Raw genomic sequence first — 214163 nt, 5'->3', positions numbered from 1 at the left:
CCGCTGATACCTGAGAGGAAGAGCTTCTGTAATATCTTTTATTGAAAATATTTCACTTCACAAAAACAAAGAGGGGGAAAACTCGACGCACCCCCGATCACGCCCTGCCGTTCCTGCACAGCCTGGGAGGAGAAAGGAAATGAAAGTGGGAGAGAAACAGAGGAAAGCGAGAAGGAGGAGAGTGACTTATGGGAAAGTTGTGGCTCAGCAGGCTTCAATTCAGTGTCATGCTCAAGGGCACTGCAGCACATCAGCTGAGTGAACCTCCAGGCGATCAAACCGTGGGTCCGCAGGCAGCCGGGGATACTCGGAAAGACAGAAATGCAGACGTTTCCGTCTGCAGTGCGAAATTACAGCGTGCTTTCTTACAAGGATTGTAATTGCAGGGTTATAAGATCCAAACAAGAAACAAATGCAGCAGAGAGATTTTATAGAGCTGGTCAGAGACACAGAATGAAAAAAGAAAAGAAAAGAGAGCAGAGATGGAGCTGTTTCTGTTGCACTGACCTCCAGAAACCTTGGCAGGGCACACGACAAAGCTAAATGTAGTGGAGGAAGATAGACTGGTTCAGAGACAACAGCAGTTCAGAGGTGGAGCTGGCACGAAAAACAAACCTTCTGCTCTGTCTGGGAATCTATCTGTGTGGGAAAACTGGCTGGCTTGTGGCTCTCTCGCTCTATTTTTGAGTGGAAGATGACTCGGTTAAAAAAAAAAAAACTGCAGAGCTATAAGACACCACCTACATCAGATCTGCCATGTTGCTGAATAACAGAATGTACTTTCTGGAGATGTATTCATCTGCTTAATATACGCTCAGAGCTGCGATGTTGGTGTTTATTAGTGTTCATTTATTCAGGCTGACCTCATTTACTGCACCGACCTTCAACTCTTCTTCGTAACCACATCTTCTCCCCGGTGACTCTGCTGCAGCTGCCAGACTTCACCACAGACACACACGCATACACACATGCATACACCCACATAGCACACATAATGTGCTATACACGCATTTACACAAAATGACGCGTGAGCATCAACATAAGCAATTACACCAAGTGCATGGTTGACATTATGCATGCAGTGGAAGGTTAGGGATATACACACACATACACAAACACACAAACCAAGCGCAGACACCCACGGTGGCAGCAATACAAAGACCTCAGACAGGAAAACATGCACCCTGATGGGAATGAAATTCACACCAAGGGTGGTACTGATATGCGTGTGTGTCTGCGTGTGTGTGTGCATGAGGATGTGGGTCGTTGTCAGAGCATGGCACCCTCTTCCTGCCTTGCAGATGATAGATCTCAGCTCCTTTTTCCTTCAGCATCCGTCTATCCCTGTGAGCTTCCCTCTCTCTCTCTCTTTCCCTCTCTCTCTCTCTCTCTCTCACACACACACACACACACACACACACACACACACACACACACACACACACACACACACACACACACACACACACACACACACCCTCTCATCTCCTTGTGACAGAGAGAAAGAGACAGGGGCTGGAGGGGGATTAAGTAAGGGCAAGGGAGGGGTTGTGCAACATGTGATGTGCAGATCACACGTACTGATGGCACTGACTCTGGATCCGTTAAAAAAAATTGCACCTGACAGCCGACGTCTCCCACACCTACTTGCATTTGCATACTTAAGCAGTGTCCATGTGTTTTTCTCACTGTAGTTCAAACTAAGAACATTTTTCCAACTTCTAATTGACCTAAATTGAGTTCCAATGCAAATAGCTTTCAAATTAAAGGCTCTTTTAAGCAGAGGTGTTTCCAGGATCCTTAAATGTGGTGCACAGGTAAGTGGGGCAGATAAATGTGTATGTGCATGTGGTAAAGGTGAAGAATGCTGTCTCACACCTCCTCTGCCATACGTCCACCTTTTCAAAGTGCAGGTGTTAGATAGTAATTGCAAGCACAAGTGCTTTGAGGGCACATTTTTGGTGTTATTTAACATCCATCCATCCATCCATCCATCCATCCATCCATCCATCCATCCATCCACTTCCTTCCGCTTATCCAGTCCAGGGTCACAGGGCAACCGGATCCTATTGTAGCTGTTATTTAACATGATATAGTTATATTTACAATGGTGCATCAGGAGATGACAGGCAACCCAGCCCGCCTTGTCCCCTAATTTCCACCCATGGTTGCCATAAAACGACATAATTATTGGCCGGGGGGGCGTTTTATACCCTCACCTCATTTTTCATGTAAGATTAAACTTGATTTTTCCAGCGCTGTTGGACATCATCCTCCCATAGCGCAGGGAAATAGAGCTGAAAACATTTCTCTCTGTCTTTTCTGAGATTTGTTCGAAACGACACTCCTAAATCTCACTCTCTCGTCCCCCAGCGCCCACTCTGAACTTGCAAGTCTGTTTTTTTTTTTCATCACTTTCAACTGGGGAGGGATCAAAGCCGTCGAGCGGGAGGTCCTGGATGGCTGGACGAAAATAAAAAGCAGTCATTCACATCGGACACCTGAGACCATCCTTGAACAGGGACATGCATGACCGCCTGTTATCACAGGACCCTCAAATCTTCGTCTGGGTTATGCGACGGCAAACTAAAATGTCTCTTTGACAGCTGAGCGACTCCATCCACCGGGGAAAGGTGAGACGTGTGGATGAAAGGTTTGGGAAACACAGAGTAGATCTTATTCATGGATCTTTGCCAGGAAATAGGTACAAAGTGATGCACTGATGTCTTATACAATAACTGAATGTTAGGGTGGAAAAAATTCATCTAAGTAATAAGTAGTAAACTGTGTAGCAAATGTGGCTTTCAAGTCTTTGGCTGTGACCTTGCTTTGCGACCCCCTACAAACTGAACACACAGAAACCTCTGAGTATTTAAGACTTTCTCCTCAAAACGTCTCATTTGATGTGTAGAGTCCCAAACCCCAGAGGATCTCAGAGGCAAAATAAGCGAAGATTAAAGAAGAGTCACAAAAAGTTGCATGAAAACTTTAAATAGCTTCTTGTATACCTGATCGGGGTAGCCACATCTCCTAATGCTGAGCTTTACTCTTTGCTAAAGTTTCAAGTTGTTTAGTGTGCCTCTTGCATGCTCCCATCATCCCTGCATAACCCAATTTTTTTTTTAAAAATACACAGACATTATAAATGCCCTTGAACCTAACACACCTACTGTATTCTCAGCTGTAAACACATCTCAGAATGAAACCAGGTGAAGCTGTGGAGCATGAAACTCAGTGGGTCAGTAGTAAAATATCAAGGCTGGCCTAAACTTTGCACCAACTTGAAGTGAAAAAGTCTGATTTCCCAGATTTCTCTTGCTGTCCTTTAAAAACATCTGTGAACCACATGCACTGGTATTGTAATTCAGCCCAGTGTTCACTGCTCCGCTTCCTTTAAGGTTCTGCGGTGTGCAGACCCCTGTTACAGGGTCCGCATCTCCTGGATTCAGTCTTTTTCCCGGGACTTGACGACAGAAACAAAAAGTGTTGCCAGGGAATATTTCCAGCCTTAGCCTTAAAATATTACCTGACCTAGCCCCTCGTGAGGTGCAGGCCACCCAGAGTGTCATCCGAGAGGGTTTTCACAATCTTTGTGAGGAACTTTGTTGCTTTCCTCACGTGGACAGTCGCTCTGCGTGTCTCTGTCTCCCTTCTCTCGCCTGCCTTTTCATTTTATCAGTAAGACACCTCTATGCCCCTCCTAATCTCCTCCTCCATCTGTCTCCTCAGCCCCTCGCATGGATCTTCTGACCCATTGCCACCTGCTTCCCCTCCACTGATGCCGCCGACTCTGATAAACCTCCCCTTCGGTCACTGTGCAGCGGGGGAGTAAGAGAGGGAGGGCTGTTATGAAAGGGTGCAGGGAATGGACAGGCACGGGGACAAGAGTTGTCATGCTTGCAGCCTGAGGGCAGGTAGAAGGATGATTTTAGGCCCTGCTTCTCTACCTTTCCCCAGAGTGCAATTACGCAAGCAATTACTCTCCCTGGGCGATGCACAGCCACTAAACCGCCAAGATCACATCCAATCTGCCAGAGCCGACTGGGATACTGGATGCTTAATGTACTTCAATAGGCTCACTCTCATGATAACAAGCTACAAAGATGGCCGGGGGGGGGATGTGTGGAGGATGAGGAGATGATGAGGTGAAGGGTAGGGACAGTAGAAGCGCACGTGCTCAGTTGATATGTATGAGGGCTTACATCTCCGTGAGAAAAATATCAATGCAGAGCCTCTCGTCTCTGGTTGTCAGCGACTGTAGAATACGATGATATGACACATCTTTACTCTGCATTAATCTTCCTAGCAATTTCAGATGGATATCCATGCATGTGTGCCTCAACATCTGGAGTGAATAGAAGGAGATCAGGCTCCAGAGTGAAATGAAACCTCTGGTGCTGTGCTTTTCCCCCAGCTTCAGAGCATGTGCAGGAGTGCAGGTGCCAATTATTTTCACATCTAATGTAAACCAGAGAACAAGGACACGTCAATCACAGCTGCAGCCTTTTGGAATGGAAATGGGATGTATTCATAGGAACACCGCTATTTTGGCGGCTGATGAAATGTGGGTTGGTTGGGATTTATAAAAATATCCCCGTGGATTCAAGTTTTGTAAGGAAAACCTCAAGTCGTCTGAACTTCAGACTGGTCCGTCCATAATGAGCAGAAATTGTGGCGATGTGAAAATGGAAAACTATTACTGACTGTGAACAATAAGGTGTTTCAATTTTCGAGTCATGCTCATGAAACCATTTATTACTTTGGAATGTCACTCATATCCTAACCAGTGTTAACAGAAGAAGCCATTGATGATTTGCAGGCAGGCAGCCAGGCACTAACAACACATTGACGAACAAGGTGTGCTGCCATGTGAGCTCTTTTGTGAGTCTACAGTCTAATGCTAATCAAGCAAGAATTGCTGGGCCTAAAAACAATAAATGGAGCAAATTTGGAAGTGTCCAAAATTGCAGCTCCACTAATGGCCACTTGAGGTTGGCTCCAAAAGTGAGTCAGTCCCCATAGACTGACTTAAAATGTCCAACATTAGAAGAAAAATAAACCTCTTTAGAGCCTTTTACTAAAAGTCTTTCTGAAATGAAACGAGCAGTACTACATTTATCACATATTTGGTATGATAGTTGAAAAAGATCCCGAGCCAGCCTTCCTGATCGCATTACTCAGTCTGTTGGTGTTACCAGCTTCAATTCTGCTCCCTCAGCACACAAAATACAGTGTACTTTCCACATTTTAGTGATAGAAAATCTCCATCATTTTGCATCACATATTGATGGATCTCAGCTTCTTTTGTAAATGGAACCTGCTAGCTTCCTTTTTGTTCGCAGCCTCTCTGTTGGTTTGCTAGTTCAGCTTGTTGTTGATGTGGATTCCCAGGATAAACTCGTCCTTCCTGAAGTTAGTCACCATTTCTTTGATCTTATTTATTTACAAGTACTTGAATCCTCCCAGACCACTCCACAAAATCATCCATGAAACTCTGTACTCCTCCTCCTGCCCATTATTTAAACATCCAACCACTGCAGGATCATCAGATTGTTTTTGTAGGTGGCATGAGTTGTACTGAAGTTCACAGGCTGAACAGGAATGGAGACAGCGCAGTTATCTGTGGAGCTCTTTTACTACACATCTTCTGCTACACGTCACCAAATCAAACAGAGCACTGTCCAGGCTCATACACTGTAACCTGTGTCAGATAGTAAGTAATCCAGTGATTATGATTTTGGTTTCTAGAGCTAATTCTTCCTTTCATAACAACTATATGAGGTGCTAAAGTTTTTTAGAAATCACTATTTAAGGTTTAAAGCTATATACAATAGCGCTGTGGCTCATTAACAATGAAGTGGATACTGATACAGGGCGCCAGCTGTTTGCTAGCACTCACCTTTGCTAACATTAGTCAATAAACTGTCTTTGTCTTTTAGTGCATTTGTTATAAATTTATTTACCAGATAAAATGTAATATGTAAATACTTGAAATTCAAGTATTTTACCTAATGTGAGCACTAATTAGTAGGAATCTCTGTCAGTAAATGCTATAGATGCATCTTGCTAACCAAGCTTGCTAGCTTTAGCTCTTGGCTTAGCACTCCTTCTCTTCCAAAATGTTCAAATCTAATGTGGTAATATGACCATTATAATCTGTATATTAATCTGTACAGTAATATTTATTAATATTAGTGCCTGTGGTACTTTTCAAATTCTTCATTATGTATTTTATTGTGAGTCAAACAAAATTCTGTTGTGGAACAATGGTGGCCATTAAGTTGTGCACAGAAAGTGACATGTGAAGCAATGAAAACAGAGAACGTAACATCATATTTGCATGTGGGAATGATGAAATTAACACATATGAAAATACAAAGAAATAGAATTTGTAATAAATGTTTTTTACAGACATAGAGATGTTATTAATACATATATACATACATATGCTATTAAAATAAGATTTGGGGGCATATTAGCATGCCAGTATTTGCTAAACTGCCCTAAACTCTAAAGGTTAGAATGATACTAAATTTTACCACCCTTTCCCTGCTCTGTTTCCATCTAGTCCTTCAGCTTTATCTAAGGTTTAAAGCTACATCTTGCCCTCCATGTCATAGCTGGTATTTCAGGACCAATTTGATAACTGGTTAGCTAAATATTTGCAGTCAGTAGCTATTTCTTCACCTTTCTAGTCGCACGAAAAGACCATATTTACTGTCAGCACAGCCAAGTCGGTGAAGAATCAATTTAGCAAGGTTCAAAAATGCATCGTCACCTTACTTTTTGGTGGTACATCCCAGCTGCAAATCTTTTGCCATTGCTCACATTAAATGGGGTTAATATATATTTGAATACTTTGCACTTACATTTCTTACAAAGCCTGAACTGTAGACTGTACCAAACAATGTGGGGGCTGTTGAAGTGCTGCGGATAATCTATTAACTCTGAAGAAAACTCGATGGAACAACAGCACGCGGCTGCCGTGTCAGAGCAGGGTCAGAGTGAAGCCCTGCGCTAAGCGCCTGCCAAATATATTCAAAGTGTCTGAGAGATAAAGGAGGCGTCCCTTTGACATTTTAAGAAATGCCATGTATGACAACCTCTAAAAGCTACAGGAAATCTGTTCCCTCTGCTTCATGTTCTTAAAAAGCTCTTTTCCTTTTAAAGGCAGCATGAGAGTGACAAACCAGAGAGCAGTCTAGACATTTTAGCATCTCCAGCTTCAGAGACGTGTGTGCTCCTCTTTTTTTCCTCCATGCTAATTCAACCGGGGGTCACACGGCTGAGTGTTTGCTTGAGTGCCTCACTGTGGGATTAGGAGATTCAACAGGCAGACAGCCATTTGAATAATTGTTTTCAAATGTCTTTCTTAATATCGAGATCCCATTACTTACTATTCGCCACACTCCCAAGCGATGAGCGCCGGAGCTGTTTGTGTGTATGTATGTGTGCGTGTGTCTAATGGAAGGCACTTATGCGAGGCCATGGAGACTCGCTCAGGATGCCACATAAATGGAGGCGCAGAACACAGAAACACAGAACACTTGATGTGGATTGGCTCATTAGCTGCACAAGTGGAAAGACTACACTGACTGCAGCCACCTTGGGATGAAGATAACGGCTTTGCTGTCAACTGCGGGACGGTGCTGAGGTTTGGCCGACACGGCTTCGAGGAGCACAGCAGCATAGATACCATTCGCAGTGGTGACATATACTTAGAATTTAGTCAGTGTTCAGAGTTGCTTCTAGAATATCAGCCCTAATAGAGCACATAAGCCTCCAAAGATTGATTTAATAATGGGACTGGCTCACTGAAAACCACTGCATTTAATATTAAATCAATATGCAATTTGTGGTTTTAGCCCAAGGGCAGAATGTTTTGACCATGAAAATAAAAATTTATTGGCTAATTATCAAACCGACCTGAAAAATAAACAAGGTAGTCAAGAAAAAAAATGATGATAATCCTTAAAAAAACAAAAAAATCCATCTGTATTAAATTAATCTCAATTCAATTAGCAAATAACAACATAGTTCACATCAGGGCACTTTACTGAGGTGACGACCTCACATAATCACAGAGAGAAACTCCATGACTGCCTTCGAGGAAGCACTTGGCAACATTGCGCGATGGAAAAATGAAGGAAATTAATCCAATTTGTAGCTAGCCTTGAATATTGTAGAATCACTCCGCAGCACAATAGCACTGACTCAGGGGAGGTTCAGGGCCGATGACTTTATCAAGCTGATGGCAAACAGCTGAGCTGTTAAATGATGCACTGTGGTTACCAAGTAATAGTTCATTTCTTATTTTGTGCAGAGCAGCTAGCATACAGCCGCCTGCTGCTAGCAACAAGTTAGATAAGGGTGATAAGAGCATTAAACCTGGAGGCTGAAAAACCTGAATAATGGCCCCGTGCTGGTGTCACCTTGCATAGATGTTGTGCTATGCAGAAGGGGATTGTGGGAATTCCACCTACATAGAGGCTGCAGAGACAAACTTGCATAATGTTGACTAAAACACCAACAGAGCATTTCCACACACTGTGTGCAGGTATGTGACGTCCTGAAAAGCTGTAACAGAAAAGAGAGCCAGAGCAGAGTTCATGAGAAGCACAGAGACTGACAGAAGCAGAGAGTTTGAATCGTTTTCAAATCTCAGTTTTTATTCACAGCAAAGACCTTATTTGCATTATCATGACTTCAGAACCACATACAGTATTTGCTTCACCTTGTTTTTCACACTGCCCCCTGGTGGCAGTACACAGCTTCAACATGAACATGCACAGTTTTTTGCATTTTTGCTTCTGTACAGACTTTCACATTTGAGTCATGCTGCATTTCCTCCTTTAAGTTGCTCTACCAGCCCTTTACTGCAACCACCTTCTGCCCTTGCTTATATCTGACTATGGCAAAGGACTGGTTCTTATATTTGAGCATCCAAAGCGCTTCGTTCAAGAACTTTTTTCTACGCTTAAGTGCTTTCTGTGTAACATTTATACATATTCACAGTCTGATGGATACACCAGAGAGCAACTTGGGGTTCAGTATCTTGTCCAAGGATACTTTGGCTAGAACAGCCAGGGATCAAACCACCAACTATCTGCTCAAAAGTTGGGATTTACTTACCTGGATGGAGCATACATCAAGACACCAACTATCTGATTAGTGGATGACCCACCTCCTGGTCCGTCGCCTACTCAGGTGACAGAATCGCCTACTTAAGAATATCCTGTTTATTTCTTATTTTCTTGGCCTGATATTGCACTTAAAACAACACTTTGAATTATTTTCAGGCATTATGCCGGTCTCATTCATTGTGAAATAGCAAGGGAACCTCATGATGCCATGAGACTGGTCATCAGTCAGCAGTCCAGTTAATTTTGAGCCTCTGTAAATGGTGGCCAATGTGTGAGAGTGTCTGTAAAACCGCATGAATTAAAGCAGAAAAGCTAGACTTCAATCACATCTGGATTGTTTGATTTAAACAACAGATCTGTGGTGATGTACCGAGGCAAAACTACAAAAATGGTCTCTTGGTCTAACAATATATGGCCCTAACTGTAGGTCTGTCTACAGCTGCCTATGTTAAGATAGGTTACCTGCTCCCTTTTGCATTTAGAAGCTTAATTTTAGCCACTGTTGATATTTAAAATTCAGACACGGCTGGAGATGATTCAATAAAGTTCTGTTTACTGCACATAATGAAAAACTCTCATCTGCTCACAAAAGGTCTCATAGCTCAGGACGGATATAAAGCTCTGGGAAGTGTCCAGATTGACTCCAGGCAGATTTGATTTAGCCTTCAGTCGCCGGTGTTATAACCACTTTCTGTCCTGATAGCAAAGAGCAAACACTCAGCTCACAGTCAGTGCAGCAAGTTCAATACGGCTCTCATTTCGGAGATTCAAGTCTTTTGTCAATACTTTGCATCTCCTCCTTTATTTCAAATGACAGCCTCAGCCTCACACACACAGGATAGCAGTGTTTTCTGGAGACGTGCCTCGCCTCTCTTTACAGACACTTTTTTTTCAGCTGTTCTTTACTGCAGGGGTTGCGTTGCTCGAACTTTCTCTTTAAATATAAACCCGAAGGCGTTGTGTTGGATCCAAGTCAGGCGACAAACTTGCTCAGGTCATAGTTCTCACTTTTTTCTTCTTTAGAAACTGGTGTGTGATTTTGGCAGCGTGCTTTGGATCGTTTTCACGCAGCGATATTCCTCTTCTGCCAGGCTTCTGGAAACTGCGAGCTGTCTTGTTTGCCAGTATTTTGGTTTATCCACAGGCATTCACGGTGCCGTCTATAAATGTCAGCTCCCCGAAACCGTCTGCACTCCTACAAGGCCGTATCATCATCACACCCCCACCTCTGTGCAGTCACCGCGGTGGTCCCAGCCAGGCTGTTCCATCTACCCGAATGTAAACATCTGATCCATTTGTCATGTTCTTTAGCAAAGTTTTAGCCTGCAGTTTGGTGCCAAAGAGCAATCAGGTCATTTTTTTCCCTTTTTTCAGAGCTTGACATTATGCGATGTCCTTCGCAAATGTCTGAGCTGTCACACAAATTCAGATTTCCATTGATAACCCCGGTGCCAAGTCTGAAGCACTCGCCCATCTGTTTTCAGAGCTAGACTGTTCAAGTAGTGCAGCACTGTCTGTGGCATTTCAAGAGGACAGCCACAGTGGCTCTGATTAGTGGTGCTGTGGCTCGTTCTATAGCTCCTGATTTCTACTGCAAATGTTTCTGCTGATTTCCAGCGGGGCACTGACCTCTCTTAATGCTTTTCCATCCTTCTGAAGTCTCACAATTAGATTTTTTAAAATTCCTCTGGCAGTTCTTTTCAAAGTAGAGGAATAATGCACACATGCACCGCTTATAGAAAGCCCTAGTAGAAGTACTCATGGGCAGGTATTGTGGGCTATTATCTTAATTAACGCCAATTTGAATGGCCAAAAGAAAAAACCCTGCATACTTCGAATCACTAATAAAATCTGATAACAACTTTTGCCCAAACAGGAGGATTTAAAGGTTTTAAAGGACTTTGTTTTCCCCTGAAGATGATGTTGTTCCACCATGTTTGCTGCGAGCGAATCCTGCCGTGACTCAGGATCCTCTGTCTCTCACACACATGCAAAATAGAGACACGTCTGGTCACAGGACAGTTTTGCTGCCCACTTTGGTATCTGTATGGTCTGTTTTTTTGTTTTATTGCATTACATTTAAAAATGCACACTAACTCCAGGTATATGCTGTGCACCAACGGTGTAGATTTCAAGGTGAGTGCAGGAGTATATAAACTCATGCAATCATTCTCTGCGCCCTCAATAAAATGATGAAAGAGGCAGAGGACTTATTTAGGAAGAACTGCTGTAATGATTTTACTCTGAAAGGAATGTCTCGACAGCAGAGGGTCTTTTTAATGCATAAAATATTCATATAAATTACAAAATGTCAGCTGCATAATGTGACTCTCCCATTTCAGCACATCCCGACGGAGTTCTATTGAACTGAGATCTGTGGAGGCGGTCTGAGTGCAGTGAACTCCCTGTGATGCTCCAGAAACCAGATTGAGATGATCTGAGCTTTGTGAAATGATGCATTATCATGTTGGAAGCAGGTATTAGACGACGGGTACACCGTGGCCATAAAGGGACGGACATGATCAACAACAATACTCTCAACTTTAAATGATGCCCACTGGGTGCTAAAGGGCCCAAAATGTGCCAGGTAAATATCCCCTATATGATTACACCACCACCAGCATCCTGACATTTTACTGCAAAACAGGATAAGTCGCATGCTTTCATGGTGTTTACACTAAATCTGAGTGTTGCAGCAGACATTAAGAATTCTGTTGTCAGTTTTGAAAATGTGTGAATTGCATCCTCAGTTTCCTGTTCCAGCTGAGGGGAGTGGCACCCAGTGTGGTCCTCTGCTCTAGCCCATCAGCTTCATGGCTTGGCATTTGAAGTCAGAGATGCTCTTAATCATACCTTGGTTATAACAAATAGTTCTTTGAGTTGTTGGTGCTTTCCAATAAGCTTGGTTTGGTCCATGTCCTCTGGAATTTCCAGAGACTGTGCACACAGAGGACTGCTGCTTATTGGACAGTCTTAAAATACTTGACCTCTGACCCAAAGGTTCAGGCCACTGAGATTTGAACTCATGGTGACGACAATATCATGAGCCTTTTATGGCTAGTTGCTGTGTCCAATCTTTGTTTTTACTCACCCTCTCAAAGATATTAAGGCTTTTAAGCTACAAATGTTTCCTAAAGAAAAACCTAAAATCACACATATTTGTGACGTGTGAATGTTGCAGAGAGCTGAACAGAATTCTTGCAAACGTGTATAGGCAGGTTATGTCCCAATATATAACAACACTAGTTTGATATTCGACAGAATGATAACACTGACTCACGTATCTTGATCAGGCAAATAGGATAGGAGAGTAAATCACGCCTGTGTGTTCGCGTGCGATCACGTTACATGAGAAAAGTCAAGAATATTTATATGAAAGCACAACTACATTGTTCTGTGTATATGTTAAACAGTTACCTGCTGGCAGATTTTCATGTTATAGAAGTTTCCTCTAAACTCTGATGCAAAAATGACACAAATTGGTGCATAAAAATTCATCCGAGTGCAGGAAATAATGCCCGGCCCTCAAAATTTCCAAGGGGGAGGACCCACAGACCCCATGCTTAATGTGTCCCCACCATGCTCCCTCCGTGTGTCAGTCATCACCCCACTCACTCTTCACTCTGGTGGGGCTGAGATAAGGACGGGTCCAGAGCAGACAAACAGGCAGCAATCGCTACACCACTCGATCATTTATTACTCTTATTTAAAACCTTTTTTTTTTTTAATGTGCCCCCAATTTTCCGTCTTGTCGTCTTTCTGCCTACTTTCCTCTCCCAAGGCGGAGACGGTCGCTAAGCAACCCGCACAACACAACACTGCAGCTCTCCAACTTGGCTCAGTGCTCGCCGTGCCCCTGTGGTTTCAGACAATCAAATACACGGGTGCGTGCGAGTGTGTGTGCACGCACTCGCACAGAAAGTGTGTGTGAAAGGTGAAAGCTATGAATAGTTTCCATCTCACAAGCAAAAGCCAACAGTCCCTTTAGCTTTTAAGAGCTGCCTCTTGACTCGAGTGCGGCATCATCTTGCATTCATTGAGGATTTATTACAGGGCATCCAACTCTGAACCGCCTTCCACTGAAAACGCAAAAATGAGTGAGGCTGCGAATCTGTGGAAACGTGCTTTTAATTCATTTGAATAAAACCAGCAGAAAGCTCCCTGTTGTGCACGGAGCCGTCCGTCTCCAGACTCATCTTCAAGGCCAACGCGATTCATAACAGAGTGCAAATCTGTGTAGAAATAATAGCTACAAAATTATAGCTCCCATTGCTTAGCAACATATCTGAATGAATAAATCAATCAACCGACACAGGCTTTAAAAAGTGATCGATTTAATCAGTGTAAAGATCCAAGGCTTTGGTTGGAGCACGCTGAGCTTCTCACCAACCTGCAAAGACACTACAGGAAAACGCACCCCGGTAACAACGCGAGCATTCGACAAACGGCTGCAAGTATTAATGCAATTAATCAAACACAATGTCTTCTGAGCTGCTAGCACCACTCGCACAGGTACAAAAGCACCACAACCAGTAGGAGGAAAACAAAAAGAAAAGCACATTTCAAGCAGCAGCTGCTAATTACAAGACTTTCACAGATTGTTTTTGAAGTTACATTCAAAAAAAGGAGAATCGTCGTCACGGCTTTACAAAAATATACATTTATGGGCATGCACGGAGCAACGCTACTTCGCGCGTCTGGCACTTTAAAAAAGAAGCTAAAACCAGGAGATCCCCGTCAGTTTACAAAAGCGAAAGCTTGAACAAATGGCACTTACTGTAACTATAGCAGTGAGAGATCTCCGGGGAAGCATCGCAGCTACACGCACACGTAAACAAACACTCCCACTGACACGGCCGAGAGCCGAGGCGCGATCAGCAGACACACACACGGACACAGTGAGAGGATTTCACTTCCACCACATGTATTCTTATTCAGGAATTACAGTCTCTACTAAAATGAAATAAAGGTAAATGTTTAAGAAGAGGCTGGTTATATTTGATGGTAATGTCCTAACGTCTCCTTAGAAAACACACCTCTTGTCTCAGCATTAAGGCTTTAAAGAACCTCTTAACGTTTGGCTTTGACATTAACCTTTTTTTTCCAAGTTCTGGTGAAGTTGGCAGTTAAACTACAAACAAACAGCCCGCTGATGGTCTATTTGTACAAACCAAAAGCAGCTTTACGCACAACAAACATCACATGGCATGTGTAATTCGATTTGTATCAGCTGAGTGCAGTGACAGATATTCAGGCCTCTGCTGCTGTAGTGCTCTGGTCTTGGCTCCCCTCAGCGGCGGGGCTAAGCGGTCCCGCCCACCACAGGGTCAGGACGTTGTCCTGCCGGGTATCTTGCTGTGATATCACAGCGCCGCTCCCCTCCGTGTCAGAGGCTGAGTCACCCTCGCTGTCACCGGGCCACGGGAACTGCCGCTGGCCGCTGGATGTTGCCAACAGCGGCATGAAGGGATGGATACTGTAGAAGAAGAAGAAGAAGAAGAAGAAGAGAAGGACGGAGCAGCAGAGGGGGGCAGAGGGAAGATCCAGGAAGGGACACATGAAAATAATGGCGTGATAAGCTGTGCAAAAAACTGTTTCTGCTAGCGTGACATGACTGGACTTTCAGCTATTGCACAAGTCTAAACACAACTGAATTACCTCAGGCTTTTCCACATTTTATACATAACTGCTGCACATTTACGCCATCTGTGTTTAATTAAAAGTCACCGTTTAATTTTTAGTACGTCATTGGCTTTATTCTCTGCAATCAAGTATTCACAATCAAAGCTGTTTTTTGTGCCAGAGTATCCAGAATTATTGAGAAGCTGTGGTCTGGTTTTCACTCTCTGCTCTCACAAAGCAGTAACATGCTTGACTAAAGCCAAAGCTGCTCTGTCACTGAATGTTTTGGATCATTTGTTTTGCCTCCTATGAGTTTGTGAAAAATGACTGCATGACCCAAACAGCCTGACACAGCAAAACAACAGCATAACATAAGTGAATTAGAAAAAGCTGAAACTTTGTTAATTGCTTTTATTCAGTTTTGTTTCTACTGAACATCAATGCAGCTGATCGAGATTTGTTGTTGTTTGTAAATTAACACTTTTCCTCTCATGTTAATTATTGAGAATGATCCACCTTCAGTCTAATATTTTAAATGTTTTCATTACTGGAATCTAATCTGTCAGTGAGCTGTATTAGATTGGTTTAGTAATCATACCTGACTCCGTTGGTGCAGTCCCAGTACGCCTGGAACCTAAGCTGAGGCTGCAGTAGTTCTTCATTACCATCAGGAGGCGCTGTGTGGGTGTCCCATACTGACACCACTCCCTCCGTGTCTCCACTCAGCAGGTACCTGCCAGATCTAAACGCACACAAACAGAAACACGAGTGGGAATCAGCTAATACGACGATCCTTGTTGCTATTTTAACACAGAAAAAAGAGATGAATCACATCACACTCATATACAACACGAATACTGATGCAGTTTCCCTGTTACTTACTGATCGAGGTCAAAGTAGATGCGCTGATTAGTGGCCACGTTCCTTTTAAGAGAAAACACAACTCTTCCCGGCTCTCTTAGGTCCCAGCACAGGATTTCTGGATCCTGCAGACACGCAAAAGAATTTCCATGAAATCCTTCGTCCCCTAGCCCGGACGCTAACTTTATCCATCACAAATAACTGCCACACAACAAAAGGCCGTCAGAATTTATCTTCACAGCCTGCATATAAAATTTGAACATAGCCACACTAAGGTCATTTTGGGGTTTGAAGCTTTAATATTAACATTTTTGCCAGCGTTAATGTTTTAGAGCCAGAAGTCAGCACGAGAGAGACTTCCAAGTTAGCTTACACTAGCTAGCATGGTTAGCTGCATCAATAGATTTTGTGTGTGCTACACGCACAGTCACTGTCATGCATAACTGTAACAAGCTGATAATACTTGATATCACTACTAGAACATGAGCCATAAGCATCTTGAACAGTCTGCACCTCGCGGCGGGACATGCTCCTCAGATAATTTTGGTTAAAAATGTTCCCAAAGGGAACATTTGGAGGACACAGAGTACATTAATTTCCCACAGACTTACGATAATCATAGATAAAACAAGTACTATCAGACTTTTGATTGATAGCTATTACTTTCAATTGGAGCTCTATTAAATTTAAGACCTACCATTAATCTTCCTTACACTGCCTTGATATCATTTCTTCAGATTAGAGCTAACCTGCAGCTGATTAGCTGGCATACAGGTTGCAGCAGGAGAATGTTAGATGCTAACTTAAATATTTCATTTGAAGTTGGTGACACATGCTAAGAGGAATAAAAGGAGAGGACTGAGTATGATGTAAAGCTTTACATCATACTTGTGTATTTATATTCTGCAAAGCAACAGCAGTTACCTGCTTAACACCCAAACCCAACTGATGGTTTGTGTGTGCGGCAGCTATTGCTACCTTCGGGTATCTCTCTGCTTGAAGCTGTGTGCGAGTCTGTTCATGCGTTACCTTGCGGCCGCCGGTGTACAGGTAGTTGCCGTCGGGGGAGAAGAGCAGATGGGTGAGACCTCCGTGGTGACGGGTCGGCAGCAGAGCCAGCAGGGTGCCGTCTTGGCAGGAGTAGAGGCCAGCGCAGCGGGAGTAAGAGCCACAGGCATAAACAGATTGGCAAGGGCTGAAGCCAAAGCAGGAGATGATGCCACTCTGGCCTTGCTTTTTCACTGCGGTGAGGACAAGAGAGAGCATTTGGCAGCGCTTTCAGCACTTTATAGTTCACAAGACACAATTTGCAGTCTCGTCGACTCAAAGTTGACTTTTTGGCAGTTCAGACATTCCTGAGTCTGTCCATAAAAGCAACAGTTTTCGCAGTGATTACACCAGTGAAATCACAGAAAAGGATCTTATTTTGAGGTCGACAAGGGTAGAGCCAACGGATTACAATCTCAGGGTGATGATGGTGTGTGTTAGTTAAAGCCTTTGCTGGATCTGCCTCTGCCAATTTAGAAAAAGTCCTTCTAAGTACATTAAAAAAAAGCTTCCAGTGAAATGATGCCATATGAATGTGAGACGGAGGAAAGAAATTCATCACAGTAAACATTGTGTTCTCCTTAGTTTTTGTCAGAAGTACATAATAAAAACGCTCCTTGTCAGTTTGTTCAAGGAGGCTTCAGCCTGTGAGATGTGACAGCCAGCTGTCAAACAGCAACTCACTGAAAACAAGAAACAACCGACTTCACATTATCCTCCCTTTCACGTCTGTTTACTGTCTAAGGGTTTCAATTTCTCACAGTATTTCTTGTGAATCCCAAAAAGTTGATTCTGTTCATCTGGACGAAGCGTTTGGTCACTCATCCAAGTGGCTTCTTAAGTCTCAGCTGACTGCACGTTTCCCCAACCTTAAAAACGACCAAGTGTGTGAACTGTGTCGTAAATCCACATATGTCACATACAAGGGTCAGTACTACAGGCAGAAACATGGGTTCCCCAGTTTCACCCATCGTGGCCAACTGGTATATGGAAGAAGTGGAAAAGAGGGTTTTGTTATTCTACCCTGGAACACCACCAAGCCATTGGTTCAGGTATGTGGATGATACCTGGGGGAAAATCAAACCTCAAGACGTACCACAATTCATGGATCACATTAACTCGGTGGACCGACATCAAATTCACCAGCAAGGATATGAAAAGTGGCAGGTTAGCCTTCTTAGACTGTGAGATTTCCATCAGTAATGGGGGACATCTAAAAGCTGACGTGTACCGTAAATCTACGCATACAGATCAGTATCTAAGGTTTGACTCTCATCATCCACTGGAGCACAAACTGGGTGTCATCAGGACGCTACAACACAGAGCGAACACCATCCCCACTGACACAGCGTCCAGGGAAGCAGAACAGCAGCACATCTGGAAGGCCCTGAGTGAATGTGGTTATCTCAGCTGGACATTTGTCAAAGCTGGGAAGGCGCCAAAAGAAAGCTCCAGCCGATCCAGAAGAGAAGGACAACTGCTGACTAAGCGAAAACCTGTAGTGATCCCGTATGTGTCAGGAGTATCGGAGCAGTTGAGACACTGTGTCTCTGTGGCTTTCAAACCCCAAAACACGGTGCGCCAAAAATTAGTCCACCCCAAGGATCGGGTCCCCCGACACAAACAGAGTAATGTAGTGTACGCCGTTAAGTGCCAGGAGGATTTCTACATCTGGGAAACCAAACAACCCTGGGCTAAGTAGTTAGGTCTTCTGTGCTGTCCAAACTCATCAGGCCGGGACTCTGCAGTCTATTTACACCTACAGGCCAGTGGACACTCTTTCAATGATGAGGATGTACACATCCTGGACAGGGAGGAACGCCGGTTTGAGCGCGGAGTCAAGGAGGCCATTTACGTGAAAACGGAAAGACCATCTCTGAATCGAGGAGGGGGCCTAAGGGTACATCTGTCGCCATCTTACAATGCTGTGATTGCAGCCATTGCATCAATGACCAATGGTCATGGATCATTGCTGATGACAATAAGGAAAATAATGATTTAGGAACTGACTGTCCATTGTTTGCCACTGGTGTTAGTTTCAGTTATTATGCAAATGAAGTTTATCAGGTTGGGGAAACCTGCAGTCAGCTGAGACTGAAGCAGCCACTTGGATGAGTGACCAAACCTCTCCCACTGAAAACGCTTCATCCAGATGAACAGAATCAACCTTTTAGGATTTACTTGCCTGGATGATCGAGCATGCATCAAGACATTTCTTGTGAACACTTTTTTTTTATAGCTACATTTAAGTTTTTGCTCACAATCAGCAAAACATCCAACACAGAATGCGTTAAAAATGACGCTGCTGTTAACAGTATTATCAGAAAGTCAGTATCTCACTGCAAACTGACACTTCTTCAGTCACTCTGACAGCAGGACTTCACTGCTGTAAAGGAACAATGTGTTTACAGCACAAGGGTGTAACCTTAAAGCAGTGTTTCTCAAATGTGGTACCAGTATCCCTGAGGGTACTTCAATTTAATATCCTTGTTTTCAGTACAGTCGTTAACTGCTGTAAAACCTCACACAAGAAGAAAGCAATAAACACAATCACACCGGCTGTGAGCAGGAGGCCAGCTTCTAATATTTTAATGAAAAAAAGAAACTCAATTTGTGGTTGAAATGTAGCAGCTGAAAACGCGTAGAAAGAAGTGATACACATATTTGTGTTTGGCCTCATTTTCTGTAACGACTGATGAAGTGAAACGAAAAGATGTTAAATGGGTTTTATGTCACCCGATTGAGGAAAGCTCATCGACAAGCTTCAAGGTGAAAGTTGATGAGACGTTGATGACTGACCTATTGTGGGTCGCTCTTCACAGTCTCTGCCCGGGCGCTCGGTGTGGAAGACCCTGACCATTTTGTCAAACCCGCAGTAGAGCTGCGCGCCATCTGGAGAGAAGCACAGCGAGTGAGCTGCCGTCAGCTCGTCCAGGTGATTGTAGGGTCGGAAGCTGGCTCGCACCTCTCCGTAAAATGCATCCCACACATGGACGGGGTTGTCACGGCTACTGCTGGCTAGACTGAAGAAGAGGAGGTCAAAATAAATAAATATGAATGAATGATTTAGAAATGAATGAGATGAACAAACTGAGCTAACGGAGGGAACGGTTTATGAAAAACCGTCATCTACTTCTGCTTTTCTTACTAACATGTACTGCAAAACAAACACAGCTACATGCTTCGCCTCATTATGAAGACAAGACCGCAGCACATTCTTATTGATCCGAATCAGGGCCAAAGACTGAGCCATGCCTTTTTAACTCTAATTATTGAGCGCTGAACAAATGCTGAAACATCACTGCCGCTCAATTAGACAAAGGAAATTAGCCCCCGCCGCTGCTGCCGTGTTCTGTTATGGCCCCTGTGAGCCGCGGCTTTATTCCAGAGCAGGGAAATGCCCAATTATAATGCTAGACTGCTGCTAGCTTGGAGCCATGCCTAGAACTCAGCGCAACTTAACCGAGCCATAACAGGGGCCCTTATTCCCTCTCTACAGGAGGGGCATCAACAACACACGGCTTTTGGCAGGCAGATAGTTCAAGGAGCGCAGAGGGAGCACTGAGAAACAAAACAGCGATGTGAAAAGAGGGAGAGAAAGGGTAAGCAGGAGACATGGCTCTCCTGCTTTGCTAGATGTTTTCTTTTAATCGTCACAACCGCAATCTTTTATCTGACTGCTACAGTCAGTCGGCGTACTCTGTCCGACCACCTGACTGCACCCTGTAGGAGCTCCTGTTTGATAGATGCCAACGATCTAAAGACAATCACGAGTGTTTGCTGTCAGCTCTCATCAGCATTTGGAATATAGACACGACTCGAGCGTTTCACTGCCCGCGAGACTTTTGTTGATGATTTTGGTTTGTCCAGCTCCAGACCCTCACCCTCCTCCACTTACATGGTGAAAGCTGTACGATGTGAGGATGTCGGTGCCAGTTCTGGGCCTTGATCCGCTCAACTGCTCGAGGGTCTGACTGAAGGATGATGGGAGTTGGGGCTGAAGGGTTACACACTACGAAAACTGCTGGCAACCTGACCTCGGCTCATTAGCACAGCCTTACTTCTCTCACCGCAGACGATAAGCAGCCTTCACAGCGACGGCTGGATGCTGCTGATGCTAACTTTCCTTCACAGCACACACACCAACACTCAGTGATGTCATAATTACCACATACTTGCTAGAGTGCACGCTTCTACACACACAAAAGAGGAGAACGAGATGAAAAGCAAAGCCTCGAGTCAGGAATTCAGCCCTTCAGGTGTTGTCTGGACTCAGGAGTGCTGTTAGCGGGCCGAATCGCACTGTGGGCCTCAAACAGGCGAGCGGATTGCGACGAAGCGGACGAGACGCAGGCCAACTCTTCACTCGTAATGAGAGACATCAGAAAGCTTTTACAGCTTCCCTCCTTGCAGGCAGCCAGCTTCCACAACCGCTGCACATACCTCTGGGATCAAAGAATGAGACACAAGACTACAACAAAATCTTCTGTATTCAGACAGTCTATTAGACACACCGCAGCACAAAGAAAAGCCGACAAATTCACCAGGAACCCGATCCAACCACCCGAGATTAGAAACTGACACAAAACACAACCCGGTGCTTTTTTCAGTGTATACACATTTCACCGTCTCCAAGGTGGACTTGAAACGAGAGGCTTAGGGAACGGTTTGAAAAAGACCAGGTTCAGCTCACAAGCACGTGTCCGGCTCCAAAGAGTTCATCTTGGGGTACCAGCAGTAGTCGTAGATGGTGTCTCCTTCTGCCATCCGCAGCACTGGACTCTAGCAGAGAATAAAAGACAGACGGTCAGTAACACAGGGACTGAGACCTCCTGCATTAAGAAATGTAGGCCAAAGGCACTGGCTGGATCCATCTGCTCTGACGCTGACACTAAATAGGAGGCTACCCAGAGAAATTCAATTTCAAAAGCCAGTGGAAGCATGCGAGAAACAGAGCAATCACCAGTCAATCTTCTCCTCTCATTACAAAGGCTGCGAGATTTCAACTAGAGAAAATGGATTATATTTCAATTATTTTTGTTCAGTGATCCCAATCAAACCAGCTTGTAATACAATTAAAAGATTGGCTCACTACTTGACATTTCGCCCCGACCAAAACACAAAGTCCATTTTATTCCCACAGATTAATCTTCACTAACGCGTTTCTCAGGCAGACGGTCTTAAAGGATTTTTGTTTACTGTAACAAAAAGCAAAACTGACGTTTAGTAATAACCTTCATAAACATCGTAAACAGGGAAGCACCAGATTTGACTGAGACTGCTGACCTTTACAAATAAAGGTGTCTTTACAGCTGCGTTCATCTTTTAACTGAATTTAAATCCATAAAATAATGAATATTCACTCTAACATTTGTTTGTTGTTTTCTCATTTCCCCGTCGTCTGTCCGGCCCCCTATGGCAAGCTATTTGTGTATTCACCATTTCAGGAAGCAAGTCCCAGTTGTAGCTGTAAATCTCTGGAGGGATGTTGTAAACTCGGAGGACATTGTCTGCACTGTTTGTCAGGATACAAGAACCATCAGGAGCCCTAGGTAAGAGGAAGAGAAGGGATGACAGTTCATTAAAGACTAGAACAACAAGTACTCGGGCTGGGTTTGTGTGCATGTTAAAGTAACAAAACACAAAACACACATATAATACTAAAATATATGCAGCTGCACTCCAGCATGTAAACAGCTCATACACAGAAAACTGTATTTATAGCATTAATTAAAGAAAACTGACCTTTTCTGGGTCAGAAAGGTAAAGCAGATGTGGAAGTTCATTAACTCTTTCCCCCATAAACATGTGACCTCCCCGTACCCACAATGACGTGTTTTGACCCCTCAGTATATCACAATAAAGATGTGCGTTGACAACTGTATAGGCAGACACCACCCTCACTAACTTCCCAGTCCTTGTGTTCGATAAGCAGACCTGAAGTCTGACAAAATCGGCTCATTCCTGAAAAGAGTTAAAAAAAAAAACAACCCAAAACAAAGCTTGACTGGACCACTGTAGAGCCTCTTTACCCCTGAAGGCTCTACAGGGGTAAAAGGTTAAACCTGTATACTTCTGAGTGGGCCAGCAGCCCCCCTCTCGTTGCAAAAACAAGTCAAAATGTTGACAACGCTGTGACAAAATGATGCATCAACTCCACTGACCTGGAAACTTAGTAAACACGTTTGCTATGATTTTAGAGGCTCCATCTCTGGTTTATCGTTCATGTGTGTTAATCTTAACACCACAGAGTTGATTCAAAACGGGCTGGAAAAAAAACAAAAAACAACAACATTTGCTTTGTAAATTATAGTCCTCGTTAGTGTCAGAAACTGAGGATGAGTATTGTTTGCTACCTTGTGATTCACAAATTGCTACTAACTGCGTGTACACTGCAATTGTCTGCATCACTGGCTCCTCACTACCCAAAAGCAGGCGTCATGGTGACCATGTACATCTGTGATATGATTTGAAGCATGTGTCCTCTGTTATTGAATCTTGTTTGTATCAACTTCGTTTAATCTCTAAAGCCAAGCCATACTTACCACGTGAGGATCTAGAAAAGCTTATCCATGCCTTAGTCACATCCAGGTTAGACTATTGCAACTCCCCATACACTGGGCTTCATTCTGCCCTTCTTCATAGATTGCAATTCACTCAAAACGCTGCGGCTAACCTTCTAACTGGTACTGGTAGGTTTGAGTCTATTAACCCAATCCTCTCTGGCCTCCACTGATTTCCAATTAAATATCAGCAAAAATTTCTGGCACAACCTCACCCACTTCCAAGGTGCATGGAGAGGATGATAGAATTCACAATGCAGGAACTCCAGCAACACTTAAGGGAAGATGAACAACTTTAATAACTGACCAACGCGTTTCGGTTTGTGGCCTTGATCAGGGTCATCAAATTCCAATTAAATATCACATTGATTTCAAAATCCTACTGCTTACCTATAAAATCATAAATAATATTGCACCTAGCTGTCTTATTTGGTCAAAGCTCAGGCTCACAGTGTCAGCCTGCATACTGTTCTGCCCAGACTACATACCAGTACTCTGCCCATTGGAAACAACCAGTGATTTCAGGCGTGACATTACTGGGCAGTGTGGTTGTAGCAGCAGCTATTGTGCTCATGCAAACAATGATGGAACCTCATGTTGATCTGATGCCTTTCTGAGAACTCGAAGTCCATCGGCAAAACTCAAATATAGTTGCACCCCAGTGCTACCTACCTCTCAGCCTCCCTGCAGAATGCACACAGTATCCATTTCAAAACCTTAGTCGCCTTGTTTTTGTGTCTAAGCCCAATATGTAATAACCATGAATATGCCCCTCGCAATGTTTTCTTAATATATAAAAAAGAATTTACCATTTGCAGCCTTTCAGGTAGTTCTCCGGCAGGTTGGAGTACTCGGTCCAGGAACCAGTCAGCATTTGAGGGTTCTGGGTAAAATCTAAGCTGAGCCTGGAGACAGAGAGACAAGGACGTCCTTGGTCAAAGAGGGGCTCCCAACAAGCTCACTAAAAGCTATATCTCACATTTATTAACAGATGAGCACTTAAAGGTTTATAATTGAAGACAATTTAAAAGCTCATTGCTATTTTAGGCACACATCATCCAATGAACTCCCTAGCCTCAGACAAACATGCTCTGTATATAAAACACAGTGGAAACTTCCAAGTAATAAGGTGCTTCATTTACACACAGTGCCACTACAGCTGATTGTTAATTAGATTTCTATTAGTTGACTACATTATTTTTCATCCTGGGTCATTTTCTCCAAATTTTAGCATAATGATGACTGACAGTCTCAAAATGATGAATCAGTTAATGCTCTGGTGCTTTTAGCTGCCCCACTTAAACATGAGTGTCAATTAAAAAAGCACTTATCAACATCTAACAACACATCATTACACACGACACTCTCACTGTCACTGATAAACTTAAAGCTTCAAACACATGTTGACTGCATTGATTGGACTGTTAATCGTTTTAGAACTTCCCATCGGTACATGGCGTCTATCCACTCAACCAAGTTCTGCACTGCTTATATAGTTGAGGGCTGGAGCCTATCATGGCTCACATAGGACTAGAGGTTACAACCAAGACAGGTTGTGCTTCCACCACAGAGAGACTGAAACTCGTTCATGCACAGAGTCTCACCTTATTTAGAATGACCGATTAACCCCACATGCATGCCTCTGGAGTATGGGAGGACCATACCTGACACATGTAATACATCCTGTCACCTTAAATTCTTGTTTGATGTTTTATGCAAAGGATTTTGGTGACTAGGCAGATAATTTTAAGGTAGTTGCTAGGCAACATGATGTTGTTATAATGTCCAATACAGATAAGAACCTTCAGAGGTCCAAGATGTACGTTTGGTTACTCAGCTCCGGGTCACCTAGAAGGAGTTGGGGGACAAACAAACACATAGTCGGAGATTTCATGTATCACAGTATGACCCTCTGTTTTTCATAGCATGAAGAAAAGACCCAGGGTTAAACAAACACTGTTCTAAATGCTCCGTTTCACAGAGGTTCTTCTACTCTTGCGACTTGTATGACAGGGAATACCACTGTTGTGGTCATTTCAGGGACGCAGCTCTGGCTGTGAGTACAGAAGCCCCGCCCACCTGTTGTTCACAAAGATAGCTACTGTGAAGCTACACTCAAAAAAATAATTCTTTGGATGAACGTAATTTTATCTTGCCACTTATATTCCATCTAAACAAATCATGTTATATTAATCCATCTTGGTTGTGTTGTGTCAACACGATATATAGGGGGTCCCTTTGTCCCAAGAGGGACAAAGGGACCCCCTACTGATCCTCTACCTAATGACATGAGCCAAGGTGTGAAAATGATTAGGTAGAGGATCAACAGGGGGTCCTTTTGTCCCTCTCGGGGGACACTCCCACAGGGCTTAAATCTGGGACTCGCCACCATTTGACCCTAGAACTGAAGAAGCTTCTCGGATGAGAGGTGAAACGTCTTCAAGCAACTTAAAGAAGTCCAGACGCTTTTCTTTCCAAGCTCCTCAGACTACGATGACCTGAATGACTGAGAACCTTCACAGACTCATTAGCCAATGAGCATGCAACTCTGAACCATAAGACCTTTTTTCTCTCTCAATTCAATGCAATCCAAAATAACCAACTGCGCCCATTAACTTCTGCACTGGCTTCCTTTTATTTTTACCTGAAAAACACTAATTTACCAGTTATGCAAATTTTAACATAAAAAGGATGTAAGAAAAATGAATTCATAAAAAGTAAACTTCATACTTTTTAAAATGTTTTTCATATTATATCTTCTGTGTTCATCTGCTACAATCTCTTCTAGCAGTTTCTGCAATTTTATGAACGCACATCTTGTATGTCAACTCTGCCTAAATATCGCAAACTTGCTCTACATTTAAACCTACAAATAAACCTTTTTTCTTCCACGTACTGTTGTCCGTCACCGGGGCTTTCTGCAGATCCATCACCGTTGTGTTCCTCCTCTGGCTTTGGCCCTTCTTCTCCATTTTGATGGTATTCTCCTTCTTCCCCGACGACTACTACCCCTTTCCCACTGTGACCTCCCTCCTCACACTGCAGCAGGTCTCCTGCTCCTGGCAACAGAAGCCAGATTAAACACAGGTCAACTGTAATCTTAATATATATTAATATATGCATATTAGCTTGAATTAAAACAGAAACAATCCTGTACCTTCTGCTGTTTGGGCTGGCCTTCCCTGCAGCGAGCTAGGCTGTGTTGGTGTTTCTTCATGCCTCTGAACAGGCTCCACAACCTGATCCTGCCCCACGTCCTCCTCACTCATCCTCAGCCTCTTGGCAGATGGCGAAGCCCCTTCCTCTGAGATCTCCCCTGCACCTCCAGGCAGTAAAGGTGGAGGCTGTTGAGGGGGCTCATTATCTGCTTCGGAGTCCTGCCCTGCACCACCTCCACTTTCACCACCTCCCGCAGAGTCTGACATCTTTGTTTACCTCCCTCTCTCTCTCCCGTGAAGCCCTCCACCCAGCTTTCAAGCGCCCGGTGTCCAGCGGTCGGCTGTCAGACGTGGGTGAGGTAGGTGCTACTGGGGTAGTGCTTCCTCCTGCAGTGTGGATGTTTGAGTCTGTTGGGGTACGAGGACATCACAGCACCCACCAGCCTAGGAAACAGTGAGTAGAGAAAACATGAAGACGAGAAAAGCGAGACCAACAATGAGCCCGTCAAAACAACGGAAGAGCATGAGAGCACGTTCACGAAAACCAGGAGAAAACCGTTAACGATAAAGTGAACGTGCAGCTGCTGTGAGAGGACCACGTCACTGCCTCACAGCACACACCTGTGGCTAGTCGTGACTGCCAGCTGCCTCACCAAACTAGCATTCACGTCTATTTGGTCAAGTTAAAGCTTGAGCGGTACATATTACTTCCTACACGCCCGGTTGCTATTATGCATAGTGAATGATTCTGGCAAATAAATCAATTAGCGAAATTTGCTTTAGCTTCTTATTGAGCGTCCCTTCACATCGGAGCGCACACTTTAGCCCAAGTTAGCATTAGCCTACGTTAGCAATCTGATGCTATATACCTGTGTTGTGGCTTGCCTGGCCTTTAGTTGTGTTCGCGGTTTGGCCGAAAAGCAAAAACCGCGGAATCAGAGTTTCACCAAAAGCCGGAGAAAAGGACCGAACACACAAAACTAATCGACGTCTTTCTGCTTCGGGACTTTGTTTCCCTTCACCATCTCATTACGAGAAGTTGTAAACACTGCGGGCGGCCATGTGCTTCAAACTATCGCGAGAGTTCATTGGACGAGACGCGCTCAGTGAGTGGTGATTCTCTTATGTACGGATAGGCGTGATTCATAACAAGATGTCTTCTTGGCTTTTTACTCAAACTTCATAACTAAAGAACACACAGAGTCGGTCACAGCTAAATGCTATTTATTTAGTATTTATTTTGTTCTTCAAACAAAAGCCAAACTATTTACACTTCTTTTCAGTTCTTTTCCAAAACATTTTCATAACATGTATGCTGTTATTTTACCAACATTCAAAGACGTATTTAAGTGAAAGAGCTGGGCTGACTGGGGTATAACCATGAGTCCATCATTACAGTCTGTATTACAGTAACCAGCAAAACTGAACCAGGTAATCTTCCATCTATACTTTCTATCCTGAAGCAGGCGGGTCAAGCTGCTCATCAACCAGGGTCTTTGGAAACAATACTGTGGTTTCTCTGATCATAAAAGCTTTTGTAGTGCAGTAAAATAGACTGATGATTCATCCATCACAGTATCAGCTTTTTAAAAAATGTGATAACATTTTAAGAAATAATAATTCAATATCAATTCAACAGTTATGACATACGATGACGATGCCAACTGTGGCTATTTCACTTACCTATAGAAGAAAACTGCACAGCACACCCACAGTTGATCAGAAACGTTTAACAAGTCTAAACTGACGGTATTCAATAAACATCGGTTTCCATTTGGATAAAAAACTGCATATGTTTGGTTATAAAGAAGGAAAAAACAAACAAACTACAGAATGACTAAAAACACGAATCTCTTAAATTCAATGAGACAGAGTAAAGACGCGGTCCGAGAAGACCTTTCAGATTTCAGACACACCACAGCCCGGTTGCTTCTGTATCGATTCAGTGCCATCACTGATGGTCAGCAGCACTACTAGATACACAGATTTTAGTGTCAAACCCACAAATATTACCAACAATCATACATGCTTGTTCTTACAAGCACTCCTATTAGACAAGTGTGAATCACTATGTCAAAACTGTAAAAAGATCCAACTCCTAAAACATTTTATTCCCCTGGAGTGTAAAGAAAACAAATCAATTTGAGGAAGTCCTGCCATTCTGGTTCAGTTTTGCCGAGGACTGTATCCAACGACAGATACGACACAGCAACAAGCGCGCGCTCTGAGATGAACCTCTGCATATTACCCAGTAAGCCCAGCTCCAGGCAGCACAGACTTCAGCCCTTTGTCAAGCCTGCACCTTCAGCAGTAATCTAAATAGGAAATCTCAACGAATCCACACTTTATTTGAATCAAAACGGAAAAAAAAGGGCAACAAAAATCCAACCACCAGTAAAATTAGATCAACCAAAAAGCCCTCATTGCTCTATTCTTTAGTTAACTAGTATCTTTTAAGTAGATCACATTTACACTTTTATACAGGACAAGTCTGTCAGCGAACAGACGTCTTGTTAAAACCTTCTTTAGAGTACAGTTAACGAGGTGGTTTCCAACTTAAACAGAATGTTTTCGGTAAGCCATTTCAGACTGAACTATACAATTTAAGGCATGTTGAACAGAGAAATAAAGCAAAAGCCATTATGGAGAAAACTCAAAAACACAAACTTTTACATTATTTACAAAGCTCAGCGTTTATGCTGCTGGGCGTTGATGCTTGTGTGTCTTTGTGTCGTTTGATATTGTGTATCTCTGGTGTGTGTATGCATGTGTGTAGACATTGTTCCAGAGGAGAGCCAATGTAACTTTAGCTGTGAGTGTGCATGTAGTGTGTCTGCCTGCTCCTTTGGACTTGAGAATTTGTGAGACATATGATAGTTTTGTGTTTTGTTTTCAAAAGTCCTTTTTTTCCTTGTACAATTCTTTCAGTTCATCCAGTTCCACAGCTGCAGCCTTTTGCGATGGCTGAGATGTAATCCGGCCACATCCACCAAAACTCGTCCCAGCACACTGTCTCTGACATCTGGGCAGGAGAGCGGCTTGTCGGTCCTAATGGCTAGAAGACCTTTAAGACCACCATCCGAGAGTTTTCCGGCTGGGGTAGATGATGAACTTCTGGGCAACGCAAGCCTTTGTATCCTCTTCTTAGATGGAGTGTGAGATTAAATCCTTAACCAAACACTTCCAGCAAAAAGGGGATGAAGAGCTGATAAACCTGTAACTTCATCTGTCCAACGTATAATGCCATTGGCCTGCCCAGACTGAGGTCAAAAAAAGTTTCTTAGGGTCTAAGTTCAAAGGGACAGGTTTAGGGTTCACTGGTTCATGGGCTGGCTGTAGATAAGATCCTCCTTGCAGAGGGCAGCAAATAAAGCACAGCCAGACTCCTGTGAAAACACAGAAAGAGTGCAAGATATCATCAGCAAAACTTGGACACAGGCATTAACAGAGGACTGTATATAAATGATGGAAGTGGCAACTGTTATTCATTGCCTGCAAAAGTTCTGTTGTGAAGCCTTGAGCTGAATATTTCCACTGTGATGTTTTTGTGATGAACAAGGGTCAGCACTTATTGAGACATCAGAGCAGACTCACAGGCTACCCCACTTTTTCAGGCTAACCGGCACCAAAATTTGTTAAATGAACATTAAGTTTCAGCAAGACTTGAAATGCCCACGAGACCACAAAGTCTTTCACCAGGAAGGACTTCAAATAAAGTCACAATAAAGCTTAATTTTATCTTGTAGCCTTCCAAACGCCCTCTGCTGGACGTTAGCGAGAATGCGAGTTACGGCAACACTACACTGGCTTACCTTTTTATTCTGGCTGCTACATCCAGTTTTATTACAGCCTTACAATGATCATCTACCACAATTTTAAATTTGCCATGGTAAATTATCAGTTAATTTAACAAATCCATGAAGGTGCGGAAAGCAACCTGTAACTTTACGAAAGCTTCACTGACCAATAATTTTTGTCATTGTTTGTCAGCAACCTTTTTACTGCTGATGGAAACAAGACAATAACTAAATGAAAATGTTATTGTCTTTCATCAGCAAATAACAAGATTAAGATATTCTGGAGAGACTAGATCCAATCAGAACCAATTCATTAAATTAAGTAATCTCCTCGTGCAGTAAGGTTAGACGCACAAATTTGATCTGCCCCGGGAAACGGTACGTTTTCTTTTTTTTTTTTGAGGTGGCGGGAAACGACAACTCCCATCCTTGTTTTGTCATGAAAAAGCAACAATGTTGAGGCTTGAGAGGAAGAGAAGACACGTGTCAAGGAAAATAAGAGGTTTTGCAAAACGTGTGCAGTAAAACCACGACGATTTTAGATTTACTATAGTCTTATATTTAGTCAACTAAAAGAATTTAAGCAACTAAATTATGACTAAAATTAAAAGTTTTGGTCAATAGACTAAATTTGCTGTGAAAATTAACACTGTACAAAAGCATTAAACAAAAACAAAAAGGATAAAAAAAATTCTGGAAGAACATCTTACCAATGCCAAGCACTTGTCCTCCGGTGGTCACTCTGCAGCTCTTGAGGCTGTCATCAGTGTCCATCTCTTTACTGTGCGTGTTGATCAAACACTCTTGGTGGGCTCTTTGTAGCCACTGCAACATCCATTTTGATAAGTAGCTATCAGTCAGTCTTGGAGCCACTGCAGCACGGCCACCACCTCAGTCCATGTGGTTTTACGTTCCTTCCCCGATTACTTCAGGGCTACTGGCAAACTAAACTCTCAGCGAGTCCCATCTCAAACTAGATTTTTTTTAAAAAAAGATTGGTTTTCTTGAAGAACATTCACTCCATATAATCAATGAATTTTCCTTCATCCATTTTGCATTTTTTTCTTTCTACTCTGAAAGGTAATACAAAAATATGGTTATGTACAGGAGGTGGGAGAAGACGAGCTTCTCGAGTCTCTTATTTCAGTTTGGGAATTTCTTTTTCAGTGACTTTGTCAAAGTCGTAGCAATCCTCCTGTTGTAATTGTGCTCCCATCCCCAAAATTGTACCTCACAGCTTGAATGAACAAAAGTGCATAGGTGAGTCGGTGAGGGCAGGGTGCGAGTGCTTTCGAGGGCCGAGGTGAAGACGAGGGCACTGAACGGGTGCGCTCACATCGTCCTCTCAAGTTCCCCCTCCAGGGTTCTGCAGCCCTGCACTCGGTTCTCCACAAAACACAGCCCCATCCTTGATTTTTCTGCCTCCGCTCCACAGCTGATCAAGTCTCAGGACCCACGACAAAGATCCAGTTAGAGGATCCTGTCCATGTTGTTGTGATGCCTGCCACTCTTCCTCAAAAACAACGAAACAAAATAAACAAAAACAAAAACACCACCACACCACTCAATGTCCTTATGGCAGAAGCGCACTTGCAAACCCCACCCGTCTCATGTGGGAACAAAAAAAAAAAAAGATAAAACAAAAGAATAAAACTGCACCCACAGATATCCATGTGGCTTGTAAACAACCAAAGCTCCAGTATGGAATAGAAAGAGTCCTTTCTTTAGTCACCATTTGTACGACCAGGATTGTAGAGGCAGTGTGTTCAACTGTATCCATCTCGAGTTTCTCTCTCTCCTCCACTGTGTAAATGAAAAAAAAAAAAAAAAAAGACCCCGCTCAACTCTTTGAAGCTTTTTTCGGTTTTGTTTCCATTTTTGAAATCTTCTGAGGAACAAAAACAAAATCTTGTATCAGCACGGGTTTCTTGTCATTTTTTTTTTTTTTTGGAATACATTCAATATTTTCTTAAGAAAAGAAAAATAATACACACTTCACATGGCAAAAAATGAAAAAAAAATTAAGGAAAAGAAAATTAAAAACACACAACAAAAATAGCAGCCCCAAGTGCTCATCTTAGTCCAAATACTTTTTAAACTTTGTATATAATGTATATATTTATATATATTTTTCATTTAAAAAAGAAAACTCGTCATTATCAAATTGCAACAACGAATATGTAACACAATATGCTAACATTTCATGCACCGTTCTGTGCACTCGCACATTAAGATGCTGTATTTTAATTGTTTTTTTGTGGTTTTTTGTATTTCAGAGTCAGAAACTCGACACCTTTCATTCACAAGTTCGAGAGCTGACAAAAGGCAACGTGATCACACCCCCAGGAAAAACACGCTGGACTAAGCCTTCCGATGGATCACCCCTAGACTCAACTAGAAATATTTACCATAGAAACGTACATACTTTACATACACTGTGCTGAGCACTGACACGCACCACACTCGCTCTCAAAAAAGAGTTAATGTCTCGATGGCCATGCACCCTATCCAAGTTCTTAGGCACAAATGTGCATTCATACACATACAAGAAAACAACAACAACAAAAATGAGTACCTGTAGTTTTAACTCATTTCTATGAACAGTAAATGAACATGTACTCTAAACATACACACTGAAAATCTCACTCGCATGCGCACACAGTAATGTCCCTCATGATTCGCCACGTCTGCTTAGTCCCTTCCAGGTCTAGAGACGGCTCCCCATGGGGAGAAGCTCAGGGAAATAAACTAGTGGTGGTCATCATGTGATGAGAGCAAAGCTAACATTTACAAATATATGCATTTCTGGTTTTCTATAAGGGGATGAAGAGCTGGTGAGAGAAAGGATGTGTTGTGCAATTGCCCTCTCTCTCTCTCTCATACACACACACACACACACACACACACACACACACGAGCATTCAGTCACACCCAAAAAAACACACACATCCTTGTCTGGAAAGGACCACATACACACACACACACACACACACACACACACACACACACACTCTAAACATGAATACAAAATGACTATCCAAACAGAAAAGACAAAAATGGCCTCTTATGTTTCATACATCTTGGTAAGCAACAAAAGGAAATAAACTTGTGCAGACTGTATATTACTGACAACTCAACCGCCACACATCAGCCACTCCCAGTCGCTCATACACATTCACAAAAATATTCACTTCTATAACTAACCCCATCTGTTTTGTTTTTTTTGTCGTTTTTCTTATTTCGTTTTTTTAGGCAAGTGCAAATCTTCAAGTTTTTTTATAATCCATTTTTCAATAGCTTTACTTTTTTATATAAACGTAAAAAACAGAACCAAAAAAAAAAAAAAAAAAAAATGCTAAACAAGAGAAATATCAACAGTGTTTGTCTTTTGAGAAAGGATTTGCTCTCTGATAAGGTTTCAACTAAAGGTCCCCCTGAATTTGAAAACCTAACGTCCCGCCCGCTCGGCCCTGCTCGCTGTTTTCACCGCCCCCTTCCAGTTCTGCTGCGCACGCCGATAATGTGCATGGACACACACCGTATGCGCACTGATTCTGAACACGCACGCATACACACACACGAACAAAAAGAAAAACTATTCAAATCCCATCTCAATAAAGTGCATTAGTTCAGTATAAGGTGCTTAATCTTTTGAGTGCCAGAGGATACCCATCATCCTTTTAACCTCACCGTGCCTCACCCCCCCTCTCCCCTGCTCTAGTGATCAACTGGTGCAGCAGGGAGCCCTTTTTATTTTTTCTATCCAGAGGGAAAGAACGAGTGGGAGGCGCAGAACTGGGCGCCTCCACTCCACACCTCCCCCTCACCACCATGCTTGCCCCCCCCCTTTGTACCCCACAACCCCCAGTTCGGTTCCCCCAGCAGTGCACATTCGTCATCAGGTTTGTCTGATTAAAAGACAGAAGGCCTCAGGTAGCTATTGCTGCTGCGCTGCGTCACATCAGTAATCCTCCACCATCTCCATCTCATTCAGGCTCATACAGTCGCCCGTGTTGTGGAATGAGTACCCTGCAGGTAGGAGAGGGCACAGAGAAGAGAGGGGAGAGAGTACACCAAGATTAGAGAAGGATGAAACAAGGCTGGCTTAGACACTGACAGGAGAGAATAAAGAAAATGATGTCACAAGAAGAGGTATTGGCTTCTTCTTGGTTTCTTTTCCGATTCAGATTTTGCCTTAAAAGGTTTTCGAAAAGCCAATAAACAGCTACAGTGTTAGCATTATAAGGAAGGGGGACGCAACCACAGCCCACTGCACATTACACTGTGTCAGAGAAGAGCTGTGTTTATACTGTTTTACATATCAACAAGTTGGACTCTTAACGCTCCCTGAGACGGAGCATTGGTAGCCAGCTGATTTATTATTGCATCTCTACTCTCAGGTCATTTAAGCAGATCAGTGTTATACAGTGGAAACATCCTGGTTTCACTTCACACATAATCCTACTGCACAAATGACTACATTTTCCACTTTGCATTTCCATGCTAAGCATTTCCTCTAGTGAGTAACTCATGTACTTGATCTGGGCTCTGAACTAAAAGCTAAAGGTGGGTGTGAATAAAAACGACGGCTACGAAAAGGATCAAAAACTAACTCAAACTAAGCTGCGTTAAAATAAAACTGGCAATATGAACGTAACTATAACACCAACAGTACTAAATACACTCTAGAAACCTAGTTAAAAAAAAAAAAAAAAAAACTGGACAGAAGAAAACTAAACAAAATTAAAACCTAAGAAAAAAACTTTTTGGTAAAGCTGTCCATGTACGTGGCGAAGAAGTTCAAAGGAAAAACCTTAAAAGCTCTTGAGGTCGCATACCTAAGATGCTGGGGTCAGAGTGCAGCATCATGGGCTGTTTCTTCTTCATCTTTCCTCCCTGGTTATCATAGAGACCAGCCTTGCCCATGTGGTTGGCCTGAAACATGGACTGCAGAGTGTTGGGATTCATACCTCGCATTGAATCCTAAAAAACACAAAGTCAAAATGATCAAGATCGTAACGGTGCCAGGTTGGACGTGACCCTTTCATGTTTCTGCTTTCTTTTCAAGTTTCAATCCAGGAGACTCCTCATAAAGAAATTAAAGTTTTCACTGTCTATAAAAAGTCTTTAATGCTGTAGTAAAGTTATAGTTGTATTAAAGGGGAGCACTCATTGATACTGTGTTAATAACAATTCTGCATGTATGGCTTAGAGGCATGTCTGCATTTACCTGCAGAGGGAAGTTCATGTTCAATCCAGCCACTTCCTTTGATAACTGGGACACAAAGAGAAGAGGGGGAATTAAAGCCACTCTCAGCCTGTTAATAATACTTTTAAACACATACGTGCACTAAAAGCCTGACCTTTATCCAAAATATTCACTTCCTAAAATTTCAATCTAGCTAACCACAGAAGGTTTGCGTGTGAAACCAGGTCCATAATGTCTTAAACAGGACGCATCATGCTTGTCCTTAACATCCATCATACATACAGCGTTAGCTTTGTCAGTATATGTACAAGTAATCCCTATGAGCTTTGACTTCAGACTGCTCTAAACATTCAGTTTCAGGCAGTTTTTCTGTTCTTGGTTGTGAATGATGGCAGTGAGGTTTAAGTGTCTCAAGCTGGCACTGAAAAACAACTCAGTGTTGGTCAAATAAAAAAAAAAAAAACAATGTCACAGCAGCTCCATTCATATATTTTATACAGCCTATGAATCCCTTATGTTTTCAAGTTAACTTACAAAAATTGAACACTACATCAAACACTTGTACAGACTAGAATGTGCCATCGATTCCCACCTGAGAAAACCATCAGCTTTCGACTGAAAATACAAACTACTGAACACAGTCTGTGTTTATTCACAATTAGCCACTCTGGATTCTATAGATTAAAGCAAAGCAGCCTTTATGCAAGGGGGGGGGGGGGACTGCACACTTTAATCTCAAAGTAGCTACTGGAGGGGCTTTCAGTGTTCTATAAATATAGAGAAACAGCAAATTTCTGTTTTTTTCTTCTTTAATTACACTGATGTCATTTACCGAGCAGGTGACATATTGGACTGTTCTCAGCTTTAAAGATGCTCTGCACTCAGGCCTACCTGTTGCTGCTGTCTCTGTTGGTTGGCTTTCTGTTTGGCACGTCGCTCCAGAAACTGTTTGGCGAACTCTTTGGCTTCCACTGTGTCCCCTAGGTAGGACCGGATGAAATCCAGCACTGCATAGGGAGACTCCACCTCCTTCAGGTATGCCACAATTGTGGCAACTTGATGAACACACAGTGTGAATGATTAGTGACACAGAATTGTTGCTGTAATTTACACAGACATCAGCTGTTGATGTCTGTGTACGCTGAGGGTAAACTCTAAACACCCTTTAGATTGCTAAATGTGATAAAGTTGAACAGCCTACCATCCACAGAGGAGGAGGAGTTGTTGGCAGAGGTGTTGAGAGCGTGCAGCATCTGTTCACACCAGGTGGTGAAGCCGTCCTGAGGCTTCATGCCCTGCAGCAGCTTCAGCAGCTTCTCCTCCTCCTCGGTGCGCTTACGACGGATCATGTACTGATCACTGTGGAGGACACCCAGGCAAATTATATCATTACTATCATCAACTAAAAGAAATTCATTTTTTCCTGCAAGCAGTCCTTTATAACTGGGCACTCCAACAATCCACATCAGCTGAGTTACCCAGACACGCTCACCTGAGTGATGGGCTGCTGCGACTGTTCTTAAGGCCCATGTTGTTGTTGCTGTTCCCACGCAGGCCGGTCTGGTTCTTCACAGCCTCGTCCCACATGCCCATGCTGCCCGAAGACCCTCCACTACTGCTCTTACTCTCCAGACTACCCGGCCCTCCCCACATGCCGACGCCATCCACCCACTGCCCTCCCATGGAGGAGCTCCCCATCGACAAACCAGAGTGCTGCAAACAGATAAAAATCAGGCTCAATAAATGACCAACAATATGTACGTTTTCATTTTAAACATGAAAAATCCTGCTACATGCCAACATCATCACTGCTGTAGACCTGAATAGTGCAACTGAAACTCACGCGGTCTCTCTGCTGCTGGGCTCTCTGCTGCTGCTTCAGGAGTCTCTCAGTCTCCTGCTGTATTTCCAGCAAAGCCAGAGCCTGGGACTTTCCTCCCTTAGAAAGCCCAGAGGAGGAAGCCCCACTCCAACTTGAGCTGCCTGCCCCCGGTCCTTGCTGCTGGGGGGTCTGCTGCAGCAATTTCATGATCAGTTCCTGCTGCTGACGACACTGCAGGAACATATCACAGATCAGGCTATAGCTGTGGTTCTCGTTTCTTAGAGGAAAACAGCATTTAGTGCCGATCAGCAAAGCAATTAAAATATCAAACATTATGAAAACTAAATCAAAACGCAGCACGGAATATTTTTGCTTTAATGAACAAAGCCAGTAACATATTTAACAACCCCAAGGCAACAGATGGGATAAAATGAATGCAAAATTTCTCCACCTGCTTGCGTCTGAAGATCTCCTCCTCCTCCCTCCTTTTCTGCTCCTCCTGTTGCCTTCTCTTCTCCTCCCTTCGCTTACGCTGCTCCTCTTCCTCACGCTTCGCCCTGAGTTCAGCGTCTCGCCTCTCCTGCTGGAGCTAAAGGAAATGCGTCATCAGTAATTCTGAATGAATATTTGGATCTGACGCTGGTATGACTCAATGGACTCACAGTAGTCACAGTCTGATATTACTATTCAGCAGCCCTCACCTTCTGAAGCTGTTCGAGAGTTGGACCCTGAGTAGAAGGATTCATTGTTATGTCCCAAAGACTGGCTTCACCACCTACATGGAAACGAAAAAGGATCATTTTAGCGGCAGCAGCTACAGTTTGTGTATTTTAACTGTGCCTGCCTGTGTGTGCACAAACAGCAGCAGTCCACACTGTACCTGACGGCTGTGAAGCTGAGGTATGCATGTCCCACATGGACCCTGTATCTGGCACTGACATCGATCTGTTCATCGAAGGCATCATACTCTGCTCACTGCACCTGGGATGTAAAGCAACACCCGACGTGTACGTTTACATGGAAACTCAGCACGTCCTCCAAAGTTCAAACTAGGACCGGAATGAACTCCAACAAATTTAGGGCGAAGCCTCCACCCACCTGTTCATGAGCTGGAATAGCTGCTGCTGCTGTTGGAGCTGTTGATAAAGAGCTGCTGCTGCGAGCTCCTGTTGCTTTTTCAGGCGCTCCTGGTCCAGGTTTCCCTGATGAAGGGAAAGGTTAGCATGTCAACACAAAGGAAAAGTCAAACTCAAAATTACAATAGCAAATTACTGCATCTAGACTTGCTTCTGGTAATATTTCAGCTACATTTACACACATTTATCCAGGTCAGCATGCAATAGAAAATTCATTAAATCAACTGTGTGACATTAAGAGGTGAGAATTTAAAATTACAATTCCTGCCACCATAACCTGTCTATAAATGTGCCCTCTCATTTGCATCCTCCCCTCCCCATCCTCTAGGGTGGCTGAGCTCTGACTCACAGTCCCGGCGGGCCCCCGGTTGGGCTGCGGGCGCTGCGTTGGTGGTAGCTGTCTCACCAGCAGGGGCGGCGGGGAGGGACCCGGGGCAAAGGGCACGCGGCCCCACATCTTGATGACATCCCCCAGGGGTTGGAAACCTTCATCACAGCCCCGCTTCACCAGCAGGGTCATGGTGAAGTAGCCAGCCTGAAACCACTCACACATCTCCACCGTGGTGAATGGACCTGGTTGGTGGGCAGGACAGAGGAGAGTTTGCAATGCAGAAACTGACCTTAGGTGGCGGACTAGCTTCATCTCACCTCAAGAAATTAACAGTTTTTATTCATTTATTTATTTTTAGAAAATATCATCAGGAGAATAGGAGTACCCTGGATCTCTCCCTGGGGGTCCTTATAGAACCACTTCATGGCAGCCTCGTGAGATAGCGGCAGAGCAGCTGCCGTGTTCCTGCTCTCCTGCTGCTGCAGAGCCTGGGTGAAGCACTCCTCCTCCAAAGAAGTATCCTGCAGTGATGCCACCATCTTCTCTGCCTCCTACACAAATATAAACAAACATTCATTATGTAGTCGACAGAGTTGGTGTAGCAGGCTCGCCCGTAGGATGAAAAGGTGACGATGTAGAGCTGAGACTCACAACTTTCAACGCACCGATTCCGCTACCGGCTAAAACAAAGCTCAACAGGTTTTAGATCTAGTCAGACAAGGTTATGTTAGTGACGCTTGTTTAAAGTAACATATGTGAAAATATAAACAATACATAGAAGAGCACAGAACAGACATGCAGACGTCCTTTTCAGTTTTCGGCACATCAATCGGCATCAAATGAACTGCCCTATATTTGCAGCCTCCCCCGTAACCATCGCGTTTTTATTCAAAGCATTGAGTTTTATCAAAAGACAAAACAGAAAAGCGCAGTACTGGTTTTGAATATTCAGCAGCAAAATAATCACCAGTTTCATACCTGAAGGCTGTGAAATGTAGTTTGATTAGACATGATTACATAATTTGTCTGAAATGTGCCTCTTGCTGCTCCTACCTGCTGCAGGTGTTTCATGCCTTCGTCGTCCTCAGCGTCTCCTCCAGATGGCGGGAGGAGAGGAGCAGCAGACGAGGGGGGTGGAGGAGGCAGGTTGGAAGAGGTGGCTGCGGCGCTGGGACTCAGCTGGGCCTTGGAGCCCCCTAATGGAGCTGCATCTGACACACGAAAAGAAAAAGAAGAAGAAACAAGTAAAACAATGGGCCCTATTTTTAGTGTTTCTATTTATAGTTTAGTGTTTGGTGTTTTGTTTGATGTGAGCGGTAGAGCCGCCTACTGGCTCTGTGTCACATCCAGCAGCCGCAGCCGGTTCAGTAAACAAAGTATCAAATGACTGAGGCAAACATATTCTATATCAAACCAAAATATCAACATGGCTGAATTTCCTCGCTCAAACACGCCGACCTGAGACTGAAAGGGCTGAGGTCATGAAACCAAAGGTTCAGGATCTCTCACTTTAAAAGACTTTTATTTAAATCATTGCACAATAAAAAGTTGTCTAAATAGCTTTATTCTCCAGATTAAAAAAAAAAAAAAAAAAAATCAAGCAGTCTAATATTTATTGAAATGCAGAAGCACCTATATTTGATATAGACAGTGAACATGTTCTTTTGTTCTTATAAGAGTTTAACACATTAATGAAATTGCCTAAAACAAACAAACAAACAAACAAAAAAAAGGTTATATTGCCGTTTTGTTCTGTTAGCACACTAACACAGAGGTATGTGGAACATGACCTACCTTCACCAGGCGTGCTGCTGGCCTTCACAGACTGGCTGTTGCTCAGCTGAGCATTATCCACCACTTGACAAGCACTGCTGGGTTGGGACTCCAGCGATGGAGGGGGACAGTGAGCTGTTGGAGAAGACGAAGGAGATGCTGGCTTTGTCTCACCATCTCCAACAACAGAGATGGCTTCTTTAATCTCTGTGAGGCCAGGAGTGGAAGAATGGAAAAAAAAAACGTAATGAATCCTCCATTGACTATGATCAGTGAAGGTAAAAGATACAAGACAACATGTAAATGTCTTCTAAAAGATCAAATAAAGACATCCGGTCTCGCCTCACCCTTGTCTTTGTCTCCTTCAGCGCTGTTCCTCTCCATATCAGCAAGGCTGTCTCCCTCCTCTTCCTCCTCCTCAATCCCCTTAAACTCAAACTCCTCCAGGATTGTCTCCTTGCCACTCTTCTGATACAAGATACAGACAAAAAAAATTAAAACAATCTCAACAAATAAATATTAAAACAATATCGTAACAGTAACAGAAAAATCATTCCGAGTACCTTCATAGGCATGAACGCTCCAGACGAGTCAAAAGTGCCCATCTCCCCATCCTCCTCATCTGTACACCACTCGGGCAGGCCATCCCTATCGTCCTCTAGACCATCGCTGCCTGCCCGCCGACGCCCGCCACCGTGACCGTCAGAGTCCCGGAAGTCGAAATCAAACTTCCTCCTCCGACCTTCTCCTGGACCACTGTGGTCCCGCCAGCCCGCTGAGCGAGGACCACCATCTGGTAAACAAATGGAAAGTTATTAGCTTCAAAACTGCCCTGAGCAAAACTCAGAAATGTATTAAACTCAATCTGGAGTTTCATTTTCAAGATATCTGGTTTGGAAAGATCATGATTCATTGAAGCCGATTGCTGAGTCTGCAGAAACTTCAGTTTAACCTCAGCCCAGCTGCTCGGTCTTCCCATCACTAACCACTAGATGCCAGTACAATGTCCTTTAAGCTAAAGTTGCCACACACATTGTTAACATAGGTTTAAAAACACAGCAATTTCACAGTGGAATGATGAGTAATACAAATGGTTATCTCAGTGATACTCCATCTTAGTGATTTTAATGAGGCTATACCAAAGTCTAGCTTCCACACTAATGAGTTAGAGCAAAAGGTTTACGTTAAAGGAACATTAAAAATTTGATCCAAGTCTTAGTTTGTGTTGACAGCAGAAAGAGGAATAAACAAAGCAGAGTTTATGACAATAAAAAAAAATGTTTGTGTTTATCATACCATCCCTACGGGCTCCAGCAAGTCTCCAGTTACTGCCCGGCTCCCCTTCGTCTTCCTCCTGCTCCTCCCGTAGGGTGCGCCAGTTATCACTGTCAGCCCTTGTGTACTCTTTCCTCCCCGGACCCCCGGGACCTCCAGTTTCTTCAAAGCCAGGACGTCCCACCTCCCGCCGCAGCGGCTTCTCAAATCGACGCTCACCCCTGAGAAAAGGAGGGAAATGAAGGGAAAATTAGACCAGTTAGCAGAAGAAAACAAAGTCCAAAGCATGGGCCAGTTTTTAACCCAAGAGCAATGTGTGCAACCAACACATTTGCACATGTTATCCAGATCTTGGAAGGAAAACTGGAAGAAATACAAAAAACACCTGAAAAGATTACAGACTATGCTACACTGCTTTACAGCTCCTCTGAGTAATGATAAAACAGGCTTCTGTTGTGCAACAGAGCACTTGGAGTCATTATTTGCATGACCTTACCAATATTTTAAGGACAGTGCAGGTGCCGTGTGCAGTTTATCCTTACCGGTCGTCCCAGCTCTGGCTTCGGTGAATCTCTCGGACGCTGCGACCGAAACCCACCTCGGCATCTTCAATACTTCTTTGGTAGAATCCACCTTCACCACGGCCTCTGCCTGTTTATACACAAAGAGAACAAGGCATGTGTGGTTAAGTAGCTTCATCCTGCAGGCAGGTGCACACATCAACACACCACCGAGCATCATTCTTCTTTTGTGGTTTCCTTTGCTGGGCTGAACTGTGCATGTGTTTACATTGACATGTGTTGACAAGGTAAGCGCGTAAGCCCCGTGCTTTTAGGCTGCGGCTGGACAAAAGGAGGACTATTTTAAACAGGCCAAGAGGAAGTGTGTTGCACCAAGATGGTGGAAGAAAGGAAATAAACACTTGAGTAGTTGCCTTAAATAAACTGTTTTACTTTAGCTGGGCAGCAGCCATTGTAGTTTGAGCCGAGGGCTTTAAGCAGCCCTTCTGTTGTTGTTGTTGGACTCTGCAGCACAAGTGATTGTGAACAGGCTCAATCGGGGCTATACTTTATTGCTTGTGTCCCTCGTCCAACTTTTTTTCCCCGCCGTTACCTCGACCACCCCGTGTGGCTCCTCGTCCACGGACAACTCCAGCTGGGGCCGCACCACCCACTCCTTTTCCCATGAGCCTCAGCACTGCCACACTGTTCACAGACATGGAGAAGTTCCTCTGCAGAGTGAGTTGGATGAGCCCCAAAAAAAAAAAAAAAAAAAAAAAAAAAAAAAGAAGAGAGAGGAATGTGAGGAATGTGAGCTCACAGGCACATCTGTCAACTGAATCTGTATGAGGGTGAGATACCACAAGATAGGGCTCAAACAGTTTAACATTTGCAGATATGCATTTGTGAGAGTGTGGCTGGTGCAGACCTGCTCCTCCTCAGTGAGAGGCACCAGTGCCAGTGGCTGCATGGGCTCTTCTTGCAGAATAGCAGCAAACTCCTTATCCTGCATGTCCTCTGGGACCTAAAAGCAACAGCAACAAGAGGACAAAACCACCTCTTAAAAACTTGAAAATATGAACATGTTTGAAGTCACAGTTCAAGGATACATTCTTATAGAGCACTTTAGAGAGGTGCTATTGTGGTGAACTCAAGCTCTACACTATTTATGCTGCTTTGTATGAATCGCAATTCAGAGTAACGCTCATTTTCTTCCTTCTGGGCTTTGTTTCAGCCCGTCAGGTTATTCTGTCTGAAAGAAGCAGTTTTCCTTTAAGGCCATCCTCTCTTCTCTTCTTCTCTAAGACTATTACTTCTGATTGACTGCCCCTCACAAACAGGGGTGAACTGCAGTTTGGTGTTCTGTGCTTACAGCCAGATATTAAAGGCAGGGTTTTTGTCAATGCACTCCAAGCCCGGCATCTCATAACTTTATATTGTTTAATCTCTTTAGCTGATATCCATCTCCTTGTGTCAACAGGTGACTGTAAGCTTACATCATTTTTACCCCATGTGAATTACTTTAAATGTGATTCAGTGTTTCTCATTGGTATAGACTGTAATAAATGGAGAATCAGTGAGTAAACTATTAACCAACCTTGTTGTCTTTGACATAAAGTGCTAACATCTCCTCTCGGCCGTAGCGGTACTCGGCCAGCTTGTACTTTGGCATGGCGGGGGAAGGAGGGGGAGACGTCACACTCCCCCCACTGGACAGTGCACGGAGCCTGTGAGTAAAAGACATAACATAAAGTACTTTCAACAGCAGGAATTAAAGCGACTGTCCAGTACAGGAAATAGGTGTTTCGCAAGTGCACGCTAAAGCTTTCAAAGCTGTGTATTTGCTTTACTTTTCCCCAAGCTAATAACAATCTCTGACATGTAATGTAAAAAACAAGCTTTATAAATAACTTTGTGCAAATTCCCCAGTTGGCTCTGAACACACGAACACACACACACACGAACACACACACACACATCCACACATCAGAGCAATTGCGTAACCTTGATAAAATTCCTTTTAATCTCAACTGAAGAAAAATAACTAATAGCATCCATCTTGCGGCAGGAAAATTTTTTTAGTAAATGTTCTGTAACAAATTCCTCCCACACAGCTCCCCTTGAACACACTTGGCTCAATGCTGACGATATATTAGCTTTCCAATCTCAAGATTTCATTTTAAAAAGCTATTACTAGCTGGCCAACTTCCAAGGCCTGCTGTTTAACAATGGCTCCTTTCACGTGCCTCTACAGAGTGTGTCAGTGACTCTCAGCTCCACATCAAAACCATATGCAGCTCAGAGATGGAGAGGCGGGGGTGGGGGGTAGAAAGGTAAAGGGAAGCTTCATGAAAGCCCAGTTGGTAGCATGTAGCATATCAAAGAGGATAAAAATAAGTGGAGCAGCAACTAATATGCATAATAAGAGAAGCGCTCAGGAAGCAAGCCAGTGGGTGGGTTACTAAGAAATATTTGTGCATCATATGTACCCACTTCACCTGCATTTACCTGCAGCAAAACTTGAGCCTTCCTCCCTAACAAGAATTCAAATATTCTCTACACACTTACATCTCTACATGAATAATCCTTTGAGAGTCTTACAAAGGATGGAGTAAGAGAAACTACACCAACCTAAAAGCATGGCAGAATATTTTACTTTGAATTCGACCACAATGACTAACATAGTTGTGGGCTGCGCTGCCAACTAAAGCTCGAATGGTCTAAATAATTTTGTAAGGTTAACTGGCCTTTAAAGACGTGTAAACATGCTGGTCAGGCAGCTGTATGTGGCGAGCACATGAACCGGCCGCTCTGAAACTATATTAAAAAGGGTACGAGGATGAAAGTGAGCTACGAGAGCCACTGAGAGCAAAGCAGCTGCAGATGTGTAAAGGCAGAAATATTCTGTGAGGCTGGCACTACACCAAGAATGCACACAGCAGTCACAGGCCGCTAGAGATGGAGAGCTACCAAACTGCAGACTACGCCCCCCCATTAATCGCTGCACAAACATTCACTGAGCTACAGAAACAGCAGAAGGAAAGAGAGAGATGGACAGGAGAGAGCAGTGACAAAACCGACACTTTGTTACCACTGAAATGACTAACCACGGCGGGGCGCCTGCAAGCAAGACTCATTTTTAAAAGCACTTTCATATCACGTTTAAGCGTCTTCAGCAACGTCTTTTTTTCCCATGTGTTAACAGACTGTAACGGAATTTAAAACTGAGACCTTCCTCTGTACTATTTGTTGCCTTTAAGAACCTGTGAAATGATTTCTGTGTGAAGACTGACCGAGAATTTATTGTAAAAATCCAAGAATATTACGCTCAATTCCGAGTGTCCACCATTAGTGTCGCTCTCTTCTACTCCCAGCGCCAACAGTGAGCAACACTAGCCAAGAGTAGTACCAAGTCGACAAAAGCTCGAACACACCACACACTCCAGAGAAGGACAACAGAACTGACTTCAGACAACATTTCACTTATGAAAAGTGAGTAGCGAAGCTAGACTTATCCAGGCAGCTGATGTGCTTTGGTTATACCATGTAATTTAACCTAATGGTAACCATTAGCTTACCTGCTAACATGGTGACTAAAGCCACAACAAAGTCAGTTTTATCCAACTGAAGTTTGATCACACAGAAAATAAGGCCTTCAGGGGAGAACTACAGTTTACACGTGCATGATTCATTCTGGCTAACACTAGTAAACGAACGGCATGCTCTCTCCTGTAACAACATATTGTCTTGTGTGGTAACTTGGCCACCTATATTCAAACAGCACAAAGATCAAACCAAGTTATGAATTACAGATGTTTATATTTCAATTTAAGTGTTCATTTTTTGGTCACATTGCCAATCCAAACACATAAAGATTAGGGCAACACCCTGAAGCCAACTGAGGAATGAAGGCTGCTTATGCCATCTGTACAGCTAAGGTTACTTAACAGCATCTCTAAAAGCCGTTTTCATACCAGTTTAATCTTACGATGATTTTCTCAGGTAATGCTGGTGCCACCTTCACACAGCTCATTTCGTCCAACAAAAACTCATAAACCAAAAGAGATCAGCTTTACTTTAATGAGAGACCATTAAAAAAAAAAAAAAAAATCAAAATATTTCAGGTCATCTCTTCCATTTTGGGCCTTTGTTTTCATGGTTTTTGGTACGGACACTCCGAACCGTTTTGGTTGAGCTGAATTTGATCGAACAGCAGATTATAACCTAACTCACTTCACTAACCCCTGATCTTTTTCTAGTGCCATTTTCAGGGGAATGTGTCCATTTGACACAGGACGTTGAGACTTAAGCAAATTGCCATTGCGATTTAACGGCCACAATCAAGAAGGCCATTTGGAGGTTGCTTAAATCTGCACATTTCATTATGTCCAAAGTTTCCTTAAAAGTAAAAACAGAATGGCACTCAGCATAACTCATACGCTTTTAATTTTCCCCCACAAATAAAACAAACAAAAAATAAGCACTCGGTTCCTCTGGGAAATATTTCTTTATAAAAAATTGAAAATATATAAATAATAAAATATAAAATAAAATACAAATATTACCATTCTGGGCCGAAGTTAAGAGTCTCAGCAGTCATATTCCTCACGTCCACACAGAACTGAGTATCTAAGGAGGAAAAAAAGTATCCAGATTTCTTTGTGTTTTTTCTTTTTTGTGACAAATAAAATGCAACTTTGAAAAGGAGGGTTAACAAAAGAAAAAGGTTCCTTACCCTGTCCAGATAATCGGAGCAGGCTGGACTGGGCTGGACCAGGCTCGAGCTGGCTGGCTTTAGTTAGGCTTAGGTGACTAGAAGGCTGAGTGGTGCTTAAGCTGTGGTCACAGAGCTCCCCAAACACACAAAGAGAATAGCTGCCAGTTTCAGGTGCTTGAGGAATACCAGGTTATCAGGTCCTAACTAAGGAAGGGCTTTCAATGATAAGTTTGGAGAATGGAAGCTCCTGCTACTCACAGCCAAAAAAGGTTGTTAACATAAAAAAGAAACGAAAAGAACCTTAGAAATTAACAATGGAACAAAATAAAACACTCTTGCTAATAATGTCTTCTTTTTTTTGTTTGCGATTTCTTTTTTGTTTTTTTACAGCAGTTATATCTCACATTAACGTTAAAAATATGAACTGATTGATCAAAAGACGTAACGCAGGAACAAAATAACAGCCGAAAAAACAATGAAATAGGCTGCTGGAACAGCTGCCAAGAGCAGACGCGACTCGCACTCCTCTTCTCCTTTCTCTCACTCCCTCTGTGCCGTTTTCTCTCGCTCCAACTGAAATGTGGACTGACGGAGACCTTCTAGGTAACTCCTTTATTTCCTGACCTCCTCCCTTTGCACCACTGGAAAAAAAAAAGCAAGAAAAAAAAATACTGTTAAACAGAGACAGAATGAGAGAAATATAAAAATTTAAAAAAAAAAAAAAATTTTAAAAATGGGAAGACGTAAACACTTCATAAATTAGCTGCTGCTCTTGAGATGCTTTTTCACCACTTGGCAGTCCACCTCTGTTGTAAGTGAGTGAAGGAACCATAATTTGATTTTCTCCGCAAAGACTCGACACACCATTTACGCAGCGTGCCTGGGACTCACCAACAGATACCCAATTTGATCAATGTGTTGCAGCACTCTGAGTTGAGGGGAAAGTGCTGTGGTATTCCTTCACTGAATAAATGAAAACTATTTCTAGTATAGCACTCAGTCATACTCCAACATTTCTGCTGCTCACAGGAGATTTTCCATCCTGAAATACACCGAGTCTATTTCAGTCATGTTGTGAACCAGATGCTTCCTAAACCATGCAGCTGGCTGGGGATGGTTCCTCAAAATGTCATGGCAACTAAAGCAATATCCAGGCAACTAAACTTCAGTAGCAAATGCTCACATACACATACATACATATATTGCCCCTTTAACATGAACACCACTTAGGTTTGCACACTGATGACTAAACACAAGCCATATTTTCCAGCTTCTCCCCATCTTGATGACTGCTTTCCTTCAATATTCACTCACCACAGACGCTAAACAAAAAAGGTTAAGTTCACAAGTTTTCACAACATTTCATTAAATGGCCGTCATTGCATATAACCAACACTTGCAAAGTTACCTACGCACTTTACAGAGATTGGCTACATGGTGCTAGCAAACTAGAGAAAACAGACATTGGTGTTTCAATCAGTTTAGTTTTAAATTAGCTTTGTCATCTTGCATTTGCACAGATGCTACTTTCTTTGCCCTCTAATGTGCTGTTTTGCTACATGCTTAGTTATGTTGGTAGTAAATACTCCGCATGAGGAAAGCGTGAAGAGAAGAAAACGTTACTCGGGCTTATTACAGTTTCATTTATTTTAACTGAAACAAAAGATTCCCAACAACTGACAATCTATGTGAAATAAATAGATAAATAAAAAAAGAAGATAAAATGATGTTGGCTACTATGGTTTGAAGCCAATTTTTCCTCTCCCTTTTTTGTTTTTCCTTTTTTATAGATGAACCCTGTCGCAACAGAGCCAAGAAGCTCTTCTGCTGATAATGTTAGCCAATGACACACACTGGTTCAGAGAAGCTGTATGTTTTATTGTTCTTACAGTTGGGGCTGTGCCATCCTCCATGATAATATTGGTATAAAATATTTTCACATCTTATAAAACCGTCATAGTGCAATATCATTGCTATAGTAAGGCATGCATTTACAATCCCTAGTGTTCGCTACAACAAGACAAGGCCCAGACATGTCTGAGAGCAAGAGTCACACGTCATTCTCCAACGACTATTTAACTAAAGACTGAGCTACTTAAACAACCTCCAACAAAGCACACTATGCTAAAAAAAAAAAAAAAAAAAAAAAATATGCAAGAAAACTGCTCCTGCCAAAGGTGGAAATAAACTTTTCATGACTTGAAGCAAAAAACCAAAAAAAAACCCACCACCAAGTACAACCAGGCTACAAATGACTCAACCTAGCATGGTTAGCTGCACTTGTTATGAAAAAGAAGAACAAATAGTGGATGGAAATTAGGAAATTACTGATGCAGTTACATGAAAAAAGAGACTTAAGCACCTGTTTAAAAAGCTCAGCCTTACCAGGTAAAAAATACTGCTCACTTTTTTTTTTCTTTTTAAATGTGACAATATTGTGCAGCGTCTTTAACTTTATTTACTGCTAAACTAAAGCGTTACGCACTTATTTACACTTTTGCTTAAAACTTCCAGGGAAAACTCTACCTGGGCTAACTGTGTCAGTAACATTGAACTATAAATGCTGCTGCACGTTGTTTCATTAGACTCACAATTTAAATTAGTACACGTACCATGAGCTCACCAGAAAATAAGGATGGAAAATGCACTTCATTTAGTTACACTTATAAATGCTGCTGCTTGCATTTTACATCATTCACTATTGTTTCTGTAAAATAGAATTACTGCAAATTTTCTTCAGATATAATTTTGAGGCTCAATTGGACACCCCCACTAACAATGTAGTTGTTGCCCTTTTAATCAGAGCATCTCAAATACAGACAGAAACCCCCCAGAACAAAACTTTTTAAACTTTTCACCTAAAGCTCTCTCCAGGATATCCTAGCAGCTAGGATGCTGGTCTTTGTTATTTTAATGCAAATGTCCAAAACTAGTTAATTAAGCTGCTCACCTGTTTAAAGACTGTTAATCCACTCAACCTACAAATGAATGCAATTTCCTAGCAACTGCACAGCACATCCTGCTATTGTATTACTAAAGTTCAGTTTAAAAAAAACAAAAAACAAAACAAAAAAACCCCACTGCTCACATATCCATTTTCTTGGTAAAAAAGTAGGAAAATCGAGGTCTTAATTGAACTTGTGTACCTATAAGAAATCTGCTACATTGCCACTAGATATGATTGCCTTATTTACATTAGTTATTACATTCATTATCATTTTAGAAGGCAATACAAACTGATGGAACTACTCAGTGCATAATCACTGCAACTGGTAAAGATTTTAAAGACAGAATACAGAAATATTTAAAAAGGAGTATTTAATAATTACCAAGTAAGCAGATTTAAGAGCAGTCCACATTAAACTATTAACACTGCAATACAGACATGTTTAAGACAAATGGAAGATACTGAGCAGGTCCAGTTTACATTCCAATATATTGCAAATATAAAATTTTAATTTAAATTTCTCTTCTGAATTATTGGGGGAAAAGGCCATTTTATGCATTTGTAACCAAAAGCATATCAACTTCTACATGAACTTAAAAGACAGCAGGACCTAACAAACTGTCATGTGAGAACAGAAAAATTTAAACATGCCCTTTAAAACAGGATTCAAACCATTCCAGTCACACAGTTCCCAGTTTGTGTTTCTCAGACATGTTCAGGCTCCTAATCAGATTGCAAAGTACTTTTTTTTTTTTTCACATAAGTACTGTACTTTAAACAGGTGTACTTCGCAGGTGTACCAATTGTCAGGTTAAAAGCAGCACAATAAAAACACCTGTAATACCAGGCTCCAGTTATAATGGCCAGATCAGTTATGGCTTAAGGGAAATCCAGAAAGAAAATAATTTCACAGAGCAAACCTCATCGAATAAAATAACACTTTATGGCTCTTTAAGCTACTAGCAGATATGGCAAATTTTTCTTTACTTTTATGCGCCGTCCAACAGACAAAATGTTTTTACTTCGTTTAATACCTTGTATCAACTTTGCTTAAAAAATTATAATAAATAAATAATTAAATAAATAATGCAAGGTCGGAATATGGGATTTCTTGTGCGTATGAATATTAGCAAAACTCATGCACTCCAAAACGTGGCGGGATAAAGATTTCACTCTGAGTGAAAGGGAGCGGTACCAGTGGCTCACAGTGATACAAGTGCAAGCAAACTTGCAACTCTGACTAAATTAACTAAACCGATGGTGCTAAATGTGGCTAACATTTGAACAGAACAGTCGGAGTTGACGTTAGCTACCGACAGTTGTAGCGAGCTACGCTAGCGCGTACCCTGCTCGCCTCTCAAGCCAATTAGAGCGAACTGATTTGTGGGCAAAGTGCAATAAAGCCTTAGTTATAACATCACTGGCCTCGATATCATATTTCTGTCGCATATGAGCAGTTGCTAGCTAGCTTGCTTCGTAACTTAGCACAAGGTATGCACTGATCGTAAAGGCCTTGGCTTGTAGGTTCAAATGACACCAGATATGTCGGCGAAGGGGGCGGAGTATTGGGATCTGAGTCCCCGGCCTGCTCCGCTAATGTGCGGACGACCACCAGCGCCACTCGGCTGTCGGTACTAAGCGGGGACTAATGCGTTGTAAACAAAACAAACAACAGCAGAAACAACAGAATTTTAGCTCTTAAACAACTCAGTGAAAATGTTTTTTTTCATGACAGATAACACCGACCCGTTCGAGCTGCAGAAGCTATTAGCATGTTAGCTCCCGTTAGCCAGCTAGCTAAAAGACAGGCAGCAAAGAGGAACCATGGCTTACCTTCACTGTTTATAGCTACCAGACTGCTTGTCTGCACGGCGTGTCTACAGCCAATTTATCGAATGCATTGGTCTCTTTAAACACTGTAAACGTATTCATTCGACAGAATAGTACTTTCAGAAAGTCGTGCTCTGTATTTTATTTATTATTTTTTTCCCCTCTCCACCAACGGTCGCTTCTGCGTATCAGTATGTGTCTGCTGGCTCCCAGTCGCTGCTCTTCTTGTTGTTTGTGTTTCGGAAACATGGCCGTCAGTGTGACACCACGTGACTGGACATTGACAAGCGCCTAACCAATGCTGTAGCAGGGCAAACACACCCCTATTTACCAGCCTCGACACTGGAGTGTACTGCACGCCACGATGCTTTTACCGGCAGAACGTCGGGACGGTTTAATTAGCCAGTAAGCTGGCGAGCGAAAGCATTTGTTAGCACGCAATTGTATTAAATGCACAACACAGCCAGAGCAATGCAAACTCGCGAGGCAACAGTCACAGAATAGCAATGAAATTAACTTCCATTAAACTTGCATTCATAAACGCTGCTGTCAGTAGCGTTGAGCGTAAAAGCACAGTTAAATATTGTTTCAACAGCGAATTGTATGCCTCGCAGTGCTGGCAGCAAACACTTACTGGGCATGCGCAATGCTTTTCTGGCGGTAGTTGTGGGAGTTAGTCGTTAGAGGGCGCTGTTGAATGCACAGCAGCACAAGTGTGCACACAACCGGATGGTTTAAATGGGGATTAATGAAGATGAAAGTAGCAGTCCTGCCCTCTTCAGTTGCTGGTAAAGAAAATTTCAGAAATGTAGTTTATTAGAAACTAAAAACAAATAATAGGTACAACAGCATGTACGATCATTTTGCACAAAAAAAAATTTTACAACTTCTAACTGTTGTATGACAGCGGAAAGAAAAGAGGTTGAAGATGACTAATTTCATTGCATATAAATATTTTCCATACAGTGTCATCAAAACACTTAGTTGCAAATTTCAATGTGGAAAGTGGATTACCTTCAGTTTGTTTAAAAAACAAACTGAAACAATATCAGCTTTTCTTGAGGAGGCTTCTCTCTAATATTTTATCCCAATATGCCATATATTGCAAAATAAATAGTTTTCAACTTAATGTTAATCAAATGAAGCACATATTGGACAATGCTCAGATGGGTAATAACACCATCAGTTTGGGAAAACATGTTGGCACTGGCCCCCTTGACAGAGACAGTGGACCGTCTACCAGTCGGCTGGTAGGGGGTGTTGCAGTTGTAGATGGTGGTATATTGTTTGCCTCTCAACCTTTTCTTAAAGTTTCTGAAGGCTTTGATTAAGCAGAGGAATTTAGTTATACTACCACCACATTATTGAACCTCTGCTCAAACTGTCTGCAGAAACTTAATTGTTTTTTGAAGTGCCCAACCTTTTATTTCACCAGTCTTGATAGAGTTAATTCTTAACGTCTTTCTGGTCTTCAGGTCATGTCCCAGTTTGTCATGGTTTTACATCGTCCTATGAATTCCACACTGGATTCATGCAGAATGATAGCTCATGTCTGGGTTCAGGCGTACCCAGTTCTCTGCAACCGCACTAACGCCTCTGGAGTTTCCCCCTATGGAGGATTTTGTGAAGGCTGCCAGATGTTCATGTCAGTTACATGGGCTCACTTATGCTTCACAGCGATCACATCAAAGCCATGTCCAGCTAGCCTGGTCCCAGGTGCTGTCCTTGCAGCTTTGCACTGTTCAGCTTGGCTAGTGATGCAGGAAAGTGGGCCGCGTGGCACACAGCCAGCAGCACTGTTTGAGATGCTGTGAATGAAAGGTGCAGGAAGAAGCCGGCTGAGTTTATTATTCTCAGTTGGACCATTTCAGCATTTCGGGAAAGGTTATTGTTACATTAGCTGGAAGTAAGAGTAGAACACTGTGGTACAATGGAAGGTGATATTTTTACTAACCAAACATTACTATTTCATTCTTCAGATTTTTTTAAAGACAGGAAGTGATTCAATTGTTAGTTAGATATTTCGTTGTCTTATTTACACTTTTACATCACCTCACAAGCTGTATATGTGTATTTGATGTAGACTGTTTAAACTCAGAAGAAAGAACACTGTAAAATATAATCAGTTGTCTTTAACAATCCGGGAATACATTTTTACTTTAAAGTATTAAATACAGTTTTTATGTTTGTTGGCTACTTAGATTTTTGTCAAGGCTTTTAAAGCCATTACCAACGATTCTGAAGTAAGACCCAAGAGTGAGTATTTGACTGTTAAGTGGCTTTAATGTCGTAGAGCATTGAGCAAAACAGAGGAACTAAGGATCCACGGGAATGGAGCCGGCTACTTGGTAGAATTACCCTAGGAGAGGAAAGGAGAGTCAGTCCAGACAGAAACTGATGCTGAGCTGTTTATGAAAGGTGTCAGAAGATGGTGAGGATGCTTACCATGGGTAGGGCCACTGATCCGATCTCTGCAGGCTCTCCTAATTGTTGGAGGATGGGCAGGCAGGTGAGCTGCTGAGGTGAGTGTTTAACAAGGATTTCCTGAAAACATGGACCAGCTTGACGGTGACATGTGATTGCATCTTGCAGATGGTTTGTTCTTCCGCCACATGAGAGTCACAGGAATTTGAGAAAAAGAGGACATCAGTGCTTAGAGAATGCAGGCCTGCACAAAGGTCATCAAGGAGACGGACCATCACTCTAGTGAAGACGACAATCTGGGTGGTGAAGCTTGTCCTTAAATACTGACAGAAGACCGGGACTTCAGGAGCTCAAATGAATCCAGCCCATCCTTGATTCAGAGAAGTGTTAGGGCACAGGAGAGGACCAGTGCAGGAGCATGATAATGGAAATTTCTAATATTAAGGAATTCTAATTTAGAAACTAACTGCAAAAACACAAATTATAAAGTAAAGTCAGAGAAGTAACATGCACGTACATTACTATGACTAGTTGCAAACTCAAGAGGAAGTAACTTGTAAATCATTGTGTCCTGCTTTGAGTTACATTTACAACACCCCAACGTTTTATATTGTACAACATCCATATCATCCATCCAGGGTGTCCAGTATCTTTGCAGTTTACATTTTTACATAGTGCATTCTGATAAGACCATGTGCTGCATGAAATATAGAAAATATAAAATTACAACAACACACAGGTGTATGAAGCCTGTCCACCAGTGCTTTAAAAGAGAAAGGGAAAATAGAGTGAACGTGGTGATGTAATTTTTAGAAAGGTAGAAAATAAATGCAGTCTGACGAATGCCTGTGGAGACTTGCATGACTAAACCAGATAAGTGAGGTATCCAGCCAACCGGGCCAACCTGAGCCACTGCTGCTTTGCATAGAACGTCTCTGTCCAGCTGTCATTGTACTAGTCTGCTGAGGGAAATGCTGATACAGGATGACATGTTAAACCGAACCGGAGTATGGAGTCTGAGTCTCTCGGTCTTTTACTGGTGCGCAACAGCCATAGCAAACATGTCAGACCCGATAAAGAAATAACTCAGTTATATTTTCTTCCAGCAACTCCAGCTGTGTGAGGATGCATCTGTTTTTCACGTCTTTATTCCCCTTCACCCTGCTGATGGCGTCCCACCTGGTGAGTGCCACCGTGTCCAAGAGCTTCAAAGAGTGCAGCCAATTCTTCTACATGCAGACCCCGCCTGCAGGGATCAGAGGAACAAGCCTCAAGTGGATCTGCCAGAAATATGCAGACAAACTTCGCTACGCCACACTGTATGACAGCAGTCGCCATCTCCCCCTCTACTCAGCCTACGTCTTCAAGAAGTCTGACGGGAAGAGGAGGATGGACACCCCCTGGATGTATGAGCCTCAGGTAGAGCCTCAGAGCAGCACAGTAGCTATAACTTGCCACTTTTTGAGGAGATGTTAAATGTTTTTCGGCATGATAACATTTTGTTTAACAAACAGTGCATATATTAGGTACTAGGATTTTTATATTTTTTCCCAGAGTTACTTTAGTTTACATGAGTTAATTTTACTTTAAATATCAGTCTGGTGCTTGTTACCAAAGACCCAACAGCACAGTATAAGCTGTTAATCACCCAGACATGCCCCGAAAGACACAGTTTAGCAGTTTGAAAGATGAGAGTTAAAGTTGAAGCTTGTTTGCGTTGGCTAAATATGTATTTTAAGAAAGCTGATTAATGGAGCCTCTTAGGTTACCAAAGTAGGTTTGGTTTATAATGACTCATATCCAATGGGCCAGAAGAAATAAATTGCCTCAAGTGCTACGGCTGGGTGTATTCTGGCTCTGGTTCAGCCTTGGACTCAAGGCTAAAAGAAATACCTTCTAGCGCTGAATTTGACTAATTGTTGCTCCTTGCCACATATTGATTTCACATAAATCACCGTATTTCATCTGTTTTCACTAAGTCTGAATAAGCACATATCTCAATATTCTGAGCCTTTTAAGCTTGGACAGCATTGTACTGTTGAAATAATCGCTCGATCATGATGATTTAATAAGCTAACTTAAAAGACTAGCTTGGAATGTTGATACATATGCTTATTCATCACTTTAGTGAAAGAAAACATTGATATTAATGTTATAACGTCTTTAAAATCAATGTCTAACTTCAGACAATAATTAATCAACATTTCTTCTGTAGCCTTGAGTCCAAGGCTGGACTCGAGCCAGAACACATTCCACTGTATTCATCCATAGCACACTTAAGGCGAGTTATTTCTTTTGGCTCATTTGACGTGAGTCATTATAAACCATAATTACTTCGGTAACCCTGCCAACCAGCTTTCCAATTATATTTTAGTGTGAGAGATGTGATTGTGTTCAGTTTCAGCATCCAGAGTAGGGTTGGTCGGGTTATGGTAAGGTACATCTGACCTTCTGAATCTGGCTTTTTTTTTTAAGCTTAACCAACCTGACCTGAATCTGGCAACATAGGATTAAGAATCTGACACCTATATTTTTTAACTGTCATGTGAACAAACAATCAGGCTGTGAAATATGTTGTGTAATACCTGCCTTAGATTAAGATGCTTCCAGGCTTTACTGCTCTTATTTAAGTGTCTTGGCCTGTGGATTGAGGACTTTAAAATTGCTAAATGTCATGTTTCTTTTACTTCCTCTTCTTACAGCTGCTTTCAAATGATGAGAGTAGTAACATGAAGGCACTTCCCCTGAGTGAAAAGACTCCCCCTCTGATTGAGGACAGCCAGGTTGTTTTAGAGGACTACACAGATGCCGTAGGATATCGACGTGGCCCACTAAACCCTGACCTGCACCAAGCAGAGCCAGATGACAAATCCTCCACTTACACCCTGACCAACGTAGTTCCACTGATCACAGATTTCCTGGAAACCTCTTGGAACCCATACTTAGACATCGTTCGCCGACGTCTCAACAATTTCTGCCATGGCAAATCTTTTGTGGTGACAGGGGTGACTGTTTCAGGGGCTGCCATTCAGCGTAATAACAGGGACCGTCTCATCATTCCAAAACACTTATGGCTGGCATACTGCTGTCCACAGTTTGATCGTAACTCACCATATGAAGTGAGGTTTATGTTCCCTAGCTACGGGGGCTATGCACTGAATGAACAGGCTGGATTTAGTGTAGTCGAGGTACCTCTAAAGACTCTGGAGACATTCTTAAGGAGCCAGACAGACATAGACAGTGACATGGCCATATTCTACAAGGGATGTGTGGCAGAAAATCCCTCAAAGAAGAGGAGAGACCTTACCGATGTTTTAGTATGATGGAATTTTTATAGTTGATCTTCTACATGAAAAACAGTATTTTGTCAAAAGCTAGCTAGCACTTCCTTCCACTTAGTAGGTTAGTAGCCAAGCTAGTGTTAGCTAACATTAGCCAGCTCAGAGAAAACCTGAAAAAAAGGAAAAAAATGTTTTCTAAAAAATATATCCTGCAGAGTCTCTGCTGTTTTTGTCCTACAGATAGACAGGCTTCATTAGATAAAACTAGCCATTTACCTACTTTTATGGAGAAACTGGCAGCTCGCTGGCTAATGCTAGTTTGCTTGCTTGCTAAGGTCACTTGCAAGTCCCTGTCTGAAGCCACATGTTTTCTATTTTGAGTCCATTTGTATGCTATACTTAGCTAAAGCTGGTCAGTGCTAACTTTGGGAGCTGAGGAGAGGCATTGTGACCATAATGGTCATGTCCTTGTCTCACTCATAGGCTCTTAGAGGCTATACAAAAATTCACAAACAGTATAATTTTAAAGTCACATTGCAGTCTGTTTCACACACTTGCAATAAAAAAGGGTTTCATACATGAAAAAAAGTTGCAGACTTTTTAAACAGGATGCAGAGTAATGCAGGAATGTTGAAATGCATCCATTGCAAAAACAGGACTAAACCAACTTTACAGTGTTGAGCAGTCCTGCTTCACATGTTTTTGAATAAATTAAAGTATAATTCAGTTAGAAAGGAATAGAGCCATTAAATTGATACAATTTATTAATCTTGCCTTTATGGAAAAAAAATTATGAACCCAATAGCATCTTTATTAAATCCTTCCTGTGGTAATTGCCATAGCTGTTAAAATTTCCTGCACTTAAACTGAATACATTCAAGCCAAAATGACCTGACTTGTAATTTGTCCACATCTTTGTCTTTATCCCACCTATTGTTCTCCTCGACTCTATTTGTATTATGAACTCTAAAGTGCTCAAGTCCAGATGTTCAAACCAAATTTAAACCATGGTGCTGAAATATTCTACCTCATTTTTAATCTAGGTGACAGAGAAGACATTTGCCTGTTACTGACCTGTGCTGTATATGTTAATGCTGAACAAATAAAGCTCAAATGTGCACTTATTTATATAGTAAAATGCAATTTTCAGAAATTCCTCCATGGAAAGAAAATTATAGCCATATATAAGAACGGTGCAACCATGAGTATCTTTAACTTATATTCTGTCTTTTCCCAAAAATGTTTCATTATTTTGCATTTCACAGGATGACCAGTAGATAGAAAACAGCATGTCACATATTGCTGCTGGAAAAAAATTAGTGTTTCTATGTCTGGAAAGTGTTGAAAATATGCATTGGGTCACAATCACGTATTTGATTTTGTTATATCTTCCTGAGAACTGAGGAAAAAATCTTCCCATTGAACTTTTTTGTGATTTCCTTCCTCTTTGGAGCTAAAAGAGGCCGCCCAAAAACATGAGATATCAATGGAAAGCCCAGGATTTCCTCTATTTAGTACATGAGGACTAGCTCAAATGAGTCAAAAGATATAGACCAAAAACAAATGTCCATTACAGAGGACATAAATAAGCTGGTTTGAATGATATCTCAGGATATGCCTCTTTTGTGGCACAATCATTCTGTATTTTATTTATAATGTATTTTATTCTGTATTTTATTTTAGTAATCTCTTAAATTTTGCCAATAAAAGTTCTTTCATGTTACTACCCTGTTGTTGTGCTGCAAGTTATTATTTTTGAGGCAGTTAGAATTAATAACTGTGGGGGTGAGAGGGCTGTTAGCAAGTTTATACAGCTCTGTGGGAATTCAAAAGCTACAAACAGTCACAACAGTCTTGATAACATGAAGTGCAGCCATAGCCATATCATAGCAACTGTAGTCATTTTAGTAGTCTGCAGTCTGTACTTGCAGCATTTACATCCTTAGGCGAGAGTTTAACCCATGTTTCCCTAAAAAGAAAACACCTCAAACCTTACAAATGTACCTTAAAGACATCACATGCAACTATTAATAGTTACTGTTTTGAAAAAGGATGGCTGTAAGAATACACTCACTGTATACATGTGACCCTGCCTGTTAAAAATGAGGCTGTGCAGAACGGGCGGATGGTGGGTTTTTAACAACATGAGTGTACACACACAAATATATGTTAATGAAACCCTAATATACTTAACTTGTATTTTTTCTGCATTCTTCGGTGATATCAGTAGTAGTAGAGTAGAGTGTACACTTCATTGGTAGCAAATATAAAGTTCATAATGACGAACAACGATCTTTGAAAACCCAAGGCACTTTAAAATTGCAAGTATAGCTTTGTGTTTTTGATAAATGCTTGACCATCTGGGAGGATGTGTTCAAAGAAATAACATTACTCTAACCAGTGTGAGGCACCATTGGCCATAGTCCCTGTTTCGCCAGCTGTGGGTGGATATGATAAGGTATAAAGATGGCATTACTTTGCATACTGAGGCAAGATTACAGAGAGCAGAGTGGGAAATGTGTATGAGCTGTTTTACTGAGCATAAAGACGCGCGCAGTCAATTGTAGCAGAGCTCAAAAATATACCTAACATACTATTTAACAGCTTTAACTTGTTACCAGAGTGGCTTCAGGATCCCTCCTAGCTATGGCAGCTTGGGCACAGACAGCTTTTCTACTTTTCAGCATAATGTTAGCGGTAATAGGCAAAGTGGAAAAAGAGCTTTCTCCAGAGTGCAAAGAATTCCTCTACATGGGAACGCCACCGAGAGGACTGGAACACCACTCCGTCCAGTTCATTTGTCAGTACTACAACAAAAAGCCACGCTACGTGACTCTGTACAACACTGTGGACCATATACCGATCTACTCTGCCTACATATTTAAACGCTCAGAAGGGGAGAAATGTATGGATGTCCCTTGGATGTACGAACCTCAGGTAAAGAAAACTAGAAAGTTCACTGCTTTGAAATGTCTGTAAGAATTTGTTGCGTAGTCGTGTAATCGCATTCAGTCATACTCATGCCCTCATTTGCTGTGGGTCTGTCTCTCTGCACAGCTGTCCACATCCTCTGAAACAGACGAGATGCAGCCCTTTCCACGGAGTTACGTGCACATGAACTTTGAAGATGCCCAAGCTGTTCTTGACGATTACACAAATGCGATCCTTTACGAGCGCGGCACGCTCAACCCGGACGAGCATCAGAATGAACCTGACGACAAAGCAGCTACCTACACCCTCACCAATGTGGTACCCGTGCTGCCTGAAGTTAACGACCTAATCTGGGACAAACAGGAACACATGATCCGCAAAAGGCTTAACAACTACTGTCGTGGAAGGGCTCACATTGTCACCGGCGTCACCACCTCTGGCAAGATGATCCGCCGGGAAAACATGAACCGCATTGCTGTTCCCACCTACCTGTGGTCAGCATATTGCTGTGTTGACTATGACCACAACACACCTTTTAATGACCGTTATAAATTCCCATCTTTTGCTTACTATGGCCTCAACGACGATGAGAACAATGACATGGTGGAAGTCTCCGTCCAGAAGCTGGAGGAGTTTCTCAAGAAGACAGAATTTGTAAGCCAGAACTTTCAGATCTTTGTGGGCGACTGTTCCATACAAGCACCTGAGAAAACTGCATAGGGAAAATATTTGGAGATATTTTAACAGAAATTTGACAAATTAAAGAAAGACAAAAAAGAAAAAAATAGTGCTACCAGAAGAATGCCAGTGTAGCTTCTTATTGGTCTCTGGAACATCCTTCTCTCGACAGACATTCCTGTATCTTTTTTATTCCCTTTATTATTTGGTGTTTTTATGATTTATCTCCTGTGAGTATTCAATTGGGTTTTAATCCAGTTTTTACTAAGGCCATAATCTATGAACTGCTTTAAATTCATACTCATCAAACCATTCAGTAATCCTCAGGCCCTCTGGATTGGGGCACTGTCATCATAGAGGAGACCACACCCATCAGAATAAAATGTTGTAATCATAGAACAAAGGTTATGAAAAGTTTCTTTTAACTTGCAGTGCCCCTTCTAAGAGAACACATAGAACTAAACCATAAAGAAGCTGTAGAGGTTACTAATTTTTCCTTTAATTTGTCACTGATCTTTGTGGTGTATGTAAGTAAAAAGAGGTGCAATCATGTGCCAACAAAACATCCAGGTAAATTATAACAGTGTGACAGTGAGCCATCGCTAACAGTATCCATGAAATTTGCAACCATAATTTCTTTTGTTATCTACATCTGGGCTTTTTCTACTGTGTATGGTAATTTATATGACATGTTACATCAGGTAAAACAAAAGCTTCCAAGTAAGGGATGCTCTCAAAAGTGGGTCATAAAATCTGCCGACACTGGATATCACGTGTATTTTTTGTTGTTCTGCATGGCCTTTACTTTGAAGGCAGAGGCATAGCTAGCTATCAAGGAGGGGGGGAGGGGGGGTTTACATTAGTAGGTTGTTCACGTGTTGGAAAGGTGTGGGGGAGGGGCTTACTGTACTTTGAACACTCTTGCAATGTAACAAAATGTGACTTTCTCATATACTTCACAGGAATAAACCACTGAATGAAACTGTCTCTGAAGTTTTGTTTTTGACATATTCTGGGCAATTTGAAACCTGTCATCAGATGTCATATGTATACTAAGTTACAGCACCAGCTTATGATGGGATAGAGCTTTTAAATTTGCTGCTGAAATGAAAGATCTAAACTTGATATGTGGAAATTCTCCAATGCAAGTCTCCTTCCACACTTTAGAACAAAAACTGGCTTTAAAACATGAGTTTCTCCCAAACCACCCATTTCTACTCTTTCATTAAACTCCAGCTTCATTTCATTCACTACAAGGCCGACGATGGAAGAAAGGCTATTTTTGAATTAAAGGTCTGAAGTGAGTGGCATTTGTCCTCTGCACTTTACAGTAATAAAATGCTCTCAGTGACTGATAACTACTGCTACAACACTTGTGGGAATTTGAATATATGGAAAAGCCTTTACAATGAGAGAATTGCTCGCTTGAAATGCAGGTGAGGCATGAAGGGAAATGTGGGGTGTGATAGAGCTGGGACAGAGGCTGTACTTGTCAGGCAGTAGTAGATTGCAGTGGTGTCCCACAGGTGAATTAGAGACATATTAGCAAGAGAAGACATCTAAAAAGACACAACAGAGAGCTGCTGAGAAAAAAAAGCTGCAGTGATGATACCGACATCTACAAATTGTGCCTTAGCAACAGCAGCTGCCATGGTCTTCCTTATGTGTGGATTGCTTGAAGTGTCCCAGGCAGGAGTGGTAGGAGACTTCAACCATGCGGAGCGCTGCAAGGACTCTCTCTTTATGGGAACACCACCACGAGGATACCTCAGCAACTCCTATAAGAAGATCTGCCAGCAGTATGAGGACAAACCCCGCTATGTCACCCTGTACGACTCACACAAACACGTCCCCATCTACTCAGCCTATACATTCAAGAAGTCAGACGGGGAGAAGAAGGTGGATTTCCCTTGGATGTTCGAGCCTCAGGTGAGAGTGCTTGCGAGCTTAGTCGAAGATGAAACAAATAAAACAGAAGCCTGGTTTCATTCTCAATTTTGCAGGTTTGCCCATACAGTATGCTATATATCTGACATAATACTATTTACAATATATATACCATATATTCACAGTACTCTGTATTTATTCACATGCATTCATTGGAGATTTCATGACATTTTTGGAAGTGTAAAGGCAATATCACCTGATGTTTCTTAACAAGCAGCTAAAGAACTGCAGCAACTATGCTACTGTAATAGAAACAATGTAAAGTTGAGATAAGCTGCTTTATTAGCTCTGAGTGCTATTTCACTGAGATAGTGTTTCCATTACCATTTATGCAAATTTGGCATTTTTCTCTAAAAATGACAAAAGTTATTTTCTTTTCTGTAAAAAGTGGCTGTTTAATTGCAGAAAAGCACTGGCAGCTATAGATTTGTCAACTTTTAACAGTGCTTTGTGTAAACTACAACAGAGTTTACAGTTCATGGCTCCACCTATTGTAAGCTTTAGTATCTGACTCTCAACCCTTTGGACGCTGTTATGCTGTTTTTCGTATTCCTATTTTAATTCAGTTTTATTTATATAGTGCCAAATCAAAATAACAGTTGCCTTTAGCTGCTTTATATTGTAAGGTAAAGACCAACAATCAGACGAAGAGCAAGCACTTGGAGCCAGTGGGAAGAAAAAAAGCTCCCTTTTAGCAGGAAGAAACCTCCGACAGAAACAGGCTAAGGGAGAGGCAGCCATCTGGTGTGTCAGGTTGGGGTTAATCTTCATAAACAGATTATTTTTTTAAAAGTATAACTTCAAGTCTTTGCCTACATACCATGAATTTTGTCTCCTATATTTGTATAAGTGTGGCAAGATATGAGCTTATCCACATTTCCACTCAGTTATTGGACAACTACTGGTCTATTTAAACAGTCGCACAAGCAAACAAACATCTAAGACAATACCATCATATCATCTCTATTCCCATGAGTCTTTGCACCATTCCCAGAAAAAAAATACTGTGCAAACTGTGAGTAAAACTATTTTGCTTTTTCTTTTCTCTCTGTCTCTCCGTAGTTGGCCTCAGACAAGAGCAGCAGTAACATGGAGCCCTTTCCCCAGTCTCCAAACATGCACATGAACTTTGAGGACTCCCAGGCGGTCCTGGAGGACTACGCTGATGTGGTTCAGTATGAACGCGGCCAACTAAATCCCGATGAGCATCAGGCTGACCCTCTAGACAAGGCGTCCACCTACACCTTGACGAACGTGGTGCCTCAGATCAGGGAGTTCAACATGGGTCCTTGGGCGGAACACCAAGACATCGTCCGAAAGCGCCTCAACAACTACTGCCGCGGCAAAGCCTTTGTGATCACTGGGGTCACCACTTCCGGACACACGATCCGTCGCAACAACCAGGACCGGGTAGCTGTGCCCGAGTACATGTGGTCGGCCTACTGCTGCACCGAGTTCGACCAAAATGCGCCGTACTTTGTGCGCTATAAGTTCCCTGTCTTTGGTGCATACGGGCTAAATGATCGTGTCAACAACCACATGGTGGAGGTTCCTCTCAAAAATCTAGAGAAATTCCTCAAGGGGAGGATGGATGTGGACAAGAACTTCCAGATTTTCTATAAAGATTGTGTATCAGATAAATGATATAAAAGGTGATCATTTGATCTCTTGGCAGAAAAGTAGCATTTAATTGTAAAATGTTTTGGGGATCTCATAGCTCGAAAAATAAATGGAACCCAGATGTCATGTCAAATTAAATTATATGATGCAAGGAATAAAATGGAGAATTGAGTGAGCCTATATAAAGCTTGTCTTATGTTTACATGCATACAGATCTCTCTCTCTCTTTGCATACTGAAGCATTCTACTGAAAAATACTTTTCACAAAAACACAAAATGAAGACATTTGAGAAGCCAAACACACTGTTTTGATCCAGAAATTAACGGATCCTCAAATTTCCACTAAAAAATAAAAACACAACAAATTCGATTGGTGCCGCTGCTCTTCAAAAGCTTTTAATAAGTTTAACCACAGGATGGCACTGCAGCTCATTTTGAAACATCCATACTGAATGTCTAAAACACATTTAGCAGTCTTGCTGTCTGTGGCAGACACAGATTATAAAATGAAGACTGATCCAGAGATGATACTCTTTTCCATGCCACCCATCCTCTCCTCTGCAGCTCTGTCCTGTCCAGCTCACATCCACAGTAGTGAGGGTCGAGAACCAGCAAATAGCTCCCCTTATCCCCGGTCCACACCCCCAATACCCCCTTTGAGGAGTTGTCTCTGTCTCCTCCCATCATCACTGGAGAGCTATGCTTCTCAAAGTGCTGATGGAGCTCAGCCACTGCGACATGCTCCAGCTCGGCCCCTCCGCCTCTAACATGCACCACTTTGCAGGGAACGTCGTAGAAATGGTCGAGGACTAGAGAGCCTTCAAATGTCCCTATCCACTCCCTGGAGCCTGAGAAGGAGTGTGTTTTGTCCCCCATTGTTACCAACGCTTGCTGGATTTCTGGGAGGCTTGGTACCGGCCTGCTGTGGTTCTTAGGCGGAGAGCAGTTATGACAAATCCACGAAGACAGCGTTTGAACGGTCCTGTAGCCACATCCCCAGCCTCTGTCATCCTGCCCATCACATCCATAGTGGAAGTAGAGATAGTCTCCTTTTATTAGAGAACATTTTATAGCATCCGAAGTTGGATTAGGAAGACCAGTGTGCACATTCTTCAATAAAGTTTTGTCCTTTTGTAAATTTTTGCTCCAACCAGCTCCACTTCCTCCCCAGTCAATCTCTTCCTCTGACGGCGCTGGTACGGACTTTTTATCCATGTTTTCTCTTTTCTTTCTTTCTTTCTTTTCTTTTTTTTTTTTACAAACAGATATAGCATTCAAACACTCGTCAGCAGTTTCAAAACATCCGACACTTACTAAGTACAGCTACAATAACTATCCCTACGGAACACTAAGAGGAGTAACTGAGTTCCGTCTTGACATTGGTTCCACTCACAGTTATGCCCTCAGGAGCCTTTCGGTCTTTTCGTTTCATTTTGTTTCCAAACACAAAAAGTCACCGGTTTTAATTGTGTGAAAGTGAAATTACTGTACGACTGCTACTACTAAACAAACAAATATTCGAGTGTGCGAAAATATCTTCATCTTGAAATTAATATTGATTTTCCACATAGATATGTGTGCTGATAAAATAGAATTAGGATGCAGTGTGTTGACAAGAAAAAAAAAGGGTCACCAAAACAAAATTGCTTAATGTAGCACCTGTTTTTTATTAAGTATAACGTCAATAAAAATGTTTGTGAACGCAACAGAATTAATAGCTTTGTGCGGTTTTATAACAGGGAATGTATTTCCCCCCACAGTCTTTGAAAGTAGAATCCACGGTCCAGCGCGCGAGAGCACGGCGCAGTACATCTGTGTATAACCACGTTAATTACTCAGGCCTTGGGTTTTCCCTTTGGCAATGGCTACCCTGGGAAAATACACCGGTGTCGCCTACATTTTCGCAGTTTCGGTATATCTGCGTTTTGCCGATAAAAAATAATGTAGAAACTCTTGAAAGCCGCGGACTTTAAATGCAATGCGGCGAAAACAAAGCGAGAATAGCCGAGAAGCATCAGTTTTCCCAGGACAGACGTATCCCGTTCAGTCCTCAGTGTTTTCAGCTTGGAGAAAACTTGTCCCAGGAAAGCTCCTGCAGACCAAAGGAAGCGGTGTCTGAAGCTGAAATGGTTATCTCTGCAGGGCTACGAGAATGTGGGACTGAGTCCAGTGTAAGAAAAGCGGCTTCATAAAAGAATTCAGATAGACCATCAACCAAAGCTACATGTAACAATAATGTTCCAATGAGTAGAGGAAAAACTCTTAGCTAATTGACACAATCCTGTCCGAAAATTAGCTCAACTGGTACAGTTAAAGGATTAAAAGAGCAAGTTTGAATTCAACGTAACCGATAAAAGGCAGAAAATGGCATCTAAAAGGAAGATAAATTACTATAATTGATAAGGGAAAGGGGGCAAATCATATGGCTCGCTAAAAGTATGAATAATGTAACGTATTATTGTATACTGTTAAATGTGTTTTTTTTAGGAGTATTTACATAATTGATCAATTATGTTACTATAGCTAGTAGTTAAATTGTAAACAGCTGAAATGGCTGAAAAAAACATTTAAAATTGTTGGCTAATAGTACAAATTGCATCACTGGCAAAATAGGCGAAGATGGTCACTTCAGTGGAGTAAAAGTAAAAGCTGAATGATTAGAATAGAAAACCAACAGTGCAGGGTTCAAACAGTTAACAGTAAAATGAAACTTGTCCAGATCAAACTGAGTTCAACATCTGTGTGTTTATATGATGATAAACACTGGCATAACCTCTGTGTAATTTTTGTGCAAAACTAAGTAGAGAACCACTAAGCCCAACCTGGGTACCAATGACATGCACGGTCAGTGTCTTTGGACTGCAGCACTTCTCCCTTCATATCACGGCAGGTTAAACTGAAGTCTTATTCATTCTCTAGTTTGGCGATGTTGTTTGTATGTGGAGTCTAAATGAAGCAGGCACTGGAAAGAAAACATCTGTTATTCCACAGATGTGTGCACTTCTCTCTGTAGTTCCACAGTGTATCAGCAGGGGGAAGCAGTGCTTTTAGAAGCCAGAGTGGAGGCCCTGATGCACCCTCCTGTCACTGTATGTGTCGACTCTTGCGTAGCTACACTGAAGCCTGACCCTCTCTCCTTGCAAAGCTACAGGTTTATCACAAATCAGCGGTGAGTATTTTCTTTTGACTATAAGAAAAAACTCAATACAGTTGTGGTCATTTTTGAACAGTACACGAAACACATCATGTCCAAGTTTGATACAGTCCTCCTGCATTACAGATGTCTTACGGACAGTTTACTGCCAGCCTCTCCATCTACATTCTAACATAGGGAGCAAGATCACAGACTGTGTTATCTTGCTCCCACTGAGTATCCAAGCTCACCATTTTTGCAAATCTGAGGAGCAGGTAACAGCATCTAATTGAACAGAACCTAATATGTAATCTGTTGTTTGTCAAGCATTTCACATTAGTGACTTTAATTGATCTCATACAGATTGTTTTATAATTTGTTGGACAATTGGCAGTTTTTGTATTTTTCTCTCTCTACCCCACCACTTTGGATTTAGTCAATTAATATTTGACTGAAGTGCAAACTTTCTGCTTCGATTCAAAGAGTTTTATAAAAGTGTTATAGTTCCAGCGATTTTTATACACAAACCTCCATCAGAGACTGAACATTAACAGCACAAACTAACACCGATTTAAATATAAGGATTCTCTTTAATAAGTGAAATCTCTGAAAATAGAGGACTGTGTACTAAAATTGTAATTTTTTTTTTAAACCCAGTAAAATTGAAAGTCTGCACTTCAGTCACATCTTTACTGTTTGATTTAAAATCCACTGAGGTGATGTACAGAGGTTAAATTACAAAAATCTGTCTGTGCAGAAAACGTTAAATATTGGACTAGTGTGCTTAATTAATTTTTCTGTTTAAAGATGTTCATCAGCTGCCATCTTATGGCCACTTTGAAAAAAGCCTGCTTCTTTCACAGGCCCATCTTCAGGTTAGGCTTCCAAAATTTTAAACATTTCAGTTTCATGTCTTCATACTTGTCAGTTTCAGTTTCATCTCAGGTCACATCCACTGATGAGAGATGTACTTTTAAAGGTGTAGTTTCACATCTAAAGGTAAGCATGTGTCTTTTGTTCAGCTAGCGTACGACAGAGGGAGACAGTGATCTGTGTGAATGCTGCTCTAACCTGTCTGCTGGTGACACACGACTCAGCTGGAGACAGGTTGGACATCCCTTTACAAACAATCTATCACAGTCGTTGAGGTTATTTTTACCAGTTGTTCTAAATGCAATATGGTATCTGTACTATTGGTGTGTTCATGAATTTGTTAAAGTGACAGCAGTTAGACAGGTCCCCATTACCTTAATTTTATTCACAGCTTCATTCAGACATGCCCACAACAGTGATGGAGAAAGATGTGGTAAGTATGAGATTGGACTGTACATCAGGTGATGTAATGTATGAGGTCAAGCTTGCTTTCTAAAACATTGGGTTTACGTTATTGCTTTAAGGGCCGTCACCAGAAATATTCAAATATTCATTAATGTGATTCCATTTCAGACTATTAGGATTGCTGTCAACACTTGCCAGTGTGCCTATTTAGACATTAAGGTGACATTTTTAACCTTCAGATTAATGTAAATAAGTTCATGTCTCCAAGAGTTGTACGTTTTTTTGACAGAAACAAAGGACGAGGCTGACAGGACAGTTGGCCCTGTTCACACCTTGCAACACTTTAAGTGGAAAGACTATCTGTTAATCACCGAAAACCCCTTTTTTCAGCTGCACAATTAGGCAGGTACAGGGACTCTTGAGACACAAACTTAAGGAGCTGAACAATGAATAACATTGATAATGTTGTGGTTTTCCTATTTCTCAATTAATTTGATTGTAAAAATGTATACCCAGAGCAGTCTTTTTGGAGCTGTGTTTTCTATAACCATCAATAATCTATTTTTTTTCCTGACAATAGACAAATTAACAAATCTTATTAATGTGAGAAGCAGAGGCAAGCTCTTCTTGCCTTGCTTGTTCTCATGAAATACCATAATGCAGGGGTGTCCAACTCCAGGCCTCGAGGGCCGGTGTCCTGCAGGTTTTAGATGTGTCCTTGATACAACACAGCTGATTTATATGCCTAAATTATCTCCTCAACATGTCTTGAAGTTCTCCAGAGGCCTGGTAATGAAGTAATCATTTGATTCAGGTGTGTTGACCCAGGGTGAGATCTAAAACCTGCAGGACACCGCCCCTCGAGGCCTGGAGTTGGACACCCGTGCTCAACAGCACTGTGCAAAAGTCTTGAGCAACCCCTCTTTTTATGTTTAGCTAGGAAAATGGGAAATAGGTGCAGCGATTTATTAAACTTTGGGAAACAAGTGTAAACACCATATAAGACAGAGACCAATCTAATGAGCTTGAAAGTCAATAACTTACATGACTATTTTCTTCATCACAATCTGAACTCTCTCTGGCATCTTTCTTAGCATTTCTCTAACTAACATTTGTTTTTTGATGTTATCTTACTATACGCTGTCTCGTTGAAAGACACGTTGTCACTGGTCAACTTCAGAAGCTGTACAGAGGAGTCATGTATGGGGTAAAAATACTGTAAAGAGGAAGCAGATGTGGAGGGCAGCTGTGCTAATTGAGTCTGTTGGAGACTCCAGATGTTTGAAAGTGTGTTACAGCTTAATGTTTGCTGCATCTTCATCTTTGGATGGACATATCAAACCTGTCGTAAAACACTCTGAGGTCAGTGACTAATTTAAATGTTAGAAAAGGACAGTTTTGACCAGTTGTCAAAAATGCTTCAGTCTAGCTGTTTTCCAGTTTTATGGCTTGGCACAGGAGCTTTGCGTAGCTGCTCAGATTGCATTGTCTTCTGTGGGCCTCTTCCTTGACCTCATGGATGACCTTCAGCTCAGGAGACCATAGCTTGTCACTGTGGTAGACACGTCTCATTGTAGTGAGAATGCACACATCCTCACGAAAGCTGATATGTAAGGTCACAGTGTCAGTCACCTCATAGGGGTCAGTGGCTGCAGGATCAAAGATGACCTAGTCTGTGTAGTCAAAGCAAACTTGAAGTTCCTTCTTTGCCTTGTTGGTCCATCTTATCAGTGTTTTATACACAGGTTAAGCAGATTTCAGTCTTTGTTTGTATGATGAGAAGACATGAACCAGACAGTGACCTGAATGTTCAAAAGCAGCGTGATGTCCAGAATGATAGGCATCTTTTAGTGTGGAGGGAAGCCATTCCCAACCAGGCGCAGAAGTACACTAGTACTGAGAGGCAGACTAAAAGGGGTTTGGAAGTAGCTCAAATGAATTCATAATAGGTAGGGAAAAGCTGATAGTAACAGATAGCAGTAAAAGCAGCCAATGAATGGCTAAGATCATGTTTAAAAGTGAGTTTTAAAATGCATTTTAAATGAGATCAAATAATATTTTTTTAAGGATAAAAGGCCACTCAAGTCCATCTGTGGGGGGACTTGGATGACAAAGGTTAGAAACCTCTGCTGTAGGTTACTGGATTTAAATTAATGTAGTAATTAAGTTAGTTAGCAAATGCATGCATACCCCAAAACTCCCTTTACTTTTGTCAAAGATGTGCTTTCTGGCTGTTATCCTTTCGTTCAGTTGGAGCTCAGATGACATTATGCTATCTGGTATCACAAAATCTGGGCTATAGCTTAATATACACTCAGATATCTTCTGTCAGTCTCACAAGATGCTTTATGAGCTGTATTGACCGAATCTGTTCAAAGACCTAATACAAAATGAGGGTTACAGCCGTGTCCACTGGCCTGGATAGGTGGTAAGCAAATTTAAGGGAGTGCTTTGTTTTGGAAAATGTTGGCGACTTTAGACTGTACATGTATCCGAGAGCCATGAGATTATCAATTAAAGTTGGATGGTTTTAGGCTTATGGTGTTGTAAGTCAACCCCTGGGCCATGGACCGGTACCAGGCCGCGAGAGTTGAGGCTCGGGTGTAAAAATGATGGTTTTAAGGTTTTTTATCGTTAACTCAGTTTCCCTGGGTCTTTTCCCATGTTGTAGTTGTATGTCTTATTTTGAAAGAAATATTGTTGCGTTACCATAGCGACCAGAGAGCATTAAGGGGCAGAGAGGAGGAAGTTACTCTCAATGTTGTTGGCACATTTCAGGAGGACGCTGCTAAAAAAGTTAAACAATTACACAGTGAATTCGCGATTATTATCATATTTACAAAATACCACAGTTTCTGTCTCGGTCGTATCATTTTATTTTGTTGTATTTATCCGCGACACCTTAAAGGCCGGTCCGTGAAAATATTGTCTGACATTAAACCGGTCTGTGGCGCAAAAAAGGTTGGGAACCACTGCTTTTACCAGAAAAACTAAGAGTCAAAGTTAAACGTGTGCTCATTGAACAGCAGCACAGTGAAGAATGTAAATGAAAGACAGAGGCTGAGGTGGAATGCAAAACCTAAATCTCAGGCCATACAGGGCCAGCGAGTCAGTGAAATGGCAGGGAGGACGTCCTAAAGAGGGAAAAGGGCATTAAGCGGAAATGACAAGTGATGAGTGGCCAATAGATAAGAGGGAGTGTGACTAGGGGCACTTAGGTCAGAAGAAATACCAAAGAGGGCAGATGGGCAACAGGAAGAGGACTAAATGTAAGGAAAATAAGTGGTGATGCTTTCAGAGAATTATACAAAAGATAATAGGGAAAATCTTAGGAGCTAAAACACACTGAAAAAAGAAAATAGGTGAACCAACTTAATTGAATTATTTCAATTGGTAACACCTAATTTAATTAAGTTCTTTGAAATGAAGTTAATACATTAGAGTAACACAACTGATTTATCTAATGTATTAACTTCATTTCAAAGAACTTAATTAAATTAGGTGCATTTCAGTGCACAGAGTTAGTTACAGAGTATGCAGTTTAGGTTTCTCATGATGTTGCATCACACCTGAAATGATAGTTTCCAGTCTCTTCCTCAGTTTAAGGATTGCAGCTTTCTTGATACTGGACTGTATGCATTCAGCATAAGAGCTTTAAATTAGCTTTTTAAAAAGTGTGTCTGCATTCATGAGCAGCCTTCTGGACTGAAACATTGAAGTACATATTCATTGTCCACACTGGCTACACTGGAACAATAAAATTGGTCTTTGCATCTAGAGGAGGCTCAGCACAGGTGTTCACACAAGCTTATCCTGTTAGCCCAATTCTGGCTAGTAGGTCAAATCGGCTCCCATTACAGGTATCCCCCTTTATTTGCAGGAGGAGCATTCAGTGCAAATGAATATCTGTAAGTGACCACAGTGTTGCTTGTTTACTAGCACGGAGTTCCACTGGAGGTTAAATGACAGCATTAGGTCAAGGCATCAGTTCCACTCATGAAATCCCTGTCCCGGGACTCCTTCCAAACTTGTGGCGGTTACAATGGAATCACAATAACTTCAGTAACATACGGTTCTTGTCACAGTATATGCCTGTAACCTGAAACAATAACTTCTGACTTTGTCAGTGACCACTGTCTTGGCTCCTGCCTTGGCTCCTGTGTCGCTCACGGTGAGTTTCCCTATTCTTTTATGTCAGTTTCCTGTCTTGTGGCGCGCCAGAGGAATAGACCTAGCTGGCTCCAAGCCAAAAACCTAGATAGAAAGTGAAACACACACACACACACACACACACACACACACACACACACACACACACACACACACACACACACACAGACACACACAAGCTAACAGCTGTGCTCTTTGGCTGTCTCCTATAAAGTACGGCACAGCGTCTCCTGCAGTTCCCCCAGCATGTTGGCCTCACCCCTTGTCATGGCACAAGGAAAGTGCAATTGGGTTCATCCCAACTTTACATCTCCCCTCCTCCAAGTCATCCTAAATTCAATAACTGTGTCCCATTCCAAACCAGGAGTCACTGAGACTGGACACCCCTGCCCCCGCATTCCCCACACATCCCTCACCTCCCACCCCAATCCTCTGCTCTGATCATGAAGCATGGCTCGCAGCACGTACCTTGTCTCCCTCTCCTCTCTCTCTCTCATGTTGGCCCAGACATAAGCAAACAGCCCTTTGAGCAAACAGTGCAGCACAGTTGTCAGCACTGGCTTCAGTTTAGCACTGCATTGACATGTACAATTAAAGCTGACTCAGAATCTGGGTCTAGAGTTATATCTATGAACTTACAAAAATACCTGAAATACATTGTAATCAGGTTGTTTTAAGTTCATACTTGTCCTCCAGCTGGTGTTTTAGATGTTGCATGTTTAGGAAAGGAACAAATGCAGAAATGTTCCAATTGTTTTTCTTGGCTATTGATTAAAAGTAAATTGATCTAAACAACTTTTTTAATATTATTTTTTTATTTACTGACATCAGGACAGTCATGACTGTTGTAGTGAATCTCTGGTCATAGTTAATATCTGGTTATTAACTTCTGTGTGTGTGTGTGTGTGTGTGTGTGTGTGTGTGTGTGTGTGTGTGTGTGTGTGTGTGTGTGTGTGTTATATGTGCAGCTTACATAGGATTTTGCAACGGTAAGCGTGGGGGTATGTAAGCTTGGTGACTTATCAGGGTTTCCAAGTATTTGTGAGTAAAGCTGTATGTGTCACTTAACATTGCATTGTTGGCTTATGATAATACATACATATGCAAACATACCTTCACTTCCTGTCTGATGGAGCTGTTTCATGTGGCCCCTGAAGGACACCATCTTCCTTTATGACACACAGAGGGGACTTCCAGGAAATTTCAATATATTTCCTATACTCTGGCTCCAAAGGGACTGTCACCATGAGGGCACTGGACATAAATACCCGTGACTGAAGTGCAGAGAATGAGTGCTGCATAACATTTTTAACAGACCTGCATTGAGCTGAATGGTTACAATTTACATGACATAATATCAATTGGAACTTATTTAGTAAACTGATTAAATTCATTTTTGTGCACAGAATTAGTAATGCCATTCTGGTTCCTAATGTTTGTCCTACTTCTGATTGTTTCGTTGTCTCATGAGGAAGTCATATTGAATGAAAACTATTCTAAGAATATCATGAATGAACTCCAACACTCACACTTTCCTTTAAATAGCCTTCATCTTCCTGTAGCAGATGCTTTGTTTAGATGATAGATGAGATTGCTCTTCCATGTGCCTGGGTCAGTTTTGATTTATGTTTTTGTATGTAGTTCAGTGAAACTGTAAATAGGTTGTGGTCATGGTGGGGTTACAACTTAATTAATTTGAATGTGTTGTGATTTTAAATGGTGTTCCTGCTCCAGCATAGTAGTATCTCAAGTAAAGTTTGTTGTGAATGGTGCATCATTCAGAACATATTTTACTTGAGATACTATTATGCTGTTGCAGGTTCTAACCCCACCATGACCACAACCTATTAACCTAAGCTTTTTAAAGACACAGATACCTTCCTAATTAAGTAATGTTCAAGGTTAACACTGTTCATAGAGATTTTATTTTCCAATTTTTAGAGGTTTGTGATGGTTGCTACAGTTGACTATTTTTTATCTAGTCTCTGAACTCTACTGGAGAGAGAAATGCATCAAATCTTTGTAAATTTTTTGCATATTTAATGTAAGTTCAGGTTAACACATGCTAACAGACTTTGTAAAGCAATAATTAGAAAATAAGTAGCTTAAATGACTAAATAACACTAAGGTCATTGTGCACTTGATTAAACAGAACTAGTTTTAAACATAGTAAAAAAAATTAAGCTGTCTCAAAAACCAAGAAAAGAGAGAATTTTATTATACCAAAGGGGAAATCGTTTATAAAGTTCCAAAACTTTTCTAGTTCCACGAGACGAGGCGAGGCTTCTTGGGTGGAAAGAGCGAAAGTTCTCCATTGAGAATCATCAATTTGAAAATGGCAGCTAAGAGTCTCCAACTCATCACAGTTAAGGACAACCTGCTGAATGTAAAGCTAGAACTTGTACAAAGGTCTATGAGAAGAGCACCAAAATCACTTAAATGCCATTTCAGCATTTAAGTCTGGTCTCTCTTTTTCTATGTGTGTTTGTTTGTTTTTACAGTGACGTGAAGGACATTCAGAATTTCCTCCTGAATGAGTGCAAGTTGTAACATTTGAGGATGCATGTCACTGGTTGTGGGAAGTTGGGGGTGTTGAAAGTTATACCTTCCTGTGAGCTATGTACTACATTGTCTACCAATTGGGAGGTTACAAGATGTGCACAGTGAGAACATGCCTTCCTAAAGAGCTTCCTTGATTCTGTAAACGATGTATAACAAGTGCTTGACCTAATGAATCTCGTAGTAATAGAACCAGTAATGATTTGCCAAACACAGTGGAGGGAAGATTCATGCAATACGTTTGATATGTGTCAAACTGTTAGGTTGTAAAATTTGTTCTGATGTTGGCAGGTGATCGTCTGAATATCATAGAGGAGAAATATATAAAAGCTTGCACAACAGGTTTACGTGATATCTTTTTCATGGTACTGTGCATGCTTACTCCCGTCATACTCTCACATTGGTAGAAAACCTTCTAGTTTTCTAGTTGCTACTGGTTAATGAAACTGACAGAAGAATGTGCCTGATGTTGCAGATGTTAACTATGAGAGATCCTCATCTTATAAGAATGAGAGCATTAGTGTTGTCCTTCCTGTCACTCAACTCGTAGCAGCTACATTACCTTCAAAAATGGCAAAAAATGCTTTCACTCTCAGCATAGCTATCAGCCATCTCCGAGATACAAGATAAATTGCAGCATCATGAAACGCAGAGATAACAAAGCTGAAAAAGAAGGCACGTTTATGGAAACAGTAGGAAAGACTTGGTTGTGCCCCACTTGAAAGTTTCAGTGGTTTCCTCATTTGGACAGGAGGGTACATGTCAGAAGGTGAAAGCAGCGACGCTGTGGAATGCTGACAGGGGAAGGTCAGTCTTTCCAGTCACCATGTCTCTGCAGGCTTCCATGTACTCTCCCAAGCCATATGCTTTGATTACAGGCAGAGCCAGACAGAGTGACAAAGTGACTGCAATGTGTGACGTATTAGACACATGCTATAGGAGGAGCTGTTGAATACAAAGAATTACCATGTTGAGGAGAGTGAAAACAAAAACCTTTTGTCTTTTAGTTGTCTTTTGCACCAAGGAAAAGAAAATTGTCCTCCCACTGAGCCGTGGTGCTTCCAGTTTTCCTATACAGCAAGCACCAGAACTGTGAAAATCTAAATGAAAGGAGTATTCTTCAGAAGCATTTACTTTATGTGAAGATATGCTGCAATTCATAGTGAGAGCTGAAGGACACCTGGACCACACCTGGAATACTATTATAAAGTTCATTTGGTGATTGCTGTCTTAAAGATCTACATTCATATCCACAGAACACTACTATTAAACAGTCTGACACAATGCCAAAATTGACTTTCTATATGTTTTTTTTTGCTTCTTTTTTTTTATCTTTATAATGAATAAAATCCTTCTAAATGTGTTTTGTTATGCTATGGTAACTTCTTGGATAAATAATGCATAATTTGGGGGTCAAATTACATATTTTCTGTAATAACTTAAGAAACAGCAATTAACTTGCAGCCTATCCAGGTTGCACCTTGCTTCTCAGTTTAGACAGGCTAGAGGATAAGGTAGATGGAATTTTAAAAAAAAGAAAAAAGCCTATCTCTTTTTTTCTTCCGGAGGGAAGAAATGTTAAAAAAGGGGGGGAAAGGCACAAAACAGAGACAGGATGTCACTTCAGACAGGAAATACAATCAGTGGCTAGAAGATGGGATGAGAAGAGCAGAGGAATATGAAGAAACGGGAAAGTTAAGTGAAACCAAATATCCTTTATTACAGAGCAATGGAAAATAACAAAGCCCCAAAATACATTAATAATACATTTCTACATAAAATATAAACACAAACACTATTCTCCTGAGTTCTAAATTTTAAATAAACTTTTTGCTTTATTTGTTCAAAGTTTGTCTTTGATAAATTTTTAACAGCCCATTTTACACATGACCCAGTTTACCTGATCACAGGCTGGTGGGCACAGAGTGTCTATGTGAGGATCACCTGTACAGCTGTGAAACATAAAAACACAGACCCGAAAAAACATATTAACATACAACAAAAGAGAAGTCGTTTAAGAAAACGTAACTTTTGGGGGTTAAAAAGAAGCTGCTAATGTATGTAGACTTTCCAAAAAACCGTCCCTCTTTACCAAACTCCACCTCAAAACATCTATGCTTTTTTAATGAAAAACGGCATATAAAACAAAGAAAGAGAAAACAAACGGAAGCATTTCTGAAGTTTTCTTTAGTAGACGAACCTCATTGTCATTTTCGGCAATAAAAATATTCTAATGAGCGTTTCTGAAAGCACCCAGACAATGAATGGGAAGTGTCTGCGCGGCTTTTTTTTGAGGCATTATTTACTTTTTGTTATCTAAACACCGATGGGGCTATTATTTGGATAACAATGAAAGAAAACATTTTGCCTTAAGGGAGGAGCGGCTTATATTGTCATCACTAAAACAATGCAACTATATTTTCAAAGTCATCAATAAAAAAAATCAAACGGCATCACTTTTTAGAAACACCTACCGGATAAGTGCACAAGAGATCCACAAAAGAGCTTCGTTTCCAATTAATGGGCAATAGACGGACCTATGGGCCAAACCGCGAGGACCCTGTGAGGGGCTATGCGGATGCCGCTATGGAGTTTCCCAGTGAGTTATGGGCATGCCTTCATGTTTTTTTCTCTGTACTCTGGCTTTACTAGTTACTCTATTTTCACTCTTTACGCAATGAGTCACTGCATGGTGGGTTGATGTTTAATGTCACCGCGGTACGTAGAAAGGCGCGTAGTCGTTCTTGCGGGCTATCACGTTATCACTATATCCTTGGGGGAGGTAAATAAAAGGTTTTGCCAAAGCACAGCGGTGATGCAAAGTGTGGAAGGTGACTGCATGGACCTATTTTTTTTACACGGACCTGCACGCTGGTCGGGATTCGCGCAGAGACCAGCGCACTTGGTGGCGTATTGGATCTGTTGGACGGAACCTGAATCGTGACGCCTGCGCGTGTGTTTAGTTGTTTCACGATGTGTTTTAAAGATGCTGCACCTGTTTGCGAATGTTGCAGAAAACAGGTAGAGGTAAGAGCGCGTGTGAGATTTCTATTTTGGTGCAACGCTTGGTGTGCATGACCTGCGTGCCACAGCAGTCTCTGTGCTGTGCATTTTTGAACACGCTCATCACGCTGATGACACATGGATGCTTGCATTTAGGCTTCTCGGTGTACAGCTTATCCTGTATGGAAGAATATTGGTTCTGGGGTTTGGGATTTAAGCATCTGGAGATAAGTTGCTACTTTTTCCGGGTTTTCCAAAGGATCTGTGACAAACTACATGTGCTACAGGATTGCCATTTTTCTTCTGTTTTACTCCCTGTAAAGTAATTTTACGTTGAACCGTGCTTTAAGACTGTAATACACCTAGACGCTCTTGATGATTTAAGATCCTAACATTTAAAAATGAAATAAAGCCAAAAAACGTGTATGTGGTGGAACAAATGTATGATGGAGTGAATATGCATGATTATGACAAAAAAAAGTCTGCTGATGAAGCAGTTAATGGAAATCGCTGCTCTACATGAGGTGCTGAGTATTGAGGACTTTTTTTGTCTCGTCCACTGGGGAAATCCATCTGCATTGCGTTTCTCTAGCGTGACACAGCATACTGGAAAATTTTCAAACATGCAAGCTGAATCTGTGCTTTCTGGCACAGTCATCGCATACTTAAGTCAGCAGAAAAGAGCAAAGGGTTATCAAAGGGTGACCGCTATAAGGGATTCCAGCAGAACAGGAAATTATGTCAGACCCGTGTCATCTGATAGCTACCTATTTACAACTCTGCACTTTATCATGTGGAAGACCTGTTCAAAGTAGAAGACTGCAAAGCATTCAGCAGCAACCATTCCACTGGTGATATGTGTTTTAAATAGGATCTCCTTATCAGCCCTGTGTGCCATCTAAAATGCTGTGGTCTTTTTGCACGTGTTTGTGAGAGTTAGATAGAATAACGCATATCAAAAGTGCCAACTTTAAGTCGGCCGGTAACCTTTGCAAAGCATCTGTCACATACCTGGCCTGAAGTTTGCCATTATCCAAAGTACTGCCACTTGTGGACTGCTGATTTCAATTTAAAATAGCAACATGGTTTTGGCAGCCGTTGGCAGACGAAGCTGTTAACTTCCAGTCTGGCCGCAGTCCTGGGCCGCAAATTCCACCATCGTGGTGAGAAAGTCGAGAGTGGATGCATGTGCGTACACTTTTTAGATTGATGAATTCTCACGTAGGCAGTGGTGGAGTTGAAAAGGTCGCTGATAACCCTCAAGCTGAGTCACACACACTAACAAATGCCAGATCGGATGAAAAAAAAAACAAAAAAAAAAACGGGAGACCAGTTTGCCTCTCAAACTTGCATATGTTATTTTATCAAAGACTCTACTGGTAACTATATGTTGTTATTTTTCAAATAACAATGAAACTTTCTGTCACTGAGGGTAAAAAAGCCCAGATTCCAGTTATATAGAAGCAGATGTGCCACTGACAATTCTCATGTCACTGCCAACGAGGAAGACAGGAGGCGTAGAGGTGAACTGGATGGGGCTGTTGACCTCTTCTTGATGTTTTCTCTTGTGTTATCACTTCCAAAATGATTCATCTAATATTGGAAACCATCTCAATTTGTGCTAGTTCTTAGGAGGTCTGAGAACTTAATGTGACCCGTATCGGCCCCATCTGCCTGGGAAAATCATCTGTATTTTCTGTCATGCTTTTGCGTCACACAGCCAGGCTGCTGTGAAAGAGCGCATTCAACATGTGGCACAGAGGAACAAGGCTGATGCCCACATGACCCTCGAGATTTCCAAGTGTATCGTTAGAGTTCAGAATGTGGTTTGATTTCTATGAATGTGACAAGTTTCTTTTATGCTCATGGGAAAAAGTTAGAAACACAGCTGACTAATGTCCCAGCTGTAGAAATACCCTGTTACAGCAAGGATTAAACAAGGTCATTCCTGCACTGTCATGGTGTCTGCAGGTTTCTGTTCATAATGCAGCAGATCACATGGTTTCATTTGCTGAATCATGCTGTGGTGACACAGCTTAAACAGTAATGCATCAAATACTAAGACTGAGCAGCTCAGTCAGTGGTAATGCATCAAAGTTAGGTACACTATTCCTAGAAAGGCTTTTGTTGGCTAACTGATACAGTCCTCTGGCCTCACATGTTCTTGCACTGTACACAGGTCACAGGACAGCAGGGGTCTGAATTAAGTGTGACAACAAATAAACCGATTGTTTTGTGCTCTTCAGTATTTGAGTGCAGTTTCTTTTAGCTGATGTCTCTTCTGTAGTTGTGTATTTAAAATGGTCCACACAATTTTATAACTTGGTAGAATGACTTTGTCTGAAGAACCCCTTTGCTTGCATAGTTTAGGTCCACTTGTTCCCTCAGCAGATCTCTGTAAATCATCTGCTGTGACCTTTGTAGGCACCAGCTCTTAACCCAGTCGAACACCTATGGTAGAGTTTGGGCTGGCGTGCTAGACGACGATCAAACATCAAATGAGACGACATAGTTTGGTAGATCAATCCAATCCTTCCAGTAGAGTTACAGACAGTTGAAGTACCAGTACCAAGGAGCACTGAGGTACAGTATCTTACTAAGATACTTTATTTTTTCCTATAATTTGTTTTCAGAATGATGGACCTGACCTGGGCAGAAGTGTTATTTTAAGACTATGTAGAACATTTGCTCTGCTTGCTTCTTTGTAAGGTTTCCCACATTTCCCAGCCATTGGCATCAGAGCCTGAACTTTTTGGTTCGTCTGGTTACGTTAGGATGCTCTATGAACTAGATTGCTTTATATTTTGTATCGGTCTGGATTTAGGTTTCTATCTGTTTGCTCATGCTGGTTAGACCGATGCACAGAAACATCAAGAAGCCCATCTTTGCACTGTTCCCCTAAATAAAATATTCTTTTGATGTGAAGCATGTCATGTAAGAATGGTCAAAGTTGAGCTACAAACAAGCAGAGAAGTAAAACAAATGGAAAATTACCAGCTTCACAGCTCTTTCCCTGAGGGGTGACCTGCAGAGTCAGCATGAGAAAGACATTTTAAAATGTTAGTGAAATAATGAACCATGCTTAACTGTTGGTGTGCATATCTCCTGCACATTGTGGTGTCATACACAAAAGTTTAGATTATGCTTATATTTGACTATGCTTATCCCTTATATGTCTGAAGTCCTCCTGACTGCCATGATTATAATATGGCTGTTATGTCTTAAACTAAACTTATATTATTCCGTATTATGACACTTTCTCTCACAGCTGTTGCCCTCTTATAAGTGCAAATTATGCACCAAGCCATGCTGTTAACTTGAAGATGTATATATGGATGGTAGAGAAAAATCTGATTGATGTCAGCATAAAAATCATGTAAAGGCTTAACTGCAACATGCAATAAAGACAGATTTATCATTAGTAACACAGTGAATGGTTGGAAAACTAAGGTATGCTTCCAGAGAAAAAGCATTAGTTGTTAATGAAAAGGTAAAACGTGGTTTCAGCTCAGAAGAAACTCAGTTTCAGTGCTGGTACTGGACATGTGAAGTGGTATCGAACCATCGCCAGAGTTTGATGAAATGTGTTTGTGTGTCCGTTGTGTCTGATAAGCAGGACTGCTTGCCTTGCTGTTGTTAGTTTTGGACTGGACCCAGCCAGGCTTGTCATCCCCACTGAGGCCAATTTGTGACCTGAGGGTCCTGAACCATTTCATACAGGAAGCACGAGACGCAGAAGGTGCTATGGTGAGAGGAAAATGTATGCATGCATTAAAACCTGAGAGCAGCTGAAGGTTGCTTTATGTTGTCCTCTAAAGACCCTTTGTCTGCTGAAGTCATCAATACTCTCTCTCTCTTTTTGCAGAAGTCATGTAGAGAAGGCTGTGGCCTGTCCCAGTCTGTCACCGTCCCCCAGACTACAGTAGACTTTGATGTATGGGAGAAGAAAAATGTAAGTAATCACTGATGACAGCTGGATGTTAAGCAGCAGATTTAGATCAGCTATCAAATTCAGTAGACCTGTGGGCGAAGCTGTAGTACCTGTTCATTTCTAATCTGATCATTATTACTGGCTTCGTTTGTTCTAGTCTTTAAATCCTGCCCTCTGTTTATTTTTTTGCAAGGCACTGGAGCAAGCCCAGGAGGTGCAGACTGGCTTATGGTTGTTACAACAGTCCTTCAACACGCTACAGACGTCGGTCACCAACACAGCAATGCACAGTCACATAGACAACACCATCAGAAACCTGCTCAGCATCAACGCTGTGCTGCGTAGTCTCAACATCCAGGTGAGTTAGAGAAGCATCCCAGGTAGTAATTCAGGAATAACAGCTCAGCAGTTGCCCAGCAAACATCACTGTGTTGTCACTGTGTACATGGGCAAATGGTCATGGTCAGGTGCCAAAATGTGCAATATTTGGTTCACAACCAAAGGGGATCTTGTTTCGATATCTGATCGTTGCCCATTTAGGCCCTCTTTAATGAGCAGTATAAGCTGTGATAGTGGATTTTGAAAGCAGTCAGCTAATTTAGTCGGATCAGGCATGTGCAGAGGTGCAGTGCTATTTGTTTTAGTAGTGGAGCACATCAGTCAGGCACGTTTGAGTAATCTGCTTCTAAAGCTCTTTCTGAGTTTATGACCATTATTCAACTATAACTGAGCAAAAGTGATCAAACTGACTTTAAAAATATATGAAGTCTTCTGTCTAACCATGCTTATCACTCCTTACTTGTGGCTCACTGCTCTCTCTTCCCTGGACACATCTACTCTCTCTTTTCACATTACTTCCTGTGGGATAGATGCCCATGCACTCTCTAACTATGATGCCATCTCTCTCCCTCACCTATTCTCTGGTGAATTTTGAATTCTACTGCATGCATTTACAAAGATAATATCAGAGTTACAGAACTGCAGCAATTTGACGTTTCAGTAGTGGATATTCAATTCAGTTCAATTCAGTTTTATTTGTATAGCGCCAAATCACAACAACAGTCGCCTCATAGCGCTTTATATTGTAAGGTAGACCCTGCAATAATACATGCAGAGAAAATCCCAACAATCATATGTGTCTACTATGAGCAAGCACTTTGGCGACAGTGGGAAGAAAAAACTCCCTTTTAAAAGGAAGAAACCTCCGGCAGAACCAGGCTCAGGGAGGGGCGGGGCCATCTGCTGCGACCGGTTGGGGAGAGAGAAGGAAGACAGGATAAAGACATGCTGTGGAAGAGAGACAGAGATTAATAACAAGTGTGATTCAGCAGAGAGGTCTATTAACACATGTTGAGTGAGAAAGGTGACTGAAAAGGAAAAACTCAATGCATCATGGGAATCCCCCAGCAGCCTACACCTATTGCAGCATAACTAAGGGAGGATTCAGGGTCACCTGGTCCAGCCCTAACTATGTGCTTTAGCAAAAAGGAAAGTTTTAAGCCTAATCTTAAAAGTAGAGATAGTGTCTGTCTCCTGAATCCAAACTGGAAGCTGGTTCCACAGAAGAGGGGCCTGAAAATTGAAGGCTCTCCCTCCCATTCTACTTTTAAATACTCTAGGAACAACAAGTAAGCCTGCAGTGCGAGAGCGAAGTGCTCTAATGGGGTGATATGGTACTACAAGGTCAGTAGTATATTACAGATTTGAGAGCAGAAGAAAAAGAAACTGATATTAAATGATTTGTGGTTTGCACAGACCAGATTTACTAACAGTCTGCACCAAAGTAAAACATCTTTGGGTGCTTAAAAAGCTACTTTTGGAGTTTCCCTCTCAGAACACAAAATTTTAGGATAATATGCAAATGTGACATACTGAGGTTTGTGGCACGCAGTTCAACACTAAATTTAACAGTTAAAAAAAAGCGCGTGTTGTTGAGTTGTCACAGTTAATGTGATTTGTGTTCAATGAACGAGTGAGTAACTGGTACTTTGGGAGATGGCTCCAGCTGTGAGTGCAATCCCCCAAATTTTGTCCTGTCACTTCCCCGTGTTCTCATACTGCACGTTTAGAGCCAAGTCCCCTCCTGCTCTTCAGTAATGATGTTAATATGTGAATGAAGCCAAGCAGAATGGACTGAGCTGAACTTTCAGGCTTTTGGTTGCATTTCTACCTGAATATTGATACATAATTAAAATATTTACACACAGCTGTTAATGTGACTTTGTTAGTGTGTCACTATTAATGTTTGAGTCTTAAACTACATAATACTACATTTATTTATTACAGCCTGCAGCAAAAAAAGGGCATGATAGTACCTGGCACAGTAACGTTATCTTCATTAACACACAGACACACTGGGATCCGACAGTAAATGTTTTCTGTTCTACACATTGCACAAATCAGCTGTTTACACACAGATTTCAGGTTTATACAGTTTGATAGTTTTAATAACGCAGCTCTCCTGTGCTCCACCTGAGTCTCAGACCTCTGAACCCCACACAGAGTCCCCAGCAATGTCAGAGGAGTTATCCCTCATATCATAAACATTCAGCCTCCTTTCATTCATCTTACGTGCTACACTGTTTTCATAGAGAAACAGATGTGTAAAACCTGAGCCTCCACAATATTACTGTTACTAGGACATCACTTGACTGTCATTGGCTGCACTAATTTTGGAGCCCCTAATTTGTGCGGCTCTTAGTAGTTGAATATTGAAACAGACTGCATCTTTATATAAAAATTAGTGCACTGTGAGGCCTCCCACTCCTATGGTCCATCTTTGTGAATGCTCTTTGGTAAACAGGATTTTTGATGTGAAAAGAAGTTTTTGCACCTGTGCAGATGTTAGTAAATCTAGCCCTAAATACCACGATCACAACTTTGACCCCACATTTTTTGTTGTTGTCTGTCTTAATAACTGTGATAACTGAATTTCAACCAATCGAGCCAGCTGTGAATATTGGCTCGAATTTTGTCATTTGGGGGAAAAAGTGGTGGAGCATCAGTACAGTGTGTTCCAGCACATCTACGCCTCTGGACATGTGATAGGCAAGATTAGGAAAAGACATTGCAGAAGAGTGATGGCATGTTTTATTCTTATCATTGCTACTTGGAACATTTAGCATAAACCATATAAAAAATAATATTACTGTTAAAAAATCTGGCACTGGAAAATGTGGGGAAAGGTATGTACTTGATGATTAGAGCCAGTGTATTTGTTTCTAAGATGGTCTCACTTACTGCATTGAAGTGAAATAGAGACTCTTTCTTTGGCAACAGACAAACGAAGCACAGTCACGAGACATTCAGGTCTAAACTGTCCTGAAGGACAAACTCCTGTCGTAAGAACAGTGTGTGTCATGACTCAGGGGTCACATCATGTTTCTTTGTATTCTCTTTCAGGAATTTACACCACCAGCAAATGCAACAGACCTTGAGGGAACATGGAGGGTGTCCTTAGCAACAGAGCTGCTTCAGGTCCACGTCAACTTCCTGCGAGGCAAAGTGCACCTTCTTCTTTCGAGTGCACAGGCATGCAAGCCAGATGTCAGCTGATCAACCGATCGCCCCATCCCGGGCGAAGAAATTTGTGTTTCCAAAGGCAAGAGGAGAAATGTGACACTGGTTAACCTGCACGCTGCTGGAAGCGGTGTGGAATGAGAAAGACGCAGCAGTCGTCGCATGCAGAGGAAGAGCTGAAAGGATAGGACTGTCTCAGCAACGCTTTGGATGGACAGGAGATGAACGCACCTTGGAAAGTAGATGTGACTCATGGACCAAAGTGATGCTTTTGGGAAGCACTGCTCCAATAGCTGTTTTACTGGCACTCTCTTGCACTTTGTGTGTGAATGTACTTCAGTGTGGGTGAGCTAAGACTGAACGTTTCAGTGTCGTCCGTGTGCGTCTGTTTTCAGCGAGTCTGACCCTTACACTTATTTCTTTAGAGGGAAACACCCAGTTAATACTGACTACACCTGGGCATCAATTTCACTACTGGAGGCAGAAACTAACGTGGCCTCACTCATGGTTTCCACATTTTTCAACTTTGCCTCACAGAAACAGTCTCTCAGAATTTTTTCAGTGAATATTTTAATATATTTTTAAGTTGAGTAATTACTATTTATACAGATTTTTCTACTTTAAGCTCAGTCTTTGACGTAGTGTCAGGTCTAACATGCTAGTTGGGCTCTTTGTCATGTTTTCTTGTGTAACACTGAACACATTTGCAAAGGTGTTTGCTCACATCATTTGCAATGGCATGCTGCTCTTTCTTCTTTTGTTTTTTGATGATTGTGTGTACCTGATTGGCTGTTTGACACTGCATGTCCTTTCCAAATAACAAAGACTGACAAAGCTGATGTTCAGTTCCAGTGAGTTTGGGGGTGTGAGAGGTCAATGAGGAGGGTTACATGAGAACTGTGAAGCTGCTACGTCATTCTCCGTGTTGTTGTTTTTGCCTGACTACACTCAACCAGTCTCTACACGCTGATAGCCAGACTGTCTGGAAAAACTTACAATTTACATCCTGTGGGGCTGTAATTGCAAAGAGTTTTCCAGAGGCTGACGCTACACCGTCTTCTCCCTCCCTCTATTGTTCGTCATCAAACCTCAGCCAGGCAATCAGTGAGCCCTGGGAACTCGAGGCTTTCTGTAAAATGGATGCTCAACTGTTTCAGATTAGTTAAGTGTTCTTCCTTGTTTTTTCCCTTATTTTTATATCTTGTCGTGCAAGTGCAAGATGTTTTTAAGGATGTTTGTATGTGTTTTCTTTCCTGTTTTGTGTTGTTTTGTCCCATCACTGTATGATTCCCTATTTAAATACGAAATGTTGTTCTCGGATAAAGAAAGGATGGATGGAAACACAACAAAGGGGAAGTTTGTGCATCTCATTCATTATTTTTGCCTTTTTTTCCCCTCTCGATGGGGTGAACAAGCACGTGCCGAGTACAAGCTGCCACAGCAGAATTTACTGGTTCCACATACAAATTTTCCAGCCACGAATACAGAAATAATAGTTAAAGAAAGATACACTCTGGCAAGTTTTTATTTTTACCCAGATTTCAAACAATCCAGCATTCATTATATACATTTTGAGCAGCAGTTCAGAGACACAAATCACATTTAAACAGAGTCTACGTCTCAGTGACCCTCAGCTGAACTCACACTGTAAACAATTTGACAAAACACTGTTGTGATGGAGCTATAGAAGTTAGTCTGCAGAGTAACAACTTCCTGGCATGTTTATTGTAGCTGCTACTGCCACCTAGTGGAGATTTACAACAATAACACCTGTTTGCTGCTTTCTTATCAGCATCTTTAAAACCTGAACACACAAACATTAAACACATAAAAAAAAAGTTGTCACAGCCACATATGTATAAATTATAGTGCACACTAGTGTTGCTCCAAAGCATGCAGACTGAAAATGCATATAACACAAGAATAGCAAAGGTGGCTCTCCACATAAACTCAGTGTTTTGTGATCTACTGGTTAAAGAGGAAACAAACAGGGCCTGAGGGCTAATGGAGAATCTCAGGCTGATCCACAGGAAACCTCCTGATTGGTCACTGAGCGTCGGGGTAGAACACCTTTATGTGAATGGCCGAATTGTTACGTGTGCGCGTCATTGGCTCTCCGGCCTCATCCGGATCTTCGGGCTCCAGGTCGTCCACAAGCTCCACTGTGGAGGTGTTGGCTGCCAGCTGTAGCGCCCCCTGACTGCTGGCCTGCAGCTGAAGGGCAATGTTTATAGCCCGGTTGATGGCCAAGCCCAAGCCGTGAACACAGATCTCTCTGTGACCCCCACCTTCCAGAAGCTTCTGACAGCGCGCCAGCTGAGCCCGGAAGTCCGTCTTCATGTTGACGTAGACGTCGTTGCGTCTTTTTGGGAGCTTCCGGGGAAGACGCTTCCTTAGAGTGTACTCCACTGGGTCCATCTCAACAGCAGGTGAGCTGGAGTCTGTGTGTGCAGGGCCCGTCTGAGGGATGGAGGACATACTGGGGTTGCGTGGCTCCGTCATGTTTAGATTTGTGCCAGGGGATCAAGTTGTGGTAGCAGGTGGGGACACACAAAGAAGCTGAGGAAAGCAGACAGAAGGTGGTGTAACATGGTCAGATTAGCCTCAGGATACCTTTCAGAAATACTATTCAGAATAGATCTAACGCATCATCTCTATATCTGCACATAGAAAACCGACAGTAAGGTGACATATACACAAACATTTCAACATTTAAGCATCCGGAGTCTCTAGAGCGCAGATTAAGTGAAAACAAACGTAACCCTGGGATGAGAGAAGTCCACCATTTCCTGTTCACTAAATTAATTTAAACACAGGCCTGAGTTTGGTACCCCAGCAGCTGACATCAGCGAGCTCAGTGGCAGGTTTTTTTTTTTTTGATAAACTTCAAGTTTCTGACGCCTTCTCTCCTGCTGCAATTAAAGTATTTAGCTGACACACACTTTCATTTCATCCAGTCAATATCAGCGTACATACTGGAACACTTTAACCTGCATTTTTCTAAACATTTAAGTCAGACTGTCACAGAGTCTCTTTAAAAGACAGCATTTATGTTCACTCTGGACAGCAATCATGAGGTCATGCTGGATTTATTCTCAGCTCAGAATAAAATCTACAGTATGTAGTGATGTTGTTGCTATGTTGCTCTGTAGACATGAAGGCAGCCGTCAGGTTGTCAATAAGCTGCTCGCCACTGTATGTAGTAATCACGGTTTCAAAAAACCTGTACTGAGCTGTGGACAATCATTTATCCGTGGACTCACTGATGGAAATGTCCTGTTATTTATGATTCATCCCATTTTTAAAAACCCATTTCATCATGATGCCATGCTGGAGATGATGGGAGTATTTCTGAGACCGATGACGGTGGTGCAGCTGAAACAAATTTAAGATTCTTGCATTTTATCCATCAAGTTTATCATCTGTTAGTAAATTTGAAGTTGAATAAATGTATTTGTAGTTTATCTGCAGTATCTGCTCAGTATTTACCCAGTGGTAAACAGTCTACCCTGTAGTGCATGTTTCTGTCATGCATTTTCCATTTTACTTAGTGGAAGTTAAGGACTCTGGTTAAAAGGCTAAGCTTAAAGAGAATAAGTAGGAGTCACATTAGCAAATATAGTCACTTCCTGTAAAATCTCAGTTAATTTATATTGTTTCGTTGGTAGTAGGAAAATTACCTTAAGGACACACGAATACAAATCACCTTATATATGACTAGATAAAAAATCAATGCATAAAAAAAAAATCAAATAATATTCTTAGATTTTTAATCATCTTATGGTTTGCAGCTGTTCAAGCTGGCCCAAGATAAAAATGAATTCAACAACAAAAAGAGCGAAAGATGAGAACGATCCCTGTATAACTCGGGTAATCAGTTTCGAAATGAAAATACATACAAACATCAACAGATACGCTCACCTGAGCTGTGCTGGTGAGCTCATATAGTTATCACATCTTCCAGTAACGATAACGTCCGTATCCCGAACAAACCCAGTGTCTCAATCTAACACTGATAAAGATGTACTTCTCTAGGAGCAACTCGCTAACAACGTGCTAACGCTATAAACAACAGTGCAGTGGCTAAGCTAAGCTAAGCGTGTAAATGAAACACGAGTGTTTCCTCTGTGTCACTCCATCCTGGGAGTACTCTTACCTTCAGAGCACAGACTCAGGTCACAATGTTTCTTTATATCATGGCCAGTTTATACGGAGCATGTCTTTTAAGCTGTACCGCAAGCTTCTCTAGATAAACTGGTAGTTTATTCTCTGCGTACCGGAAGCTCGATAACTGGCTGGGGAAAGGTGGGTCACAGCGCCGCCTTCAGGCGTGTTGATGCCTGCGGCTTTAAGACTTTCTGAAATAAAATGAATTCGATCAATAAGATTCCGAACGCAAAAGATGTAAACAGCGAAAACAAGAAGCTTTATATTCAGGACATACGGACTCGAACATATAATAACAAAAATAATTCAGAATATTTACCATCTGCAATTCTTCTATTTCTTTATACTTTATTTTAAGGATAAACGTTGATTCCAACGTGTGCCTTGCTTTTTCTGATATCTGATCCATTCGAAGTTAGGAAAATGAAAACGGAAACTTTGTTCTTGGTAATCTGCCGTTATTTATTTATTTATTTATTTTGTAAATTATAAAAGCTAAGAGACTTGTCACGTGGTCATTAAACCAAAAGTGAAAATGATCATAGTTCCCCAACACAGAATAGCAGGAGCGCTCTCACTGCTGCGACATTTGGAGAGAAACGTGCTTCATCTACAGGACGGTTTGTCCGTAAATTTACTGCATAAAGAAGAAAAAAGCCTGAAGCAGAAAAGAAAAAGCAGAGCTGTTATGTAAAGGTGAGTTGTTTTAATACTGATGTTTTGTAACAGATATCTCAGTGTGTGTGTCTGCGTATCATCTGATTTATGATTGTTTTAGGAATTCTGTCACATAATAAGAACATTTTAATAAGTGCAGCAGAGAGAAGCAGCTGGTTCAGTCTAAACACCATTAATCTTGTAATGACAAACAGTTTTATGCATCACAGAGGGATCGATAAATTGATTTCCGGGTTGAGAACAGTGGGTGCTGGATGACGATGCAAGATCTTTCCTGAGTCTGCGCAACGGGCGTGTGCTTATTCTGGAGAATAACTACATTTACCTTAGAATATTTAAATATATTTTAATGCTTTTCTAATTTAATGCAGGACTTAAAATACAAGAATTGCTTATACTTCATTAAAGTATCTGAATAATCTGAGTACTCCTACTCTGCAGAGCAGTTAAAATAATTAAAATAATGACTTTATTTGTAAAGCACTTTACAAAGAGTTTCAGACTTCAAATAAAAGCCCCACACAGTAATCCAACATAAAATAATTTTCTGTCTTCTGTGTTGTGCCACTTTTCAAGTGATATCTTCTGTATTAGGCCTGCAGGATTGCACAAGCGCCTTAAATTCACACCCTTCTTTCTAAGGTATTGCTCTCATTTGCCCTTTGATTGTCGGGGTTGTGGCCTTTGTGGTATACAGACTTTCAGACTTTCCTCTTATTACTTTTAGAGAGAAGATGCCTATTTAAACTGGACAGGAGGATGGGATGACAGGGTTTGACAGGCAAGGAACTACTTTCCTGAAACAAAAATACTGTCCTCATGAGAAAATATTTATGTGATGACTTCACTTGTTGTGTTGATGTAGAAGTGTTTTTGGGTGCATTGGGTTGTGACTATGATGCAGATGAGTGGAGGCTGTTCACTGACAGCGCAAAAGCCAGCTTAAAATGTCTCCTGCTGCATGCTGGAAATTAGTTTGCATCCAGGCCAGTCGGTCATTCTGTCCAGTTAAAAGAAACCTGTGAAAAAATTTAAATTGTGTTGGAGAAGCATAAACACAATGAGCAGAAATGTGGGAAAAAAATGGATTTGCACAAAAGTGTATGTGATTGAATATTTTTATTGCTGTTTTTGAATCCATCATCATTAAATAAGGCAATATCAACTAGTTTCTGGAAAATGGCAGATTTAAATAAATAAATAAAAATTGCTGTGCAGTGAAAAAAAAGCAGTAAAGATTGATTTTTAAAGTTTTAATGTAATGAAGTAACAATATCATGTTCTGCCTGACTGTCAGCAGATTGATATGGGAGGTAGGAGTCAGCTTTATGACTGTTTTAGTAAAAAGGCTTGATATTATGTGCATCCTGTAAGCAGCAATTTTAAGTAAAATGCTTTATTATTATTAACATCACTAATCCCCACAGATCCTGCTCCTGCTCCTACCACTGCATGGAGGGAGAAACCGTGCATGATAAATGAACAGCTCAACTCTCGGCAACATAAAATCAAACAAAGAAAACTCCTTTGAGGCTCCCGAAGAAATGGACAGCAGTGAAACACTGTCTGTTGAGACGTCTATGAACACAAGTAAGTGAAAGGAATTTACTGAAAAAAAAATTAAGAAATATTTCAGATATTTTTTTTCCTTTTACAAAGTGCAGATTCAGTAACTCAAAGTAAACACAAATTAAAAAAAGGTGTTCAAGGAGAGCTAAAACTTGTTTCCTGATGTAGATGATCAAATTCAGATTCTTGTAAAAAACAGGAGCTACAATGACATAACTATATCTGCATTTGTTTGTGCATACGTTTGACCTCATCATAACAGCATGTGAGCCAAACGAACACATTTTTCTTTGCTTTTGTGGAGTTACTGTTACAGCCTCACTTGTATATTTACCGTTGAAAATCTAAAGTTATAGATGAATCTGACTGATGGCATTAGTGCTATTATTTTGAAGCCTTTCAGTGATCACACTGTTGATGTGATTTTTACAACAACTGTGAAGTGAAGATATCATGTCTTCCCTGCCATGTAGTGGAAAATATAGTGGGCAAGAGTAAAAAGTATTTAAAGTACATTCCACTGTGTAACATTAACATGGCCATTATCTTGTCCAGCTTTAGACTTTAATACATCAGCTAGAACAGTGCACAGCATTTCTGCAGGGCCTTTAAAAAACTCCAGGGATTTTGCACAGGGACGAGTTCCCACAGAACCTAACTTCTGGACAACATACTGGAATGTAACTTTAGACCTGTGGATCAGCATTTTGTCTCAGAGCAAGCACTGTTCATTAGGCAGTAAGCAACTAACCTCCACTAAACTCTACTATAAAAATATAGGATAAAACTTAACATAAAACCAAATTGTATTTCTCTTCTTACACATGTTGTACTAAAATCCAGTGAGAAGCAAAAAGATATATATTAATAATAATATGCAACAGCTAACAAGATTATAACAGTCATACAGTATTCATACCATACTGTGTGAAAAATTTTCAGTCATTGTGGCCCCTAAAAAAACTAGATGAAGATATTTTAAGGTTCTTGCATAAAGAAAATCATTAATTGATTTAAAACATGTTTTAAATGGCCTTTTAAAATGGCAGTATTTTGTTAAAATTAAGATTCTCTGTATCCACAGAGATACAGCTGGAGAGGTTACTGGAGGACCTGGGCTTGGAGCAGTACTACAGAGAGAAACTATCACTCAGCAAAATACTTGAGCTCAAAAAGAGGACCATCACTGATGAACCTGCAAAGTGTAAATCAGACCAACTATGGCATTTTCTAAGGAAACTGATGATGGTTAATGTGACAGCTAGAAATGTGACATATACCTCAGAGTGTGACTCAAGCAGTGATGAGGAATCAGGAAGTACAGAGTTTGATTCTGACAGTCCAAACACAGATGACAAGGTGAACCCTCTTGACATTATCACTGCTCTCTTTCTGTGTTCTGATGGTTTCCTACAGCAGGAAATGGCACTAAAAATGTCCCTGTGTCAGTTCTCTGTTCCTTTGCTGCTTCCCAACTGTGACACCAATCAGTGCACACTCATGCTGTGGGCCATGAGGGACATTGTTAAAAAGTACAGACCTCAGTCTCTGTCAGAGTCCAAGGGCTTCATTGAAGACAGAATCGTTCTCTCTGAACTTCCAATGATCTCTTTTGTCAGACTGGGTGAGTGCTCCTTGTCCAAGTCAGAGATTCTCAATAAGCTTCTGAGCAGTTCTCAGCAGTACCATGACACCTTTGTTCATCACAACATGGAGTGTGGTGACAGTCCAAGAAGAATATCCAACGGACTGACTGAAATTACTTGGTATCTTCCTTGTGGAAACACAAACATTGATATTTTCAGTCAGCCAGTGGCTGTAGCTAACCTTCGTGGGGACATTGCAAGCTTTCAAACACAATACTCCTTTCTGTGTCAGACATCTGCAGCAATATTTGTGTTCTTTGACCATTTAGGCTCTGAATCTAAATTCAGTCTACTTACCAACCAACATCACAAGGCACAGATTTTCTTAGTGGGTAACTATTACAGCAAGCGCTTCATTGAAGATGCTTTAAAAAAAGTAGCAAACAAATTGGGCTTAACTAATAACAAGATCATAATTATTAGGAAGAAACAGAAGAATGAAGCAGACTTTGTGAAAAGTTTAAGAAAAAGAGTCAGAGATGTGGTTGAGAACTCAACGATAAAGATGTCAATAGAGCAGATGGCAGACATTGCCCATGAACTGGGAATACTGGTTGATGAAGACTCTCCAGAGTGCCAGACTGCAAAGAAAAATGCAGAAGCCATCACTGCTGAAATTCAAGACATCCTTAAATACAAAGAAGATCATCTTCCACGACAAGGTGAAATATGGAAAGAACTGACCTGCTTAGAGAAGGAAGAATATCAGCTTAGAAAAGTTGGCTCTAGAAATATTGAAGATTACAAAAGTCAACTTCAGCTACAGAAAAAAGAATTGAGGAAAAGGCAGAACTCTTATGACATGTCGACAGCTATGAAATGCTTCATTAATGCAATATCAAGCCCAGGAACAGAGAGGTTTTATTTCCTGAAATGGATGCGAATGAACCTGGATAACATGTCTCGTATAAAATTGTCGGAACTTCGGGAGAAATATAAAGAAAAAAGCAAGAACTCTGAGAACAAAGAGAAGATCAAAGAAATTGACAGACAAATTTCCAACAGCTCACTGGGGACTGAACACTTCTTCCGTGAAATGGGTCAGATCTATGAAGCCTCACTGTCCCTTCCACAAACAGATCCAGCACGTCAACAGTTGCAGCATCTGCCCAAACTGTGTGCAGAGTTGTTGCTTGATGGATTTCCTCTTGAGCTTGTAGATGGAGATGCATCCAACATCCCTCTCAGATGGGTGAGTGATGTTCTCTCTCAGCTCAGTGACTTGGTGTCTCCAAACAGAAAGATCCTGGTAGTCACAGTTCTTGGAGTTCAGAGCACAGGAAAGTCCACTCTCCTTAACACCATGTTTGGAGTGCAGTTTGCAGTCAGCAGTGGTCGATGTACTCGAGGTGCCTTTATGTTGCTCATCAAAATCAATGAAGACATGAAAAAAGTCCTAAACTGTGACTTCATGCTGATCATTGACACTGAGGGCTTAAAGTCACCAGAAGTTGCACAACTGGACAACAGCTTGGAAAACAACGACATTGAGCTTGCTACACTTGTTGTGGGGCTGAGTGATGTCACCATTGTCAATATCGCAATGAAGAATTCAACTGAAATGAAGGACATCCTACAAATAGTTGTGCATGCTTTTCTCAGGATGAAGGAGGTGGGCAAAAAGCCGAAATGTGTGTTTGTTCACCAGAATGTGTCCGATGTTTCAGCCCATGAGATGAACTCACGAGACAGGAAACTGCTCCTGGAACAGTTAAATGAGATGACCCAGGCAGCAGCCAAAATGGAAAAGAAAGAGGAGAACAAGAGCTTCACTGATGTGATGGAGTACAGTCCAGACACTGGGAACTGGTACATTCCTGGACTCTGGAATGGAAACCCACCAATGGCACCAGTCAATGCAGGCTACAGTGAGGCTGTATATGAGCTCAAGAAACACATCATCCAACTGCTGGGAAACTGTGAGTCATCTGCTTATGATGTCATGGAGTTTAAAGAGTGGGTGACAAGTCTGTGGACTGCAGTAAAGCATGAAAACTTCATCTTCAGCTTCAAAAACAGCCTCGTAGCTGATGCATACATGAGACTCTGCACAGAATTCAACAAATGGGAGTGGGAATTCAGAAAAAAAATGTACACCTGGGTAACAAATGCAGAAACAAGAATTTCCAATTTTGGTACAATTGCAGCAAAATCTGAATCTTCTGACATGGGAGAATTTCTCACATGTTTGAAAAGTGAAGCCTCCACAGTGCTGTCCACATTGGAGAAAGAGTTTCTAGATAATCTGACACAGTATTTCAAGCAACCAGAGGGTCATGTTTATCTGGTTGAAGGATACAAAGAGGAATTCTCAAACAGTGCAAAGAGCCTCCGGCGTGAAATGGAGAGATCTGTTTTTATTCAACTCATGATGGCAGCAGAAATCAAACAGGGAATGACAGAAATTGATAAAATCAAAGAGAACCATAAAAAAGAGATTGAAAAGGCAGTTCATGTGTTGATAGATAAGTACAGAAAGAAAAAAGCCCAGATGAGTGATGAAGAGCTGGACAAAGAATTTGATAAGATGTGGAATGAAACACTGGACAAACTTTCTTTTTCTGAACAAAAGACAACAAATGTCTTCACCAGCACATTTCACTGCCTGAGAATCAATCTCTCACACAGGGGGAGTCATGCATGTGAATTATTAAGCTACAAAAGTCTGCAGGATTGTGGAAAAGAGCCTTTCAAATATACACCTGAAAGACTGTACAACAAATTCAAATTCAGATTCAGTAAGTGGTTCAACATTGACGATCATATAATGGCTGTACAAAAACTGGCTGACAGCATCATCAATGACTGCACTCAGTTTGTGAGACAAAAAGTAAAAAGAGAAAAAAATTACTCTGACACTTATATCCAGGAGATCCTATACCTCATTGATGAGAAATTACAAAACAATCAAGATGTTAAGACAGACATTGAGTTTGAAGTTTCTCTGAAACAGCACATCTGTGGACTTGCAGCCAGAGAGTTTCAGAAAATGCACGAAGATTTCGTCCAAGCAAATGATCCCTACAGATGTCTGATGAAAAACAAGGAAAAGTTTCGTGATGATTTTAAGATGTGTTTTATAAACGAGACCAGTGTCAGAAGAAGGCAGAAGAATTCACCAACCGATGTTTGAAGCCTGCTGTTGAAGATTTTATCAGTTGATGTCTGGGACCTGATATCACTGGTGAAATGCTGACATGTGAGCAGTTCAGCACACGAATGTCCTTCCAGTATTCAGTTTTACTGGATTTACTTTCAAAGGATGATTTTGAAAATTATGTGAGCTATACATGCTCATATGAGAAGTATGTGAAGACATAGATACTCAACAAAATAGTGGAGCACTTTTCAACTGTGTCCACACTATCTGAGTTTGAGGACCGACATCTCCAGTCATGTATCAGAAGCATAAATGATGCCATCAACAAGGCAAAAACAGGAAAGACTGATGAAATGAAGACATTTGTTGAAGATATTTGTAAAGAACTTGGTGATAAACTTGTTATTTCCCAGGATGCTCTTGGTGCTTTCATGATCCTGAACAATGCTGACAAGAAACAGTTTGCTGACTGGCTCACAGTGTCTGTGAATGAGATGGCACAAGATCTTAGAATGAAGTTTAAAAATGTAAACATTGAAATGAAACTACAGTATCTCCATGTGCAGCCCCAGAATGAGCTTTTCAACAAACTGGTTGGTTGTGGCAAACAGTGTCCATTCTGCAAAGCTCCCTGTGATGCTGGAAGAGGCGCCCATACTGAGCACTTTGCTCTACTGCATCGGCCTCGAGGTCTGGGAGATTTAAGTCGGCATAATACACAAAAACTGATCACTGGCATATGCTCTTCTCTTGTGATCGGTAACCAGCGTTTTCGCTGCAGTGCTACAAACCATGAATGGCACCCTTACAACAATTACAAGGAAATTTACCCAGACTGGAAAATCCATCCAGATGTGAGTCTTGAGCAGGGGCGGATCTAGAGAAATTTTCTTAGGGTGGCATGAGGGTGGCAAAGAAATCAAATGGGGTGGCAAAATCAAAGCCTTTTTTCCCCCAAACACATATGCAGGTGGTTACATATGGTTAAAATGATTCAAATGCAGTAAGTATACACGTTTTTCATATAAATATAGTCTATAACTTAATTATTGTCTGTAGCCTAAATAATTACACACTTTAGTTACATAAAACGTGAGTTTTGATTTTATGTATTGTATAGCCTGTATAATAAATAAATATGTAGCCCAATAAGTCTAACTTAAGTTTCACACTGTTTTTTGTTAGAAAACAATCAGATTGTTTGATGCTTAAATTTCACAAAATGTCAGAAATCTGCACTGTCATGAACAAAAATTTAAACCTAATTTTTCCATGATTTGTTGGATTAACCCACTGAGGTCTGAAATGCAACTACTCCTTTTGAGTTTATGCTTGTATTTCACCCTCAAACTGTTCATTTTATTTTTTTTCCCCTTGCCTTGTTTAGTATCATTCTTTTCAGCTCAACTGAATTTAGTTGTTTTTTCCACTGACATACTGCATTAGTACTACTGATCTGAAATCACACAAAGAACTTAAAATCCTAGTGGTATTTTTTTTTACTGTAAAAAAAACCACAGACATGTTGAGTAAATTTTTATAACTTGAAATGCAAATACAAATTGCACATTTTGTAAACATATACAACTATTTATTTAAAAATGCAGCCAATACACCTGCCGTTTTTTTTTTTCATTTTGTACAACCCTTTGAAAATATTACTAAAACCAAAATGAGAGAACAATCAGATTTCGCAATAAGATGCCCCACAAATGATGTGTGCCAGTAAAAGAAAAGTTTGCCCACCAAAAGACAGAGGAGAACAGCACAGGGATAAACCTGCAGGCCTGACAACAGGAGGTGTGTCACTCCACTGGTTTTCTACCTGGTGACAGTGTTTACACTGCAATGTGCCTTAGTGACATTCATTAGTGCCCTCAGTGACACACAAAACAACGACTACACAACAGAACAACTACACAAGACAACACAACACACTAAGTATACACTCCACACTAAACGTCACAAATCTCCCACATCTAAAAACACTCTCTCTCTCTCTCTGTCTCTCTCTCACTTGCTCGCTCTGTCTCGCTGCCGTTACCATCACTGCCAAAACTTTTCCCTCTTCCTAAACAACCAAATCCTACGTGTTGAGTTTTTTTTTTTTTAATTGGTCGACATGGTACACCGATAGGAAAGAGGTGGCTTTTTTCCCTTTCTTTACTGTTTTCGCGCTGTCATTAGAAAACGCTTAAAACACACACACACAAAAACGTGACGACAGTATTTATAAAAAAGCGTGGCTTATATATATTATCATAACTCTGGATTTACTGGCCTGTAATTAAAATTTAAAAACTTTGAAGTCCAAACTTTCAGTGTGGGCTGAAATAGAGACTCAGCGTGGCTGCAGCTTGTTGCTACGTCAGCTTAAAATAGTCATGTGATTTGGAGGTGCAGCGTGTCCGTGGACCGCAGAGGGTTAATAACACTCACCTTCCTTCCATTTCCAGAGTGTAACATCCAACCACCTGTGTAAAATCCGAAATTCCCATTGTTTTGTTCAAAATGTGCTCTGGCACAATCATAAGCATGGCTTCCTATTGAAAACAAGAAAAAAGACGATCCTGCTATGGGCTGAACCATTTGTTAGTGGTGGAGGGGGGGACCACTATCCAATATATTCAGTTTTAGCATTTATATTCACTGTTGACTGTAACTACACTCGAACTGTTAATGCTATCTTATTTTAATAAACAACACTGTCATATTCAAAACTGGGGTGGCATTTGGGGTGGCAAGGGATCATTTTAGGGTGGCACTTGCCACCCCATGCCACCCTTCTAGATCCGCCCCTGGTCTTGAGGCATCGGACTACTGGAAATATGTGATGGTGAAGTACAACTATGACTTTGCCAAACAGTATAAAACAGAACCTGCTGATATTCCTGCTGCTTGGAAAAATATCACAAAACAACAGGCAGGAAAAAGCCTCAAAGAGTCCTTTGGCATCTGATGAGACTACTGGAATTTCAACTAATTTTCCTCTGGTGTACAGAAAAATTAAATATCCAGATAAAATATCCAAATAAAATACTAGACAAAACAAAAGGTATCATTAGTGGACATATGTGTTTAAACATTATAGTTTACAATAAGGAAAGAGAACCACTACAGTTTATGTTCACCTTCACCCGAGTCTGCAGTATATTATGTTTATTAAATGATTCTTTGCGTTTTTTCTTTTAATTAAGAAAAAGTCATGTAAGAACCTTTATCTATTGCTTTTGTTTATGATCAAATATTTACATTTATGTTTCACAAAAACGGGGCGATCCGCGGTAGCTTGTTAACAGAGATTTGCCGTGTTGTGGCGTTAACGTCATATCAGATTAACGCTGACATACTAGTGGGAACACAATGAATATGACTGCACATTTACGCCGACATCATCCTAGCGCAAAGACAAGTGGAAGCAGACAAAAACAACAAGCACGCATGCTACAAACTTTACCCGAGTCATTCAGACAGCCGTTAGCACATGATTCTCCTTATGGGGACCTGATATGTTTAATATGCTGCTGAGAATATAGCCCAGAAGAAGCGTATAGTATAGCTTTTATTTTGGAAAGAGCCATTTCTCTGTAATAAACTCTCTTTTCCAAAGATGAGGGATTTCTTGATCAGATAGATTTATTTTTTTATTACTTTGTTGTTTCAGCAACATTAAATTTAAAAACTGTACTTTTGAGTTAAAATATATATTTATAATTTTAGTAAATGACAAATTAAAAAAGCATGAACATTTTTTTGTATCGAAAAATTATTGAACCGTGACACCAAAGTATCGAACCGAACCGTGAATTTTGTGTATCGTTGCACCCCTAATATATATATATATATAATATATATATATTAATTATAGCTGTCGAAATTAACGCGTTAATTGCGATAATTAAATTTTGGAATTAATTACGTTAGAATATTTAACTATTTAGCGCAACACGCAGAAAAGTCGCTCCCATAATTCCACTTGATTTGTTTACCGCGCCACTGAAAATGGAGAAGCAGGAACAGGATGGCCTTCTGGATGGGGAATTTAAATACAAGAAGAACATAGATGGGACAATAAACAAAACGCGTTGTAATTTGCACTCACTGTAGTAAAGAGTTTCAATTTCACCGTTCAAATTCGACCTTAAAATACCACCTTAATGCCAAACACGCGTTTGTCGGGGCAGCAGCTTCACCCGGCCTGCGTCAGACCACTCTTAGTGAACGCAGGCCACTCGGTAAGTCTTCTTTGGACAAACTGACCGACAATATAGCCAAATGGATAGCAAAGGACTGTAGACCACTAAGCATTGTGGAGGACAAGGGCTTTGCGGATGTTTTAAAGGTTGCATCTCAGGACGCCGCGTCCTACAAGCCCCCAGCGAGAAGCACAATAACAATTGAATCCACGAACTGTATGAAACGGAGAAAAAGAAAAAGAAGAGGCTTTAGTTCACACAGAATGCGTGGCTCTGACAGGAGACCACTGGACATCATTGAGTAATGACAATTACCTGGGAGTTACTGCGCATTTAATCACTGAAGCCTGGGGTCTGACATCCTTTGCGCTGACTATAATGAAAACGGAAGAGCGGCACTGCGGAGGCTTGTGCAGAGCAGTTCCAGACTGTTGCTCGCAGGTGGAGAATTGAGGAGAAGGTGACAACAGTAGGCACGGACAGTGCGCGCAATATGATCGCCGCGGCTCGCATCATGCCATTCAATCACATGCCGTGTACCGCGCACATTCTACAGAGATGCATCACAGTGAGTCTCGCAGACAGTGGCTTTGTCACTGCGCTGGCCAAATGCCGCAAAATTGTTGGCCATTTTAAGCACAGCCCAGCAAACACAGCAGAGCTGAACGCAGAGCAGGTGTCACTGGGGCGCAAGCAGGAGCCGTTGGCCCAGGGACGTGCCTGGCGCTGGAACTCCACGCTGGAGATGGTGAAGCGCTTGATCCGCAACCAAACTGCAGTAACCGCGACTCTGGATAAAGAAAAGCATAAACTTGTCCTCCTGACGCCTCCAGAGTGGGACAAACTCCAGAGACTGGAGACACTTCTAGAGCCCTGCAGGTGAGCCTGTCATTGTGACCATAATTGTAGGTTTAGATTAAATGTATCAAACATACATCTTAAATCAGTTTTGTTATTATGAAAATGTCTTATTTAAAAATAAATGAAATCAAATATTTTATTAATATTACCTAGTATTAAAAAGCTTTTTTAATTTGCTGTCTTATCTCTCTGTGTGTGTGTGTGTGTGTATTCCACTGCAGATATGTGACTGAACTGCTGGGAGGAGAGGCCACGTCTCCTGCTCTGTAGTTCTACCAGCCTTCTGCCACCTGCGCGCCGTGTCATGGAAGTAACTGATGAGGACCCTGCATATGTGGTGATGTTTAAAGAGAAGTTTAAGGAAGACCTTGCTTCCGCCAGGAACATACCAACTATGCATGGCTCCAGATCGCAACTGCACTGGACCCACGTTTTAAAGACCTCGCAGTGTGCCCAAGACTGACAGAGAAGCAGTGTGGACCACACTGGCAGGCATGCTGCATGAAGACTCTCCTAGAAGATCACACACTGCAGAAGAAGGTCCAGCCAAGAAGAGGCTGAGCCTGCTGCAGATGGACTCTGACTCTGAGTCAGAGGAGGAGGTACAGCAGGACAGAGCCATACAGCGCTACAGAGCAGAGCCCTGCACTGCCTTAGAGGACTGTCCCTTACAGTGGTGGGCAGCTCATGCAGGAGCCCACAGCCAGCTGGCCCGCCTTGCTCGCAGATACCTGGCCACTCCTGCCTCCACAGTGCCCTGTGAGAGGCTGTTCTCTGTAGCAGGGCACATTGTGAACAAGAAGAGGTCTGCTCTGCACTCAGAGAACGTGGACAAGTTGGTTTGTCTCAGCAACTGGCTGAAGGATGAGTAGACCAGAGGACCGTGTGTTTAGAGCTTGTTCTATGGTTGAATGTGATTTAAACAATACTTTTCACTGTTGTTCATATTTTTTGCACTAATCTACCTTACCCAAAAGGATGATTGGAGATTTTTTCTATTTTGCCTGTTGAATTAGGCCTATGTTCTGTGAACTTGAAGATGTATATGGATAAAACAATGTGCTAGATTTAAACGGGTGGAAAACATTCAGTAAAAATCCTCACAATTATTTGAAGCCCTGTTCTGCTTGTACTCACAATTAATAATAAATAAAACAAACAAGTGTGTTAAAACCACTATCTGTCCCGATTTTTACACATATATACACATATACACATATATTTCGAGTTGCGATTAATCAATTTTTTAGGCTGTGATTAATTCGCTTCCAGCACAACACCAGCCTACGTCAGACCACGCTGAGTGAGCATGAGGCCACTCAGCGTGGTCTTAGCATTAAATAACACTAACAAGTGTGTAAAAATCCGCTATCTCTCCGTATGTTTGCACACATTTTGGTCATATTTCGAGTTGCGATTAATCATGATTAATTAATTTTTAGGCTGTGATTAATCTGATTAAAAATTTTAATCATTTGACAGCCCTAATATTAATATATATATATATTAATATATATATATATATCTTCTGACATCCGGCCCTGTTTATCAGAGAAATGAAATGTACAATAAGTAACTACTTGTCTTTCACATTCTTAGTTACTACATCATAAGTTACACTTCATCTTCATGAAACAAACAGGAAAAGAAGTCTTCATCATCTTCATAGATTTCAGTACATCTGCGTATGCTGTGAATGATAAACTTATCATCTGTGAAATTACAGCTTTTAAACAAGGAATAACTCAAATAAAGAAAACAAAAGAAAATCAGGGAAACAGTCAACAGTCTCTATAGCATCTGAAGCCATGTTTGAAGAATGTACATTATCTGGTACGTAGGTGCAGCATGTGGTGTTGAACAAAACGCACAATCCTCCTTACTCAGCCAGGATCATGTGCAATGCTACACAATGTTTCAGTACAGCAATTCTTAAAGTGTCTATTTCTTGATTTAGTCCCTCGTTGACCTTCCAGCATGCTTTGGGAAACAAGCCGAATCCATAGTCCATTATCTCACTTCTGAGAGCATGTTTTCCAACTCCTGCCCACAGGGAGAGTGATTTGAGTACCTTTTGTCCAGAGTTTGAATCCTTCAGGTACGTCGGTTCCCCAGATTGAATCATGTGGTCAGACTGTTTAAGTTGAGCGTTTCTTCCTGAATCAGGATGACGATGATGTTGTTGTTATGCACTTTACAAAAGTCATTCTGAAAGTGTGATCAGAGATCAGAATCAGTGTACTTGTTCCACAATGTTTTCTGTGCATTGTTAATGCTCGGCATGTGAGAGCAGACGTAACAGTCTTTCTCTGTGGTTCTGTTAAACACATATCTGCATCAGGCATTTTTCATCCAAGGATGGATGTGATCTTGTGTCATGTCCATTAGGTGGAAGTTGTTGTATGTCCATCTTCTCTGTCTGCCTCGTGGCTCAGCTGCTGTTGGCATTAGCTGGGATCCTGTAAAGGTGAGCTTTTGTAGTCAAGGTAATCATTAGGGTTCCCCTTCACATTGTTGCACATAGGTCCATCACACCTGCACCTTTGATTAGTCCAACATCAGTCGGACCTGTTGACCACAGCTTTTCAGGCAACTGCTTTAATTCTGGGAAGAGCTCTAGTGAGAGTAAGTGTCATTCATTATTGGTGTCAGACATGTGAGTATCTGCACAGTCAGATAGATGAGTTGCTGGCTGTGTCGTAAGCACCCACCCTAATGTGTACCTCATACATCCTGTTCTATGGCCCTGAAGCCACCCTTCATGTGTTTCTTCAGTTTTTTCATATCTGTCTCTTTCAACTTGAGTCAGGACGTGACCTAACTCCCTCCATTCTGTGGTTTCATTTCGTGCTACAGACACATGTGGTTTTGGCATTCTATTCATTTCCTGTACTCTTCCTGTCTGTATCACTGAGCACACAGCATTGCCACTTTTAGTTACATAGAGGTGCTGCAATGTAAGCTTCTGTGGGCCTAATCTGTGAATTTGTGTGTCATATGAAGGATCTGGGCCTGGACTTTGTTTAAATCTTAGAGTATTGTGATACTCATCAAAAGCAAGTGGTCGGGAGTCTGGTGGCAAATACTTTTCAGCCAATCTCTGTAGAGGCTCTAATGGTGGAAGGTCTAGAGTCCAATAGTAGTGGGGCACTCCTTCTCCCTCACTGCTATAATTAATCTGTCCCTCCTCTTCTGCCTCTTCATAGTTTAACATCAATTCTGCGTGCATGCCTTGTGCTCCTGGCACTACACCAATTTTTAGTTTCCCCATGCTGTCTCTCCCTAGGAGGTTGACTGGACAGGATGGATCATATATACATTGAATTTTACAGCTCCTGCCACTTTCTTTGTGCACTAGCAGTAGGCCTTCTGTTAGAGATTTTACACTGGTGTGACCTGACGCAGACTTAACTGTCAGGGTGTCTTTTGAAAATTTTAGGTTTATAGGTTTTTGATTTAGCACGGTTTTGCATGCACCTGTGTCACATAACATGGTCATGGGTTGGCCATTTACATGAATTTTTAGTATGGGTTTGTCTTCTAACAGTGTGACTAATTCATACACATTAAACACTTCTGTATCATCCTGTTTTTCCTCACTTCCTTGTTCTCTGTCTAGTCAATCTTCATTCCTTCCTTCTCTTTTCTTTCCTGATCTACAGTCTCTAGAAAAGTGTCCTTCCTTTCCGCATTGCCAACAGGTATTGTCTCTTTCCCTGTCGAAACGTTCTGATCTGTTATTTCCTCTGCCTCTATAACCTCCTCTGCCTCTTCCTCTGTTTCCACTCCTACGTCCTTGCATCTGTCTTCCTGAAAATGCAATAAATCCTGTCTCTGGATCTACTGTGAAAGTACCTACATTCTCATTTTTCTTTTTTATAACACGGACAGCATGTTCTGCATATTGCAGTGCGTCGGGCAGTGATCCTGTGTTCATAGTCACCCAGTGTTTTTCTACATGTGCTTTCACTGGTGCTAGGAGGCCATTTAAAAAGGCATTCTTAAGTTGTTGTTGATATGGGGTCTCTGGACCCTCCTCATAATCTAATCCTGAATGTTGTCTAAAAACTGGACGCAGGCGGTCCAGAAAATCAGAAGCTGATTCGGCTTCTTTTTGTCTCACCTCTCCTATTTTTCCATAGTCAGCCCTTGGGGCCAACTGTACTCTAATTCTCTCATATAAATTTGTTAGGGCATTGATTAGGTCTGTGCTTCCTGGTGCGTATGCTACACCCCCGGCGTTTGAGCCGGTAAAATCTCCTCTAACTGTTCCTATCTTTAAACCTAATAAATCTTGCATTACTTGAAGCATTTCATGACCGTTTAAATACCATTGCCTTCTGATCAGTTCTACAGCATCCCTCCATGGTATAAAACCTTCATTCAGTGGAGGAACATCTTTCAGGACATTTTGTCTGTCTTTTTGTGACCACGGACGAAAAATATGTATGTATGGGCGGTCATCTTGCTCTTCTTCTCCTTCTGGCCCTATTATTAGGCCAAATCTGGGATTAGCTACTGCTACCATTGGATAAATACCAGTGGCTGGCGGGTCGACTGCGTCTCCCCAGAGGTCGGTCCCAGTGGGATCACGACCTATCTCTTCTTGTGGGCTATTTTTGAGTGAGAGTTTGTTTAGCATTGTCTGTTCTTTTACATAAGGATGATGATGTGTGTGTGACCTAGTTCTGCCTGATATGGGTGAGTGTACAGTGAGTGGTGCTACAGCTGTGGCTGCAGAAGTGGGTGACGCTGCAGCTGTGGCTGCAGCAGTGGGTGGTGGTGGTGCATATGGTGGTGGATTAATACTCATATTGCGAGCACCGCACGGTGTCTCGTCTTCTGGTTTTATTAAACTCGCGGTTAAGTTCTGTTTTTCTGACTTCTTATCTTTTTTCTCTTGTTTTTTCTTTTTATTCTCCTCTCGCCTAGCTGCTTCTTCTTTCCAGGCCTGGAAATATTGTGATTCTTGCGAGTGTTTTCCTTTCTTTTTTAAGTTTTTTGTTTCTGCTATTTCTTGCAAAAGAGCTTCTTTCAACTGTGTAAGTGCTGAGGGGCTGCATTTCCCTTCCCAAGTGGGACATTTTGTTTTTTTGGAATTTCTCCATCTACAAGCACTGATTTGTCCGGCGCCTGGACATTTCTTTTCTAGCCACTGCTCGTCAGCAGTGAGTTTTGTGGGCTGATTCCCCATTATCACAGAACTGCAAAGCTTTCTCTGGTACTAGACTTGGGGGTGGTTGCTGACACGGCCTCCAACTCCAGGCTATTCCTGGAGCGGTGTCAGTTTTACGAGACAAAGCCCAACCTTTCCCCTTTTGTCACCAGTACTTGAGCTTTTTGCAGGATACACAAAGAAAACAATAAAAACAATGGAAGTAGTTCAGCAGCTTATTGTGCTGTAAAATCAACTTACTTCCAAAACACACATACATACACACAGATAGACATTTGCGCGCTAATTTGTCACGAAGTAATTTCGGCTACTTCTGAAACCAGTCTAAATTTAGTTCCTTCCGGCGAACTCAAACCTATTTCACGTGTTTATTTCTTTATAACCCTTGCGGCGAGTTAGACCCCTTTTAGACCCTTGCGGCGGGTAAGACCTGTTTAGACCCTTGCGGCGGGTAAGACCTGTTTAGACCCTTGCGGCGGGTAAGACCTGTGTAAACCCTTGCGGCGGGTAAGACCTGAACAGTGTTTTCTCACCCTCAGTCGTCTTTTGCTGGTTGTTCAGGTCATCTGGATCCCAACGCCGTGGACCAGGCCCGGCCTGGATGCGAATTTACGCCCAGGGCTTTCGCCTCTACCTGGAGAGGGCTGTCGACAGACTTCGGTTCTCTCTTTCCCACGACGTCAGGATGCAGCAATCAGACCTTATTGGAGTCACAGAAACGTGTCTGTTGTTTCCATCGCTAGGCTCGAAGGACCAATTTAAATGACAGGGGATTTCTTTAAATCACCCTGCCGTTCTTCAGCTGAGACGTCTGAGTTAGAAAACACACAAACACTGCAGTTCCATTTTACTCGCGAGGGCAGCCATGGACGCACGACCTGCGTCTCATCACTGCCTGCGTTCTTTATTTATACAAGTCTGTGTCTGTGTGTGTGTGTGTGTGTGTGTGTGTGTGTGTGTGTGTGTGTGTGTGTTACAAATATAACAACGTCACTCCAGTAGCGGGACTTTCCCTTTTCTACATCTGTATGTTCTCGTAAAAGAGCTGAGCTTTCTCTTCTCTACATCTAAGTGTTCAGAACAACAGGATGCGGTTAGTATCTGCATATGTTCAGCACACAAGTTACTAGGTGAAAAGTCATGTAGAAATATGCTTCACTGATAAATATAAAGAATACATTTCATGTAACTGATGAAAACATAATTATCTTCTGACAATGTATATATGTGTATATATGTGTGTATATATATATATATGTGTGTATATATATATATATGTGTGTATATATATATGTGTGTATAAATGTATATATATATATACACACACACATATATATATATATATATATATATATATATATATATATATATATATATATATATATATATATATATATATATATATATATATATATATATATACATATATATATAGATATATATATATATCAGGATAAAGCTAAATGTAGCTTTTCAAAGTCTAAAAGGTAATTTCTGACTTATTTGAATCACATTAAATATGTTTATGCTTATAATTAAACTACATCTGACCTTCAAAATGATTTGTTAAGCTGAAAAATGAAATCATTGCAGCTCACATGTAGAAATTTCTGCACATTTTGCTTCCCCCTTCTCTCGGGTCCTAAATGTTCAATTGTCCTGGACTGAAGTTATCCATGTAGAGTTTTTAAGGAACAACAAAGTAAGTAACTGCAGCCAGCAGATTAAAGGAAACCTGAAGTATGGGGCTGGCATTTGCTGGAGGATCCATAATTTTTTTCAATGTTTGTTGGATCGCTTCACTTCTTATTAAAAACTGGATGCACAATACACCTGGACAAAAACAAATGTTTACTCTTTTACAAAGGCATGATACTGAATAATTTCCTGTTTGTTGTTCTTTACATTTACTTCTACTTTTATAGAAGATTAAGATGAAAACCAGGAAACACAGTGGTGGAATGTAAATCAACAGATTTATTGTAGTCTGGCTTATAATGAGGCGCTGATATAACATACATTATATTGTTGCAAATTAAACTATTGTACCAGGCTATTATATTGTTCTGCTGTTACTTTTAATTCAGTAAACTTTATGAAAACACAATTAAAAAAAATATTTCCACCCACCAGCAAAAGTAACACTTCTACATGCTGCTGATAAATATCACGGTACCTGGCACTTGTTTTGAGAGTTTTGGGCTTAAAATGTTTTTGAATGATTCATGTTTGGGTTTTGTTCATCATTTCTTTTGAAAATTTAGGTTATGTTTTGTTTGTTTGTTTGTTTTTTAATAAAATAAACTGTTGTTTACCTGCTGACTTACAAATGCAAATTATTATAGGGCACAATTCAAGTAACAATGGCAATTCTATCAGATTTGTTCTCAAATTTTATACATTTCAAACACAACAAACGTCAAAAGTCCTACATCATTTCAATTACTGATGTTAAAAGGTGGGGTTGTGTATCTGCACCATCTTTAAAAACTATGCAGCCCGTGTGTCACGTTTGGAGTTTTCTTGTGTTTGTCCTCTTTTAATTCCTATTTGGTAGACTTAAGTTGATTCTCTAGTGTCTGGGTTGTTCCAGTTTATATTTTAATTATTTAGGATCTCCCCCTTGTGTCTTTGCCCTCTGTGTCTCCCTCTGTGTGGCTGTGATTATCTTTGTTGTGAGTCTGTGTCTTGCTTCCCACAAGTTTCATTCTGTGTTCCCCTGCTTGTCATGTTATCCATGTTTCCCCAGTCATGTCTCTGCGGCTCTGATACATTACAACTAACCCAGACTATGGGGTTAATTGTAACATTTCACTCTTTGTGTTTGAGACCACACCATGCAATGAGCAATTGTGCTGCAGAGAAAATAGCTGTACTATTTAATAGCAGAGACATGTAAATACTTTGCATTACATTTCTTAAATGCCCTGCCAGTCTGACTTCATTTTACACATCTTTGTTGTGTGAATCCCATCTTAACAAATCTGCCAGACTAATTCCACCATTAAAAATAATAATAAGAAAATTAAACACTGTGAAACATTGTTGATTGTTAATTATATCCTGGACAGGTAACATGGTTTTTACATAATGCAAAGAGGCAGTTGTTGTGTGTTTGTATGGAAATTGATATTATCAGTTTAATTATCATTTTCATTTCACATTTATTTATAAGTATAACATATTTGAAAGAACATGTGGTTGCAAATTTTGAAGCCAATGTGAGAACCTTATCCCACCAACGATGTGGCGGTCCAGCTTTTCAAATTTCCAGTTTTCAAATCCAATAGTTGTGTCTCTTGTATGAGGATGAAGTCACCTGATGCAGCAAATAACATTTTCTGTTGAAAGTAGAAAAAAAAGAGAAGAGACAGAACCAGAGCTGGAGACTCCTGCCTCCATGACAGCAGAGCCAGTCTAAATTAAGATATTTTAATGAATGAATTTACTGCACAGTGTGCAGCTCTCTCTCTCTCTCTTCCTGTTGATAGGACTCAATGTGGCTCACCCAGCACTCTCTATCTTTCTTGCTTTCTCTCATTTATATGTCAGTAGTCTTTCAAATAAAGACAAAATGTATTCAATCACACTTTGGATTCCAGTGTTAAGATTGTCCATATTTACAAAACATCACATATCAGGAGATGTACAAAAGGGGGAAATATAAAAGCCTAGTAAATGGAATTGCACAGGTACAATAAAACTATTTTAAAAAGTGATATTATCAGTGACATTATATCAGCTCTTAATTTGTAAACTGGTCTAACCTTCTCTGTCATGTCAAATTTGATGTACTTTACTGTTGTGTTACACCAGAAACCAAAGAACTGTTGTAGTTTGCTGCTAAAAGCAGAATTCTAAGGATATAAGTCAAGTCCTAAGTCATGTATCTTATCAACAGATAATATGCCCAAAATATAAATAGCTGGTTGTAGGTCTAAATCAATTTTCAACATCTGTTTAATTTCACAGCTCCCTTCCAGAAATGCATTACAACTGGGCAATCCCAGAATACAGGAGTAAAATCCCCCATCATATATCCTGTCCAACACAGTTTAGATGTATCTGTCATGGTCCGCAGTCCTCGCCAGGTAAATGATAAATGGTAAATGGACTGATTCTTATATATCGCTTTTCTACTCTCCTGGAGTACTCAAAGTGACCTGCCATGTTTGTGTATTGTGTTAATGTCCCTCATTTCCCCTTTTACTCGTGTGTGTGTGCGTGTGTGCGTCGGTGTCCTGGTTTACCTGGGATCCCAGGCTTGATGGATGTTTTCCTGCCGTGAGACCTGCCACCAGTGGCGGTCCTGGCCTGTTTGGCGCCACACACACACACACACACACACACACACACACACACACACACAAAACATATTAAGGACATTAACATAAAACTGTTGTCGGAACCATACTGAATTTCACCAAAGAAACACACGCACATGAAGAGAGAGAGAGTATGCATAGTATGCAAACGGCTACCAAACAGCCATCATAATTCGTCATACAATGAGAATAGAACAAATCAACAATTGACAATAACTAATTAATATTAAAATCTGTAACATAATGTATTGTTTGGAGTTTAGTCTGTTACTGTTACTATTTTTACCATTTCTTCTTGGAGCAACTGTAACCCACATAATTTCCTTAGGGATTAATAAAGTATTCTGATTCTGATTGTTTCAGGATACATGACCTGCCATTATCCAATGACACATCTGCTTACCTGTATCTTTTGCTCGTTTCTCCTCCTCTTCTTTTCTCTTTTTTCTAAACTGAAGACCTGATGGCTTTGAACTTTTCTTGTCCATCTTCCATTGGTTTTAATTTTGCACTCCAGTACGAACACCCATCTCCCAACCCAAGGATCACCACAACATAATAATGGATTGCATTTATATAGTGCTTTTCGAGGGCCTCAAAGCACTTTACAATTCCACTATTCATTCGCTCTCACATTCACACACTGGTGGAGGCAGCTACAGTTGTAGCCACAGCTGCCCTGGGGCAGACTGAGAGAAGCCAGGCTGCCATATCGCGCCATCGGCCCCTCTGGCCAACACCAGTAGGCGGTAGGAGAAGTGTCTTGCCCAAGGACACAACGACCAAGACACACAGAGCAGGGGATCAAACCGGTAACTTTCCGGTTACAAGATGAGATGAGCTTCCCAACCCCCTGAACCCCGGTCGCCCGACATAAACTAATAGACCTACACCTTAGTTCACAGATTCACTTTGTCTAGGGTTTATTTCTGGGATTTTGCACAACCTAGGATTCAAATCATGAATAGATAATGGTCTTGGATTTACATTATGAATGAAATGTGCTCTATTTGGAAGCAGCCGAGAAACCTCCCCTGTCGACAGGTTGTGCCAGGGGCTCTCGCGCTCATTTTTCGCGTATAGAATTTCGAAAAAACATTGGTGCAAATTATAAGTCTGTATCATGGTGTCTGGTATTTTCATGTTTGTTGGCTTGTTTTTATTTTGTTTTATTTTGCGAGTTGGTTATTAGATGCTGCTCCAGCCAGCCAGAGAATCCCCCGCCGCCCCGCCCTCTCCTCCCTGTGCCGCAAGCAGCAGGTGCACCTCGCAAACGGAGGGCGCCCTTACTCCCAGCAAATGGGTGATAGAAAACCGATTGGTGCCTATGCCATTTCCAATATGCGCTGGCATGACGTCGGGGCAGCATGAGTACGAGTAATTATTTATTTATTTATTTTTTTGCCGAAGCCCGTGATGACGCCCCCCACCACAATGCCACCCTGGGCAACTGCCCGTGTTGCCCGTATCAAGGTGATATATACCAGCTTTTAAATTGTGTTGATAGGCCACGTAAAACCAGAGTCATGATAAACAATATATACCGGTGTTTTTTCCTCAATAGTTTCGTCACGTTTACTGTCTAAACACAGCGCTAGCAAGCTTATGAGCAAAAAAACAAAACAAAACAAAACAGGGGAAGTTTTAGGAGTGACGGCAAAAGAGAGAGAGAAAGACAGCAGAAAAAGAGAGAGGGCGAGTTTTGAGATGTGACGTTTAGCGTGTTTGGGGTGTGTAGTTAATGTGTTGTCTTGTGTAGTTAGTGTGTAGTGTTGTGGATAGTTTTGTGTTGTGTGTCAGAACAATGAGGCGACTGCTGTCTCCAGGTAGAGAACAGGAGTGATACACCTGCTGCTGTCAGACCTGCTGTGATGTTCTCCTTTATAGTGGACAGAATTTATTTTTTTGGAGTGGCACAAATAATTTGTGTGGCATCTTATTGAAGAACAGCTGATTGTTCTGTAAATAGTTTGAAATGGTTATTTAAAAAATCAAGGTAAAAGGTAAATGGATGCAAATATCTTTGTTGTTTGCAAAACTTGTGCATAGGATTTTAAACTTGACAATTTATATTTGCATTTAAAGTTATGAAACATGATTCAATAAACATGTTTGTGGTTGTTACAGTAAAAATATAACTTTTTCTACTCTGATTTTATGTTTTTTGTCTGATTTTAGATCAGTTGTGTTAATGCAGTATGTCAAAATGAAAACATAACAGTAAATTCAGAAACGTGAGGTTGTGCTGAAAAGAATGATACCAAACAAGGCAAATAAATAGTTTTTAAAGGTGAAATGTGGAGGGAAAATCAAAAGTAGTTAAAAATGGCCAATTATGGACCCCAGAGGGTTAAACGTTTTTTTAAAAGTAACGCAATAGTTACTTTTCAAGTAATTAATTACTTTTAGAATATTGTAACTCAGTTACTTTTTTGAAGAAGTAACTAGTAACTATAATTAATTACTTTTTCAAAGTAACTTGCCCAACACTGTATATGAGCTCCCTCATGTTGCTTCCAGGTTGGGAAAGAATAAAAAGATATACAACTCCTAGCTTATTCCCTTGCCGGTCGTGCGATCAAACATTACAGCCGACCACACAGCAAGTACGAACCATGGCTGATGTGTGTGCTTTCGCTCTTCTTTCGCTTGAGCTTTGTTTGGCCCAGGAAGATGGCACCTCAACCAAAAATCCTGGCCACGCCCCCTCTCATGACATCACGCTCCAAAGCCCTATTGCAAGTGTCCTGCCTTGCTGTGTTTTCTCTAATTACTGCACTTTAATTTGTGATGGTCTTAAAATTGGTTAAAATCACAAACAACCAATTTGAGATTCATATCCTCTCATTTTTCACTACACAGAAAAGAGCGCCTTCAGGGGTGTTGATGCCTGGGCTTTAAGACTTTCTGAAATAAAATGAATTCAGTCAATAGTATTCCGAACGCAAAAGACATAAACAATGAAAACTGAGTGTGACGTCGGACCCCTCCCAAGAATATACAACACGGCTGGTGTGGTGACAGCACTTTTATTATAGCAGCAGTTCAACTGTGGTTTCAGCACAATGGCGTGGGACAAAGACACTCCCGTCAGCCGTCACGTACACACCACGGCCTCGAGCGTCACCGCAAAAGTACAGGCACACCTGTATCCCCGCTCCGGCGCCCCGGGAGCTCACTGTGCCACCCCTCCTCTGCAGGAGGGCAGAGACCACACCTCCGCCACACTGAGGTACTCTGCACATTGATCATTTTAATATAGCCAGCAGCTTTATTTTAGGCTTTTCTAAAATCTTATAAGGAAGTGCTAAACACAACGCAACAACTTCAAAACAAGCAAAATTTGAATAAAGCAGCACAATGTTTAGTTTCTTGTGCGGGGGCAGCATTTTTGGCCCTTTTACTCCCATTTTTAGAGACGGCCTAAAATCGGACTTTTATTCAGTGCCTCTAAAAAAGCTTGTAGGGCTGTTACAACTGCAGGTCAACTAGTTAATCTTATTGCTTAGACTACAGTCAAACAATCAGGAACATTCGAAATCACCGTGAAGTCACAAGTTATCCTGGTACATTAGTGTCCAAAAATACTTCAGCTTCTTATTTAGGTTTCCGAGAAAAGGAGTTAGGAAAGTAACATTCAAATAAAATCTTGTGTATTTGTCCTGTGGAGTTGTGTCCCAAAAATACAACCTTCATCGGCCCTATATTCCCGAAATATGAACTACGTAATAACAAAAATATGTGATAATGTAGTTGTGTTGTATTATCTTAACTCCAGAAAATTAAATTTTTGTCACATTTTTTCTTTCCTAGTTTAAGGCTTGACCATAAAAGTAGTGCAAGGAAATATTTTCTTTTTTCTCGATGGATAAGTTAACGATCAGCACACAATTAGGATCATCCGATGTATTTTTTGTTTTATTTGCTCTCTTTTGGCGGCATATGCTTTAATGATGACACGAAGCTTAAAACTTAAAACTGCAATTCTTCTATTTATTTATGCTTCATTTTAAGCGTTGATTCAGCTGTAACTTGGCTTTTCTGATGTCTGATGTAATCTGCATTAGAAATTAGTAAAATGAAAAATGAAACTTTGTTCTGGGTAATTTGTCGTTAGTTTATTGTAGATTATAAAAGCTTAGACTGCCACGTGATCATTAAACCAAAAGTGAAAATGATCATAGTTCAAACAAGAAGTAGAAAACAAGAAGCTTTATATTCAGGACATACGGACTCGAACATATAATAACAAAAATAATTCAGAATATTTACCATCTGCAATTCTTCTATTTCTTTATGCTTCATTTTAAGGATAAACGTTGATTCTAACATGTGCCTTGCCTTTTCTGATATCTGATCCATTCGAAGTTAGGAAAATGAAAACGGAAACTTTGTTCTTGGTAATTTGCCGTTATTTATTTATTTGTAAATTATAAAAGCTAAGAGACTTGTCACGTGGTCATTAAACCAAAAGTGAAAATGATCATAGTTCCCCAACACCAACAGGAGCGCTCTCACTGCTGACATTTGGAGAGAAACGTGTTTCGTCTGCAGGACAGTTTGTCCGTAAATTTGCTGCAGAAAGAAGAAAAAAGCCTGAAGCAGAAAAGAAAAAGCAGAGCTGTTATGTAAAGGTGAGTTGTTTTATGCTGTTGTTTTGTAACAGATTTCTCCGTGTGTGCGTCTCCGTATCATCTGATTTATAATTGTTTTGGGAATTCTGTCACATAATAAAACGTTTTCATAAGTGCAGCAGAGAGAAGAAGCTGGTTCAGTCTAAACACCATTAATCTTGTAATATTAGACAGTTTTACGCATCACAGAGGGATCGCTAAATTGATTTCCGGGTTTAGAATAGTGGGTGCTGGATGACGGCGCAAAATCTTTCCTGAGTTTGGGCAAGGGGCGTGTGCTTATTCTGCAGAATAACTACACTGACCTTGGAATATTAAAATATAGTTCAATGCTTTTCTAATTTAATGCAGTATCTGAGTAATCTGAGTATTCCTACTCTGCAGAGCAGTTAAAATAGCTTTAATAATGAATTTATTTGTATAGCACTTTACAAAACACAGAGTTAAAAAGCGCTTCACACTTCAAATAAAAACCCCACACAGTAATCCAACATAAAATAACCATTCTTTCTTCTGTTTTGTGCCACTTTTCAAGTGTGTCTTCTGTATTAGGCCTGCAGGATTTCACACAAGCCTGAAATTCACACCCTTCTTAATAAGGCATTTTTCCCATTTACCCTTTTTTTGATTGTCAGGGTTGTGGCCTTTGTGGTATACAGACTTTCAGACTTTCCACTTATTACTTTTAGAGAGAAGATGCCAGAATAAACCAGAGGGGAGGATGGGATGACAGGGTTTGCACCCAAAAAGGAGGTAAAGAAGTACTTTCTTGAAACACAAATACTGTCCTCATGACTTTGCTTGTTGTGTTGATTTAGAAGTGTTTTTGGGTGCATTGGGTTGTGACTATGATGCAGATGAGTGGAGGCTGTTCCCTGCTAGCGCAAAAGCCATCTTAACATGTCTCCTGCTGCATGCTGGAAATTAGTTTGCATCCTACAGTCGGCCATTCTGTCCAGTTAAAAGAAACCTGTGAAAAAATACAAATTGTTTTGGAGAAGCATAAACACAATGAGCAGTTTGCACAAAACTGTATGTGACTGAATAATTTTATTGCCATTTTTTCAATCCATCATCGAATAAGGTAATATCACCTAGTTTATGAAAAACAGTAGATTTAAGAAAAAAAAGTTTATGGGAGTGAAAAAATAGCAGTAAAATTGATTTTCAAAGCTTTAATTTAATGAAGTAACGATACCATGTTCTGCCTTCAGGGTCAGCAGATTGTTGGGAGGTAAGAGTCAGCTTCATGACTGTTTTAGTAGAAAGGCTTGATATTATGCGTATCCTGTAAGCAGCAATTTTAAGTAAAATGCTTTATTATTATTAACATTACTAATCCCCACAGATCACGATCAAAGGTCTACCATTGCATTTATCACTGCGCATGATAAATGAACATCTCAACTCTTGGTAGCATGAAATCAGACAAAGAAAACTCCTTTGAGGCTCCTGAAGAAATGGACAGCAGTAAAACACTGTCTGTGAAAACAAGTAAGTGAAAAGCATTTATTGATAAAAAAATTAAGAAATACTTCATATATATATATATGTATGTATATATATATATATATATATATATATATATATATTTATTTGTGTGTGTGTGTGTGTGTGTGTGTTTACAAAGTGCAGATTCAGTAACTCAAAGCAAACACAAATCAGAAAAAGGTGTTGATAACCAATACTGGTTGATTGTAGTAAGGATTAAAGAAGGAGGGCCAGAACTTGTTTCCTGATGCAGTTGATCAAATTCAAATTCTTGTAAAAAGGAGGAGCTACAATGAAATATATCTGCATTTGTTTGTGAACACGTCTGACTGCATCATAACAGCATGTGAGCCAAACAAACACATTTTTCTCTGACTGATGGTGTTAGTGCTATTATTTTAAAACCTTTCAGTGATCACACTGTTGCTGTGATTTTACAACAACTGTGAAGTGAAAATATCATATCTTCCCTGCCCTGATTCATAATACTGACACTGAAATATAATTGCAAATGTAATCGGCAAGAGTAAAAAGTATTTAAAGTACATTCCACTGTGTAACATTAACATGGCCATTATCTTGTCCAGCTTTAGACTTTAATTCATCTGCTAGAACAGTGCACAACATTTCTGCAGGGCCTTTAAAAAACTCCAGGGATTTTGCACAGGGACCAGTTTCCACAAAACCCAAAATCTAAATAACATACTGGAATGTAACTTTAGACCTGTGAATCAGCATTTTAAATTGTCTCAGAGGAACCATTGTTCATTAGCAAGTAAGCAACTAATCTCCATACTATAACGATGTAGAATAAAACTTTAAACAAATTTTGACATTGAACAAAACTAAATTATATTTCTCTTCTTACACACGTTGAACTAAAATCCAGTGAGAGGCAAAATGATATTTATTAATAATTATATAAAACAGAAAACAAGATTACACCGGTCATACAGTATTCATGGCATACTGTCTCAAAACTGTTCAGTAAAAACAATAGAAGAAGATATTTTAAGTTTCTCTCATAAAGAAAATCGTTAATTTGGATTCATGTTTTTAGAATTTTTAGAATACCAATATTTTTTTAACAATAAGATTCTCTGTATCCACAGAGATACAGCTGGAGAGGTTACTGGAGGACCTGGGCTTGGAGCAGTACTACAGAGAGAAACTATCACTCAGCAAAATACTTGAGCTCAAAAAGAGGACCATCACTGATGAACCTGCAAAGTGTAAATCAGACCAACTATGGCATTTTCTAAGGAAACTGATGATGGTTAATGTGACAGCTAGAAATGTGACATATACCTCAGAGTGTGACTCAAGCAGTGATGAGGAATCAGGAAGTACAGAGTTTGATTCTGACAGTCCAAACACAGATGACAAGGTGAACCCTCTTGATATAATCACTGCTCTCTTTCTGTGTTCTGATGGTTTCCTACAGCAGGAAATGGCACTAAAAATCTCCATGTGTCAGTTCTCTGTTCCTCTGCTGCTTCCCAACTGTGACACCAATCAGTGCACACTCATGCTGTGGGCCATGAGGGACATTGTTAAAAAGTACAGACCTCAGTCTCTGTCAGAGTCCAAGGGCTTCATTGAAGACAGAATCGTTCTCTCTGAACTTCCAATGATCTCTTTTGTCAGACTGGGTGAGTGCTCCTCATCCAAGTCAGAGATTCTCAATAAGCTTCTGAGCAGTTCTCAGCAGTACCATGACACCTTTGTTCATCACAACATGGAGTGTGGTGACAGTCCAAGAAGAATATCCAACGGACTGACTGAAATTACTTGGTATCTTCCTTGTGGAAACACAAACATTGATATTTTCAGTCAGCCAGTGGCTGTAGCTAACCTTCGTGGGGACATTGCAAGCTTTCAAACACAATACTCCTTTCTGTGTCAGACATCTGCAGCAATATTTGTGTTCTTTGACCATTTAGGCTCTGAATCTGAATTCAGTCTCCTTACCAATGAACAGCACAAGGCACAGATCTTCTTAGTGGGTAACTATTACAGCAAGCGCTTCAGTAAAGATGCTTTAAAAAAAGTAGCAACTGAGTTGGGCTTGACTAATGACAACATAATTATTAGGAAGAAACAGAAAAATGAAGCAGACTTTGTGAAAAGTTTAAGAAAAAGAGTCAGAGATGTAGTTGAGAACTCAACGATAAAGATGTCAATAGAGCAGATGGCAGACATTGCCCATGAACTGGGAATCCTGGTTGATGAAGACTCTCCAGAGTGCCAGACTGCAAAGAAAAATGCAGAAGCCATCACTGCTGAAATTCAAGACATCCTCAAATACAAAGACAATCACCTTCCACGACAAGGTGAAATATGGAAAGAACTGACCTGCTTAGAGAAGGAAGAATTTCGACTTCGAAAAGTTGACTGTAGAAATATTGAAGACTACAAGAGTGAACTTCAGCTGATGAAAAAACAACTGAGGAAAAAGCAGAACTCCTATGACATGTCAAGAGCTATGACATGGTTCATTAATGCAATATCAAGCCCAGGAACAGAGAGGTTTTATTTCCTGAAATGGATGCGAATGAACCTGGATAACCTGTCTCGTATAAAACTGTCTGAACTTCGGGAGAAATATAAAGAAAAAAGCAAGAACTCTGAGAACAAAGAGGAGATCAAAGAAATTGACAGACAAATTTCCAACAGCTCACTGGGGACTGAACACTTCTTCCGTGAAATGGGTCAGATCTATGAAGCTTCACTGTCCCTTCCAGAAACAGATCCAGCACGTCAACAGTTGCAGCATCTGCCCAAACTGTGTGCAGAGTTGTTGCTTGATGGATTTCCTCTTGAGCTTGTAGATGGAGATGCATCCAACATCCCTCTCAGATGGGTGAGTGATGTTCTCTCTCAGCTCAGTGACTTGGTGTCGTCAAACAGAAAGATCCTGGTAGTCACAGTTCTTGGAGTTCAGAGCACAGGAAAGTCCACTCTCCTTAACACCATGTTTGGAGTGCAGTTTGCAGTCAGCAGTGGTCGATGTACTCGAGGTGCCTTTATGTTGCTCATCAAAATCAATGAAGACATGAAAAAAGTCCTAAACTGTGACTTCATGCTGATCATTGACACTGAGGGCTTAAAGTCATCAGAACTTGCACAACTGGACAACAGCTATGAGCACGACAATGAGCTTGCTACACTTGTTGTTGGGCTGAGTGATGTCACCATTGTTAATATCGCAATGGAGAATTTAACTGAAATGAAGGACATCCTACAAATAGTTGTGCATGCTTTTCTCAGGATGAAGGAGGTGGGCAAAAAGCCAAAATGTGTGTTTGTTCACCAGAATGTGTCGGATGTTTCAGCCCATGAGAAGAACTCACGAGACAGGAAACTGCTCCTGGAACAGTTAAATGAGATGACCCAGGCAGCAGCCAAAATGGAAAAGAAAGAGGAGAACAAGAGCTTCACTGATGTGATGGAGTACAGTCCAGACACTGGGAACTGGTACATTCCTGGACTCTGGAATGGAAACCCACCAATGGCACCAGTCAATGCAGGCTACAGTGAGGCTGTATATGAGCTCAAGAAACACATCATCCAACTGCTGGGAAACTGTGAGTCATCTGCTAATGATGTCATGGAGTTTAAAGAGTGGATGAGAAGTCTGTGGACTGCAGTAAAGTATGAAAACTTCATCTTCAGGTTCAGAAACAGCCTCGTAGCTGATGCATACATGAGACTCTGCACAGAATTCAACAAATGGGAGTGGGAATTCAGAAAAGAAATGTACACCTGGGTAACAAACGCGGAAACAAGAATTTCCAATTTTGGGACAATTGCTACAAAATCTGAATCTTCTGACATGAGAGAATTTCTCACATGTTTGAAAAGTGAAGCCTCCACAGTGCTGTCTGCATGGGAGACAAGATGTTTAGGAAATCTGAGAAAATATTTTTGGCAAACAGAGCCTCATGTTTATCTGGTTCAAAGATACAAAGAGGAATTCGCAAACAGTTCAAAGAGCCTTGGAAAAAAATTGGAGAGATCTGTTTTTAATCAGCTCACAGCAGCAGCAGAAAACAGAGAGGGGATGACAGAAATTGATAAAATCAAAGAAAATCATGCACAAGAGATTGAAAAGGTAGTTCATGTGTTAATAGATACATGCAGAAAGAAAAAGGCCCAGATGAAAGACAAAGAGCTGGACAAAGAGTTTGATAAGATGTGGAATGAAACACTGGAGAAACTTTCTTTTTCTAAACAAAAGATCACAAATGTCTTCACCAGCGTATCTCACTACCTGAGAATCAATCTGTCACACAGGGGGAGTCATGCATGTGAATTATTAAGCTACAAAAGTCTGCAGGATTGTGGAAAAGAGCCTTTCAAATATACAACTGAAGGATCCTACAACAAAATTAAACATAATCTCAGCAAGTGGTACAACATTGACGATCATATAATGGCTGCACATCAACTGGCTGACAGCATCATCAATGATTGCGCTGATTTTGTGAGAGAAAGAGTGAAAAGGAAAAACAATTACTCTGATACTTATATCCAGGAGATCCTACACATCATTGATGAGAAACTACAAAACAATCAAGATGTTAGGACAGAAATAGAGTTTGAAGTTTCTCTGAAACAGCACATCGGTGGATTTGCAGCCAGAGAGTTTCAGAAAATGCACGAAGATTTCGTCCAAGCAAATGATCCCTACAGATGTCTGATGAAATACAAGGAAAGGTTTTGTGATGATTTTAAAGATGTGTTCCATGAACAAGACCAGTGTCAGAAGAAGGCAGAAGAATTCACCAACCGATGTTTGAAGCCTGCTGTTGAAGATTTTATCAGTCGATCCCTGGGACCTGATATCACTGGTGAAATGCTGACATGTGAGCAGTTCAGCACACGAATGTCCTTCCAGTATTCAGTTCTATTGGATCTGCTTTCAAAGGATGATTTTAAAAACTATGTGAGCTATATTTGCTCATATGAGAAGTATGTCAAGACATGGATACTCAACAAAATAGTGGAGCGCTTTTCATCTATGTCAACAATATCTCAGTTTGAGGACCGACATCTTCAGTCCTGTATCAGAAGCTTATATGATGCAATCAAAGAGGCCCAAAGAGGAATGGGTGAAGATTTGAAGACATTTATTGAAGATATTTGTAAAGAACTTGGTGATAAACTTGTCATTTCCAAAGATGCTCTTGGTGCTTTCATGATCCTGAACAATGCTGACAAAGAACAGTTTGCTGACTGGCTCACAGTGTCTGTGAATGAGATGGCACAAGATCTGAGAATGAAGTTTAAAAATGTAAATACTGAAATGAAACTACAGTATCTCCATGTGCAGCCCCAGAATGAGCTTTTCAACAAACTGGTTGGTTGTGGCAAACAGTGTCCATTCTGCAAAGCTCCCTGTGATGCAGGAGGAAGAGCTCATACTGAGCACTACGCTGTACTGCATCGGCCTCGAGGTCTGGGAGGTTTCAGTTGGCCAAATACACAAAAACTTGTCACTGACATATGCTCTTTTCTTGTAATGAGTGACCAACATTTTTGCTGCAGTGCTACAAACCATAAATGGCACTCCTACAAGAGTTACAGGGACATTTACCCAGACTGGAAAATCCCTCCAGATGTGAGCCTTGAGGCATCAGACTACTGGAAATATGTGATAGCAAAGTACAACAATAATTTTGCCAAAGAATTGAATGCAAAACCTGCTGATATTCCATTAGCCTGGATTGTAATCACAAAACAGCAGGCAGAAAAAAGTCTCAAAGAGTCTTTTTACATTCGATGAGATTACTGCAATTTCAACTAATTTTCTTGTTGAAGGAAAATAAAATAAAATATCCAAATATAATACTAGACAAAACTAAAGGTATTATTAATGGACATATATGTTCAAGCATTATACTCTGTTTTTCTTTTAAGTAGATGTCACGTAAGAACCTTAATAAGTTGCTCTTGTTTATGATCAATATTTAGATTTATGTTTCACAAAAATCATTCAGTCTGTATGTCGTGTTGCATTAGTAAGACAACAAATCAACAAGAAACACACTCAGGGAGTGTGTGAGTTATCTGACATCAAATAAAATTTACATCTGTGCACAAATGTTTTTAAAGACTGATTTTCACACAGATAATTTAATGTCTCTTTTCATTCATTTCTGTCTCTCTCTTGTGATTGTTGACATGACTGAAACTCTACCTTAATTTTTGATATGTGTTTTTTGAATACATGACCCTTTCCCTATTTTCTTAATAACAATGCCTTTGTTGTAAAGCTACACAAAATTAACATGCTACATTAATCCAAGGTGATGAAATTCTTTGACAGTTGCTATATATAGTACACTTTATGTCAACACAGTCAAAAGTTTGGACACACTGTCACGGATTTGCTGTGTGGTAGGCAAGATGTGGAGTCAAATGCAGGACTCCATGAAAAATTGAAAAAATGGACAAATAACACGTTTTATAGTTTAGATTCCTGAAAGTAGCCACCCTTTGTTTTCTTGACATCGCTGCAAACCCTTGGCCTTCTCTCAAAAAGTTTCATGATGTATTCACCTGAAATGGTTTTCACTTTATAGATGTGCCTTATCAGGATTCATTTGTGAAATTTCTTGCCTCCTTGAGTTGAGATCATCAGTTGTGTTGTGCAGAAGTCAGGTTGGTACACAGCTGACTTCTGACTGGTACACCCTAAATATTGCTGGGTTAAAAATAACCCAATTTGTAACCCAATGCTGGGTTAAATATAGACCGAGCCAATGCTGAGTTGTTTCAACTTAACAGGGTTTGGTTACTGGTTTGACCCAGCACACTGGGTTAGGATAACTATCCAAAAATTGGGTTAAATTGACCAATGTTTAACGTTAATAAAAATTGGGTCGAAACTCTGAACCTATCACAAGGGTTATATTACCATTAGCATTTGGGTTAAGATTTCTACTTACTATAAAATTCAGCATATAAAACTAGATTCAATACAGATTTTCTCAAAACTACTTTTATTGCCATATGATACATAGAACATATACAGCAAAATTCATACAAAATATATCAATGAAAGTAAAATTCAAGTAAAGAAATGTACCAAAAAAAGTATATAATTTATTATATTATATCCATTACTTCAAATCAGTCTTTGGTTACAGCACATGTACATGTTAATATACATGAAGAAATGCTATGTAAAGTCAGCTCTGTTTTAGAACAAATTACATGTAAAAACTCTTAACTTTAAAAAACTGAAGAATTGATGATTTTTTTCAGTACTTAACATACATCAACACTTGGCAAGACTTAGAAAAGTGGCAAGAGGGAATCTCCTTCTCAAACAATTTCATGCACCTTTATGAGCAACATTTTACGCTTCCATCATAGCTAAATGAGCCCTCACTCGTTTCGTCATATTTGATTCATGTCCTGAGATTCATCTATTCTTGGGATAGATGACAGTGTGAAGGAATTCCCAAACCTGGGTGCATGACTTTGGGTAACTTGCATTAAAAAAAAAAAAAAACAACAACTTTGAAGCAGCCATCAACAGACCTTAGACTGCTGGAAAAAGCAGAAACAAATCTAACTTCTAGGCCAGGCAAGATGAACATTTTCTTGGGGTTCCTTTGGTGCTGAATTCTTCTTTTTGATAGAATGAAGACTTTTCCTGACATTGCGTAGACACTCCCCCAGAAATTCAGTTGCTGGCCTATGAGTTCTGCAAGGGCTGAGTCATGCATCCTAAAATTTTTAAACAAAAGAAAAGAAAAAGCAAAGGTCAGTAAAGTAAGATATAAAAGATTATTTGTAGTTGTTTGGTTAATGTCAAGTTGTCTGTAATCCTGTAGCGGTGAGCTCCAACAGTATACTTGACATTTGCTCAGAGAGGAAAAAAGAACAGTGAAGCACACCAGTCTGTGGTTGTGACTACTAATAAGATGGCACCTGTCCAAGATGGCGGCCAACCAAACCGGTTTGACAACTGGTTTGACCGGTTTCGTGCGTGTGCGCATGCGCGTTCAGGTGTGCTCGGGGGCATGCGAGTTGTGAGTACAAGAAAATTATTAGAATGTAATGTATTAAATTTGTTTAGATCACAGTAATAAGGAAGGATTTGTCTCTGTGTTTCAGTTTGGTTTAGCTGTGGCCAGAGAGTGCGTAACTGTTTAGGGAGAAAGGAATTTATTGACACTGGGGGTCTGCTGTCATAAAAGGAGACAGGAAGCTACAGTTGGGGGTTGCTGATGGTGATGCTTGTACCTTTAATAAAAACTCATAATTGCCATTACTTAGAAGCAGGCTTGCAGGAGACTCTCCACCTTATCTGTAAATGTAAGACAATGGCCCGGTGAATGCAGAGTGGGGGTCTCAATATTTGTAATATGTTATTTCTGTTTTGTATGTTGTGTAGAGGAATTTGGTTTAACTTGGGTGAGATTACTTTTATGACCCCCAGGAAGTACGTATACAGAGACACACACAAACAGTGCTTTGACTGTTACGACGCACCCACACTTACATGCACATTCACTCACGTGCACACACATACCAGGTATGCGCACACAGTCATTCACGTGCACTCACATAGGCACATGGGTACGCGCACACACAGGCACTCACGTGCTCGTGCACACAGACACAGACACAGAGTTTGGAGCACTCTGTGGGGGTTTTATGATAGGGCTGCTACTATAAAGCTGGTTGTGACTAACAAAGAGGTGAAGATTTTGCAGAGGGACACCGGCCTCGTCTTCCCTTCTAGAAGTGCATGCTTAAATAAAGATGAATAAAGATTTTGTAAAAAATAATTACTGAGTTCCGGTGCCGTTTTCTGGATCCCTCGACGAATAAAGAACCGGGGCAAAACTGATTTCGTAACAGAGTTCATGTGTGGAAACACATAGGTCGTTAGAGAGGTTATATGAGTTTATAGGTTTATATGAGTTCATGTGTTTGTGACTGGTTTTTAATTTAAACAAACCATAGGGTTTTTTAATTAAACTATTTTTTTTATTCACTTTGGTATGTCTCAACATTCAGTTATGCAGACACATGTGTCCTTAAGAGCAATTCTTTGTTTTGCGGGCGGAGTGGAAGGCGTTTTGCTTCGCAGTGCACATTAACAAAGCGGGGATGCTTTTTATTTACATCTAGTCAAAAGTGTTACTAATTGTGTTTTAACCACACTAATTTTATGATTCTGACAATGTCTCAGCAACACACAGCGATGCAACCATTTTATTTTAAAAACGGCACAAATGCGAATTTCTTCTGAATGGGTAATGTCAGTTCAGTGCCTGTTCACAAGCGTTTCATTTAATAAAACCACTAGCTTTAATTTAACTAGTTTTACGCATCTACTGGGGTTTCTTTCAAAGGTTGATGCGATCATTTTATTTAAAAATCGGGATTTCAGAATGTTGAACTAAGAGAGATTGACAGAGCCAGCTAGTTTTTAACACAGTAAATGGTCACAAATAAAATTCAGTCCTTTAGAAAATAAATGCTATAAGCAGGCAGTATCGCTCTTTTCAAACTAATTGTGTTTTAATCACACTCATTTGTGATTCTGATGTCCCAAGCATGGTGCGATGCATGCCTTTTATTTTAAAAACGGATCAAACGGACATTTCTTCCATAAGGGGTTTCATGGTTTCAGAGTAGTTTTTAAAAGAACAGATGGTCGCAAATAACATTCAGCCCTTTAGAAAATAAATGCTATAGGTCTACTTCTCCCCCAAAGCAACCAGTATCGCTCTTTTCAAACTAATCCTGTTTTAATCACACTCATTTTGTGATTCTGATGTCACAGCATGCAGCCATGCATGCCTTTTATTTTTAAAAACAGATCAAACGGGCATTTTCTTCCGTGAGGGGTTTCATGGTTTCAGAGTAGTTTTTAAAACAACAGATGGTTGCAAATAACATTCAGCCCTTTAGAAAATAAACGCAGCAGTGATACTGTTAAAACCAGTCGCACAGACCCGCTCCTCTTTTCAACAGCCGGTTAATTGTTTGAAATTGTTCAGGATTGCAAAAGCCCACTGCGGGTATCAGCTCTTTTTGTAATTTCTTAGGAAAAGGTAAAAGCCGTCAGGTGTACCAGTCGAGCCGGGACCCCGTCTATTGTTTAAAGTGGCCGGTATCGGCTCCTTTTGTAATTCCTGGACAAGGTAAAAGCCCCGCAGATGTACCAGTCGTGCAAGTTCTCACCTATTTTCTGAAGTAGCCAGCAACAGCGGACCCTTAGGCCTATCTTGGCCAGTTACACCGGATCTCAGCAACTGCGTGCCCCACCCTCATTGTTTTAAACTTGCACAGCAAGGTGATGCCCTGCAGGTGTATTGCCCCCCAGACTTATCGGCACACCATCTATTGTTTTTGGAAGCACCCGGTCCTATATGAAGCGTTCCTCAGAGCGTGAGACCCTCGCCATTTCGCGTCAGGACCAGCGCCGGTGCAGACCATTTTCTACCCACACAGAGCGTTTCTGACAGGCTGGCGTTGCTTATGCACAAGAGAAAAGCGACAATACAACACGGTTCACGGCTCCTTTCACACGGTAAGCAAGTGTGTTATAGCCGGCGCTTCATAAATGTCTGTCTGGCAGCGCAGATTATTCAAACTGTTTTTTTAAAACGTGACTCATTTGTTGTCCAAAAAACATTTCCTCTAAATTTGCAAAGTTACTGATTTAAAAATATATATTTTCGAATTTTTAGTTGGATGTCAAACATATGATAGACTCTTGAGCATATTTGTATAGCAAAATTCACAGTGGTATAACTATAAAAGATGCCCAACTGTGCACCAATGCACTTTAATGCAAGCCTTTAAACTGTATGCTGATAAGTGCATGAAGTATACCTCAATAGCTGAAAAGAGTCTGCATCCATAATTTGTGGATCTATTGATTTGTTTTTAATGTGGCACTTTTTTATCGAACTGCAGATGATGAAATCCTCTTTATTTGAGAAAGTGTCCCTAAGCTACTGCGGCTCATACTTACTGAGTTCCCTAGCTACTTCTTTACTATGTCAGTAAAATTTTTGAACAAGGCAGGTATCGTAGATTTAAAGACACATCTTAATTGAAGCAAAGGCAAAAAATTGGAATGAATTTTATGTGGCTGTTAATATTAAATCCATCAAAGAGTGAAAATCCAAAAAACTGCTGCAATCCTTTGTATTAATGATCTCTCTCTCTCTCTCTCTCTCTCTCTGTGTGTGTGTGAGTGCGTGCTCGCAGAACGAAGGTCAAGACAGGAGCTTTTTTTTTTTGAATGCATCTCCAATCAGCTTTTTTTTTTCTTTTTTTTTTTAAACAAGAAGTGTAGCTCATACATTGCAATAAATGCATTCTGCTACATCTGCTAACGAGAGAACATGTTTTTTCATCATAAAGACTGTGATATGAAGCATTGTTAAAGTGTCACCTCAGTAATGCTGCTGAGGGAAACAAGTGTTGACTCATTTCTTTTTAAATACATGACTTAAAACACTAAAATCTAATTTCAAGGGTTTATTTTAAGTTTACAGAATATAACAGCTGGTAAGACGATGAGTTTTACTTCTCACTGTCCGTGTTATGTTGTAGTATCCATTGTCATGTATGCTACTTTGCTCTGTGGACTGTAAAATGTTTCATTGTATTCATGAAATAAACCAGACTTTCAATGTCTGAATCTTTTACTGTTTTTTCTGCTTTTGTTCACCCCAAGTTGACAAAACCCACAGACATCCTGAGTTAACTCACTAAAATGTGTAGCAATCTCAGTGTATTTAGCTGCTTATACCCTAAACACAATCAGCTGACTGAGAGAAATGTCTGTAGTCCTCACTTTGGTCATTATGAATGTTGAAGGAGATTTGTTCCATAGACAACTTATACTAGTGTTTCCTACACTTAATCCAACACTACTATGTTCTATTTAAATCCAGATTTCTTTTATAGCGTGCAATGAAATTTGTTAAACCATCGCTTAATGCAGTGGTTCCCAAACTTTTTTTGCCGGGCCCCCCTTTGTTTACAAGAAAAATGTTCGTGCCCCCCCCCCCCCCGCACGCGCGCACGCACGCACATCCTCCAACCACACACACCCATATTTTGCTCCATTGCGGTTTATTTCACACCTCAAACATTTAGTAAAAAATTAAGCAAATACAAGTAATCTGCAATAAATTACAGGTAGTAATAAAATAAACTACTAACTCTTTCACACTACGTCCACACCTACACAGGTATTTTTGAAAGCGCAGCTGTTTTGTCCACACGTAAACGGCATTTCGAATCACCGAAAACGGAGATTTTTTAAAACTCATTTTTTGCGTTTAGGCCTGGACGAGCAATACAGAGTTCATCACGCAACGTCAAAGGTATGTGCCTTTTTTCACGTCACGCTGTGGGCCACGTTATTGTTTACATGAGATGAATTTGCAGAATGGCAGATAGAGACAAAATACTGTTAATCTGACTGTCTGCAGGTTTTACATATACACACGCAGTTACTGTCCCTCCATTTAGAAAGGCAGAGGCGTCACGGTGTAATTGTTTTACGTGTAGTTGTTTTTTCCCTGTGTAATAATATTCAACATTGCTATCAATACATTTTTCAAAAAATGTCTCTCTGTGCAAAATGGGTTTAAAAACATAAACAGCTGTGGGATACTGTTTGTCCGTGATTTGGAGAGCCCAGTGCTGCTCCCGACACAGGGAAAACCAATTCTGCAGGGGAGACCTACCTCAGCACTTGTGCAGGTGAAGCCAAAGGGAAGATATGCTTCACCATATTTTCTAGTCTTTGGCTTAGAATGAAGTTGGTTTGGAAACATATTCAGCGATGCTTCATCTCCTGCTTTGCATTTCTGTGGCCGCCTCGTGCTAGCAGTGTCCAAGAGTTTTGTTTCCCCCCCTCTTTCATGCCGCGCCCCCCCTGCAATGGCTCTGCGTCCCCCCTAGGGGGCGGGCCCCACACTTTGGGAACGTCTGGCTTAATGGGACAGAAGTACAAGTTGCTCTTTACTAGCACATTGTAGATAAGTTTATTGCTGGACAATAAAGCTAGCAGTCTCACATTCTCTTTAGATTTTTGAAGTTTTGTGTGTAATGGTTTAGTCTCTCACACCTTACCCTTTTCTCACCAGTATCACAACAGTATGACTCTCAAAGTGCGGCTCAGTAAACAAACAAGGACTCTAAATTCAGAACAGAAATATACAGTTGGAAGATTAATGATTGCGTTTTTTTTTTTGTTTGTTTTTTTATGATGCGTAGTAAACTACCCCCTCTTCTTCTTCTCTGTGTTGATGTTGTTCTTGTGTGTGTGTGTGCGTGAATGCCTTAGAAGTCAAAGTATACATTAGCCATACTTACCAAAAACATTTTTTTAATTTTATTTAGAAGTGAGATTCTAAGTTGTAAGAAGAAATCTTATGCTCAGCCAGGAGTATGTTTCCCCACTTTCACAATGCTAAGATGTCAAATCCGTGATCCAACAGATGGTTTGTCACAAGAGGGCAAGAAGGGCAAGCCATCCCTTACTCACACAACCTCACACACTATAGATTTTTAAAGTTCTTTTGTACAACGGTTTAGCCACAGTTATAACTTCTACTTTTGATAAAGATCACTCCCTCGGCATATTTCACAAGAAATAAAGCGTCTTTACTATAATATTATTACTATAATATTACTATAATAGTATTATTATAATACTATATATGATATTTATTGTCAAACTATGCGATTTTCCAAATGTGTGTGGAGTAAAATGTTGTGACCAAGAATCATTCAGGATTAACAACACAAACTGTTTTGATAGCAGAAACAGTCTGCCTTATAGTTCCCATACTTTACTGCTAGTTTTACAAACACATTCTTCTTCATGTCTGTTTACATGGTTTTTATGAAACTGGTTTTCAATAGTACAACCAACGTCTAATTTTTCCCTGCTCCCCAGTATAAATGCAAGAATTTTGCAGGCTTTATTGAAACTGTCACAATTTAACACTCAACGCCATAAACAGAGTTGATCCATGTCGCTATGGACACCGTTTCATACATCAAAAGCTCTGAAAATCACTTTTAAAGTAATGTAGAACATGATCTCTCTCTCTCCCAGCATCTCTTAAAACCCCACCAAACTGACAATCACCTCTAAACAAGGCGGTTAGTTTATAGGTTTTTTTTTGTTTGTTTGTTTGTTTGTTTTGTTTTTTATCTTTTATCAGGCGCAACACCATGTAACGCATGGATGTTAGACTCTTTTACCAGACCATGTTGCTAGCCCAACCACCAGGCTCAGGGTTTCTGAGCTCTAACCCTGGCTGCCAAATGTGCCTCTGACCCTCTGGTGCCTTTTCACCACCAGACTAAGTTAGTAGTCTCACCTACTAATATTATTTTATTATAGCACAATATTCAGCTTGGTTACTACTTTGACTTTCTTACTTTGAGCACATTTCTGAGCCCATACATTATCAAACTTTTACTTGAGTATTTCTGACACTAGCAGCTATACTTCTACTTAAGTAAAAAATGCCCGTACTATCGGTATATAAAGCTGTCTGTAATTCTTGAACAATTCATGCAAAAATTATACATTAAACCTGCACCACAGCTAACTCTTCTTAATAACCAATAACAGGTGTATTTCTTAGATCTACTGATACAGCCAAAACACTCTGCTTGTATAATGCCATATTTTCTCCCAGCGTACCCTTGTCTCACAACAGGGTGATTCCCAAAGTACGACTCAATAAACAGAGACTCTAAAACCAGAACAGAAAAAGCTGAACGAATCAATCCACCGCTGGTCATAGTCCCGGTCATGCATCAAAATCACACGGCTGCCGTTTATTATGACACTAGGTGTTATGCTCTGTCTGACAAAGTACTCCAGGAGTATGTAATTATCAAACCCGGATGCGTTATGTGCTATGAAAGTGTACCCACGAAACCTTGGGCGTCTGTAATGCTGCACAAACGCCTCCACACACTTTAGTGTATTAAATGTGAACTTATTGCCCTTCAGATCAGACGCACACACAAAGTTAGCCTCGTGTTTACCGTTGTGGTACCTCGTCTCAAAATCATATAAAATGTATTTATCGCTAGGCTTCTGTTTTTCAACAGGCTGTATGAAACACTGCTGGTCGGAGTCTCCTGCTAATTTAGGTTCGCGGCAGTGCTCGCATCTAGGCTGCGCACATTTGTGTGGCAATTTCTTGGATTCTCTATATGTGTTGTCGCAGTGCATGCAATGTTTCATATTATCACAGGGAATCATGTTGTGTTTTAATTCAGGTAATTTGTGTTGCTGGTAACAGTGTTGTGATTTGCAGATGCGGTTACAGTCACTGCATTTCACTGTGGGACCCCTGTGGTGTTGACAGAGTGTGTAACAAGTGTTACATCTATGTTTACAGCTGTGCTGTAATGGTGTATTATATGTACTGTAACAGAAATTACACACATAGAACGCCCCCAAAAAAGCGGGCGGGTTTAAAATCAGGTGGTAATGTTGATTATGGAGATACATCATCAACGTGTTTGTGTTTGGCTCTTCATGTGTGAAAAAACATTCCAGGCGTTTACGCCCTTCTGTGTGGTAATAGATTACAATCTTAATGTTGAACTGCTTCTCAAATTTGCTGACATCAGAGAATGATACTTGCTGTGTGTCGTATAGACCTACTTCAGCATGCATCTGTTTAGCTGTAGCAAGTTTTTCAAGCTCAGAGGATGTTGAGTTTAATGAATGTGCTATGCAAAGGGAGAAGCACAAATTCTTGTGTGTGTTGTTTGGTGTGTATAAATGTCTGCCTTTTTTTGAGAGAATCTCATCATAAGGTATGTGCGCCAGTCTTAAGCGAGCCCCGCCACTACTGTTCTGAGCTACCGTGACAATAAACTCTAATTCATCATCACCTATAGATTCATCATTACTTTGCATAACTTGTGCAATTTGATCGAGAAACAGCTCTGGATCATACCCATCATCAGCGTTTAAAACAGTCTGAACATCTGAAGCCAGCGAGGGGCCACGCAGGACCACGTTGAGAACGCTGCCCTGTTGAGATCCAGCCACAGCTCTGTCTATCACATTGCCTAAGCACTCGCGCAGGCACTTGTTCTGGGTGATCGAGACTTATACCCCTAAAATCAATGCGCTCACGCAATTCGCGAACATTAAAATTAGGTATCTCTCTAATGCCTGGCTGAGAGCGCCTGCCAGACCCTGACTGCACAACGGGCTCGATTACTGCAGTATCTGGTTGTGAGAAATTTGCAATGATTGAGGGGGTGTGTGGTGTTGCACCATCAGCAGCGGCGCCCGGACACGCATGTGTAACAGAAGTATTAGTAGATGTGGTAACAGACTCAATAGCAGCAGCAGCAACAGCAATACGGTTAGCATCAGTAACAACAGAGGCCCGAGCAACAGCGGATGTACAATCTGCATTATTAACAACAATAGCCCCAGCAGCAATAGCAGGCGTAGGAACAGTCTGACAAGGATGTGTATCAGATGAGGCTGATGCAGGCACACTATTAAGTCTAGCTATAATATCGTCTAATTTGTTATCTGTTTCTTCAGCCCACTGCATAAAAGTCTCTAAGTCAAAACATCTAACAGGAGTGGAGGTTCCGTTATTATGTTTAAATAATTTATTTGGAGGGTCCATGGTCTGGATTTTAAAAGTCAGGGACTTGAAATTTTGCTGCAGATGGTGTCTAATGCACTACACACTTTGTTTATGAATTTGGTAAACTGTTGCCTTTGTATCTGTGCCTCTTGGTGGTATTGTTTGAGGTTAGCTTCAATCAAACATAATTTATCAACTATTGAAGCTATATGACTCTGTTCAGCAGGCTGGGCGTCTGGAACCTTCATGTAAGCATCATACGCCGCTGATATTTGAGAGTCTGTTATGCCGTCTTCTTCAAAATCTATGTGTGAATCAGGGGCGATTTTAGCCCATTTTTGGGGGTGCTTCAGCACCCCCAAAATGAATCAAAGCACCCCCAAAGATTTCTTACTTTTTTTGACAATATTTGCTGTTTGTGTGACACACTAGTAAAAATATAAAAAGCATACAGTACTTGGTTGAGACGTAACATTTTAACAACAAAAGTATAGATAACCCCTCCCCCCCTCCCAAAATGGTTTCTTCCAGCTCGGCTCCCCCCTACTCTGGCTCTAGCTCCGTTGCTGCCAGAGCGATGGTGCCTGAGACGCAGCGGAGCGGAGGTGTAAGTGCCTGGCTTAAAACAGGACATGTTAGCTGCGTTTAACCTGCAGTTACTCTTTTATATAGTTAGGTAGGAGTCAGACCATGTTTCTTTTTAGCTGAAAAACATTACACCTGGTAACCTGCAGTGTTGAAAACTTGTTTTCCGATGATGTTTGCTACCCCACAATCCGTCCTGCTCTGTAGTAAAATCAGCGACATTTATCCATCCTGTTGCTCCCATTGAAATGTGTATAGCCTATTTAACATCTAAAACTTAAAACTGTCTGTAGCCTGCTGTTGTTACCACTGTCCTGATTGAAATGAATACTAACTAGCTAACTGACTGAATGCCCATTAACCTTATAACTCCTGTTTTGTGTGTGTGTGTGTGTGTGTGTGTGTGTGTGTGTGTGTGTGTGTGTGTGTGTGTGTACAGAGAGACAGCCAGGTTCATAATGGAAGTTTTTTCAAAATTCAGGTAAAAGTGTAAAATCAAATGATCCGTTAATCAAGAATAATGTTGGATCAGTGTTTCAATATTTATATCTTTTATTAGATGTTCATGTGGTTTGGTTATTTGCCTTTTGGTTGAAAGTACACTGAGAGAGGACTTTTTGTTAGTGATCTTAATAGTACTTTTTCATATTATTGTAATTTTTTCATCTAATTGAATACAATCTATTTGTGTATGATTGTCAGTCCAAAGAGGGAGAGAGGAAAGAGGGGAATGTGAGGAGAAAGTACAAAGTCAGGAAGACAGGCAAAACAGAAACTGTTAAACTGACAAAGAGAAAAAACCTGATTTTACTCACACAATCTGGAAGTTGTGTCCTCCCTATATTAAAGCTGCTATACAGAATCTGCAAAACAAACTGGGTTGAAACATTTTTGACCCTCTTTAACAACATTCCACCAACATTATCATTGATTGGGGAGATTAAAATTAATGATATATTTTTATGTGGTTCAGCCACAACTCTACTAAAACCTCAGCCAGTAATAGGTAGGCCAACTTTTGGACCGTCCAGTTGTCTGTATGACTGCCGCAGTACATACATCACATTTGCACACTATCAGAACGTGCCAAACAGAGCCCTGGTGGAATGAGGAGCTGTAACGAGAAGCAGAGTGCTCTGTTTATATTCTAAAACTGTTTTAAGCTAGCTTGTTTCAAAGATTCTGTACTGCAGCTTTAAATGCTTTCCAAAAGCACACATACACTTCTCCAAAAGTTGATTCTGTTCATCTGGACGTAGCGTTTTGTGGGAGAAATGTTTCGTCACTCATCCGAGTAACTTCTTCAGTCTCAGCTGACTGCAGGTTTCCAATCTTATAAACAGTACATTTGCATAATGACTGAAACCAGCCCACTGAAGGAACAATGGGCTGTGAGGTCAGTTCCTTAATCTTAATCACACATACACTTATCAGTGTTTCTCAAACTTTTTACAGTGTGTACCACCTGATAAAAATGTCAAGCTCTCCCAAGTACCACTATGAAAGCATGAAACTCAAAAATCTTACAACACAAAATTAGTATTATTAAATTAGTTAAATTAGTATCTGCAGTAAAGATTTTTTCATACATTGTATAAATTCTACCACAGGCAAAGTTGCCTCCATTTTTATAATTTTTTTTATTAATATTTTGTAATAATTTATTTGTAATAATTTATTCTGTTTTGGGAGTGTTTTTTATGTATCTATATTATATTATACATACACATTAAAAGTGAATCTCTGTCCAAAAAATGCACTCAGTTTACTTTTTACTCACTATGAACATCATTCATTATTCTCCCCCAGTAATTAAGGTTAGGATATGTATTTTTTTTATTCCAATCCATTCTTCTTTTGCAGCATTTAAATAAACTTTATCAGATTTGATGGTTTTGTTACAGACTTTTCAAAAAAGTGTTTTTCTTTCACAAATGTGGGGATTAAATGGTGTTAAAATGTACAAAACAGTGATGTCATGTTTTGTGATGAGGACCCAGACACAGAGAGACTTGATGAATTTAAGAATCTTATGATTTAATAAAGAAATTTGCAGACTTGCACAGAGATGGTAAAATTATGATGACTGATAACAGAGACGAAGACAACAGACGATGAGGACAGGGAGGAACAGGGCTTTAAATGCACCAAGGAGACAGTTTGAGAGAACTCAGGACAACTGGAGTCATTTAAGGATGCAGGGACTGACAGAGACAGGGAAGAAGTCTCATCGTGACGTGTAAAGTTTATCTTGCCTGCCTGGGCAGCTCTCTGGGTGCTCAGCACCCCCAAAGCTCTGATCCTAGAATCGCCCCTGGTGTGAATCAACGCTATTTCTGGCACATTCTGGGGTGGTGGGTATATGAACTAGATCGAAATCTGATATACTATACTCAAAAACATCAGAGAAATCGCGAGGCAGCCACTCACTCGGTGTTGTTGCAGGGCCGCTGATGAAGATCGGTTCTGACTCTCCACTGTTGCACAAAGCTCCGGGTTTTTGTTGTTCTGGGAGGTCGATACTGCTTAAACATTCCAAAAACGTCTGGGATCGTACGGTGTCCTGATCATTATGTGGAGGGGTACTGTTTTGCAGTCTGTGAAGATAGACATGTGTTAAAACATTTATACATGTACCCATTTCAAACAGAATAAGTGTGTCTCCCTCTCTATCTCTTTTTATCTAATTTATATATGCCTATGCTTACCTTGTAGTGTGCGTTATTCCGGACGGCCCTGGTTCTCCACACATACGGCTCTGCATGTGTAAAACGGTCGGTTTTAGAACATTTGTAATTGTTTAAACCCCTTTTTAAGAAAAAAAAAATATCCCGTTGTATACACACCTGATGTAAGGTTGGGCTCTGTGGTCAGGGCGTCTGAATGTTTTCCTGCTCAGTTTGTTAACCCTGGAACAAATCAAAGAAAAACGTTGTTATTACATAATTTAAAACAATCGCAACTTTAAAACATACATACGTTTAAAAATCGCGTAATTCTGTACACACCTTGTGCCTGTTAGAGAACTAGTTCCAGCTGTAAAAGCGTCCGTTTCTAAAGAAAAGGGTCCTGTGCCATTCTCCCGAACTCCTAAAAATTAAGCTTTTGTTTTAGGAAAAAAAATGTTTAAATATCCTATAATATGTTAACATAGCACCTTTAAAAATACAATAATAGGTTTTGTTTTACTTACCGTTTACGATGTCCATGTTATGAAGAACGATGTTAGTTTTGATGATCTCAAAGAAAATGGTGTGCTCCGCAGCAATGTTGACGGGTAAATGGCTAAGTGTTTCGGACTCTGAGCTTGTTTTTATATAGGATGGGTGTTTCCAAAAAGAAAGGTATGTCTCCAATCAATTTAAATGAGACCCTTTAGGGCTTTTGTTTTCTCAAGGAATTACAAACGAGCCGATACTTCAGACAATAGGCGGGGTTCCCGCCCGACTGCTACACCTGCGGGGCTTTTACCTATTCCTAAGGAATTACAAAAAGAGCCGATACCGGTCACTTTAAACAATAGGCGGGGTCCCGGCTCGACTGGTACACCTGTCGGCTTTTACCTTTTCCTAAGGAATTACAAAAAGAGCTGATACCCGCAGTGGGCTTTTGCAATCCTGAACAATTTCAAACAATTAACCGGCTGTTGAAAAGAGGAGCGGGTCTGTGCGACTGGTTTTAACAGTATCACTGCAGCGTTTATTTTCTAAAGGGCTGAATGTTATTTGCAACCATCTGTTGTTTTAAAAACTACTCTGAAACCATGAAACCCCTCACGGAAGAAAATGTCCAATTGATCCGTTTTTAAAATAAAATGCTTGCATCGCTGCATGCTGTGACATCAGAATCACAAAATGAGTGTGATGAAAACAGGATTAGTTTGAAAAGAGCGATACTGGTTGCTTTGGGGGAAAAGGTGACATCATGTGCAACGCGTTTTAGAAGCAGGCCTATAGCATTTATTTTCTAAAGGATTGAATGTTATTTGTGACCATTTACTGTGTTAAAAACTACCTGGCTCTGTCTCCCTCTTAGATAACATTCCGAAATCCCGATTTTAAAATAAAATGACCGCATCAAGCCGTGAAAGAAGCCCCAGTAGATGCGTAAAAACTAGTTAAATTAAAACTAGTGGTTTTATTAAATGAAATGCTTGTGAACAGGCTGAATTTACCTGTACAGAAGAAATTCCCATTTGTGCCGTTTTTAAAATAAAATGCTTGCATAGCAGCATGAGGAGACATCAGAATCATAAAATTAGTGTGATTAAAACACAATTAGTTTTAAAAAGTGATACTGCCTGCTTATAGCATTTATTTTCTAAAGGGGGCTGAATTTTATTTGTGACAATTTACTGTGTTAAAAACTAGCTGGCTCTGTCTCCCTCTTAGATCAACATTCCGAAATCCCGATTTTAAAATAAAATGACCGCATCAACCTTTGAAAGAAGCCCCAGTAGATGCGTAACAACTAGTTAAATTAAAGCTAGTGGTTTTATTAAATGAATCACATTTAATGATAATGACATTTAATCACAAAATTAGTGTGATTAAAACACAATTAGTAACACTTTTGACTAGATGTAAATAAAAAGCATCCCCGCTTTGTTAATGCGCACTGCGAAGCAAAACGCCTTCCACTCCGCCCGCAAAACAAAGAATTGCTCTTAAGGACACATGTGTCTGCATAACTGAATGTTGAGACATACCAAAGTGATAAAAAATAGTTTAATTAAAAACCCTATGGTTTGTTTAAATTAAAACCCAGTCAAAAACACATAAACCTATAAACTCATATAACCTCTCTAACGACCTGTGTGTTTCCACACATGAACTCGCATGCCCCCGAGCACACCTGAACGCGCATGCGCACACGCACGAAATCGGTCAAACCAGTTCTCAAACCGGTTGTCAAACCGGTTTGGTTAGCCGCCATCTTGGATAGGTGCCATCTTATTAGTAGTGTTGTGAATGTTTGCAATTGATTTTCAGGAGATGGACTAAGCCAAGATCAAGTATCATGTTTCACACACTTTATACTGTCACAAGGTTGTACAAACCTTTTTGCCAACTTCTCAATAGATTTACAACAGATGTTATTATTTATGCATCTATAATGTGCATATGACTGAAGAAGTCACTTGGATGAGTGACATATAATGTGCATATATTTTTTAAAGATGTGGAAATTGAATACATACAAACTGTACATTTATTTTTATAATCACAATGACACCCAGTATACAGATTGAAAAACTGACCAGTATTCAGGTATTTTAATTGTTGTTGTGTGTATCGATTGAAGTGTAGATACTTACATATACGGTGCCATGGCAGTCCTTTAAACATGGAAACTGATCTACTATTGATGATGCCAATTACCTTTATTCCTGAAGTTGGGCTGCAAGCAAAAACAGTTGCATTCAATAAAATTGAATAAACAAAAACTTTACTTTTCTGTAGATTTCTTTTAAAATAAACAAATACAAAAAGCAGAAGCTTTGGGGAAAAAAAAGAAACCAAACATTTTTAACTGATCCTCTTTCTTTTCATCGAGACTGTCAACCAAAGATCCCCCTCAGGTGTACCTCATGGATGTTCTAAAGTTAAATAATTAAAGTTAAAACATTTTTAATGTTAATTTTAGAATAATTGAATATACATGTGATGGCTACAGTTACAGCTACACAGTGGTAATGTCTACCAAACATCAGTGTTACAATAGAGGCTTAACCATAAGACTACACTTACATTTTTCTTTCTTTAAATATAGGATTTAATTTACAGGGTAATAAAGAATTGGCTTTGGTTTAGAATTAATTTACTTACACAATCACATAGTACTGTATTCTAAAATAAGTGCGCACATTTTAGTTTACACTGTTATGTATGTATGATTTAATCTTTCTTTGTTTGCTTTCTGAGTCACCTCAGTGGCAGCTGCTCCCAGTCCCTTGGTTGATGAGCTAAGAGATGGAAAAGGGGCGGAGCAAGCATATATGGAGACCTGCAAATTGGGTCATACCACAATTCTGGATCATGGGGGGAAATTGAATTTGTTATGTTAGTTTTAGTTGGGTTTTGTGTGTTCTACGCCTTTCTGTGTTTTTGTTGGCTGATCAGCCACTGTTTAAGTTTCCCTTTGTCTCATTCAGTTAGGTTAGTTTGTTTGAGTTAGTAGTATTGTTTGCTGCCAGCTTTTGAGTTCTGTTACTGTGAGCTCTTTTATGGGCCCAAGATTTCAAATAAAAAACCTTTTTTCGCACTTTAAACTGTGCCTGACGTTCCTTCACTGCTCGGTCCATCACAATATTCAAAAGTTAGCAAGGATAGCATTTCTCATTTTTAATTTTCATTAAAGTGAATGTACATAGATATAAGTTAAATATATATATATATATATATATATATATATATATATATATATATATATATATAAGCAAGTGTGATTGCACAGCTTGTGAACCCTGGACCGATCATTCGGACAATTAAGTCGGTGACTTTCGTCTGTGAAGTAATAACAGGCTGCTTTCAACCAGTGCAGGTCTTAATGCTCAGTTCCGATTTTTTGATCAAATCCAATTTTTTTGTCTACTTGTTCACACTACAAATAAAATGTGACAGCAAACGTGCTCTAGTGTGAACCATCAAAGCGGCCCGCATGCGCAAAAGAAGACGTCACACACAACACGCTCTGTTTAGACCAAGGGCGTAGATTTGGCATGGACGGAAGGGACATGTCCCCACCAATATCCAGCGATTATTGAATTGTCCCCACCAATAATTTGATTTCTTCGAGTAAAGAAAAACAAACCCGATAGAAAGAAAAAAACGATCTGTCAACATCTCATTCACCCAGCGGTGCAGAAAGAGACTTTGACACAAGCAGAGCTGATAGTTGTTTGTGATCAATATCTGATGAAAGACAAAGCAGAACTTCTTGCTTTGAGGCTTAAGCAGAAGCACTTGCTGGCCAAGGGTGTTGCTGTAACTCACTACAGAAGTCAAAGTGATAACTTGACAGCGTTCTTCACTGCTCACGGCTCACTGTGCTATTGTCATAACATCAACGGACTCTCCAGCAGTTTGCCACAAGAGCGTTTTCCAGCTCAATGTCATCTCTTTATTGATTCTTCACAAAGAAGCTTGAAGGCAGTCCTACTTCATAACAGAAAAGCCAAACCAAGTGTCCAAATGTCCATTCTGTTCATCTAAAGGAGTCTTATGACTACATGAAGACACTGCTTGAGTCAGTTGTGTATAAAACTCATGAGTGGAACATCTGTTGTGATCTGAAGTTGATTGGTATGTTGTTGGGAATGGAAGGAGGACTTACCAAATTCTGCTGATTCCTTTGCCTGTGGGACAGCTGATCTACTGCAGAACATTATGTCAAGTCTAGCTGACAGCCACAAGATGCCTATGAGCCATGAAAAAGGAGTGTCAAGTTTCTGCTTCTTGGTCAGACATAAGCACTGCAAAAATGTAGGAAGGGATATTTACAGGTCCGCAGATCAAGTCTGTTTTGCAGGAAAAAGGCTTCAAACAAACTCTCTCAGCAGCCGAGTTCGGAGTGGCTCTGTGAAAACTGTCTTGGCATCCACAAGTCACTGACAATGATCATTATATCTATGCCACAGTGTGCGTCAGTGTGCGCCTAACACAAGCAAATCCATTGCAAATTAATATTACTAATTTTTTAAAAAGTTGACGTGACTGAAAAATCTGAAAGTACATCTGAAATCTGCATGAAAAACTGGTTTAGAAAACTGTATTGTGGTTTCTGATAATTACAAAAACAAAAAAATTGTTGACCTGTGTATTCAGTAAAACCTGAGTGGATAGTAGACAGAGTAGGTAGTTACGTTTTAACTGGGTTTGTTCATTGTAGCAACTGTGAAACTGAAATGTATGATTAGACACACACTTTCAAGTTGCTCTCTGTTGTGTTCATTAGAGTGTGAAGATTAGACAGAACGCATTTAGGTGTAGAAAACAGTGCTTGTATAAATATGTGTTGACGAGGCATGTTGTATAAAGCGCTTTGAGTGTTCAAATATAGTAGACAAAAACTACAAAAAACCAATCCCAGCTGACTTGGTTGTTTTTCCAGAAATAACAACCATCTTTTTATCCACAGAGACACAGCTGGCGAGGTTATTGGAAGATCTGGGCTTGGAGCAGTACTACAGAAAAAAGATACAACTAAGAAAAATACTTGAGATTGATGAGAAGACTCTTATTGATGAACCCGGGAATCAGAAATCAGACCTTCCTTGGTATTTTCTAAGGAAACTGGTATGGTTAATGTGACAGCAAGGAATGTGACATGTACCTCAGTTTGTAATTCATGCAGTGACAATACATCAGGGAATACAAAGTTATCCTTTGAAAATCTATTTAACAGTACAAACACAGATGACAAGGTGAACCCTCTTGACATAATCACTGCTCTCTTTCTGTGTTCTGATGGTTTTCTACAGCAGGAAATGGCACTAAAAATGTCCATGTGTCAGTTCTCTGTTCCTCTGCTGCTTCCCAACTGTGACACAAAACAGTGCACACTAATGCTGTGGGCCATGAGAGACATTGTTAAAAAGTACAGACCTCAGTCTCTGTCAGAGTCCAAGGGCTTCATTGAAGACAGAATCGTTCTCTCTGAACTTCCAATGATCTCTTTTGTCAGACTGGGTGAGTGCTCTTTGTCCAAGTCAGAGATTCTCAATAAGCTTCTGAGCAATTCTCAGCAGTACCATGAGACCTTTGTTCATTGCAACATGGAGTGTGGTGACCGTCCAAGAAGAATATCCAACGGACTGACTGAAATTACTTGGTATCTTCCTAGTGGAAAAGCAAACAATGATCTTTTCAGTCAGCCAATGGCTGTAGCTAACCTTCATGGGGACATTGCAAGCTTTCAAACACAATACTCCTTTCTGTGTCAGACATCTGCCAACCAACAGCACAAGGCACAGATTTTCTTAGTGGGTAACTATTACAGCAAGCACTTCAGTGAAGATGCTTTTAAAAAAGTAGCAACTGAGTTGGGCTTGACTAATGGCAACATCATAATTATTAGGAAACAGAAAAATGAAGCAGACTTTGTGAAATGTTTAAGAAAAAGAGTCAGAGATGTGGTTGAGAACTCAAAGATGAAGATGACAATAGAGCAGATGGCAGACGTTGCCCATGAACTGGGAATCCTGGTTGATGAAGACTCTCCAGAGTGTCAGACTGCAAAGAAAAATGCAGAAGCCATCACTGCAGAAATTTGAGACACCCATAGATACAAAGAAGATCAGCTTCCACGGCAAGGTGAAATATGGAAAGAACTGACCTGCTTAGAGAAGGAAGAATTTTGGCTTAAAAAAGTTGGCTCCAAAAATATTAAAGATTACAAAAGTGAACTTCAGCTACAGAAAAAAGAACTGCGGAAAAAGCAGAGTTCTTACAACATGTCAACAGCTATGACATGCTTCATCAATGCAATATCAAGCCCAGGAACAGAGAGGTTTTATTTCCTGAAATGGATGCGAATGAACCTGGATAACATGTCTCGTGTAAAACTGTCTGAACTTCGGGAGAAATATAAAGAAAAATGCAAGAACTCTGAGAACAAGAAGGAGATCAAGAAAATTGACAGACAAATTTCCAACAGCTCACTGGGGACTGAACACTTCTTCCGTGAAATGGGTCAGATCTATGAAGCCTCACTGTCCCTTCCACAAACAGATCCATCACGTCAACAGCTGCAGCATCTGCCCAAACTGTGTGCAGAGTTGTTGCTTGATGGATTTCCCCTTGAGCTTGTAGATGGAGATGCATCCAACATCCCTCTCAGATGGGTGAGTGATGTTCTCTCTCAGCTCAGTGACTTGGTGTCTCCAAACAGAAAGATCCTGGTAGTCACAGTTCTTGGAGTTCAGAGCACAGGAAAGTCCACTCTCCTTAACACCATGTTTGGAGTGCAGTTTGCAGTCAGCAGTGGTCGATGTACTTGAGGTGCCTTTATGTTGCTCATCAAAATCAATGAAGACATGAAAAAAGTCCTAAACTGTGACTTCATGCTGATCATTGACACTGAGGGCTTAAAGTCACCAGAACTTGCACAACTAGATGACAGCTTTGAGCACGACAATGAGCTTGCTACACTTGTTATAGGGCTGAGTGATGTCACCATTGTCAATGTTGCAATGGAGAATTCAAGCATACTGTGTCCCTGAAAGAACTATTATGGACAACTTGTTTTTAATTCGAGACATTATTGATCTGGCCAAGCTCAAGGACTTGGATGTGGGGTTTCTATCTCTGGATCAAGAAAAAGCTTTTGATAGAGTTGATCACCACTATTTGTTTAAAACTTTAGAAGCTTTTGGGTTTGGGAACATTTTCATTTCTTGGATCAAATTGTTGTATTCAAACGCTGCTGTCATGTTAAAGGTGGGAGGAGGGTTAAGTCGGCCTGTTCCAGCTCAGAGGGGCATCAGGCAGGGATGCCCTCTTTCTGGTATGTTGTATACGCTGGCCATTGAACCCCTTTTACACCATCTTAGACAGGGACTCTCAGGTTTTACCTTTGAAGAAGCAGGAAGTCCGGTAAAATTGTCAGCTTATGCTGATGATGTTACGGTTTTTATAACCAGTCAAAGTGATATTAACACACTCAGACAGACACTGGACTTATATGAGCGAGCATCCTCCGCGAAGGTTAACTGGTCAAAGTGTGAAGGTTTCATTTTGGGAGGGTGGGTTGATGAAGAAGAGCCAGTGTTACCGGCAGAATTACAGTGGAACAGGGAGGGACTGAAGTGTTTGGGAGTGTTTTTGGGAACTGATGCTTTTCAGGGGAAGAACTGGGAGGGTGTTGTTGAAAAAATTGCTGGCCGGTTGTCTTGATGGACTTGGGTCCTGCCACAGTTGTCTTACAGGGGAAGGACTTTGGTTGTTAACAACTTGGCCACTTCTGTACTCTGGCACCGTGCCACTGTTGTTGAACCTCCAGCCTCTCTTCTCAAGGAGATACAAAAAAGACTGGTTAATTTCTTTTGGGGAGGGTTTCACTGGGTCAGGTCTGCTGTGCTGTCTCTACCTGTGTCAGAGGGGGGTCAGAGTTTGATTGACCTTCGCAGCCGTATCACAGCGTTTCGTCTTCAGACAGCACAGCGTTATCTTTATCAAAGACAACAACCACCCTGGTTCAAGACTGCATCTACGCTGCTTCACAGAATAAAGGACCTTACATATGACAAGCACCTGTTTCTTATAGACTTAACTGGCATGGACCTTTCGCAGACCTCTGTTTTTTACCAGTCTGTTTTGACTGCTTGGAAGACTGTTTTTAAAGTACAGAGAGACTGTTCTCAATTTTATGGTGATGTTGGTGAGGAGCCTCTTTTTTACAATCCTTTTGTGCCAAGTAGGATGCTCAGCACTGCTAGTGTGCAGAGGTTCCTCGTAAATGCTGGTCTTACCAAGCTGGCGGGCCTGAGGATGGCAGGGCAGTGGAAAACGGCTGCCAAGTTGGCTCAGGAGACTGGGATCAGGTCTCGGCGCTTTCTGGAGAAGCTGGTGGAAGAAGTCATGGGTGGTCTTCCTGGACTCGTAAGGGCTGCGCTGGGGACTCGCTCTGCAGGTGGTCAACCAAGTTCAGCTGACTTCCCTTCGCTGTCTGTTTGTGCTGCAGTTGGGGAGCAGGATGAGGAGGGAGGCTCTCTTCTTTCCTTTCGAACACCTGTTCTGGGTGACCTGTCAAGGATTTCAAAGAAGGCTATATATGAGGTGGCTGTAAAGGTGCTGAACAGGGGATTGTTGGCTGGTGTTCTGGAGTCGAAGTGGTCAGGTGTGTTGGCTCCGGGGTCATCTCTGAGGGGCAGCTGGAGGTCCCTGTACAAACCTCCCATAGAGAAACGCAGTGCGGATCTCCAGTGGAGGATAGTGCATGGGGCCGTGGCTACGAACAGACACGTGGCACATATGGATCCACGAACAGGGAACCACTGTCTTTTCTGTCTGACTGAGGAAACACTGCAGCACCTGTGGCTAGCTGGCCTTTTTTCATTGCTGCGGCAGTGGCTTGCTGGCCTTGGGAGTGTTTTGGAGGAGGGTCTCTTTATCCTGGGTCCGAGGTACTCTGCAGTGCAGCGTAGGAAGGTTTGCTTGATTAACTTTATTAGGTCAGGCTAAGATGACTATATGGCTCACGAGGAGGAACAAAATGAAGGGAACAGGATCTGTTAATTTAGGAATTATGTTTAAAGGGTTGGTGGGTGCACGTTTGAAAGTCGAGTTTGTTTATTACAAGATGGTGTCCAACATTGAAGAGTTTGTCTCTATTTGGGGCATTAATGGAGTTTTGTGCAAAATAACTGATGATAATTTAGTTTCGAATTTTTGAAAAGAGCCGAATGGAGTGTTTTCTGGTTTTGTTTTGTTTTCTGTGTTTATTGTATTTGGGTGGGGTTGATGGTGGGAGGGGAGGGTTGTTCATATGTTGATTTGGCATTCATTTTCAGTTATGGTTGTGAGTTGAAGTATTGATGTAATAAAGGTGTGTTAAAGGTCTCTCCCTCTCTGCTCCTCTCTCTCCCTCTCTGCTCCTCTCTCTCCCTCTTTGTGCTGACAATCAAGCCAAACACCAACATCATCAAATATACAGTTGAAACCAGATATTTACACACTCTTCAGATAAAAACACAAACACTTTTTTAATTGTAACATCAAATCAGACTAAATGTTTATTTTTTTAGATTGATAAATATAAAAAACATATTTGTTAACTTTTGTATTTTGTATTCAAAATTCAGCCACACTTATGGAGCTCCACAATTCTTTTCCTGGTGTTTTGGTTGATATCTCTTGATTTTCCCATGTCAAAGAAACAGGCTCTGTGTTTTGCCTTATATGCATCCACAGGTGTGCCACCAATTTACTCACATGGACTCTACTAACCTATCAGAAGCTTCTTCAGCTCAGAATGGAATTGTCTGGAGTTTTCTTATTAATTAACAATAAACTTAGTGTATATGTACTCCTAAATTTGATGAAAGTGATTAAAATAGGCAGCTCCCTCTTTTTATTCTGACATTTAACTGATTCAAAAGATATTTCAACATTTATCTAAAACAAAACAAGTTTACTCTAAATTGATGTTTAACAGTAAAAAAAAAGTTTTTATGTTTTCTCCCTAAAGTGTATGTAAAGATCTGGTTTCAACTGTGAATATACTGCTGTGTATTGAAATTCCTCGTGTTTTGCATATATATACTTAACAACATACAAAGCATAATATATAAAATAACATCTACCTGAGTTTTTTCTTTGAAAGAAGCTCCTTATGTCCATCGTTGTGTACATCAGTACACAATTGAAACCGATTTAGAGAGTTTGTTTAGCCGTGGAGGGTAACAACTGTAAATATGAAATGTAAGCTAAGACTCTAAAAAACATCAGCATTGTCGTTCGGCTTTTTATTTATCCATTTGTTGATTCACTCGAAGAGCAAGTAACGCAACCCTTCACTTGCATACCCACCAAGCAGTGGCGTGTCTAGAAAATGTTTGTTGGGGGGGGCCAGGTAGGGGCACAGATTTGGAGAAGGGTGGCAGATGTAATTGGAAGATAATGTTAAAAAAAATTCTACCAACCGTTAACCATAATTCAATAACCCTATAAACCTAATAACCGAATGCGGTTGAATCTTTTGTGATACACCGTCATATTTACATTATTTGTACAGTACGAATGATTTGCTTTGGTACCTGGTCAAACTTAAGCTCTCCTCTGTCTGCAGCAAACTCGCAGGCAGCAGCTTCTCCCCCCTCGCTCACATGGGTGCTGTGCTCAGTCGCCTAGTGCCTGAGCTCGGATCATACCAAAATTAGGGGGAATTTACGACCATGCGCTCTGTGCTTCGTGTGTTGTTTTTGTTTTATACAGTTGTCAGTTAGGCAGGCATCTAACTAACAATTATACTCCAAAAGACCCCATGCTTCTGAAAAAATGACCCGGGCTTAAGCCCAGTGTGCCACCCCCCCGCTCCGCTGATGGTTGACTCCAAATCTCCCAAACACTATGTCGATTTGAGAATGCAAGACCGAAACAGCGAGACCAAAACCAAGACCAAAGTCAGTCGAGACCAAGACAAGACCAAGACAAAAGTCCGTGGAGACCAAGATGAGACCAAGACCACGTAAAAGTGGTCTTGAGACCAAGATCGGTCTCGAGACATCCAACTCTATCAGCCAGTCTGAGGATGTTCTGGAGAAGGACTCGGCAGGTCCGAAGCCTCCAGTCTCAGCTGTACCTGACAAAGAAGCCGTGGCAAGTGAAACATTCCTGCCAACTTCAACTACAGATCTGAGGTATGAGGTCTTTTTACTGTGTTCCTGTTTAAAGCTGATTGATTGCTTTGTGTTTCTTCTCCTGTAATTTCATCACTGTGATTGCACTGTTTGTGTTTTTCTATAACGGCAACATCAACATTGAAAAATGTGAAGTCAAGGACGTTGGTGTCCAGACGGAGGTTTCCTGCCCTCCCAAATCGCTGCTGTTCTTGGGCAATCTAGGGGCCAGTTAGTTCTTCCCTTTGGTGAAAGCTAGGCTCTTCAGTTCAGCATGGTACAGCTCCAATGATTCTGCAACATCAAACCCTCTGTCTGCTAATATTACATCACCTGGGCTGAGGCAGTCCAGGTAATTTCAACAGTTTCTATTTTTGTTTTTAAACTTTAGATATAAACAAAACAAGAAAAGTAACATTTATCACTCGATCTCGATTCATTTTCATGTCATAAGTGTTAGCCACAGTTCTAGAAAAGGAGAGGTTTGTTCTAATTTCACAGAAATGTTATTACAAATGTTCAAACTACTGCACTGTAAGATCTAAGAACTCAAAAAAACTGTGTGCAGTTTACTTAAGATGACTTTTCGGACAACTTCTTCATTGCAAGTATGCATTACTAAGAATAACAATTTGTCGTAACCTGATTATGATTCAAAAAGAATAATTAACAACACTTCTTGTAATGGTGTTAAAATCAGCCCAACTTTTATTTTCAAATGCAAAAAGTAAAAGAAAATCAGCCAACATACTGGACACATATAATTGTCAATATAATTGTTTGCTGTTCTGCTGAACAATAACAATTATACTGTCATCATTGTTACAGAGATTGAAACTTTATTGATAATTTGTGCAGGTAAAAAATGCCCTCCCACAAATGTCATGTGACAAGCTCATTGGCTTATAGAGTGGTGACATCACCCACATTTAGAATCTTACCACCACTTTGATCCTTTGATTCCACAAACCCTTAAATAGGGGTGAGACGCAACAACTTTTAGTCCGTTGTTCGCAGCATTTATCTTTGCAGCATTCAAACGTTTGCTAGAGAAGCCTTTTTTGGATCCTTTTCAGAGTCACTGATCACTGTTTACAGATTCTAGCATGGCTCCGAGAAAACACAAAAAAAGAGAAATAGTAATGCCCAGCGCTCCTCTTTGTGATCAAGAGGACAATATTCAAGTGCAGAATATGTGCTTGGAAGAAATGCATGAGAAAAATCTCATGAAGAATCGCAATACGCGACACCCGCCCCAGCCAGAGTACATCTATTACGTCTGGCAAAGTTTTTTTAAACAACGAGCGGAGATCATCTTCCTGAGAGAGGAATATGAGAGAAGGACCGCTGAGGTAGATAGATTGTTCAGCCAGCTTGTTGAAAAGGAAGATATTCAAAAGGAGAAAGAAATGGAAGTCCTAGACATGCGCGGAAGGATCTTTGAGCTCCAAGCAAAGCTTAATAAAGCACAAGAAAAACCAACAGAAGAAGTCCTCCAACAGAAGAAAAACGAGCAGGACAAGGACAAAAAGATTCAGGAGCTGCAAGTAAAGCTTGATGAAGCTTTGCAAAAAAATGAAGAAATCCTCCAAGAGAAGAAACAACTGGTCATAAAACTCCAAGGCACAGAGATAAATCACAAAGTGCTGAAAGGAAGGGTTGAGTTTCTTCAAAAGAAAGCGCGACAGACCATGAAACAGGAAGATACGGATTGCAAGCTTCAGGACATGGAAAAACACAACAAAGGCTTGCAAATAAAGCTTGATGAAGCGCTGCAAAGAAATAAAGAACTCCTCCAAGAAAAAGAGCAAATGGACGTAAAGCAGCGCAAACTCCAAGGCATGGAGGAAAAGTACAAAGCGCTTCAGGCAAGGCATGATAAAACACTGAACAAGAATAAAGAGTTGCTTCAAGAAAAAAAGCAACAAGAAATTAAACAGAAAGAAATGGACTGCAAGCTTGAAGACGTGGAGGAAAAATACACAGCACTGAAAATAAAGCTCGAGAAAACAGTGCAAAGAAATAAGGATTTCGTACAAGAGAAAGAACAGCAGGACATGAAAGACAAAGATCTGGATTGCAAGCTTCAGAGCATCAAGGAACACAACAAAGGTTTGCAAGTTATGCTTGATGAATCTCTGCAAAAAAATAAAGAAATCCTTGAAGAGAAAGAAAAGCTGGACATAAACCAGAGAGACATGCAGTGCCAACTCCAAGGCATGCAGGAAAAATACGGAGCACAGCAGGTAAAGCTTGAAGAAACACTGCAGAAATATCAAGAGCTGCTTCAAGACAAAGAACAACGGGAAATAAAGCAGAAAGGAGGAAACCAAATTCTCCAGGACTTTGAGAGGAAAAACCAAAAACTGCAAGACCGTTATAACAAAATGAGCAAGAAAACAACTGAACTGGAGGGGGAAAAGAAAACACTGCAAAAACAATGCTCAGAGATGCAGAGTAAGCTCAATGACATGCTGAGAAAAAACACAGGACTGGAGGAAGTTTCCAACAACTTGAAGTGCAAAAACACTGAGGTGCAGATGTTAAAGCAGCAACTAGAGACAACAAACAAAGACCTGCAGTGTACACTTCAACAAATCGAGAGGAGAAGTCAGCAGTTAGAAGACACGCACAACAAATTACAACAGAGTTATGCAGAGATGCACCAGGCAAAGCTAATGCAGGAGGCAAAATGTAAAGAACTGAAAGAAAGGCTGGAAGAAAAACAAGCCAAATTAGAAGAAGAGGAGAAAACATGCAGGAAACTTGAGAAAGAAAATGCACAAACAATCAAAGAGTTAGGAACCCTCATCCTAGAGAAAAAAGTGCTCGTGGAAAAGCTCTTGGAAAAGAAGAAAAAACGCTTCCGCTTCTTCTGGAGGAGGGACACTCCTGCTTTTTTTACTTTTTCTATGTTTTCTGCTGCTGATGTTACCCCGTCTTCCTCCACCACTGTTCCATCGTAATTTTCACCTCTCCTGTCCTCTCCCTTTCCCACCTGACACCTCTCCCTCCCCTATTTCCCTTTAACCCCTAACACCTGTCCCATCTCCCTCCCCACTCTCTCTCTTTCACCCTCACCCCCCCAACCAGTCCCGACAGTTGACTGCCCCCTCTAGAGCCTGGATCTGTCATAGGTTTCTTCCTTTGAAGGGAGTTTTTCCTATCCACTGTCGCACCTAGTGCTTGCTCAGAGGGGATTGTTGGGGTTTTCTCTCCTCTATCTCTTTCCTCTTTTCTATCCCTTTAATTTACCCTCTTCTTAACCCCCCCCTTTCTATTTCCTCTGTAATTTCATAATAAACACATTTGGCTGCATTTTAAATGTGTCTGAACAATGTCTTCATTCAAGAATGAATTGTCTTTGTCATGGACTCGTGTATTGTGTGTTTTCCTCGGGTTGGTGATCCTCGCAGTTGTTCAGCCCAGGAGTCCAATGTTTTAATCACATTTAGTGTTACATTTTAGATCACCATAATAGGATTTTCAAAATTTAGGATTCAGGCATTTGTTTTAGTTCAATATCATAATCATTCTATGATTGAGGAATTTTACAGAACCTTCAGTCAGCAGCAATAACTTCAATTCATTGACATTTGCAAGCATTCCTTTATACACAACATTTCAGTCAGGTTGAGGTCTGGACTTCCATGCTGTAGATTTGCTACTGTGCTTGGGGTCATGATCCTGTTGCATGGCCTAATTTAGGAGAAGCTTTAGCTGTCAGATAGATGGCCTCACATTTGACTCTAGAAAACTCTGGCATACAGAGGATTTCGTCGACTGCAAGGTGCCTGTCTCTTGTGGCTGCAGAACAAGCTTAAATCCAAAAATTATCCACTGCCACTGCTATGAATCCTGGGATAGGGTGGGCCACGAAGGATACACCTGAACCATCCTTCAAATCCAGGTAAAAGGAGGATGCATTTGTGGGTCACATTTGGAGCAGCCTTTGTCACCTGGCTGTGACGTAATCGGCTGTTAAAGGCAGCCTCCGAATCACAAAACATCCACAATGGACCAAAGTGCCTTACAGAAGATTAAATACATAAAAACAAATAGAAAGAAAAACCTCAGAAAAGGAGAAGGATAAATAAAAACAAACTGTATAAAAATAAATAAACAATAAAATAAAATCAGCTGGAGTCTATCCCAGCTGTCACCAGGGTGTACTCTGGACTGGCGCAGGGCTAACACACAGACTGTCACGGTCCTGAGTCTGTGGACTCAGTGTTTTTCTGTTTGTATTAGTTATCCTTGATTTCATGATGTCTTTTGATTTCTCTCTCTAGTATTCCTAGCTCCTTAGTTCTTTAGTATTTCTTGTGTTCTAGTTCTTAGGCTATGGTTCTGTGTTACTTCTGTTTAGTGTACAGTCATTTCTGCCAGTGTGTCCCTCTGTATCCCCTAGTCTAGTCCGCGTCTGTTATGTTTCCTGTTTTACTTTTATTAAATCCCGTTCTTTGTATTCTTCACGGCAAAGAAAGACTCAAGGCTCAAAGTGGTCAAACTCAAACAATGATCTTTAATTTTACATATTCTGGAATATGGAGACTGAGCAGGCACACAGACATGCCAGCCAAAGTCTCAAGCAGAAACAGGAAGCTTAGTTATTTATATTCTTCCTCTAGACGTCACACACACTTTAAGTTTCGATCAAACACCCTAGTTAGTTTCGCTTTCTGCATGCAGCTCCTATTTTCTGCAAAAGCATGTAGTTTCCTGTCAGCCTGCGACCTAGTTTTACACTGAAATCTGGGCCTCTCATAAAACAATCTAATCAGCAAATAAGCATTAAGATTATATATTTAAATCCCAACACTTTGAAAGTGTGTGTACTATGTGTATGTGTACTATTTGCTTGCTCATAGGGGGTCATATGATTGTTGGGTTTTTCTCTGTACCTATGAAGCGCCTTGAGGCGACTTTTGTTGTGATTTGGCGCTATATAAATAAAATTGAATTGAATTGAATTGAATATGTCAATGTGTTGAGTTTTGCCTCCCCTTTGTCTTGTCATGTCAGATGACTCCCCGCTTTGCTCTCCTCCTGTTTCACATTCCCTAATCACCTCAGTATGTATTTAAGCCCTGTGTTTTTCTCTGCTAGTTGTTGTGTCCTCCACGTTTGTTGTGCGTGTAGTCCTCATCGACGATCTCTAGGTTAAGTCATGCCACGCTATGCATCTTCAGTCTAGTTAGTTTGAGTTTTGTTTATGTATCCCCTGTTTTGTCGTACCAGCAAATAAAGCTGCCATTTAAGTTAAGGTTTTGTCTCCGAGTCCTGCACATGGGTCCAGCCACACAACTCATCCTGACACAGACAACCAGTTGCACTCACATTCATACCTATGGACAATTTAGAGTTTCCATACAATCACAGGGTTGAACATGCAAGCTCCACACAGGAAGACCCACAATTTCATATCACAAGGTAAAAATTCTTACCATAAGGTCCCCAGTCTCCCAGCAATTCATTTCTCATATATATTGCCCAACAACCTCAGAAAAGGTGGAGAATTTATTGCTGGACTGTGTACTCTTATGTGCCTCTCAACTTAGGAGTAGAGAATTGGTTTTAGTTACAATGAAATCATTTCTCTTTTAACACATAAACACAGTGTGGATGCTGAAGAGCTGCATCTGTCATGGAGGTGACCAATAATCGGATGGTCACTCTAAGCTCCAGTATTGCTGTGTGGAGAATGGAGAACTTTTAAGAAGGACAATGACTTCTGCAGCTCTCTGCCAATTAGGCCTGTATGGTAGCATGCCCAAATGGAAGCCACTTTTCATTAAAAGGCACATAACAGTTAACTTGGAGTTTTTGAGCAAAACTCAAAACACTGAACACAGGAAAGTGACTATCAAAATAAAACATGAAGCACACGATTGGCACAAAGGCAAATACTTGATACTGAACAGAGGGAACATGGAGCACAAACACAGGTGTGACATGAGAAACGACCGACTGGGGAAAAAGAAAATACACATAAAACAGAACTAAACCTGAACTAGACATTAGGGACACAGGAACAAAACCCAAGAACTAGAAATCAAGAAACACTGGAGAACTTAGGGAGCTAGAAAAACAAAATAGGAACAAAAACACTAACAGTGATATACCACAATTAAATCAAAAACTAGTGATAACACATAACAAAAAAGACTGGGTCACCGACCCAGGACCGTGGCATTGTGGTGTACTTAAAGAGCTGAACTTCTCAACTTGGTAAGGTAGCAAACAGAGGTCTAGTTTTTACTGTTAATACACTTTATTTATACTAATGTTTTCGACAATAGTACAACTTTTATATTTTTTTCATTTAATCTTCAGGTTTAATGCTAAATTATGTGAGGGGGAAATTTACAATACCGTTTCTAGTGAACGGTATTGTAAATTTCCAAAACATATAAATTACACATATTTAACAAACATGATTTCTTAGTTTGTTTCTCATTATGTTTTCTAAAACTATATGAATGAAGATTTGTATCTGTGCCAATTAGACCTGCTCCAGTATTTGTTTCATAATTAATTCTAACATCTAACATGTTAGTTTTCATACAGATTTAGTATATTGGTCTCATTTTAAGTATTACTTTCTTTAATATTGTATTTGATATACTGATCTTTTCTTCCCATTTTTCTCTTTTGTCAGTGTTTTTATGTTACCACCACTGAAATTATTTCTTCTTTTCCACTTTCCGCTTTTAACTCTTATTAGAATGAGATTTTAACCACTACGGTGCAAAGTTTTTAGATACTGCGTTGATAAAGTACAAGAGATACAATCAGTGCTTTGTCAGTGTTTACTCAGCATTCAAGGACAGCAATATTTGCATAGTATTTTTACTGACATATCCACAGGTTTCTGTAAAAGCGTACGTAGGCTGCCATGACAGACCACTACTTCCGTTGTCCGGTTTTATACTTCTGGTTACTCAAAGCGAGACCCAGCGTTCAGTCATTGCTAACAACAAAATCAGTTACTTTGTGCTGTAATAAGTGGCTTTACCTGTTCGAGAATGAGCTCGGGTTCAACGTGTGCTGTTGTCGGCTGCCACAATAATAGGGCTTTGGAGCGTGATGTCACGGGAGGTGGGCCACGCCCCCTTCCGCCATGACAGTAGGCTAGACACAGGATACAGCTTCAGCTATGGTTCGTGTTGTGTTATCAGTTGCAACGTTTGATCACACGATCGTGAAGGCAAGAAGCTGGATAATGAGCTCTCTTTTCATCGTTTTCCATCCTGGAGGCAACGTGAGGGATGCCATGTATCCGATAATACTAAACAAAGACGTCAGGCTTGCATTGCAGCGGTGAGACGAGCGGATCGAGTTCTGTGCAATCCCCAGCTTTTTGTTGGTTTGCTCTCCGCATCTTCTTTCCGGTGAGTTCTAAATTAATTCATATCACTCTTAAAAGGCTTTTAGTGTTATTTTCAATGTGCTGAGGTCATAGATAATGAGATAAAACATGCTAATGTGTGATGCTGCAGAACCACGTCATGTCATCATGTCGACTGAGTAGCTTATGATTTAGCATTATTGCAGGCAAACCAGTATATGAAATGAATGTAACAAATCCAGACTGGGCACCAACACTGCACATGGGCCTCTAAAAACATACTAAATTGCTCTCATTGTACACTAATCCGCACATAACTTCCAGATGAATCACACACCTGTCATGTGCACTAATTTTATCTTACAGGCTTTTGTTATGCAGCTGCAGAGTCTGAAGGTGTGCCCCTTGCAGAAGTAATCGATGAAGATCTGACAGAAGAACAACAACAAAATCACCATGTCATGGAGGCTGTGGACAGCAGTTGTGTTGGATAAGTGAGGTTATGTTTTTGACACAAAATGTGTTTTTACAAGGCAAACACAGCAGGACGATCAGTCTGAACAGTACTTATATGGTGTTATTTAAAAACCCTCATGATAAATTACAAGTTAATACACTAGCTAGACAAATATGTCCAGGACGTGTGCAATTCTTCCTGGAGAGTTTTGAAGAAGCCACGAGAGAGCCACATGGATATTTATTGATAGATTTAACCCACCTGTCCAGAGCAGCTAAGACTGAGAACAGGGATACTACCCTCAGAACAGCTGTGTGTTTTCTTACCCAAGAAAAAATAACAGAAACAATGTCTGTAAGATTGAGAAGAAACTTTGCCTTGCTGAAAACACTAACCAGAAGCTCGCCTAAAATTCGTAAGGTTATTTTACAAGAATGCTCGCCTGATTTAATTCAGGCTATTTGTGAGATTTGTATGAATCTCTTAAAAGGAAATATTCCAATCACACAATGCCAGCATAACAAGCTGAAACGATACAAAGAGACGATCAGACAGATGGCATGCCGAAAGGATGCAATCAGGAAGAAGAAAAAATTATTGAATCACAAAGGAGGTTTTCTTTTACCGCTCCTCACAACAGTTTTATCCATGGTAGCTGATTTAGCTATAGGCGCGATCCGTAAATAACAATGCAGAAAATGTATTTGATCTCGCCTGAGCAGATCAAACGCTTACAGGAAACACATGCAAATGCTTCTCGACCAACCATAAGAGACAAGGCTGCAGATGAGCTCGATAGTGAAATGAGACGTGTATTGGAAACTCGGGGGCTAACCCCCGATGAGAAGATAAAAAAGTATAACATGCTTTTACAAAAGTACCTTGTACTTGAAAGACAAAAATCAGATGAAAGCAGAGAAATAACACTAAGACTCCCTGCGGAGCGTGAAGTAGTGGAGAATGAGAGATCACATGATCACCATCAGGAAGAAAGCGGGGAGGGGGAGCAGTTGGGTAGTGTGAATAAAGTTTTACAGGACGTATTAACCCACATAAACCCTCGCTCAAAGAGAAACACTGAATATCTAATGCATAGAATATTAGCATCAAAAGGCCCCGGAGGATGGACTGACGACGGGGAATTCATGCATAGACAGAAGCCAATACCTGGAAGTCATATGCTCGATCTGATGAAATTCTTAGCAAGCTCTTGGACAGGTGTGAAACCAACAGGCTGGAGTTTGCTTGCACAAACTTTAGCAGATCTAAAAATACCCCTGTCCACTATTACAAACTTATCGGCTAGAAGGGAAATAGCAGCATTAAAAGAGTCGAGAGAAACAGGAGAATACCAGAGATCATCTGAGGAAGATGTTATTGTTAAGAAAAAGAAGAAAAGGAAGAGAATTGCCTTATCACCCACATGGTTAAATTTCTGATGTAATCCAAACCAAAAATAAAAGATTGTGTTTTTAAAGTTAATTTTCTCTCGTTTTTATTTAACAATAAGCACAATACACCACTTTTTCACAGAAACATTTTCAGTTTTATTGAAATTATTTTGAGCACAAATGACAATCGTTAAAAGCTTTCAGAGAACACGAAGTTTGATTAAAATTGCTAGCTTTACATATCAATACACATCTGATAAATCGTTTTACAAAACACGAGACCATGGCATCATTTTTAATCTGATTAGAGCTATATAAAGAAAGTACATCATCATAACTCTTTCCACGCGATTTCTGGGCCAAAAAAAATATGCAGTGCTGTCCACATACTGTGGAGAGTGGGGCTTGTAGCTGTCTTTGATGGAAAGATACTCGTTTAGCATGCTTTTTCAGAAACGTTACAATGCTTTTAGGATAAAAAGCATAATCTGGGGGGAAACCAAACGAGTCATAAAAACTAGCGTTTCCATCTTCGTCTAATGAAATCGCCAGCCAATGAGTTCCAGGCTTGTCCCTGGGGTCTGTATTTATAATAAAATATGCAGGGCATTTAAATGAACGTTTGAGTAATGTTAATAATTCATCTTCTGCATATACTCCAAAAAACCTGTCCCCAACTAGTAATCTCATTATACTCTCCAATTGATGGTTGTTCATAATTCAATACAAAAGGGTGGAGCCTCTCAGTAATAATCGACCAAAACTTGTCTTTTGGAGTTGATCTCGAGAATGGAATCATAACATGCATAAACAATCAGTGTGGTTGTGTGAGGCAGCGGTACTCTGAAGCGCATTTCAAGTCTCAAGTTACCTTTTATCACCGGTGACAAGGCCTGACTGTCATCTGACGGATTCAAATTGAAAACAAACAGTGTATATCCTTGTTCAAACTCCTGTCTGTCAATGCATAAGGAGAGATCCTTAAGGTTTCTTCCGGTAGCGGTGTACAGGCTGTAAAACTCTCTTACGGAGTGATTCTCAGCAAAATTGGGTTGAAACGCTTTGGCTGGAATCTGCTTACTCTCATGACATAAAGCCAGGAACTCCAGATTGTTATGTTGAAAGTTGAAAGGACATAAATCAAAACGGCCTGTAAATGCTTCATGGTCGACCATAGCGATGACTAAATAACGGGGGAGTGAACCCAGAAACAGATTCTCATGATGTGATATCCGCGAATTCTCGGGTATTGAAAATGTTTTTACATTAATCCGTGAGATGGGATAAAGTGCATTGGCTTGCATGAGAGCGAAGCGTGGCCTCACAGCGCACAGCGGGGACACAGTGACTTTTCGTACAAACAATGACGCTCCTAGAATATTCAGGTGGTAATTAGCATTTTGAGGCACCATAAGGCTGAAAGCATCGTTGGCTCTCGTGAGCTTAACCCTCAAATCAACATTATTGAACTCTCGCGACCCCTGACTGTAAGCTGCCCGCCGAACTAATCCATGATTCGGGCCGTTGGTTACCACGTGTGAGTCGTGGGAGCCCGCAGTATCTTTGTAAAACAACCCAGCGCTAAATTGAGTCTTCAGACTTTCTTCTGAGTAATTTAAATATGTTTCTATTATAGCCCTGTAGGGGTGGGTTGAGCTGGCTTGTGAAATCAGTCTGTCGCCCAATGTGATGTCACATTGGGCGAAAATGGTGTTTAAAGGATAATTTATAATTCCAACATTAGCATCTGGATCAATATCAGACCCATCCGCGTTTGTTATCTTCAATCTTAAACTCAGCAATGTGTCATTTAAATCCAGGTAATGCAGCCCGTTTCCAGGCACGTAAAATTCCACAGGTCCCCGATCAGTGAGCGCTGTTACTGGTAATATTTCTGAATAACATTTGTCCTCGATTGAAAATTGGGTCAGAGGGGCTGTGAACAGATCCAGTTCACTCAAGGTGCATTCGCTTGATCGCTCGTGGAGTAAAGACATTGTTGTTTGTTTCTTAGTTTTGTTTTTGTTTTTTAGAAAATATCCTGCTTCGACCTGCGTGTTGCCCGTTTGGTGGTTTTGGCGCTCTCTCTTTTTGACCGTTTTCCTCCGCTTTTTAAACTCCGTCAGCCTCCGACCCGGAGGACGTTTTAGGGGTCTGCGTGCAATTATGCTTAACCCTGCACCCTCTTGCTGTTCTGATGTGTTTGAGCGAGTCAAGTTAGACAGAGAGGAGGTCACAACATCTGTAGCAATTCCTTTGACAGCTGTTTTCAAATGAGGTTTAACAAGGCTGACCCCACGCTTTAAGAATGGGGTTACAAATCTAAACAATTTTGAGAAAATAAATGCTATTCCTCGTCCGTAAATTACAGGCGCACCTGAAAACCCCGGGAGACCGTTACCAGCTTGGGATTCGTAATACTTTATAAATCTATTATTATCCATATTTTGTTATTATGGCAGATCCTTGACAGGCCGGAAATGTAGCTTTACTATCGTTTTACCGTAGGTAAAGTTTACAGGCTCGTTCTGATCAGTTTTGATTTCAATATGGATATTTTCTATGTGTTTCCGAGCAACAGGAATATAGTCTGGTTTGTTAAAGCACAGGTTCACGATATCTCCGTAATTGCCCTCTATTCTCACAGTACGCAGTAGGGGCGAATAGTTATCACCTACCAGCTGTAGGGCTGCTATATCGGAATAACAGAAAAGATGATAACATCCAGCTTTTATATCTGCAGGATATGGGGCACATTTGCGCTCAAACCGCTGCCAGACACCTGCCGGTACACCAAGCATATATGCGAGAGGAGGAAAAAACCTGAGTTGATATATGCCCCCAGCGGTGAATTCAAACTTTTTAACAATGGGGTGGTATTTTAAATATATATCCGAGTCCATACGTCTAAGGCATGCTTCAACCTCTGCTCTTAGTGTGTTAGCATCCTCATAAAAGCCAGCGCATATTTTTGTCTTAACCACGTCATCAGGCCGCTGCTCAGCGTCACTCTTTTTCCTGCATTCAAAATAAGCCTTATCATTCGGGATATTAAGCCATGTATAGGGATATGAAATTTCAGTGAGAGCCACCTCCCATGCCCCCTCGAGGTTGAGATGGTGAGCCAAATCCACACGGAAAGAGCTACTTGTATTATTTTTAAATACATTCAGACTAGCGTTTGATGGTAGTGTGACGTAAAAACCCTGCGCCCTGAGACTCATGCTGAAACCGTAACCAAGGTTACCAAGATGAGAGTGAGGTGCGGAGTTTGTTATGTCAGGTTTTTAAGCTCACTGGCTTTAATCCAACTATTAAACTTTTCAGGCCAATTCCTCCATTTCACCAGGAAATAAATCTGACCTCTCTGTTTACGTTTTGAGAGAATTTCGTCTATGTGATAGAGCTTATCCTTGCAAAGAGCGATTTTCTGCAGCTCATGCTCGTAAAAACTACCTATAATTTCTTCCCCATCGTAATCTTTGATTTTATAAACAGGAGGGTCTCTAGGTATGCATTGGTCAATAGTAAATACCTCGCTTGTGAACGTTTGCTCATAACGCTTATCAAACACACCTCTAACTTTAGACAGCCTCACATGATCTCCCTTTTTAAATTTCATGGGTTTTTTTCTACAACGAGACGAAGTGCCATATAGGTTTTGAAATACTAACGCTACATTGTCTGAATTTACTTGATTGGGGGACATTTTTATGGAGCGATGAAAGCTAGTGTTATAGCTGTGTAATAAATCCTCTAACACATCGATATATCTACGTGTATTTGCAGCAGTGAAATATCTATACATTTTACTTTTAAGAGTTCTATTAAACCTTTCACAGACTGAGTCTTTTAGGTCGCTCCCTGTAGCAAAATGATTTATACCATGCTTTTTCATTAAAGATTGAAAACTGGAATTAAAAAATTCCTTACCACTATCTGTCTGTAGCTTTTGAGGAATTTGGCTGTCTTTTAAGACAGACTCAAAAGCCTTAGTGACCTGAACTCCTGTTTTGTTTTTCAACACTCTTGCATAGGCTTTTTTAGAGGAAACATCTATAACTGTAAGTAAATATTGATAGCCATCGTTATGCTCAGCTAGCGCCCTCATGTCACAAAGGTCTGCCTGAAATTGATTAAGAGGTCTGGGGACAAACACACGGTTTCTCGGAAAGCGCAGGCGTGCAGCTCGGTGTAAGGTGTACGCATCCTGTTCTGCGAGGAAGTTTTGAGCTGTTTGCGCGTTAATCTTTGTACCAGTTTCATCCTGCACGCTTTTAATCAATTTTTGCACTCCGCAAAAACTACCGGGGTGAGAGGGGTCGTAATATGCGCGTTTCAATAGAATCTGTTCTGCCATGTGTGTTCTTTGAAGTTATGTTTAACTATGGTTTTATTTCATGATCGAGCAGTTACTTATCTCATTTAACCAGTTCATCGAAATATTTTATTTCTTGTAATTAAAAACATTACACTTTGATTCTAGTAAAAACAAAAATAACGAGATTGATTCTTGCAATGATTTTCCAAAAAGGTTTTATTTCATGTAAAGGTTTTCCAAAAACAATTTATTTGATGTAATGAAAAACAATACATTTGAACGAGTAAAAACAAATAATGAGTTTGATTCTTGCAATGCTTTTCCAAAAAGGTTTTATTTGATGCAACGTTTTTCCAAAAACAATTTATTTGATGTAATGAAAAAAAAAAACATTACATCTGAAACGAGTAAAAACAAACAAACAAAAAGTTAACAGTAAGAAAAAATAATAGGAAAGAGAAGAAAAACAAATACTAGGACAGCCACAGTGAGTAATTGTCATCTAACACTTGATCAATTATGGTGCGGGTAACTTCAGTGACACTGGCATCGATTTCTTGCAGAGTGCCCTCTATATCGCGGGCGTCTCTGAGTTCAAAGAGATACGCCTGGGCCACACCTCTGACTTGCTCGGGTGGTGGTGAAAAGCCTTCTAACCGTAAAATTTGTAATAATGTGTTGGTGAAATGTCCATTCCATAATCTTTTGCAGAGTTCATCATAGTACTTGAAAAAGTAATATTTTTCCAGCGGGAAAAGACAAGAATGGCGTCTCTGTGAGGGGTGGGAGACTGCGCATCCTTGACACACGTCTTGTCGGTGTTTCTGGAGTAGCGACATGACAAGGTACTTGAGAGTTAGTTTTATAAGTTCAAAAACGGCTGTGGGGAGTAGAGTAGCGGCCTCATCGATGTCCAGGGATGAAGATTGTCCACTGCTCACCCCGGGGTGGGGATCATTGTCTTCAGGCTCTCTGAAAAGAGCCCGGCACACAGGGTCACCCAAAGCCCAGAGCGAGGCACCGGAGACTGGGCTGTTTACCGGGGTCTGCTCGGGTGATTGCCACCCGAGAGCAGGGTGGCGGGGCGAGTTCCAGCCTTGAGGTGATGAAGGCAGGAGCGGTGAATCTGCAAGCATAGCGGCCGGAGATGATGAGGCCTGATGGGGACTCGGTGGTGGAGTAGCAAGATCCATCAGGGGGTTCCGGGCTGGAGTAGAAGCAGCTGCTGGCCGAAAGGATGCCGGGGTTAGAGCAGAGGGAGTTCCAGAGCTGTGGTGACTCATGGCTGTTTGCAGACGATGTGGAGGAGACGTCGTTGTGGTTTTTAAAAGCACTGGGGAGGAGGAGGCGGGGTAAGGGGGACCGGATGAGGGGGGCGGGGTTATTTTGAAGGCGGGGGGTTATTTCTAACCAGGACCAACTCAATTGTGCTTGCACTTAGCTTAAAAAGCTCTAAAATTCTGCCGTTCTTTTCACCCACCATCTTCAACCAGTCCTGAGAGGGAATCCGAAGCAATGTGTTGAAAACACAGGCTGACAAAAAGTCAGAGCTCTACTGAGCCAACAATCCCTTTAACGTTAACTAGTAATGACTTCATGAACTTCTTCACAAATAAAATTTTTATCATTAGAGAAAAAATTACCAATAATCATCCCACAGATGTAATATTATCTACAGCTACTTTTAATACCATCGATGTTAAGTTAGACTCTTTTTCTCCAATTGATCTTTCTGAGTTAACTTCAATAATTAATTCCTCCAAACCATCAACGTGTCTTTTAGACCCCATTCCTACAAAACTGCTCAAAGAAGTCCTGCCATTAATTAATTCATCAATCTTAAATATGATCAACCTATCTCTAATAATCGGCTATGTACCACAGGCCTTCAAGCTGGCTGTAGTTAAACCTTTACTCAAAAAGCCATCTCTAGACCCAACTGTCTTAGCTAATTACAGGCCAATTTCCAACCTTCCTTTTATATCAAAAATCCTTGAAAGAGTAGTTGTCAAACAGCTAACAGATTATCTGCAGAGGAATGGCTTATTTGAAGAGTTTCAGTCAGGTTTCAGAGCTCATCACAGCACAGAAACAGCTTTAGTGAAGGTTACAAATGATCTTCTTATGGCCTCTGACAGTGGACTCATCTCTGTGCTTGTCCTGCTAGACCTCAGTGCTGCGTTTGATACTGTTGATCATAATATCCTATTAGAGCGATTAGAACATGCTGTAGGTATTACAGGTACTGCGCTGCAGTGGTTTGTATCATATCTATCTAATAGACTCCAATTTGTTCAAGTAAATGGAGAGTCCTCTTCACACACTAAGGTCAATTATGGTGTTCCACAGGGTTCAGTGCTAGGACCAATTCTATTTACATTATACATGCTTCCCTAGGCAGCATCATTAGAAGACATAGCATAAATTTTCACTGCTATGCAGATGACACGCAGCTCTATCTATCCATGAAGCCAGGTAACACACACCAATTAGTTAAACTGCAGGAATGTCTTAAAGACATAAAGACCTGGATGGCCGCTAACTTTCTGTTTCTTAATTCAGATAAAACTGAGGTTATTGTACTCGGCCCTGAAAATCTTAGAAATATGGTATCTAAGCAGATTCTTACTCTGGATGGCATTACCTTGGCCTCCAGTAATGCTGTGAGGAACCTTGGAGTCATTTTTGACCAGGACATGTCCTTCAACGCACATATTAAACAAATATGTAAGATTGCTTTCTTCCATTTGCGCAACATCTCTAAAATTAGAAATATCCTGTCTCAGAGTGACGCTGAAAAACTAGTTCATGCATTTATTACTTCCAGGCTGGACTACTGTAATTCTTTATTATCAGGATGTCCTAAAAACTCGCTGGAAAGCCTTCAGCTGATCCAAAATGCTGCAGCAAGGGTACTGACAGGGACTAGAAAGAGAGAGCATATTTCTCCTGTTTTGGCTTCCCTTCATTGGCTTCCTGTTAAATCCAGAATTGAATTCAAAATCCTGCTCCTCACATACAAGGTCTTAAATAATCAGGCCCCATCTTATCTTAATGACCTTGTAGTACCATATCACCCTATTAGAGCACTTCGCTCTCGCTCTGCAGGCTTACTTGTTGTTCCTAGAGTATTTAAAAGTAGAATGGGAGGCAGAGCCTTCAGTTTTCAGGCCCTTTTTTTTTTTTTTTTTTTTTTTTAATTTGTTCATTTCAGGCACAACAATAAAGTTGAACATAAAGTGCACAAAAAACAAAAACAAACAACAAAATGTACCTGAAAAGGAGTGGGATGAAGAAAACTTATTAAATCCCTGTGGAACCAACTTCCAGTTTGGATTCAGGAGACAGACACTATCTCTACTTTCAAGATTAGGCTTAAAACTTTCCTTTTTGCTAAAGCATATAGTTAGGGCTGGACCAGGTGACCCTGAATCCTCCCTTAGTTATGCTGCAATAGACGTGAGGCTGCCGGGATTCCCATGATGCATTGAGTTTTTCCTTTCCAGCCACTCACTATGTGTTAATAGACCTCTCTGCATCGAATCATATCTGTTATTAATTTCTGTCTCTCTTCCACAGCATGTCTTTCATCCTGTTTTCCTTCTTCACCCCAACCGGTCGCAGCAGATGGCCGCCCCTCCCTGAGCCTGGTTCTGCCGGAGGTTTCTTCCTGTTAAAAGGGAGTTTTTCCTTCCCACTGTCGCCAAAGTGCTTGCTCATAGGGGGTCATATGATATGATTGTTGGGGTTTTCTCTGTATTTATTATTGTGCGATCTATTGTACAATATAAAGCGCCTTGAGGCGACTTTTGTTGTGATTTGGCGCTATATAAATAAAATTGAATTGAATTGAATTGAAAAACACCGGAGTGGGTGTTTGTAAGGTCCAGCACAAAGTCATCCTTGCCGGCATCATCTGATGTCTGACGACTCGCCTTACAGACCCACCTGCAAAACGGCGTGCTCTTAGTCTCCCACTGCGCATATGTCACGGTTTTTCTCACCGCGTTTAAAGGCCAGTGTTGTTGGGTGAATGGTGGAAACGCGTGGGCCCCTTTGAAAACACGAGGCGTCTGCGTTTCTTGGTCCCTTGTTCGCGGTTGCTGGGAGCTCGTTTCCCGCAGGCTCTTCTGGATTTCAGGGGTCGCGATGAGGGTCAAAACAGCCCAGTCAGAGGAGCTAAAAGCAATCCGTGGTGTCAACGGGCCAAAACTTTCACCTGCTTTTAGCTGGTAGAAATAGATTTGGCTCTCCGGGAGGCTGAAAGCATAGCCCCAAAACCCCCCGGTGTTGAGAGGGAATCTCTCCTCCAAAGGGATAGCAGATGCAGGTTGGACCCGGCAAAGATGCATTCGTCTGAGTTGCGCTGGCGTGGCAGAGGCTCTGTAGCTGGTTACGGGGGTCTGAGAGACCACAGTGAGGTTGGTAGGTCTGGTGGCCATGTTGTTTGTGGAAAAGGGAGAAAACTTGTTTTTCTGAGAGAGAGAAACAGTTAAATTTAAGTTGAAATGTAAGATTATTTATCCTGAATGCAGGTGACAGAATAGACCTATCACTGAGAAGGTAAGTCGGACCTGTATCCGATTGGGTGAGCGGGGTGCGAATGGAGCCGCCCCTTTGTTATGTGATTGGCAGCGGGGCAGTAAGGTTTACCTGGGAGGCGGAGTTGGTCTCCGGCGCAAAATTTCGAACGAGGTAAGCAGCATTCGAAGAGGAGCCGGGGAGCGAACAAGAAGGAAAAAGATGCTGCTCTGGCAGCGGTTGTGGGATGGAGTGATAGCGAAAGGAGAACTTAGACTCTGAGCTGTATCTTAGACGGAGCTAGTGAGAGGGGTGGTTTTGGAGAAAAGAGTTTTCTTTTTCAGGATTTCCCCTGTTATCGAATATAAGGTTTTTGGGAATAGAGGGGTAGCTAACAAGTTATCGTAGGGTTTTGGAGAAAAGGGTTAGGGTTTTTTCAGGAGGTTTCCTGGTTATTTTACCTAAGGATCGCGAGTAAGAACTTAGAGAGGGAGCTAGTGATAGGGCTGTTTTTTGAAGAAAAAAGACTAAGGATTTTTTCAGGATTTGCCCTGTTATCGAATATAAGGTTTTGGGTATACGGGGGGTTCCCTAGAAGTTATTCTAGGGGTTTTGGAGAAAAAACGCGGAGGGTTTTTGAGGAGTTTCTCCCTGCTTATTTGCCTAAGGATCGGGTGGGAGCCGCGGGGCGCTGAATTTGAGAAAAAAGAGTAAGGATTTGGTTTCAGGATTCCCGTGTTATGGAATATAAGGGTTTGGGAATAGAGGGGTAGCTAACAAGTTATTCTAGGGTTTTGGAGAAAAGAGTTTTTTCAGGAAGTTTTGCTGGGAGCCGCGGGGATTGCGAGAGTTTTTTGCGATTCTGAGTTTGATTTTAAATTTCTTTGTTCGGATTAAACAAATGCATATAAATTGAAATAAAGTTTTCCCACAAGGCATGAACCCTGTATGTCTGGCCATACTGAACGTTACAAAAGCACAACTAAGCACTTATACTATGATTTAACACATTTTTAATACATAAACACGGAGCCCATAGAAGCACGGTCCCAGACACAGGCACGCGCACAAGTGCGCACAAACACACAGGCGCGGGGTGCGCGCACTGCGCATGAGTGCGCTGTCATGCGCTGACCCACCACCAGATGGCGTTTCTTTAGGAAAAAAAGGAAAAAGTTTTTAATGGATTAAAAATAAAAGAATGCTATTTGATATAAACATTCTAAATAATCTAATAATTTATTATTTTTGGGGAAAAAGCAATGACCTATGAACTAGCATATTTTGGATGAATATCATAATTTTATGAAAATCATAATTTTATGAATATCATAATTTAATTACTTCCGTTATTACTTCCGGAGCTCATGAATAATTCATTTCAAACTCATGAATAATTCATTTAACCTATCACTCAAAAAGCTCATGAATATTTGACATAAGGGGTATAATATCCCTCCTTCTGGAGTTTTCTTATTAATTAACAATAAACTTAGTGTATATGTACTCCTAAATTTGATGAAAGTGATTAAAATAGACAGCTCCCTCTTTTTATTCTGACATTTAACTAATTCAAAAGATATTTCAACATTTATTTATCTAAAACAAAACAAGTTTACTCTAAATTGATGTTTAACAGTAAAAAAAAAGCTTTGTTTTCTCCCTAAAGTGTATGTAAATATCTGGTTTCAGCTGTGAATATACTGCTGTGTATTGAAATTCCTCTTGTTTTGCATAGATATACTGAACAACATACAAAGCATAATATATAAAATAACATCTACCAGAGTTTTTCCTTTGAAAGAAGCTCCTTATGTCCATTGTTGTGTTCATCAGTACACAATTGAAACCGATTTAGAGAGTTTGTTTAGCCGTGGAGGGTAACAACTGAAAATATGAAATGTAAGCTAAGACTCTCTAAAAAATCAGCATTGTCGTTCGGCTTTTTATTTATCCATTTGTCGATTCACTCGATGAGTAAGTAACGCAACCAACTGATCAGTTTGATATCAATCTTTTGTGATACACCGTCATATTTACATTATTAGTTCAGTACGAATGATTTGCTTTGGTACCTGGTTAAACTTCAGCTCTCCTCTGTCTGCAGCAAACTCGCAGGCAGCAGCTTCTCCCCCCCTCGCTCACATGCGTGCTGTGCTCAGTCGGCTAGTGCCTGAGCTCGGATCATACCAAAATTAGGGGGAATTTACGACGGTGCGCTCTGTGCTTCGTGTGTTGTTTTTGTTTTATACAGTTGTCAGCCAGGCATCTAACTAACAAATTACACTCCAAAAAACCCCATGCTTCTGAAAAAATTACCCGGTCTTAAGCCCAGCAAGCCACCCCCCGGCTCCGCTGATGGTTGACTCCAAATCTCCCGAACACTATGTCGATTTGAGAACGCAAGACCGAAACAGCGAGACCAAGACCGAGACCAAGACAAAAGTCCGTCGAGACCAAGACCGAGACCAAGACAAAAGTCCGTCGAGACCAAGACGAGACCAAGACAAAAGTCCGTCGAGACCAAGACGAGACCAAGACCACGTAAAAGTGCGAGACATCCAACTCTAGTCTGGATATACCAAATATAATGTCTCAGAACACTCCAGCTCACATGTTAGTCTGCTCCAAGCATTCCCACAAAGGTCAGTGTTTTGTAGTAGTTAATACGTCATTTTTCTTAACATAATTGGTGATATAGGTTACAAGCAAGTCTGGCGCTGAACAGAAATTGTCGCGCTATGCTCCTTTGTTTAATGTGCATAAATAGTGAATTGTCCTGACACAATATTGCGTTTCGCTTCTGTTATTACCATGGTACATTGACAAAAACATCTACTTTTATTCACAGGATAAAACAGTTGTTTTGTATCACTAATTGTCCAGTGCGATTACAGCACACAATATTATTGTCACTGCTACATTTCTGTAATGCGTACCAGAAATTATTTCCACTACTAATTAATTACCGTTGAGCTCAAAGGTTATATTAATAAACGGTTAACGAATGTGTATTCATGACGACGATTTGTGAGACTGGTCAACTTACCTTTGTTCGTATGATGGTCTTTCGTTCTACACGGTGCATTTCAAGGTCCTGTACCCATCCGTTGGTAAACTGTACCTGGGCTTGTTGCAGTGACCTGAAGTTACTAAACTTCATGAGTGTATGCACTCACTCCAAGAACCGTATAATTATAAATCTGAGCGTGGTGAAAGTTGGGCAGCACGCTAACGTCTTTTGTCCACTCTGTGTGCTCGTAAGGGTCTGACCCTCTCACTCCTTTGATTTTTTCCTCGTATCTTTTCTTTGCCTTTTCGTCGAGTCTGTCTTTGTACGGTCCGGCATTGTTCTCCTTAGTTTTGTACATTCCTTTTTTGTGCGGCAAAGAAAAACCAAGAAGGTATTGGAACCGGAGAATGAACGTTTTGGGGTGCTGCAAATGCTTGCATTTGATGCGGTACTTGGATTGTTTTGCCTCGAGTTCCCGGCATGCAATGCACGAAAGTCACGTGATCTGTCAATGGCTATAGGAAAAACCTTAAATTGAGACCAAGAACACTAGAGGTGAGACATGATCATTAATTAATATTAAAATTAATAAATGACAGATTTAGTGATATTTTCATAAACACCTCCTTTCCTTTTTTTGTTCTCCATTTTCTTTAGTTCGTCTATAAGATTGCTAAACAAGGGGAGGGTGCATCCGGCCTCCTCGGCTGTAATTGGTCCAGCCCAGAGTCGATCATGACCAATTGGCCAATCCAACACCTTTCATTATTTATACCCTTCCAAAAAAAAAAAAAAAAAGTCCATCGGCCCATAAAAACAAAAAATCGCCAGCGGCCCACCGGGCAAATGCCCGGTATGCCCGATGGCCAGTCCAGCAGTGCATGGACCAACCAGAAGGTTTTGAGCAAACAGAGTCAGAGAAAATTTGGTGTACAAATTAAAGAAATCCCTTTACGGATTAAAAGAATCAGGTAGAAACTGGTACGAACTCTTGAATTCTTGAATGACTACCTTGAACAAAATGACTTTGAAAGAAACCTTTCTGATCACTGTGTATACAGGAAGGACATTGAACATGAAACTCTACTGGTTATCATCTGGGTAGATGACTTGATCATTGCGGCTAGCAATGCTAACTTGTTAAATACATTTAAAGAAACAATGAGGTCAAAGTTTAACATGAAAGACTTGGGAAAAATATCCAGTTTTCTTGGGATACAGTTTGTACAGAAAGAGAGTGAAATCAGGACGAATCAGAAGAGGTACATTCAAAGAATGTTGGAACGCTTTGGGATGTCTGAATGCAAACCCAGATCCACACCGTGTGAACTAAAAACGGACACTACTACATGTGGAGGAAGTGATGCAAATGAGACTGTTAACTCAAGAGAGTACAGAGAAATAGTGGGCAGTCTGATATATGCCATGACGTGTGCGAGACCAGATATAAGCTGGGTTGTTAGCAGACTATCACAAACACTAGCTCAACCCACGAGAGAGGACTTAGTAACGGCAAAACAAGTCCTCAGATACCTAAAAGGCACAAATGACTTTGAACTGATCTTTAAGAAAAGCAGTGAGGATCTAGATCTAATTGCTTACAGTGACTCTGACTGGGCATCCTCTGTAAAAGACAGACGCAGTACAACAGGCTACTGTTTTGCACTTACTAAAGAGGGACCAGTAATATCTTGGAAAACAAAGAAACAGCCTATAGTGGCACTCTCAACATGTGAAGCTGAATACATTGGTCTTGCAACCACTACTGGCTCGCCATTTTAAACCCCTAAAGGGTCACCTGGCCTGTAAATAAACAGGGCCAATAAAAAAAAAAAAATCACAAGAATAATACAAAAATTTCTGCCAGTTTAGCTTAATACATTAACTTATTCTTGTGTACACAGTAATTCATAAATAAATAATGTATCTTATCAATAAAGATTGATCTAAACAGTTTAACTGCTATGTGCAGATAAAGGTTGCATAGCTTTAAAACATTTGCTATCCAGCAAATATCAGTCAAACTCAACACAAAAGGGTTAGGGGTTAGGGCCCCTTTCCTGATGGGTGCCCAAAGTGCCCTTTTGTTGAGGCAATTTTTTTTTTAATTTTTAATTTTTTTTTAAATGTGTGTGTGCGTGTGGAGTCCTGTCTTATGGTGGCCCCTAGAGATAAAGCACGTACAAACTCCAAAACACTTGCAAACTCCAAATCACAACGGAAGTGCTCCAGGACGCTAGGGGCAGTGTTGAGCTCGATTTGCAAAATAAACGGCAAGTTTGTCTGTATGGGACGGTCTAGTTTCAGGTTGCCTAGCAACCATGATACTAACCGCTGGAAACGTGTCATACAACTTTGTTTGACAGAAATGAAAGAGAACATATTTTGTTCATTTGTTTGTTTGTTTCTACACGAGCTTTGTGTGATTTGATAAGTATCTGAGGCTGAGACCACAGGACTGTAAAACATGATTTTTGGGCTTCATTTCTGTACTGAACAGTCATTTAAAGATTAGTTAGTAAATAACAAATAGCTAATGTTGTTCATGAGACTAAAGTCATATCACTTTGGTAATGTAACTATAATATGGCCAATATTATAGTTATTATATTAATCATTATTAGCTATTACAGCAGTGAACATGAACTCTGTGTCAAATACTGAGCCTCAGTACAGATTCAAGTTGCAGTTATTTATATTTCCTATCACCTTAAATCTTCACTCAAAGACAAGTATCTCTGACAGTGTATATATAGATGTGTTATATATAAGAGACAAATGTTGTTAGTATATTGGCATTGCTAAATTTGGCTCAATGCTTACATATATGTGTAAAAAGAAAATGTACGAGCTGTGATAACTGTTTCTGATAGAATGAAGAGTAGACTGATATATTAAATATTCCTTTATTGGGTGAGAAAATCAGACCATGTCATAACTGCTTTAAGTCATACAGAATAGATATCAGAGCCTTAAACAGGCTGGCTTCTGCTAAATGGGTCAAACTGGGCAGAAAGTACACAAACACATAACATCCTTATAGAATATGATGTAACACTATATATAGATCAACTTACCTCAGAATATATAAAGCATATAAACAATTACAGCAATATGATGCAACAAACACAGCAGTGCTACTAATCCAAAATACTCAAAGCTTCATAGAACTGAAACAAACATTTATTTTTAGCTCCATCCTGCTGCTGATACATACTTTAGGTTTCTGAATATTAAACTTGTTGCTGCCTTTCATAGTGTGTAACTTGAAGGCCCTGAGTACTTTCTCCCACACTGAAAACACTGGAATGATAACATTATTTGAACATTACCTAATAAGACTGATTCAGGACAGACAATTAGTTATTTTAAACTTTTCTAGCAGTCCTTCACAAACAGGGAACAGTCTGTCTATTCTCTCCATCTGTCAGCTGCTGCTGGCTCTTCCTCCTCCTCTTCCTCACACACTGCTGAGTTTGTCCTGGTGGATCATCAGGGGTGCAAAGCCTCACAGATGATGTGCAGCAGTGGGTCCCTCAGTCTGTCCTCACTCTGGACACTTGCAGTTGTCACACATGGAAATCAAATGTGTGATAAGCTGCAGGATTCAAACACAAGTGTAACTTATAAATACATGTTCATACTTTTATTCCACAATCAGAGAGAAAGAAACAGGAGAGAGAGTGCAGGACAGACAGACAGGTGACAGTCTCAGGTGTATACACTGCTACAAAACAGCACAAGAGAAGGAGGATTTAGTGTTTGTGTTATTACGAGTGCTAAACAAGAAGAGTTCCCAGATGGTCCAGTGGACACATGTGTGACTCCTGTGATTAAAGCATCTTTCTTTCAGCTTAACGAGTGAACCGTCAGCTTGTTCAAACACACGTTAAAGTCCGTTTGGCTCGACACCACCGAACAGAGGCAGCAATATAACATAGCTAACATTAACAGTGCAGTGAATCCTGCTTGTGCTGTCATATTCAGGACTGCAAACCGAGCAGCATCACTGACTTTCAGCTTGTTGTGTTTGTGGCAAGGGCGTAGATTTGGCATGGACGGAAGGGACATGTCCCCACCAATAATTTGATCTCTTCGAGTAAAGAAAAACAAACCCGATAGAAAGAAAAAAAAAACGATCTGTCAACGTCTCATTCACCCAGCGGTGCAGAAAGAGTTAAATTATGTTCTCTTCTGGAGTCCTACCTCATGTGACAAATATGGCCAATGTGATTGGCTGTGCCTTTCAGGGAGCTCTGTTTAGTTTTAGCAGCGGCAAGCCTGCGCTGCGAGGAGGAGAGGAGGATGGCAGCAAAAAGGAAGAACCTGGATATAAGAAAGTATTTTTCAAAGAAACCTGTAAGTCACTTAAAGTCAAGTTCACTCATAAAATGTGTCCGTCATAATAACGTTACAGGCTATGTTAGGCTTTGACCCACATCAGACTAAAATTGTATGTAACCATGAATAACGTGTTTTGGAAACTAACTGCACAACAGGCAGCACTATTAGTTATCTCAGTCTCAGAGTAGCATTTCTAATTTTGATTGAAACTGTCAGAGAAAACGGCAGCCTCGAGCAAGCCAGGATATTAGTTTACAGAGGCTGTTAAAATTATATGTCTAACGTTAAAATGTTGGTGACACAATAATTTCATTGTCGTGTACTGATATTTTCATAGGGTTAATTTTTGAGACAAAATATCATGAGGTAGTCATGATTTTGTAAATATTCCACCTTGAAGTGCAGTTTGCACAAATTGTTTTAAAAATGCACTCACCCTACAAACATTACTGATGAGTCAAGATCTGCACAAATTGACAGAAACACTGAAGCAGCTACACATTTTATTCTTATTGTCATGTATGTCCTATTTGTCAGGTGACAGAAGAACCAACACAAAGCTCAGAGAGTAACGGTGATACAAGATCACAGGTGAAATTGGATGATGACTTGTTGGTTCATTACTGTATTTGAAGCACATGTGCGACTGCATGTATTTGGAATGTCTCACTGTTATTGATCAGGTGACAGAGGCAGCTCTGCCATGTTGTAGCTCGGACAGAGGTGAAGAGGCAAGGTCACAGGTGACTGACTGATGATTTGGTGCTATAGATTAACAAGAGGAGACGGCATGTATTTGGCTCCTTCACATAGTGGCCATTGAGTTGTTGTGTGGGGCACCAGTAGTCCATGTCTGTTGCTGTAACAGTAGTTCATGTTTAGAATAAAAAAATCCCAGCTCACTGATTTGATCGGGGCAATAGTGCCTAAAATGTTGCATAATTCTGCTGAGAGATCTTTTACTTTGTGGTAATCTTAGATGAGTAGTTTTATGGACAAAAACCACCAGGTCATTCAGTGTTCCCTTAGTGCTAATGTATCAGAGATGTTGGTGTACTATAACTGAAGGTAAGTCATTATGCAAATGTACTGTTTATAAGGTTGGGGAAACCTGCAGTCAGCTGAGACAGAAGAAGTCACTTGGATGAGTGACGAAACGTTTCTCCCACAAAACGTTACGTCCAGATGAACAGAATCAGCTTTTGGAAAATTAATTACCTGGATGATTGAGCATGCATCAAAACGATATAACTGAAGTAATGTTGTTAAGTCCTTAAAGTCATATTCTTTTATTGTCATGATTGTATTTGAAAATATATTTATTTTCGTATGATACCTGATTTATATGGAATATGGCTGAAGTAAACTAAGTCTAAAATACTTAGTCATTTGTTTAATAGTAATTTAACATTATATAATTAACATGTAAAACTATCAATTGTAATTTTAAATGGTTTAAAAACGTGTAGATTAGCATATGTAGGCAAGTATATTTCTCCTTTTTTAATCAAGAAGCAAAGACAAAAAGGAAAAAAAAAAGAAACAGGGCAGGGTTCGGTGGTTGAATCAACCGTCCCCACCAATGCCAAAACCAAATCTACGCCCTTGGTTTGTGGATATATGACTGACTTTAATTACGCATAAAATCATCACATTCTCTGTAAGATTAAAGTCATCTATTGAACGGCGTATATTTTGAAGTAAAGGCTTTAAAACCAAGTTAGTACAAACATCGCTAATGTCACATAACTTTGCCGACATGTGGCCAACAGTAATGTTTTAATGTTCTTCATTATAAAAACATTTGCGCATAAATAAGTGACATCATATTTAGTACTTACTTCTGAAAGTTTACTCTTCGGCGGCTCCGCTTCCGTCGTTTTTTTAGGCAAAATTATCCACACCACCTCCGCGCTATGAAATCTGGGATATGTTGGGCCATGAAGGCTACACCGACCCATCCTTAAAATTCAGGGAAATTGAGGACACATTTGAGGGCCGTATTTCGAGCAGCCTTTGAATTGGGACAGCCTTCATTGTGTCGCTGTGACGTAATCGGCCTTAAAATGCGGCCTTTAAGGCTGCAGACCCTGGATACAGCCCAAATCCGGTCATTGGTACTTCCTGGCTTGTGTAGTTACTAGGTAACAAAAGCTCAACACTGCCCCTAGCGTCCTGGAGCACTTCCGTTGTGTTTTGGAATTTGCATGCGTTTTGGGGTTTGCATGTGTTTTGGAGTTTGTATGTGTTTTGGAGTTTGTATGTGCTTTGTCTCTAGGGGCCACCGTACTGTCTGTGCCCCTCAACATTTAACTATTAATCACAGTTTTGCTAAATAAAAGGATCTGGCTTGCATCAGTCACATGATCACCATTAACCAATGTTCGCCCTTGACTGCAGAACGCGCTGGTTACGAGCCGGGAACGAGCTCACAAAGAGCACGCGCATTTTTAGCGGTCCGGACGGAGCTGTAGGAGAAACACAAATTACGTCAGACACAGACTGATGCGACAAAACCAGTAAGTAGCTGCACAGCGTACACTGTAGTCTACAGCACACAGGAGTATTAGCTTATTACGTACACGTTGGTAAGCTGTCTTGTGGCAACTGACTAAACAAATGAGCGTGCTGTGTGTGTAACAGCGCGACATACTTTACCTGTCCTTTTATTAACTGCACATGTAGTGCTGGTCATAGCTGCTGGCTCACTGGGTAAGGCTGTCATGGGTCTGTAGCTCTGTCACCGTTTTAGGGAACATATTTAGTTTTAAAGTAAGTTACAGGGCTTTTCCTGCCTTTCTGGAGGGATTATATTTCACTTAAAACGATCTAATATGCATGTCCACATAATAATGGGTTATTATAATTATAATATTTTAAAAAACACGCTGTATTTCAAAGAACATACATTAAGAAACAGATTATATTAGATTTATATTTTAAATAAGACAAAATTTGGATTTTACAGCAGCAAAATTATTGTATCTCTACAGTTTAAAAATGTAATAAGCTTTCTGCCTGCACAGAGTGGATAGTGAAACAAATGGAATCATCATAAATACATTATTTCATATTTATTACTCTTTTTCCCTCATTGCTTTATTATTGTAGCTCTAGTAATAAATAATAAGGGAAGGATTGTGGATCAGCACCATGATGGAAACTTGTGCCCACAGTATATACAGTATTCTGAAGAAGGTCTAAAATGTTCCTGTGTGTGCGTGCATGTGTGTGTTTTATGTATATGGATTTTTTAAATTATTACTCATAATATAACATTGTCCAGACATGGCTGGTAAGGACATGAGGAGGAAACAGTAGGAGCTGTGTGAGGCTACTAAAGGCAGTGGATCCCTCAGCAGCTGGATTACAAAGAGCACAGGTAACATTAACACATGTACCAGTTGTTAGAGGTATTCCTGTATAAAAATAATAATAAGCACAACTGGAATGTTTTGCTTGTATAACATTTTTCTGTCATCATTTTATTATAGATTAAGTGTAAGAGTTGTTAAGTGTGGATAATTAAATAATAGTTTATTGCAATAGCAAGTTGTGCCTTGTTCTCAGATGGACAGCAAGTGGAGAGTGATAGATGAGATGAGGGGATAGAAGGAGGAAGAGAGGCAAAGAGTGATTCACAGGCAGAGCCTTGTTTATTTCTCAGTTTTTTGTTGCCTTATGGTTCCAAGCGCTGTCACCAATCTTTGCATTTTGTTATTATCTCATGACACTTGTTTAATCAGCTACCATCTCTCCTATGGACTTTTTAATGTCTACAGTCTCAGATCAACACAGCCCTGCCCTCCAGCACTATCAGCAGCAGGAGCAGCAGCAACCCCTCAACAGCAACATTGTACCCATCAGGTAAAACATAGGCTACGTTTGCTTTGCCTCACAACAGTGATACAGTATGATGCGATCCCATATTAGATTCTTGATGAATGTGTGTTGTTGTTATTCAGCCTGGTTCAATGTGCCCCTTTTTAGCTTTGAGCACCCGCCCCTGTAAACGTCTCTGCACGGCCCTGGTGCTGAGGCAGGGTGAGTGTTAACACCGCTCTGACATTACTGTGTCTCTGTGGCGGGAACAACAGGCTCCGTCAGTGGAGGCAAAAATAATCAGACTTTGGTTTTTCAAAGGAAACAGCTTTATGTCGGAAGTTCCCGCACGCTCATTGGATAACGACTTGTCAATCTCGAGCTATTAGCCAATGAGCGTGCGGATCCACAGAAAGACCCGCCTTTATCACGGGACTTTAAAAACTACAATGGCGACAGAAACTCCGTGAGTGGAGTTCAGGCTGACGTCGTGAAACTGTGACGTTTGAGCCACTTCCTGTTCTCAGTCCCAGCGTCCTGATCACCGAGGTTTCTGTTGCTCTGATATCTGATATTGATTATATTGGTAAACAGGCTGTAGCATAAACATCAAACACAGCTGAAGCAGTATTTGGATGGTTGGCTTCAAATGATCTGTCGGTTTGAAAAGTAAAAACAATTTAAAAAAAGGTGAAGCTGTTGCAGGGTGAGTGTGAACACCAGGACTTTAGAGGGAAGAAGAGTCACAGCTCAGCAGAGTTCTTTAACTATCTTAACATACCCATCATCAATTAATAGATCTGCATTAAATTTCCGGTAATCTTTTTTAAATTGCGTTTTATTTTCAGGGTTAAGTTTAAAAGTAATAATACTGTGATCTGTCAACGGGGCTGCTGAGATGGAAACATGTGAAACATATCTATATAGTAAAGTCAACCCAACCACAGTATGGAACGCCAGGACTGCCATAATAAATTAATTAAATGCACCATTAAATAATAAATTAATTGTGACAATAATAAATTAAAATTTGAAATAATTAATTAAATAAATATTTTTTGACACATTTAATTTATTAATTATTTCACGTTTTAATTAATTATTTCAAATTTTAATTTAATTGCCACATTTAAATAATTATTTAACCCTTTAAAGCCGGTCGGAGCGGGCACACTCTGTTTTGCGTAACTATTTTAAAATCCCAGTAGCACTGCAACCGCACAATAATTTTTTTTGCATATGAAACCGGAGGAGTTGTACTTACATCTTATGCCATCAGCTTGTCCTAGGTCACGGTTTCCTTCCACATATAGCTTTGCAAAAACTGCATAAAAAGCGCTTGCAGCAACAAACATAATATTCCAGAAACACGCTTTGCCGATCCGATCAGCTGTTCATAACACTTCCTATGTTAGAATAGAGGTCAGCGCGAACTTTCACATGTCCGCCATGACCTGCCCGAAACCGGAAGTGACGTCATTTTCGCGGAAATGTAGTTTTTTTTACCATCAGGGCCTCATGAGCCTGTACTGGTGTTTTTAAAAGTTATGTTTGACTTTATGACTCTCTGTGTCGTTTCTGGGATGCTTAGGACTCATATTGGACTGCTGGGAATAGTTTATTTTGATGCATATGCTGCTTTTTTGCAAATTTACATTATAATATTTATTTTCGTTTTCCCTGCAGTATATAAAAATTGGTGTATTTCAAAAGTAAAACTATGAAGACACTCAAAATAAATTTCCTGTGGTAGGAAACTATTTTGTGCAACTTTTTTGTATTTACAGTTTTGAGGGATAAGCCTCTTAAATTTCTCTAACTAGAAATATATGTTAAAAAAACAAAAACGATTTTCAATTTTTTTGTAGTTTATTGCACTTTTTTTGCAATTTATGTAATTACTATGCACTTAATCCATACATATTATTAAAATTTGGGCTATAATGGTTGTATTGATGTATAGCAACTTGAAATGCTCCCAAAAATGGCACCACAGTAAAAATATAATCTAAGCTCTGGCGGACTTGGTTCTATGGTAGGTCTTAAAGGGTTAATGGTGTATTTAATTAATTCATTTGGACACAGTTGACTCCTTCAGGTCTCACCATAAATTTATTTTATCTGTCAACCTCACCCATCAAACCCAGGGGGCGGGGTTAATGCTGATCGAGTCAGAACCATTGCTTTGGCCTGGTGGCCATTGTTTTTAGAAGGCGTTACTGCACACCAACAACTGCCATGTGGAAACTAAAAGAACTGAACTTTGAAAAACCCTGTTTGTGTGTCACCAAATACCGTTTTAATACTTTTTTAGCCGAGAATGTAGCGGTTTAATCTTCAGATGTCTGGTCGGTTTGTTCAAATACAGCCTCTTTGCAAAAGTGCTTCGATGATTTCGGAGATGTCTGCCCAGTCTCACGGCAAAGCGTGGGATAGACCCGCTCGCCTCGCAAGCAATCGAGCTGTTATTACCGCCGACAAAGCGCAGGCCCCGGTACACAGCTGTAATAACCTCCGCTGACAATGACTTCTTTTACTGAGGTTATATTTATCAGGTTTTTATTTCCTGATGTTCGTATGTGTCATACGTGTTTCAGTCGCCAATTCTGAATTATAACTAACATTAGAAACATGTTTAAGGAGGAGAGAGAGCAAAAAACTTCGATTAACATCTGATGTTTGGGTTTTTGTTCAATAATCAGCGTGACCTGATAAAGGCATAAAAGAAATAACGTTGGTGTTTCCGTCATGTAGTAACTGTTGGGTTTAACTGTACAAAGGTGGTTCGACACTATGAAACACATGCAGACTTCATGATGTTCGCCTCATTTTTTTATTGTGAATATTAATCATGAGGGTAAACGGCCCTGTACACCATGGAGCGAGGTCAGCATGTCCACGATATCTTCAGCTCTCTGAGTTAACACATCAAACTAATCTAACGGTCATCTACGAATAATTCACGGGTCTAATAATAATAATAATTAGATAATGATTATATTATAATAATAATCTAATAATTCACAGGTCATTCAAAGCATCTGGATTTCTTTAAATTAACTTAAAGAAATCCAGACGTTGTTGGTTTCAGTGTTTAGTCTCATTCACACACTCCCTCAGACTCTTCACACACACTGATTTGCTGACATAAACACACTCCTGTGTGCTTTCTTGGCTTCACACACACACTGAGGACCATCTACAGACTGTGAGCTCCGTCTTCTTTGTCTTTGGAGCTGAACTCTGACAAAGTTAGGAACAAAACTTTCTCCAGCGTGTGAACTTTCCTCCTAGACTCAGTCTGAGCAAGCAGACCACATATTTCTAAAGCAGCACATGAAGGTGTGGCTCACACACACACACAGGTGAAGGAAACAGCTGCAGTATTAAAAACTGCTTCACTGTCTACAAATATATGAACTGAATGTTTCTTTCAGGCTGTAAAAACCTTATTTATCCTCCATTACAGTCCTGCATTCAGAGTATTACTTCTGTTATATTAGTACATGTATTTTATTCTGATGAACACATGAAACTCTGAGCTGGATTGAATCCATTGAATCAGAGTCCAGGACTCAGACTAAACACACTGAATGTGTCCTGAGCTCGGCCGCTGTTCCACAGTAACTGCTGTCACAGTCACTGTTACTGAGTTAGCTTAGCTAGCAGAGCAGCTAGCAGTTAGAGTATGAACTCTGTAAGCAGTCAGCTCGGTCCTGGACATTGTTACTGACATAAAGCTGCTCTCTGCAGCCATGTTTGACCTGCTGCTTTGTAGGACTACAGTAATGGAGGATTTGGAGGCTGATCTCGGCTCTGTGACACTTTTTGTAGTGAACTGATGAAAGCTGCGTCTCAGATGGATGTTAGTCCAACACATCAGACACGACCTCTGCAGCTCTCAGTTGATGTGCACATGAATGATTTGTGTTTCCTCTGCAGGTGAAGGTAGAAAGTGTGTGTGAGCTGATGTGAATTGAGCAGCATGGATCAGTGTGAGGACAGAGAGGAGGAGTCCCTCCTCTAAAAGCACTCTGTGTGGGGAACATGAGAGCCAGACCAAAGCTCAGAGGTGAGATGACCATCTCTAACTGTCCATGACTCTTCTCCATGTCACAGCTCAGCACTCACATCACTGCTCCATCATTATTCACAGGAACCCACCTGGACCTCCACCCAGCTCTGTGTCCTTACAGAGTGACACGTCTGGAGGTTTCCTCATTGAGTTTAAAGTCTCTGCTGCAGAGAGGTGAGCTGTTAGTAACAAGAACTCTCTGATTTAAATGATTTTGATGTTTCCTGGTTTCTAAAATGCATCTCTGTAGGAGAGCAGTGTCTCCAAGGACACACAGGCTCAGCTGTAACTGTCAGTTTTTCTGGTTTTAAGACACATTTGTATTTTAATCAGAGGTGTAAATCTAGACCTCACACATCTGGATCCTAAACTATGATAGAAACAGCTGCTAGCAGTGGGTAGTTTGACTTTGATACGCTGCTCTAGAAAGCAAACAAAGGTTTGTGCAGCTCCTCTTCAGAAAAGTGTTCAGAGAGCAGCTGCTGTATTAGACAAAGGCTCGTCGTGTGAGCCCAGATGTGTGTAACAGCTGGATGAAGGAGAACCATCACAGTCACGTCTCCATCCCGCCTTTATTAATGAACTTCCTGTTGCTTGCAGATGACAGGAACACAAAGTGTTTGTGCCACGTGATGCTGCAGGGTTTGTTAACATGTCCATGATGGTAACATCTCCTCGTCTAACTGCAAACACATGAGCGCTCCTAACGGCAGCTATCACAGCCACACAGGCAGACTGTTTCTCACTGTTGCATTCAGGGACATTTGTTTTCCTGTAAAAAGCTGAACTCTAATCTAAGAGGATGTTACTGACAGGAAACAGCTGCATTATCTGCAGTCTGTGTGATCACAGCTGCTTCAATCACTTTATCAGAGAATTGATCATTGAATAAAACATAACATGTTTGTGTCTGCAGAGGTCAGAGGTCACAGTCTGCAGGATCCAGCTGTCCGTCTGTGAGGAGTGACCGGTCCAAACCTCACCCTCCAGACTTCAGTGCTGAACCTGGACCAACGAGGTCAGAGACCTGTGACTCTTTTACATGTTTGTGTTTTCCTGGATAAATATGACCAAAGATTCATTAAAAAGATAAAAATCTTAGACTTTGTCCTGTAGCGCTGTGTGGCAGGCAGGATTGGACCCAAACACAACAGGATGAAGTCAAAGAGGCAGCTTTATTTCAGCTGTGAACATGCAAACACCAGAAATAAGGAAACATAACTGTAGGTTTGCAGTGAATGAAGCCTCAGCTCGACGCTCCACTTTGTCCCTCTTTTCCTTCTCCAAACAGCCACATCAGGAGTCTTTGATGGAGTTTTAAAATATTTAATTACAAATGTCCAAAGATGGGTTCAGGATACCTGAATCCACAATTATTAAAGCTAAAATAGTTCACAGGGTTTGGACTTTGTTAGGTGACGAGAGAACATCAAAGTGTTTTTTATCTTTAAACAGTATTTTTATCACTTCAGTTGCTCTCACAGCCCTGTTTGTTATTTTACCAGAGCTCTTATGTTTCACTCAGTGCTCCCACCAAACACCTTGGAGGACACGTTAGTGTGATTTAGATTTCATTGGTGTAAACACCAGTCACACAAGCTCACCCATGGAGGCAGCAGCAGGCTTTGTGTTTGGTAAAGTCTGTTGGCTTAAACTAAGAGAGTTTAGTTTGTTAGCACAAAGAGCTGTCAGCTAAAGCCCCCAATGCACTTTGAATACAGATGAACTGAGAAAAACACTTTAAATACAGCAAACAGTCAAACTGACAACATCTTTTTCTGCTGATCATCCACAGCAGTACATTTAGCATTCATGCTAGCAGCAGGCTATGACTGTCCACTCAGCACCAACACAGGTAGGAGTGAGCAGTGATGAAGCAGGACTGTGGGCAAGTTTGAGCTACAATCCTATTGTCTTCTCAGTTTCTCCAAAGAAAAGGGGAAAAATTCTTGGTGTTGTGAAGATGTGAGTTGGTCCTGTTGTCGTGGGGCTGGAAGGATGCTGGCAGTGAGAGGCTTTTCATACAGTGTTCAATAACAGAATGAGAAGAAAGCTACTGCACATGAAACAAGGTGCTTGTAGTGTTTGTTTACTGTGTTTGTGCCACAATGTCAGATCAGTTGTAGATTCACATGCAGACTTGTCCAGTGAAACCAATGCAAGTACTGCAGTACAGAGCAAAGACTAAGCCAGGAGAGCTCTCCAACTTTCTGAAAGTATCAGGATATTTGAGTGATAAGAAAAAGTGGATCATGCAACAATGTCCCTCAGCACACAAAACAATCAAAGCAGAATAAATATAATGTTTTAGATCAAACACTTACAGGGACCCGAAGAGAGAGAACCAACAAAATGTCATGGCTAACAGAGGAACTCAAGCACAGACTGAGTTCTGACAAACAAAAAGGTGACAGTTTATTTACCAAAGGGTGAACCACAGTGCTCTATATATGTACAGTGAGTTGGGGAGGGGGTCCAGGGCTCCAGGGAAAAGAGGGAAGGGAGTCCACACTCACTCCTCTTCAGTCACTCTTGTCCTGCTCTCCACTCACACAGCCACACACGGGAGTCACAGGTAAGCGTCTGTAACCAGGTCCGGGGAAATATATACTCAAAGTATACACAAAGTTAACCCAACTGGTGAATTTAGAGAGAGATTTCTTAGCAAGGAGCTGAGATCATGAACACAGGAGGGTCAATGTCCCAGCGATGAACTGCTCCATGCTGCAGCGTTAAATGGTTCCCAGTAAGCCCAGGTGAATCAGCAACAGGTGGTGTAATCATCATAACTGTGTGGACCAAGAGCGAGAGGCCATTACAAGCTCCACCCAGGCAGGCAAAACGCGAGCAGGAGAGAGCAAAACATAAAACCTGAAAAGCCATCATGAGCCAGCCAGAGAGACACAGAGTTTATACTAGAAGACAAACCTGCTCATCTTCATCATGTTTATTTAAATAGAGAAAATCAGAAGTCTCTGTGTGTCAGACCACGGCTCTACACGGACACTTCTAAGCTGCTTCAGAGTGAACTGACCCAGATAATCTGCACACAGCGGCTGTAAAACAGTGAAACTCATAACTGTCTCTCTCTGATGGAAAGCTTTTATTGTGAAGTCAAGAAGTCTGCAGGAAGTGTTGAGTTTGTATTCATCACTCAGTGCTTAATAAGACAGGCAGACAGGAAGAGCAGCTCATTAGTGTTGATGAAATCAAAGGAACTGTGAGGAACTGCAGTTTGGTCACATCTGGATGTTTTTCACTGACAGTCAATGTTTTTAGTGATAAAGAAATGTGTTCACAGAGAGAGGAAGAGGAGTGGTGTTTGTGAGGAGGAGCAGCCGTCCTGCTGTGCTTTGTGTCAGGACGTCCTGAAGGATCCAGTCTCTACCAGCTGTGCACACTGGGTCTGCAGACAGTGCATCTGCTCATACTGGGACCAGTCTGCTTCATCAGGAGACTCCTCCTGTCCCCAGTATGGAGAAAGATCCAGAACCAGAGCTGGACTGCAGACAGCCAGTCAGAGCAGCTGTGTACAAAGTAAGACTGAACATCTGTCTGCTGATGGACTCATTTCTGAAAACTGGACTTCTTGTTGTTGTTCAGACATTGAAGAGTTTTCTTTCTGTTTTTCTTTCTTTCAGCAGATGTTGGTCTGCAGGAGGTTTTAGATGAACATAAGATCAGTCTGAGGAGGAGATGTGAACGTGTGACTGAAGGAAGTGATGAAACAGGAAGTAGAACCCTCCTCAACACCATCTACACTGAGCTCTACATCACAGAGGGACAGAGTGAAGAGGTTCATACCCAACATGAGGTGAGGCAGCTGGAGACAGCTTCCAAGATGGACGCCCTCCATGACGCTCCAATCAGGTGCCAGGACATCTTTAAAGCCTTCCCTGACCAACAGAGACCCGTCAGAGTGGTTCTGACCAACGGCGTGGCTGGTGTTGGAAAAACCTTCTCAGTGCAGAAGTTCACTCTGGACTGGGCAGAGGGCTTGGAGAACCAACATGTCAGTGTGGTGGTTCTGCTTTCATTCAGGGAGCTGAACCTGATCAGAGATGAGCAGTACAGTCTTCTGGAGCTGCTCCATGTTTTCCATCCAACATTACAGAAGGTCACAGCAGAGAAGCTGGCTGTCTCTCAGCTTTTGTTCATCTTTGACGGCCTGGATGAAAGCAGACTTTCATTGGATTTCACCAACAGGAAGCTGCTGTCTGATGTCACACAGAAGTCATCAGTCAGCCAGCTGCTGACAAACCTCATCCAGGGGAATCTGCTTCCCTCGGCTCTCGTCTGGATAACTTCCCGACCTGCAGCAGCCAATCAGATCCCTCCTACATGTGTTGACAGGCTAACAGAAGTACGAGGCTTCACTGACGCCCAGAAGGAGGAGTACTTCAGGAGGAGATTCAGCGATGAAGAGCTGTCCAGCAGAATCATCTCCCACATGAAGACATCCAGGAGCCTCCACATCATGTGTAGTATCCCAGTCTTCTGCTGGATCACTGCTACAGTTCTGGAGCACATGTTGACTACAGAGCAGAGAGGAGAGCTGCCCAAGACCCTGACTGACATGTACTCACACTTCCTGCTGGTTCAGACAAAGAGGAAGAAGAACAAGTACCATGAGGGACATGAGACGAGTCCACAGGAGCTGACGGAGGTTGACAGGGAAGTTCTTCTGAAGCTGGGGAGGCTGGCGTTTGAACATCTGGAGAAAGGAAACATCATGTTCTACCAAGAAGACCTGGAGCAGTGTGGTCTGGATGTGACAGAGGCCTCGGTGTACTCAGGAGTTTGTACAGAGATCTTCAAAGAGAGTGTGTGATCTTCCAGAAACCAGTCTACTGCTTTGTTCATCTGAGCATTCAGGAGTTTCTGGCTGCTGTCTACATGTTCCACTGTTTCACCAACAGGAAGACAGAGGTGCTGGAGGACTTCCTTAAACTAAAATCTTTGACCAAGATGATTTCCAGTGTTTTTGATAACAAAGATCTCCAATCACTTGATGTATTTCTGAGGAGAGCCATGGAGAAATCCGTCCAGAGTAAAAATGGCCACCTGGACCTGTTTGTTCGCTTCCTTCATGGCCTCTGTCTGGAGTCCAACCAGAGACTCTTAGTAGGTCTGCTGGGTCAGACAGAGATCAGTCCAGGAACCATCCAGAGAGTCATCAACAACCTGAAGGAGATGAACAGTGATGAAATCTCTCCTGACAGAAGCATCAACATCTTCCACTGTCTGATGGAGATGAACCACCTCTCATTATTTCAGGAGATCCAAGAGTTTCTGAAGTCAGAGAAGAGATCAGAGGAGAAACTCTCTGAGATCCAGTGCTCAGCTCTGGCCTTCATGCTGCAGATGTCAGAGGAGGTTCTGGATGAGTTGGACCTGCAGAAGTACAAAACATCAGTGCGGGGACGACAGAGACTGATTCCAGCTGTGAGGAACTGCAGAAAGGCTGGGTGAGTCCAGATGTGGTCATTAACATCACTGATCAGTGTAGGTTAGTAGTTTAACTTTGAAAATAAAATCAGATTGTAACCACAAAGTGTTTGTGTCCGTACGCTGCAACCTTCCACACCATCCTTTATTGTACAGACTCAGCAGCAGCTCCATGGATCCCAAATCCAAGAGTGGAGAACAGATTTGAAGTGTGTCACATCCATGCAGTCACAGCTGTTTCCACCATGTTTCCACTGATATTAATCCTGTTCAATGACACGTTTCATATCAGTGAATATGTTCTTTAGGACGTCCACTGACATGTTTAAGTGTCCTGCTGGAAATCACTCAAATCATCCATGAAATCCATGAAAAATCCTTTTAGTGTTTCTAACTTCACCCTCTGTTCTCTCTCTCTCTCCATCCTCCTCACTGCTTCTTTCACTGATAATCACACAAACATCATATTCAGCTACAAAATAACACAATAATATCATCTGATGATCATTATTAGAAGAGCAGGATCCATATTTGATATCAGAGTAACACACTGCTTGGTTATGTGCAGTCATCATCAGTGACTGTGGGTCAAACAGAAGCTCTCTGATTGGTTGCTGACCTTGGTCACCTGTCCACTCTCACCTGTTTGTGTTTGCTCTCTCTTTGCTGTCTCCATCCTCTCTCCTTTCTCTCCCTCTCTGTCTTTGTACCGTCACTCAGGTCCAATGGAAACAGTGACATTTACAAACCAATCAAAGACAAACTGATCCATGTCAGGTTAGAACAATATTCAAAGTGAATACAGGCTGCTGCTGGACACAGACAGGTAACATCATTTTGACTTGCTGTCACCTGGATCTGGCCTCATAAACACTGAAGCCCTGAACAGGAATACAAATCATTTTCTGCCAACTAGCGACACACCAGCAGATAATGGCTCAGAAAGCTAAAATGAGCCAATCATTTCTGTGTTTAGTTCCCCTGAAATCAGATCTGATATCAGCAGCTCTGAGTTCATTCATCATTATTGTCCAGTGATGAGATTTCTGCTCCGTTTGGTAACAGTCAGCAGGTTTTTCCTGCGTGTGGGCGTGAACAGTCGTACCTGACAGCAGCAGGTAGCAAACAGAGATCATCTTTCCAGCTGGAACTCTTCACTGAGCTGAACTCATTCAAAATGTTCTGGAGTCAAAACAGGAAACAGTCCAAATGTGTGTCTTCACTCTGACTCTGGATCAGATCTCAGTGACAGACTGTGGACATTATGGAAGCCTAAATGTGACACCATCTTCCTCCTTCATCTGCAGATTAAAGCCAAACAAAGATTCTCATTAAAAGTCTGCAGGTCTGAGAGAGACTCGATCGTTGTGTCATGTCAAACACAGTAAGAGGAGCTGAAGCACAGATGTGAAGAGCAGATTCATCAGATTATGACCTCACTCTGTTTTGTCTTCATATACATTCAGTCTGTGTTTATAATGCAGATTTTCTGCTTTTATAATAACACATTTTATATTTTCTATCATCACAGACTGACTCTGTGTGGACTTTCAGAGTCTCACTGTGAAGTTGTGGCCTCAGCTCTGAAGTCCAACCCCTCCCATCTGACAGAGCTGGACATGAGTAACAACTACAACCTGCAGGATTCAGGGATGAAGCTTGTGTGTGCTGGACTGGAGAGTCCAAACTGTCGACTGGAGACTCTGAGGTGAGTTCACTGACTGCGGCTGTTGTTGTTTTTCTATATTTCAGGTCTTTGATTGATGTTTGAAACTTTCTTTAGTTCCTAAATGTTCAGGATGTGTCTGAAGACAAATGTGAAGAAGTTTGAGTGCTTTCAGAAATGTTGTGTCTTTCCAAACGACTGAACAACAGTTTTTCCTTTTGGCTCCAAAGAGAAGTGACAGACTTGAGCAGGGTTCATTTAAAGGCTGACAGAAGTGGAGTGGTGACGGGGAGATGTTTGACAGGACAGTGTTTCAGCCTCCACAGGTTCATGTTGTGCTCCATCAGTCAGTGAAGATGAAGTCAATGCTGATGAGGCTGTAGAGTGTGTGAGGGATGTGAATGAGGATGATGAAGATCTGATGATAGCAGATAAAAACAGGCTGCAGAGACTTTGAGCCATACAGGGCACACAGTGTGTGTACAGAACAGCTGAAATCATTCTGGAGGCCTCACTGGAATATGGAAGCATCACAGTACAGCTTCACTAAAGTCTCTGATATGAGATGAGAAATGAAGCAGCCAGAGCTTTTTCATGAGTGGAAATCCACTGTGACTGTGAGCTGCTGCTACAGCCTCCAGATTAGCCAGCAGCTCATCCTGCTCAACATTTTCTCACCAACTTTAATGGAAGTGTGATGTTTTCAGCTGGAGTGATGGTCAGGGTGGCCTCCTCTCCTCTTCTTCTCCTCTTCCTCTTTCATTTGTAAAGCCACTTCTGCTGCTTTCATTCATTTGGAAGTCCTGTAGCTGAGTTTGGGAGAGACTAACAGCCTCGGCAGCAGAGGGGAGAAAGGCTGTAACACCACCACTGTACTCTGTTCTACCTGTCACATCATTTTATCAGGAAACAAATATGCTCATGTTTTTACCATGTTTGTCTTGAAGATGTAAGAAGATCACATGGTGCTTTTTATTATTGTGTTGGTTTGTTTCCTGTCTCTTGGATGGAGCCCAGCTGTGCGTGGCCCCTGGGCCTGTGGTCAGAGTGTGTGCTGGATAATCCGGCCCAGGATGAGGCCAAACTGACATGGGATGAAATGTCTGTCACATAATTGAGCTTAGTGTAGTTTCATTTCTGCACAATTTAAAAACAACCAAAACTTTATTCTGTCTTTTCTATGTTATACTGTAGACTTTCTTTGATACTGTGTCCAAAAGGAGCAGCTTTTACTTTGAAGGGGAGGCGTCTCTGTTTCCTCTTCAGGTTGGATGATGGAAGCAAATGAGTGTGTGATGTTCTTTCAGTGTTGCACTTTGTAGACGCTCCCTGAGCACTGGTCTCACAGCCAGCTGCACATAGAGACCAGTGTTGTTAGTCCAGGTCAGAAGATGACTTGTTGGAATGAAAATGAGCTTGTAGTTTGTCTGCTTTAATCATGTGACTGGAAAAAGGTGTTGGACTTCAAATATGTCCATTTCTTTCACACTTCACCTTTAAAAGTGAAGCCATGTGGTTCCTGGAAGGAAAAACACGACTTTTTCAAGTCTTTGTCCTGTTTTTATGATAAATGTACGACTTTAATGTGAAACATTCAGAGTTTTTTCTCTTGTTGTGTTTGTTTGAAGCTGCTTCCTGTTGGCTTCAGCTGTTTGGAGTTTCCATTTTCTAAACTTCTACATTCTGAACCTTCTTCAGCTCTGAACAGATGATGAAACACTGAATGATTTCAAGCTCACACTTTGTCTAATAAACTTACATCTCTCATTCTTTATACAGATTGAGCGACTGTGATTTGTCAGAGATCAGCTGTGATTATCTGGCAGCAGCACTGAAGTCCAACCCCTCCCATCTGAGACAGCTGGACCTGAGGTCGAACAACAAGCTGCAGGATTCAGGAGTGAAGCATCTGTGTGGTTTCCTGGAGAGTCCAGGATGTGGACTTGAAACTCTGAGGTCAGTCAGCATGTTTTAGTTGTGCTGAGATGAATATGATGTGAAAGTTCTGCTGACACTAAACTGCAGACATCAGGCTGATATTATACTGATCCACACTGAGGATCTTCATGGTAAAGTCTGTTTTCTTCTTCTCTGGTTTAGTCCATTGACTGCAGCAGAACAATGTTCACATTTCAAACAGTGAGACTCAATGTATGGCCCGCGGCCCACACACGGCCTGCCCACCTTTCCTGATTCAGAGAGAGGGGTCCCTGATTAACTGTGTAGCTTCTTCCTCACAGTTCTAAGTATCAGACACAACAATGAATAATCCACAGCTGACTGTCTTTAGCAGGTCAAAGGTCACGGCACACAGCAGACAGTGGGAAATATTCTAATTCTGATCATTTATCAGCACATATCCATATGTATAAAAACAAAGCTGACACTGTGAGACTTGATCAGAGGTGTGATCATCACAGCAGAGGCCTTTGTGTCAAAGTCACTGAGGATCAAACAGAAACACATGAAGCAGATTTTCCTCTTCTGGCTTTTTATAGCAGATAACCTTCAAAATATTCTGCAGTCGATCAAAAACTGAAGCAAACCATGAATCAACATGTGAACATGAGCTGATGCTGCTGAAGTGAAGCAAAGTTACAGAGGTTTGATTACAGACACAGCTGAGAGTTTGTAATCTGTCATCATTTTAAAAGGTTTCAATTTCTTCAGTATTGAACAGCAGAAATGAGGCTTTGTTTTCGGAGGCCGACAGCAGTGAACACAACAGCAGACTGGTGCGTAATAAGCAGTGAATAATGCAGAAAACAGATTTTTGAAGGTAAACTGTTCTTGAAGTACACTGAGAGAGAGAGAGAGCTGTGCAGGAAGTAAACGTCAAAGTCAGAGAGAATTCATGACGATGTTCATCAAACGTAAAGCGTAGTTTGGATCTTCTTTTGCTGCTGGTTCACTCAGTTTTGGTTGGAGACGGATGAAACCTGCAGCTTCAGGATCTGTGAGCTGTCCACTTTCAGCCCCGACGGCATGTCCGTGTACGTGCCGTCGAGTGAACGATCCACGCTCTGTGTTTCCATCTTTGTGTGTTTAGCTGCTCTCATTTACTGTTTTATCTGTTTGCTTGTTGTTGAAATACTTTTGGGAGCTTTAACCTGAGATTCTGGCAAAATACATTTATATTAAAAAATCCATTCATGATTGAATGAATCAACATCGCTTTATTCAAATTAAAACCATTTAAGTAGGAAAATCCATTTTTTTACAGCCGCCTCTAATGCTGGGTAATGTCAGCTGGTCCATGTGCAGCTGGCTGTGAGGCTCAGGGAGCGTCTGCAAAGTGCAACACTGAAAGAACATCATCCATCAATATTGAGTAATAACTGGACTCTCATACAGCGAGACTCAAATGCCTTTAAACATCAGCTTATCCTGCTGATCCAAGTCCAACACTGAGTTTGTAAAAACATGTTTGTCAATCATTTTGTTTGGTTTCTGAGGAAAATGATTCAATAACTTGCTGCTAATACACAACATTTCATCATATTTCCTCATAACCCTCTTTTGTCTGACCATTTGATCCCATTTGAATTTGCAATAAAGGATCCACAGAGTTTGGTGACAATAATGACAGTAGATGTTTGTGTGAAAGTGCTGGAAGCAAATGAGTGTGTGATGTTCTTTCAGTGTTGCACTTTGTAGACGCTCCCTGAGCACTGGTCTCACAGCCAGCTGCACATAGAGACCAGTGTTGTTAGTCCAGGTCAGAAGATGACTTGTTGGAATGAAAATGAGCTTGTAGTTTGTCTGCTTTAATCATGTGACTGGAAAAAGGTGTTGGACTTCAAATATGTCCATTTCTTTCACACTTCACCTTTAAAAGTGAAGCCTTGTGGTTCCTGGAAGGAAAAACACGACTTTTTCAAGTCTTTGTCCTGTTTTTATGATAAATGTACGACTTTAATGTGAAACATTCAGAGTTTTTTCTCTTGTTGTGTTTGTTTGAAGCTGCTTCCTGTTGGCTTCAGCTGTTTGGAGTTTCCATTTTCTAAACTTCTACATTCTGAACCTTCTTCAGCTCTGAACAGATGATGAAACACTGAATGATTTCAAGCTCACACTTTGTCTAATAAACTTACATCTTTCATTCTTTTTACAGATTGGAGAGCTGTGGTTTGTCAGAGATCAGCTGTGATTATCTGGCAGCAGCACTGAAGTCCAACCCCTCCCATCTGAGACAGCTGGACCTGAGTAACAACTACAAGCTGCAGGATTCAGGAGTGAAGCATCTGTGTGGTTTCCTGGAGAGTCCAGGATGTAAACTTGAAACTCTGAGGTCAGTCAGCATGTTTTAGTTGTGCTGAGATGAATATTATGTGAAAGTTGTGCTGACACTAAACTGCAGACATCAGGCTGATATTATACTGATCCACACTGAGGATCTTCATGGTAAAGTCTGTTTTCTTCTTCTCTGGTTTAGTCCATTGACTGCAGCAGAACAATGTTCACATTTCAAACAGTGATACTCAACGTATGGCCCGCGGCCCACACGCGGATAGGAGTTACCTTAAGAACTTTCTAACAACAGTACAAGTTTTTGTACTGGACAATTGTTATGGAAATGTTAACAATAACCTGCAACACACCCAGTGAGCTTGATTTGAAGTGGGTTTAATAAACACATTGCAATGTGGAGAGAGCATCCCAGTGAAACACCAGGACCGTCTCTGCCTTGTGGCCACCGCCCTCACATCTTATATACAGACACACAGACAAAGAACATCCTCAAACTCTAACATGTTGGCCCCTCTCACGGGGGGGGGGCTACACCTCCTCCCTCACAGAGAGAATTATGACCTTGTTTTCTGCTTAGCCTTCACCTGAGGATTTACATCCCTGATAAGGAGAAGGAGTCTCACTGTCTGTTTAACGTCTCCCATTACAACGGCCTCACTGTGTTAACTTCCCACATGCATGTAAAGTAGTGGCAGGAGTGCTCTTACTATGGTAAAGTGAGAAAGTGATATTACTATAACTAATGTGATATAATTAAATATGTAATTAATACATGAGAAAAGAAATCTGCCACCACATTCCACCCTTTGTGATACCACAATTAAGAATCACATAAAAACATGGAGATTTATTTTCTAACTACTGAACATCAGCACCATTACGTGCTCAAAGAAATCCCATAATGTGCATCCTCCCTATAATCAGAAGGAAAAAAACAAATTCATAGTTTATGGTCATCTTCGCTCCATCTGAGTCTCCACCCTTTCGTCAAAGGATGGCAGTTATATCATAAAAGAAAACACAATATGAGACCATATACAGAAATGAAACAGCCTTCATTGTTCATCTGCAAAAGAAAAGTTCAACCTTAGTTACATCAAGCTGCTCTTTCATAAGAACCCGTTGTTTAGATAAGGAAATCTTTCAGTGTGTGATATATTTTCCACTTTATCATTAAATCCATCAACCCATGTTTCCCAGTTTATTAATGGTTTCTGTTAAAGACCCTCATCCCCAGTATTATTGATTGAGGCACACATGCCTCACCAAACATCACACACACTCCTTTGTGCCATTTGCTTTGCCCTGTCCAGATGTTTGCCATAAAGGACAGTGACTATATTTGAACCTAAGTGAATACCACAGACATAAACTAACTTCAGTGTTAGTGCTTCCAAAGTCTGGGGTAAAACCCAGAAGTAGCCATGAATTTCCACACAGCCAACATATATAAAACACTTCTGAGCTACATTTACAACAGAGAGATGATCTTTCCTCTCTATCAGTCAGTACATTGTGCTGTACTCTTTACTATTGTAGACCCATGTAACCAGTGTAAACCCTCTCAAAGGCATTTACAATCATCTTTACTGTCCCCACATCAGTGATTGGGGAAACCAAAACAACCACATTTAACTCTGGAAGAACAACCTCCTTCTTTAGGTGCTTCCAGCATGTTTGAGTCAAAATCCTCAATGAAATGTGATGAACCCAAAATCCTACTTTAGGCTGTCAAACAACGTGTCAAAGCTGAGTACACATGTGAGAAGAACTCACAACTGTTGTTACTATGTTTACTCAGACAATGAGGACCTAATGCACTTACACATCAGGAACTGACATGTTAGAAAATCAGTCTACCTACCCTACAAAATGTGCACAAGTTGATGTAAAACTTGCTATAACTACTCCAGTCACTTCTACTCAGGCTCAGGACTCTACCAGAGTTTGTGATGTTCAGAGAGTCGTGTAAATGCAGATCAGTTATAAAATGATTATTAACGTCACACCAACGACCTCCTTAACTTAAAACATACTAAGCTTTCCAGGGAACCTGATTGACTGTTTAAGAAGGTGTCATCTGCATTCATGATCCCTCTTCGGTGGCTCAGAGTCTGCTCTGCAGTCGCTGAGGTGGAGCTTGGCACGCTCTTGTTGGAGGAGGGCGCTCTTTTCACCCCTCACCCTCTCGTTCCAATGCAGCTTTATGGTTATTGCTGTGGTTCTGGAATCTTCTCATGATGACTAGTAGGGCCCCAAACCGCACGACCTTTGACCTCAACCACTGCCTGGGCTGTCAGCTATGCCATGAGTGTTTCCTAGTTCTCGCTGGGTCTCTGAAGACTTCTGATCGGCACCCAGTCTCAGTCTGGAGGTTCCACCCTTGGGATGATTTCTTCCAGCAGTACTCTGACCACTGCACCTGTATCTCCTTACTGGAAGGAAAAACTTTAACCATTTGGAAAACATATCAACCAACATCAAACCACATTTTCCTTTCAGTTCAGTGAAGTTTACTTATAGGTCATCAAAGCTTTTCTGAACATGGACTTACGCCCTGTAGAGGTTTAATACCTGCAATGAACTGTTATCCCACAAGTCACAGTAAAAAGCCATGGACAAAATCATCATGGAAAACATGGAAAGCATTGTTTCATGTAGGGATGCACCGATCCCGATACTGGTATCGGGTATCGGGGCCGATACTGTAAAATGTGTGCGTACTCGTACTCGTAAAAGTCAACCGATACCATGAACCGATACTAATGTAGCCCGGATGGGAATTTGGGAGTAGATACTCATAATTCCCATGGACTTGAACGCCACATAAGGTGTTCACAGTTCACAGAAGAGAACGGCATGGAGAGATGCACGAGGTTAGCTGAACCAAAGTGAGAGACTCGGCTAGTTTTACTGAGGTTAACTAGCACAAAAGAGTGTGTGACTAGAAAGCTAACCGTGTGAGAGCTTCACAACAGAGTGTGGGTGAAGTGACTTTTTGTTTCAACGGTCGCACCACCGTGGAAAACTGTGTTTCCAGCCATGACCGCCGAGGCTAAAGGCTAGCCCGGACTGCTTGGTTGCGCCACGGAGGCAGCTGCTATGGACTGTTGGAGAGCTGGACAGTGACTGGCTAACGCGCTGTAGCAGAGACAGCATCGGGTCCGCAGGGAGTGGATTTAGTGTGGGACTGGTGAACGGCGACCTACCGAGCAACGGAACTGTAAGTCAGACTTTTGTGCTCTTACTGGGGAGAAGAGGATTTTTCTCCATCATCCGGCGTGAGCAGCAAACAGGCCTGCAACAAGTGTGAATGTGAGTGTGTGGAGCCCATGTGTGAATATTGTGTGTTTAGTGGATTTATATAACGTGTTTTGGAGTGTATATTAGTGAGTCACTTACCAAAAGGTGATAACATAAGTTGGGTTGTTTAATATAATTTGAAAGGGAATTATTTCATTTATACAGTGTATTTCATTTGGTTAAGGAATTGGAATATCATTTGAGTTTAAAAAAGGGATGTGTTGTACAGTATTTGTCTCTGCCCTTACGTTCAGTAAACGTTTCGTTTGTGTTAAAGAGTTGTCTGGGGTCGTTTCTTTACTGCTGGTTAAGTTTAACTTGTGTGTGGTAGAAGTATTGGTTTTTGTACTCGGTATCGGCAAGTACTCAGATCCAAGTATCGGTATCGGATCGGTTTGAAAAAATTGGTATCGTTGCATCCCTAGTTTCATGTTCAACCTGGAATCCCTCCTTTTGACACATGGTCTCTCCCATGAGTCAACTCATCAGAACTAGGAGAACAACAGAAGAAAAGGGTTAATTAGATCATTTCTCAGACAACATCAGGGCTTCTCCTCCAGAGTACTTTGGCTCCAGCCCTGTAACCCCGTGTTAGAGAATAAAATTAGTATTCATGTCATGTTAAGTTGGTCTAACTCTTGGCTCTGCCTGGAGCTCGCATCCACACCACAATTACATACAAAGCAAAATCGGTGAGTAAATACAAACTTCACACTTGCAAACAACTGTAGGGTCATAGGAGCAATAAGGTATCGAACACCACAGACACAAGTGTGCCATGTGCAGTTTGTTTCCCCAGATAATTAAAAACACTACTGTTGCCATAATTTACCCAAATCATGAATCACCCCATGTGTTTAATCAAAACTACAGTAACCAATGACCTTTCTTAAGTAATGTCACTCACTTGTTTTCACACTATGAGCTCAACAGTGATATGATAATGAGCCCAACAGTGATATGTTCTGTAATCACTGCACAACCTGTTTTGTTTCACTTATGTCTGTCTGTGCCGAATCCTCCACCAGCACTCTTAGAGAGAAACAAACATCAGCAAAACATATGAAGCATCCTGGAGGTTTTTCCTGGATCAACAGGTTCCAGAGGTGCTGCAAAAAGGTCATAAAGTTAACTCTCTGCTGTAAAAGAAGTAACACTGGTTTCAAACACAGTGTGTTTGACACTGTATTCACATTTTCTCAACAACAAAGTGTAATTGCATAACCAACATATAACCTGTAATCACAGTTGCCTTCACACATAATCCCAGTAATCCTGTGAGGAAAAGAATTAACCTGTTGTGTGTCCTATAAATCACAGAATCAGATCACATGATTAACCCTCTGCTGTAGAAAAGAGAATGTAAATGTTAGCGCTGCGCAGGTGTATACACACTTTCTCACAGTGACCTCTGCATTTGGCAATACTAGGTCATAATAACACTCCGCTGGTAAATTCACAGACACAGAAAGTGTCATTTAAAAGGTTAAATCAGCACGCAGCCTAGGATGTTGCTGTCATCTTTCCACTGCTTTAAAAACAGAGAAACACACATAGATGCATCCACCCTGTCGTCATGCGGAGGTGCAACCTCACTACTTTTAGCATTTATCCACCTCAGTTAAATCTATGGTCAGAGCTTTGTGACTTCCTGCACATGGCGGGCCCAATTCATGCATTCAACGGGCCCGTCTGTGTTTTGATTAAAATGTTGTTTCCTAATGAAGTCAGCAGTGGGTGTGTGAAAGCCGTTCATCAGAGCTTAACTGCTGCTGATGTGGGCTGGCCTTCTCTGCACGCTCTTCAAGGCCGCTATGTTTTCTACCAACTTCTAACATTTGACGTTTTCCAACAATTCAGTGTGTTACTATAACCAACAAGCAGCCAGTAAAAACAGTTTCTTTCACACAAAATCAGTAAAACAGAAAAGTAGCAGCTAAAGGGTTAAGTCTGCCCACACTCATGTAAACCTACAGTCTCTCCTCTGGTCTCTGTCATTCTGCTTCTGCAAAAACAAGCAAACAAACACATCCACCCTTTTTTCACTGTTTGGGTGGGTTAGGCATCAGAAGTGACTAATCCTAAAATAGTTACTGTCTTCTCAATTTCAAGTCAGTCACATTTAGTCCACATCATCAGTCCAGCCACAGTCCTCTGCATTTGCATTTATACCAATCACATGCATTCATCTAGTCACATGCATTCATAACGATCATTGCTGACAGTGGAAAACTGTGCACAAATTTAAATATCCACTGACAGCAATATGTCGTCATTCCAAAAACAATTCTTACTGCTTTTGAAGTGGATTGAATGGCTACAATCCTTTTAAACACAGGACTTACCATCTAATATGGTCAGCGTCCTATGTAGGTGAATTTTCTCAGAGTCCAATTGTAATCTAGAGAAGCTCACCTTATATTTGCTCTCAATGAAAGTATTTTATAGAGCTTTTGCTCCCCATCTTGCAGGCCTGCTTTTAAATCATCAACACACAAAATATCACCCCCAGAGGGGTGATACCTGGCAGGTTTTTCCCTAAGTGCACTGTTACAACAAAAACAAAGCAAAAAAACATATTAGGCCCGGTTCAGGACATGTCTAAGTGTAAAAAAAAAAAAAAACAGTCTTTCTCTTAGAAAAAGAAAAAGAAACCTAACTGGCAGAATCAGCCTGGTACTAAAACAAAACCCCAAATCTGCCGGAAAAATCACAGGAAAAGTTTTGTCTTCAGGTGAAATAACAGGCTGTAGGGATGAGAACCTGCCATGCAGTGCTGCAGTCACTGCTTCTGGCTTTAATTAACAACTGATGCTTACATGGTCTGAAATCAGGCTTAAGCGTCACTACCTTTGTTCATTTTCCCCACATCATATTTACTGGTTGCCCACAAGTCCTCCAGAATATCACACAATGCTGGAAAGTCTGGGGCCAACCAGCATAGTTCCAGCTGCTAAACACACAGAGAAATGTCCCCCTTTTTTATATCAGCAGCTGCACAGTTCACACAACACTAATGTTCACCATTAAAAGCTTCCTGAACACTTCATATCAATGTTTTATCACTGGAATGTGAACTTCTTCCCCTTTTTTTCTTCCCCAAACATAAAACATGTAACATGCTGTCGTGTATTTCACAAAACAAGTTTGTTCTCATGTAACCAGAGTTTATATCTGGGTGCAAGCTTCACCCATACATCAGAAACAGGAAGCTTATTTCAACCCTCTGCTACATCTTATTCACTTGTTTTATAATCCAGTCATCCTTCCCTCATCTAGTAACAATCAACTAATTTGCATATCAGCTATTAACCCACCAGGTTGACGGGACAACAGAAATGCATGTTCAAAATATTATCACAAAAGAGAATTTCCTTCATACAGTAAATTACTTGCGCTGCACCAATCAAGCAGAAACTATTTGACAATTTACTATATTAACAACTAAATTTATTGTCTGATCACTGGTTGGTCAAACCAGAATCTTTTTTCCCACAAAAGTTAAACTGTAGTCCTGCAACCTGGAGAGTTAACTGTCAGCAGTGGATACACTCAGCGTTTGATAACAAGTGTCTGTGAAATTTGCACAATTTTAACACTGATGACAGATAAGAAGCTGATCTTCATTGCATGTGTGTGTGTTAGCAGCAGGTTTAATGGCTGTGTGTGCAGTGAAGCTGCAGATTCAGCAGGGCATGTCCTTAGAGCTGCCTTTCCTTCACATTTCTCTGTTTGTGTGTCTGTGTGCGTTTTAGTTTTACCTTTGTTGCGGTCCTACGGACTCTTTCTCAACCTCCACAAGACAGCCGGCCACAGTTTTCCAACCCAATTTTCATGTGTTCTCACATTAACAGACATCATTTTTCCTCCGTGCTCTCTTCTCACAGCTTCTGTCTCCCACATCTGCAGCAGTTCACAGTTGTGGCGTGTCAGGGGCCCAGGGGGCCGTTCTTCTTCAGCTTTGCCTTTCACTCTTTTCAGTCTCTTCCTTTGCCATTTCAGCTCCCAGTATGGCAAATGTGAAACTCAGACAGTCTTCTCAAGTCCATTCACACACAGGGATGTCGCTGGGAGCGCATGCTTCCATCCATCCATGGTATTTGTACATGCTGCTGAACCCTTTAAGGTTCAGGGCAGTGTTGCTGTGTGTTCACATTGTCGAGTCTTGAAGTCGACGCCGTTGCTCTCGAACTGCATTTTGTCTTCAGGGAGAGATCGATTGCCCTCGAAGCTTGTTCTTCAGGTTAAGATGTACATGGAGTGAAGCTGTGTAATATTCAGCCAAAACACGGCTGGGTGTGGTTCCAGTTACGTTCATCTATCATTTTGCTCCGGCCGCTGTGCTTGTGGAGGACGTTGATCCAGTTCCGTAGCCACCTGTACAAACACACTAACACATTTATTTGATATCATTTTCATCACTGCTCATTAACACTTTCCCTCTCTTATTCTTCTGTCCACATTTTAACACATCTCTTTCCATCACTCTCGGTTATACACACACCCACAGCACGTCTCACACACACACTTCTCTTTACTGCATTCCTCAGTTTCTACACACTTCATACTGCACGTATTCTTTCCCATATTTCTGAAAGAGAAAAAAATCATGCAATCAAAACCTGGATTTGCCCGGACCACCCAGAGGTGGCCGTACTGCTGACCTCAGCTTTGTGGACAAGCGCATTCGCCGTCCAGCCTTTTGCTTGTGGTGCAAAAGTGTTAAACACCATAAACTAAGCACAGAGTCCTTCCCACAACAGTCCTGAAATTAGGTGTCGTATTCCTGAGGTTTCCCTCCCAGTGGTCCATCCAAAACAAAAAACAACAAAACAAGAAAAAGCAACAACAACTTAAAAAAACTACAAACAAAAAAACAAAAAACTCTTATCCGTGTCAACATCTTACACAACACATACTTCACCCATTTGGAGTTTTCACCCAGACCACCTCCATGGACACAACCTCCCCACGGCTCCTGTAGCCGCTTTGCTGAGCTCAGCACCCATTGCAGCCGGGCGTCCCCTCTGCAGCCTTTGCTTCGGTACAAAGTGCTAAAAACCATAAACCCAAGGACAGAAGAGTCCTTCCTACGACAATCCATAATTTAGGCGTTGCTTTTTTGAGGTTTTCCCTTTTTGTGGTCCGCTTGAAAATCCCCCCAAATCAAACCAGCTCACTGTTGCAGATTCTTTTCCCATTTCTTTCCTCATAGTTCGTTAAATTCCTGCATGTGTGAGTCGCTGAAGCGGTTCCCCCTTTTTTGAAAACCAAAGAACGGTGGGACTGGGACAATTTTCCCCCAGGATGGCCAGTCACCGCATACCTGCGATTCAGCGAAACTCAAGTGAGGAATCCTGTTCGTGACGCCAAATTGTTATGGAAATGTTAACAATAATCTGCAACACACCCAGCGAGCTTGATTTGAAGTGGGTTTAATAAACACATTGCAATGTGGAGAGAGCATCCCAGTGAAACACCAGGACCGTCTCTGCCTTGTGGCCACCGCCCTCACATCTTATATACAGACACACAGACAAAGAACATCCTCAAACTCTAACATGTTGGCCCCTCTCACGGGGGGGGGGCTACACCTCCTCCCTCACAGAGAGAATTATGACCTTGTTTTCTGCTTAGCCTTCACCTAAAGATTTACATCCCTGATAAGCAGAAGGAGTCTCACTATCTGTTTAACGTCTCCCATTACAACGGCCTCACTGTGTTAACTTCCCACATGCATGTAAAGTAGTGGCAGGAGTGCTCTTAATGTGGTAAAGTGAGAAAGTGATATTACTATAACTAATGTGATATAATTAAATATGTAATTAATATATCAGAACAGAAATCTGCCACCACAAGTCTGAAACTCTGCACAGTTTCCTGTTTGAAGCTGCTTCCTGTTGGCTTCAGCTGTTTGGAGTTTCCATTTTCTAAACTTCTACATTCTGAACCTTCTTCAGCTCTGAACAGATGATGAAACACTGAATGATTTCAAGCTCACACTTTGTCTAATAAACTCACATCTTTCATTCTTTATACAGATTGTGGAGCTGTGGTTTGTCAGAGATCAGCTGTGATTATCTGGCAGCAGCACTGAAGTCCAACCCCTCCCATCTGAGACAGCTGGACCTGAGCTACAACAACAAGCTGCAGGATTCAGGAGTGAAGCATCTGTGTGGTTTCCTGGAGAGTCCAGGATGTGGACTTGAAACTCTGAGGTCAGTCAGCATGTTTTAGTTGTGCTGAGATGAATATGATGTGAAAGTTGTGCTGACACTAAACTGCAGACATCAGGCTGATATTATACTGATCCACACTGAGGATCTTCATGGTAAAGTCTGTTTTCTTCTTCTCTGGTTTAGTCCATTGACTGCAGCAGAACAATGTTCACATTTCAAACAGTGATACTCAACGTATGGCCCACGGCCCACACGCGGCCTGCCCACCTTTCCTGATTCAGAGAGAGGGGACCCTGATTAACTGTGTAGTGTTCTTCCTCACAGTTCTAAGTATCAGACACAACAATGAATAATCCACAGCTGACTGTCTTTAGCAGGTCAAAGGTCACGGCACACAGCAGACAGTGGGAAATATTCTAATTCTGATCATTTATCAGCACATATCCATATGTATAAAAACAAAGCTGACACTGTGAGACTTGATCAGAGGTGTGATCATCACAGCAGAGGCCTTTGTGTCAAAGTCACTGAGGATCAAACAGAAACACATGAAGCAGATTTTCCTCTTCTGGCTTTTTATAGCAGATAACCTTCAAAATATTCTGCAGTCGATCAAAAACTGAAGCAAACCATGAATCAACATGTGAACATGAGCTGATGCTGCTGAAGTGAAGCAAAGTTACAGAGGTTTGATTACAGACACAGCTGAGAGTTTGTAATCTGTCAGCATTTTAAAAAGTTTCAATTTCTTCAGTATTGAACAGCAGAAATGAGGCTTTGTTTTCGGAGGCCGACAGCAGTGAACACAACAGCAGACTGGTGCGTAATAAGCAGTGAATAATGCAGAAAACAGATTTTTGAAGGTAAACTGTTCTTGAAGTACACTGAGAGAGAGAGAGCTGTGCAGGAAGTAAACGTCAAAGTCAGAGAGAATTCATGACGATGTTCATCAAACGTAAAGCGTAGTTTGGATCTTCTTTTGCTGCTGGTTCACTCAGTTTTGGTTGGAGACAGATGAAACCTGCAGCTTCAGGATCTGTGAGCTGTCCACTTTCAGCCCCGACGGCGTGTCCGTGTACGTGCCGTCGAGTGAACGATCCACGCTCTGTGTTTCCATCTTTGTGTGTTTAGCTGCTCTCATTTACTGTTTTATCTGTTTGCTTGTTGTTGAAATACTTTTGGGAGCTTTAACCTGAGATTCTGGCAAAATACATTTATATTAAAAATCCATTCAGCAAATGAGTGTGTGATGTTCTTTCAGTGTTGCACTTTGTAGACGCTCCCTGAGCACTGGTCTCACAGCCAGCTGCACATAGAGACCAGTGTTGTTAGTCCAGGTCAGAAGATGACTTGTTGGAATGAAAATGAGCTTGTAGTTTGTCTGCTTTAATCATGTGACTGGAAAAAGGTGTTGGACTTCAAATATGTCCATTTCTTTCACACTTCACCTTTAAAAGTGAAGCCATGTGGTTCCTGGAAGGAAAAACACGACTTTTTCAAGTCTTTGTCCTGTTTTTATGATAAATGTACGACTTTAATGTGAAACATTCAGAGTTTTTTCTCTTGTTGTGTTTGTTTGAAGCTGCTTCCTGTTGGCTTCAGCTGTTTGGAGTTTCCATTTTCTAAACTTCTACATTCTGAACCTTCTTCAGCTCTGAACAGATGATGAAACACTGAATGATTTCAAGCTCACACTTTGTCTAATAAACTCACATCTTTCATTCTTTATACAGATTGATGAACTGTGGTTTGTCAAAGATCAGCTGTGATTATCTGGCAGCAGCACTGAACTCCAACCCCTCTCATCTGAGAGAGCTGGAGCTGAGAGGAAACAACCTGAAGGATCCAGATGTGAAGCAGCTGTCTGATCTTCAGCAGAGTCCAGACTACAGACTGGAGACTCTGGAGTAAGTAGAGTGATGGAGTGAGTGGGTGGTGCTGTCAGCAGTATTGTACTAAACACAGTCAGTATGAAACAAAGATCCAGTGTTTCCTGTAAAGCTGCAGCTTCTCAGTGAAGCTGTGAGAGGAGAATGGTGACAGGCTTCAGGATTGGACACAAACACTTCCTGTTTCTGCCTTTATGGTCACCATAGTAACTGCTGACACGCTCTGATCAAACACTGTCAACAGCCAATCAGCTCTCTGAACAAAGCAGCACGCAGACCAATGACTGCATTCATTTCCAAGTTTAAAGCATAGAATAGAATAGAATAGAATAGAATAGAATAATCCTTTAATTGTCCCACAAGGGGAAATTTGGTTGTAACAGCAGCCAAAAAGACACATATACAAACAAACAGTACACAGGACACAGAACAGAAACATACACAATTTTTCTTACATATTTACATATGGACAATGGTTACTATAAACAGAGTACTGTACAGTTATTAAATTAAATATAAATAACTACAAATAAGAGGGAAACCAGGTTGTAGTGCGAATTGGTTGATTAACTTATTGCAATTACAGCGCAGATGTAAACATCTGTGATTGTTGGGAGCAGTTCTGATTGTACAGTCTGACAGCTGCAGGGAGGAAGGACCTGCGGAAACGCTCCTTCATGCATCTAGGATGCAGCAGTCTGTCACTGAAGCAGCTCTGCAGTTCAGCAACATTTCCATGCATGGGGTGGGAGACTCTGTCCATCAGAGATGTTATTTTGGCCAGAGTCCTTCTGTCTCCCACCACCTGCACTGGGTCCAGGGTGCATCCCAGAACAGAGCTGGCCTTCCTGATGAGTTTGTCCAACCTCTTCCTCTCAGCTGCCGATAAACTGCTGCTCCAACATACAACACTGTAAAAAATGACAGACGCCACCACTGAGTCATAGAAGGTCTTTAAAAGCGCTCCCTGTACTCCAAATGACCTCAGCCGCCTCAGCAGGTAGAGTCTGCTCTGACCCTTCCTGTAAAGAGCATCAGTGTTGTGGCTCCAGTCCAGTTTATTATTCAGGTGAACACCCAGGTACCTATAAGAGTCCACTATCTCAATGTCCACTCCCTGGATGTTCACCAGTGTCAGTGTGGTGGGTCTGCGTCTCTGGAAGTCCACCACCAACTCCTTGGTTTTCCTGGCGTTGATCAGCAGGTGGTTCTGCTGACACCAGTCTACAAAGTCCAGAGTCCACTGTCTGTACTCTGAGTCGTCCTCACCTGTGATGAAGCCGACTATGGCAGAGTCGTCAGAGAACTTCTGCAGGTGGCAGCGTGGGGAGTTGATGGAGAAGTCTGCAGTGTAGAGGGTGAAGAGGAACGGTGCCAGCACAGTTCCCTGTGGGGCCCCCGTACTGCAGACCAGTGTATCAGAGACACAGCCCTGTGACCTCACATACTGTGGACGTTCTGTGAGGTAGTCCAGTATCCACTGGGACATGTGGTGGTCCAGCTCCAGCTTGTCTCTCAGAAGTCGTGGCTGGATGGTGTTGAAAGCACTGGAGAAATCAAAGAACATGATCCTCACAGTGCTTCCAGGCTTCTCCAGGTGAGTCAGAGCTCAGTGCAGGAGGTAGATGATGGCGTCCTCCACCCCAATGCCAGGCTGGTAAGCAAACTGTAGTGGATCCAATGAAGACCTCACCAGGGGGCGCAGATGGTTTAGAACCAACCTCTCGAGGGTCTTCATCAGATGTGATGTCAGGGCTACCGGCCTGTAGCTGCTGAGGTCCTTGGGATGGGAGGTCTTTGGTACCGGTACCACACAGGAGGTCTTCCACAGCTGTGGTACTTTCCCCAGTGACAGGCTCAGGTTGAACAGATAACCTAGGATGCCACACAGTTCATCTGCGCAGCATCTCAGGAGCCTGGAGCTGACGCCATCTGGACCTGCAGCCTTCCGCACCTTGATCTTGCGAAGCTCGTTCCTCACTTGAAGTGCTGAGATAGAAAGAGTGGATTTTGGGGGAGGGGTGTGTAGGTTGGAGTCCACAGAAGCCGGGGGTGGGTGTGATGACTGGGAGCTGGGAGGTGTGAAGCTGAGAGGTGTGCAGTCCTGAGATGAAGGACAGGCAGTCCCTGAAGATGAGGGAGATTGCAGCAGGGGGGGCGATGCTGTGGGAGGGGTGGGTGGTTGATCAAACCTATTAAAATATTTATTTAGGTCATTCACCCACCCCAAGTCTCCTGCAGCCTGGGGGTTGGTTTTGTCCTGAGATTGTCTTCAGGCTGTTCCAAACCCCTCTGATGTTGTCCTGTTGCAGCTGCTCTTCCATCTTCCTCCTGTAGTTTTCCTTTCCTTGCCTTATCTTCCATTTCAGCTTCTTCTGGACAACTCTCAGCTCCTGTTTGTCTCCAGATCTAAAGACTCTCTTCTTCTCCTTGAGGAGAGCCTTAATTTCAGGACTTATCCATGGCTTGTTGTTAGAAAAACACCGTGCCTTTATGATGGGTACGGTGTTGTCCACACAGAAGTTCATGTAATCCGTAATGCAGTCTGTGATGCTGTTGAGGTCATCCTCCAGGGGGCTGCAGAGGTTGTCCCACACAGTAGAACGGAAACAGTCCCTCAGGGCCTCTTCAGTCTCTGCCGACTATTTCCTTACTGTGCGTTTCACAACTGCTTCTCTGTGTACTAGAGGTTTATACACAGGCTGGAGATGAACCAGGTTGTGATCTGAGCCCCCCAGGGGAGGGAGAGGTGATGAGCTGTATGCCTCCTTGGTGTTAGCATACAATAAGTCCAATGTTTTATTGTCTCTGGTGTGGCAGGTAACATACTGGGTGAAGGTGGGGAGAGTGGAGGACAGGGAGATGTGATTAAAGTCCCCAGAGATCAGGAAAAGGGCCTGAGGGTGCTGTGTTTGGAGTCTGCTGGTTACAGTGTGCAGGACCTCACAGGCTGCTGCAGCGTTAGCAGAGGGCGGGACATACACAGCTATCATAATCACGTGTGTAAACTCTCGCGGTAGATAGTACGGTCTCATGCTAACCGCTAGCAGCTCAATGTCCTTACAGCATAGCGTCTCTTTGACAGATAAATGCCCAGAGTTACACCATCTATCGTTCACAAACACAGCCAGACCCCCTCCTCTCTTCTTACCACTCTCTGCTGTTCTGTCTGCCCGGATCAGATGAAAACCATCCATGTTTACGTGTGAGTCCGGAGTTAGCGCAGTTAGCCACGACTCTGTGAAGCACATCAGGCTGTACTCCCTGTAGCTCCTCTGATGTCGGGTAAGGGCCGCCAGTTCGTCTACTTTATTGGGGAGAGATCTCACATTCCCCATAATAATAGATGGAATCGCTGGCCGGTACTTCCTAACTTTACTGCGACGCCCGATCCCGGCCTGAGTACCGCGTCTCTTCCTCCTCACCTCGCGGGGGATGTTAGCTTGCTCGGCGGTAGGCAGGGCAGCGGAGGCTCCGAGGGCTAACAGCTGATCCCTGCTGTGAACAATGGGAGGTCGGACCTCCACGCGCTCTCCGGACAACGACGCCGTAAAAAATGTAATAAAGAACACCATTGTCCAAAGAATTCTGAGCTCCATTGTGAGGGACAGCAGTCCACAATAGAAAAACAAAAACAATAAACACAAAACAACAAAGAAACATATATTAAAGAGAAAAAAGGACTCGGTCAGGTCGGAGCTGCTGATACTGGCTTGCAGCTCGGAGCGGCGCCGGAAGTGAAAAAGCAGTGAAGAACACAGTCTGTAGGTGAGGAAGAATTTAGTGAGAGCAGATGTTTGGATGGAATTCCTCCAGTTAACAGCTGGAACCGTCCATCTGGATTGTTGGGCTTGTTGTTGGGGTTCCTACAGAGCTCAGAGTGGACACACCAAGGTTCTTCTAATGAATGAAAGTCCAAACTCAAACTAGGAGGGAAAAACATTTTCATCAACTTCAATAAAAATCCAAAGATTAGAAAAAGTGAAGCAACAATGAGTCCTAGTACAGTCCCAGCACTGAAGTCCCTGCTGCTCTTTATACTGGATGTGCTGCATCACTGACTGACAGCTGATGAAGAGTCTCTGGAAACACTCGTTTATCTCCTCTGCTCTTCCTTCTTCTCTCTGCAGGTGGAGGCCATGATGGTAAACAGGACAGTGTGTGTGCTGAGAGAGGAGGAGCTGTGTCCTGATGATCCAGAGAGGTTGAGGCAGCAGCAGCTTGTGTGTAGAGACGCTCTGACTGGGCCATGTTACTGGGAGGTGGAGAGGAGAGCTTCATCCAGCAGTGACTGACAGAGGAATGAAGTGCAGATGACTGTCAGTGCTGCAGAGTGAACTGCTCTGAGAACAGCTCCACTGTCAGACACAATGTAGAGTCCAGCATCATCCCTGTGTGTCCCTCTGGATCTGACAGAGGATCATCAGTGTATCTGGACTGCTCTGCTGCTGCTCTGTCCTTCTACAGTCTCTGCACAGTCTCTGTCTGACTCTGGCTTCAGACCCTCCTGGATCAAACTCACCTGGAAAGACTTTCAAACATCACTCAATAGATTTGAATACAGAATAGATTTGATATATACTGTAGATGTACTGTAGAGTTGCAGTTTGTCACTTGTAAATACAGTCTGTGAGCAGCTATGAGCTGAAAGATCTTTCTAGAAACACCAAATGTTTTCACTCTTCTGTTGCTTTTTCATATATTTCCACAACATTAATATTGATCCCACCTGTCTCACCTGTTTCATGCTTTTATACATAAGAACAGGACACGTGTGATCTGAGCGCTGCTGTGGTTGCTGTGCTGCACGTCTTCATTTAGATAACAGAGACATCTAGTGGTTCAGAGGGAGAACTGCAGGAGGTGGAGCTGTGTTTTAGCATGGAAAACTTTTTATCTTTTAGGCGCAGATACAAATATGACAAGTATCAGTGTGAGATACAAAAGGTCACATCAGTCAGCAGAGGGAACAGTGATCACACAGCAATGTAAGAATAGAAACATAACAGTGAATCTGGACATGTGTACAGATGGAAGCAAACAAACAGGATGTAACACTACATTAAAGCCACAAATGGGAAGAAAACAAAGCCGAAGGAAAATATATTTGATCTCAGGAATCCAAATCAGATGCTTTAGAGCAGGGGTCGGCAACCCTGGAGGAGCAGAGACCCAAGGCGGCCGCCGGTCCGACTGAACTTCAGGTAAGAAGTTATGACCTGCAGTCTATCTGGGTCAGATATAAACCAAGTTTAGGTGGAGTTTATTTTCCTTGTGCTGACTTTTTACAGTCAGTTACAATAACTCGTACTGCGTACTAGCTAGCATGACGGAGTTTCTATACAGCTGGGTGGTGCTATGATGTTACTGATAGTGAACTTTACAGTGGCTGCAAAAGTATTCGGCCCCTTGAACTTTCCCACATTTTGTCACATTACAGCCACAAACATGATTCAATTTTATTGGAATTCTACGTGAAAGACCAACACAAAGTGGTGAACACGTGAGAAGTGGAACGAAAATCATACATGATTCCAAACATTTTTTACAAATAAATAACTGCAAAGTGGGGTGTGTGTAATTATTCTGTCATGGAAAAACACACTGCCATCAACTTCTGTTTTGTTTTTGTCAAAATCACTGTAATATAATCACTGTACCTTTATATACATGTGACTTATATTAATGTTGCTGCCCTCTTGTGGCTAAAGTGTAATTATGTTATTGTTATTAGGGAAAACATTTGAGAGTAACATGCCAAATGAGTCAGCACTTTGGCTTTAGCTTAAGAAATCCTCATTTTTATGTCATCAGTTATAGTTGCATGTATTCATTATCATAATTTAACCTTTAATATGGATGTCTTAGATTGATTTTATGTAAACTAGCAATAATTTTATGGTTGTATTAAATAAATACATCACTAATGAATTAATTATTTCAGTAATTAATTAAAAATGTACATAATCAATTAAAGAAATATAATAATAATGAATTAACCATTAATTTCATTTAAAATCTTTCATTATTTGTTTATATACAATTCAAATTAGTTAATTACATATTTAATCAATTATTGGTTTGTTTTCTATTTTAATTATTTTACTGACACATTTAATGAATTATTTAATGATGTATTTATTTAATTCACGTTGCTACTCCTGGCCCTGCATCGCTGTTCATAAATACATTTTATTTGTCAGCTTCACCCATCAAAGTCAGGGGGCGGGGTTAACGCTGATCAAGTCAAAACCATTGCTTTGGTCTGGTGGGCGTTCTTTTAGTGGGCTTTTCTGTCACGGCCTGCGTGGCAGACTATGATGAGGGGAAGGAGGACCCAAATGCTGGACTCTGTGATGAGGTCAGTGCATTTATTTACAGTGATGCAAAATAATCCAAACAACAATAAATCCCCAGTGCGTTCCCGACTCTGACATGTCCTCTTGCCAGTGTTAGTGTTCTTTGTCTCCGCCCCTCAGTGTCTGAGCACCCCGTGCTCGCTGCCCTCTCGTCTCCACACTCCTCCTGGGGAATAACAAAGAGGCAGCCGTCAGCAGCACCACAATGCGGCAGACTAACCTTAACTAACTCGCCAAGAGACTAACGTGAAGTCACGCAATGATCCAGCATCGGAGAGAGCTCCACCACACTCCTAAGTAGCTCCTCTGACGAGGCTTGATCAGCTGCAGGTGTGAGTAATTCTCCTCCGCAGGTGTGGCCAGGCTCCTGGCTGACACACACACACACACACACACTTAGATACACAAACATGGAAACAGGATACAGCAGCACCAAAGACACACATGTCCATAACTTCTTACAGGCCCTGGGTCACCCAGACCCCGGTCCCATGACAATTTCTCAAAACTAAGTAGGCCCACACACCAGGGTTTGGACATGTGTGGACCCAGACTATACTTAAACTTTACCCTTTTTTGTGTGTCACCGAATACACTTTAATATCTTCTAGACAAGAATGTAGTGGCATAGTCTTTAACCTCCTAAGACCCAAACTCCTCCGTGACATTCATTTTTAATTTCTCTTTGATATTTGGGCTGATTGGGACCTGATGAATGTAAAAACAAAGAATTACCAATTTTTATTTTTTTTTACCAATTTTTTGTTTCTAAGAAAAATGAGAGCCATATATGAGGATACTGGTCTAAAATTTCGATAGCACAGTGGCAGTATAACATCCTCGTAAGTGGATATCAGGCCCTTGTAGAGCAAAATTTAGTATTTTGGTCTAACCAACCCAAAATGTGATGTCCACATATGTGGACGCCAGGTCCTAGGAGGTTAAATATCTGCTCACTTTGTCCAAATGAACCTAATCATCTCTGATGGATTCAGTGATGTCTGCCAGCTCACCTTGCAAGTGGTCGAGCTTATACCGCCGACAACGCGGCACACAACTTGTAAACCCCCTGCTGACTATCACCTCTCGAGTTATTTATGTTAGTTTCAACTGTTCCTGCAAAAAGTGAGCACGTGTTACTGATAAAAAGTCCAATAGAAGCAAAGTCTAAACTTTGAAAACAAAAAACAAAAACCTGTCTGATTCAGATCTGATCTTTGGGGGGTTTCAATAAGCAGTGTGACCCGTGTATATGCACTAGGGGTGGGTTTTGATTATCGATTTATCGATTAAAATCGATTCTCGCTTGGATAACGTGATATCGATTCATTAAAATCCTGAATCGATTTTTTAATATAAATTTATTTTGGCCAAAACGCCAGAATCTCAGGTTAAACCTCCCAAAATTTCAGCAACCACCAAACAGCTAAAACAGTCAATGAGAGCAGGAACACGGATTCTGCACAAAGACGTAAACACAAAGCACGGAGCCGCCGACGCATCAGAATCAGTGAGATGTGACTTTCTCACCTGACTGCACGGACACGAGCTGAAAGCCGACAGCTCGCTGATTCTGATGTTTCGGCGGCTCCGCGCTTTGTGTTTACGCCCTTTTTGCGCTGATTCTGAAGCTGCAGGTTTGATCTCTCTCCAAACAATATTGAGTAAACCAGCAGCAAAAGAAGATCCAAACTACGCTTCACATAAACATCGTCATGAATTCCCTCTGATTGTTTTGCTGCCACCACGATAAAATCACACTTCATGCACAGCTCTCTCTCTCTCTCTCTCTCTCTGTACTTCAGTTTCCCGTCTAAAAATCTGTTTTCTTCATTATTTGCTTGCTTGTTACGCACAAGTCTACCGTTCTTACTATCTGTCGGCCGCTGTTTTTTTTCTTTTACTTACTTCTGAAAACAAAGCCTCATTTCTGCCGTTCAGCACTGAACAAATTTAAACTTTTTAAAATTGTGCAAAATTGCAAAACGCTCAGTTGTGTCTGTAATCAAACCTCTGTAACTTTGCTCTGCTTCACGTCAGCAGCATCAGGTAATGTTCATATGTTCATTAATGGTTTTCTTTCGTTTTTGATCTACTGCAGAATATTTGTATAAAATCCCAGGCCAGGAAAACCTTCATGTTTTTCTGTTTTATCC

General features: G+C 41.2%; 11 protein-coding genes, 2 long non-coding RNA genes and 2 pseudogenes across 24 annotated transcripts; 10 read left to right on the top strand and 5 right to left on the bottom strand.

Annotated features, from left to right (window-relative positions):
• Positions 1-13460: 13460 nt before the first annotated feature.
• wrap53 (WD repeat containing, antisense to TP53) lies at positions 13461-27489 on the bottom strand. 3 transcript variants are annotated; one of them, XM_031736714.2, is made up of 11 exons: positions 27264-27489; positions 26394-26838; positions 26115-26289; positions 24046-24141; positions 22113-22221; positions 21367-21455; positions 19473-19696; positions 16656-16867; positions 15648-15751; positions 15364-15507; positions 13461-14619 (listed from the first exon to the last, which is right to left on the bottom strand). In XM_031736714.2, exons 2-11 carry the CDS (start codon positions 26659-26661, stop codon positions 14394-14396), a joined length of 1647 nt encoding a protein of 548 aa, XP_031592574.1. In that variant the 5' UTR covers positions 26662-26838; positions 27264-27489; the 3' UTR covers positions 13461-14393. The 3 variants fall into 3 exon arrangements, with proteins under 3 accessions (XP_031592574.1, XP_031592573.1, XP_031592575.1); XM_031736713.2 differs by having other exon boundaries at positions 26115-26295; positions 27264-27488; XM_031736715.2 differs by having other exon boundaries at positions 26133-26295; positions 27264-27487.
• Positions 27490-27603: 114 nt separating this feature from the next.
• Positions 27604-51987, bottom strand: gigyf1a (GRB10 interacting GYF protein 1a). 3 transcript variants are annotated; one of them, XM_031736708.2, is made up of 26 exons: positions 51735-51987; positions 46973-47595; positions 46803-46866; positions 43835-43964; positions 43166-43261; positions 42851-42968; positions 42280-42388; positions 41759-41958; positions 41026-41255; positions 40810-40930; positions 40484-40669; positions 39743-39900; positions 39075-39240; positions 38708-38931; positions 38321-38424; positions 38103-38203; positions 37924-37997; positions 37674-37811; positions 37244-37453; positions 36893-37113; positions 36602-36759; positions 36292-36455; positions 35422-35466; positions 35030-35174; positions 30902-34220; positions 27604-29780 (listed from the first exon to the last, which is right to left on the bottom strand). In XM_031736708.2, the coding sequence occupies exons 3-25, from the start codon at positions 46835-46837 to the stop codon at positions 34153-34155; spliced, it is 3201 nt and encodes a 1066-aa protein (XP_031592568.1). In that variant the 5' UTR covers positions 46838-46866; positions 46973-47595; positions 51735-51987; the 3' UTR covers positions 27604-29780; positions 30902-34152. The 3 variants fall into 3 exon arrangements, with proteins under 3 accessions (XP_031592568.1, XP_039465310.1, XP_039465311.1); XM_039609376.1 differs by having other exon boundaries at positions 38103-38197; XM_039609377.1 differs by having other exon boundaries at positions 38765-38931.
• Positions 51988-52486: 499 nt separating this feature from the next.
• Positions 52487-59131, top strand: si:dkey-85k7.11 (endonuclease domain-containing 1 protein). Its single transcript, XM_039609378.1, has 3 exons — positions 52487-52519; positions 55262-55574; positions 56858-59131. The coding sequence occupies exons 2-3, from the start codon at positions 55281-55283 to the stop codon at positions 57476-57478; spliced, it is 915 nt and encodes a 304-aa protein (XP_039465312.1). The 5' UTR covers positions 52487-52519; positions 55262-55280; the 3' UTR covers positions 57479-59131.
• An 822-nt stretch (positions 59132-59953) lies between these two features.
• On the top strand, positions 59954-61878 carry LOC116317836 (endonuclease domain-containing 1 protein-like). Its single transcript, XM_031736716.2, has 2 exons — positions 59954-60373; positions 60494-61878. Exons 1-2 carry the CDS (start codon positions 60083-60085, stop codon positions 61085-61087), a joined length of 885 nt encoding a protein of 294 aa, XP_031592576.1. The 5' UTR covers positions 59954-60082; the 3' UTR covers positions 61088-61878.
• Positions 61879-62514: 636 nt separating this feature from the next.
• LOC116317839 (endonuclease domain-containing 1 protein-like) lies at positions 62515-64788 on the top strand. Its single transcript, XM_031736719.2, has 2 exons — positions 62515-62974; positions 64055-64788. The coding sequence occupies exons 1-2, from the start codon at positions 62651-62653 to the stop codon at positions 64634-64636; spliced, it is 906 nt and encodes a 301-aa protein (XP_031592579.1). The 5' UTR covers positions 62515-62650; the 3' UTR covers positions 64637-64788.
• A 176-nt stretch (positions 64789-64964) lies between these two features.
• On the bottom strand, positions 64965-65939 carry ufsp1 (UFM1-specific peptidase 1 (non-functional)). Its single transcript, XM_031736720.2, has one exon. The coding sequence runs from the start codon at positions 65825-65827 to the stop codon at positions 65069-65071; it is 759 nt and encodes a 252-aa protein (XP_031592580.1). The 5' UTR covers positions 65828-65939; the 3' UTR covers positions 64965-65068.
• Positions 65940-66354: 415 nt separating this feature from the next.
• Positions 66355-68013, top strand: LOC116317833 (annotated as a pseudogene).
• Positions 68014-77911: 9898 nt separating this feature from the next.
• Positions 77912-87551, top strand: epoa (erythropoietin a). Of its 2 annotated transcripts, none has more exons than XM_039609373.1 (5): positions 77912-78351; positions 82372-82502; positions 82621-82707; positions 82880-83044; positions 86089-87551. In XM_039609373.1, exons 1-5 carry the CDS (start codon positions 78273-78275, stop codon positions 86239-86241), a joined length of 615 nt encoding a protein of 204 aa, XP_039465307.1. In that variant the 5' UTR covers positions 77912-78272; the 3' UTR covers positions 86242-87551. The 2 variants fall into 2 exon arrangements, with proteins under 2 accessions (XP_039465307.1, XP_031592582.1); XM_031736722.2 differs by lacking the exon at positions 77912-78351 and adding an exon at positions 78562-78779.
• A 161-nt stretch (positions 87552-87712) lies between these two features.
• Positions 87713-90540, bottom strand: pop7 (POP7 homolog, ribonuclease P/MRP subunit). 2 transcript variants are annotated; one of them, XM_031736723.2, is made up of 2 exons: positions 90362-90540; positions 87713-88764 (listed from the first exon to the last, which is right to left on the bottom strand). In XM_031736723.2, exon 2 carries the CDS (start codon positions 88705-88707, stop codon positions 88252-88254), a length of 456 nt encoding a protein of 151 aa, XP_031592583.1. In that variant the 5' UTR covers positions 88708-88764; positions 90362-90540; the 3' UTR covers positions 87713-88251. The 2 variants fall into 2 exon arrangements, with proteins under 2 accessions (XP_031592583.1, XP_031592584.1); XM_031736724.2 differs by lacking the exon at positions 90362-90540 and adding an exon at positions 90127-90354.
• A 308-nt stretch (positions 90541-90848) lies between these two features.
• On the top strand, positions 90849-98346 carry LOC120438873 (up-regulator of cell proliferation-like). Of its 4 annotated transcripts, none has more exons than XM_039609372.1 (5): positions 90849-91068; positions 91645-91692; positions 91778-91831; positions 92478-92640; positions 93704-98346. In XM_039609372.1, exons 4-5 carry the CDS (start codon positions 92529-92531, stop codon positions 97396-97398), a joined length of 3807 nt encoding a protein of 1268 aa, XP_039465306.1. In that variant the 5' UTR covers positions 90849-91068; positions 91645-91692; positions 91778-91831; positions 92478-92528; the 3' UTR covers positions 97399-98346. The 4 variants fall into 4 exon arrangements, with proteins under 4 accessions (XP_039465306.1, XP_039465304.1, XP_039465305.1 ...); XM_039609370.1 differs by having other exon boundaries at positions 91627-91692; XM_039609371.1 differs by lacking the exon at positions 91645-91692.
• A 16671-nt stretch (positions 98347-115017) lies between these two features.
• On the top strand, positions 115018-124150 carry LOC116317832 (up-regulator of cell proliferation). Of its 2 annotated transcripts, XM_039609379.1 has the most exons (6): positions 115018-115155; positions 116430-116557; positions 117247-117310; positions 117772-117791; positions 117906-118051; positions 119161-124150. In XM_039609379.1, exons 5-6 carry the CDS (start codon positions 117952-117954, stop codon positions 123834-123836), a joined length of 4776 nt encoding a protein of 1591 aa, XP_039465313.1. In that variant the 5' UTR covers positions 115018-115155; positions 116430-116557; positions 117247-117310; positions 117772-117791; positions 117906-117951; the 3' UTR covers positions 123837-124150. The 2 variants fall into 2 exon arrangements, with proteins under 2 accessions (XP_039465313.1, XP_039465314.1); XM_039609380.1 differs by lacking the exons at positions 115018-115155; positions 117772-117791 and having other exon boundaries at positions 116416-116557.
• Positions 124151-124285: 135 nt separating this feature from the next.
• On the bottom strand, positions 124286-138079 carry LOC120438875. The gene is made up of 3 exons (XR_005612219.1): positions 137988-138079; positions 137710-137876; positions 124286-125788 (listed from the first exon to the last, which is right to left on the bottom strand). It is a non-coding gene; the product is annotated as an uncharacterized LOC120438875 (long non-coding RNA).
• Positions 138080-138601: 522 nt separating this feature from the next.
• LOC120433371 lies at positions 138602-145362 on the top strand (annotated as a pseudogene).
• Positions 145363-182848: 37486 nt separating this feature from the next.
• LOC120438871 lies at positions 182849-186611 on the top strand. 2 transcript variants are annotated; one of them, XR_005612218.1, is made up of 5 exons: positions 182849-182909; positions 182994-183086; positions 183829-183930; positions 186325-186449; positions 186554-186611. It is a non-coding gene; the product is annotated as an uncharacterized LOC120438871 (long non-coding RNA). The 2 variants fall into 2 exon arrangements; XR_005612217.1 differs by having other exon boundaries at positions 186214-186449.
• A 1128-nt stretch (positions 186612-187739) lies between these two features.
• On the top strand, positions 187740-203793 carry LOC120438870 (ribonuclease inhibitor-like; the record flags this gene model as incomplete). Its single annotated transcript, XM_039609365.1, has 5 exons — positions 187740-188380; positions 189892-190068; positions 191806-191982; positions 194141-194317; positions 203622-203793. Coding segments are annotated over exons 1-5 (1275 nt in total), but the record flags the coding sequence as incomplete, so codon positions are not given.
• Between the last annotated feature and the right edge of the window lie 10370 nt (positions 203794-214163).

The sequence above is a fragment of the Oreochromis aureus genome, linkage group 3 (genome assembly GCF_013358895.1).
Source record: "Oreochromis aureus strain Israel breed Guangdong linkage group 3, ZZ_aureus, whole genome shotgun sequence".
Lineage (NCBI taxonomy): Eukaryota > Metazoa > Chordata > Actinopteri > Cichliformes > Cichlidae > Oreochromis > Oreochromis aureus.
This window is presented reverse-complemented; position numbering and strand designations above follow the sequence as displayed.

Coding starts and splice junctions, on each gene's coding strand:
- wrap53 (XM_031736713.2), bottom strand. CDS start 26,661: ATGTCAGACTCTGCGGGAGGTGGTGAAAGTGGAGGTGGTGCAGGGCAG. Junction 26,296..26,393: donor GCCAGCCCAAACAGCAGAAG/GTACAGGATTGT, acceptor TTCTGTTGCCAG/GAGCAGGAGACCTGCTGCAG. Junction 15,752..16,655: donor TGTACACCGGCGGCCGCAAG/GTAACGCATGAA, acceptor GCGTGTCTGCAG/GATCCAGAAATCCTGTGCTG.
- gigyf1a (XM_031736708.2), bottom strand. CDS start 46,837: ATGACTGCTGAGACTCTTAACTTCGGCCCAGAATG. Junction 43,965..46,802: donor CTTAACTTCGGCCCAGAATG/GTAATATTTGTA, acceptor TTTTACTCACAG/GCTCCGTGCACTGTCCAGTG. Junction 37,998..38,102: donor CTCAGCTTCACAGCCGTCAG/GTACAGTGTGGA, acceptor GTTTCCATGTAG/GTGGTGAAGCCAGTCTTTGG.
- si:dkey-85k7.11 (XM_039609378.1), top strand. CDS start 55,281: ATGCATCTGTTTTTCACGTCTTTATTCCCCTTCACCCTGCTGATGGCG. Junction 55,575..56,857: donor CCTGGATGTATGAGCCTCAG/GTAGAGCCTCAG, acceptor CTCTTCTTACAG/CTGCTTTCAAATGATGAGAG.
- LOC116317836 (XM_031736716.2), top strand. CDS start 60,083: ATGGCAGCTTGGGCACAGACAGCTTTTCTACTTTTCAGCATAATGTTA. Junction 60,374..60,493: donor CTTGGATGTACGAACCTCAG/GTAAAGAAAACT, acceptor CTCTCTGCACAG/CTGTCCACATCCTCTGAAAC.
- LOC116317839 (XM_031736719.2), top strand. CDS start 62,651: ATGATACCGACATCTACAAATTGTGCCTTAGCAACAGCAGCTGCCATG. Junction 62,975..64,054: donor CTTGGATGTTCGAGCCTCAG/GTGAGAGTGCTT, acceptor GTCTCTCCGTAG/TTGGCCTCAGACAAGAGCAG.
- ufsp1 (XM_031736720.2), bottom strand. CDS start 65,827: ATGGATAAAAAGTCCGTACCAGCGCCGTCAGAGGAAGAGATTGACTGG.
- epoa (XM_039609373.1), top strand. CDS start 78,273: ATGGGCAATAGACGGACCTATGGGCCAAACCGCGAGGACCCTGTGAGG. Junction 82,503..82,620: donor GAGACGCAGAAGGTGCTATG/GTGAGAGGAAAA, acceptor CTCTTTTTGCAG/AAGTCATGTAGAGAAGGCTG. Junction 83,045..86,088: donor TGCGTAGTCTCAACATCCAG/GTGAGTTAGAGA, acceptor ATTCTCTTTCAG/GAATTTACACCACCAGCAAA.
- pop7 (XM_031736723.2), bottom strand. CDS start 88,707: ATGACGGAGCCACGCAACCCCAGTATGTCCTCCATCCCTCAGACGGGC.
- LOC120438873 (XM_039609371.1), top strand. CDS start 92,529: ATGAACAGCTCAACTCTCGGCAACATAAAATCAAACAAAGAAAACTCC. Junction 92,641..93,703: donor TGAGACGTCTATGAACACAA/GTAAGTGAAAGG, acceptor CTGTATCCACAG/AGATACAGCTGGAGAGGTTA.
- LOC116317832 (XM_039609379.1), top strand. CDS start 117,952: ATGAACATCTCAACTCTTGGTAGCATGAAATCAGACAAAGAAAACTCC. Junction 118,052..119,160: donor AACACTGTCTGTGAAAACAA/GTAAGTGAAAAG, acceptor CTGTATCCACAG/AGATACAGCTGGAGAGGTTA.